Source organism: Natator depressus, chromosome 2, assembly GCF_965152275.1.
Source record: "Natator depressus isolate rNatDep1 chromosome 2, rNatDep2.hap1, whole genome shotgun sequence".
NCBI lineage: Eukaryota > Metazoa > Chordata > Testudines > Cheloniidae > Natator > Natator depressus.
The window spans coordinates 74,955,628-75,243,985 of NC_134235.1; the positions used below are offsets into that span (position 1 = coordinate 74,955,628).

The 288,358-nt window shown below is 40.6% G+C and overlaps 6 protein-coding genes and 2 long non-coding RNA genes across 9 annotated transcripts; 4 read left to right on the forward strand and 4 right to left on the reverse strand.

Annotated features, from left to right (window-relative positions):
- The first annotated feature begins 1,949 nt into the window (after nucleotides 1–1,949).
- On the forward strand, nucleotides 1,950–46,868 carry B4GALT6 (beta-1,4-galactosyltransferase 6). 2 transcript variants are annotated; one of them, XM_074944451.1, is made up of 9 exons: nucleotides 1,950–2,196; nucleotides 26,657–26,773; nucleotides 27,234–27,347; nucleotides 32,088–32,212; nucleotides 33,217–33,333; nucleotides 34,845–35,032; nucleotides 37,457–37,579; nucleotides 41,318–41,419; nucleotides 43,362–46,868. In XM_074944451.1, exons 1-9 carry the CDS (start codon nucleotides 2,082–2,084, stop codon nucleotides 43,507–43,509), a joined length of 1,149 nt encoding a protein of 382 aa, XP_074800552.1. In that variant the 5' UTR covers nucleotides 1,950–2,081; the 3' UTR covers nucleotides 43,510–46,868. The 2 variants fall into 2 exon arrangements, with proteins under 2 accessions (XP_074800552.1, XP_074800553.1); XM_074944452.1 differs by lacking the exon at nucleotides 1,950–2,196 and adding an exon at nucleotides 10,862–10,962.
- A 1,423-nt stretch (nucleotides 46,869–48,291) lies between these two features.
- On the reverse strand, nucleotides 48,292–58,155 carry LOC141981435 (transthyretin-like). Its single transcript, XM_074943109.1, has 4 exons — nucleotides 57,962–58,155; nucleotides 55,791–55,921; nucleotides 53,135–53,270; nucleotides 48,292–48,754 (listed from the first exon to the last, which is right to left on the reverse strand). Exons 1-4 carry the CDS (start codon nucleotides 58,028–58,030, stop codon nucleotides 48,632–48,634), a joined length of 459 nt encoding a protein of 152 aa, XP_074799210.1. The 5' UTR covers nucleotides 58,031–58,155; the 3' UTR covers nucleotides 48,292–48,631.
- Nucleotides 58,156–63,452: 5,297 nt separating this feature from the next.
- Nucleotides 63,453–75,346, reverse strand: LOC141982411 (transthyretin). The gene is made up of 4 exons (XM_074944453.1): nucleotides 75,187–75,346; nucleotides 74,087–74,226; nucleotides 65,051–65,186; nucleotides 63,453–63,729 (listed from the first exon to the last, which is right to left on the reverse strand). The coding sequence occupies exons 1-4, from the start codon at nucleotides 75,253–75,255 to the stop codon at nucleotides 63,622–63,624; spliced, it is 453 nt and encodes a 150-aa protein (XP_074800554.1). The 5' UTR covers nucleotides 75,256–75,346; the 3' UTR covers nucleotides 63,453–63,621.
- Nucleotides 75,347–79,777: 4,431 nt separating this feature from the next.
- On the forward strand, nucleotides 79,778–128,794 carry LOC141982413 (uncharacterized). The gene is made up of 3 exons (XR_012638064.1): nucleotides 79,778–79,890; nucleotides 122,137–122,249; nucleotides 128,722–128,794. It is a non-coding gene; the product is annotated as an uncharacterized LOC141982413 (long non-coding RNA).
- DSG2 (desmoglein 2) lies at nucleotides 97,234–140,577 on the reverse strand. The gene is made up of 15 exons (XM_074944454.1): nucleotides 140,523–140,577; nucleotides 123,949–123,984; nucleotides 122,406–122,540; nucleotides 118,424–118,576; nucleotides 118,093–118,237; nucleotides 115,835–115,998; nucleotides 114,372–114,506; nucleotides 114,035–114,220; nucleotides 112,822–113,081; nucleotides 112,163–112,305; nucleotides 108,316–108,543; nucleotides 106,299–106,529; nucleotides 105,299–105,423; nucleotides 102,414–102,773; nucleotides 97,234–101,133 (listed from the first exon to the last, which is right to left on the reverse strand). Exons 3-15 carry the CDS (start codon nucleotides 122,451–122,453, stop codon nucleotides 100,039–100,041), a joined length of 3,273 nt encoding a protein of 1,090 aa, XP_074800555.1. The 5' UTR covers nucleotides 122,454–122,540; nucleotides 123,949–123,984; nucleotides 140,523–140,577; the 3' UTR covers nucleotides 97,234–100,038.
- A 1,271-nt stretch (nucleotides 140,578–141,848) lies between these two features.
- LOC141981437 (uncharacterized) lies at nucleotides 141,849–211,555 on the forward strand. The gene is made up of 3 exons (XR_012637775.1): nucleotides 141,849–142,133; nucleotides 185,913–185,974; nucleotides 211,457–211,555. It is a non-coding gene; the product is annotated as an uncharacterized LOC141981437 (long non-coding RNA).
- Nucleotides 159,578–193,046, reverse strand: LOC141981436 (desmoglein-4-like). Its single transcript, XM_074943110.1, has 16 exons — nucleotides 192,999–193,046; nucleotides 183,702–183,737; nucleotides 183,143–183,271; nucleotides 182,194–182,349; nucleotides 181,865–182,012; nucleotides 179,556–179,719; nucleotides 179,106–179,240; nucleotides 177,409–177,594; nucleotides 175,535–175,806; nucleotides 172,490–172,632; nucleotides 170,679–170,900; nucleotides 168,797–169,156; nucleotides 164,534–164,682; nucleotides 164,137–164,200; nucleotides 162,165–162,382; nucleotides 159,578–160,537 (listed from the first exon to the last, which is right to left on the reverse strand). Exons 1-16 carry the CDS (start codon nucleotides 193,044–193,046, stop codon nucleotides 159,578–159,580), a joined length of 3,390 nt encoding a protein of 1,129 aa, XP_074799211.1.
- Nucleotides 211,556–218,162: 6,607 nt separating the features above from the next.
- Nucleotides 218,163–225,065, forward strand: LOC141981438 (uncharacterized). Its single transcript, XM_074943111.1, has 3 exons — nucleotides 218,163–218,228; nucleotides 219,276–221,213; nucleotides 224,741–225,065. Exon 2 carries the CDS (start codon nucleotides 219,308–219,310, stop codon nucleotides 220,286–220,288), a length of 981 nt encoding a protein of 326 aa, XP_074799212.1. The 5' UTR covers nucleotides 218,163–218,228; nucleotides 219,276–219,307; the 3' UTR covers nucleotides 220,289–221,213; nucleotides 224,741–225,065.
- The last annotated feature ends 63,293 nt before the right edge of the window (nucleotides 225,066–288,358 follow it).

Genomic DNA, 288,358 nt, shown 5'->3' on the forward strand with positions numbered 1-288,358 from the left:
TAAGGTCAAACCGTTTGCAAACATCCACCATCTGAGGTCAGTGAGGAAAAAGTTATAAATGGAGTTGGAGTTTGGAGACAGCCTTATATACTAATTGGTTGGACATCCCAGGGTTAAGGTGTGCCTGCTATCGGAATAGCATTCCAGAGCCTGTGGTAGTTAGCATCCGCACTCCCGATGTAGCGGAAAAACTGAAGAACTGGCTTAATATTGACTCCAGGACAGGAACTGCTGCTGGTTGTGAGGATTTTTGGACTGCCAAGGCAATTTTGAGGAGTTCAGCCCGAACTGTGAAGCTGCTACTGTCCTCTGGTTCTGAGGAGAATAGGTGACAAACACATACACTTCTGAAGACACACTACAGAGTGAGAACTTATTTCCATTACAAGAGGGGAGGGCAGTATGCAGATATATGTATACGAAGATATACTTTGTACTAAGTTTACAGCTCTTAAACTGGTGAGAATGCCATACAGTTATTTTTGAATAACATTTAACTGTGCAAATTTCTTTCCCTCCCCTGCCCCCTTCCCCAAAGTCCTGAAAAACCTGAGCCCTGACCTGTGCTGCAGCAGTGAAGCAGGCTCAGCTGCAGGCAAAAGGAGATTTAAAGTTATACATAATTTAGTTCCCCAAACCCATTACGCTCTTCTTTCTTTTCATCTCCCTTCTGCCGCAATAGACGGCTGCTGCCCCTCATATCCTCTCTCTGTGCGGCTCCTACCACTCACACATCTTTCTGTTACAAAACAGTCCGTTCGTGCCATTGCCAGGCCCGGCTCTATGGCTGCCAGAGGGCACCAGCTGCCGTTGCCCTCGTCATACGGCCCTGGGGCCCACCTAGGGGGAGACAGAGCCCAGCCTAAAGGCTGCAGCCAGACTTCTTCACACAGTGTCCACGGCCAGCTCTGCCTCCCCCTATTCTTAACCCACCCATTCTCTTGTCCTACCACTAATATTCTCTCCCCATGACCCTGGATCCCCCCGCTTCCGGAGGAGAACAATAGCAGCCAGAGCGTCTGGTAAAACGCTCTTCCCCTTATAAAGTAGTTTATATGTCAGCCAATCAGGAAAGCGGATTCTTTTCTCCCTTGTCCCCTATTGGAGCGGCGCAGTCCGCGTTCATTCAGGTCGCGCGAGCTGTCTAGCGCTGCCGCGAGCCTCTGACAGTGTCAGACTAGACAGCTCGCGCGGCCTGAGTGGGCGGGCAAGCGCGCGCCCGCCGAAGTTCTGCAGTTGGTTGCTAGCCCCGTAGAGGCTCGTGCACGTTCCCAACCGCCGCAGTAGCCGGGTCGCTGAGGGGCGGGGCGGCCGCAGCGCGCTCCCCGCCGCCAGCCCGGGAGGAAGGAGCGGCGGGGTGTGCAGGTGACTTTGTCCAGTGGCGGCGGCGATGCTGCTGCCGTCGCCCGTGAGAAGGGAGCAGGCGGCCGCGACTCCCGGCGGCATGAGCAACCACCGAGCCACCCAGCAGCACTAGGACTCCCCCTCCCCCCACCCCCGGCCCAGCCCCAGGGTCTGCCACTGCCGGCGGAGGGAGCGGGGCGGATTAACCCCACCCCCAGCTGTGTGAGGGGCAGGAACAACCGGGGCCGCGGCTCGCAGCGCTGAGGCAGCCGCCACCCCCCCCCTACCCCCACCGCACTGTCTCCGCGACCCCGTTTCACCTGCGCAGCGGGGAAGGGAGCACCGGACCCCCAGGCCCAGTGAGCCGCTCCCCTCCCGTGCGCGCTGCTGTGTTTGCCGCTCCTACAGCCCCATACCCAGCGCCCTATAGCGCCCACCCGGAGCCCCCGCCCTTCCGATAGCACCCTTGTATACTAGCCCCTCGCTCCAGCTCCCTCACACACCGAGCCCCCCGCCCCGCCGTTCATCTCCTGCTGTCAGAGACACCCCACATCCCTCCGCTCCAGCCCCGGCCTCTTCCCTGCCGCCGGCAACTCGCCTGAGGCCCTCTCCCTTGGCTGGCCGCGCCGCCGTGCGCTCCATGGGAGTCTGCCGCCTCCCGCTGGGACGTGCCGCCGCCGCCGCCGGCTACTGCTGGGAGTAGGAGGCGGCAGCAGCAGCCCCTGTCCAGGAGGAGGATGTCACTGCTCGGGAAAGTGCTGCGGGTCTCCAATCGCTCCATTCTCGCCTTTATCTTCTTCTTTTCCTTCTCCTCGTCGTGCCTCTACTTCATCTACGTGGCCCCTGGGATAGGTAAGCAGGGAATATCTTCGCGCGGGCGGGCGGGTGAGGTGGAGGGTTATAAATCTCTTTAATTTGCCAGAATCCCCAAGTGTGAAGAATATAATTGGGACAGAGACCCGAGGTAGGAGTGTCTGTCTGTGAGTCTGTTTTGGGGGAGGCTTTAAATAATAATGGGCTTTGCATAATACAACACTGGGGAGATCTTTCAGAGTAAGAGAGATGCCGCAGAAATGGTATTGGATGGAAGTAAATTTAGGTCTAAAACTAAAGGACATTCCCGTCAAGGGATGATGAGAGAGAGAGAGATTGAAGGATAGTTAGTGTGGTACAGTATACTTCTGTTGCACCGTTCATTCAAGGTTTTCAAATGCTTTGTAAACATATGTAAATGCTTTAAACGCCGCAGCTGCTGTAATGCTTCAATGTAGACACGCTCTGCAGCGATGGGAGGCATTCTCCCATCACTAGTTAATCCACCTTCCCAAGAGGAAGTAGCTAGGTTGATGGAAGAACTTTTACATCAACCTAGTACTGGCTGCACTGGCGGTTGGTTGGCTTAATTATGTAGCTCAGAGGTGTAAATTTTTCACATCCTTGAATGATGTAGCTGGGTTGACCTAATTTTTTAGTGTCAACCTGTATACAGTGGCCACAGCAAGGTAACTGCCTAACCATTGTGGATTTTTTTTTTTGACATCTCAGGAGGGAAAAGTTTTAAGATGGAATTTCAAGGAATGCAATGAAATGGCTTTGCAGATATGGATGGTAGAACCATCCCAAAATAACAGGAAAAAGCCCACAGGTGCTTGTTGGAAAAATGTTTGTTAGTCAATCACAATTGGCATCATTTGGCTGACATATCAGTATCATATGAAAGAATCCTTTCCTCCTTACCTCACAGAGTTGAAACAGCCAGCACTATAAAGTATCATCTAATAAGCTAAAAGCCCTCTGGTAGAACACTGAAGACAATAGGAATGCAGACTAGAAAAGCAGCACATTAATCAGCGGTTTTCTTATCAGTTTTACCCGGACTTCCATAGTTACTTAAGCTTAGCGTTTCTTGTACTGATACTGTTTTTCATTTAAATGGGACTTCAAAAAATGGTACAAACATGTTAAGAGACTGCTCAATGCCAGAAGAGAACAGCCCCTAGCAAAAAAATCAGCCTGGTTCTTGATTTATACCAGTTATCAAGTACAGGGGAGCATATTTACAATTTAAGAGGTGTATTTAATTTAAGTGGCTCAGGCAGGGGACAGGGAGCCAAAATTCTGTGGGTCTATTCCTGGGTCTGCCATCAGTGTGCTATGTGACTAAAGAATCTTCAGGTTTTGTGCCTCAGTTTCCTCATCTACAAAATTGGGATGATGTTTCTTTAGCTCATAAGAGTGTGAAAAATCCACACGCCTGAGAAACATAGTTAAGCCAACCTAATCCCCCGTGTAGACAGTATTAGCTGGATGGAAGAATTCTTCTGTCCACCTGCCTACCGTCTCTCAGGGAAGTGGTTTACCTACGATGACAAAAGAATCCCTTCTGTTGCTGTAGTAAGTGTATACACTGAAGCACTACAGCGGTGCACTTGGAGCATTGCAGCTTTGCTTGTGTAGTGTTTTAAGTATAGACATAGTCTTAGGCACGTAACTTTCCCCATGCATTGTATAGGAAGCCTAGGCATCTAACTTGGGAATGTGGATTCCATTAGGTGGAAAGGTGTCTAAATGTTAGGAGCTGCAGTGCTGAACCTGAGTTGTCTTTGTTGGTCTAGCCCTAGGTCACACATCCGATTAGCCTTAAGAAAACATTCAGTCACTACTGACATAGGCTGGATTTGAATGTGTGGAAAAACTTTATATGGTTCTGTCACTTTGTTTCCCCCTTCTCCCATCTGACCTATTATCATTAGTCCTCTGAGCCAGCCAGCATGCAAAAGCCACAACAATTTTCAGTTCAGTTTCCATCTAAAATATGGTTTTTTTGGTGTGACTCTTATCCCCAATTCCTGGCTTTAAGATCACATCCATTCTAACAATATTAAAGACACACGGTTGAATTTCCCACCAGCGAATTGTAAAAAGCAAGGCTATGTATAGTTGTCATTCAATACCCCATCAATGCTGCACTCAAACCAATTCCCCTTCTTCACCAGCTACCTTCCTCTAACCACACCAAGCACATCTCTACTTAAATTGTAGATAACCAATGAGAACTTTTGAAATTCAACTCCAGTCGTGTTTATTGGTTATTATCATGTTTGTGAATACACAGGTTTTTATTAGTGTGTGAAAGTGAGAAATGTCTGATTGCAAATGATGTCTGCAAAATTTTCCTGTAATGTTTAGGAAAACTTGTGTGAAAGGGTGATTTATGTTAGTAATTATTGTACAGTTGGTATATTAAATGTGGAAATGCAGATGGAAATTGTGTAATATCTGTATGTTAGAATAATAAATGCATTAATCACAATGGAGCTTTGCTGTGGTGAACTTCCTCTGGTTCACCAGAATGGAGCTCTTCTCCAGCAAACCACAAGAGATTCATCAGAGGGCAGTTCAACTCTGACTTACCACAGAAAGTTGTTGTAGTGGAGCTCCTTTCTGACATGTTTCCTTCTTTTTGAGACCAGAAAGATATGAGGGGGTTAACAGCAGGAGAGAAGGAGGATTGGATGAAGAGGAAAAGATTGGGTTGTTTATGGGTGATGTAATGAGAGGGAAGAATAATGAAGGAAAGTTGTGGAAGAAGAGGGCATTTTTGCCTTCCCATGTTACATAAGAACATAATAAAAACATAAGAATGGCCATACTGGGTCAGACCAAAGGTCCATCTAGCCCAGTATTCTGTCTTCCGACAGTGGTAAATGCCAGGTGCCCCAGAGGGAATGAACAGAACAGGTAATCATCAAGCGATCCATCGCGTTTCCGATTCCCAGCTTCTGGCAAGCAGAGGCCCACGGACACCATCCCTGTCCGTCCTGACTAATAATAATTGATGGACCTATCCTTCATGAATTTATCTAGATCTTTTTTTAACCCTATTATAATCTTGGCCTTCACAACATCCTCTGGCAAGGAGTTCCACAGGTTCCCTGGGAAGACCTAGAGTTCTCTAGAAGGACTTCAAGTTTGACAGACCTGTTCAGGTCATCAGAATGGAATTCCTCTCTAGCAAACCTTTTATGGCTCACTAGGAGAGGGGGAAGATGCCTCCACCACAAAATTCCTAGTAGTTTGAGTCATACAAAGCTGTAACTTCCCCCTTCTTCCTGCTCCTGTTATTAGTGGAGCTAAAAATTTCCAGTGGAACAGTTTTCCGTTGAAAAATGCAGTTCTGTCAAAAATCAAAGGGTTTGTGGAAATGTGTCAAAAATTTAATCAAAATCAACAAGAGAGAGTTGAAACAATTTGTTTCGACTTTATCGTTTTGATACATTTTGTTTTGTCTTATATTAAAATATTAATATTTATATGTAATATGTTTGCCTTCTTGAAATGAAGAGTTTAAATAGTCTTAAATTAAAATTTGGAACAAAAACAATCAATGTCAGAATTTCTCATGGAACAGAAATTTTTTTTCCTTCTGACCAGCTCTACTTAGTAATGATAAGATCTAGGACATGGGGGTGCTGGAGGGGGGTTAGGAGATGGGAAAGATTTTATCTGAAGATGCTTCAGGAGTACAGCTATCTGTTCTGGAGACCCTCCTGTGGTTTGCAAGAGGGGAGTCCTGAACTGGAAAAAAACTGGGAAAACTTCCATATGCGTAAATGCAGGAGTGTGTGGATAAAAGATGAGTTCTGATTTGTAGAGGGCTATGGATAATGTTAGACAGGCACAGAGATTGGTATCAGAGTTGTCCATTGGTCACAAGCTCCCTTCTAGAATCCACTTTTCTGTCCCTAGCGGGCAGACTCCACCGCCTTCCCTCAAATAGTTACAATTCCAAATACAATTTTTTTTCATTAGTTCTTATTGCATACATAAAGGTGGGAAAAATCTTTCTACAGTAGAACCTCAGAGTTAGGAACACTAGAGTTAGGAACTGACTGGTCAAACACACACCTCCGTTGGAACCATAAGTATGCAGTCAGGCAGCAGCAGAGGCAAAAGAAAACAAAGCAAATACAGTACAGTACTGTGTTAAACCTAAACTACTTAAAAAAAAAAAAAAAAAAGGAAAAGTTAAAGAAAAAGATTTGACAAGGTAATCAAACTGTTTCTGTGCTTGTTGCATTTACATTAAGATGGTTTAAAGCAGCATTTTTCTTCTGCATAGTAAAGCTTCAAAGCTGTATTAAGTCAATGTTCAGTTGTAAACTTTTGAAAGAACAACCATAACATTTTGTTCAGAGTTACGGACATTTCAGAGTTACGAACAGCCTCCATTTCTGAGGTGTTCTACTGTAGTTGAAATGTGGCTTATGAGAGTTGGAGCATGGAAGAAGGGCAGCAGGCTGCCCATTGGGGCTGAGGAGCTAGGAAATGGAGTGGATGCCAGGTGAGTGGCAATGCCAGGTGAGTAACAGAAACCAGGGAGAAGAGTTCTGTGTAGCTGGAAAGCTTATATTTCTCATTAGCAGAAGTTAGTCCAATAAAAGATATTACTTCACCCATTTTGTCTCTCTAGGAACCAAGAAGTCAGCTGGGAGTTAAACTTCTCACCTGTGCTCTGTTGGCATGGTCATGTCACTGTATATTTTCCCCATTAAGCATGTTTCTGCTCAACATTTAACCCCTTTTTCCAGTTGTTTAGCCCAGCAACTGAGTCCTCAGGCTTGTCTACATGATGTTTTAGTCTGCACCACAGGGGTGTAAATTTTAGTCTGCACTAGCATTTCAAGCACTGACTGGCCTGTGTGGATCCTGAAGTTCCCTCATGCATGTTAACATAGTCCCTTTTCAAACAGTACTATGTTAACATGTACTGGAAACTTTCAGTGTGTTCCAGCAGGGTCCACACAGGCTAGTTAGTGTGCAGTATGCTAGTGTTAAAGCACTGCATAAAAAAGCCCCTAGTCTGAGGGACTTCTCTGATACATCAAACTGGAACTTTTGATGAAGCAAACAGGAATTTTTTTAGACGCAGCAGCTGCCTTTGCAAGCTGAATATCTGACAATTTGGACTTCATCTTCCCATCTCTTCTCTACCTCTCTTCTGGTCTCCTCCAGGACTCCCTTTTTAAATAGGTAATGGGAAGAAGGAAGCAATGAGAGAGGTAGAGTTGAAGTCTGAGCCCTGGTCTACCTTGGGGTGGGGGCGGGATCGATCTAAGTTATTCAACTTCAGCTATGTGAATAACGTAGCTGAAGTCGACATACTTAGATTGACTTACTATGGTGTCTTCACCGCAGTGAGTCGACTGCTGCTGCTCCCCTGTCGACTCTGCCTGCGCCTCTCACGGCGCTGGAGTACAGGAGTTGATGGGAGAGCGTTTGGGGGTCGATTTATCGCATCTAGATTAGACGAGATACATTGATCGCCACTGGATCGATTGCTGCCCACCGATCCGACGGGTAGTGAAGACATACCCTGAGTTGCCAGTTTGGGAACTTGCAGATCCATTTCAGGGGTTTGGAGGTAGCTGACTTATCTGAGCAGCTCAATTGGCTTTTCTTGGTGTAGTTCATTTGGGTTATCCAGAATAAAGGGAATAACTGTTTAATTTTAAAATCAAAGAGGCCTATTTTAAAGATTTTATCTGTGGAATTTGGGGCAAGAGGAGGTGTGATTGATTAGCTGTAGGAAACCAAAGAAAAGTGAGAAACAGGACAAAATTTATAAAAAGAAAGCATTTAAAAACATTTACTAACTGCAGAAGAAATATTTTTCTAAAAAGTAAGACACAGTCAATTACTCCTGAAGAGTAATCGTGACAAATTTGGAGACTACATTCAATTGAAGTGTGAAACAAGGATTTTTTATTTTTACTTTGTTCCGATTTAAAGTGCAAGTTTAAGTATGAAATCACTCCTCATGTCTCCATAATTATTGTGGCGTTGAATTTTTTTTTTTACTTGTTTTAAATCTCTGATTATATTTTAGTATATTGCGTGCTTTAGGTAACTCTTCCTTCTGTATGTATTGCATTTAGTAAAAAAATTATGTGGAAAATGGAAAATGAATAATTGTCATTTCCAATTAGTTTTGTATCATACAAGTATCTGTTGAGCCATTTCTCTTATTGGTCTTGGTCTTCTAAAATATTGTTAAGGACACTGTCTGTATTTTGCAAATGGTAGATATCAATAGCTTGTACTTAGTTTCTTTTTTGCCCTTATTGTGAATTTAGTTTTTTAAAAATACTTTAAACCAGGATAATGATTAATTACCATTTGTAGAATTCAAATGTTGATTTATTACAACTGTATTGTATTCATAGTCCATGTATCATAATGGATTATTTTTGAATGAGGTATTTCCATTTAAACATTCAGTGAAGAAGAATAACTAATTGGCTGTTACAAGGGAACCTGTAATATTAAAAATCATGTTTAAAAAAATCTTCACCTGTTTTTGAAAAAAATCTTGGTTTATTAAAACTGAATAATCCAATTTACTTTTCACAATCTGTGCTTATTTACATGCTTCACAAAACAGTCATTCTATATTTGACTCTTAGGGTATGTCTACACTACGAAATTAGGTCGAATTTATAGAAGTCGGTTTTTTAGAAATCGGTTTTATATATTCGAGTGTGTGTGTCCCCACAGAAAATGCTCTAAGTGCATTAAGTGCATTAACTCGGCGGCATGCTTCCACAGTACCGAGGCTAGAGTCGACTTCCGGAGCGTTGCACCGTGGGTAGCTATCCCACAGTTCCCGCAGTCTCTGCTGCCCATTGGAATTCTGGGTTGAGATCCCAATGGCTGATGGGGCTAAAACATTGTCGTGGGTGGTTCTGGGTACATATCGTCAGGCCCCCGTTCCCTCCCTCCCTCCGTGAAAGCAAGGGCAGACAATCGTTTCGCGCCTTTTTTCCTGAGTTACCTGTGCAGACGCAATACCACAGCAAGCATGGAGCCCGCTCAGCTCACTGTCACCGTATGTCTCCTGGGTGCTGGCAGACGCGGTACTGCATTGCTACACAGCAGCAGCAACCCATTGCCTTGTGGCAGCAGATGGTGCAATAGGACTGGTAGCCATCATTGTCGTGTCCGAGGTGCTCCTGGTTGCCTGTGTGAGGTTGATCAGGAGTGCCTGGACAGACATGGGCGCAGGGACTAAATTTGGAGTGACTTGATCAAGTCATTCTCTTTAGTCCTGCAATCAGTCCTATTGCACCATCTTGTGGTGAGCAGGCAGGTGATACGGATCGCTAGCAGTCCTATTACATCATCTTCTGCCGGGCAGGCAAGAGATGAGGATGGCTATCAGTCCTATTGTACCATCTTCTGCCGAGCAGCCATGAGATGTGGATGGCATGCAGTCCTTCTGCACCATCTGCTGCCAGCCAAAGATGTAAAAGATAGATGGAGTGTATCAAAACAAGAAATAGACCAGATTTGTTTTGTACTCATTTGCAAACCCCCGCCCCCCGTCTAGGGGACTCATTCCTCTAGGTCACACTGCAGTCACTCACAGAGAAGGTGCAGCGAGGTAAATCTAGCCATGTATCAATCAGAGGCCAGACTAACCTCCTTGTTCCAATAAGAACAATAACTTAGGTGCACCATTTCTTATTGGAACCCTCCGTGAAGTCCTGCCTGAAATACTCCTTGATGTAAAGCCACCCCCTTTGTTGATTTTAGCTCCCTGTAAGCCACCCCTGTAAGCCATGTCGTCAGTCGCCCCTCCCTTCATCAGAGCAACGGCAAACAATCGTGCATCTGAGTTGAGAGTGCTGTCCAGAGCAGTCACAATGGAGCACTCTGGGATAGCTCCCGGAGGCCAATACCGTCGAATTGTGTCCACAGTACCCCAAATTCGACCCGGCAAGGCCGATTTAAGTGCTAATCCATTTGTCAGGGGTGGAGTAAGGAAATCGATTTTAAGAGCCCTTTAAGTCAAAATAAAGGGCTTCATCGTGTGGACAGATGCAGGTTTACATCGATTTAACGCTGCTAAATTCGACCTAAAGTCCTAGTGTAGACCAGGGCTTAGTCCTCATCCTCAAAGAAAACATGCACAACACCTTTAAAAGACGAGCCTGGGAGCTTAAGTTCATGACTTTGCTAAACACTAAAAATCATGGACTGAATAGAGACACTGGATTTATGGCTTATTACAACAATCTATAACCTACTAAATTTCCCCCCCCTTACCTTTTTTTCTCCTTTTCCACCTATGACTGGAGAGTGTTAATAGGCCACTTCACCTTGAATGGACTCTTGAAACGTGTGTTAACTACTTATACTAAACAATCTGTTCCACCTTGTATTTAGCTGTGACACTGAGTACATTTCCCAGATCTGAAGAAGAGCTCTGTGTAAGCTCAAAAGCTTGTCTCTCTGACCAGCAGAAGTTGGCCCAATAAAAGATATTATCTCACCCACCTTGTTTGTCTAATATTTCAAGTGCCTTTTAGGTGGACAATAAATGTCAAGCAAGTAGAATCTAGTTGAACTGACAAAAAAAACCCAGCAACAACATATTCTTATATGCTTTGGCTGTGTTCTTTATAGATGAAATGGGAGGTGGAAACCAGAGGGGAAAGAAAATTTCTAAATTTCCCCACAATAATGATGCTGTTAATCAATTGTCATGAAAATACATTCACAGGGATACCACCTACAGTAAGGAAATTACTCAAAATTCTTCATAGAAAAAGTAAGGTAGGTAACAATCATCCAAAATTATTTTCATTTTTGAAATAGTTTGTAAATCTTGATGTCATCTGTGCTAATTAATGGTGATCTGCTTGCTAGAATTGAACATAAGAATGGCCATATTGGGTCAGACTAATTGTCCATCTAGCTTTGACCACTGTCAGAAGACAGTATACTATGCCAGGTGCTTCAGAGAGAATGAATAGAACAGACAATCATCAAGTGATTCATCCCCTCCCAGCTTCTGGCAATCAGAGGCTAGGGACACTCAGAGCCATTGATAGACCTATCCTCCCTGAACTTATCCAGTTCTTTTTTGAATTATGCCATAGTTTTGACCTTCACAGCATCCCTTGCTAATGAGTCCCACAGATTCATTATGCATTATGTGAAAAAGTACTTCCTTTTGCTTGTTTTAAACATGCTGCCTATTAATTTCACTGGGCGAGCCCTGGTTCTTGTGTTGTTTGCTCCTTCACATAACACTTTCCTATTGTCTTCCACAACAGTCACAATTTTATAGACCTGCATCATATCCCCCTTTAGTCATCTCTTTTCCAAGCTGAAAAGTGACAATCTTTGTAATCTTTCTTCATATGGAAGTTGTTCCATACCCTTAATATTTTTTGTTCCCTTCTCTGTACCTTTTCCAATTCTAATATATATCTTTTGATATGGGTGACCAGAACTACACACAGTATTCAAGGTGTGGCCATACTATGGATTTATATGGTAGCATTATGATACTTTCTGTCTTATTTTGTTAATGTCTTATTATCTATCCCTTTCCTAATGGTTCCTAACATTATTAGCTTTTTTTACTGCTGTTGCACATTGAATAGATGTTTTCAGAGAACTACGAACAGTGAAAACATAATTTCTTTCTTGAGTGGTGGTAACTAATTTAGACCCCGTCATTTTGTATGTATAGTTGGAATTATGTTTTCCAGTGTGCATTACTTTGCATTTATCAACATTGAATGTCATCTGCCATTTCGTTGGCCAGTCACCCAGTTTTGTGAGATCCCTTTGTAATTCTTAGGTCCAAAGCAGACTATGATCTTGAGTAATTTTGTGTCCTCTGCAAATTTTACCACCTCACTGTTTACCCCTTTTTCCAGATCATTTTTGAATATGTTGAACAGCACTGCTCTCAATACAGATCCCTAGGGGACATTGCCGTTTACCTCTCTTTATTCTGAAAACTGTCCATTCCTGCACTTGTTTCCTATCTTTTAACCAGTTCCTGATTTATGAGAGGACCTTCCCTCTTATCCCATGACTGCTTACTCTGCATAAAGAGCCTTTGGTGAGGGACCTTATCAAAAGTCCAAGTATACTATATCTACTGGATCACTCTTGTCCACATTTGTTGACCCCCTCCCCGCCCAAAGAATTCTAATAGAGGGTTGAGGAATGGTTTCCCTTTACAAAAGCCATGTTGGCTCTTCCCCAATAAATTGTTTATCTGTGTACTTGGTAATTCTGTTCTTTACTATAGTTTCAACCAATTTGCCTGGTACTGGTTAGGCGTACTGGTCTAGGATCACCTCTGGAGCCTTTTTAAAAAATTTGTGTCACGTTGGCTACTCTCCAGTCATCTGGTACAGAAGCTGATTTAAATGATAGGTTTCATACCACAGTTGATAGTTCTACAATTTCATGTTTGAGTTCCTTCAGAACTCTTGGGTGGATACCATCTTGTCCTGATGACTTATTACTGTTTAATTTATCAATTCGTTCCAGAACCTTTCCTGTTGACACTTCAGTCTTGTGCAGTTCCTCAGATTTGCACCTAAAAAGAATGTCTCAGGGGTGGAAGTCTCCCTCATGTCTTCTGCAGTGAAGACTAATGCAAATAATTCATTTAGCTTCTCCTCAATTGCATTATCTTCCTGGAGTGCTACATTAGAACCTCAATCTTCCAGTGCCCCCACTGAGTGTTTGTCAGGCTTCCTGCTTCTGATTTTTACTTTGCTGTTGTACCAAAATTGTTTTCAAAACTGTATTTGCAGATTTCTTAACTTCTGATAATCTTGTCATTTCTACTTACTAGTTCTCTAGGAGCCTCCACTGGGTTTAGAACCTGCAAAATAGCATGTGGAAGTGCCTATAAAGCTTACAAAGAATGCATCCAAATGCAGAAGTCCAAGTGTCCATGGCGCACAGCTTGAAAACTTACAGCATCCAGCTTTTCTAAAAATATTCAAAAGCACTACTTCAAATTCAGGAGCTATAAAGAAATCAAATATTTTTATCTGCTTTTCCAAAAAGTCACTGAAGACTTCCACAAGTGAAATTTCTTACTTTCCTACCACTCCAGAATTGGCAAAAATATTCTTTCTTAATTGAGGACCAGTATCAAATCTCAGGTGGATTGATGTAGATTCAGCAGATTTTTAAGTTAGCCATTGATGGAGATGGAAAAAGTGTGTCTTTTGAACTTTTAAAAAAGTGTTTGAGTTCTGAAATCAAATCTTGCTTGCTACAGTGACGATAATAGTAGCTCTGAAATGTCTGCACCACGTCAGTGGAGTGCTATGATAATCTTATTTCAGCAGTGTGAATTGTTTCCAGTATGTTTCTTTAAAATTCCAAGAGTCATCATGGTTGCAACGATCTACTTATAAAGACACTTTGAAGTTACTGGGCCACACTTGACCAGTTACATAGGCAAACAGCAGTATTGCCAAACCCAAGCATGCAAAAATAAGGAAGGCCCTAAACACTCATGATATTTATTTAAAAATAAATTTTGGGTTCTTTTAATTTGTCTTCTGATTTCTGGGCCTGTAGAGAGCAATTGGTTATATTTTCAAGCTTTTCTCAATTACCTTGAAGACTAAAAACTCTGCTTTAGATGAAAGCTGTGATTTCTGGACAGTCTCTTGCTTCCAAAAGCTAGTGTTTAGGCAAAATTTGATGTTTTTCTTAACTTATGATAAAATTGTAAGAGTTGGCAACACTGACAAAGCATCATCAATTTTCCACTTACGGAGGGAAAAAGTGACATTTTTACATTGGCAAAACCAATTTGGGAATATAATTCACTCCAAATTTGGCACTACGCTTTTCTTTGGAAACAGTCTTCTCTCTGCCTTCCTCATTCCTCCGAGAATACCCTGAAAACATGTCTCTTAATCTTTGCTAGGCAACTGGTTTACCAAAAGACCAGCACTAAGAATTTTTCTAGTTAAAAACTGGTTAAACTATTGTGCTCTTCTTAATAGATGTTTTGTGCTAATGCTACTATTCCCAATAGACAGAAATCATTACCATTTATTCTCATTAAGATAAATCAAGTTCAAGGAGACATCCTAATAAGGGAGCCGTATTGATATAGCATTTCTCTGCTAAGTACATAATACTTCAATAGTATTTTATTTATATTATCCACAAGAAACAACATTAAAAGAACATTAAGGTTGTAAGTCAAGCACTCAAAAGTTAGGAAATGCCAAAATGAAGGTTACCTTTGCCATCCTAATTTGTTCTCTTCTGCAAATGGGTTATTCTATGGATTTTATGTTTTCCACAGGATCACTGCCTCATTCAGTGCTCAAAAGGGACAGCACTCACTGAGCGGATATGCAATATCTCTGTTTTATCCTCATTATTCATCATGTGGCTTCATGCCTTATTTACTGCTTTGATTATAGAATTTCCTTTATGAGCTTTTCTATGGTTCTCATCACTGTAGTTCTGAGTGCTTCACAAAGCCTAATAAATTTATTTTTAAAATACCCTGTGACAGGGTGGATTTGATTTTAATCAAATTGATTTAAATCATGATTTAAATCGTTAGTCAGGAAGACTCGATTTAATCATGGATTTCTGCATAAAAGTGCATTCTTGTTGGTTGTTATAACCTTTAATACATATTCTTCACAACTCAGAGATAGATTAGGTTTCATTTTTAGAAGGTACACACTCTACATTTTAAAGTGATTTATTTTGAAAACTTTTCAGATTAGTTTTACAGGTATATCAGAAAATGAATGATTGGTTATTTCATATACCAAAGTTAATTGAAGCAGATATTTATGAAGTCATTGGGAGGTGAACTCTTTCCAATTCAACAGGTTAATCATTAATATTTGGAGGATTTTCTTGCCAGGCTGTATTAGGAGGAGAACATCACCAGACAGACATTTGCATTGTTTTATTTAACTAAAACAACAACGTTGTGTATTCTGGATTTTTTTCTTCAACAGCAAACATATAATATTTTAACAAAACAAGCATATGAATTTTTGAATTTAGTTAAATGTTCAAGTTTTTTTAAAATCAGGTTTGTTTCCGTTAACATTGTTTGTTTTTAACTAAAATAGTTATATGATATATTTAAAAAAAAAACACCCCAAGAAGTGGGTTTTAGGCCATGAAATCTTATGCCCAGATAAATTTGTTAGTCTCTAAGGTGCCACAAGTACTCCTCATTCTTTTAACAAAAATTAAATAGACTATGTCAGCCAGGTCGACATGAGAAACTTAAAATATTGGCTTCTGCAGCTAACTCAGTTGTCTTCACCTTCCTTTTCCTTTTTGTTCGTAATCTGGAAAAGGAAAAACAACCTTTCCTGCTTTTTCAGGTCCCAAACCATTTCTCGATTTGGAATGAATTAGTCCAAAAGAAGAAAATATTCTTTCTACACCAGCAGAAGAAGCTACTGCTGTTAAAAGTGAGATTATCACTTCAACAGACTCTGAATCCAAGTGCTTAAGTGACTTTCACTGGTGTGACTTTCTTTAAAACATCAGCAAACACCCTTAGCTCTGAAGTTTATTAGAGTTGACTTTATGGAGGGATGATTGCTGGATGTCCATGTCATAGCCAACTCCTCTCCTTTCAGCAATAAAACAGCTATTTCCCTGCATTTTGTTCAAGGCTACAGAAATAGGCTTCAGGGTACTCAGCATATGTTCAACATTTCTCTTAAACCTAATGTTGAGAACTTTGGCTGTGACAGTGCCATCTATTTTTTCACCATTTGGTTCACAAACTCTCATCAGATTAGGCCAGTTCTTGATATAGTGCTCAAAACATTCCACTACTGAGTTCCATCGCACGTCTTGTGGGAGAGTTAGCTTGGTTCCTCCCACTTTTTTCAGAGCAGCTGCTGCAAAGTGGTTGTTACGGAAGTATTTTGCGATTTTAACATTAGCCTTTATTTCTGGAACACTGAAGTCATTGACTAGGAGGTGCATCAAATGAGCACTGCAACCGTATGTTATTAGCTTGGGACTCTCTTCACTCTCTTCTAAATCATTTCTTCTCATCTTAGATACATTTGGAGCATTGTCTGTGACCAAACTGCATACTAGACAATTGAATTTTTTTCACAGTTTGTTACAGCTTTTACTGCAACTTCTTTTAAGTATTCTGCTGTGTGTGCATTTCCTGGTGTATCATTTTTTTCTGTAAGGAAGGCATTCCCTTCCTCTATTGTCACACAAACACACACAACAGGATCATTATGGACATTGCTCCACCCATCAATGCTCAGGTTAACAATTTCACCCTCTAGACCTTTTGCACACTGCTCAATTTCTCTTTCATACACTTTATCCAGCAATTTGGCTTGTGACATCTGCTCTCTTGGGTGGACTGTATCCTGGTCTTAATGACTGAAACATGTTAATGAAGTGTGGGTTCTCAATTATACAGAAAGGAGAGTCTTTTTCATCAATCACATCTTTTTGTAATCTGCTGGTTCTGAACACAAATTTATCTATGGTTGTTTCTGGATGATGGAGATTTTTTTTCCTTTTTTCTACAGGTGATATACCATGGCTATGTGACATACATGATGTGACTGAAACACTATCATTGGCAGATAACTCTGAAACTATAGAAAATGATGGTGATCTTGAAGGTGGATAGTCTTCAGAATCCTGTATGTTGAGGATGGATTCTCCTAAACAAAATAAGTCAATGCAGTTATTTAATTATTACCACCGTACTACTTATTTAGTATTACTCACTGAGGGAGAAAGGAGAGCTGGCTGTATTTAAAGAATCCTTGTTGAGGTTAGAGGGACAAACCATCCTGATGTGTAGAAAGAATAGTAAATATGGCAGGCGACCAGCTTGACTTAACAGTGAAATCCTTGCTGATCTTAAACACAAAAAGGAAGCTTACAAGAAGTGGAGGACTGGACAAATGACCAGGGAGGAGTATAAAAATATTACTCAGGCGTGCAGGAGTGAAATCAGGAAGGCCAAATCACACTTGGAGTTGCAGCTAGCAGATGTTAAGAGTAACAAGAAGGGTTCCTTCAGGTATGTTAGCAACAAGAAGAAAGTCAAAGAAAGTGTGGGCCCCTTACTGAATGAGGGAGGCAGCCTAGTGACAGAGGATGTGAAAAAAGCTAATGTACTTCAATGCTTTTTTTTGCCTCTGTCTTCACAAACAAGGTCAGCTCCCAGACTGCTACACTGGGCAGCAAGGCATGGGGAGAAGGTGACCAGCCCTCTGTAGAGAAAGAAGTGGTTCAGGACTATTTAGAAAAGCTGAACGAGCACAAGTCCGTGGGACCGGATGCACAGCATCCAAGGGTGCTAAAGCAGTTGGCGGATGTGATTGCAGAGCCATTGGCCGTTATCTTTGAAAACTCATGGTGATTGGGGGAGGTCCCGTATGGCTGGAAAAAAGGCTAATGTAGTGCCCATCTTTAAAAAAGGGAAGAAGGAGAATCCGGGGAACTACAGGCCAGTCAGCCTCACCTCAGTCCCTGGGAAAATCATGGAGCAAGTCCTCAAGGAATCAATTCTGAAGCACTTAGAGGAGAGGAAACTGATCGGGAACAGTCAGCATGGATTCACCAAGGGCAAGTCATGCCTGACTAACTTAATTGCCTTCTATGACGACATAACTGGCTCTGTGGATGAGGGGAAAGCAGTGGACGTGTTATTCCTTGACTTTAGCAAAGCTTTTGATATGGTCTCCCACAGTATTCTTGCCAGCAAGTTAAAGAAGTATGCACTGGATGAATGGACTATAAGGTGGATAGAAAGCTGGCTAGATCGTTGGGCTCAATGGGTAGTGATCAATGGGTCCATGTCTAGTTGGCAGCCGGTATCAAGCTGAGTGCCCCAAGGGTCAGTCCTGGGGGCGGTTTTATTCAATATCTTCATTAATGATCTCGAGGATGGCGTGGACTGCACCCTCAGCAAGTTTGCAGATGATAGTAAACTGGGAGGAGTGGAAGATACACTGGAGGGTAGGGATAGGATACAGAGGGACCTAGACAAATTAGAGGATTGAGCCAAAAGAAATCTGATGAGGTTCAACAGGGACAAGTGCAGAGTCCTGTACTTAGGACAGAAGAATCCCATGCACTGCTACAGACTAGGGACCGACTGGCTAGGCAGCAGTTCTGCAGAAAAGGACCTAGGGGTTACAGTGGACGAGAAGCTAGATATGAGTCAACAGTGTGCCCTTGTTGCCAAGAAGGCTAATGGCATTTTGGGCTGTATAAATAGGGGCATTGCCAGCAAATCGAGGGACGTGATCGTTCCCCTCTATTCGACATTGGTGAGGCCTCATCTGGAGTACTGTGTCCAGTTTTGGGCCCCACACTACAAGAAGGATGTGGAAAAACTGGAAAGAGTCCAGCGGAGGGCAACAAAAATGATTAGGGGGTTGGAGCACATGACTTATGAGGAGAGGCTGAGGGAACTGGGATTGTTTCGTCTGCGGAAGAGAAGAATGAGGCGGGGATTTGATATCTGCTTTCAACTACCTGGAAGGGAGTTCCAAAGAGGATGGCTCTAGACTGTTCTCAGTGGTAGCAGATGACAGAAAAAGGAGTAATGGTCTCAAGTTGCAGTGGGGGAGGTTTAGGTTGGATGTTAGGAAAACTTCTTCACTAGGAGGGTGGTGAAGTACTGGAATGGGTTACTTTAGGGAGGTGGTGGAATCTCCTTTCTTAGAGATTTTCAAGGTCAGGCTTGACAAAGCCCTGGCTGGGATGATTTAGTTGGGGATTGGTCCTGCTTTGAGCAGGGGTTGGACTCGATGACCTTCTGAGGTCCCTTCCAACCCTGATATTCTATGATTCTATGACTCATTGCATTCACTGACACTCAGTACTGCTTTAACGATGAAATTGTAAAAGGAAGATCTGCCTATTTCAGCTATTTATTTTTTTATCACAACTGCATCTAAAATGATAGTACCATAGAGTAACAACTATATTTTTTGCTCAAACATGAGAATTCAAGAATAGTCGAGAGGGAAGACAGGCAGTCCTTAAGAACGAAATAAGAAATAAAAAAGTTTACCATCCTGAAGATCCTGCATGTTCAGACATGTTCCTTTCATCATCTTCAACGCAGCTTCCTCCTGAGAAGGAACATTTCTCATGATGTTGTTTCATTCGGGCAAGCAGGCCTTGCATTTCTTTGTTGCACTGTTTGCATTTTGCACGCATGCCTGTCTTACCCACTGGTAGAGGAACTTCATTAAAATATTCCCACACTGGGTCTCTTTTATGGCCTGCTGCCATTATAGGTTTTCCCTTCTAGTGAGAGAATGGTATGGTAGAACACAAATCAGTGAAGGCTACACTCAGAAAGACCTCAAGACTTCTGGAATATGCTGCTCAAGCACTTTCACTTTTGTTTCTACTGCCTGTCCCTCCCTTCTTGCATTTATCTCCAGACTTCTCCTTGTCCAGATCTATTCCACCCCCAACAATCTGCTATTCATTTAACTTTTTGACACTTTTCAGTTTTAGAGAGAGGAAAAGGATTGACTCTGTGTGTACAAATTTGCAGAGGGACAATAGGGTTGAGATCTGTTATTTCTCACCTCTATACATTCTTCATTTATTTATTTTATTTACATTTTTTGCTGTTAACAAGCATGTTATCTCTGGAGAGACAAATCCACAGTTTGAGAACTGCAAAACTAAGCATCTTTGATGGTATCTTCTAGACTGAGTACTGAGTCCAATTGAGTAGATAGAAAGATTAACCTAACTAATCTATACAGAAGCCCCTGGATCTCCATAAGATTGGGTCCTTAATCCATGAATTATTGGAACTTTTCTTAATTAATATATTGTCTCATACTACATAATTAGCATTTTAATCCCTATTTCATGATGAGATATCTTTTGAGCTGTAATGTATCTTAGTTTTTTCCTCAAAAAGCCTTTTTTCAAAAAAATTCCATTTTTATTTTATTTATTTATTTATTTTTATTTAAAAAAAAAAACTTTATCCACCCTGCCCTGTGAGGTGAGATTGAATTTTCCCATTGTATAGCTGAGGCACTGAGGCCCAGAGGCAGTTGCTTTTAACTGTCTCCTGATCAGCCCACCTCAGCAAACTACACAGCCCAGTGAACTACAGAAGCTGGAGATGAAAAAGACCCATTAGTTAACTTTTCCATCCTCTCTGCTAATGTAGAATGATTCCCTATAACATTCTCAGGTGTTTTATCTAGTCTAGTTCTAAATAATGTCACAAAAGATGGAGCCTTTTAAGTCTGTAATCCAAATATGTTTATGGCCACAGACTATCTTTTTTTTTTTTTTTTTTTTTTGACTGTATGGATGCCCATAATGCAGCAAAGTAACTACAATTAGAAATAATAGTATCTTTTTGCATGCTGCAGAAGAAAGAACTTAACTTATAGAGGATTTTTTCTCTCTTTGGGGACCTGGTTGAGGGAAAGTGATCTCAAAGAAATGATTTTTGCATTTATTTACGAATGTGGTGAGGACTGTGGTTATTCTTGCCTGTTTTTTTAAATGAACCTTTTGTTCTGTAACCTGCTATTCAAGAATGCTTGGCATTTTTATCGTGAAAGTAACTTCATTTACAACATTTTAGAATTGCAGTCAGAATTTGGAAACAGCAAATATTTTAGTGTGTGTATATCCAAAGCGAGGAGTTCAAAAACCAAAGTACATTACATTATTTTTAGCTTATAGTCTTGGAATATATGAAGGCATCCAAGGAAGGAGCCATATGATCATGAGGAAGAGGAGGGGCAGATTGGGAATATGGTAGGCCTTTGAAAGAACTGCTCTCAGATTCTTCCAGTGGAATCTCGTCCCATGTTTACCAGAAAAATAAACTTCTTATAGGAGTCATGTTTTTAAATCAGATTTCTCTCAGGGGTCAGTCCCTCAAGGTTAAAATGAATGTTTTAAAAACAAGTTACTTGCTTAAGGGTAAAGAGTTGTCGTTGAAGTATTAATTCCTCTAACTGATTTTTACATTGGTTTCTAAGGGAAAAGCTTTCATCAGTTGGAAAATCTTCTAAATACAAGCTCGGGGAATTAATAGTCTCTGGAGATTTCCTGAAAGGCTAGATACAAAAGCTTCAAACAAAGCAGAGAAAAGCACCAGTTTGAACAGTTGGAATACAAAAGTGCTATTTTAAAGCTGACCACTTAAAGTAATGTTCCTTGTTAGTTTAAAGAATAGTAGAGGCAGATTAACCATAACTTCAAACATGCTCCTGATGAGAATCTTATTCTCACTCTTGGGTCTCAGACCTTCAGTGTGAGAGTGGCTGGGAACTCCCAAAACTTAAGGCTAAAACTTCTCAGTGTGACTAGTGATTCTGAATCCTTCCCCATGGACTAAATCTCAATGTAGTGGGAAGGCTTGCATGCCCCCATGATCCTGAGAGCTGTGCTGGTGGCAGCATGACTCCTCGTATGGTGACCCATGCCAGACAAGAGCCAGCCTAAAGGCAGTCCACCAGCCCTCCTGTTTGGGAGTTGGGAGCAGGATAACAATCTACTTCTGTTTTGTTTTTTGTTTTTTAAGTTTTTATGGGGATATATACTACTGTTTTTTAATCAAAATGTTCTGTGGCACAATGTCAAATACCTTACAGAACTTTTATCAGCCAAACTTGAAATCTCATCAAAAAATATATCAAGTTAATTTGACAAGATTTATTTTCCATAAACCCATGTTGATTTGCATTAATTGCATTACCTTCCTTTAATTTTTTTTAATTGAGTCTTGTATCAGCCGTTCCATTATCTTGCCAGAGGTCGATGTCAGGCTTATAATTACCTGAGTCATCCCATTTAGCCCTTTTAAATATTGACACAACACTAGCTTTGTTCCAGTCTTCTGGATCTTCCCCAGTACTCCAAATCAACGTAAAACTTTGTGATGCAAGTTATTTGTACCTGCTGTTTTGAAAATATCTTACTTTAGTATCTTCTGTTTAACATCTTTTAGAGATACTAGTGGAATGGAATGAGTGTTATCACCATATATTGAGGTTGAATCCTCTGTTCCCTTCCCCCACCCCCCAATACAGAACAGAAATATTTATTTAATAGTTCTACCTCTTCTTCATTATTATTGATAATTCTACCATTTCCATCTAATAATGGACCAGTACCATTGTCAAGATTCTTTTTGCTCTTCATATGTTTTAAAAATCCTTCTTATATATTTTCTTATTGTCCTTAACTCTGCTGGCCATGGATTCCTCTTTGTGTCCCTTTGATTCCCTTATTTTTAACTTTTACAATTCCTAGTTTCTGATTTATATTCATTACTATCAAGTTGTCCTTTCTTCCATTTGTTATATATTTTAAAAAAATTATAGTTGCCTTCACTTTCCCTCTATACCAGGTCAGTTTTTTAACCAGCAAGGCCTTCTTCCTCAGTTATGGGGTTGTGACTTTTTGGGCATCCCATAAGGTGTTCTTAAATGACTTCCAATTATCATTTACATTTTTCTGATTAAATTCTTCCTCCTAGCATATTTGGCTCAAAATTGTTTTCAGCGTTATGAAGTGGCCCTATTAAAACACTAAGTGTGTGGGCTGTTATTGGGCTTGCACATTATAAATATGATCAAAACTTGATTACTTGTACTTAAGCTACCATTTATTTTTAGTTCTGTGATCAGTTCCTCTTTAGCTGTTAGGAACAAGGTCCAATAAGGAATTCCATCTTGTTGCAACACTTTTTGAGTTAGGATAGTATCATCTGTAATGTTTAGAAATTCCCAGGATGTTTTAGTTCGGGCAGCATGAGACCTTTAGCATATGTCACTCAAATTGAAGTCCCCCATGATTACACAGTTTTTTGTCTTAAATATTATAGATAGGTGCGTAAGGAGGTGGTCAATTCTGTTCCCTAGTGTGATTTGGTGGTCTGTAGTAGACCCCAACTAATACCCCATTTTGTGCTTTATACCTGTTGGGCTATTGAACCATACCAGGTCAGACCAATGGCCCATCTAGCTCAGTATCCTGTGTTCTGACAGTGGTCAATGCCAGATGTGGAGAAAGTGAATAAGGAAGTGTTGTTTACAGTTGCACTTAAGACGAGAACCAAGGATCACCCAATGAAATTCACAGGCAGCAGTTTTAAAACAAAAGGAAGTACTTCATACAACACACAGTAAACCTGTGGAATTCATTCCCAGGGGATGTAGTGAAGGCCAAAAGTATAACTGGATTCAAAAAAGAATTAGATAACTTCATGGAAGATAGGTCCATCAATGGCTATTAGCCAAGATGGTCAGGGATGCAATCCCATCCTCTGGGTGTCCCTAAGCTTCTGACTACCAGAAGCTGGGACTGGATGAGAGAGGATGGAGCCACTTGATAATTACCATGTTCTGTTCATTCCCTTTGAAGCCACTGTCAGAAGACATGGTCATTCTTATGTTCATAAGCATTCAAGATAATTTTCTTTTGAGTTATCAATGACTCGGAAACAGGTAAAGCAATTTTTGACATAAAGTGCCACTGGCCTTACCCTTTTGCCTACTTGATCCTTCCTAAATAGGTTATAACCACTGATTGTAACATCCAATTGTGTGAATCATCCCACCAGGTTTCAGTAATACCAACTAGATCAAATTTATACTCTGTAGTGTTGAACATTTCTTTATTCTTTCAGAGAGAACCAGATGGCAAATGGTTTTCTTATCCCATGGGATGTATAGAGTTAAAAAAAAAATTCTTATCCTGAATTTGGAGGAAAGGTCAATCTCAAAATTATTCATGATTTTTTTTAAATGGGTTAATCAAAACAGTTCATTTGGATTTTAACTCTTTTAAACATTTTTCTAATGTAAATTAACTCAACATTTTGAAACAGAGTAATTTTGATTTCTCAAAATGACCTCTTGTTTAGAAGGATGGTTTTTTTTTCAAAGTCAAAATGGGAAATTCGTAGAAACTAATTCTTTTCCATGAACAGTTTTGGTTTTGATGACCTAACACTTTCTGATTTGGAAAAAAAAAATTGTCAGAAAAAAATATCGTGCTAGCTCTGCTTTGCAGGCCTTCCTAACTTGTCCTCTAATGAAGAGGGATTCAAAATCCCACCTGGTTTTGTTAGGATGTTCTTTTTCTCAACTAGCCAAACTTTTATTTTTTTTTTTTAATTCTTTTTATGCAGATGCAGCCTTAAATTTTGGGTTTGCATTTCATGTGGCTTGTAGGCACCTGATCCCCTTTTTATTAAATTACAAAATGAAACAAACAAAACCCAAAACAAAATAACAGTAACAAAAAACACTGATTAGATAGCATTGACCTCTATCTTCCTTGCTTTCTAATGCAGTATGTATGACTGATCATTTTATTAAATGGACATGTTCCTTGAATTGCTTACCATCATCACAGCATGTTCAATCTTTTAAGGAAAAACTAGTCACCTTGTTCTGTATATTTGAAGGTATATGACACAGAATTTTCTTACTTCCTCTCAGGGTCTGGAAGTTTAATTTTTGAGTAGGGAGTACAGAGCAACAGAGAAAAGAAATCTGGCTGACAGCAAAAAGGAAGAAGAGAAAATTTTACATGTCGTAATGCTTGTTTTGGTGGAATCATATGGTCAAAATAGCAATTAATAATTTTAAATACCCACTGCATTAAGACACTTGAAGATGTATGTTTTTAATCAATTATAATGTGCTTGTGGCCTCATGCCTTTAGCCACCTGACTCCTATATTGATCAGTCAATACACACACATTGTCTTAAAGTTTGTTATACTTAGTACATACAGATGTCAGAGGACTGAACAGTTATATAGTAAAATTACATTGAAATGTCCAACCAGGAAAGAAGGAAATATGAAATTTACTTTTCAGTCACGGAAAAGTAAATTCTCTCTATCTATCTCTCTCTAGTCAAGATGCTCCGTAATGCTTCCTAATCGGAGGGGAGAGGCCGCTGAGAGTGGTGAATATTATAAAGGCAAGATGTTTCAAAGCGCTCCCCTCCTCTGTTTGACATAAAGGAGATGATGGTTTTGGTGTTAGTGTACTGCATCACCACCTCTGCCAACAAATTCATACAGATGTTGAATAATATGGTGGACAGAATTATCAGTTGGTTTGCTTTGAAAATGGATTTTTAGCTGTTTTTTAATGCAGTTTAACAGATAGAAATATGAGTCAGTGCCACATGACCAGCCAGCTTTCTGTGGACCACCAGCAAGTGTTCTGTGGACCACAGGTCGGGAACCACTGTTCAAAAGCTTTTATTGGGTGTCCTTATTAATGATGCTATGTTGCTATGCTGTAAGGTAGTCAGTAGAGAAATTTTTCAAAAGCATGAGTCTTTGCATGCTTGGCATATGTGAAAGGACAGAGATGATCCACTTTGCTACCCTGTATGAAAACTGATTTTCAGAAGGAATTTGTCCATCCACTTGTAGATTACTGAAGTCGTATGGACCCCATTTAGGCTTGTGCCTATTTAGAAGGCAACAGAACATTTTATCTTTCAGATTTGTGTGTCTTTCTCACTTTTCTATTCAGGACAAAGATAGTATTATATGAGCTCTGTCTATGGCTTTGATTCACTGATCTGAGAGATAGGATTCTTGGTTCTGTTACTGATATGCTGTCATTTTGTGTGAATCATTTAAACTCTGTGTACCTGAGTTTGCTAACCTGTAATGTCTCTAATAACTACTTCAAAGGGAAACTGACTTTTAGTACAGCAGAACCCTGTTTAGCTGATCTAATTGGGGCCGGAGCCAGATCAGATAATCAAAAATTCAGGTAATCTGAAGAATGGGAAAGTGAGAGGCTGCAGCACCATCTAGCGGCCACAGGAGATCACCCACTTCTGAACCTGTGTGTGCTGGTTCCTTGATTAATATGGCGAGCTAGATAATGGAGGATCCAGTAAACAGGGTTCTGTTGTATTTTTGAGATTTTTCAATGATTGGTGTTATATAATTGTAAAATGGCATAGCTGCTGTTTAGTACTTCCACCTTGTGGTGAATGAACAGAGGTAGATTTTAGCATACCCTTACAAACAGTCAAGAAGTAGGAAATAGATGCATTTGTGGGTTAAGTTTATTTCTCTTTTTCTCCTCTAATACATAAGTCTTATTATGGGTAAGTTGATTTTTTTAATGCTGTATCTTAATAGGTTTTTTGCAGGGTGGAGGATAATGAAATTGTGTTAATAAATAGTAATTGAAACCTTAATTTTATATTTTTACCCTTTCAGTTAGGTCTAGGAATATGAATTAATGTTTTTCCTCTTGTCTGAATCTTGATTTTTTTACCTTAAATATTTTTAGGTTTTACTCTGTGGATCCTACTCTGGATCTAATAGGTTTTTGAGGGCTAACCTTGAACTCCAACATTGTTCAGTATTGGTTTGATGACGTTATAAATGAAATACTATTGAATTAAGTTTGATATGAAATAGTCACTTTTGTTTTTTACAGCAAACACCTATCTCTTTATGGTGCAAGCTCGAGGCATAATGTTGAGAGAAAATGTGAAAACAATAGGACATCTGATCAGATTGTACACTAATAAAAATGCTACTCTGAATGGCACAGGTAAGAATGTTTCCTATTTAATTATTTTTAAAAAGTAAAGTCTGTTGCTTCATGACAGTGATATAGCTTGTTTATACACAGGTTTACAAAAACCTAGATCTAAGCACCTTTCATTTTCTCTCCTCCCTCTATACTCTCCTAACTTGGTCAAGTAATAGGGAAGGGAAGAGTGGTTACTCTTTACAAAGTCACTTGTGAAACTGAAGTTTAGTCTTCTATAAGAAATAGATTTATCAAGAGCTGGGGTAAATAGATTGGAATTCATGAGGATCAACTTGATAATGGTTCAGAGACTGTTTTTATCTTCACTGTCAGAACTTGCAGCAAACATAAAGTTTATGTAGTGATGACAGGATAAGATGCAAAACAATCTCCCTGGCATAGTGATATATTGATGAGAAGCCGTTGGGAAACTTTCATTTTTTCAAGAATAAACTGTTTTGTTTTTTTTTTCTTTAAGATTATCCTGAAGGCAACAATTCCAGTGACTACCTTGTTCAAACAACAATGTATCTTCCAGAAAACTTCACATATTCTCCTTACCAGGCTTGTCCAGAAAAGCTGCCTTACATGAGTAAGTTTATAATTTCACCTTAATTTATATCCTTATCTATTACATCTGGTTCTGTTAAACCAGAATGCAAACTGTTAACCAGAATTCTTGAATAAAACTTACTTGAACATATGTAATAATGCTTAGCAGAATTTGGCCCAGTATTCTGACTAATACCTAATGTTTTGATATACATTTTCTTTTGTGTAATGTGTTCTGGCATTTGTGCCACAATTAAGACAGTATTCAACACCTACAGTTAGAGTGCATCTTTTGTTATGTACTGCTTTCTTGAATTAGAGGTTTGGGGGAATTGTTACCTAGAATTTTTGGAGGCAGCTATTCCTCTGCACTCCTCCTTTGAGGATGTGATCAGAGAGGAGTGGGAACAAAAGTTCAGTAAAAATGACCTCCAGTTCTGCAGGTTGCAGGAGCCACAAAACTCCATTGCTGAGGTCCCAAAGGTCAACGCTATTATTGAAACCCTAGTAAGGGACATGGTTATCCCCTCAAGGAAAATTCTGCCCTAAGGATCATACAGATAGGAAACAGAGTAACAGCCGTGTTAGTCTGTATTCGTAAAAAGAAAAAAGAAAAGGAGTACTTGTGGCACCTTAGAGACTAACCAGTTTATTTGAGCATGAGCTTTCGTGAGCTACAGCTCACTTCATCGGATGCATAGCATATCGTGGAAACTGCAGAAGACATTATATACACACAGAGACCATGAAACAAAACTTCCTCCCACCCCACTGTCCTGCTGGTAACTAACAGCTTATCTAAAGTGATCATCAAGGAGGGCCATTTCCAGCACAAATCCGGGGGGGGGGGAGGGTGAAAAAACCTGGATTTGTACTCAGAAAAGACTTCGAGGCCTCTTTGGCTACCTGAAAGAGCATCTCTGACAGCAACATGCTTTGCTAGGGCATTTCTCTTCTGGCTGGAGGATCTCATGGCTCTAAGGGACAGAGATTACCCTGATTCAAGCCCTACTCTTTTGTATCTCTTCACAGTTCAGTGAATGTATCAAGCTTGTCAGCCAGCGCCATGGCAAGATAGCTCAGCAGACAGGTGCTAGGTGTGGCTCTGCCTTGAAAAATGAATTCCCATTCTAAACAGGTTCTATGCTTAGGAAAGTTTATAGGCTCCATCCTGTTTGAGGAAAAGCTGGAGCAACTGGTGGTGGAAAACACGGCGAAATCTGAGCAGTCCCTCCCAGCCTCAGTAAGTGACCATGACTGGATGTGTCCACACCTATGGCTGAAGCTAGGAGGCAGAATTTCTCACTTCACAGAGCAGTGGTATGTATCCACAGCAGACAAGTGGGTGAGGGATATAGTGAGCTGAAGTACTCCCTTAGGATGAGATGGGGCCCTCAACTCTTCTTCATCCAGTACCCATAAAACACAAGCTGATCCAGAATGAGATTTCTTATCTGGAAGTAAGAATATTAGAAAGTGTGCTCTCAGAAGAGAGATTCTTAGGGTTTTACTCCATCTTCTGTATACCCAGAAGAGTATCAAGGTGGGGGCCATCTTCTGCCGCAAGAGGCTCAACATATGAATGAGAAAAACAGAGTTCTGAATGGAGACCTTGGCCTCAGCACTGTCCTCCTTATTTCAGGGAGACTCCTTGATGTCAATATATGCCTATCTCCTTATCGTCATAAGGTCATGTAACCACAGACTCCTGAGATTCACTTATGGAGAAACTATTACCAGAATGAAATGCTCCCCTTCGAACTGTGTTCTGTCCCCGGCATCTTTACAGAGGTGCTGGTAATGATCATAGTCAGGTTTAGGGCAGAGGGTATCCACCTACATCCCTTCCTCGACCACCTATGTCCCTTCCCAAGCCAAAGTGCACAAAGCCATAGCTCTGAGTCTGGACTTTCTGAAAGTGAATGGCTTCATCATCAACATCAAAAAGAGCTCCCTGATTCCCTCAACCAGCATCTCTCACCGGAGAGTGGATACAGAAACCATGATAGCAAAAATTTGTCACCTGAAAGATTCCAGAAGATCTGGGATCTTAACAGTTTTTTACAAACCTGTAGATGTCCTGCTATAGCATGGCGTCTTCAGCTTCTGGGCCTTCTGGTATCGTGAATAGGAATCACTCTTTGGGCAAGATCGCACATCTGGTGCCTTAAATCTTCCTCCTAAGAACATGCAACCACTTGCTGGAACACATGAAAGACCAAGTGCAAGTCTAAATCCAGATACTCAGCTCCCTAGAGTGGTGGACTTTCCATGTTAATGTCTGCAAAGGCCTGCCCATGTGTCTTCAAGAGCCTCTTGTCCTTATTACCAATGCTATACTGGAGGGCTGGAGTGTTCATCTGGGTTTTCAAACCACCCAGGGAACCTCAAGCCTGGAGAAAAAAGATACAGCATGAACCTTCTAGAACTCAGAGCAGTCAAGCTAGAAATGTGAGTTTTAGATCTCCCTGGAGAGAAATCACCTACGGTTCAGTCAGACAACAGAACTACAGTCAACTGCATAAACAACAAAGAAGGGGCAAGAAGCCCAAAGCTACACACAAAAGCAATGGAAATAATGAAATGGGCAGAGCAATCTCTTCTGTCCCTCAGAGCAATCCACATAAAAGAAGAACTGACCCAGAAGGCAGATTGTCTCAGCAGGCATAAGTTCAACAATCTGAAACACTGGAATGCGTTACCTAGGGAGGTGGTGGAATCTCCTTCCTTAGAAGTTTTTAAGGTCAGGCTTGACAAAGCCCTGGCTGGGATGATTTAGTTGGGGATTGGTCTTGCTTTGAGCAGGGGGTTGGTCTAGATGACCTCCTGAGGTCCCTTCCAACCCTGATATTCTATGATTCTAAGTGATGCCTGTATGAAGAGCTCTTTGGACTGATCTTGAGGATGTTCAGTCTTCCTTCAGCTGCTTTGTTTGTGAGCTGCAGAAACACAAAGAGGCTGAGGTACTACACCAGGGAGACAGGTCCCGAATCCCTGAGAATGGAAGCCGTTTTGCACAGATAGCCAGAGGGCCTACTTTATGCACGACCACCTTTTCCCCTCCTAGGGAAAGTGATTCAAAAAATTAAAAAGGGAGCAGGTGAAAGTCATATTGATAACTCCCTATTGACCAAGGAGACATGGTTTTCCAACCTGATAGGACCTGATAGTGGAATCTCCACTATAGTTATCTTCTCCCAAGGGAGTCTGGGTATCATCTCCCACGGCCCATTTCTTAATTCAGATCCAGTCTGGCTTCAGCTGACAGCCTGGCTAATGAAAGGGAAGCCTTAACAATCTTAGATGTATCTTCCAAAGTTCTCAAGACCTTGATAGCATTCAGGAGAGCCTTAACTCTAAACACATACACTTCCATCTTGTCCAGGTTCAGTGTCTGATGCCAAGACAACAGTATGGATTCCAGGAATCTGGGGATTCCAGTCATTTTGGTCTTATTCCAGAAAGGTGTAGATAGGGGCCTTCAGTCCAGCACCACAGCGTGTCAAGTTTAGGTTTCTGTTCTTACCTGGGTCCTTTTCATGGGGTCTGTGGGATCCTTAGCAGAGAACACCTAGATCTTCAGATTCCTCAGGGTTGTCAGGCTGGCCAGGCCAACAATCAGGCCAATTTTCCCAAAATGGGATCTACCACTGGTTTTGAAGGCTTAACAGATCATTCCTTTGAGCACCTTACTTCAGTGACTGCCTTCTTCCTGTCCATAAAAATCTGTTTTTCTGGTCATTATCACACCAACTAGACAGGTATCAGAGCTGGCAGTGTTATCAATGCAAGAGCCTTGTTGTGTGTTTCATAATGACAGGGTGGTGCTGAGAACTCTAAGGTCTTTTCTTCCTGGGAAAAGTCATCCTTCATTCTGTCTGAAGCGGCAACATCTGACAGAGAAGTGACACAACTTAGATGTTGTGAAACAACGCAGCTTCGTCAGATTGTTTTACATTTTGTTTCTGGGTCTTAGTCTGCTACTGTTCCTTAATTTGTCTCACTTCCTTCTACTCTTTCTCCCTCTTTTCTGGGTGGGCTTCTTACTACTTTTCATCAGTTATGGTGATCCAGACTAGAGGTTTATGAATGTATGGGGGGATTAGACCAAATCAGTTTACTGTAAATGTCTTCTTGTAACCGGGAAGAGTCTATATATTTTCCCCCAAGGTAGTATATACTTTTATATGTTTGTAATTATTTAGGTTTAAAACTTCAGAAGTTTAGAGAATGGAGATGTTGTGTACTTCTCCATTTCTATGTAAGAGGAGCTGTGAAGGTACCTGGGATTTCAGTATCAGATTAGTGCCTCTGTCTCTGGTAGTGTGGGCACAGTTAACTAACTACTGTGACTTCTAGAGAAGGTGATTCTTTATTAGGAGAAGACACACTTATGGTAAGTTTACTTTGTCTACTAAATGTCTTGTTGCAAAATTTGGGTAAAATGTATCAATACTGATTAGAAGTTTTAGCTGTACTTTAACTATTGTAGAATGTTCTATAAAAACAAAATTACAGAATTTTTTTACAGGCTTTTAAAGAAGAATATGTTTTTACTGTAATTTCTTTGGAAAAAAACTAAAATCCATTCCTATATACACTAAATATTCTGGAAGAAATGAGTCAGAACTAGGACTTTTTTTACCAATAGGTAATCAAAATAACCATTTCTTGGATTACTTCTGTACAGTCTCTCTGGTGGAGCAAATTAAAAACACTGTTAGACCTATACATCCGAATTAAAGTGAATAAACATTTTTCATATTTCTCACTACATTAGGAGGCCTTATCAGTGTCAACATGAGTGAAATTAGTTTTGATGAAATTCAGGAAGTATTTTCAAAGGATTTAGACATTGAGCCAGGTGGTCATTGGAAACCAAAAGACTGTAAACCACGATGGAAGGTGAGACAAAGTTCCTTACTGACTTCCTTTCCACTAATTGTTTTCCTGCTTATAAGAATATTTGAAAACTACAAGTATCCATTCTCTTAGAAATTTAAATCTTTGTGCTGGTCATTTGATCCAGGAAGGGTAGTTTAAATATTGTCATGAACTTCACAAAATTTCAGTACTTGAAAACATATCTATGTAGAAGTTAAGGACACTTTTGGTATTTGTATAGGCATTTTAATATATATGGGGTGGCCAAACTTACTGGCCTTCTGAGCTGCGTACGAACTTCAGAAGTTCGAGAGCCAGGGCACACCTGCTGGGGCTCGGGGCTTCAGCCCTGCTCCTGCTGAAGCCCCAAGAGCAGGGGCATACCTCTTGGGGTGCCCCGCAGGACTGAAGCCCCAAGACCCCTCTCCCCACTGAACAGAAGCCCCTACCACACCACCCCGCTGCAAGGCAGAGGTCCCGAGCCCCCCCTAGTCTGATAGTGGAGAATGGGAGGGTGCATGGGGGGCTCTGCGAGCTGCACTTTGATGGTAAAAGAGCCACATGTGGCTCATGAGCCAGTTTGGCCACCCCAATATGTAAACATGAATTCATTATTTCAGTGTTCTAATCTGTGTGTATTCACATGATGGGAACATTTCTTATGAGAACAAAAGATGTAGTCAAAAAGGTATCGCCTTTATCAGTGGTTATTCTTCTAAGTATGTTCAGTCCTTTGGTTCAGTAAATTGCTTACAATAAACTGTGATTGGACATCAGCCTTACCCCTTAAATTCACTTGTAGACTCATTCACTAGAAAAATGCATCGTAGTTTTGTATGTAAAAAGTACTGTCTGTCTTAGCTGCTTTCCAGGGGAGCATGAAAAGTTGTAGAAAAGTTCACCAATTCAACATTAAGGCTAAAACACTGAAAAATCCATAACAACAGATTTAATTTAACCCATTATGATTTTAAAATACTCATATCATCTCAACATTTTATTCTATAATCTGATTTATTTTGCAGGTGGCAATCCTCATTCCTTTTCGCAATCGCCATGAACATCTTCCAATTTTTTTCCGGCACCTCATACCTATGTTACAGAAGCAACGGTTGGAATTTGCCTTTTATGTTGTTGAACAGGTGAGTCTTTAATTAGAATAGTATATCAAAATTAACTCCTTGGAACTTCCTCACTGATTGGGGTCTGCTATTGAATATTCTGTGAATCAGGAAATCTCAACTTCTGAAACTAAACATTTAAGCAGTTACATTCTAATGCATTAAGTAAAAAACAAACAAAAAACCCTCAACTCTTTTCTCAGATTTATTGGTGATCAGTGATATCTTATGTCTCTTAATATATAGAGCAATATTTTTATAGCTGTTAACATCAACCTCATTGAATCTATTGTATACAAAGTTAAGGCTTGTAGTGCAAAATCATTATCTTTGTGGCTATAAAAATTAAAAATTGATATTTTCAAAGGGATTTGAGGGCAGGGACTAATAAAGGGCTGCACAGATTTACACCTCTAGATTGCATATTCTTATCTAACCCAAATCTATAGTTACCAAAAGTGGTTATCATATGAAGGCTGTCCATTTGGCTGTCATTAAATGAGTTGGTGAACTCTGTGTAGTTCTTACTGAATAGGTGATCACATTACAAATGGTACCAGCTAGTACCCTGACAGGTAGTCTCATCAGAAATGCATAGACCTCAATTGATTTGGAGAATGACTGACCCCCTGAAGATGCTATCCCTTCAAAATAGGGTTATGTCACATTTTGTGAGGAATTTGCTGTGCTGTTGGCAGTATTATATTCATAGCTGATCTATACATTAATTACATGATTTAGGTTTCCAGGACAGTGAATTCTGCATCTTTCACAAACTTACATTCAGTCTTTAATGGAAAAAGAATAAGGGAGAGTGAGGAAATGGGTCCTCTTAAAAAGATCTAATTACATGATGATTTTCTGATACTAAAAAGTCTTGTAAACTAATTTTGTTCCGTCTTCAGGGAGCTACTCTTCAAATTCCATTTTTGATTTAATGGGATTAAATGTTGAAAATTTTAAAAAGGTTTTTAATAAAATTTTATCAGGCTGTGGACATATGTCCTATCACAAGGTTAACTTACTGTAAATGTAGCAAAATATTAACTTTTTCATACTAGTTGAAATTCATAAATACCATCTGCTTTGTTTTAACAAGATACATTTTTGAGTAGTTAAACACTGTTTGCAACTTTGGTATTGCATTAGTGATTTGGTATTGCATTTATGCTTTGGCATAAAACTTAACTGCAACTTGTACTTGAAGACAAGTATCAGTGCTCCTTATAGTATTGGTGCTTATGATTAATATGGTGCAATGTTACTAAACATAAACTAAATAGAAGTTTTAAGTTCTTGCTCTTCAAGGGCAGGAATTCTAGAGGGAGGATTTTTCTTTAATTGCACAAAAATGGAGTTGGTGAAATACTGCTACTCTTGCAGCTGCTGTGATTAAATGGAAGAATAACAAGCCTTGGTATCAACACACGTTTTTCTTTCTAATACGAGGGGGGCTGGTACATTTCCTGAATATCAAAGTAGAGTCTACTTGCTCTTGCCTCATTCAGTTTCTCCTTTGTTTCCACATAAAGAGTGGTACACAACCTTTTAACCGTGCAATGCTCTTTAATGTTGGCTTCAAAGAGGCTATGAAGGATGTTGCCTGGGACTGTGTAATTTTTCATGATGTGGATCATTTACCTGAAAATGACCGAAATTATTATGGATGTGGAGAGATGCCACGTCATTTTGCAGCAAAGCTGGACAAATACATGTATATGTAAGTAATGCAGTTCACCTTTCCTGTCTTAAAAGATGCAGAAATGTCTTTTGAGTGTGCACATAAAGTTTGTGAAAAACCTTAGCCATAGTGAACATTCAACCTGCAATTTTATATTGGTAATGTTTTTCCTTTACATTATTAATTCTAAATTTCCACTTCTCTGCGGCTATCACTGATCCAGTTGCTCCAGATAACTTTTGTAATTTGTTTCTCCATACCTGTGTGTGTGTGTGTGTGTGTGTGTGTGTGCTTGCTGTGTTTGGAGTTCAGTTTGTCAAAAAGCCATTGAAAACCTTGAAAATCCTGGGCCTGTGCTACAGAAAACGTCACTGTGTTATGGCTTTTCAGAACATCAGTGGTCCACTGAGAACAATTAATTTAGTACATGAGAGGTAGAACAATCCAAAATTAGTACTGTAGAGATTGAGAGTCAGGAGTTTGAGTCCATTTTACTTTTTTGTCTGTTTGCTCATTGGTAAGTGGGGATAATAATCGTCCACTTATTGTCCATTCTTTGCTCCACATTATCTATAATAAAAGTAGGGCTGTATTATCTTCTCCATCAAGCAGCTCCCTCTCCCACAGCATCCAGAGGCAGCTATGGGTGGAAGGAAGCCTTGTTAGCACAATACCAGTGGAGTCCTGTGCAGAGGTGCCAGGGCCTCCTTGCAGATGGTCCTCATCTCCTTAGGGATCCATGTTTGGAGGAGCCACTTGGGGAGCAAACCCAGCTATTCTGGTTGGGATGAAATTGTCAGACATTTCTGAAAGGATCCTCAGAAGTTTCCTCCCTCTGTGATAGCTTGTGGGAGGTGGGATGATGTGTCTGGTCCAGTAACTGTAGGAGGCAGCAGCTAAAGGGAACATCCATGCTAATAATCTTTCACTGTACATACAGTGTTTGGAATCAGGAAATTACAACTCCTAAAATTTAAAGAGTGACTGACAGTAGTAATTTTAGCTATGTAGCCCTAGGTTGGGCAGCTGCTTATTACTTAACACTTGTGTAATGGTAGTCAACATGCATTTATTGTCAAGAAAAATAGTCTCTTGGTGCGAAAAGGGTTAAAATAATCTTGAACGTGATTAGCTGTGCTCTCCAAAAACTGAAACAAGGGAGGAATTTCCATTACTTTTAAAAATACTCCAGAATAGGCTAATACAGGGTCAGGAAAACTTTTTGGCCTGTCGGCCACATCGGTTTTCCAAAATTGTATGGAGGGCCAGTTAGGGGAGGCTGTGTCTCCCCAAACAGCCAGGCGTGGCCTGGTCCCCACCTCCTATCCGATGGCCCCCCCCCCCCCGCTTCTCACCCCCTGATGGCTCCCCCTGGATTCCTGCCCCATCCGACCCCCCCCCCCCCGTCCCCTGACTGCCACCCCCTGCTCCATGTCCCCTGACCACCCCCGGACTCCCCACCCCTGACTGCCCCCTGCCGCCCCATCCAACCCCCCGCGCTCATTCCTGACTTGCCCCCCTGGGACCTCTGCCCCATCCAACCACCCCTTCTCCCTGTTCCTTGACTTCCCCCCACCGCCCCATCCAACTCCCTCTCTCCTTCCTGACTGCCCCCCCGGGACCCCTGTCCCATGCAACCCCCCTTTCCCTACCCTCTGATGTCCCTCCCCCTATCCACACCCTCGCCCCCTGCCCTCTATCCAACCCCCTCTGTGCCCTTACCACGCTGCCTGGAGCACCGGTGGCTGGTGGCGCTACAGTTGTGCTGCCCAGAGCACCGGGTCAGGCCGTGGCTCTGCAGCTGCGCTGCCCGGCCGCCCAGAGCGCTGTGCCGGCGGTGCGGCGTGCTGAGGCTGCGCGGGAGAGGGAACAGCGTGGGCGGGGTCAGGGGTGAGCCTCCTGGGCCAGGAGCTCAGGGGCAGGGCAGGAGGGTCTCGCGGGCCGTAGTTTTCCCACCTCTGGGCTAATATAAGGTGTTAAACTGCTGGATTTTTTTTTCAGTTTTACATGTTTTGTAGAATACATTAATGGACTGGAAATATTGCTGACATATCAGCTTTTACTGCTGACTCAGGTGAAGAGAACTTTTTCAACTCAATAGTGTCAAAATATCATATTTTGAAAGCTGTGTTTTACAGTCCCTTCAGCTGTAAGTCGGTCTTTTTTCCTAAAACCAGCTACCTGAAGCCTGGGTTAAGCTGCTGTTTCATGGGATACTTGCCTGCTGTTGTCTGTTCCACAAATGAAAGCCCTTATTACAAATATTTAGTTTCCACATTCTTTGCTAATACCAACTTTCATTAAAAAAGATCTGTAAAGCATTTTTCCTGATAGGTATATTGAACATCTACGCATACACTAGATTTTTTTTTTCCTGCAAGATATGGAAGCAGTTGTTCAAACAGGATTTTTACTTCCTTAAATTCAGTCAATAGAATAAAATTTACTTGCTTTCATTTTCAGTCTTCCGTACAATGAGTTCTTTGGTGGTGTAAGTGGACTGACAGTGGAACAATTCAAAAAGATCAATGGATTTCCAAATGCTTTCTGGGGATGGGGAGGAGAAGATGACGACCTTTGGAATAGGTGAGTGTTCATAGTACATTTTATAAGACATGAGCTCCTGAACAGTGATGTTCAAATTTTTTCACTGTTAAAATATCTAAGTTAAGAAAAGTTTGCAGAGGCTTATTTGAGTTAGCAGGTGTTTGACTCTTTATAATGTGTTTTTTGTTGTATTAAATTAAAAGGTGTGTATTCATTATTATTGCACTGACCGTGTGCTTTATAAAGAAAGATATAGTCTCTGCCCTGAAAAGCTTAAACGCCAGGGGGCAGACTTTCAGAAGTGCCTAAAGTGCCCAACTCCCATTGACTTTCAATGGAATTTGGGTACCGACTTGCACTTTCTCCCTTTGAATATCTCCCCCGAAGTGGATGTACAATGTGTGCTGGGGGGAGCCAGATTACGACATTAGCTATTTTAAAAAAGAACTGTAATTAAATGGAACAATGCTAATTAGATTTTTTTTGAAGTGTTCAAATTTCAAAATCATGTTTCTGATATAGCTCCCCTTAAATAATATGTTCTGAAATTTTAAAGAAATATATATGAAGGGTTTTCTGCTTGGTTTGTTGATGATTAAAAGGCTCTTTTGGGTGGGTCTAGTAGTGTAACCTTTGGGTGGGCTAGAATGTATTGCCCCTTTCCTAGTGCTTCAACACAACTCCTATAGAAAAGCACATGGAGACCCAGAATTCATTCCTTGAGGATTTTCGGCAAGGTTTGCACAGGGTCAACCTCTCCCCCACACAATCAAGTCCAAAAAGAAGAGGAAAAATTAGCTTAATTCTTTAGTATCAACTTTATAAAAAAATATAATGATAAAGAAATATCTTAATTTCTACTAAATGACAAGATTACTTCATAATCCACATGCATTATCTTCATAGTTATACATAAATATATATACAAAAATTAAATCTGAAAGGTTAGCCCCACAGAAAGACAGTGAGATGTACCTGAGAGGTCCAAAAGCTTAGGCTGAGTTCACTTGAGTCTCAGTTACAGTCCTTGTTCATCAACTGTATGCGCCATATAGTCTCATGAGTCAAAAGCACTGCAATAGGAAAATATATATGACTCTTTCCCTGTCAACACATTTAAATGAGGAAAGAGTTTGTGAACCATGCCAGTGAAGACAATTTGACTAAAATAACATTCAAGGTATACAATTAAAAAAATAAAGTTTTCCTTCCAAATTTCTCCTATAACTAACACTGCTGGTGCTTCCCTGTTGGAAAGTTAACAATATCACCAACCTGCTGCAAAATGCTTCAGAGTTAGGGGAAAACAGCTTGCTTTCTGTTCCTATGGCTGAGCTTCTTCCAGCCACCACACAGCTGCCTTGACTACTTGCCCTGACTCAGTGGAGTTTTAGTCCACCTACAGGAAGCCTATTAGGTATGCCCAAAACTATCACACCAAGTTCCAGAAAGTTCTGGACATGAATGCTGATTGTACATCTGCCTAGCAACAATGACCCAGACACCATTCCTTCCTTCCATCCCTGCCTCCCAGGTCTCTTAAAGAGATGTCTCCCTATTAGGCATGAATGTTACAATAGGAATAACACCAAGCATATTTGTGCTTCTCTCCCCTTTTTTTCTGTGCATGTGCTTCCCCCCCGCCCCCCCCGCTTTGCTGCTGCTGTTGCTACTAAAAACCTTCTTACGGTGTCTGGGGAAAAGCTTGCACATAAGTTGCTTCCATGTCCAAGAGCAGTGTATGAGTGACGTCATGCTATCCTATGACAGAGTTGTAGTTGACCATCAAAAGAACAGTGAAATTGACAATATAAAAACTCCATTAAATGCTCACAGTAAACAAACTTGTAAAAAGTTATTTTTGTTAATTTGTTAATTTTTATGATTAAATTATATGTAAACTAACAGGTACGGTGGAGTCGCAGCTTACGCGGGGGTTAGGTTCTAAAGTCAGCACGTAAGGCTAAAATCACGTATAGTCAAAATTACCCTTGAAAATCCATTAAATCGCCCATAAAGTACAGTATACTGTACATGGTTGTGTATACAACCTGTACAGTAATATTTATAATGTATACAGTAATGTACAGTATATAATGAGTACATATGCAAAATATAATTTTACAGTACTGTATTTTTAATTACAGGGGGTAATTACAGGGGGTTGTCAGGGCTTGATGTCGATCCAGGGGACAGAGGTGGTGATGAGCTTGGGTGACGGAGAGCGAGTCGTAGACGAAGTGGTTGGCTCTGGTTCAGCTTGAGAAGTTGATTGCATAGGCTCATCTGCTGCTGGTAGTTTTTCCTTGAAAAACATGGTGATCGGCAACTGTGGCTGTTGTCTCTTGAGCTGCTCAAACATTTCTTGATACAGTCTCAGATAGTCTGTAATACTACGTGTGATTATGAGGCTTCGTTCCATAGAGGGATCGTATTCAGAAATTAAATCAGTCAGGTGTTTCGCTGCTTGGAACACTTCAGCAAATTGGGCTTTTCTTTCTGATTTTGAAGTGTAAGTGCGGTTGGGCATTTTTTTCCAGAAGAGCCCAGTCTCGTCAGCATTAAAAACTTGTTCTGGAAGATAGCCCTTTTCTTCTATGATTTTCTTTTATTGTTTGGGGTAGGCTTTTGCTGCCTCTTCATTGGCAGATGCAGCTTCCTCAGTAGTCTGCATGGTTTTGAGGTTGAAGCGGTTCCTAAAACTGTTAAGCCAACCTTGGCTGGCTTTGAATTCCTTCTCATCAGACCGCTGTCCCTCTTCGGTGGGAGGTTTGAACAGCACATAGAGGCTAAGAGCCTTTTCTTGCAACCTGTTGCCATCGATAGGCACACGTTTACGGTTCATGTCTTTCAGCCATAAGTTTAATGCCTTTTCAGTCTTCACTAAAGTCTTATCATGCACCTGGCTTGTCACCTTAACAGTTAGTGGAGCACTTGATGCCACGGCTTGACGAATTTCTCTCTCTCGAATCTTGATGGCACGGATACTAGATTCGTTGCGGCCCTATTTATGCGCCACATTGGAGACCGACATACCGTCTCTCAATAAGTCCAACACAGCCAGTTTTTCCTCAGCGTTGGAACAGATCACTGTTTCTTTGGTTGAGCACCAGATGAAGTAGTTGGCTTGTGTTTAGGGGCCATGTTGTATGAAAAATACGCACAGTATCTTTAAACACTAGAATCACACTCAGCGTGGCAAGATGCTCACACTATGAGAGGCACATGGGAACTGAGACCGACTCAGGGAACAGCAGATTCGCATCTCCCATCTCACGCTCACTCCAGGGCATACACTCATTGAGTGGAATGGTGGGCGGAATTTCCCGGACTGTTTACAGGTATCTTGTTGTTTTTATTTTATTATTTTTGCTGAGCACGTATAGTTGAATTTGCGTAAGTTAAATGTGCGTATGATGCGACTCACCTGTATGTAGTTCTAAAAGGAACAGTCTTATGTAACAAAAGTATATCCCATGTTTCTACTCTTATAGCCCTCATCATTTCCATATGCTCCCACTCTGTCATTTCTTACTTTGCTTGGGACGGGGGCCTGGTTGCTATTTGTCACTGTATATATTGCACTGTTTGTTTAAATTAAAAATTAAAAACAGTAAAGCAAAGGTCATATCTTTTAGTGGAAAAGTTGTTAGCAAATGGAAGAGTTGGCTTAAAATCTGAACACTAATGCAATTTTTTTCACTTTTGCTGCAAGTCACAATTTTTTTTATAAATTCATTTTTGTTCATACACTTATCTTTAACTATTGTACTGTAGGGTTCATTATGCTGGATACAATGTAACAAGACCGGAGGGAGACCTAGGGAAGTACAAGTCCATTCCTCATCATCACAGAGGTGAAGTCCAATTTTTAGGACGGTAAGAAAAAGGGCAGTGTGTTCAAACATTAAAACCTAAGGAATACAGAAGATTTTATCTGGAGCGTATTCTCACACACACACACACACACACACACACACACACACACAGAACTATTAATAAACTTCTGTGAGCCTTTTGTAAGATGCTATCCGGACTTATTTTGATACATTCCATTTTTCAAGGGACATATAAACTTCAAATCTAGTTTATTTAAAATGGCTAAATTCAGGTGAGATAGCTACTGTGTGAGCTCTTGCTTATTTCTGTGGTTTTAAAATAACATTTTCCTGCTTTTGTTTTGTTTTGTTTTTAGTTTTTGTCCCCCCTTTTCCCCACCAACCCACTGTTAATGTGTGGTACTCACACAACAGGGGATATTGACCACGTAAGGAAAACAACAAAGCTAACTTCACAAAGTACAGTGAACAAAGGAAGTAAACTGAAAAGAAAATATTCTCCCCTAACCTTTTTGCTATCGCAGTCTGATATCTTTCTTATAATAGCTTAAAAAATTGCTGGCAAAAGCCTGATTAAATTGACAGTGTGTCTCAGTGATCAGTAACATGAACGTATTTGTATAGGTGGAAGTACAAGAGATGTGGTTTTTGAACTTCTGGAGAGTATATACATAAAGAGCTTTCCATGATTTATTATGGAAACACTAATTATGGCTCCATAGTTAAGGTTGAGCTGAGGTTTTTGCACATAAAACAGTGATTGATTTCCCACCTCTTATGTATGAAAAATACTGTGTATCCTTACGAACATTTCTATACTTTCTCTCAGTACTGAATTATTTTTTAGGAGAATGTACAAATACATCTGTTGAATAGTGAGTTAAAATTAATTTAAAATGGGTTATTTAAGAAATTTAGCACACTGTCAACTCTTATCATCCCTAATAATCTGAACAATGAAATAGCACGCTCCAAGTATTTCATATTATTAAAAATCATTGACATTTTGTGCATAAGGACCACTTCAAGATACTAGGTTGTAATTAAATTAGGATAATGATTAATATATATGATTATAGACCATACATAAATCTAAGTAAACAGCCCATGTCACTATTAGTTGGGGCTCTTGTGGCATTAAATAATCCAAGCAGTCACTCTTTCTAAAACTAATTTCGTGTTATGATTGTGTTCATTTTATTGAGTCAATGTCATGAGAGAAACTGAACTCATCTATCAAGAGTTGTCTTTGGTCGGTTAGTTGGCACTTCCTGTCACTGCTCCTTTGAAGTTATGTGGTGGCTGTATGCTAGTTAGAGCATCGGTGTTTAAAAGGCTCCCTGTGGCACTACTGGCTTGGCCATGCTTCATAGTGAGGCAGCACTGTCTGGGGAGCTGAGGGTATGTCTACACTGCAATTAAAAACCTGTGGCTGAATCACGCCAGCTGATTCAGGCTTACGGGGCTCAGGCTGCAGGGCTGTTAAATCGCAGTTTAGACATCTACGATTTGGCTCTAGAACTCTGCAAGATGAGAGAGTCCCAAAGCTCAGGCTGCAGCCCAAGCTGGAAAGTCTACACCACTATTAAACAGCTCCAGAGCCTGAGCCCCACCAAAGTTGGCTGGCATGGGCAAGCTGTGGGTGTCTAGTTGCAATGTAGACATTCCTAATTTGGGACCACAAATGCTAATATGCATTAATCACAATCCTATGTTGGCTGTTTAGTTAATCTCAATGTAGTTTGTCTAGGAATATGAACAGTACTTGAATGTCCATCTAATTTATAAAACTGCAAAAAATCATGCATTTAAAGCTGATGTTTGTAATTAGTATAAACAAAGTGCTCCCAGAGTGTTTTTTGTAAAATAGGGGTTTCAAAATAAATGATGACCCGTCGTTAATTACAATAACACAGTTGATATCAATTTAACATGTTTCTTTACAAACCTTTTTCCTCGTTCCTTCTCTCCTTACCCTGCAGGTATAAACTCCTGAGGTATTCCAGAGAGCGTCAGTACGTTGATGGGTTGAACAATTTAATATATGCTCCTAAAATACTCGTCAGTAGATTTTATAAAAATATAACTGTAAACCTCATACCAGAGCTAGCTCCTGTTAGAGACTATTGATGGAAGTGGAGTGGCAAGCTACAGTCCTGGAGTTCAAACTTGTAACACTGGAAAATACAAATTAAAGACATTAAAAGACCTTAAATTGGGTCTTTTTGACTATTAGATGAAGGATATTTGGGAAGAGAAGAAAAATGACTGCATATGTTACCATGCATTCTATTATGAAAAGAAATGCCAGCAGCTACTACTCAATGTTTACAGCATGGGACTACTAAATATTCAAGCCTTGTTTCACCATATTCTCTATCTTAAGCAACTCCACTATATATACTGCAGAAAACAGATCTGTAGCTTGTTTGGAAGCCAAGAGAGAGGCCTTTTCTCCCAGGCAATTTTTATAGTTAAAAACCATAATTTAAATGAATGCTTTTTGTTTCCTTTTTAAAATGCATTTTGTAAATATGTGATGTAAATTAATGTGCTCAAATAGCTTTTTTTAAATATGGTAAATTATGCTTCAGTATGTATTTAGTTATATTACTGCTTTCATTCTGTGTTCAGTAGCATGAAAGAACAAATGTAAATATTTGTGTTTAAACAAAGTTTATACCTGTATGAAATGATGGAACTATCAATAATGGATGGCCAGCTATGACTGTAAACTGTTATACGAGTTTTGAGCTTTAGGCCTGCTGCATATCTGTATAGAAGAATTAATTTAACATGTAAGCTTGCTAGGAAGAAAGCTTTTAATTTTACTTATTACTAGTAAAATCCTATGATTCCCTGCTTGCCATCTAAATCATAGTTTATGCATATTGCATGTACATTTTAGAAGAATCTTAAGGTTGTTGGATATCATGATATACAGGAACTCTTACTTTATTTGTCTCCACATGTGCCACTAGTGTCAATGTCAGGGATTTTATGCCTAAAACAGTGTGTTCAAGTCTGTGTATTGTAGTTTGGTATTATCTTCTTTTTTATTCCTAGTAAACAGCACTTTTATTCCTCAAGAATCAGAATAGCCAAAAATGTGTCTTCATTGGAAGACAAATGTAAAAGTTAATTTTTTAAAGAATTGATAGCAAAATATATTCCTAACCCTTATAGGGTGGGATTTTTAAAAGCACAGTGTTGGCCTAACTGCTCTATTGATTATGGTAGGATCAATGGGACCAGAATTAAGCCAGTGCTGAGTGCTTTTGAAAATCTCTCCCATAATATATTAATCAGCATAGATATTAAGGGTCTAATCCTGTGACGTGCTGAGCACTTCCTGTAAAGTGCTAAGCACCCTCAACTCCATGACTTGCAGTGAAATTGAGGGTACTCAGGACTGACCAGGATAGATCCCAGATAATTGTCTATTTTTGTGGTATTAAATGCATGAATATCTAGCCTCTCTGTTTTTATTCATCATAAATCTTAATTTCCTTTTGCTTTGCCTATATTGTTATGCTATCTAATAGCATCCCATTCAGAAACACTATCTTTGCCTAATATTTTTATACATCCATAGGTAATATGATGTGAGGAAGTAGTCTGAACCACTTATTTTCTCTGTTAATGTAACGCAAATCAGTTAAATGTTGACCAAGATGATCTAAGATATTATTTTGTTGACTGTCACAATCATTCAGTGATTTAGTAACCGAAGACTTTCTTCTGCTCCCCTGAAGAATAAAAAACAGTCCCCTGATAAATTATTTATTATATAGTGTTCCTGCAAGAGTGCTGACAAGAAACACCAATCTAAACTCACTGCCCCCTTGTGTGCCTCCTGGATTTACCACAGCAGATGGTGGGATGCAGGTGTTTCAGTTTGTTTGCTGTTCGCACCTTTTCTTTTATGCCCATTCCAGGAGCAAGTTGTGCCCCTGGCCATTCTTTAATGAAAGTTGTGAGTACACTTGTAGACATTCCAATAATTTGCAGAAAGGTGGTAATTACTGATTTGATTGAGATAGTTGAAAGCAGGCTGTACGAGATATTTCATATTGTATTGGAATGATCTTTAAATCTAGTCAATATAGTATGCTATAGAAATTATTTAATGTACAGGAAAAATAACAAAAGATTAACATCAACTAAACAAACCCTTAAAACAAGCATGCTTGAGTTTTTGTATTACTACTTGATATATTTCTGTAATTGAGCATACTGAATATTTTGAGAGGCAGATGGGTAGATGTGAACTCATAACTAGTATACTAAATAAGCAGCTATATTCTCAAAGTAAATTTGGTGTTATATCCATATGTCACATTAGCTGAAAACATTTCTTCAGGATTGCTAAAAGGAATAACTTTTAAATGTCTGACTTTATTTTGAAGTGTTTTCTGGTATTCAGTACCATCAGTTTTAGCACCTTTGCTTATGATGCATCTTTTGGTAGTTTAGGTTTGTGCCTTGTTTCCCCAGTATGCTTTTATTGATGTGTCCATTTCTCAGTTATGCATGTGGAAGACATCCAGTGAAATTAATGTTTGTTTTGGGTTTTTTAATATCTCCTGGTGCATTTAAAAAATACACATGAATATGCTTCAGCCAAAGTCCTGGAACTTTGCAAAGTGTTGATTAATCATGTACTGTCTGAGAGAGAAAATGTTGTGATTTAATACATAGTCACAGTTGTATATAATTTAACATGCCCCGAACCTCTTATGTCCCAAATTGATACAGCTTACATTAAGAAAGATGTTTACCAACCACTTTTGCCAGGTAGGTACCTTTTTAGTATCAGAAAGTTTTAAAGGCTACCATCTTCTTATTGATATTACACCAAAATAATGTGTGTACACTCTGTCTGAACCCAGTACTGTTCTGTAGCAGACTTTAACATAACCAGTGCCTTCAAACAAAAGAAGTGAAGTGCAGAGCTGAGAGCTATGCACATTCCTTTTGATAACATATGCTTAATTGTAGTAAAACAGAAAAGAATATCATGCTGGTTTTTTGGTTCTGACAGACAGCAAATTTGACTGTTCCTCAACAGAGGACACGACATAGAAAAAATATTTTGAAGATTCTGAAGGGGTTTTACAAATTAAGAAGTAGAAATGCTATAAAAATACTAACAGTGTCTCAAGTCCAGTCAGTACACTAACGGATATTTTTCATCTAAATTTCCTTCCCATCTGCCATATTTTAAATTGAGAAAAATATAAAATTTAATATTCTCCTTGAAACCAAGAATATATTGACAAACGAATGCAAAATGTTTATTCTTAGATCTTTCAGGTCTATTTTTGTACTCTTCTGTTTAAAATAATATATTAGTCTTATAGTGGATTACAAACAAGCCAATTATAAAAATTTAAAAGGATACATTGCATATCAGCAAGAGGAAGTGTACTTAAGATTTTATTTTTAGAGGTATCTGAGGCAAGCTTATTGAAAACTGCACTGAAACAATTGCTGGCAATTTCCTATGTACTATCATATTTTTATTTTTGTTTTGTTCATGAAAATGTTTGTACTTTTTTATCATTGTCTTTTTTGAAATATAATGTTCTAAAGACTGTGTGGTTGTCTAATTTTTTTCCTTCTAGGCACTGTATTCTGTGGAAGTTTGCTCCTTCAGTGTATTTTATTTAGAAAAAATAAGCATTAGTTGAAGTGTCTGGTACAGTATTACTCCCACATTGACCTCACAGCTTGACGGGATAGGAAATTTCTTATTTGATAAGAACTGATCCTGTAGAAACCTTTTACAGATAAAATTGAAACATGTTTTCATAGCATGTTAAATTTTTAAAAAATAATTTAACTTTTTAAAATTGACAGCATAGATGAGAATTATTTGTGGCAGGACCTACTCTTTAAATTTTGCCCAGCATAATGCAGCCCTGAGCCTGACTTCTGATGTGTCTAAGTGCTATTGTATTACAATACATTGTTAAAACTGTTACAAAAATCTAAAAATGTTGTACCTCAGCTAATTAACAGATTTGATCTCCCACTGAAATGTTTGGAGTGAAATACAACAATTTAGTAATACTTTAGCTCTTATAACACTTTTCATGTGTTTAGATCTGAAAGTACTTGGAAAAAAATAAAGTGTGGTTCTCCAAAGATACTATATTGATTGGATTCTAACTAACAAGTTTCTTCTTCTTAGCATAAAACAGCACATCTGTCCTAGAAATATTCTAAACAGCTGTAAGTAGCAGGAAAATATCCCAGTATCAAGAGAGTTCACCCAAGCTTGGAATTATTAAACCTGGGAGCAGACAGAGGTCCTCATGTGTCAGTGGTTTCCCCCCTGCTCATCTGTCATTCATTTCTTTTAATTATTAATATTACAGTAGTAGCTAGAGCCCCCATCACAACTGTGGCCAAGTTTATATGTACTGTACAAACATAGGTAATGATCTCTGCATTAGCACTTGGGTTCTAAATGACATGCAAAAGGAGGAGAAGGACGATATCTGATGAAGTGGGTTTGAGCCCACAAAAGCTTATGCCCAAATAAATTTTAGTCTCTAAGGTGCCACAAGTACTCCTCGTTGTTTATACCTGTATACTGTTTTTCTTATTTACAATATGCATTTGCTGTTTAATTATATAAATATTAGCCATCCGTGAATGCCATACAACCTTGTCATTATTTGTAGGCTGATTTTGTCTTTTGTAGGCATAGCTGCAGAACTGGGACATCAGGGAAATCAGTGGGACACTGTGCAGGGGCTCCATGTTATTGCCTCTTTTGGTAGGGTCTGGACCAAAGTAAACAATGTACTAATGAAGATAATTCAGTAAATGTGTCTTGTTTCATAATTTTGTGTTTGAGAATTTCTTGCATTACAGAGCTATTTTGCTCACAGTTCTTTGTGATAAGGACTATGGGTTATCGGCCATATGGAAGATTTCAGTTTACTTTCAGTAAATGGAGTTTCAGTATAATTTTTTACAACCCTGAGTCAGTGTTCCTTCTGAACCGGAAATTTTTTTTTTTTTGAAAGAGTAATTGAAAACCTTTTTAAGAAGAAACATTTATTGACTTTACCAGAGTTAATACATTCACAAAATAAAAATCCATTGCATAGCAGTTTGCTTTTGAGTTAGTGTTTGAAGATGAAAAATGTTATGTGAGTAATAAGTATTGATTATTGCAGCCAAAAAGCAGAATCAATCTACAAATCTTAAATTGACCAATGCAGGACAATTTGCATTGCTAATGTGTAGTTCCGAATTCCTTTGGTTCACTAACTACAGCTGTAGTTGAGTAAGAAAAGGGACTGAGGAGAGCAGCAATAGTATAATGACGATAACCAGAATCATTAGCCTTGAATACCACCTAGAGAAGAGAGAGAAAAAAAACACTTGAGAGCTTGAAACATAGTTGTACATTTTTAAAGCCAGAAGGGACCATTGTGATCATCGTATCTGACCACTTGCATATCACAAGCCGTAGAATTTACCCACATTAATTCCAGCTTGAACTAGGGCAAATTTGTTAGAAAAAAGTCCAATCTTAATTTAAATCTCTCCAGTGATGGAGAATCCACCACAACCCTTCGTAACTAACCCTTGGAACAACTTACCCTCACTGTTTAAAAACTTGCTCCTTATTTCTTGTCTAAATTTGTGTAGCTTCAACTTCCAGTCATTGGATCTTGTGATAACTTTATCTGCTGAATTTGAAGAGCCCTCTATTTCCCCTCCCCCCACCCCGTAGGTATTTGTGGACTGTGATCGACTCACCCCTTAATCATGTCTTTGATAGGCTAAATAGATTGAGATTCATACGTCTATCACTATAAGATACATTTTACAATTCTTTAATCACGGCTCTTCCGTGAATCCTTTTTAACTTACCAATATCCTTCTTGAAGTGTGGCACAGTATTTCCGTAGCATTGCACCAGTGCCAAGTATAGAGGTAATATACCCTCTCTGCTCCTCAAGGTTCCCTTGTTTATACATCTAAGGATCTCATTAGCCCTTTTGGCCTCAGTATTGCACTGGGAGCTTATGTTCAGCTAATTCTCCATCATGCCCCTCCAGCCCTTTTTAGATCAGTTTCCCAAGGCAGAGTGCCCCATCCTGTAATTATGGCTTGTATTCTTTGTTTGTTAAATCTGGCTGAATTAAAACATAGTGTGTTTGCATCCAACTTACCAAGTGATCCAGATGGCTCTGTCTGTGACCAGTCCTCTTTATTACTTCCCAGTTCCCAAATAACAAGCTGTGCCTCAAAACTATTGTGTAGATTTAACGTCAAGTTTAAATTTTGGAAGCATACATATTGTCTAATGTTTTGATGACAATTTTCTGTCACTGTTTTTACATTTTGTGAATTATATAAAGCTAGTAAAATATGTACAAGACCTTATAAATCAGTGTTACAGTACAGAGACAACGTTTGATGTGCTTTTTGATCATGAGGTATTGTTGACCATTTGTGAACCCTATGAGGGACTGATGTTTGTGCTCTTTGCTCTCAGCAGACTCTAAGGTTTTGTAACACAGCATGATGGCCCTTCTGTTATTGGGGCTAACCGTGTAATTGAAAAAAGGTGATTATAGAACTATATCATATGAAATCTGGGCTCAGTGAGATATGGTGGGGAAGGGTGTATGGATGCATGTCTTTAGGAGGGAGAGGAATCCTGGAGAAGGATTAGTCAGAGAAACTATGCTAGTGAGTAAAGATTTGTGGAAAGAAAGAAACCCTGGAGAGGGGTAAACTGGCAAAAGAAGAGGCCTGGAGCAATGCAGTGGAGGTGTGGGAGTGTGGCCAGAGTTGACACTTGTACTTATTTAGGGACGCTTCAGAAGGAGGTTCAACAGAAAATGGAAGCAACCTCTTTCCCCTCACACAGCCTCATGTCCTTGGTAAGGGTAAGGGTTAGGGCACAGGAATTGTCCACACCACTACTGTAAGTGTGTATCCTTGTGTTGTCAAAAAAAAAGGGTTATTGAGACAATGGAGGGCAGTTGAAGATTACCAAGCCTGGAGAGAGCTGGGAGACTGCTTTGTTACTTGAAAATGAGAGAATTTTTACTGAGATTTGGCGGGATGGTTAAACCTCAGATTACTCCATCCACCAGGGAGACTGCAGACCACTAGCTGAAGAGGGGAAAATGAAGCACCAACAGCGGAAAGATAAGCCCATTACAGGGTAATAGATGACCATTACATGTCTGTGTTGATGGTTCTTTTGTGTTGTGTTCCATTCAATGTATAACACTGTTAGGGGAAAAAGAAACGGAGGACTTGTGGCACCTTAGAGACGAACAAATTTATTTGAGCATAAGCTTTCATGAGCTACAGCTCACTTCATCGGATGCATAGAATGGAACACACACACACACTGGAAGTTGCCATAGAAACTGTAAGAGGCTAATTAATTAAGATGAGCTATTATCAGCAGGAGGAAAAAAACTTTTGTAGTGATAAGATGGCCCATTTAGACAGTTGACAAGAAGGTGTGAGGATACTTAACGTAGGGAAATAGATTCAATATGTGTAATGACCCAGCCACTCCCAGTCTCTATTCAAACCCAAGTTAATGGTATCTAGTTTGCATATTAATTCAAGCTGAGCAGTTTCTTGTTGGAGTCTGTTTTTGAAGCTTTTCTGTTGCAAAATTGCCACCCTTAAATCTTTTACTGAGTGGCCAGAGAGGTTGAAGTGTTCTCCTACCGGTTTTTGAACGTTATGATTCCTGATGTCAGATTTGTGTCCATTTATTGTTTTGCATAGAGACTGTCCAGTTTGGCCAATGTACATGGCAGAGGGGCATTGCTGGCACATGATGGCATATATCACATTGGTAGATGTGCAGGTGAACGAGCCCCTGATGGCGTGGCTAATGTGATTAGGTCCTATGATGGTGTCACTTGAATAAATATGTGGACAGAGTTGGCATCGGGCTTTGCAAGGATAGGTTCCTGGGTTAGTGTTTTTGTTGTGTGGTGTGTGTGGTTGCTGGTGAGTATTTGCTTCAGGTTGGGGGGCTGTCTAAGCGAGGACTGGTCTGTCTCCCAAGATCTGTGAGTGAGGGATCATTTTTCAGGATAGGTTGTAAATCTTTGTTGATGCGCTGGAAAGTTTTTAGTTGGGGGCTGAAAGTGACAGCTAGTGGCGTTCTGTTATTTTCTTTGTTGGGCCTGTCCTGTAGTAGGTGACTTCTGGGTACTCTTCTGGCTCTGTCAATCTGTTTTTTCACTTCAGCAGGTGGGTACTGTATTTTTAAGAATGCTTGATAGAGATCTTGTAGGTGTTTGTCTCTGTCTGAGGGATTGGAGCAAATGCGGTTGTATCTTAGAGCTTGGCTGTAGACAATGGATCGTGTGGTGTGTCCTGGATGGAAGCTGGAGGCATGTAGGTAAGTATTGTGGTCAGTAGTGTCTAAATGGGCCATCTTGATTATCACTACAAAAGTTTTTTTTCTTCTGCTGCTGATAGCTCATCTTAATGAATTAGCCTCTTACAGTTTGTATGGCAAATTCCACCTTCTGTGTGTGTGTGTGTATGTGTGTGTGTATATATATATAATATTCTTAATATATGTTCCATTCTATGCATCCGATGAAGTGGGCTGTAGCCCATGAAAGCTTATGCTCTAATAAATTTGTTAGTCTCTGAGGTGCCACAAGTCCTCCTGTTCTTTATTTAAAAAAAAGTTTGTCATCTTTCTGCTATGTGCAGTATGTAAACCACCTGAGCATTTAGGAGTGGGAAAATGAACAATTAAGGGAGCTGATATGGGGTGGGGGGCTGCTGACCTATTACTGTGGCTCTTTGGCAATGTACACTGGTAAATTCTGCCTCCTTCTCAGGTTCAGGTTGGCTACTCCTGAGCTAAGGGATTGTTTCCCTCTTCATATTGTACCCAGCAGTAGAAATAATTTGGGATGGTCAAACTGATAGCTCCAAGCTGTTTGTCTGTTGGCTGCTGGCAAAGTGTTTTCAGTGGAGGGGCCTCCATTCTGGAACTTAACATCCTCTTCTCCAAACCTTGAAGCAACAGAGCTTGAGGCTGGAGATTTTCAGAGCAGTTTCCAAAACTGATGAATTTCTTCAAGATTTCTTGGTTGTGAGTGGGGTGGGGGAGAATGAACTGAAAAAGGACTTAGCTTGGAATATTGTTGATATTAAACCATTTTATAATGTCTATAGACTTTAAATAACTGTGTTGCATGCAGGTAGAGCATTGAATCAACTTTTCTTTAAAAATCTAAATAAAATCAATTGCATATGAAGCTGCTGTACTAGTACCACTGTGTGGCAAACATCACTAACAAAAGCATTAGTGATGGGCCAAGGAAAATATGGAACCTTCCTCTTCCTCACTAGACTGAGGGAGAAATAGCCCTGTTGTTCTTCCCCCACAAATGCCCCAAAGACCTAGGAAGACCACTGGGTAGCTGCAGAAGTGAGGGGTGGGGGGAAGTCCCTAGATGAGAAACAAGTCTAGGAGCCTGCTGAGAGCAAATGGGAGGCTAGTTCTGGGGTATTTGGTGTGTGGAAATTCCTGTGGAGCTCTGAGTTTGCAAATTTGAACTGCTCAGTGAACCGGAAGGTGTTAAGTCTTTGGCAAAGTCTTTGAAACTGGAGAGCAGTAAATGGACACAGTTATTAATTAAACCCTCTACAGTTAACACAGCCGCCTTCTTTGCAATTATAGGTCCTCTTTTAAATGTGAAATAGAAGTATAATGAATACTCACATCAGCATGTTCATGGAATGGGTTAAGGCCAAGTCCCTTCCAGTAAGTGACTGTGTCAAACTCAATCTTGTATAACCCTGTTACAAATTGTTTCTCGGTTGTAAGCTCATGGATCTCGCCATATTCATTGGTTTTTCTGCATGAGAGCAAGATAGTATATATTTATTTTCGTGTTCAGATGTCTGAAAGAAAGAACCAATATGTAGCATTGAACTACAATGACATTCTGTAGCCAGACATCTGGGAAAATGCTGACTGGTCATCTGAAATAACTTGTTCCTTTCTGTACTGTGGAGGCCTCACAAAGTCTGTCCTTGCATCTAGATCTCCCATGCATACCACAAAGTATGTCTGGGCTGTAGAAGCTTCTTTATTGTTACTGCCGCAAAGATTGGAGGTAAGGCAAAAGAAACCTGGCATGGGTGTTTGCTGCCTTCTGATAAGGCTGTCAGGCTGAGTCCAGAGTTGTTTAAATGTTACTTCAGAGCCAGCAGGGGGCACACAAGAAAAACTCACCGGTGGCCTAAGAGTGCATAACTCCCATGATGTTTTAATAAACCCATTTAAACTAGTGGTTATTTACCCTATTATTTATTAATACTTCACATAAGGTTGTTCCTAATTTTGTCTTTTTAGGAGAGTACTTTGTTCTGGTTTATTTACAAGAATTATTTGAATTACACTGAGGTTGCCATAGGTTTGACCAAGAGTATAGTCTTGTGAAATCTTTTTAGTCCATTGAGTTGTCTGACCTTCACAAGCAGATAGACTAATTTAAACAAACCTATCAGGACATTAGTATTGTCTAGAAACTGCAGAGCTTTAAGTGCTAGCTGATGTGGAGTCTGTATTGAATTTTGTCTCCTGGCTTAACGTAGCTCCTCTTAAAAACACTCTATTTCCACTTAATCAGTCCTATAATGTGGGAATTAGTGATCCGATATTGGTGGATAGTATGACACTCGTATTTTATATTCGTGTTTCACTCATCTCCATCCATTGTTTAAAGTTCTGAATGGTGAGACTCAGTCTCTAAATTTCTTCATTTCAATAAAAGGTAAATGCTAATCAGTACATCAACTGACACATTCAAGTCCCTCATTTGTTTTAGTATAAGACAAGGAAATTCAGCACTTAATGATAAACCATCTAGGAACCTGTTAAATCACAGATGCCATATGCTTTCAAGCCCGTTCTTAGAATTTTTCCTGATTGATAGAAAAAGTAGACAAACATTTTATCCTCCTACACTGATCACTTTCAAGCAACTCCCCATTTACTTTACAGACTTTCTCAACTATACCCTGATAACTCTTTTAGCTAAAAGTACAGTGATGGGCTCAAGTGGGCTTCTGAGAATCCCTTGTTAAAATTCCACTACCACACTGAAGTGAGCGTGGAAGTAATTTCTCTGTCTCTAATGAAGTTCAACTACTTACTGGGCTCTGCATTACCATCTCTGCCAAATAGATGGAATAAAAATACCACTGCATGTTCTTTGCATCAGATCTCAGGTTTTTTTAAATACCCTCAGAAACTGATCCTAGAGCATCCAACTCTCCCCCCCCCCGCACATACACCCACACAATGTTTGCACACACACCTGCCCACACATCTCAGTGCACTGTATTGTGTATACTACTAGTATAGTCAATATGTTTTTTAGGAATAAGTATACATACCTCAAGTGGCAGCATATGCTTTCAGCTGTTTACCACGTGCTCTTGCTTCCTTCTTTGGGTATGATGGCACATTTTGGTTTAAATGGGAAATCATAGGGCTGGATTTTCCATTCCCTTACCCCTACTTGATGTGATCCTATGCAGCCCTGGGCCATTAGGTTGGTCAGAGACTAACTCTTTAAACAATGTATTGGCACCTTTGTTCTAATACTTGGAGCACCACCACTATAAGAATTCCTTTGTGTAGCAACGTTGGAGAACTTGCATACGTTTGTGTTCTAGGCTCTTTACTGGTCTGAGGCTGAGATCCCATTAGTGGTGGATTCCTGCAGTGTGACGACTTTCACTATCCACTTTCTGAAATGATCCAGACTATTGTAGACTACTTGACAGAGGATAATGGTTTCCCTAGACTTTCTCCTGGAAGTTGCTATACTACCGATATCTTGAAACAATATATTTATGCTCCAGTGCAGGCAGAATTCTTAACTAGAGTTTTCAACTTCAAACAGATTAGAAGTCTCTTCTGACTATACTGTATTATCTTATGTAGAAATTGGTGGGCTTTCATTCTCTGCTAAAGCAGAGGTGGACTTCATGCTAAGAATTGACGTGCTTCTTATAGCCATAAAGTGATGTGTCATGAAGAGGGAAGAGTCAAACAGCAATTGATGGAAGAATAGTTTTCTATACCACATTTCATGCTGCCTGTGAGTTACCTCCCTTATGTTTACAATTTTTTCAAACCATTCAGGAGCCAGTGTGCTAGCTTTGCAGCTATAATTTACTTAGAAGAAGAGACTCCCACACAGAGTAAATATTTGGTGTAGGCATAAATTACCTTATTACTTCTCAGATTGTAACTAATGACATTATACATATATTTTTAAGATGAATGCATGTAAAATGTTTTCTAATATTTGGCCTCTTTCAATGCCTCCCTCACCCCCTTCTTATTGTATTATATGACTTACCCTGAACTTAAGAGCTGCCAGGTCCCATCATCAGCCTTTTTATATAATTTAATAGGTACACTGGAAGCTGGACTTCCTCTGACTGAATCTAGAATTTTCACAATAAGAGGGTGCTTGGAATCATGAGAGCCCTGCATGTAGGGAAAAGAGAGATTATATAGGAGTGATGGGCCATGATAAAGCACGCCCCTTAGAAATTTCATTTTTTAGAATTAGAAGATATCACATATTTTCATATACCAGGTACATAAGTTTACTGTATAATACGAAAATTTTGCCTGCAGGATCACAGGGAGAGAGCATATGCTGTACCCTACAAAGGGGTGCACGCCTCATGTGCACTGCGAACCTGTCCTCAGAGATGGAATGCCTCTCAGCAATCTCTCTGGGGTGATGCAGTTCTGATTAGCATCCAGTGCAGAGTTATTGCTAACTGGCACAACCAAGCCACAGATGACCGAATAAAAGTTTAATCCTGGAAACGGGGAATGGTGATGGTTTGGAATCCAGCAATCTGATCTCCTTGTTTTAGTGTGGGGGCTGGAGGAGAGCTCTCTTGGTCAGGAGAGGCTTCCCGGTGGTCACATTATCCCATTCCTCCCTTCGTTCAACTGTCAGCTTGGCAAGCCGTGCACATGTGCTCTGTCTCGCTATCATAACCCCATTATGGGCCAGACTGTGGTCAGCCCTTGGGCAAGTGTGCACAGGTATAAGGTATAAGTAGCTTCCCCTGCACAAAGCCTACAACAATTATATTCCATGTGCTCGTTAGATCAGTGACTGCTTCCTCCCTGAGAAGCCAGCAACCCCAAAGGGAATGAGGATAAAACAAGACCATGCTCGTCTCATAACCCCTTAAGTAAAAAAAAAAAACCCTTAGAATTCTATGGTAGCTGCTGGTTAGTGATAACTACCGAGTCTGCTTAACCATTATTGGTTTCAAAAATCAGGTTTCAGTTTCTGATTTTTTTTTTTTTATTCAGAGAAAGGTTCTTATTCAAAAATTGTAATAACATAAACTGTGTGACCCCTTCCCTCACCTGTAATCCCTTCTGGGGACCTATGACAATCTACCTCACCTTTGGAGATCCTGCCACATAGCCTGAGAAAAACTCATCTATGAAACTAACAAACCGGAATAAACTCGGTGGCCCTGATTGACTTTCTCACTCCTTTCCCACTCTTCCCCACCGATTTCTAGGATGAAGAGCCTCCTGCCTGCTGAGGTTTCTGATGTCATCAGTGGGGCAGATTGTAGCAGGAGTTGTCAACTTCTATGGATAAAGGAGTTTCTTAGCCACCACCTCAGAAGCTTTGTCAGGGTGTGGAGGACAGGATAATTAAAAACATATGCACTAGCTTCCCCAAACATCAGAAGTGGCCCTGTGGAGCAGAGTGGGAGTTCAAGGGCAATGCTGCTGGGGGAGATCAACAGGCTACACAGTGTGTGGATCTCCAACATTTTTCAGAGCCACATGAGTGCCACCAGAAGTGAGAAGAGGGGAAACAGGGCCCTAGACTTGGTCCCAGGCCTCTTTCCGAGCAGGAGATATGGCAATCCACTCCAACTACAGAATGGTGATGGGGAGACCTGGAGCAATAAAGGAAGAGTGGGTAGAGAAGAGACAAAGCACCACTTCATTTCCCTTCTCTCCTGAGGTTGGAGCAAGAGCCATTACAGAAGGAATTAGCCGGTGAGTCAGTAGGCAGCAGTTGGCAGGCCTGCTGGGAGGTGAATTCTCATGTCATATGTCCACCCAACCAGTACTGCCCGTTGAGCTGATGATCAGCTGATGATGGCTTTGATGTCTTGTGAGGGGAGGAGTTGCTTCTCCACAGCCTCCCAAGGCTGAAACCATATTTGGGAGAGAAGGTCCTTTTTAGTGGCTGTTGAAATTATCCTGATAGCAGGTGCTACCTCCTATTACAGCCTATCTACTGCTTTCATCAAGATAAATAACTACAGCAAAGGGGGACGCACTTTTTTTGTAGAAATAAGAAAAGCGGTAGGAGAGTGCAGGGTCAACGCACAATATACAATTAAAATAAATGTAATAAAATAGGTTGATTTATCTTTAACTTATTCCAATTCTCCTCATTTTAAAAAAGAAAAAATGAGGTAGGTTACATCGATCTCACATGAAAGGCCACCTCAATACCAAAACACTTACCGGTGGTGCGGCTTCAGAGAAAACCACCAGTCCAGCTAAGAAAACAAGGAGCAAAGAACGAAAGGCCATTCTGCCTGCAGTCTCAGAGTCTCAGTGTCAGCAATTAGAAACTGATGGGATTTGGGATTTTTATACCCAATCCCCTCAAATTAGGCTGCTTATCAAGTGCTGTATGACTTCAAAGCTGCTGATTCTGATTGTTTACTTAGTAAATAGTAAGAGAATAAGTAACCCACACAAACATGAACTTTGCCTGTGGAGATTAGTCTGCTGCATTATCTTCTGTAAAATAACTTGGATCACATTTTGCATCGCTGATCCACTGATTACAATTACTTTATTGTAAATGGCCTATTCCCCTCCATGTTTCATGTTCTGTTTTATGTTGTGTTTGAATATGTGCTGTACTGTATGTGGTCTTGACAATGTGTGAGAAAGTAGATTTTCCTTCTCTCTTGCACAAAAATATCCTTTTCATTTTCAGTATGGATTTCATTCTTGTCATAGCATGGAAAATACTCTCATCCATAGAATCAGCAACCTCTGAGTTTATCTGATGAAAACTGTCACCCTTCTCTTTCTTTGTTGAAAGCAGTACTGAAGTCAAGGTGGACCACTCCATCTTCTTAGACTGCCTCTCCAGACTTGTGCAGCAGTGTCTGACCACCTCCTGTGATGCTTTCACTTTGCCTATTTCTCATCCATGCAGATGGCTTTTGGCCATCTAACTACCTGTTTTCAGGGTACAGTCAAATTGTGATCTAAATACGGTCATTTATTCCTGCAGTAAATGTATGGCCAAAATTAACTGCATGTGGAAAGGTGCCCTATAGAATTGGAAGTTATTTCTTTTAATTTGGCACTTTATCTTGTAACCTTAATTGTGTCTCTACGCTTGTGATCAACTGGATTCTTTTTTTAAAAGAGCCATTGACATCTCTTCATAGGAGGCTTTATGTAAGCTCTACCTACTCCCCTAGCACCACCTAACCTCCCAACCATGCCACCAGTAAACATCAACCACCCAAGCCATCTAGCACCCACACTGGGTGGGAAAACAGCCAACAGCTCCCCCTGAGGAGAATCTAACCCTTCCAGAAATCTCGTAAACACTCCCCCACCCCACCCCCAGCATCACCCTACACCTCATCAGTTCCCAGCATCACAACAGCCGTGGTTTCTTGCTTTGACTGCCAACAGATTGTGGGATGTGGCCACAAAGGATTGTGGGACTGGGGTCAGGACAAGAACATGTGATGAGTTTGAGAGTCCTAGATGGAGAATTGTGCTCCATACAGTGCCCTGAAATAAGGACTTGGTTTTTGTGATCTTTGTTTTTATTAATACTAATTATTATTTTATTAATACTAATTATTAATACTGACATGTATTCAGTCGTCAATTGTATTAAACCTAGAGCTGGGTGGATAACTGAATGTGGTTAGGTAAGCATATTTTGTTGTCTGTATGCAGTTATGTTTATTATTACAAATAAATATATAGTTATTGGGTGTAGCCATAGCAAGTGCAAACATACTGTTTTTCAAACTCCAGTGCGATACCTTTGAAACATATTCCATTGAAACCGCACCAAATGAAAATATTTGACTTATGTTTATAAGAGTTGTGTAACAAGGGCAGAGTCGAGAAATCAGGGAAATCCAAACAGCTAATTGTTGCTGCAGTACTTATGTAATTTATTAATTCACTTGGTATCCATTCTTCTGAACAAGCTCCCAATTTAAAGAATTTAAATTACAAGCTCACTAACAAATGAGCACTGATTTATTTTTGAGAGGTACAATTGTATTAGCTGCCCATAGAGTCACTGCAATCCCACTAGAACAAAACATATTCAGTCCAACAGACTAATCCACCAGTCTAGACAAATGATTGCCCTCCTTTCTCCTCCCCCCCCCCCAAAAAAAACCAATTTCTCCATGACTTCAACTGAATCACACACAATCAGTCTGCATCTTAACCCATGCTGACTTTAGAAGATTTCTTGTGAGTTGTTATGCAGATAACTTTGTTAAAAGGTCATGCTTCTGTCTTAGCACTTCCCCTTAAAGCTCAGGGGGAAAACAGATAGTACTTGATCTATATAGCGATTTGGTGTTGTGACTGATAGTGAAATTCTGCAGTCTTTTTCCATATGAGGTCTGGATTGAACTCCAGCTAGAAATCTTCAGAAGATCGAGTTTGGACATAAGATCACTGTGCCATTAAAAGGGACCAACTGGAGTACTTTCTTGTTTCAAATAGGGACAACCCTTCTTTCATTGTATTTACTTCCACCTGAATTTGGCAAGTGCAGAGATGTTTGAGAAGATTTACAAACGGCATACGTTAACTGAATTCTGTCAAATGTTTGTATGCGTTTAGCATTTTGAACAAAAGTTCATGATAATGAACTTGACAACAAAGTAAAAGAAGCAGTGAGAGACAAAAAGTATCCTTTAAAAAGTGAAGTTAAATCCTAGTGAGGAAAATACAAAGGAGCATAAACTCTTGCAAATGAAATGTTAAAATATAATAAGGCCAAAAAAGAATTTGAAGAACAGCTAGCCAAAGACTCAAAAAGTAATAGCAAATATTTTTAAGTACATCAGAAACAGGAAGCCTGCTAAACAACCAATGGGGCCACTGGACGATCGAGATGCTAAAGGAGCACTCAAGGACGATAAGGCCATTGCGGAGAAACTAAATGAATTCTTTGCATCGGTCTTCACAGCTGAGGATGTGAGGGAGATTCCCAAACCTGAGCCATTCTTTTTAGGTGACAAATCTGAGGAACTGTCCAAAATTGAGGTGTCATTAGAGGAGGTTTTGGAACAAATTGATAAACTTAAACAGTAATAAGTCACCAGGACCAGATGGTATTCACCCAAGAGTTCTGAAGGAACTCATATGTGAAATGGCAGAACTACTAACTGTAGTTTGTAACCTATCATTTAAATCCGCTTCTGTACCAAATGACTGGAGGATAGCTATGTGACGCCAATTTTTAAAAAGGGCACCAGAGGTGATTGTGGCAATTACAGGCCAGTAAGCCTGACCTCAGTACCGGGCAATCTGGTTGAAACTGTAGTAAAGAACAAAATGGTCAGACACATAGATGAAAATAATTTGTTGAAGTAGAGTCAACATGGTTTTTGTAATGGGAAATCATGCCTCACCAATCTACGAGAATTCTTTGAGAGGTTCAACAAGCATGTGGACCGGGGGATCCAGTGGATATTGTGTACTTAGCTTTTCAGAAAGTCTTTGACAAGGTCCCTCATCAAAGGCTCTTAAGCAAAGTAAGCTGTCATGGGATGAGAGGGAAGATCCTCTCATGAATTGGTAACTGGTTAAAGGATAGGAAACAAAGGGTAAGAATAAATGGTCAGTTTTCAGAATGGAGAGCGGTAAATAGTGGTGTCCCCCAGGGGTCTGAACTGGGACCAGTCCTATTCAATATATTCACACATTATCTTGAAAAAGGGGTAAACAGTGAAGTGGCAAAATTTGCAGATGTTAGAAAACTACTCAAGATAGTAAAATCCCAAGCAGAATGCACAGAGCTACAAGGGGATCTCACAAAACTGGGTGGCTGGGTAACAAAATGGCAGATGCAGTACAATGTTGATAAATGCAAAGTAATGCACATTGGAAAACATAATCCCAACTATACATATAAAATGATGGGGGTCTAAATTAGCCGTTACCACTCAAGAAAGAGATATTAGTCATTGTGCATAGTTCTCTGAAAACATCCACTCAAGGTGCAGTGGCAGTCAAAAAAGTGAACAGAATGCTGGGAATCATTAAGAAAGGGATAGATATTATCATATTGCCTCTATATAAATCCCTGGTAAGTCTACATCCTGAATACTGCATGCAGATATGGTCGCCCCATCTCAAAAATATATATATTGGAATTGGAAAAGGTTCAGAAAAGGGCAACAAAAATGACTAGGGGTATGCAATGGGTTCCGCATGAGGAGAGATTAATAAGACTGGGACTTTTCAGCTTGGAAAAGAGATGACTAAGGTGGGATATGATAGAGGTCTATAAAGTCGTGACTTTTGTGGAGAAAGTAAATAAGGATGTGTTATTTACTCTTCATAACACAGGAACTAGGGGTCACCAAATGAAATTAATAGGCAGCAGGTTTAAAACAAACAAAAGGAAGTGTTTTTTTCACAAAACGCACAATCAACCTGTGGAACTCCTTGCCAGAGGATGTTGTGTAGGCCAAGACTATAACAAGGTTCAAAAAAGAACGAGATAAATTCATGGAGGATAGGTCTGTCAGGAAGGAGTTAAAATGTAGCCAGCAGAAAAGACAGAAACTGCTGAGAAGCAAGGACATAATTATCAGGTATTGACAGAAACTTAGTTCAGCTTATCGGTAAGAAAGACTAATGCTAACCCTCCCTTCACAACCCACTGGATGTCTGTAAGCACTCATCCCTCCCCCAGCCTGCACCCCGTCTCCTTCCCCTGCAAGGTAGCCATAAATGTTTGATGCAAGTAGGATGACCTCTATATGCACATACTGTTCTTATTTTTATCTTTGTTCAGGGTTGTAACAATGTCTGTCTCTATATGTACAGATAAATGTAAATGAATTGATAAGAGAATGTATATAACTGGCCACTATGGCACCATATTTTTGAAGCTGCTTGTCAATCTTCCCGGTAGCGTGAATAAACCCCCTTCAGTATGGTCTGTGTTTGCCTGATTCTTGGAGAAAAGAATCTTTTTGCCTAAGAGTTCCATCAATGGCTATTAGCCAGAATGGGCAGGGATGGTGTCTCTAGCCTCTGTTTGTCAGAAGCTGGGAATAGGTGACAGGGGATGGATCACTTGATGATTACCTGTTCTGTTCATTCCCTCTGGGGCACCTGGCATTGGCCACTGCCAGAAAACAGGATACTGGGCTAGATGGACCTTTGATCTGACCCAGTATGGCCGTTCTTATGTTCTTCTAAAAACCATCACTCTGTTCAATTTGCTTGTATGCTATATCCCCTTACCTGTCATCATCTCTTTTTTGTTGAGATTATAAACTCTTTAATGCTGTGATTGTCTTTTCTGTGTTTGTATAACACCCAGCACAATGGGGCCCCATTGTCAGTTGGTCCCATGTCATTGCCATGATACAAATAATAAATAAATATGACTATTATTTCATTAGAATTAGTTCAGCTATCTCTGGGATTTAAGCATGTATGCTGACAGGCGACTATAGCTCTTGATAGTCACTGCATACCATGCAAAATTTAACTTCTTTCAAACACAGAATAAGACAATGAATTGATCTATTTTCTAATAGTGTAGGGCGGGGCCCAGTTACTGATTACTGTACTAAGTCAAGGGTGATGTGTTCTGAGTGGCCAGTGTTGGGGTTTTGTTTTTTTCTTACACAAAGTTTCTTTTGCATTTTAGCACAGACATCTCCCTTCTGAACAAAGTAAAACATCACTGAGAAAATCACAACGGTTTCTTCTTTAAATGTTTATTGACTTGCCTGAGTTTTTAGCCAGGTTACAAAATGATAAGGACTACTGTAGCAAAAAGGCATGCCATTAGTTATAGGAAATAACCTCCTCCTAAAAACCTATGGTAATTCTATCAATGGAGGATATTTTGGGATGATTTCAGTGTATACTTATTCCTGTGGGTTACTGACTACAGCAGTAGTTGAATAAGAGAAGGGACTGAGGAGAGCAGCAATGGTGTAATGACGATGACCGGAATCATTAGCAGTAAAAACCACCTGGAAAAGAAAATACTTGTAAGCTTGAAGCACAACAGATATGCTCTAAAACTATCTCAGTGTTAGATTTAGCATATAGTCTTCCCTGGAGTAGTATTTGGCTGATTTCTTTCAGTTATAGGTTTTATCTTTCTTTAATTATACAAACCTAATAAAGTAGATGCAAGATATTCTAACAGATTAATGCCTTTAGACAAATCTAAATCTCTACTAGTGGGTTCAGGGCCTAATCCAAAGCTCATTGAAGTCAGTGGAAAAAATCTCATTGACTTCACTGGGCTTTGGATTAGGCCCTTTCCCCTCAATCCTGGGTGGTGCTCTCAGAAGACAATGGAAGCATGCTCGGTACCTTGCAGGCTCAGGCCTTAGCAACATAAAACAAGTTTGCGATTTAAAATGCAATCTCCAATGTATTGTAGATGTTCTCAGAATAGCTGAGTCAGTCTTTTAGGAAATTTGAATAGAACTCAATGAGGCAAGCCACAAATGAAGCTGTTTTTCCCTGGAAGCATTATATAAACATTCTAGAATATTTAAAAAATAAATAGAAGTGCTGAGCAGTCAGCCAAAAGGAAAACATAAGTCACAATTACACCTCAATTCTTCTGGAAAGTTAGATAGAATAGCATCAAAAAGCCTTGTCTATTTTTAACTTTCTCTTATAATTTATTCCTAGATGTTGTTTGCTGCAGTTTTCTCTGTCACATATTTTAGAAGTGATCTGAAGGAAAATGCACTTTGAACTTTACTAACAAATGATATGAAGGCAAAAAATACTGGATAATATGTCTGACTTTCTGTGGCTACGCATCAAATTGAAGAGATTTCAGTGATTTCCAGATTACTGAAACTGCAGTTGCTGTTCAAACCAAGGAAATGCCTCTGCTGTAAATAGAGACCTTTTCCAATTTATGTTCTGTTGATGCCATTCATTACGGGGCTCCAAAGCCTGGCATCCATCCCAGCAAAGATTTCCATTTTGCATTTCCATATTGCAGACCATTTAAAATCTTTAATGTTTTTGAATAAAGCACCAATTTGGGTCACGTTCTCTATTGGGCTGAATGGCCACAACTCCATTGACTTCAGTGGAATTTTGCCCATTTACACTAGCAGGGAGTTTGGCCCATTAACTTACAAAGGAACTCTTTGGTTCCAGTTGTATGTATTGCAGTTTTTGTTCACATGATGCTGTATGATATGGTGAAACACTGCAATGCATAATGCTACTCTTTGTGCATTACAGGAACATGTACTTTCTTTGGTTAAGTAGATGCTCTGCTCAATATGTAAGATACAAGGCATATTCATGAATACTCACATCAGCATATTCATGGAATGGAGAAAGGCCAAGTCCCTTCCAGTAAGAGCTGGTGTCAAACTCAATCCTGTATACGCCTTCTACAAATTGTTCATCTGTTGTGAGCTCATGGATCTCCCCAAATTCTGTGGTTTTCCTGTGATGATAAATAGCCACATAAATACTTTATCTTGACAGTCAGGTGTATAACGGCAGTAGACAGTGTGGAATGTTAAGTAGCACAGATGTGAAGCCATGTTCTTCGGACCCACTGAATGGTTCTCTTCATCTGAAATAATTCCCTATCTTCTGTGCAGCGTATACTTCCCAGCATCACAGAGCCTATCCTTGCTACCAGCTCAGCCATCTACATCACAAATCAAGCCTGGGCTGCAGAAAGCTTGCCACTGCTGCTGTTACCACATGACAATGGCTAAGGCCGATTTTAATCTGTTGTTTAACTTGCATTAAGCGTGCCCTGGAACTGAAAATTAGAAGCCTAGAAAAAGGACGGTCATGCTGACAGAAGGCATGCTGGTTGCCACGATAAAGGTACGGAAGGAGGAAGACTTTTGGGGGGAAAAGATCTGTTGACTAATTGTTGTAAGCATACGAGGCTAAACATTTTAAATGTGCCTACTGAAGCATTTTTTACATGACCCTGAAAGTATTTTCTTATGGTCGCATGATAATAAAATCTCTATTTTAGTATTGTTAATTTGAATTACAGTTTGTACAGGGCCAACTGAGGATCAGAGACCCATTATGCTAGATGCTGTATAAATGAGTAATGAAGAGAATCCCTGGCCCAAAGAGTTCACCAGCTAGGTTTGTGATAAAATACAACAGGTGGCTAAAACAGAAAAGTGGAAGAAAAGAATGGGTAGTTGTGATGTGATCTAGCCAGTATAAACAATTAGATCTTTTTGAACTAAAATTGTTGTTCAAATGGTAATGTAGCTGGTTTCTAGCTCCCTGCTCCTCTTCCCTGTTTTTATTTCCAAAACTACTTTCCATTTTCTACATGAGGGTTTTTGGGGTTTTTTTTGCCTTTTCCTCTTGAAATATTTATGAATGAAATAACGTCACAATCTTGTATAATTGCCTGATGATGTTTGAGGAAAGAATGGGCCTGAAGTCTGAAAAGCTAATAGGACTCACCAGTTTTATAGCCACCTGTGAGAAGGGCTATCTAGACTGATAACACAGAGTGGGAGGTGGAAGAGAGGGATAGACAAAGAAGGACCTTAATGATAATCAGAGAAGAAATCAGTTGTATTGTTTCCACTTTCTTCTTCTTTCCACACACACCCTTCATTTTACTTGTAAGTTTTTGTACCAAAATGAATTGCAATAATGCAAAATAGTCTCAGTGAAGGAGGATTTACTCTAATTACAAAGTAAAGAGAAAAGTCTAGTTCCTTTGAAGTTGATGTAAAACCTCCCTTGGGGGAACACAATTTGGTCCACTGGGAATAAACTGTATCTAGAATAAACTGACTCAAAAAGGTTAGTTTATTTCATTTATTAATTTTTTATAAACCTACACCTTGTTGGTTAAAATTCAGTGAACTAAAAAACAAAGAGTAATTGGTGAATGCTCATTGGTATTTTCACTTGCAAAAGGGAGAGGATCAGATTCTGAAGAAGTCTGTTGTAGGCAACTATGAGTTTTGAGCGTGCAAATTATTTAATCACGCTAGCCTACGTATTCTAGCCATGTTTCAGTTTAAGCTAACAATTGAGCATAAGCCAAAATCTCTCATCAGAACAACCACTGAAAAGTTCAATCCAAATTGAATTTTGCAGTTAGGCTGTATTTTTATAAAATACAGAATCAATATGTCAGATGTGAACAACCCAGAGCTTGAGAGAAGATGGAATCCCCATTTAGACTTTTCAATGTGACTCTATTTCTAGTTTAGGCCCGATCCAGCAGAAGCTGGATTTGGGACTAAAACATTCCAGGGGTGTTGGATACACAGATCACTGGCGTAGTAGCAACAGAAGGAGGATACAGTACAAGAGGCTAATGCAGCTAATCAAAGGGAAAGAGAAGGCAAGGCAACAGTAGCTTTCGGAAGTATGTTATATGAGCTTGAATACTATGGTTCAAGTGTGTGTTGCAGATACCAAAGAGTTAATGACACATGACAGTCATGAACTCAAAAGCAAAATTAACGTATTGCCAATAAATTATCTAGAATATCCATGAAAATAGCGAACAAGCCAGCGCTGACAAGAGAGAAGCTAGATGAAATCATAGGTATTTTACCTCTCAAAGTTCAGTGCCTTTTGCTATACTGGTTTGGTTGCTAATGTCTTACTTAAATCATTAAAATTGTGATTATTACGATCTTTGGGAAGAGCAGCTGAGTATAGTGTTTACTTACAAATAATGTAGTTTTCTGAGGGTGGGATTTTCAAAAGCCCTCAACTTCAGTGGGAGCAGAATTAGACCAATGCTGAGTTTCTTTTGAAAATCCCACCTTGAGTATACATCTAGTGGCATTTCCACCATTCTAGAACTTCAGGGAATTTTGCAGCAAGCAAGCTGCTCCTAGTCCTACAGTCAAGTGTATGTTAGTAGTACCAGAAAAAAATCCTTAGGGGCTTGATGTTATGCTCGTAAAAGTCAATAGCAAAACTCCCAGGGGCTTTCAATGATGCAGAAGTTTGCCCTAAATTAGGCCCTGCAAAAGGAGAATTGTAATAAGTCTGAGTGTAGATTGTGTTTATAATAAGCCTCTCCTTCCACTCTTGGTTCTCCATCTGCTGAAGAGGCAAAAACATGGCATGTGGGCCTTCCTCAGCCATGTGATAGAGGAGACAACACTTTCAAAGTAAGGGTTGAATTAAAAAAAAATGTTTCTGTTGCACCAGTGAAAAACAGCAATTCTTTGTCTAAGGGTATGACCACATGAGTTGCAATCACACCCCATGATTGCAATGTTTATAACACAAATATAATCAAAGAGGAAGTCTGGTTACAACCTGGTTGTCCGCTGGTCTGGTTACAAGTCTGGTTCCAATGTTCATTGTGGTCTGGACCAGAAGCATATTTCATTACCAGACTAGAGCTAGACCAGTCTGTGCAACAAACCGGAGCAATTTTGTAACCAGATTAGGAGACTGCTGAGCTGTAGCCAGCTTCCCTGACATAGCAGCATTTATTATTATTAATAATAATAATCATTGTAGTGGTATAGTTCTCAAGGCCTCAATTAACAGATTGTAAACAAAACCTCTGTGAGTGTGAAACTGACGTATATTTTTAGTTCAACAGGTTCTGCCTAACAGAGAAAAACCCATGAACAGGTTTTGTATTTAGTTTGACTATCTCAAATGATATGTCCACCATTTTCCTTGGGACATATTATTCACTTGCATGCTTGACAGTTCAGAAACACAAGGGCTGGACCTCCAGCTTGGCTACCTGCTTAAGCATAACTGAATATTAAACCATTTTTGTCTTAATTGTATATTCACATTGAGTTTCTGAAGATTAAGATTCCTTCAGGGTACTTTGTAACTTCTTGTTCCCCATGTTGTTCCAGAAATCTCCTGAATGAAGAACAGACGTGTCTGAATTTCTTTAGAAAAATGTTTTAATTGTGTGTATTGGGTATGGAAGGAAGGAGAGCGAAAAGGAGGCATTTGCACTTAGCACATAAGGAATGCAGGGAGTTGTTTCAAGGGCGTTACTCTCTTTTAAGGATGAAGGTAAAACAGTAGGTAGTAGAGCTCAAAAACCTGTTCCAATTACATTGTCAATTTCATTATAAAGCTGTGTATGGTGACTGAAAGCTTCTTATTGCCTACGCTCCTGCTGTCTTGGGGTTTATGTAATTTGCTCGGTGTAAAGTACCTTTGAAATCAATGTAATTTATCCTCTTCATGGGACATGTGCTGTACTGAAATTAAACTTTGCCCTCAAATGTTTACAGGCATCCTATTGTTTTGGACCGTATTCCACAGAATGAAATAGTGCTTTGGACTAAAATTTGTGACATAAACTAATTCAAATGCATATGCAGTAGCTCATTTTCAAAATTCAAACCCTAACCCACAAAAGAACTAATTTTGGCAAAGGGAATTGCTAAAATATGTGATAGGCGCTATATTTGCAGAAGCATGAGGGCACAGAGAGTACAAGTGACTCGGTCAAAGACACTCGAATGAAGAGTTAAAATAGTTACCTAACTCCTAATCCCCTGAATAACTAGACCATACTTCTTCCTCAGAACTCAGCTGGAATTAGCTTTCCTTGCATACTATCAGTTAAACTCAGTTTGAATTAAGCTTCTTAATGAAGTCACTTGTTGTATTCTAATTCTCCTCCTGCCTTTTACATAGTGCTAATCCAAATTCAAGGTGCTTTTCTTAATACACTAAGATGTAGTATTAAGAGACAGAATGTAGTATTAGGGACATACCCTGAGAAGGGCACCTCCCCCTATATACACTGTAAGTGCCATGGGCATAGCATAATACACCAATAAAAATAACACTTCCTAATAGAGGTATCTATTGATTGTATCCAGATATTCAGAAGGTCTGTGAGGTAATAACATATTCCCAAATTTGCCTGCCATCATGCACTGGGTCTTGTTTAAAACATGGTCTTGAATATTTGTAGAGTTTCTCTCTAATAGTCCAAAGTTTTGGTCATGAATACAAGAGGGAATCTTTTCAGGACATTACAACTAGAGCAGTTCAGAAAACAAAATTTTCATCCCAGGGGAAATTCTGACATTTCAAAGTTAATTTCTATTCTTAATTGTAGTGTTGGAATGTAAAGCCAAAATCTTGAAAATTTGTGTGACTTGAAAAATTCCCCAAATGTCAAAACAAACAAAAATTGACATTTTTGACTGAAACAATGTGACCTGATCAATGACATTTTCATCTAGAAATGGTGATTCAAAATGACACTTTTGGGCTCGATTCTTCCAACTGGATAATTGAAAAAATTAGTCAATATTTTCTGGGGAAACTTTTGATTTTGACTCACTCACATTTTTGAGAGGAAATCATTAGAGTTTATTAAAATTTTTCACACAAATTTCAGCAGCAACATGCATTTATATGGTAGGATCTTCCACAGGGATGCTGTAGAATGCTTTACAATGATTAAGATGATCAAAATTGGTCAAATAATCCAAAGAGGTTTTTTTACTTTAGTTTAAAAAGCTGCAGTAAATTCAAAATGATCAATAAAATGAATTATGGTTATTAAAGATCTTTGTTAGAAAATCTAAATTTTAACTTTGGATAAACTAAATGATTGGCCATTTAGGGTCGTGCTGACTTTAAAGAATGACCTGAGAGATACGGCATTAAAACTTTCACCCTGGAGAGGAAGACTACTTTTACAGCAGGTGTCTTAATATTAAACAAAGAAATGTGTCTTAATAGGGAATAATTAAATAGTCATTAGGCCAGAGAGAGTGAGAATGGCTGACTAGACCCACTTGTTAGGGCACTCAAGATGTGGGAGAGCCAGATTCCAGTGCCCTGGCTCCGATGACTATTGAATTAGTTATACACAGTGGAACAGCTTCAATAGGAGAGACTGAGAGAGCTCCATGCCAGAATAACCTATAGCCCAGTGGTTAAGGCAAGTTCAAATCCCTGCTCTGTATCACAATGAGTGGGGAACCACATCTTAGGTGAGTGCTCTTGTCCCTGGTCCAAAACAATTATTAGGGGCTATCTTATCCTCATTTTTTTCTTTAAAAACCACTGACTTGGCTTAGGCTCCTAATTCCAGGAGAGGGGTTCACAGCTGTGAATCCCAGGCATAGCTAGGGCCTCCCTCTGACCTGAGCTTAGGTGGGGCAGGACTTAGGCCATGCCACTTTTCTTGGCATTACCTGTTAGCCAGAGTAGACCGATCAGATCAGGGTGCTGGCTTCTGTGAATCCCATCCTTAGCTGCCTAACTCTCCCCATGTATTGTATAGAGAGCCTATGCACCTAAAGTTAGGATCTGTAATGCTCGGCATTGCAATGCCTACGTCGCTTTTGTGAATTTAGCCCCTTGTGGTTTTTGTGGTAATTAATTCACCAGGAATCTCTTGGGGGTAGGTTTTAGAGTGGTGCAAACTGGAAACTCCCAGCAGCATGAGGGAAGCAGCTTGTGTAGGTTATGTTAGGTCTTGCAGAGCTCTGATGGTGTTCTGTAAGCAGAAAGATACAGATCTGGAGACCTCTATATCCTGCAGACTACAGCGACCTGGCAGTTGTCATAAACAAGTTCTCAATGGGAGGTTTGCCAATTAGGTGACCCTAATAGCAAAAGTACGTCTATTGAGTCGAAGGAGATGTAAACATTGACTATGCTTCTGTTTCTTGACTGACAGCGGTTTGGGCAGGCACATTTATTGGTGCGTTCACTAAATCACAAGCCGAGGCAGCCACACAGCTATGCATCCTTAACACAAAGTAGAGGAGAAATGCATCTTTTGCTTGTGACTGGTGCTGTTTAACAAGTTCTCTAGCCACCAGTTTCCTTCTCATCTCACTGTAATGGTACCCTAAATTGAACTGACAGTTACATTTCGTTCATCTACTCTAAAGTAGAGGAACAAGGACACAGGCATTAGTTTGATTTTAAGTTACTCGGCAGGCAAACAAGATGAAAGTTTGTCCCAGGGAAAGCTGGAGTAAATGGGACACTAATATAGAAAACATCCATTCCTGTGAGTCTCTCACTGTCAGAGGCTCTCCGGGTTCTCCTAATTCATCTATCAAAATAAATATGACAGGCAACCTATGAGTAATTTTGTTGTTACTGTCTGCTAAAGTCCTGTATCCCTGGGACAACAGTTAAAAACCCCAGTCTGAATCAATGTAATAGCAGTGCAGGGGCCAACCTAACAATGTTGAGCAACACCAAGTTCCAAATTCTCCACTTCTTGGCATTGGTCAAATTACTCTTTTACTTTCTGAATTACGCAAAATATTTGCAACTTTGGCACACTTGTTTTTAAGTAGGTTTTATACTTAAGGTCTAGAACGGGGTGGCCAAACTATGACTCGCGAGCCACATGCGTCTCTTTTACCATTTAAGTGCAGCTCATGGAACCCCACCCCCACCCCACTCCCATTCTCCACCTACCAAACTTGTGGGGAGCTCAGGACCTCTGCCTTGCAGTGGGGTGGTGGGGTAGGGGCTTCTGCTCAGCACGGAGGAGCGTCTTGGGGCTTCAGCCCTGTGGGGTGCACCTACTGGGGCTCGGGGCTTCAGCAGGAGTGGGGCTGAAGCATCGAGCCCTGCCAGGCACCTCCTGGGGGGGCTGAAGCCCCAGCTCCTGGCAAGTGTGCTCCAGCTCTTGAACTTCTGAAGATTGTCGTATGCGGCTCAGAGGCTCAGTAAGTCTGACAACCGCTGGTCTAGAACCACTATTAACCAGGTCTTGTGGCTCAGGTTAGGTACTGTAAACCTTGTAAACATAGATTTGTTTAAAGTACAAAATAACCTAGCAGTACTGCAAGCCCACCGGTTATAAAATCCTATGTCTCAAAATTTGTCAGCTGAACAAACAAGTGATGTCTTTGAAAGTAGCACGGCCTTAGCCACATATCCAGGGAAGAATTAACAGCATGGCATTCAGGAAGGAATACAGTGTAGTGAACTGTCTACAAAAACACTAGAGTATAATTCTTCCTCTTTATCTCCCAGGCAAAATTTTCCAAATTTGGTGTGTCTAAAGTCAGTCTCCTAAATTCATATTTAGATGCCTAAAAAAGAGTGACTTGATTTTCAGAGGTACTGAACACCTGTAGTTTCCATTGACTTCAGTGGAAGCTACTGGCTCATAAAAGCTGCAGGATATATCCCCAAATGGCAATGTTGAGAACAATGTTGCAGTCTAAACTGTTATATCACACAGTTAAGGGAATGTAGTATTTATCTTGTTCCTCTGTAGGTTGCATATAATCACATTATGTATGCATTAAAAAACTCCTCTCACATATTTTTAAAAGAATATAGTTTTCCTAACAATGGCAGAAAAGTGTACTATAGACTTATCCCATCATCCTGCATAAGAAGCTTGGCAAAAATGTTAAGTTTTATACAGGATTTCGCTCTTTAAATCCATAAAGCCCTTCTGAATGTTCCTAGATTAGCTCTAGGATGTTTCTTCGGTTCTGTTCAGCTATGTTGTATAGTACAGACAGGGTTTGTTTGGGAAATACCTAGAGACAGAGGCAAACAAAGGTCTCAGTGCTGCAGACAGAAGTAAATAGTGTCTCAAAATCTTTAGTAAAAGATATTAAAGAAGATCTGTTGGCTAGGGTGCTCATTTGGGAGACCTGGCTTCAGTTCCCCGCTTCTTGTCTGCCCTTGGGCTAGTCACTTAATCTCTCTGTGTCTCAGTTTCCTATCTGTAAAATTGGAATAATAATACTTCCCAACTTCAGATGGGTGTTTTGAGGATAAATACATTAAAAGTTGTGAGCTGCTCAGATACCACACTAATATGTGCAATGTAAGTGCCATAAATAGAACCACAAACAAATATTGTGGACCCTCTTCTGCTCTTGGTTACCCCAGTGTAACGTTGTCCAAGGAGTTTCTCCTGACTTACACTGGTGTAAGTGAAAGCAGTAAGAAAGGGCATTTCTTGTGCGCATGTTTAGGGCTTTCTAACAAAGTTTAGAGCCTGGATTCCTCTCTACAAATAAAGCTCTGGACCTACTGCATATCAAGATGGCCACCCTGAATTATATAGAAAGTCGGGTGTACAGGTTGCTGGGTTTTTTTAACCATAGGTACAGCAGCACCTTTTGGAAAACTAGAGAAAATTTTAAAATATTCCCTCGCTAGGGTAAGATGAACAACTTGAAGCAACTCTCCATACTAATATATATTCTCACCATGGGCCTAATCCCACTGAACTCAATGGGCTTCGGATCAGGCCCCCTATGCTTTTTTACAAAGTAAGAGGGACAAGCTACTAAATAAGTTGATCTTCCAGTCAGAATCCCCTTTATATCTTGCTTTGTTCTTCAAGACATCTTGAAAGTTTCATAGCACAACAGAACTTACCCAGTAGCGAAGTCCTGCCAGTTTCCACCCACAGCCTTTTTAAACACTTTAACTGCTACATTGGCAGCTGGACTTCCTCTAACTGCATCCAGAACTTTCACCATAAGAGGGCACTTGGAATCAACAGACCCATGGGAAACCTTGAGAAAGCAGAAAAGGTTTTGTAGTGCAGCAAATTATATAGGGCATGTTCAACATGCCCATTAGAAATCTTCTTCAAAAGGGCAGAAAAGCCACACTTGCAGCGTTTAACATCCAGATGAGGACACATTCCAAGCAAAGTAGTATTTTAAACACAGTATAGTTCACAAACAGGTATTTCTCTTGCCAGAATAATCTTAGATTGGGTACATTGTACTACTTCAGGGAAAGCCTGCAGAATAAATATGTAGATATAGTTTAAGGCAATAAATAGCTCTGGAAAACAACATGCTAATTAAGGATGTATCTTTAAATGCGGTCAGAAAAGGACAAGAAAATAATGAATGAGTATCTGTTCAGGCCAGTCACTTCAGCCTCTTCTTCTGATAAACAGCATCATTGCCTTAGAAATATCCCTTAGGCTGGGAGTAAATTGGCTCCTCCAACTTTGCTATTCTGTGTTTAATTCTCAGTAATACTTCAATAGCATCTCCCATCTGAAGATCTTGCAGTGTTTTATAAGGAGTAAAGAATTAAGCCTCACAACACCCTTGTGAGGAAAGTAAAATTATCCCCATTTTATAGATATAGAAATTGAATCACAGAGAATCAAAGGGACTTGCCTAACATCACTGTCAAAACCAGGAATAGAGCCCAAATCTTCTAGATCCCAGCTGCTTACCTTAACCACAGGACCTCACTGGAGCAAATGAGCCCCAAGATCATTGAAATAATAGCTGGCTGAATCGAAAAATTGACTTTATTTTAATTGCCATAAATTTTGAAGGAAATGCATGAGAAAAATGGCAGTACCAGACCATTGTAGCACGGCAAAGGCTGCAGGAATTGGTTTTAGGCTAGTAATGCACACAATATAAAATAGATGTGTGTGCCTGTATTCAGAGAGGTTACACTATCTGCAATCATTTAAATTCCCCCTTCAATACCAAAATACTTACCAATGGTGCAGCTTCAGACAGAAATACCAGTCCAGCGAAGAAAACGAGAAGCACAGAATGAAAGGCCATTCTGTTTGCTGGTAGTGAACCTCTTTGCCAGCAGCTAGAAGCTGATGGGATTTGGGATTTTATACCCAAGCCTACCACAGAACAGGCTGCTTATCTGATGCCCATATGACTTCAAACCTGCTGATTCTGATTATTTACTTAGTAAACAATCCAATCCCGCAGTCATTCCATACATGGAACTGCCACTGAAGTCAATGGGACTTTTGCATGTGGAAGGACTGCAGGATCATTGGAGCTAAGAGATTAAGTAACCCACACAAACATGACCCTTGCCTGGGGAGATGAAGCTGTTAGAATACCCCATGTAAAATAATGCAAGTCATTTGTTTTTCTCTGGCTGTGTAACTGGTTATAGCAGGCCCTAGTTCCCTTGCTGACTTATAGCGGGAGAATTCCTCATATGTTCAGTCTTATTCCTTGTCTACTCCCATGCATGTTTCCTTTTTCATGTAAAGTTTTTGGGGACCAGCTGTCCAATCAGAGTGATATTTCCTTTCATGACACGGTATCGGTGGAATATGATAAAACGCTGCACAATACACAAAAAATACTATGGTGAAATCCTGGTCCCATTGAAGGCAATGGCAAAGTTCCCATTGACTTTAATGGGACCAGGATTTCACCCCTCGTTATTTAATGGCATATCTTTGTGAACTTAACTCATACTAGAAATGGCAAATAACAGTGATAATAACAAATGATTTTTGTTTTATCTGTGCACCTGTCACTGTTTGCTTTTTGTCTTGGCATGGCCGAGCGGTTTCTATCTTAACTGAAAAAGCAAGTAGTATAGTTCTTCATCGTTCTCAAAATCTCTCTAAAAAGGAGGCATAAATTTCGAGGAGGAAGTACATTTAGCTTTTAGGACTTTATCCTGCATCATTAGGGTGGTGGGAGTTTTGCCATTGACTTGAACTGTATCATGATCAAGCCCTTAGAGAGAAGTTTTAAAGGACAAAGTGATACAACTGATCTAATTTTTCCACTCTCTTGTGTAGTCATTTACACATGTTTCAGAGTAAGAGCCGTGTTAGTCTGTATTCGCAAAAAGAAAAGGAGGTCACTTTGGATAGGCTATTACCAGCAGGAGAGTGAGTTTGTGTGTGTGGTTTTTGGAGGGGGGTGAGGGGGTGAGAGACCCTGGATTTCTGCAGGAAATGGCCCACCTTGATTATCATACACATTGTGAAGAGAGTGGTCACTTTGGATGGGCTATTACCAGCAAGAGAGTGAGTTTGTCTGTGGGGGGGAGGAGGGTGAGAAAACCTGGATTTGTGCTGGAAATGGCCCAACTTGATGATCACTTTAGAGAAGCTATTACCAGCAGGAGAGTGGGGTGGGAGGAGGTATTGTTCCATGGTGTCTGTGTATATAATGTCTTCTGCAATTTCCACAGTATGCATCCGATGAAGTGAGCTGTAGCTCACGAAACTCATGCTCAAATAAATTGGTTAGTCTCTAAGGTGCCACAAGTCCTCCTTTTCATTTACACATGTGCAAAGTTATTGTTGACTTAAAAACATATTACAGAGACCTAGAAGGGCCCCTGGGAGCTGAATGCTGTGCAGACATTGAAGCAGACACAATCCCCACCCATAAAAATTGCAATGGCAGCATTCTACACCCACTTTGCACATTTAGAAATGACCACACAAGGTGTACAGCAGTTGAGACTCAGACTCAGTTTCCTTCCATGCCAGTGGGAGTTACTCACATCTTGCAATCAAAACTTTTGCTGCCAGATTGACGTGGCAAATCTTTCCTTCACATCCAGCAGTGGACTTTCTGCGCATGGAAGGGAATCGGAGATCTGTCGTGTGGATCTGCAAGCAGCGTTTTGCCATTATTTCTTAAGACTCTCCAAAGGAATGTTAAGGGATAAAATAGGAAATGATCCCATTTTCAGCAAAATGTCACCATGGCCATAATATTGGCAACCTCTGGAATATTTCTTTTAGCTTCACGTGAGATTTCTCTGTGGTTGGACACTGAATTTGGAAGAAGCAGACTTTCTTGACTTCTTTGCAAGATTTCAGCTTCACAAAATTATCTATAGGAATAGCATATTTCAGCATCTAGTATTACGTACTTTATTTGCATTCAAAATAACATTGTCCTTTTGGCAGGGCTGTCAGTAGGGATGGATACAGAGGTAGGGAAATATTCTGCCTCTCAGCCGAAATATCAAAGCAATCTCTCCTCTTTCCTTTCGATTTTTTTAAGATGGTCTGAATTATGTCTTCAATTCTGTGAGTCCTAGGGCATCTTGGGAATCAGTAGGAAGGTAATGAACTCTGGGGCTCTTCTCTCCTGGGGAACCTTGGAGCATATGAAATTTAAATAGAATGACCATAGCCCACTGCAGGCATTGCCAGACAAGGGCTGTCCCTCCACTGAAGGTAAAAGGTATAGAAAGGATCAGGGAACAGAAAATAAGTGGCTAGGGGCCTGTTGGAACTGGAGCACTAGACAAAAGAGGTCTGTTTGGAATCAGGAGACTTGATAGGGGTTAGGTAAAGGTAGGGGGTTCTGGCTGGCTCAGCAAGAGACTAGGTTGGGCACAGAAGAAGGTGGTTATGGAAACGTGGATAATCCTCAAATATGCCAACCCTTTAGGGCTTAGCTGAATGCCAGACTGTTTGAAGTTCACCAGCTGCTAGTTACAATTAATACATATTTTTAATGAAAGCATGCTACCTATTTGGAAGCATTACAGAATTCAGGTCAAGAACAAACATGTCCTGTTAATTCTCTTGTTTACTTCAAAGCTGTTTTCCAGACGCTATACTATACACCTCTCTCGCTCGCTCGCTCTCTCTCACATACACTCTCTCTCTCTCTCACATACACACACACACACACACACACATGCACGCTCTTATCTTTCACTAGTAACCTTGTTTTCTGTTGTATTTATATCTATTTTGTATTTAATTAGGAAACCAAGTACTGTTACATGAATAATTGATAGGAATGACCATTACAATTACTGTATTTGAACATTTGACTTTGGCCACTACAAAACTGTAACCTTCTGATGGTATGATTGATCAGCTAATATCTGATGGAAAACAGACATTAGAATTTGTGATGCGGAAATCTGAATAACTTTCCACAATGAGTTTCCCAAAGAGTTCATAAATTTGTAGGCTTTATAAAAATTTTAATCATTTATCTATTCTGAAAGGCTTGGTTGGATTCTATTTTGTTACCATGGAATAACATCACAGTGAACTGTATTTGGGAGATAAGTAAACCGTAGGTTCTCAAACTAGTATGCCTACACCTTTAAGGGAGGGTGGGGAAGATGGCCACTTTAGTTCCCTTGAAATCTGGAAGAATGAACATTGGCACTGGGTGTCAAGAGCTCTTGTGTTCTCAATACAGCTTTGACACTGACTTGCTATGTGGCCTTTGGCAAATCAGTGAGAACCTGATCCAATGTCCAGTGAAGTCAATGAGAGTGTTTCCATTGACTTCAGTGGTTGTTGGTTTGGCTTTTAACATCTGTGCCACAGTTACCACATCTGTATAACTGGGGATATTACTTTCCTTCCTTTGAGGGGTGTCGAGGATTAATATTTGCACAGTGCTTTAAATATGTAACTACTAATTGGCTATGGGACACTTAGCTCTGGGTTAATGAGCATAAATGTACTTACAATTTTAATTATCGTTCAGACATTTTTCTTAAGTTAATATTTTGATTGAGAGAGGGGGAGGGAAATACTACTTGTGGCTTGCATGTAGTTAATAGATACATATTTATCTTGTGTATTAAGTGAGCTTGTAAAAGACAGAAGGTTAAAAGTGCTACCAGAAGGATTTAGAACTAATTAAGAAAACTAATTAATTTCTTTTTGCAAATACAGACTAACACAGCTGCTACTCTGAGAACTAATTAAAACATTTAAGTTGTATTTTCTTTAACAAGCACAAAGTCAAAGTCAAATTATTTACTCATGTCTATAAGTTTCTGGGATGGAACCCAAACCCTATAAAAGGAACATCCAAATAGTGAATTTTTGCTGTGATGCTTTTGTAATTTATGAATTCACTTGGTACCAGTTCATCTGCGTAAGCTCTCACTTTGAAGAGTTTAAACTCCGAGGTCACTGGGCAAACGAGCACAATAGTTTTTGAGAGATATTATTTCGTTAGCTGCCTGCGCAGTTCCTGCAATCCCACTAGAACAAAACTTCTCTTCTTTTACTTTAATACAGATTCAAGCCAAGAGGCTAATCCATCAGCCTAGACAAATGATTGCCAAAAAACCAACCACCTCCAAATCAGTTGATACGCAATGTTAATTGAATCACACAGAGCCAGGGATGATATCTCTCTTAACCTCTCCATATTACTGAGAATCAGCTGGTGCTGTCAAGAAGATCAGTGTTTTTAAAGATCAAATTTTCTTAGCATGATGAAGAGAGGGTTTGAGTTATGAAATTATTTTGTGCTACTTGCTGTAGTAGTGGGTGATATAAAATCCTGCAACATGATGGAAAGTTTTTCTTCAGGGAAAAAAAACCAGAACTCACAGATTTCACAGGGGGCAAGATAGAAACTTTAAAGGGACACTGTGTGACACTGCTTTATAAAAGGAACAAAATGTTTCAGGAAACTGCAGAAAAGGTAGCGTATTTTCATTGAAATATGTTTGACTGGTTTGATTTTGATCTAATTATATTATCTAATATGACCTTTACTTCTATTGGTGGTGTTGTCACTGAATAACCTATCCCTAGCCACTACTATCATTAACTCAAGTCTATAGGGCCAGATTATGACCTTTTTAGGTTGTGCATATGTTTGCTGTGAATCCTGTGTCAGCTATCACAGCTGTGTACTTTGCTCAGTATCTTGCTGTTTAAGATTGTTAAATGCTTAGTCAAATGATCCCAGGTACCTAATACAAATAGACATGTGGAAATACCTTTTTCCTCCCTAGCACTCAGTTCCAGCATCGTAATTTGCTTGGAAGTTTCTTCTACCTTGCATAAAACATGCTGTCGAAAATTTGTAATTTTTAAACCAAGATTGGATTATTTTAAAAAAGATGATCTATATGTCCTAGTTAGAAAGGAATGATTTCGGGAAAATTCTGTGTCCGTGTTATACAAGACGTCAGACTCGATGATCAGAATGGTCCCTCCTGGCCTTAGAATCTATGAATCTATGAAATGATATTTATACCTCTCATTTGAGTGGGTTCAGTACATTATATGTTACTATTTGGAGTCATCTCAGTGTGTCGTCTTGGCCTGAGAGTCCGGGCAATAAAAGACATTTGGGAGTTATTAGTCTACAGACACCCTCCCCCCCCAAAACCTGCTATTCCTCTAGATTCCTGTCTCAACTTATTTTTGTTGGGAGTAGCACTGGAGTCCTCAGTATTCTAGGTGACTTCCTTGTGCATGTCAGTGACAATTCTTGCATGTATTCTTGGATAGTGTGGCCTGTCATAATCATGGAATTAATGTACTGCAGGTATTTTGGGCTCAACACATTCAGGTGAGCTTACCTTGGATCTTGTCTTCTGGGAGGGAATCCAGAGTGGGTAAATGAAGATGAGGCCTTACACTTGGGGAGATTATCACTTCCTGCAAGATGAGGCAGGGCCCATCCCCACTCTTGTCAAGGTAGAGAACCTGTTTGAATGGTCATCCTCCCTAAGAGGCTGCTGCATTGAGATGGTTTCCACGTGTCTGAGGTATCATCTTGCTCAGGAGCTGCACACCAGGGGGATGTTTTAGTGGAGCATCGTGTCAGACGTTTATAAATGAATATCAGTCATTTAGTAAAGCTATATCTGTGTTTGCTCACTGCTCACTTTGAGCTGTGATGATACAACACAGACCATTGTCTGTCTTGTTTCAATAATTGCCTCAGTGCTTCTGGCCACAGGTTTCTGGAACTCTGTCTCACCTCTGCATTAGTAAGTACCGTGTCTCAACTCCTATACAGTAAGATTTCAGCTATCAAGAACATTGTTTGAACTAACTGGTTTCCATTTTCTGTCACCCATCCCCAATCAATACAGTTACTGTCATACAGTTTAGTAATTATGGGTCATGTGTATATACACACTTGTGAAGAATGTGGTCACACATCTTTGACTTTCTCTTTTTATTAATTGCCCCAATGCCAGCTTCTGGCCAAGGATTTTTAGGAAATGCTGTGCTAAGCATTCTGTCTCATATACACCATTTCCAGTAGATACAAGGACCTGACCATTGACTTCAGTGGATTTTGGATCAGGCCCCAAATTCATTAACTGAATTTGCTGGGCCCACACAGATACGTGTATTTGTACTTGCACATAAATGTGAGCTTGAGAAAAACCTTGCTCACGCATGCAAAGCAAAGGGGTCTGCACGTGTTTGAATGTATCTTGATTTAGAAGTCAATAAAATCTTCAGGATTTTTCTCTTTCTCTTTCTGGGGTCTGCCCAGTGTTCAGTGTGGTAGAGAAGCTTGGAACCAGACCTCAGACCCTGCAGAGACACAGCACGTAGCAGGAGATGACAAAGTGAGTAGTTGCAAAGTATATGGTTGAGCAGCCACAATTCTTAGTCTAGCGCAACTGAACCAAAAGCCTCCACTGAAATGCCATCAGGCTTTGACAAAACAGAGGCGGTGAAAGCCAGGGGCTTACTCGGTCAGTAATTGACTCCCAGCAGTGAAACATTTCAGCAGCAACATCCCAAACTCTTTCCGTACAGGTGAAAAATGCAGGGGCCAAGCCCCCTGCTTAGGTCTCCTAGACTTCGCAACTCATGTTGTTCCCTGCAAATGAGGGAAAGCAAGCTAGTTTTGTGCTAACTGGGACAAATATCATTTTTTGAAAAGCCCTGAGCAAAATGAACAGAACTAGCAGGAGCTTAACTGGTAATTGTGGCTTAGGATAGTGTTGTGACTGTGAAAATGAGGCCAACAATATTTTTTCCACCTACAGACAAACCCTCCACCTCCATGCATTCTGGGCAAAGGGCTGCCTGCCTGGAGCTGGGCACATAATTGCAATCACAAATTGCCACTTTAATTGGCAGCGAAAGAGCTATATTTTAATAAACCTTCTGTGCTCATCAACCCATTACCAGCTTCTCAACTGATGGAAGACTGGATTCTACTGCATGTATCAGAAACATGCTCAAGGGTTATAGGAGTGGAGATTTCCTGAATAGTTCAGTGTGGTGGTTTCTAGGGGGGAAATGGCACCTTTCTGCACTAGGTGCTGTACAAAGATATGGTATATTCTTCCTGAAAAACTAAAAGCAGCAGTAAGCACTCTGTACATGGAAGTGTTTTTATGTCTATATCATGTAGAACTATTATGGAAGCACACGGTTTGTACAGCACCTAGCGCAGAAAGGTGCCATTCCTGATTGGGTTGGCTGAGTAGTTTTGCAAAATAAATATTGGAACTCTCCTGCCATGTGGGTACACATTCTCAGATCCAGTACTGAAGCAGCAGGCCTACTGTTATTTTTAAGACAGATGCAAACAGTACAGCCACCCTACCTCCTTGGCCCTCTCTTAGATCATGCTGAACAGAGTACTCCAGCTGGTATGAACTGGGCAAATAATTGGCCTACAGCAGCATCCAGTCAGTTCTCTGTTATGCATGCAAAGTGAGGACCTTCATCCTTATTCACATCATGGTGATCACTTCACTGGTCACTGACTTTGCATTCAACAGCATGGGCTGAAGGACAGAGTCACACTCAGATGACACTTTGCTCCTGAGTAAAGACCACAATTGCAGGCAATGTGATCAATAACAACTGCCACACATTCGGTCTGTGCTATATCATTGGATTCCCCCTTCCCACCATAACAAAGAAGGAGGAGCTCATAGGTTACCCTATTTTCAGTCAATGGCAGAGACGTCCAAGCCTCTACCACCTTAACATGACTACTGAAGGGTCACAGCTATCACAGCTGGGAATTGAAATAGTGGCCTTCTGGCAGGCCACAGGGCCACATAACCCCTCTGTCCTTCTTTTTTGAGTAACAAGCCTTATGGATGGGGGAGAAGCGGCTAATATGGTGTATCCTGACTTTAGTAAGGCTTTTTATACTGTCTTATATGACCTTCTCATAAGCAGACTAGGGAAATACAACCTAGATGGAGCTACTATAAGGTGGGTGTATAACTGGTTGAAAAACAGTTCCCAGACAGTAGATATTAGTGGTTCACTGTCAAGCTAGAAGGGCATCACGAGTGGGGTCCCAAAGGGATTGCTTCGGGGTCCAGTTCTGTTCAATATCTTCATCAGTGATTTAGATAATGGCATAGAGAGCACACTTATAAAGTTTGCAGACAATACCAAGCTGGGAGGGGTTGTAAGTGCTTTGGAGGACAGGGTTAAAATTCAAAATGATCTGGACAAACTGGAGAAATGGTCTGAAGTAAATAGGATGAAATTCAATCTAGACAAATGCAATGTACTCCACTTGGGAAATGGCTGCCTAGGAAGGAGTACTGTGGAAAGGGATCTGGGGATCTTAGTGGATCACAAGCTAAATATGAGTCAACAGTGCAACACTGTTGCAAAAAAAGCAAACATCATTCTGGGATGTATTAGGAGGAGTGTTGTGAGCAAGACACAAGAAGTAATTCTTCCAGTCTACTCTGCACTGATGAGGCCTCAACTGGAGTATTGTCTCCAGTTCTGGGTGCCACATTTCAGGAAAGATGTGGACAAATTGGAGAAAATCCAGAGAAGAACAACAAAAATGATTAAAGATTCAGAAAACATGACCTATGAGGGAAGATTGAAAAAATTGGGTTTGTTTAGTCGGGAGAAGAGAAGACGGAGAGTGGACATGATAACAGTTTTCAAGTACATAAAATGTTGTTACAAGGAGGAAGGAGAAAAATTGTTCTCCTTAACATCTGAGGATAGGACAAGAAGCAATGGGTTTAAATTGCAGCAAGGGTGGTTTAAGTTGGACATTAGGAAAAACTTCCTGTCAGGGTAGTTAAACACTGGAATAAATTGCCTAGGGTGGTTGTGGAATTTTTGTCATTGGAGATTTTTAAGAGCAGGTTCGACAAACACCTGTCAGAGATGGTTTAGATAATACTCAGTCCTGCCATGAGTGCAGGGGACTGGACTAGATGACCTCTTGAGGTCCCTTCCAGTCCTGTGATTCTATGAATATAAGGTTGGTTGTGGGTGGTGCATTTGTTATGAATAAATGGCAGTGTCACAAGGAGCTTTAGACCCCTTTTTCCTCACCATGCATGGGCTGCCCACCATTGCAGACCCTGAAACCAGGGTCTGCTTTTTGCTAACTTCTTTTCAGGCACAAGACACCCCAAAAGTAGTGGTGAGGAGGCAGGGCCAAGGTCTATGTACACCCCCTTCACACTAGTCAGCACCATGCAGGGTGCCTACAGGACAGCTTCCTAAGGACAGGCTGTGAGTTGGCATGCTACCACGCTGTACTGTAACCAAGTTGCTCAGAGAGGCCTTGGCCTTCCAGTGCTCCTGCTGGGGTAATGCAGCTTTGCACTGCCACTTGTCAGGTCTGTGCTAAAAAGCACAGTGTGGCACATAATTGGAAATTATAGCAGCACGGTATAAGTAAGAGCATTGTAATTGTGTAAATTGGCATCAATTTTTGAACCAGCTTTCTATATCGGGATCTGCACTGTGTAATACTGTATTAACTGTACAGCGAATTTTATCATGAATTGCGCTTACACTCCAGTATTTTTCAAGTCAGCCTTAGCAGCAAAGGGCATTCAGCAATCACTTGAAGGACCAATATGGGTTTTTAATCACCCTCCACCCCACCAGAAAGAATTCCTGGTTTGCTGACCTTAATTTGTGATTCTGTTGCTAAGTGACAGCTAAAGAAGATTAATGGATCACAATCTCTATTCAGAACTTTTGTATAATTTTACATTTTGTTTATTTTATTTGGAAAATGATTAATACTTTCAGTTATTTTCCCTCCTGGGCTAATCCCGCCATTATCCATTGGGATTGATTAGTTACCCCAGTCACCTGGCACTCATCCTGCCTTTACTGTTCACTGTCACCTCTAGACTCCAATTACAAACTTCTCTGATAGAAGTACATAGCGTGTTTATGCTTTTAGGGCCTCAATACATGATCAACTTTAGGTTTGTTGAATTGTTTATTTCATGAGGATGATAGTCCCCTGGGAAAATGTTATGGACCGTTCAGCTCTTTTGAGGTGCTCTCTCCATCAGCAAATTCCCCTCCTCAGTTTTCCCAATAAGCTAGAGGAGCAATCCAACAGACTCACTCAACAGGGCAAGGACTTGGAGATGAATGAAGAAACCAACTCTTCCGCTCAAGGAAACCATCAGCTATTAAGGGTTAAATTTCCAAAGAGCAGACAAACCCATAAAGAAATATTGGATAGAGTGGAGAGGAGATCACGCTGGATGAGGAAGCAGGAAGTGATGAGCAGCATGAAGAGTAGAGGAGAAACAGCATTGCTGCTCAATGGCCTAAGGAGCAGAGGGGTGAGAGTAGGTAAATGTGGAGAGAGAGGGCAGAGGATTAGGCATGGCAAGCATGTCAATGAAGCGAAATGAAAAGGGATCATGAAAAGTGTTGTGGGAGAGGGTGTTTAAAGCTCCGCAGGGAGCCGAAGGTAAGGAAGGAAGGGACAGAACAGCAGTCAGAAATGAGATGAGCAGGTTTAGAGCAGAAAGACAGTGTTGGGGAGACTCACTAGAAGAACAGACAATGAGACTAAAGGGCAGGGCTGCCTTAGGACATGTCACTAGGAGCCAGGGGAAGGAGGCGAATGTGAGCAGCTGACTTACTAAGGGCAGAGAAGCAGGGAGGAGAGGAAGTTGGCTGAAGTGAGCAGAACAGATAGTGTGAGTGTGAATGGACCAGGACATGGAGCTGGGAGAAGACGAGCTGCAGGCAAAGTGGGGATAAGCGAGTGAAGGCAGCAGAAGCAGCAGCAAGGAATATGTAGGACATGGGTTCATCAAAGCAATAGGACGAGGCAGGAAGGGGAACAGGGAAAATGTGGCATCCAGGGTATGAAAACGGGCTAAAAGGCAACAGCAGGCTAGTCAGTGAGCAGAGCTGTGGCTGTCAGCACTCAGAACTTGGTTCATCTGCTGTTTTGCCTGGAGATTCATGATTTCAGGGGTCTTCTTCTTGGCTCCTAAGCAGGTGCCTGGATCTCCCAGGGAGACTCAACAAGAAGTAGGATTGGGACTATCTATCTTCCTAATCTCTGCGGTTTCAGCTAAATTGCCACAGCCCTTGACTACAGCCACTTAGTTGAGACCACAGAGACTAGGAGCTAAAGAGGGTAGCACATGCCTAACTATACACAGGCAAATGAGCACTCTGCTCCTCCTACCGTGTAACAGCTTTCTTCCGCCGCCACCTTCGCCATGCCCACACTGGAGCCTGAGGAGGAGGTTCCTTTCCCGCCTTCCCCAGCACCAGGCTCAGAGGGTGTCCAAGTGACTATTCCAGCCACTTTCCTGCCTCTGCCAACCACCCTGAGATAAGGATTGTGGCTCCTTCTCTTTCCTTCTTCCGTTTCTACTTCTGATTCCCCCCTCTTCCCCTGCCCTTGGGCTAAATGGAGTATGTCTTTCTCTATGGCATCCTTCCAGAAGGGAAATGCACTAAAATGGGAGGCAGGAAGGAATTTCCTCAAGGAGGAAGGGAGAGAGGAATATTTCCCCCAAAATGAGGGAAGGTGTAGAAATACCCCAAATGTTGGGGAAAGAGAAAACACAGTCGCTCTAAGTTGTGGGAGGCACTAGTTATGGGAATATGTGTGTGTGTTGTGTGGGTGGGGTGGGAGGGGAAAGGGAATGCATGGAGAGTGTTGTATAAATACATTTACTTCTAAGGAGGAGTGAAACAGCATCCTGTCCCAAAGGAAGCAGGAGTGTCAGGGCTTCTGCTGCCTGGAGCTGGTGAGGTGTGTGTAACATTAAATGGGTGAATTGGCGTGGCTAAGACAGTGCATTTTTCATGATGGAGTCTGGGCTCAGGTATTTAGCGTCAATTTGTATTTATGCTTCAGTTGTTTTAGGACCTAAATGTCCAGTAACATTTTCCACTGGCTGTAAGAGCAAGCCAATCACTTTTGCTCTTCCTGAGAACTGAAAGTAGAAAGTGGAAAATAAAAGCAACTGATTTTGCTAATGACAAGCTAATGATGAGAATGTATTACCTCAGCTGCACATACAAATGAAGGGCTTACATGGCTTGCATAAAATAGCCAGCTTTCTGGACCTTTAGCCTGAACAGGGGTTGTGACAGCACAACAATGTCCCAGGGCATGCTGAGGCAGTGTGAAAATCACAAAATCCATGTACTGCAAAGACCCGGGGGACCACAGACTGTATAGAAGACAGAGGCCTGTGAAGAGCATGGGTCCAGGGTCCAGTCTGTGTCTCTATCTGGTTATATTCACAGCCGCTGCCCTTTAGAGGCTGCATCCAAGGGAAACCTTGCTTTTGGAAAGGCAGTTTGACTGCCTAAGACAAGGAACTATTTCTGGTGCGCTGATGTAGTGGTGGACACTGGAGAAGGAATGGAGTCTTAGTCATAGATAGGAAGTTGTTGCTGATTAGTCACTAGATGCCTAAGCTTCATCTGCTGCAAGGCCAGTCAGAACTCAAGAGCAATGACACCCATTAAAACCACATGACTAGGGTGCCTGTATTTAAGGTGACTAGATGTCCCAATTTTATAGGGACCATCCTGATATTCAGGGCCTTTTCTTATATAGGTGCCTATTACCTCCTCACCCCCATCCCGATTTTTCATGCTTGCTGTCTGGTCACCTTAACTGTATTTCCCTATGCTGAACACGGGACACCTGGTAAAATTGCTCGTATTCAAGTGAGTTCAATGGTAGTCATAGGATCATAGAATATCAGGGTTGGAAGGGACCTCAGAAGGTCATCTAGTCCAACCCCCTGCTCAAAGCAGGACCGATCCCCAACTAAATCATCCCAGCTAGGGCTTTGTCAAGCCTGACCTTAAAAACTTCTAAGGAAGGGGATTCCATCACCTCCCTAGGTAACACATTCCAGTGTTTCACCACCCTCCTAGTGAAAAAGTTTTTCGTAATATCCAACCTAAACCTCCCCCCTGCAACTTGAGACCATTACTCCTTGTTCTGTCATCTGCTACGACTGAGAACAGTCTAGACCCATCCTCTTTGGAACCCCCTTTCAGGTAGTTGAAAGCAGCTATCAAATCCCCCCTCATTCTTCTCTTCTGCAGACTAAACAATCCCAGCTCCCTCAGCCTCTCCTCATAAGTCATGTGCTCTAGACCCCTAATCATTTTTGTTGCCCTTCGCTGGACTCTCTCCAATTTATCCACATCCTTCTTGTAGTGTGGGGCCCAAAACTGGACACAGTACTCCAGATGAGGCCTCACCAATGTTGAATAGAGGGGAACGATCACATCCTTCGATCTGCTGGCAATGCCCCTACTTTACATCCCAAAATGCCATTGGCCTTCTTGGCAACAACTGCACACTGGTGACTCATATCCAGCTTCTTGTCTACTGGAACCCCTAGGTCCTTTTCTGCAGAACTGCTGCCTAGCCATTCGGGCCCTAGTCTGTAGCGGTGCATTGGATTCTTCCGTCCTAAGTGCAGGACTCTGCACTTGGCCTTGTTGAACCTCATCAGATTTCTTTTGGCCCAATCCTCCAATTTGTCTAGGTCCCTCTGTATCCTATCCCTACCCTCCAGTGTATCTTCCACTCCTCCCAGTTTAGTGTTATCTGCAAACTTGCTGAGGGTGCAGTCCATGGCATCCTCCAGATCATTAATGAAGATATTGAATAAAACCAGCCCGAGGACCGACCCTTGGGGCACTCCACTCGATACCAGCTGCCAACTAGACGTCAATCAGAACTATGCAGTACAAACATTCAAATTACCATCAAGTTGACTGAGACCCTGTTAAAAAGAAATACTGCGTAGCTGGATTCTTTTTATTTACCTTCTTATCTTTAAGGCTTAAGGGTTCACACAGGGAGGGGGTGACACACACACACACTCCTACCCCCCTACTCACACGGGGAGAGGATTTACAAACACACACACACTCTCCTGTACCCCTTTCTCACACGGTTGGGGCGGGGTAGGAAAATGACCAACCTACTTGACCCTTTCTGCCTGGTGCTCTCCACCCTCCATGCCTAGCTGGGCCCCCGGGATGGACCCGCCTCTATTGGTACCTGGCACCGCGTCTTCCTGAGGCAACACATGGAGAGGCACGCAGGGTCACATGCCCTCCCCAGATTTCTGTCAGGGTTCACACCAGAATGTGGCCAGCAGCAGCCTTTCGGCACAGTGCGGGAGGGAAGGGATGACCTGATGCGTGTCTTTGCAGAGCTCATCTCTCCCACCCTCTCCCACTGTGGCTCAAAACAGCTTGTCCCTTCCTGCCTGCACAGTGTCAAAAGGCAGCTAAAACCTCCAGGCTGCTGCTGGCCACCGACATAAGCCGGCCACCGACATAACCCAGCCACCTCCTGTTTCCCGGTTCCAGCGCAGACAGGAAGGAGTTAAGTCTTAAGGATGTCTTGTGCATCATGGCCCAGGGAACCTGACTGCAGTGGCTTCACCTAACCTGGCCAGAGAGGTGGCTTAGCAGCCCTGCGCTCCCTGGGGGAAGGTCCCAGGGCCCAGAGGGGGGAGACAGGTGAAGAAGGTGCTAAGCCCCTGTCTGGGGGTGGAGGGACATTTGTGGGGTCTGGTGGGAACAGGTTGGAAATCGCTTCTCCCCACCCCCAACCCCTCCACTGCAAAGCTTAGCGGAGGGACAGAGAGGCTTCCCCGTTCCAGTGCTGTGTGGGGTTTTGGCACACGCAGGGCTCGGCTCCAGAAGGTCTTGGGCTTTCCAGAGGCAGTGGGGGAAGGAAGGAGCCTGCTGGCCAGGCTGCTGGTGAGCTGAGCTCGCTGATCAGGGGCTGGTTCTCCGCACAGCACTGGGAGTGGGACACGCCCTGCCAAGGAGAATATGGAGGAGCAGCTGGGCTGGCGGGTGGGTGAAGGGGCAGAGCAGGGAGAGGACAACGAGAGGGGGCACAGGTAAAGGGCCAATAGGTGGGCAGCAGAGGCAACAAGTAACTGGCCGCTGCCTGGCGCCTGCTGGCACACACCAACCTCCGCAACTAGCCGTGCACAGCCAGGGCTGGCTGGAAGTGGGATGAGGGGGCAGGGCCCTGCTGATCGAGAGCTGGCATGCAGTGAGGGCTGGGCTGACGGACACCACACACTGCAACTTTGCTCTGCCACCAGCCTTGCACACCCACCCCCATTGTTGGTCACTGGACTCCCCCACTGCTGGGCGGGGAGCTGGGGAGCAGGGATCCAGCCAGAGTCAGGACCTGCCACTCGTGATGCGGGGTGGGGGGACACAGAAAATACAGGACAACTGCAGGAGGGCTTAAATACAGGACTGTCCCTTTAAAAAGGGGACATCTGGTCACGCTACACATGACAGGACTATCGCAATATGGCTATTGCCAAACTAGCACAGTTGCAACTGGGTAACTAATTTGACCCTGACTGCATAATCACATATGTTTACCATGTTTAGAGATGTGTAACTAATTCTGATTACAACTGACACGTGCTCGCCTCCCATATGCTCAGCTCATGGAGTGAAAAAGGAGTGTTAGCAGAACACCAGGAATGGGTGCCAGATAGCTGGTCTAGAAAGTGAACACTTGATTGAGCCTGTACAACATGTAATGGAGGAAAGCGTGGCTTGCACTGGACATATACAACTATATGGCCCATTATCTGTCCAGTGCTAATGGAAAGGCAAAGCAAGCTGGGCTGCAAACACAACAGGAGATGGAAGTGGTGAGAGGAGAAATAGCATTTCCCAGCGTGGGAAGGGGAGCGAGCAAGCAAAAGAGTTAAAGAACTTCTGGTGTCATTTTGTGCTGGCTTGGACGCACTTTGCGGCTGGGACTTGTTTGTTTGGCTCATTTCACCCCGGTACATTGCTGCATGTGCTGAGGGTGCTACCGAGCTAATAAGAGAACACAAAGTAGAAAGAAGACTAAAGGCGTGAGAGATGAAAAAAAACATGAGCGTAGTAGCGTTTTGGTAACTAGTAGTGGCATTATCACCTGCATGACTAGCCAGCAGGCACAATATTAAAATCATTCCCTTACCAAAGCGCGCGTTCTTCAATAACCGGCCAAGCTGGAATTATATACGATTTTTCTTCATTATATTGGGGCGGGGGGGGCACAAAGTCTTTTATAGAAAGGTTCAGCAATGCCCTAGGTTATGCCAAGGGACTCGTCCTTTCACAGTGGCAGAAGTTATTGCAGAGGACATCTTATTTACAGCGTTAATGACCACACTGGAAAATGTAGTGTGATGTGGGAGGCGTTTATCACATACATGAATGACACGAGCTCTGCAGGTGAGAGGTCCATGAGCTCATTGGGAGGTGGCATAGCAGGCCCAGACTTTACTTTGGGTGTGGGTGTTGCGTGGCCGGAGTTTGTCACTTTTATGTAAAGTGTGTGTTTTAGTATCAATAAGGAAAGTCTAAGAAATTGGGTCAAAAAAAAAAATCTCTGCTGGTGTAATCACAGTGGAGAGAAATTGGTAGATTGGCTTTGCTAGTCTTTACCTCCTGATACTGTAGTGTTGGTTCAGGGTGGATTTTTTCAGTTGCTTTCTGTTACTATCCTTTGCAGGTATTGTTCAGGGACTTTATGTACATGTAGCTGCATGTGATACAAACTGCTACAGGCTTGTTCTCTTCAGTAATATGCACAAGACTGTTTCTGATTTACTTCTGTTGTCAATTATTTGCAATTACAGGATGTCTGTCTTCTGTCAGTGCAGTAACTGGGTGCCATCTAGTGGTGTTAAGTCACTATGCACTTATTGCAAATATTTGCTCTTCACTTCAGGAGATGACTTGAGTTTAAATTTTGATTTCCATAAGTAGGGGGTGATGTAAATCAGAATCTGAAAATACAGAATCTCCAGTGGGCAGGGCTGGTTCTAACAGATCTAGGGCGGTCTGCAAAGCCATTCAATGGGGGCACTCAGTTACAGTGCCCAAGATTCAGCGACGAGCCATCTGCCCCAAACTGCTCTGCCATGCTTGCTGAGGGGAGTGTATTCCTGTGGGGAGCAGAGAGCCATGTGGCCTAGGCAGGGTTGAGACAGAAGATGAGATGTCCTGATTTCCACAGACGACTCAGATTACTAAAACCCCAAAGCTCTCATTCAGCGCAAAGAAGTCTGTAGGCTACACTATGTACCCCTAGAGCATGAGTAGGACACAATGTGAACATTTCAAACGGCTGCCTGTGTGAGACAGGTATCCCTATGGTCAGGGGGCTGCAGATTTGGCAGCATTCCTTGAACCAGTCCAAGCAGAGGTTGACAATTTGTTCATGTTACAAAACCAGCACGGCAGGATTCTGCTTTTGAGATGTTCTGGCTTAAACTAGCAGGCCTATAGGTGGCCTGCTCCCATTGAAATCAATAGCAAAACTTCCATTGGCTACCATGGTGCAGGACTGAGATGAGTATCAGTCAAGCTTTACTTTTATTACGTCAGCCTTTACCACTGGTTACAATACTGAGATACTGCAGGTATTGTAAAGAGAGGAATTGGATCGTCATGGCACTGGATAGTGCTTCATTTGTGATAAGGCCTAATTCCATTTTCATAAACTGAACTGGCAGTGCTGGGAACCTTCCCAGCAGCTGGATTTTCCACATTAATTACAAAATAAAACTATAGAAACTCAGGCAAAGAGGGACATTCAGCACATACACCAGTGGAAACAACTTTTTGTAAACTCCAGTTCATTCGGCCATGTCATCTCAAATCATAATATTTTGCCCTATCTCGCCTGCCAGAAAACTCCGCTAGAACACTGAGCTTTCTCAAAGGAATATAAAATAATAATGTTTAAAAGCGAAACTTTCACAGGAAACCATCTAGTTAATAAAAAAATCCCAATTGCGTGAGGCCCTAATCCCATGCTCCAGCAGTTTTCTGCTGGGGACGTCACAATGGAGCAGAGTTGGCCAGTGAGATTTTCAGGCTGGAAATAGTGTTAAAAGGGCAAGCTTTTTGATGGTTTATGCATTGAAGGCCTGTCTTAGCCTGGTTTATCAGTGGCATTTAGCACATCATAATGCTTCAGTCAGCACAACTTCCACGTTTGTATGGTGGCCCTCTCATTTGAAAGATCGTCCTAATCTCTGAATAGCTATGCACTTCTCTACTGACCTGGGCTAGCTTGAGTGGATTATTTTCCTGACATTGTTCTCTCAACTGATAGAACTATGGGTGGTACGTTGCCCCTCTTCTAGCTATGCATGCAATAAGAGTACATTTCCTTTACCTTCTTTTCGACCGGTCTTCAGAGGGCTCTAGGAACGCTCCCTTAGCGTTCTTACAGGACCCCAAGAAAAGGCTCTACAGGCGGCAGATAAGCACATGCCATGCTCCTATGGTCTTGGCAGGATCTGTCAGGGATACTGTCTTAAGGAGGCGGTTGAGAGGCCATTTGGGGATCTGGGGCAAAAATTGGGGGTTGGCCCTGCTTTGAGCAGGTGGTTGGACTAGATGACCTCCTGAGGTCCCTTCCAACCCTAGTATTCAATGATTCTATGAGATACTTTTTGACCTTTTGCATCAATATTTCGGTGCATCTTTCTTTTAGGAGAAAGTTAAGCTTCTTGGCTGCAGGACAAAACGTTGAGTGTTTCTCTGGTGATAAATGGCAACACTAGGAAAACTATTGAGCAGACCCCTTCTGAGTGCCAGGGCACACAGAGAAAAACTCTCCCACATGCCAATAATCATTGCAGTCCACAAGTTTAAAGGTAGAAAACTTTCCTTTCAAATTTCCGTCTGACATAAAGTGTTATCTGGGAGGCATAATTTGGCTTCATCTGAAAGATAAAGCCCTGACAATGTAGCTCTGTATGTTTTGTAGATCTAATTTTACTTTTCATTAAAACTTTGGATTAAATTATTAAAATGTAGTTGGCAATACTTGCTGAGCAGTACCAATGTAAAATATTGGTCAATGGGGGTTAATAATACTTTCCTACTTCAAACGAGGGGAGTAAGGATGAATTCATTTAATGTTGGTGAGGTGCTCAGGTGATAAGGGCCCTTTAAGTAGATATAGATACTGTCCTCTAACATTCCATTACTCCCAGAGAGTTTAAACTTCATCTGTGGTCCAAACACTTTTTATGAATAATTAACCAAGGAATCAGTTATTTCAATTGCTTCACAACCAGGATATTTCATAGCTTCACTTTGGGCTTTGTTTACTCAAGATAATAGATTCTTAAAAAAATAAAAAATAAAAAGAGGTACTGATTAAATACTATGTCACAGGTAAATTATGGGGATTATAAAAGGCCAAGAGAGCACACTGCACAAGAATATATCTATTTCTCAGCTACTTTTTCCAAATCATACACTGTCTATTGTCATCCTACCAGTTGTATGAATAAGCTGTCTCTTGTAAGTTTCAAGCAACATATATATTTTAAAATGAGATCATTGATTTTAAGGGTAATAAAATTATACTACCAATTTGTTCCAATAATTAAAGGAAAAATGCTAAAACAACTAGGACTATATGTATACACAAAGCAAAATGCCATCTTGCGGAGCTTCACTAACTGGACTGTAGATCAAGAGATAACCGTTCAAAAATCCTGCATCACATATATTGAACACCAACACAGTTAGCAAATATGTATACTTATACACCCCCTCACCCTCTGCCATCACTAGAGTACCTTACTGTCAAGATGTGCGTAGCACTTTAATGGTGAGGACAAGGGATAAAATCCCGGCCCTATTCAAGGCAACGGCAGTTTTGCCATTGACTTCAGTGGGGCCCAGATTTCACTGAAGGAGTCCAAATTTAATGAGGGTAACACAGTCAGAGAAGGTACTTGGAGAGGTGCAGGATATGATGATCTTCCAGTCATAGAAGCAGGTGAAGCAGTTGATTTTTGCAGCTGTATTTTGAATGGCTTGAAGAAGGAAGGCAATAAGGTCAGAGTGAGTAGGTTGTAGTAGCCAACAAGAGAAACAAACAGGGCCTGGATCTGGGTTTTTGCAATGGAAACAGAAAGAGGGATAGATTGTGGAGATGTTGGACAGGGATAACCAGCAGGATTTAGTGACACTGTCAGTACTGTGGAAGAAAAAGACAGCAGCATGGATAAGAGAGCTATTGAGGATGACACCAAAGTTGTAAGTCTAAAAAACAAGGAGGAGAATAGACATCCCCCTATTGATAAATAAAGGACAATTGAGGAGGAAAGATGTCAGTTCCTGACATGTTAAGTGTGAGCTCTCTTTGAACATGTGGTAGTAAACTAATACACAAAGTATTTACTTAAAGATGTCTGCCAGCTGACCACAGTATATTCAAGCTTCTTGTGTTGCTAAGCACACACTGCTAATTTGCAGTATTAGAGTAGATTTCCTGTTACATTTGTGAAATATTATGTGCTTGGTCAATACTGGCCAGAAAACTAAATCATTGAACAGTAATTTGGATTATAGCTCCTGCCACTGATATTTCATCAACATAAATGTGTTCTGAATACTATCTGGTTAGTTTTAGATAACGAAACTAGACATCTTGTATTATCTTTTAAAGACAGAATGAGGCATCTTAAATGAAGATACATGTGTATATGTGGTCCCAGATACAGAGTTAACAAGTGGCTGAACACTGACCATATGTTTCCATTAATCTAGACTTGTAAATTCTTCCCATAGTATAATCAGATACACAAAGATCTATCAAAATCAAAATGTCAAATCTAGATGTTCTGCTTGCATTAGTTTGCAGAAATTATATAAAACGTTGGCTAAAATGTCTCTCACTCAAAGAGTAGCAGAAGTGGTAGGCAAATCATATACTCTGTACTGAAGGTAATTTCTGGAAAAACTCTTTGAACTTATTTGTGAATGAGAGATCCTTGGATGAAATGCAATATAGAAGTGGCAAATAATTATTTGATTATACAGAGCTTTGATTTAATTTGTGAGCCACCAGTCTTTTAATACTGATTAGCTCTGAATATCTGCTTTTCTGCACTTCAGACATGTGTGTATTTGTTATGTAAAGTCAATAAACTTTAATAGAAAATGGAGTAAGTTAATAATTACCCATAGAACTCTGGGGGGAAAAAAAACAACTAAAGCTAGAATTTTGGCTAGATGTTGTGATTGTGAACTGAAAACTAGCTATATAAGCAGTCCTTTTTAAATCCCTAATTTCTGATTGCCTAAACCAATGTGAGAAACAAGTTAATTTTGAAATTAAAAGTAAATGAGCTATTCATAGCATTTGTCACAAGATCCTGTACAATTATTGATGACAAACTGATGACTAGCTGCAATTCAGAATAATATATGTATATACTGGGCATCAGGATCTTCTGTTATCATCCTGTTATGTCAAGTCTTTGTGCCTTAATTTCCCCAGCTGTAAAGTGGGAGATAATGCCTAGTTCAGCAGGTGTTGTGATGAAAAGTTAATGTTTGTAAAGTGTGCTAAAGATGTAAAACTGCTATATGGCTATGAGCCAAAGCCCATGAAAGTCAATATGCAGCATTCTGGTGCCGTCAGCAGGCTCTGGATCAGTGCTAAGTAATATTAACAACAACTAGGTAGAGTGAGATTTTTCAAAAGCATTAAATGAGTAGGACACACAGCTCCTATTGAGTTTCATTGAGACTTGGGCACTGGCTACCTTTCACCTCCCTTGAAAAGCCCAGCACTCATTACTATAAACGGAAGGAATGAAAAAAAACAGGTTAATAAAAAGTCGCTATTTTTGTTCTAAGTGGCTGTATTTTAAACTAAATAAATAATGAAAAAGACAATATCAGTATTTTCCTTTATTTGAAGTTCCATAAAAATATAGAAATCACAGCAAAAAAGGTCATGTATAAAATCAGCATAAATCCATTTCCTCTACATGTAGGAAAAAAGAGCAGTTATCCATTCAAAATTCATGCTTGGGAATGAAATACAAGTCTATGCCATATACATTAAAAATTAAAACCAGAGATATAGACCCCAGTTCAGCAAGGTATTTAAGCATGTGCCAAATTTAAGCACATGAGTATTTTCACTGACTTACATGGAACTACTCATGTACTTAAATTAGGTAGATGCTTACATACCCTGTGCTGAACAAAGACCATAGTTCTCATTTTCATATTTTCCCCTATTTAAATATAATACAAGTTTCTGTTTAAATTGCTTTCTACACACTTCTTGGTACTTTCCCCCCGTTTCAAATATATCTTTATTTAAAAAAATTTCAGGCAGAAAATAACATGGTAACACACACCAGTGCAATTGGATGAAAATTTGATTAGAAATGGAGTGAAACTGAAAGTAATAATCAGAACCACTGAAGTCCTGTCTCTGCAATCAAAGGCCCCAGTCCTTCACATATTTATCCATGTGCTTCACTTAACCACTGTGAGCAGTCCCATATCTGTCACGTGCATAAGTGTATGCAAGCTCGGGGTCTTAATACATAGGCACTAAATGGTAATTAACAACACTCATATTTTTACTGTGTCATAACTGTTCCAAAAAGCATTAAGGTGACTTCTCCTATTCATAACATCTTCCAGCTTTGATTTTGAACAAAATTCACTTGGGTTTTCCCAAATTTCATAAAAATAAATATTTACATTCAGATATACATTACTTTCCCCTCCTTCTTCTGAGTAAATGTGTTTCCCTTTTGCCAACATTTAAATATCAAGAAAAAAAAGGAACTAATGGAAAGTTCTGTAAAAATTGTAGTGAGCTCCCTCATTTCTCACCAAATAGTGTACAAGCAAGGCCCCAGTCAGCAGCAGTAAAGTCAGCAGAAATTTTAGTATTGACTTCAGTGGAAGTGGGATCTGGCTCTTGATGTCAAATTTTAACTTGCACCTCCAGTTTTGAGACTGCAATTTTACAACATGATTTAGGTCACTTACCTGATAGCACCTGCAAATCAGGTCCTATAGATGTCTAAGTGATCTCAATTATGCCTGAATCTCTGGCCCTACATTTCTGCTCACAGTGGTGGAAAGAAGAGGGAGAGCTATGTTTGCTTCATGTGTTATTTCATGACCAATAAAAGTAAGTAAAAATATGGACAATTAAAATGCTTGTGTGCATTACATCAAAGCTGGTGCAATATGTCATAAAGTAACTGACTTCAGTATTCAGTGGTCTGCAGACAGCTCAGCTGTCTTGCTACTTACACTCCAAACTATGTGCCAAGGTGCAAGCATTGCTTTGAATGACAGGAAATGCTGATTTCACAGCTTCTGACTATCACTCCTGTGAGTTCCATAAGCAGCATTTCTGGGAACATAACAGGTTTGGCTGCTTGGCTTCTCGGCAGGACTGTGTCCCTCTATTTTACTTTTATTTTGGCTTACATTGTGGCACATTTATTTTGCCACAGTGTGAAAAGAAGATCTTTACAGACAAGATCTGCAAATTATTTAGGCGTCTTGAGGAAATATTGCAACACAAATTCTCATATATAAAGGCACATTTTTCTCGGTGCCTGGACTGGAATCAGTACAGGGAAAATTTCCTTTTAATTTTATTATGTAAGCATTAAACCATAACTATAACCAAAATTCACAAAGAAGAGAGAAGAATGGCCATATTGGGTCAGACAAAAGGTCCATCTAGCTCAGTATCCTGTCTTCCAACAGTGGCCAATTCCAGGTGCTTCAGAGGGAATGAACAGAACAGGTAATCATCAAGTGATCTATCCCCTGTTGCCCAGTCCCAGCTTCTGGCAAACAGAGGCTATGGACACCATCCCTGCCCAACTGAAATTACTTTTTCAAGGTAACATGTTAAATAGTTTTATCTTTTTCAAGTTTAGTTATTTTCAAGGCTACGGTATTAAAATGTTTCTTAAAAAGGTAAATATGTAACAGAAAGATGGGTCAGAAATCAAAATTCAGATTAGATGTTGAAAGATCTGGTCTCCTATGTGAGGTGAACATATGCCGAACACCTATAAACCTACTATTCTTTGGGGTGCATTCACAGGAACAGGTTTTCCGAGCTCTGAGGCAGTGTGCACCTCACAGCTAGAGATCATTATCTGACTCAAATTATTTCTGAAATTCTGACAAATTCTTTCATTTGTAAATCTGCTAGAACCTGGGATATTGCATATACAGCCCCCATCTCTGTGGAGAAAAGTTGTTTCTGGTCCTTTTAGATGAGAGGGAATGAAACTGATGACTAAGGTCCAGAGCTCCTGCAAGACACTTTAGAACATAGGAGACAAACGGTTCATAGAAATTTAGTTTAACAACAATTTTGGTTGGTCATTACCATGTTTTTCAAGACTTTTCTGGCTTTTTAATTATATCGTCTCTGCATGTGGGTGATGGGTTTAGCCTTCACCAGCAATATCTTACATATGATGAATTATACAGTAGGAGAAGGAAAAAACAAGGAAACATTATTCCTATTAATTGTCCACCATGAAAGCATTGCTATAAAACACTGTAAAGTCAGCTGCTTTTTTTCCCCGGTCATATTTCTTATTTACAGAAACGACTAAGAAAATTCATGCCATTTTTCAAGCACCATTCAAGCACAAGAAAATTGAGATCTTGAGATACTAAAAAGTTGCCAGTGTTGCTGGTAGAGATATAAATGATGCCTAGCAGAGCTGTCTGAGGGATATGTATTTTATGAGCGAGTATACTGTACAGTGCTGTATTTTGTGACCTTTGAAGACTTACTCAGGGTAGAAGAATCCTCCAAACCTAAGCCTGTTTGGTTAAATAGCGGGTCTGTGATTAGTATACGCTCCTGCCTTCCAGGTCCAGAAATGGTGGTCTGCCCTCTTACGCTTTGCATCCCTGAAACCTCAGCTGGAGTTGTGTAACTAGCCTGCAGCCCTGAGGTGGGTGTAACCACTCTTTCAGTTATCACCACATTCTGCCCCTCCGATAAATCGGGAATGCTTAGCGAGGCCTTTAGATCTGAACTAGGTACAAGCAGCCTCTCCCTCTCCCTCACAACAACGTACTGTGAATCAGGGAAGTCGTGAACTTTTAAGAGTTCAGGCATAGTGTCATCTGACCTAATCAGCCTTTCTGTTACCCTAACATTATGTCCATTTGGCAAGTCAGGAATTTCTAACATGCTCTGCAAACCAGAAGCCGGGGTGAGCACTTTTTCTGTTACAAGAATGCTCTCCTTAAACTGAGGATCAAAAACACCTGTGGTGGGTCGCTCCGTGGGGTCAGCAGCATAGGATGTTTCTGTCACTATAACATTGCTATTAGCCAAGGGATCAACAATAGGCCTAGCTTGTTGCAGGCCAGGCCTAGAGGCATAGGATGTTTCAGTGACTACCTCCCGTGTCACAGTTTCTGAACCTATGCCATTTACTCTATGCACAAGCTCAGGTGGTTGGAAGCTGGTGCCTAAAGAATAGGTATGTTCTGAACTGAAAGCATTTTGCTGATCTAAGAACAGTGGCAATGCATCATTAAGACACAAACCTGACTCATTCATGGCTGGACTAGCATTCCTGTCTTTCAACACATGTGAACTACGCTGGCTGACTTCCAGTTCTGCATGTTTGCCCAGACAGATATCTGCTAGGGTCTTAAATTTATCTCCTAAATCATCCAGAAAATGGTCATCCAAGTCATCTTCAATAAAGCTGCAGCAGCCAATGGAACCATGTGAGGAGTCTGCTTCTTCCTGACAGTAAAGCAAGAGACAGTCTTTCGCTAGTTGAGCTTCATCTTCACTAGCAAAAGCATCAGCTTTCTAAAATAAAGGAAACAAAAGCAAACAAAAACTGTTTAACAAATGTTGTTTCAAAACTTTAAAGGGACATTACCAACTTTTAAAAAACAACTTCATTTTTGTTGGAATACTTTTTACTTAATATTGTTATAACAACATCTAAGGCCACATCTAAACTATGAGCTAGGGATGTGATTGCCCTGCTAACATACACATATTTGCACTAGCTCTCATTGTTCTAGGATGAGTATAAATCACAGTGTAGCCATGGTAACACAGGCAGCGACAGCAGAGTCACAAGCTGTACTGATTACAAACCCACCTGAAACTGGTGGGTTTGTACTTGGCACAGCTAAACCATGCCTCCACTGCTGCTACCCATGCAACCCTGTCTACACTGCTATTTATTTTCATCCTACCTCAGGGAGAGCTAGTACAAGTATGTGTGCATGAGCAGGGGAATCATAGCCCTATCTCGTAGTACAGACTTACCCTCAACATACTATAACTGAAAGCCAACAGAAGAAAAGAAGATTTTGGTCTTTTTGTGTAGATGGCAGCAGTTGGTGTCAGTCAGTTTGCGGATTCCTCTTTGTAAGTGGATATTTCACACAGCAATTGATGGTGCGGAGAAAAAAAATGTAAAGCAAATAGGAAAATTTGACTAAAGCCCCCAAAATTATCAGCGGGATTCAGAGACAGTAGATAAAACCAGTTTGTACTCACTAGAGAGTGATTTAAAATTGATAGTGCCCTTAAAAATATTTCACTTTTTTGGAGCAAATCAACTATTATTACACTGGTGTCCATTTATGCTCTTCCTTCCCTCATCTCCCCAAAAATGTATCCCTTCATTCTTTTGGAGATGCGCTAGAAAACTTAATTGGTGCTTTTCATCACTAATTTCTATGATGTATTCAAATCATTCAGTTCATACAAGGTGTAATAGCTGGAAGTGGAAAACAGTGCATTCTGGTTTAAATGTGCAGCATTTGTGTAACACTAAAACCCTGATCCTGCAAAGACTTAATGTGTGTAACTTAACTCGTGGCAATCATCCTATTGAAGCCAAAATAAAGGCACATGGTTATGTCTTTTGCCAGATTGGGCCTAAGGAAAACATGGCAGATTGTGATGACAACATTTATTTTAAAACAAAATTTATATCATATAAACAATCCTGATAATTCTATTTCAAACCTAAAAATATTTTAATGGCCTTTAACAACTTGTTTCGACAAGATTTACTTATTTTAAAAAAATAACATCAATATATTGATGTTCTCAAGCAGGACTCTTACCTCACTGAAGTATTCTCTGAAAAATTCTTCATTTATGCCCACTTCAGGTCCTGTCATCATGGCCCGTCCAGCTCCCATTGCCATGGCCCCGCCAGCTCCCATTGCCATGGCCCCGCCAGCTCCCATTGCCATGGCCCCGCCAGCTGCCATGGCTCCATATTTTGCACCAGAAAGAAGTTGTCTTTGCTCTTCCCATCTCCCACTGCTCATGTTAGCATTACCATAGCGTCCGTCAATATGAGATCGAGAACTGCCTCCTCCTGTAGCAGCTGCCTCTGCACCCATCACTGCTGCTGCTCCACCGCGCACATTTGCTGCTGAGTTGTCCAACGCAGTGGGAGCAATGAGGGTTAGCATTGCCTAAAAGAATAATTAAAATACAACATGAAACATGCTCTGTGCTGCTCATGGAATTCTCTAAGCAGTTTGGCTGAGGATCCAGGAGTGAGGTGGTTGGCATGATTGTTTGATTTGGCATTAGACACGTTGTTACAACGGGCAAAGTGCCCCCTGAAAAAGGGTGCAGCCTTTATGACGGTGTAGCCAAGGAAGCTCACAAAAGCCATTTTAGGGCTACATTATATCATTCCCTACTAAAACCAATAAGGGGTAAGTAAGAAAATCAGGTTTCAGAGTGGTAGCCCGTGTTAGTCTGTATCAGCAAAAACAAGGAATCCTTGTGGCACCTTAGAGACTAACAAATTTATTTGGCATAAGCTTTTGTGGGCTAAAACCCACTTCATCAGATGCATGGAGTGGAAAATACAGCATATATATACACACACACACGCCGAATATGAAAAGATGGGGGTTGCCATACCAACTCTAACGAGAAAAATCGATTAAGGTGGGCTATTATCAGCAGGAGAAAAAAAAAACTTTTGTAGTGATAATAAGGATGACCCATTACAACCAGTTGACAAGAAGGTGTGAGTAACAGTAGGGGGAAAAATTAAAGGATGGGGAAATAGTTTTTTGTTTGTGTAATGACCAATCCACTCCCAGTCTTTATTCAAGCCTAATTTGATGGTGTCCAGTTTGCAAATTAATTCCAGTTCTGCAGTTTCACATAGGAGTCTGTTTTTGAAGTTTTTTTTGTTGAAGAACTGCCACTTTTAGGTCTGTTATTGAGTGATCAGAGAGAATCAGGAAACTCCAGCAAGTTTACTTGGCAAAGTTTTCCAAAATGCTCCTTTCAGTGAAAAAGGCATGTGATCTCATGCCGCACCCTGAACCCTCAGATCCTAGAGCCTCTGCAGGTTCTGCCGGCCCTTCTATGATGCTGCCTGGCCTTCTTCTCTCTCATGGCAGCTTGGCCATATTGCCACTTTCTCTTTCACCAGCAGCTTTTCCAAGGGGGATGGAGGCTCTAAGGAAAAGCTAACGCCCCACTAATTCCACCTGGATATTTACCAGAGTCAGGAGGGATGATGCCAATGTTAGTAATTACTCATCGGTCCTGCACAGACCCCACCTGAGCCTCAGCCTTATGCAGTTGACACACTGGGGCTTTGTGGGGCAGCCAGCATGCCAAGTATTCACTTTTCCCCTCAGTTTCTCCTCCATGCAGCCATTTCTGATCTAGTTAAATCATATTTTCTCTCTTTCATACCTCACTGAAAGGGAACACTGGGCACTTAAGTTTGGATACCACCCACAGACTTTAAATTAAGAGGCTATGAAGCTTCCCATTCCACCATTTTTCTGCTGCATTAATACACCCACCGACTGGAATTGACACTTCTTCCCTTGTGAATGGAAATATTTCTCTCTTTTGTGGTTCAGGTACTGGACACACCTGTATTTCTCCCACACTCCCGCCCCTCACTTTCCACTCAGAAAAACAGTATCATCATGGCAGATGTGGCAATTTCCTGCAATACATAAATTTAAATCGCCCAAAGGTGTTATTGTGGGCTCGGGATTGTATGTAATTCCATGGGGTAGGATGACCAGAGTTCTTCCAGGAATTAAGAACAGTGAGGGATGATTAGGCAAATTCACTCGGTTGTAACACCTCCCTAGAAGTACCAACATCTGCAAAGGCTCACATATACTGATTCAAACTGGATTCTCCAAAGGCCAACAAAGAAAGGGCTTTTGAATAAATACCCTGAGTTTACACTGACTCTCAGGGCCTTCTTTCTGATCCAGAAAACAGACAGGATCTTTTATCCAAGGTGGTCAGGTAGGAGGGAGAGGGTGCCCAATCATTGTGGAAGGGTTTGAAGGAGTGACTTTTACCAGAGCTACTACTGGAGTTGTTGGGGATAAGGGGTGGTGAACTCTGGTAAACTTGTTAGTAAAAACAATAAAAACCTACATATGTGCTATGTTTTCTCTGGAATGCTTTCACCTTAAGAATATACGTGTATACTTAGGAAAAGCTTGCGGTAACTTGTAACTGTGAGCAACTGCAACTGTCATAGCCTTTGGGAAGAAAGCAAAGGATAGACGCAATCCTGTTAGCCAGTCTGGCTTGCTGGAGAACTCACGGTGTAGACAGAACTATGCAGCTTGGAAAAAACCCTGTTAGGTCTCCACCCAGGAGAGGTGATGGATAGGGAGCCAGAAGGCCAAAAGCAAGTGCCATTGATGGACCACGAGGAGGAAATACAGGTGCAGGTCATGAACTGTGAGAATCACTATTTGCTTGATTATTTCACTCTTCTTTTCCTTTGCAATTTAGACACTTTGGCTGATATATCTAGAGTGACGTATGGAATTTAGCCACACATTTTTTAATTAATTAATGTTAACATGTGGCTAAATCTCCTGCACTGCTTTGAAATCTCAACCCACAATCTAAAACTGACACCAAGTGAGAAATTGAAACACTTAGGTTAAAAGAAAACAAAGATGATATTGGGCTAAGGTATACTTGCCTTGTCTTCAGGTGCTGCCCCTTCATTGTTCCATTTACGTAACATCTCTTCACTACTGTCAGGTATTGCTGTGAATCCTTTAGCACCTGATCCACAATGGCAAAACAGCAGTAAGAGTGGCACAACTGTAGGGGAACACAATGTATCATTAAATGTCTGATAACTAGAGCTCAAATCATGTTTAGGTAACTGTCTGTAGTTAGGTAATAAACATCTGGTCCGTGTGTGCATGCACACAGAGTAGATGCAAGTTTTCCAGAAATTCAGCGATTTAATGCAGAGTTTATTTAGTTATGGTCAATAGATAATGAATGTGTACTATGGCTCTGATTCTGCAAATACTCATGCATATGCTTAACTATGTACATATAAAGTAGTCCCACTAAAGTCACCACCTTGCCGAACTGAGCCCTACATACCATTAAGTCCACCTCCTCCAGTTGTTTTGTTTTGCTATAAATAGCTGACTCAATATACACAACATCTTGCCACTGCCTAAGTAGAGGATTCCACCCCAGTCTGCTTGTGTTTTCAGCTGGGTTACTGGAGTAAGGAAACAGAGTTGACACTTTGAAGAGGGGCCAGAGTAGTGGAGGGGGCAGCCCTGGTGACATTATTTGAAGGGAATGGGAAGGCTCTGGTGGTGATTCAGTGGATCATAAGAGGAGCCCTAAGAAAAACCAAAAGGATTTCTCAATGCTTTATTGTCTGTCCTTTAGCATATCATAAGCAAATGTTAATTGTTTGTTTAAAAGCCACTGGAAAGACTGAAACAGTTTCCTATTGCCGCATCCTAGTTCTAATACTTCCAGGGTGAAATCCTGGTGCCACTGAAAGTCAATGGGAACGGTGCCATTGACTCCAGTGGGCTCATGATTTCACCCACAGAGTATACTTAGATTATAAACCCCTTGGGGTAGGGACCATTTCTTCTTTGGTGTCTTGTATTCCATAGAACATGCAGTCAGTGCTTAAGAAATAATATAAAACAGTTACTTACGTAGCAATAATAAAATTGCCAAGATAATTAGTGCAATTGCTCCAGCTCCCAGCCCAACTGTAGAGCTGATTAGTCTGTCTTCACAGGAACCCCCATTCACACAGGTACAAACTGTCAGTGTAAGGATCTGCTTTTCAGCACAGCTTAAACCTTGCATATCTTTCACTAAAATTTGAACTTTATTTGTGCTGGGCTTTACATCTTGTGGTAGTAACAGCTGCATGGTTGTTGCTTTGACAGGACCGGGGAAAAGGAAAAACATAAATCAGTGAAACAAGAACTGGGCGGAGAGAAAGTTAGTAATCACTCTCTAACTAAAGAAAAACAAACAAAAAATTCTACCAATGCAATAGAATTGACTTTAATTCACAACCAATTGCTATTTTCATCATATAATTCACACTCTGGCAAAAAAGAACCAATGTTTATTTCTAATTTCTATTGACTGTGGAAAAGCCTTGTTAAAATTTGAATTGTCCATATGAACCCCCCCCAAAATACTATTTGTCTTCGTAACAAGTTACAGTTGTCTAGTCCTCTCCCACTTTCAGAAGGTAAGAAGGGCCCTGACATAATGGAAACACTGCAATTGTGCTGAGAAGGTGGGAGCAGGTTCCTAGGAGTATCCCTATAGGTATAATGAAGAACAGCTCTGCAACATGTCTGTGTGCATTGATTTTTTGGGGTGGGTATGGGAATCAAAAGGATTCTCCCTCATTCCCTGATTAGATGTGAGCACAAGTGCTTGGGAGGATTTCTCCCCAGCCATGCCCTCATGGAGATTGTGTATTATTTGGGTTGGGCACTGCGGGACTGATTCTGGATAATACGGACATGTTTAACTTACCATCCAAAACAATGTAGCTGCAACTATCTGGGCTGCAGCAAATGTGAAGGCTGTAAATGCTAGTTAGGCAGCAAGCAAGCTAATCTGTTCTGGAGAGGTGTTACTCTGCTGTGGCAGCCCTCTGGCAAAGCTCTGCAGTGGTGAATTGTAGAGCTGCCTAGGAAGTGGAGGATCAGCAGTTGAGCAAAAGAGCTCTTTGATTTACCTGGAGCACTTCTTCTAAAGTACCTGCACAGGTATTTGGGTGTGGCAGTGTGCAGTGGGAGGCTGCTTTGCTTATCACATTGTGATGTGGTTAAAGAAAATAGCCCGTGAATGGGGGAGCTCCTGCCTCACCCAAATCAGAGTACAGACACGACTTCATATTGCAAGTATATTCTTGCAGAGTAGGACTCCCCACCCAGACAGACATTGTCGTGAGGGTCCTCTTCCTTCTCCTAAAGTACTGGAGTATCTTGGACAACTGATTAAGGATCTAGTTCAGTGTTTCCCAAACTTGGGACGCCGCTTGTGCAGGGAAAGCCCCTGGCAGGCCCGGCCAGTTTGTTTACCTGCCGCGTCTGCAGGTTCGGCCGATCGCAGCTCCCACTGGCTGCGGTTCGCGGTGCCCGGCCAATGGGGGGCTGCAGGAAGTGGCGCAGGCCGAGGGACGTACAAGTTTGGGAAACACTGATCTAGCTTCTGTGCAGGGTGCATGGCAGTTTCCTATTTCTCCATAGCTCAACTCCTGAACTGAACTGCCATTCAGGAATGTGAGCCCTGCAGCTGACTGCAGTTATATGGCTGCAAATTCAGTCACGCAGAGAGGAACATCTGTCACCTAAATGCTGTGGGGACACGGGGAGGGAAGGGGTCTTAGTTCCAACATCATTCTCAAGAGCCCAATTATAATACACAGGTGATCAGGTTACACAGAACCACTTCAATTCCAAAATACATAATTCTGTATTCCATGGCCATTAGAAATGAACAAGGGAGGAGACAAACTTCAAACTCTTGATGCGTCTCCTAGTGTGGCACAGCAGATGTGCATGTCCTTTTTGGCTGGATCAAGCCCTAAGTTTCTGATCTGACCAGAGTTAACAAAATGTGATATAAATGCAGAACTGCAAAGAACTGAAAATGATTTTACTAAAATGTTTATTATAAATCAAATTGATACTTTCTTACCATTTATGTCTCCAATTACCCATTTATTTGCCATCCCTTCAGGCTCATCAATGACAGTAAAAGAGAAGGGAGCACTATTTGGATAAGCATCTCGATCCTCAGCTGTAAAACTAAAGAATTTTGCATCTGAACACACAGTCTGTGCTGGAGTCACAATGGTTGGACAATTATCATTGGCATCCACAACCTGAATTACAATGGTACCCGTGGCTGTTTTCTTAGAATAATCTGCAAATATAAACATGAAAGCTTAAATTCTTGTGTGTGCGCAAAAAATATTGCTTTTAAAAATATTTCATACTTTTTCCAGGATTATAAAAAGCAGTAATAGGAATTTAGGATCTAATCCTGCTTCCATTGAAGTCAATGGTAGTTTTACCTTTGATTTTCATGGGGTCAGGATTTAACTCTTAATATTTACAGAAATATCTGCAAGGTTATACTAAATCTACATCTATTTCTAAATCTAATACATTTTAAAAACTAAGTAAAACAGAACTATAGTTCAAAAGTACCATTACAAACAACAAATGAGATACAAAAAGAGAACACGAACCACATACTTCAAAAGACAAAGACCATGTATTTGAGAGTTCTTTTTGCATTGTATTCAAACAGCATAGGACTACTGAGACTTTTCAAATTTTCTACTCATAATACTGAGAGATTTCAACACTTCCACTTTGACAAGCGGTATTTCAATTAAGCCTGTTCTGGACACAAACATTTCTTGCAATGTAGTCCTATCAATAAATAGGTAATAGCCCCTCAGCAAAAAGGGTTTAGGATCAAAAGACAGATTTAAAAAAAAAAAAAAAACAAACCACCAACCAAATTCAAAACCAAATTTTACACTGTCAACAAAGCCTTTAGGTCAGATTCTGAGATGCATCTCTTTGGATATATCTATACTGCAAATGAAGGTGTGAATGCAGCCCGGTAGAATCAAAGAATATCAGGGTTGGAAGGGACCGCAGGAGGTCATCTAGTCCAACCCCCTGCTCAAAGCAGGACCAATCCCCAGCTAAATCATCCCAGCCAGGGCTTTGTCAAGCCTGACCTTAAAAACCTCTAAGGAAGGAGATTCCACCACCTCCCTAGGTAACCCATTCCAGTGCTTCACCACCTTCCTAGTGAAAGTTTTTCCTAATATCCAACCTAAACCTCCCCCACTGCAACTTGAGACCATTACTCCTTGTTCTGTCATCTGCTACCACTGAGAACAGTCTAGATCCATCCTCTTTGGAACCCCCTTTCAGTTAGTTGAAAGCAGCTATCAAATCCGCCCTCATTCTTCTCTTCTGCAGACTAAACAATCCCAGTTCCCTCAGCCTCTCCTTACAAGTCATGTGCTCCATCCTTCTTGTAGCGTGGGGCCCAAAACTGGACACAGTACTCCAGATGAGGCCTCACCAGTGTTGAATAGAGGGGAATTATATCCCACTACCCTCATTAACTTACACCTAGCAAAATTAATTATACAGCAGACAAACAATTAGAGAACCAGACAGATTAACAATAGAAAAGTGGGGGCCATAAAGATAAAACGTACAGAAATGAGGGTTTCACAACCACAACTATTGAGAAGTGATTTCTTGCCAAACAGGATGCTATCAAACTAAGTTTTCTTTAACATCTTTCTCTGGAGGTGCTGGGCATTATCAGGACAGGATGGTATTCCAAACAGCCCAATAGCACCTTATTTCAATGTGACCGTTCGCTTCCCAGCTTATGGCTGCCTCTGCTACTTAGCCAAAGGCCTTAGCTGAAGAACAGGGCCTCAGACTGTCACAGTGAGAGAAGGCCCTTACACCGGCAGACAGTGATTTTGATTCTCTCTTTTGTACCTCTATAACTAGCTAAATGATAAACATATACTTAAATTCTTAAAGTATCGGCCTTTACAGACAGGCCTGAAAAGCCCCAGCTCCTGGAAGCGTGTGATGAGGTGAGACTCTCGGCTTTCATTTTCTATGCAACGGAAGATTCTAGCCCTCTCGGCTGCAGAGAAAATCTAGAAAAAGTGACCCAAGTGCCACCCCCAGGTCTGAGCAACCAAAACCCAAATAGAAACAATCTAATATTTATTATTACATTTCATAGAATCATAGAAGATTAGAAAAAGACTTCAGGAGGGTCATCCAGTCCAATCCCCTGCTCAAAGCAGGACCAACACCAACTTCATGATTTTGAGGAGCCTGACTTGTGCTTTGTAAATGCCGGGGGTTGGCAATACTGTGCCACACGGGTGCTGACTTCTAGTTTCCCCTGGAGGTGCTCCACTCCTTTGCCCCCTAGAGCACATCATAGAATCATAAATATCAGGGTTGGAAGGGACCTCAGGAGGTCATCTAGTCCAACCCCCAAACATCACTTAGGGCAGGCCAGGAGGTGGGAGCTTAAGAAGAGGAGGAGGAGGAGCAGGGGTGTGGCCACTGAGAGGGATCGGGCGGGCGCAGGTAACAGTGATAGAGAGGATGCGGTGGCATGAGCTAGTCTCCCAAAAAGAAGCCTGCCTGGTTATGTGCTTGTGTTGCTGGCCTGAGCCAGGGTGCATACTGCCATATCTTCACTGCTATTGTTATCTGTGCTAGCTAGATTAAAAACTGGTGCAGGTATGGCTACCTGTGCGACAATCATGCTATCATTTGCGGTTAGCCACACCTTTCAGAGGCACAGCACATAACTTGCAGACCAGTGGGAGGAAGTGCTATTTGGCTTTAAGCCACTTCTATACTTCCTGGATTCTGGACTGCTCTGGGGGGCCACAACAGCCCCCAGCATAATTTAGACAGTCTTGGGGAACTGTCCGTGATATAGCAACCTGTCCCTGGCTTTCTACAGGTGTAGAATCTTCACAGTGGTATGTGCTGTGGCCCCACCCCCACTTCAGGCCAGTACTTGCAAGGTCTCCCACAGTTTTTGTGCCAGGAAAATTCTCCCCAGTTGGAACTGTGGCTTTCAGAGCCCCTTTTTGCTGCTCCTACCCTTTTACCTAGCATACAGGGGTCAGAGTGGGGTGGGAATCTCACACTTTAATCATCTTGCAAAACAGCTACAAAAAGGAAACAAATCAAAATATTGAAATAAAACAATGTACAGAATTTAGAAACCTTTTTATATTTATATGTGGTGTTAAAAATGATGGCAAAAACTTCTTCCAGACACATTTCCAGAATGCATAAGGACTTCAAACTGAACAAGGAAGTGACCATAATATACATAAACATTGCAGCCAAAGGAGTCCTGCCTGCTTATGCCAGAGAACCTAACCTTTACACTATTAAGGATTAGACTATACAGCCCTTGCATGTTGGTGAGCATTTGCTTTCATTTTCATGGGAGTGCTCATCAAGAGAAGGCTGTAATATTTAGCCCAGGGATCGGCAACCTTTGGCATGCGGCCCATGAGGGTAAGCCCCCTGGCGGGCCGGGCTGGTTTGTTTACCTGCAGGTTCGGCTGATCGCAGCTCCCACTGGCCATGGTTCGCCACTCCAGGCCAATGGGGGCTGCGGGAAGCAGCAGCCAGCACATCCCTGGGCCTGTGCCGCTTCCTGCGGCCCCCATTGGCCTGGAGCGGCGAACCGAGACCAGTGGGAGCTGTGATCGGCCAAACCTGCGGATGTGGCAGGTAAACAAATTGGCCCGGCCCAGCAGAGGGCTTACCCTGGCGGGCCGCATGCCAAAAGTTGCCGATCACTGATTTAGCCCGAAATGGGTACTGATCAGATGGTAAGACTACTCTCTTGCTGTGCAACATTAGGGTCAGGCCTCAGCAATACAAAAAGTTTGTAAAGAAAGGTTTATGAATACACAGGACATGACATCTAATGCCTCACAACTTACCATTACTTATGGCCAGAATGTTGACGGTGTAGGTACCATTAATTAAATAAGATGACTCATAATCAGGTATTTTTATTAGCTTGATTTCAGCTGTAGTAGAATCTATCATGATCCAATTATCTTCATCATTTCTTTTGACATATCTGTTAGATTTTTTTTTAAAAAAAAAATCTAATTATAATGAGCAAGACAACCATGGGGGCTGAAGCTGCTTTGCATGCACACACACACATCAAATATTTGCTCTACACCACTGTATCTGCATGTTCATGGGATTTCTATAGGTTTCATCCTAAATCTCAGTCCACAGTCTGAAACCAAAAGTGTCATTCATTGATATACTTGTAGATTTACTAAATGGATACATCAATACAGACTGTTTCTGTAGGGAGATGCACTTATCATATGGAACTAACACAAAACCAAATTATTTAAAAATTAAAAAGTCCATACTTTTATATTACAGTATAAATGAGATGGGTATTCTACATAAAACCCTGTAGAATACCCATCTCATTTATACTGTAATAATTATTAGACACATCTATCAAACAGCATGACTATGAAATAATTTCAGCCTAGTGATTGTTTGATACAAAGATTTAATATGACATTCTATAAATGGCAACGTTGCTAATTAATAAAAATATGATGCTTACGTGATATGTTCTGCTATTTTTGAAGTGTCTTCATCATAGGCTTGATATTTCCCAATAATCTGGTTTATAGTCATAGTCTCATGTGTCTCAATCACCATTGTGTGGGGTTTGAATACAGGGCCCTCTGGCACATTTTTTACCTTAATCATGACTGGAATTGGTTTTACTTTGTAGGTACTACTAATTGATTTGTGAAATGCTGCTTTATTTGTAACGACAACGCTCAAGTTCATGCTTTGCATTTCCTCATAATTGATCTCCTGCAACAAGCACACACGCACACAAAAAAAAACTTCACTCAAAAAGTAAACACAGAATTTGACATTGAAATAATGTTTAAAAGTTCAATCTTTAAAAACATTTTCTTTGTCAAAAAAAATGAATGGATTAAGGCTAGCCAAAGGTGCCCGATTGACAGCACCCGAAAAAATAAGTGTTATTTAAACTTGTCAAGTCTCTTTTCAATATATGTCGGGTATATCAAATAGTATACAGAATAAGGATACAATATCTTGTTATTTGTATGGATAAACTAAAAGTAATAGCTTCAGGTTGCTGACTTTGGAGAGAACACTATCTTCTGGCCTTGGGGATGGACTCTCGCTCCGTGCATCACAATTGGAAAAAGGAAGTAGAATGCATCAGTTTCAGACTAGCTGTCATATATTCTAGCTTTTGCCCTCTAATCATTATCATATTTAGCACTGAAAGTGCTTTTCATCTGTAGGTCTTAAATCACTTTATAAAAACATAGTTAAGCATTGTTACCCACAAATTAAAGAAAGGGAAACCAAAGCACAGAGATATAAGACCTGATATGCTGAGAGTTGCTGAGCATCCTCAACTCGTGTGGACTTTTGGGGAAACTGAGGATGCTCAACAGCCATAAAATCAGGCTCTAAAATGATTTACCTGATGTCACACAGAGAATCAATGACAGAGTCGAGAAAGGGACCCAGGTCTCCTAAACTGAAGGGAAACATGCTTTCCTTTGTTTTTATACTCTGTACATACAATTACTCAGTACATCGAGATAAAATATAGAAATGGAGGAGTGTTCCACCAGTACATTATTTACTATTCACATGCTGGTAGAATGTAAATCATTTTCGTTAAAATTAATATCCAGTGTAATTTATTCTAATATTTAAAAAAGTCTCGTTATGATTTAAAAAAAAGACAAAAAAAAAGACACTCTACAGTATACACTTACCTTCACAAGAGTCAAAACTCCTTCATTTGTTCGAGCATCTGTCTCTATATGGAAATAATTCCCTTCATTCCCAGAGGCAATTATGAAGTTTGCCAGCCAATTATCAGAGAATTTTTCATCTTTGTCAAATACTTTCAGTCGCATAATTTCCACATTTGCTCTGTTTTCCTCGACACTGCCTTCATACTGCAATCATACAACATGGCTTTTAAAAAATGTTAAGTCTACTCTAGTTCATTGTGGCAAAATGAGTCCTTTGTGTGCCATGTGATAGTAAATTACCTGTTACTATCAGACATAGGAACATACAGAAGCTGTTAAACAAACATATACTTACTGTCTGCCTTTCAAGAACAGGAATGTTGTCATTGACATCCAAAATCTTGATTTTTACAGTACAGTTTGTAGCTAGCCCAATTTGTTCTCCATCTCTGTCTCTTGCTTCTACAGTCAAAGTGTAGCTACTTTGTTCCTGTGTCACATTCAAAAATAAGTGTTTAAATCTATACAGAAACCAATTACAAAATATAAAACATTTTTTGCTCCAGTACATTATCTCTATTATTTCATTGATAAGGAATGGCTGACTATGGCAGTATGTTTAATTAATATTAAATTCCATTCATCATAACAATCCTGATAACTGAATTGTTCCACCAGAGTCCTGAGCTCAGGAATGCACTTAGTATTTTCCCAAATAATTGAGTAAATGGAGGGTGGAAAGAATTTGAGAAAGATAAAAGAAACAAGAACAACCACCCCAGCACAAAGGGCTTTGGGAATTTGATGATTGTCCTTTAATTGGGACTAGGAAATGGTCACTCCATAACTGGAGGAAAGGGAAAGTTATAATGAATATTATATATGATAAAATAATTATTGTTAAATTATTACACACAGATTACAGAAATTAGTAAAGGTTTAGACTAATAGTTTAGTTATTTCCCTTCAGTTTTTAGTGAACTTCATGATTATAGTACCCATGAAAATGTCAGACTGATAGTACTGGCTAGAGCTAGGCCTGCTATAAAGGTGGAATGTACAAAGGGGCTTAGGTGCCTACGTCCCCTTTTTAGGTGCCACCGTAAGCCACAAAACTCCTGCTCAGCTGCTGCCTAATGCTGTAGGCACCTTAAGTCTATTGGCACTTAAGTTTTTGGTGCAAAAGTTCCCTAGGTGCCTACGTTTCTGCCTCTGGGCATGTACACTGCTGCCTCACTCTAGGCACCCAGGCGCCTGTCTCCCCCCTATGCCCCAGAGTGATCCACAGATGAGGGAAAATACATATGTTCTTCCACCTAAATTGTATGAGGGGCCCAATCCAGTAAGCGTGCCGAAAGCCCACTTAACTCCACACAAAACAGATGGGGGAAGGAAAAGAGGAGGACCTCCTTTATAACCGTTAGCCCAGTGGTTAGGGTACTCATCCAGGATGTGGGAGGCCCTCCATTCAAGCCCCTTTCTGCCTGATGAGGTGAAGGGAATTGAACAGGGGTCACTGGGCCAAAACTCCCCTCCCCTGTGCAGTTGAGGACAACTGGGTAAGCAGAGCCTTAACTCTTAACCCCCCAAAATGCACCAGCCAGCACAGCTGAGCAGACACAAAGGGAGAAAGCCGATGTAGGAAAAGGGCTAGACCTTCAGTTCCAGGAGGGCCATGGAGATGGAGGTTGGGGGTCAGAAGAAGATCTATGTATCCAATCCTCACCTAGTGGGCAGGATGAAGCAGCAATGAGGGAAGAGAGTTGAAAAAGTGTTGTTAAAACTCTGGGAAAGAGCCAATATAAGACAGTAGTTTACCTCTCTGTCAAGGTATAACATTGCTGTTACAACCTCACCGGTGGTTTTCTTAATACTGAATGCAGGTGGCAGAGAAGAATCTTGAAGAATCTTGAAAGCAATTTTGGAATTTAGATTATTCGGCTCATCTGCATCGGTTGCATTTATCCTCATCACAAATGTACCTGAAAATTAAAAAAATTATATATAGAGAGAGATTTACATTGCCCTTGTTCATGTATTGGCAAGTATCATTTATAGAATACAAAATGGAGAGTTTTCAGACCCATTTAACTGTTTTGTGTTGTACTTCTAATTACTGCTTTTATTAAGAGATGGAGAAATGTCTTATTTTTATTTTTTAACACTTTATGTCATTAGATAGTGTGTACAACCAAACAAATGCACATCATGGATATACATACTACAACCTCAGTATGACAAATGGCCTAATATGGGTGGTCTTTACCTAAAAGTTTTTAAAAAAATGATAGAAACTTCATGGGTATAATTTAATACAAACAGAAAACAGAGACAAAAAAGTCCTTTTAAATTATCTGCCCTGTCTCCCATGCCTGACTCTCTAAAACTGGTTGCTTGATGAAAACAGTCCTTTGACCATTATGTACGTTTGCCACTACCCTCTGTTGGCTACGGTCAGAACTACTCATTTATATATCATAGGATTTATACTGCTAGCATATAATGGAAAGTCTCTTAGCTCAAGTGACAGGAGTCTGTGCTTTTGAAGAAGGCGGATCTTAGTTCAAACTGGGGTCTCTAGTTAGACACTTAAATCTATATTTAATTTTGCCTGAATCCTACCTCATTTTCAAAGCTGATCACTAAAGAGCTCCCATTTGAATTGAGGGAGCTCAGCACCTCACAAGAGCAGACCCTCAATAACCTCTTCCATATGATCACCATCAGGCTGAAATGGATACAGTGTAAAGGATTTATCAAGCTGTTTTCCTAAAACACTCCTTTCTTAACTACTGACAACAGATGTTTTCACCTCCCAGAGGCCTGATCTGAAACCACTGAAGTCAACAGACAGACTGTAATTGACTTCAATGGGCTTTGGATGAGGCCAGCATTTGGTAGGGGTGAAATATTCCTCTCTAACCCACAGTTAATCATGCAAGTGAATATGCTTTGCTTGATGAACTGAAATGGGAATGAGGGTATGCGATCCACTCCTGAAAGCTGAACCAGAATGGGGCTGCAATCCCGCACACTCCTTATAGGGTTTTGTGGTCACTGGATACGGGTAATCTCAGACTCAGTGACCATTTACCTACTTGCCCAGCTGTATATGCTGGGCTATGCAATGCTCATGAGGAGTCCAGCTGCAGCATCACAGGGGTGCGTGGAGTTCAGCCACCCTCCTTCAGCCACCCTCCCAAATCGCCACTTGAATGTCCTGAGGCCTTTCCACAGCCCACATTATCATGTGTCAGTTTGATTTACTATAGGATCAGCTACAAGCATTGTCTTTGGGGTGAGATCTGAGGTACAAATTGATCTGGAGTAAGTGACTGGTCTCTTCGGACTGGAAGCAACCTGAATCTTTTGTGATCTTTGGTGTACAGCAACGAACTATCACCAGTCTATCTTGCCACCCAGGCAAGCTGGATGGAAAGATAGACTGGAGTGTCTGTAACTCTATGGTAAGACTGTTACAGTGTTTCAGGAGTTCACATTTGTTATGGAGTTGTGAAATCTAATTTCAATCCAATCCGTTTGGGGTGTCTGCCCTGCTTTTTGACAGTCTGTTCTGAGGTTGGCACTCACAGTTGTGAACCACTCCAGACAGAATGACAGTGCTTGTATCTGCTGATACAAAAGTGTCTGGGGTCACGGGAAAGGTTTTGTGCTATACTGCAGGCTTAATGAAGCAAGAGTCCCTATTGCTTTTCAGTATCTGTTGGACATGGACATGAAAGCCTTATATAGTGTTAAGAGTGCTATGGGCTATATGAAGTGATAAGGAATGCAGGAGACTTTTCCTTTAAATTATTTCCAGGCTTTTCAGGTTTTGAGTTGGTGGGGTGTGTCCTGATGCAACCTTAACTGTCACTAAAAAAGTTTGTGTCTGTTTACTTTCAAGAGTCTTTTTCCTGAGAGAATAAGTAAAATCAAATATACTGCTCTAGGTAGGAAGTGATGAAAAGCATACCATACAGGACTGTTATAAAAAAGTAACGACAGGAGAGGTTAAGTGACCACATAGCACCATTATTTAATATGTTAATACAATTAGAAAAATAGTATTTTACCTGATTCACTTAACTCTTCAACAGAGCCAATAAAAATTTCCTCTGAAAACACTGGGTAATTGTCATTTATATCCTTAACTTTAATTCTCAGGTCTATTGGCTCTTCCACTTTTTTCCCATTCTGATCACGTGCATGACCTTTAAGCTGAAATAAACAAATAAATAACTGGAAAATAGGAATATCCATGTTGATAGAAATTGTTAATTATCACTTTGCATTGGAGAAAAAGTCAAGAGACATTAAAACAAAAAGATGGCAATTAATTTGAAAAGTTAAAGAGAGAGCACATATAGAAAAAAAAAAAAGTTATAGCCCACTAATTCAACTTACATTGAACATTGGAGTTTTTTCTCGGTCAACTCTTCTTGTTATGTTCAGTTCTCCAGTTTTTCCATTGATAACAAACAAACCATCGGTCACTCCTTGGCCAGAAATTGAGTAAGTAATTACCACTCCTGGATCGTCTGCATGATCAGAACTTATCTAACAGGAACACAACAGAGTTAATTGCACTCAGTAAATGGAAGTTCTTTTAAAAAAAACATATAGAAACATACTATGGACAACAAGCAAGATATATATTTGTATGTAGTAGTACATGCCCTTACTATGCAGAGGAAGCTATGCTGCATTCGCTTTAATTTTCAGGAAAAAATGTTTAAAAAAGGACAAGAGAAGATGTTACTCATATTTTTACAATAACTAACTACAAAATTAAGGGCTAGCTTTTGCCTGTCCCTTCTTTAGGTGCAAAGAGGTAGTGAAGGATGCAAGGAGCTCGAACCTCACATGTCCTGTGCAAAGACAGAGTGCAAGTACTATTCCTTCCTACCACACCTGAAAAGCACAAATCACACCGAAAGGGGTGTGGAAGAGGAAAATCACGGCCTCCCCCACCACTCTGTAGTGATTCTCAGTACTAAGTGGGTATGCCACAGTGAATGTACTGTACCATCATTAGGAACGTAGCAATTTTGTGCACTTTGCTGTGTATCTGGGAGCCTCCTGAGGGCATGTCTACCCTTACCTCTGGAGCGATCGATCCAGCAGGGATCGATTTATCACATCTAGTGAAGACGCGATAAATCGACCGCTGAGTGCTCTTCCGTCAACTCTGGTACTCCACCGGAGCAAGACGTGCAGGCGGAGTCGATAGGGAAGCGTCAGCAGTTGACTTATTGCAGTGAAGACACCATGGTAAGTAGCTCTAAGTACGTTGACTTCAGCTATGCTATTTTCATAGCTGAAGTTGCGTAACTCAGACCGATTTAGCTCGCTCGCCCCCCCCACTGTAGACCAGGCCTGAGACATAATTCCTCTCAGAGCTGCACCTACAATGCAAATTATACAATCTGGTCCTAAAACATTTGCTTTATGTCATTACAGGCAGGGCTGACAGCACCATCTATTATTAAGATTGCCCAACACTTCCTATTATAAGATCCTCTTTTTCAATTGCTTATAGCTTTGCCAAACTTAAACCATTTGGCTAAAATTCTTCATGCTGGGTGGTTTCATCAGGCTTAATTTTTTTTGAAAGTTTCCACCAAAACAGTTCAGCCATTTCTGAGAACATGGTTGGGAAAAATATTTTGCAATATTTAAAATGTTCTAAGGATGCATTTTTGAATAGATCTAGTGCCCTCATGCTACGGATCAGGGGCATAAAATTTGATATGAAGGGTTGTTTTTATGTCAAGAATATGCCTTTTGCAGTTCTTATGAAAATCTGCCCAAATCTGGCCAAGTGAAAAGCCTTTGAAAAATATCAGTTCATACCTATGCTCAGTAGACACTTCTTAGAGTTTAGTAGCTGAATCTTCTGAAGATTCCAGACTTAATGTGCATGCTTCATCCTCTCATGGTTCCTATGTATGGTGGAGTATTACCATGTGCCATCACCACAGAATGACTGAGCATGTTCCGGTAGCCCAGCGCTAAAAGGGCAAAGTCAGACTTCCCTTGTAATTAATACTCCGGGCTGGGATCATGCTGGGCACTGTAACTGAGAGAAGAGAGCCTGGCTTTCCTGTGCTTTCAATGACCATCCCCTGCTGGCACTGGCAAGGCAGGGAGCCTGGGTGCGGGGGGAGGAGGCAGGAAGATTGGGACTTCTTGGTCAAGGAGACTCAGAGCTGGTGAGGGGATGACTGGAAGCCAGTTGGTGGGCGTGGGAAAACACTAAGATCAGATGAAAAAACTGGGAAACAGGGGAAGATCTGGAACTGACTGGGCAAGAAGACAGACTGGGACTCAGATGGGGAGCCTGGAGTGGGAGACAATAGTGACTGAGGAAAGAGCTTGGGATGCGAAACCTGATAAGTGGAGACTGGGATAAGGACATGGTTGGGGTGGGAAAGAGACAAGTTTGACTAGACAGGACAGAAGTGGGAAGGAAACAAGAAGAAGGGTCTACATTTACCCCAGCACACCTCCCTCCAGAGACCGAAATGGAATCCAAGATTGATGAATCTTACCAGTCCTCTGCTGTTAGCAAATATCTGTGAATGCCACTGTCAAATGTGCGTTTCATTCCCTTGTTGTTCTGATCCACACACAGGATGAAAAACTATTATTGCTATCAGTTACTCCTTTAGCTCAAGTGCCTGAGAACTGTGCAAGTGGATCTAAAGATTCCAATCCTGCTGTTGTCATTATACCACATGATGGCATTTCTGTTTCAGATGTTTGCTTTTTTAAAAACCTAAGAAATTACATGCTAAGGCTGCAAAGTCAAGCACTCAGTCAGAAAATGCTCCCCGAGTGTACGCATTATGACAGTATTTAATTACATCATCATATTTTTTCCATAGGACCACTGCCTCACTCAATGAATAAGACAGACCTGCTCTAAGGATGACTCAGGGTAGAGAAGTAGGCTGTAGAACCGCTACCTCATTTGTTGTGGAAGTTGAAAAGTGCGTAGTGAATGAGGCAGGGAACTGCAGGAAAAGAATTGAGGATCTCATGGTTAAGGCAGTTGGATGTTGCCCTGGAGAACTGAATTCTGCTCTTCCTTCTGCCACAGACTTCCTATGTGATGCTAAGCAAGTCACTTAAAACAAGTTTTTCATTCGTGGCCACTAACTGTGCATTCCTCATTTTCTGAGTGCCCAACTTGACACTGTGAATTCTGATTTGCAGCAGTGCTGAGCACTGACAGCTGTAACTGAAGTCAGTATTATATAGCAATCAACTCCTATTAAGTACTCTGAAAAATTAGGTCTTACGCATCTTACGTAGAGCGCCCAAAACATGAATACGTTTGATTTTAATCTCTCTGTGCCTCTGCAGCCCATCTGTAAAATGGGGATATCACCCCTCCACACAAACACCTCACAGAGGGTTATGAAGATTGATTAATCAATCTGTTTGTGAAGCACTCAGATACTCCAGTGATGAGCACCATATAAAAGTCCAAAGGAAAATTAAAAATTCCTTCTTCAGATCAGAGTTTGAACAGTGTGCAGTAAATAAGACCTGAGGCCACATATTTAATAATGAGTAGGGACACACACACACACAGTTCATTAATAAAGCACCAACCTTCCTGTGCACTGAATGAGGCTGGGTCATGTGCAAAAAATACTATTTGATCAGATAATTAGACACTGTATCATAATGCATACACAGAAGGCAGGAGGGGCAAATTAAGGTTGCACAAGCAACCTTAATTCTGGCATTTCCTAACTTGCAGTGATTGACTTTGTAATGTTAACATTCTTTTAATATAGGGTTTTTTTTTTTTTTTTTTTTTTTTTTTTTTACACACACACAGGTAATGTGAGTATAAACTTTGTGAACTAAGAAGAAAAAAAAATAGGTAAAAATTGAGGCCAACCAACATTAAACAGTGTCCACAGACACCATTTTTTTTTTAAAGAAAAAAACACTCTTAAAGAAACACTGTAAAATAAAGGAACTTGATACATATACTAAGTACTGCACAGATAAAGTTGTTCAGATGTTGTGTAGAACCTACAACAACGGTTACATTTGTTTGATTTTTAGTTATTTATTATGTTTTATTCATTGTTGAACAGATACATTGGTGAAGAAAACCCCAATTTTGTAAGGCATAAGAGTAACGGTTACTGTTGGCCTAATCCTGCAAAGCATTCATGCTCAAAATTCCATTTTGGAGATCATTGCCAAGGTAACATTTTCTTTAAATTGCTGGCTTAAAGAATTGGAGGGTGGTTTTAACAGTGTGTGTGTGTTTAGAGTAGGGCCCAGCTATATTTTACATGCAACAATGTACTTTCAATAATGTTTCCCCATCATACTGTGTTTCAGCTGTTCTCTGACTTACTTTAGCAATTGGATTAATCTTCAAATTGTCATCCTCTTCTGAAATCATAGCAGGTGGAACAACCCATTCCCGCTTTTCTCTGATTTTACTATTCTGATTAGACAGATGATCATTTTTGGCAGCTTGATTAAAAACCTAAGAAAAAAGTAGGTTTAAATTCCAACATTACATTTTAGCCATTAAACACTAACACTCTTCTCAATTGACCACTGCTGTGCCTAGAACTTCTGGATGCCATTTTCCACATGTAATTTTAATTAAACAAGCTGATTGTTTAAATTTACACTCTGATTTTACTGTAGATTTTTTTTTCCTAATAAGTATGCTTTATTTTAATGGTAAGGGTCAGACTCTTCCCTGAAAACCCACGTAAGAAGGAAATGTGTCTGTTTCTTTTAAACACTCACTTAAAAAGGCCAGGTTTAAAATAAACAAATATAAAATTATGTGACAACTGGGAATTAGTCAAATCTCTCAGAATGGGTGTGAATTAAAGTGGTAGCTATCAGATCAGAGGAGAAAGTTATCTATGCAATCCATTTTAAAGAGCTGAGGCCTCTCACATTTCCTTGTTTGCCTTCCCCTCAAACCTCCCTCACCCCCATCAAATGACCTCCATCTTCTCTCTTTACTGCTCCTTCCACCCTGTCCATAGAGCCTCACATCCATCCTCCCACTGGCTCTTTGTCATCCACCCTTATGTTATAATCTTGTCAATCCCAGACACTTGCGAACTACTTGCTTCCACTACCTTATCCTCTTTCCCATGGAAACCCACCTGTTCTCTCCAACTGCCTGGCTTACTCAGTGCAGCGGCTCTCAGTATCCAGATTCAGATTTGGGGTGGGATTCATGACAGAGTCTTAGGTGCCTAAAATGGCAGCTAGATGCCTAAATCCAACATACAGGCACCACTGGCATTCACAAAACCACTGCTTAGCTGCTGCCTATTCCTGGAGGTGCTTAAACTCCTTAGGTACCTACGTTTCCTCCATTAAAGTCTCAGAGGTTCCTAAATTTTGGTTGCTGAGCATGAAGACAGCTCCCTAACTCGACACTGCTGAGCAGTTTGGTTCCTTACTCGTGCCTAAGCCCCACTGGGACTCTCAGACTAGGTGTTCCTCCACTGTCTTGCTTTCAGGGCCAGGTGCAGTAGGAATGCTCTGTGCATACCTAAAACTGCACAAAAGATGGTGGTGGTGCAGTGCCTAAGTCCCCCTTATGACTCTCACCTTGATACCAGCCAGAAACTAACAGTCACTACCATTCACTCAGAGAATCTCAAAGTTGATTCATCACAATCATAATATTCTAGGGAAGTTTTCTCCCAATGGAAAATAGCATTAATGTTGATGGGTTTAGGACTAGGCCTATTCAATTATATTTCTGCAGTAAGCAGTAGATATGACTTGTGTTGTGTCTACATCAAAGCAACTCAAGCTATTTACCAGTTATAAGTAAAGTGGTCTTTTCTTGTTTACTGTTTGCTCAGAAAACCTTTTCTACACATGGACATTGTAGTTATTTCTCAACCATTGCCTACCTCTAGGTGAAGTCCATTTCCAAAGTTCAAACAGATCTGTCAAATAAAGGATATAATCAATGTTATTCATTCTGCATCTGTTTAGTAGCATTAAGGTACTGTTTATACAACCACACCCAAAACAAACTTCAAAATATAAAAAACAAGTAAGAGTCTGATATTGGAAGGCAGAGTGGATTTGATTTAAATCAATAGTCAGGAAGACTCAATTTAATCATGTATTTCTACATAAAAGTGCATTCTTTTTGGTTGTTATAACCTTAATACATATTCTTCACAACTCAGAGATAGATGTAGACTTCATTTTTAGAAGGTACACAGTATAAATTTTTAAGTGATTTATTTTGAAAACTTTTCAGATTAGTTTTACAGCTATTTCAGAAAATGGTAAATGAAATAACCAAACAATCATTCAAAGGTAATTGAAGCAGATATTTATGAAGTCATTGGGTGAACGACTTCCAATTCAACAGGTTAATCATTAATATTTGGAGGATTTTCTTGCCATGCTGTATGAGGAGGAGATCATCATCAGACAGACATTTAAATAGTTTTATTAAACAAAAAACACAAACAAAAACACAAGTTATGTTTTCTGGATTTTTTTCTTCAACAGCAAACATATAATATTTTAACAAAACAAGCATATGAATTTTTGAATTTAGTTAAACATTCAAGGTTTTTTTAAATCAGGTTTGTTTTTATTAAAATTGTTTTTAACTAAAATAGTTAATGAATTTAAAAAAATAACAAAACAAAAATTAAAATCGACTGTGTCAGCCAGGTCAACATGAAAAACTTAAAATATTGGCTTCTGCAGCTAACTCAGTCGTCTTCACCTTCATTTTCCTGTTTGTTCATAATCTGCAAAAGGAAAAACAAGTTTTTCCTGCTTTTTCAGGTCCCAAACCATTTCTTGATTTGGAATGAATTAGTCCAAAGGAAGAAAATATTCTTTCTACAACAGCTGAAGAAGCTACTGCTGTTAAAAGTGAGATTATCACTTCAACAGTCTCTGAATCCAAGTGCTTAAGTGACTTCCACCAGTTCACAGGTGACTTTCTTTAAAACATCATCAGCAAACATATTTCTTGAATGGTTCACCCTTAGCTCTGAAGTTTATTAGAGTTGACATTATGGAGGGATGATTGCTGGATGTCCATGTCATAACCAACTCCTCTTCTTCAGCAGTTAAGGTTTGACCCTGGTACCGAGTACTGAGAATATCTGCAAGAAAATGAGCTGAAGATAGGGCTTGTCCCATTTGTTTTTTTAATGCTTGTAATTTCTCTTTTTAAGATCTCACCCAGTTCCTTCCAAATTTCAACAGCGTCAGCAATAAAACAGCTATTTCCCTGCATTTTGTTCAAGGCTACAGAAATAGGCTTCAGGGTACTCAGCATGTGTTCAACACTTCTCTTAAGCCCAACGTTGAGAACTTTGGCTGTGACAGTGTCATCTATTTTTTCATGACTTTGTTCACAAACTGCCATCAGATTAGGCCAGTTCTTGATATAGTGCTGAAAACAGTCCACTACTGAGTTCCATCGCATGTCTTGTGGGAGAGTTAGCTTGGTTCCTCCCACTTTTTTCAGAGCAGCTACTGCAAAGTGGTTGTTACGGAAGTATTTTGCAATTTCAACAACATTAGCCTTTATTTCTGGAACACTGAAGTCTTTGGCTAGGACGTGTATCAAATGAATACTGCAATTGTAGGTTATTAGCTTTGGACTCTCTTCTAAATAATTTCTTGTCATCTTGGATACATTCGGAGCATTGTCTGTGACCAAGCTGCATACTACACATTTGAATTTTTCTCCATAGTTTGTTATAGTTTTTACTGCAACTTCTTGTAAGTATTCTGCTGTGTGAGCATTTCCTGATGTATCAATTGTTTCTGTAAGGAAGACAATCCCTTCTTCTGTCGTCACACAAGCACATAAAACAGGATCATTGTGGACAATGCTCCACCCATCAAGACTCAGGTTAATAATTTCACTCTAGACATTTTGCACACTGCTCAATTTCTCTTTCATACACTTTATCCAGCAATTTGGCCTATGACATCTGCTCTGTTGGGTGGACTGTATCCTGGTCTTAATGACTGAACCATGTTAATGAAGTGTGGGTTCTCCATCATATGGAAAGGAAAATTTGTTGCATAAACAAACCGGGCAATTTTTTCATCAATTGCCTCTTTTTGTAATCTGCTGGTTCTTATCACAAACTTATCTATGGTTGTTTCTAGATAATGGAGATTTTTTCTTCTTTTTGCAACAGGTGATATACTGTGGCTATGTGACATACATGATGTGACTGAAACACTATCATTGGCAGATAACTCTGAAACTATAGAAAATGATGCTGATCTTGAAGGTTTATAGTCTTCAGAATCCTGTATGTTGAGGATGGATTCTCCTAAACAAAATAAGTCAATGCAGTTATTTATTATTACCATACTGCTCATTTAGTATTACTCATTGTAATCACTGACACTCAGTACTACTTTAAAGGTGAAATTGTAAAAGGAAGATCTGCCTATTTCAGCTATTTATTTTTTATCACAACTGCATCTAAAATGATAGTACCATAGAGTAACAACTACATTTTTTGCTCAAACATGAGAATTCAAGAATAGTCCAGAAGGAAGACAGGCAGTCCTTAAGAAAGAGGTATGAAATAAAAAAGTTTACCAACCTGAAGATCCTGCATGTTCAGACATGTTCCTTTCATCTTCAACGCAGCTTCCTCCTGAGACGGAACACTTCTCACGATGTTGTTTCATTCGGGCAAGCAGGCCTTGCATTTCTTTGTTGCACTGTTTGCATTTTGCACGCAAGCCTGTCTTACCCACAGGTAGAGGAACTTCATTAAAATATTCCCAAACTGGGTCTCTTTTACGGACTGTTTCCATTACAGCTTTTCCCTTCTAGTGAGAGAATGGTATGGTAGATCACAGATCAGTGAAGGCTACACTCAAAGACCTCAAGACTTCTGGAATATGCTGCTCAAACACTTTCACTTTTGTTTCTATTGCCTGTTCCTCTCTTCTCACATTTAACTCCAGACTTCTCCTTGTCCAGATCTATTCCACCCCCAACAATCTTCTATTCATTGAACTTTTTGAAACTTTCCATTTTTAGAGAGAGGTAAGGGATCTACTCTGTGTACACAAATTTGCATAGAGATAATAGGGTTGAGGTCTATTATTTCTCACCTCTATATATTATTTATTTATTTAAAAACATTTTTGCTGTTAACAAGCATGTTATCTCTGGAGACAAAAATCCACAGTTTGAGAACTGCAAAACTAAGCATCTGTGATGGTATCTTCTAGACGGAGTACTGAGTCCCATTGGGTAGATAGAAAGATTAACCTAACTAATCTATACAGAAGCCCCTGGAGCCCCATAAGATTGGGTCCCTGATCCATGAACTATTGGAACTCATTTACAAAACTTTTCTTAAACATTACATGAATATATTGTCTCATACTATAGAATTAGAATTTATAATTCCTACTCCATGATGAGATAGTTTTAATTAAGATACACTATAGCTCAAAGATCTCTTTAGATAAGTTTTTTCCTCAAAAAGCATTTTATCAAAAAGATCACTTTTTATCCAGCCTCACTGCAAGTCATTTAGGTGCTTTTGAAAATTTTACCCACAGTCTATAAGGTATACAAATATTTTATAATTAGAAAATTAAATAAGGTTAGGATCTTTGCAAGCCTTTATTTTAAGAAAGCAAGGAAGCAAGCAAGAATTCTCTTTCTTATGCATAAGCGATCAGCTCTTGGTTCAACAATAAGTCAATGGGAGCCTTCTATTGACTCAGACGGGTGTAGGATCAGGCCAATAATGCTGAAACCAGCAGTATTAGGGTGAAACTTTGTCTCTCCTGGAGTACCTCTGACCTGTTAGGCCTCGGATCATGTAGGAGCATCAAAAAGGTTTCAGGTAATGTCTTAAAGCAAGGATATATCAAAATAACTTCATTTATATTTATGAAGTGAAAGAGGTAATTCTGTGCCTAGAAACCTTTACAGTAATAGAGTATAGGACATGGAGCTGAAGGCTAAAATGTATTACATGTGTTTTCCAAACACACGTCTACAGTGTGTGCACAGTTCAGGGGAACTGCACCTGTATTCCCCCTCTGTGATCCCTTAAGCGCACCACTGTAGACTCCCAGCGCCATTCTTGGGCTAAGGCTTTAGGAGAAGTTTAGCTCCCCTAGAACAAACCATGCTATTTCCAGGGCCTCAGACGGATCAGTCGAGATTCACAACATTGGTGAGGCTGCTCACCTGGTATATTTGTTATACCTCACCTGGTGCTGGACTCCATCTTGGGATGTCAGTATTTTAAAGAATCCTTATTGAGGTTACAGGGACAAACCATCCCGATGTGTAGAAAGAATAATAAATATGGCAGGCGACCAGCTTGGCTTAACAGTGAAATCCTTACTGATCTTAAGCACAAAAAAGAAGCTTACAAGAAGTGGAAGACTGGACAAATGATTAAGGAAGAGTATAAAAATATTGCTCAGGCACGCAGGAGTGAAATCAGGAAGGCCAAAACACACTTGAGTTGCAGCTAGCAAGAGATGTTAAGAACAAGAAGGGTTTCTTCAGGTATGTTAGCAACAAGACGGAAGTCAAGGAAAGCGTGGGCCCCCTGCTGAATGAGGGAGGCAACCTAGTGACAGAGGATGTGGAAAAAGCTAATGTACTCAATGCTTTTTTTGCCTCTGTCTTCACAAACAAGGTCAGCTCCCAGACTACTGCACTGGGCAGCACAGCATGGGGAGGAGGTGACCAGCCCTCTGTGGCAAAAGAAGTGGTTCGGGACTATTTAGAAAAGCTGGACGAGCACAAGTCCATGGGGCCGGATGCTTTGCATCTGAGAGTGCTAAAGGAGATGGTGGATATGATTGCAGAGCCATTGGCCATTATGTTTGAAAACTCATGGTGATCGTGGGAGGTCCCGGACGACTGGAAAAAGGCTAATGTAGTGCCCATCTTTAAAAAAAGGGAAGGAGGAGGCTCCAGGGAACTACAAGCCAGTCAGCCTCACCTCAGTCCCTGGAAAAATCATGGAGCAGGTCCTCAAGAAATCAAGTCTGAAGCACTTAGAGGAGAGGAAAGTGATCAGGAACAGTCAGCATGGATTCACCAAGGGCAAGTCATGCCTGACTAATCTAATTGACTTCTATGAAGAGAAAACTCTGTGGATGACGGGAAAGCAGTGAACATGTTATTCCTTGACTTTAGCAAGGCTTTTGACACGGTCTCCCACAGTATTCTTGCCAGCAAGTTAAAGAAGTATGGGCTGGATGAATGGACTATAAGGTGGACAGAAAGCTGGCTAGATCGTCGGGCTCAATGGCTCCATGTCTAGTTGGCAGCCGGTATCAAGCGGAGTGTCCTAAGGGTCAGTCCTGGGGGCGGTTTTGTTCAATATTTTCATTAATGATCTGGAGGGTGGCATGGATTGCACCCTCAGCAAGTTTGCAGATGACACTAAACTGGGAGGAGAGGCAGATACGCTGGAGGGTAAGGATAGGATACCTGGAGGGACCTAGACAAATTAGACGATTGGGCCAAAAGAAATCCGATGAGGTTAAACAAGGACAAGTGCAGAGTTCTGCACTTAGGACGGAAGAACCCCATGCACTGCTACAGACTAGGGACCGAATGGCTAGACAGCAGTTCTGCAGAACAGGACCTAGGGGTTATAGTGGATGAGAAGCTGCATATGAGTCAACAGTGTGCCCTTGTTGCCAAGAAGGCCAATGTCATTTTGGGATGTATAAGTAGGGGCACTGCCAGCAGATCAAGGGACATGATCGTTCCCCTCTATTCTGCATTGGTGAGGCCTCATCTGGTGTACTGTGTCCAGTTTTGGGCCCCATACTACAAGGAGGACGTGGAAAAATTGGAAAGCATCCAGCGGAGGGCAACAAAAATGATTAGGGGACTGGAGCACATGACTTATAAGGAGAGGCTGAGGGAACTGGGATTGTTTAGTCTGCAGAAGAGAAGAATGAGGGCGGATTTGATAGCTGCTTTCAACTACCTGAAAGGGGGTTCCAAAGAGGATGGATCTAGACTGTTCTCAGTGGTAGCTGATGACAGAACAAGGAGTAATGGTCTCAAGTTGCAGTGGGAAAGGTTTAGGCTGGATAGTAGGAAAAACTTTTTCACTAGGAGGGTGGTGAAGCACTGGAATGCGTTACCCAGGCAGGTGGTGGAATCTCCTTCCTTAGAAGTTTTTAAGGTCAGGTTTGACAAAGCCTTGGCTGGGATGATTTAGTTGGGGATTGGTCCTGCTTTGAGCAGGGGGTTGGACTAGATGAACTCCTGAGGTCCCTTCCAACCTTGATATTCTATGATTCCCCGGGGAGCGGAGACCCAGTGTGTGGGGGCAGAACCCCAAAGGCACTAGGGCCCGGGAGGGATATGGGGGCCATGAGGCAGGCGAGCTACCAACCAGCAGAGGGTGCTCTGGAGGCTGGAGAGCTAATTCCCAAGACGACCAGCAGGAGGCGCCGCAGTAGTGAGTCTTCATTTCGCTACAAGGTGCAACAATATTAGATATTTAGAAATTAAAAGAAAAGGAGTTAAATTGTTGGAGACAGTGAGATTGTTTTGATTTTGGAACCTGAAAATTTGAGTTTTTTAGAAGGAGATTAGAGTAGTTTAACTCTCTTTTCCTCTAGCCCCCTAGATTTTGCACCCTGGAATAATTTTTGGCTTTGTTAGTACGCATCACATGACAATCTCTGGCGTGATTTCAGATTCAAGTCATTCAGTGAGTAATTCTTTATCTTCTCTTCAACTGGGATCTAGACTGTGACTAAGCTCTGCAAGTTAATGTCTCCTCTGATTCAAAATTAGTTGCTCTCAGTTTCTCTACAACTATTCTTTCAACTTCTACAGGAGGCTTTATTTCTTTTCGCACACTATTTCCTGGGTGCTGTTGGGAGATTAGACTGAATGTTGTCTCAGCCTGAGAACCAAAAAACTGTTCCTGAAGAGGTCTTTCCTAGCATATGTATCCTGAAGGATAATTCTGCCAAGTAAAATCTGGTTTAATTTGTGCTAACTGGAATTGGATGCAGAAACATAAATTGGGTATAAATTCAGGGTGGCCACCCCGAGAAAGAACCTGAAGTCTGATATCAGGAGAGGCATAACAACCAATGCATTTACTAAAGGGTAACACAAGATGCAATCGCAATAGCTGAACAGTGACAAAAATGCTGGCAGGAGCTACAGAGAGAGCTGAACATCTCCCTACACTTTAAAACCCCACAAAAACTTTAAATACAGGAACAAAAGACTGAAAGTGAATAAAAGTTGGGAACTATGCATGTGTTGAGCTGAGTCAGGAAATGGCATTCTCCCCCAGGATTGGGAGGCAGTGCCCATAGCGCTGGAGTAGCCTACAAAGGCCTGCTGTAACTCACCCTACATATTGTCTAGCATATCCAACCATGTGGTGGACACACTGGCCATGTTACTACTATCCCAACTAATCCCCTACTGCAGCAGAGAGATTGGTGTGGAGCCTCAGCTCTGTGAGAGGGACGGAGATGCAGAGTTCCCCTTTTTGAAACTTCTTTGCTCCCTGGTAACTACACACAGCATTCTGGTTATGTAGAGGGCTGCTGATTCAAGTCATAAGGCCCTGATCTGGTTATTCTGAAGTCTTTCCAATGTGTTCAATGGGAGCTGGATTAGTGACCCAAGACAATAGTTAGTAGAGCAGAATGTTTTACTAACGCTAATTTCAGTTTAGTTTGCAAACAAAAAGAATCTGCTGCAGCACACATGAGAATGCAGCCCACAGAAATCACACTCCACTGACAGAATATGAAACATACATACAAACTTGATGGATGAAATCCTAGCCTCAGTGAAATCAATGGGAGTTTTTCCACGGGTTTCAGTAAGCTCACAATTTCACCCAATGAGTAGAAAATGTACACTTGCAAGGATTCATGGGTAGGCTGTTACAAAGTAAAATTAAATGTGCCTCAGTTGTGACTGTATTTTCTTTTATTAAAAAGGCATAAAAAGCTTCCGAAAATCAGTCTCATATGTTTAGATTGTAAAATTTTTGAGTTAGAAACTGTATTCTTACTTTATGTATGTTGAGTGCCTAGCACCGTGGGATCTTGATCCTCAACTGGAGCCTCTAGACACTACCCCCAGTACAAATAGCTTCCATTATCAAAAGCCATATCACTGGCTTTTTGTCAAGGAAGCAGTTTGAAGGGAAGAATATGACTGCTTTATGGGGGAGAACCTGGTCCCATTGATCTCAATGGCAAAAATTCTTATTGAGTTTTATCAACCTAAGATTAAGTCCTATATGCTTTCCTAAAATAATTAAATCTAGAAGTCCAGCATTTCTAAAACTTAGATATTTCATATTTGCTTTGTGTTACAAGTATCACTGAGAAAAAATTAAGCTTGTGACATAATGAAAGAGTCTTATTGTGATTAGAGAACTTTCCAAACACACAAAGTCTCTTTCACAGGTGCGTCAAAATTTTTGACTATAATGCTAAAAACACATACACATGTTCTTAACTTTCTGCATGGAGGGCTTGATTTCGCTGGGCTTTGGCTCGGGATCAGCGTCAAAGGGACTACTTAGCTGTGCAAAGATAGATTTCACAGCACTGTGTAAAATCCTGTAAACACTTATGCATATGACTGTGTTCCACGTGTCAGCGTATTAGATGGTGCCAAGAGGGGGCTGTAAAAATCCTGATAAAGAGATTATCCAAGAACTAAAATGAGAAATTTAATCTTCTTGTCCATTGCATAATAAACAGTCTTTTGGATCCACTTTTTATTAGGAGGCTCAAGGTCTATGTAAAAGATTTTGCAGGCATTTCCTACAACCAGCTGCCTAGCTAGCCATTTGCTGATGTTTTCATCCTATCACAACAATAGTGAAATTGACAAATACAACTTATGGCAAGTGGCAGGCCTTCTAAAATCTAACCCCCCTCTTAAGGGCTGTATGAGACCTCCTCAGGTTGAGGGCATCTCCTACACCCTGTTGACAGAGTCTCTGCATTAGCTATAATGGGGATGAACGAGGGAGGTGAGCTTGCAGTGTTGCAGTAGCCCCAGTACCCTGCAAAACTGATACAGAGGAATAGCTGCCACATCAGCAGCAGATCATCCACACTGTTCTCTTCATGTGGTTTTTTTTCCCCCCTCCCTAACTGCTTTATATTCTATTTCCATAGAGCCTGAACGCTTGGGCTTTGTGCAAGTAAAATGAAACTCAACCTAAGTATATAACCATAGGTTTGCCTCAGACATCTTATTTTTTTAAGTTTGGCCTTTATGTTTTTGGAATGGGGGAAGGGTTGACCATATCCCCACCACAGGGTTTTTTTGATCAATACATTTTAAAGATTAAATTTTAAAAAAATAAATGCAATGTGCTTAAGTTCTCATACCAATGAGCACTGATTGTTTTAAAACTGCATTTAAGTCAATGTGAAGTTTATATCTACCCACATGTGTGAAAGGATGGATTCTGAGAATTGCTGAATACTCAGTTTTCACTGAAACCAGTAGAAGAGTTGAAGCCACTAGGTGAATCAAGCCAATAATGATTAAGAATCTTAACTCATTTATGTATTTCTTCATTACTAAACCTTTTAAAGCATACACCTTTTCATTTTTGTTACTATTTTAAATGTTTCTGGGATGTTTTCTGAGTGTAGAGAGGTTCAGTTCTCCCTGTGAAACTGATGGTTTACACAAGCCCTTTTTTGGTACTATTGGGTGACAGAGATCACAACCTGTTACCTTTGAGTAAGTGCATACATTGTTATGCTACTCCTGACCCAGGACTGATCTGCACTAAAAAATTAGACCAACCCAACTACATTGCTCAGAGATGTGAAAAATCCACAACCCTGAGCGATATAGTAAAGCTGACCTATGCCCCCATATAGATACGCTAGGTCAACAGAAGAACTCTTGTGTCAACCTAGCTACTGCCTCTCGGGGAGGTGGATTACCTATGCCGATAGGAGAACCCCTCCTATTGGCATAGGTAACGTTCATATTGTAGATATATAGACTACAATATAGACATTTTGCACTTCAAATGTAGACAAGCCTTCAGCCTCCCTGGTAGTCAGACTTCACGTTCTATCTCTGAGGTGCTCCACCTGACACAGTCTTGAATTTGTCACCACACCCAATTCCAGTCATTACAAATTAGATCAGGTTTTATTGAGAGCATAGGGAAAAAAAGACAAAAGAAAATCAAAGCTGGTTAAATAAACATTTTTATTAAATTAGAATTAAAATAAAATCTGGCAGGTCACTACAAAAAAGCCTCCTATGGGTAGGTCTACACTGTATTTGGGAGTGAGCCTCCCAGCCCACGCCCACAGACTTGTGCTAGCAGGGCTTCAGCTAACATGCTAAAAGTAGGTGTGTAGACATTGCAGCTTGGGCTCTGAAGACTGGGTGGGGGAGGCCTTGCCAATGCCAAAGGGTCATCTACTCAGCTATTTCTAGCACACTAGTGAGAGCTTCACTAGCATAAGTCTGCGGACATGCAGGGTATATATACCCTAAGTGGCCAAGACTTAGTTACAGGCAATTGTTTAAGGAAACTGACATTACCTAAAAGTACTTTCCGTTGTTGTCTCCCTGCGCTTAGCACCATGGTCAGTGTGTCCATAGACCCATTGACTCTCTCAAGCCCCAGCATGCTTGAAGAAAGATGCATATCCATCCCAAGGTATGTGTCCGTTCCAGGATGGATCTTTGTTTTACAGGAAACAATCCTCCACAGACACCATTTGCCTATTTCACAATCACAAACAACGTTTCAAGTAACACTAATATTAAGAACAACAAGGAGTCTGGTGGCACCTTTAAAGACTAACAGATTTATTTGAGCATAAGCTTTTGTGGGTAAAAACCCCACTTCTTCAGATGCATGGAGTGAAAATGCATCTGAAGAAGTGGGGTTTTTACCCACAAAAGCTTATGCTCAAATAAATCTATTAGTCTTTAAAGGTGCCACCGGACTCCTTGCTGTTTTTGTGGATACAGACTAACCCGGCCACCCCCTGATACTAATATTAAGCCAACTTTTATCAAAAATAATGAAACCAGATTCCACATTTGAAATTCATCTCCAGAACTCTCAATATTCTTGTATTGCTACAATTACAATTTGTAATCAACATACTGACCATTCTAAGTCCCAATCCTGAAGTTTGTTCTATACAAATGGAGTCCTATGCCTGTGGACATCCCTTTGAAGTTAATTGGAATCTGCATAGGTTCAGGAGGTCTGCCTGACATTATCTCTCATATCAGATTAAAATACCTGTGTTATTATTTCCATTGAGTTAGTGATACAACAATATTTTAGTGTAGGACTCCTACAAAATTTCCCTGTGATTAACCCTATTTCCCAGAGGTGCAGGACTGAAGATACTATTAATTTCCATTTAAACAGTATCACTTTCTCAGAACCACACCTAAGTAAGAGGGCAACATCTATGGCAGGAGTAATTTTGCTGTAACTAAAGACAAGGTGAATGAACTTCATTAAAGGTAGGGAACTCACCCAAAGAATCTCTTCCATTTGGTGGCAAACTTTTAACAAAGACCCCCAGTGGCTCCTCCAGAGAATCACTGCTTTGAGTTCACAAATGAACTAGTCAATCTGATTTCAGGTGCATTGTCATGGTTCATTTATATTAACATATATTAAAAGAGTATATTCTGAAATTTGACAAGCCAGCGTAACTACCATTCATGCCAATGGCGTTAGGCACAGTGAGAGAACAAGTTCTATAAAGGATGCATATTATGGAAGCTACGGAATCTTAAACTGTATGACAATTTGCTTCCTTAAACTTTTTGCATCTTCGCTGAACAAGTTTATTTATAAATCAGTGACACTGAATGGATGTCACTGAGAACAGAATCTGGCCATTGGTTCCCCCCGGGAGGGTTGCAACTTACCAGGGAAATCACAAATAGGTGTCAAGAGGGAAATTACCCTGCTCTTACCCATACTTTTAAGTGGGAGATGAGATGAGTCCTGTGTAGATTTTGACTAGATTGGAGTGCTCAGGACAGGGTGTGCCCTGACAGGGAACCTTTGCAAACCATTGTATTATACAAAATCTCTGAAGTGCATGAATAACCATGTGCCCTCTCTTGATACTTTTAAAGCAATGGATAGCAAGTAAAATAGAAACAAAACACTAGACAGTTAAATATGCTAAGTGGGACTGACATCTTTTCATTTAAAGAGCCCAAACCACAGATTTGATCTGATTGACTGATATTTCGGTTTTTGTTTGTTTATTTTTTTATTAGTAGAAAAATTTAAAGGGCTGTTGGTTTAATATTGGCACTTCACTAACACTTGGAAGAGTTGTACACAAAGGAAGAGTGATGTTTCCAAATAGGTATTGACTTCTGACTTTTTGTTTTCACATCAAAGTATTGCTTTGCATTAAAGGCTTTCAGAGGATTAGGAAAACTGTATACATCACAAGGTCGAGAGTAAAGATTTTTCAGTAGTAAAAAATGTAATGTACCGCTCTGATTTCACATAAACATCTAAAATTAAAATCAAAGTACACAGGCCTCTTCAGTGTTAATTTAAGATTTCTTAACAGAAGCATATTTTCTAGGGAAATCCCTGAAGGCCTTTCACTTAACCACCTGCCATTGGTGGTTCTCAAGCTTCATTGGTGGACTCAGAAGCTCAGAATTATTTCCTGGGGAATTGCTAACAGAAAAATTATCTATTCAGGAGTATGAGAATGAGTATACTCCACCCTTGTAACAAAGCCCTCTATTTAAACACCATGAGTCAGAGTCTGATCTCATTTAAGGTATGTCTGGAGCTGGAAGTGCGATTTCTAGCTTGGGCGGAAGTACGCACACTAGCTTTGATCCAGCTAGCACACTTAAAGCAGAAGTGTGGCCACAGCAGCGCAGGTGATAGGATGGACTAGCTGCCCTGAGTACAATCCTGCATGGAACCCTAGGTACTTACTTGTGTGGCTAGCCCATCTCTTTGCCCACACCTCTGCATCTACACTTCTAGTTTTAGCATGCTAGCGCAATCAAAGCTAGCGTGCATATATCTACCTGAGCTGGAAATTACACCTCTAGCTCAAGTGTAGAGGTACACTTACACTGGTGTTAATACAGACTTACTCCTCCAAAGTTACTTGGGTGGCAGTGCCAATATACTTAACTGTGGTGAAGTTACTCCCCATTCACACTGATGTTTCTGAGATCAGAATCTAGCCCCAACTTCGACATACAAAGGGCCATCTAGGTGCATCCCTTTATTGGGGATAAGATGATGCACAGCAAACTGGAACAAGCTCTATGCCGTATAAGGGGAATGTTCTCTCTGCTACACTCTTACGTGGGTTTAGAGAACTCATCTGTCTGCTGCATGGCTAGCACGCTCTGCTGACTGGTGTGTGAAGCTTTGGTTCTGTTTACATGCCACTTCTCCCCATCCTTTGGGGCACTGCATAGCCAGGGAAACCAAATCATAGAAACATAGGGCTGGAAGGGATGGCCATCTCCACCCCACTGTGCTGAGGCAGAATTAAGTACACCTAGACCATACCTGACAGATGTTTATCTAACCTGTTCACGATAGTTATTGCAGGGACTGTACACTGCTGGTAAGAAGAGACAGGGCTGGCCAAGGGCACAGAGGAGGACTGATGCACATCATCCTCCATCCAGCCCTACAGAAGATGCCCAAAAAGTTAATATAGCTCCAATCACTTCTAGTAGCCAAATTCTGAAATCTTTATTTGGGGCCAAATTTTACTATCGTTAACACCTTGTTGACTGACATGGGGTATGCAGGACTGTATTAACTTTTCTGTAGATCCGCCTGTAGTCTTTGGGAGCTACTGTGCCAAAGAGAGAGTCCAGTGGAGCTAGGCTGCCAAGGAGTGAGGTGGGCAGGCTGCCAGGGACCAGAGATCCTGAAGAGGTTCAGGGCCTCCAAGCAGACAGTCCTGGCCCCCCACATGTCACCCTACAACTGTGAAAAACTTGGGGAAATCCATCAGGCTGCATGATACTTTTCTATGGGTTTGGGGAGAAAACACTGCTCCTGACAGGATGCTGTGGGAAAAATCTCCACAAGGATTTCTTTGCAAATAGTTTCTTCCCATGGCTTTCATCACAGAAGGGGACAACCTAGTCACCACATTTTATTTCCACTACAAGTCAGTGTGACAGAAACTAATATTATTAAAGAGACAGCATGAGGCCAAACTTAAAATTTGTAAAAACTATCTTTTACAAAACTAACTTTGCCCTGCAAAGTTAAAAACAAAAGGCAGGGAAGGAAAGAGCCCAGATTTGCTTCCTTGGGATGTATGAAGAAGGCCTGAAAGTTTGCCCCACCAAATGTTTTTCACATTGGAGAGTCACATCTTGTCATTCTGTTTTTTGTAAACAAACAAAACCCTCTGTGGATACCTTGCCTTCTCTCACTTCCTTGATACCTGTGATGTCATGATTGTGAAACTTGAACAAATGTTTTGGGAACATAATTTAGCCACTCCTTAAAACTCTTGTTTTTGTTTAGTCCTCACTGACTCAGATGAGACACAAAATGTTGAAAGAAAAGATTTCTTTGTTACAGATTCAACACACCAGCCTCTTTAACTAAGAGCTAAGAAATCTCCCATTATTTCCAGTTCTCCAAAGATACCTTCAGCAAACCAGGCAAGAGAAGAGAGAACATTCCTGATATTTCTAAGGTAGAGGACATGTAGAATTTAAACCTTTCAATACCTTCTTTATACATAATAAATTTAAAATATTATAAAATGACCCTGATCTTCCAATCGGATTTGCTCAGATGGACCACTAGGAAAAAAGGTGTTTTTTTCAATTGAGCTAGCTTTATTTGATGGAATATCCCATCTGACACTAATGTAGACATAATTTAGCACCATTAGCTTGATTTCTAACAAGTTGGGTTATAGCCTATGGTCCTGCCTAGGCTTGAGCTAACTCAACTGAGAAAAAGCACCCTTTTCCTAGTTTAGCAAAGGCCAATGGTCTGTGCATCAGAGCACGGGGCCACACATGTGGATCCCCCTGCACGATCGGGAATACTGGTACAACTAGTGAAAACTTCAAACCAGTTAAAATTTGTAAGTTCACCCATTGTAACTCTTACAACAGTGAATAAAATATTTTCCAACAAAGGTGATTGTTTAAAGTTGACTGTGTCCCTATAGTTTGCTGTTATTGTCTGAAGCTTAGGAAACTATAAATGGCATGGGTCAAAAACATTTCAGCTGAACAGTTTTCCATTTGAAAATGAAGATTTCAATGGAAGCAAAATCTTCCATAGGAATGTACCAATTGCATCAAAACTTTTAATGGGAGACTGGCAGGGAGGCCAGTTGACCCAGTTCCTAACCTGATGGGCTGCGCAGTCCCATGGCAGTTCCATGACATTTTTTGAAATTTTGACTTTTCATCCCAACGCAGGATTATTTTCCCTCCTCCCACCACAACCCCAAAAGTTTCCATAGGATGGCAATTATGTTTCCAACCAGCTCGGACTATAAACAGCCGGCTGAAGAGTACATTATCTTATTAAGAGAATTTTTTAAAAAAATCTAAGATTATTAATAATGTCAGTAAAAGGAGTTCCTTATTTGGAAAGTTCCGTTTAACTTAGCAGTATCCGCTCAAGATAGGTGAAAACAAAACCAATAGAACTGACAAGGTTATGGAAGCCTCACTGGGTTAAAACAAGGAGTAGTCCTTGTGGCACCTTAGAAACTAACAAATTTATCTGGCCATAAGCTTTGATGGGCTAACACCCACCTCATCAGATGCATGGAGAGAAAAATAAACCAACAAATAAATCGGTTAGTCTCCAAGACGCCACAAGGACTCCTTGTTTTTGCTGATACAGACTAACAGGGCTACCCCTCTGAGACCTGGCACTGGGTTAAGAGTCCTGTCCAAACACTCAAGGCAGACCCGCCAGGGTGAGGGGTGGGAATGGTCACATTTAACAGCTGGAAGACAGAGTAAAAGAACCGCGCCCGCCGCCCGGCACATTCCTAGACGCACCCCAGGCTACTCAGCAACTATTTAAAAAAAACACAACACCTAAACATCTCAGTACAGGTGCAAAACCCGACAGTAACGAAGCGCTGAGAATGTCCCCCCCCCCCCCCCCCAGCAGGGCTCCCGCCTGGGGGCTCCCAGCCCGCCATTACCGCCGCTGCTGTCTGAAGGCAAGAACAGCCCGCCGGGGCGAGGCGAGGCTGCGGGGCGAGGCGCGGCGCGGCTGCGGGCCGGGCCGGGCGTGGCGGGAGGGAAGAGGTCCACGTCGCCCTCGGCCCCGTGCAATCCTGTGAGGCGCTTCTCGCGCGGCAGCTACGCCCCGCTCGCCCCCCACCGCCTCTCCGGCCGGGCTGCGTGACCGCAGAGCCGCCTCCCGACCCACGCAGCCCCGCGGGGCTGCGGACTCACCGTGACGAGCAGCAGCAGCAGCGCCTCCAGCCGTCCGGGTCCCGGGACCCGCGCCATGGCCGAGTCGCCCGCCCGCTTTCCCCCGCTGCCCTGTGCCCAAAGCGGCCGCCCCCCGGGACGGGACTCGGTCCGGGGCGGGATTCCTTCCCCCGCCCGCTGAGGCAGCCGGCACGCGGGAGCCGCGGAGGGGCTGGGACGGGCGCGCGGAGGGGCGGAGTGCGGCGCGCGGGGCGGCTGGCCTGACATTTGTACACCTGGGGGGAGGGGGCAGGTGAATCCCGCCTTCCTCTGAGGCAGGGCTGGGAGGGGGGAGCGGGGAGGTGACGTCTCCCAGGCCCCTTCGGGGCAGGGGGAGGGGCAGCGGCCGCCCTGCTTCCCTCCTGGCTGCGGACTAACCGGAGCCAGGGGCTGGAAGCTGCCGGCCCCCTCAGCAGCCGCCGCCGCCGCCGCTTCAAGAGACCGCAGCGTCCCGGTGGGAACGAGTTTCCCTTCGCCGCGCGGCGCAGCCGAGCCCGGTGGGAACCGCTCCTCGGGCTTCTGTCCGGGGAAGACACAAATAAGGCCGGGAAGAGACAACGTCCAAGCTGCCGGCGATACGCCTGTGAACTCAAGCGCTGGCTGTGCCACAGCCGCCCCTTGCGCCCGACGGCGGGGGGGCGCGGAGCGGGGAACGAATGGGGGTGTTTTGTGGAAGCGCCAGCCACAGGCAACGCAGCCACTTACCTGGGAAAGGCCCCGCTGTCCCAGCGAGCCCTGGCCCGTTTCCCGGGGCGCTCCTCGGTTTCTTGCCACGCACATCGCAGCGCTCCTGGAAGGGAACAGCATGGGCCAGCCCTGGACGCTGGCCGACTCTGTTCCTTCACCCAACAGCTACAGCCTTGGCAGGCGCAATACTTCCCTCCCGTCCTGGAGGGACCACTGACCGGGATCGGGGGGTTGTTTATCCTCTAGGCCTGGTCGCTCCTTGGATTTTTTTCTAGGGCGAGAACTTTTATTAAAACTTTTGTTTTGTTTTTATATTGCAGCTACTTTTTTTCCGATGGGGATCTGGGCAAATATATATCTATATATCCCCACCCTTGTCAGTACCGAGTTTCTCTAATAAACATACTTGTTTTCTATGTTGATCTTTGATTTTTACGTGCGTCTGCTTCTCACGCCACAAGGCTTAGCCCCACTCGCTGCGGGGTAGCTTTCCCAAAGGATTCTTCACACATAGTCATGCTTTTGTCTCTGGGCAGGTTTGGGCTGAACAGGTGTTTGTATGAGGGTTTCAGATATAGGGAAGGCTCGTTCCATCCCCCCCCCCGCCCGAAAGAACACCACAAGTCATAGCAAGCGGAGTGTGCTTCACAGCCAATCGTTTCACAAAGAGCAGCCTTCATTAATGAGGAATGCGGCTTCCCAGGGAAAACATGGACTCATGGAAAAGTAGTAAGAAGAATTGATCCAAGACAGCCTGCCAATGTTGATGATGCTCCTAATCTGTGTTCCATACCCTGCAAGCCGTTTCCTTTGGATCCCTTTCTGATACTGCTCTCTGCTCAACACCACCTGATTAATTACCACCGAGCAGTCCAGAATCTAATGATTTCCGACGGGACAATTAAGGTAAGCATGCTTCCTACTTTTACAAGGATTGGACGCCTTTATGCGAATAGATGCTGATAAATTAGCATTGATTACGTCAGGTTCAATTGTGGTAAATACCTTTTCACATCATTTCTGAAGCAACCAATTGTAAAAGCATGAACAGAATTCGGACTGTTTCAGAGGAATAGCCACCCAGGAGCATTTTGCATTGTACATACAGCATCTCCGTAAATAACTCCATCTGAAACAACTGCAATAGTTATACACAAAATGGTAAGTTAAGGCCAGAGAACCAGCATTACCTCAGAATGTCTTCACTTTTGTTGATTTAGGAAATAGTGAGATAGAAATTGCTGCTGCCTTTCTATGCACATCATATTGCTGCTTAGAAAAAAATCAGTGACACCACATGTCCAAGTGCAGTGGCTGCAGTGTTATATTCCTAGCTCTGCCCCGGGTAACAGTCTCACTGGTCAAGGAACATAACTTCTCTATGCTGAAGCGTAGCTACTTGTGAATGGGTGCATTAATGGTTTTGTTCCTCACAAACATGCTTTGAGCCTTACCTAATGTTAGTAAAAGTGCTGAGATCCTATTTTAAAGTTTTGTAATTCTTGAATGAAAGAAGCAATATAAGTGGAAATTATTATAATTTTAAGGTGTGCAGTGGAGAATAGGACTGAAGCCCTTAATATGATGTATATACAGTATTTTTAATTGGGTGAGCTATACCAAGGTTCAAAGCTCTGGGTATATTATGACTGACGGCCTAAGAGTTCCAGAATCATTATAATGTAAATGAATGTGTCTCATGTCAAAGATCTGTAAGGAAAGCTCATTCATTTGCAGATTAATAGACTACTACAAAAATTTTTGGTAATTTTTTGTGCTCTCCAATGTAGCCAAGTGGAACCTTGATGCAAGTGCTAATTATTTGTTAGGGCCATTTGTTAGTGGAATACATTTCTACAACTAATCAAAATAATTTCTGCATTAAAATAAAGTGAAACCTTCTCATTTCCATTTAAAATCAATTAAAAATAATAGACCAATGTCAAGTATTGAGGCCCCAGTCCTGCAACCACTTAGTCAAGTGTGCAACTTTATTCGTTTGTGTAATCTCACTGACTTCACATGCATAAGCCTTTGTAGGAGTAGTGCCAGATGCAGGAATAGTGAGCTGCCAGGGAGCAGCAGTAACTCTTGTCCCCCAGAGTCCAGCCAGAGAAAGATCAGCCACTAGAGCCAGGGAGTATGTGGAATCTGTGCTCCCAGAAACTTCCTTCTGCCAGACCTGCTCTTGTGATGCTTATAACATTCACATAGGTCAGTCAAAGCTCCTGCAAATACTTTCAATTACCACTAATGCTGAGCTTCCTGATTTCTTGTTTATCATTTTTATAGCACTCATTATTGACATACCTAAACATTTTTATGAATTTAACTGTATATCAGCTTCCTTTTAAGATAGGAAAATATTATTCCTATTGCATGGAGGTAACTTTCCCAAGTTCACATTTGACATCTGGCAGATCCAGGAGCTAAATTCACATCTATCTGTTTCCAGCCCAGTCCCTTCACCACATGACCATCCATTCAATTTCACCGATATATGCTATAAACTAGCCCTCCCAGCTTTCCTTACCGATCTTTGATATAATGAGACACTTTCATTTACATTGTAATGATGCTGGTGCTCTTAGGCTGTCAATCATAATATACCCAGAGCTTTGAATCTACCTTTAACTCACACAATTAAAAATATAGATAATATTAAGGGCTTAAGTCCTGTTCTCCAAGACATGGTATACACCTTAAAAATTACAATAATTTGCACTTATTTTGCTTCTTTCATTCAAGAATTACAAATGTTTAAAATAGAATCTCAGCACTTTTACTAACGTTAGCTCTAAAACTGGTCTGCAATTATGGCCCAGGAAATCAGTTTATACATGATACAGGTAAACTATACAAGGATACAGGTGCTTGTATCCTTCTGCTAGCTGGTATAGGCTCAAAGTTCAAACATGCTGAAAAACAATACGGAAGTGCTCCAAAGCTGAGCTCAGCTCAGGCTGAGTTTCTTTGCATAACACCCTGTTTGTTATTGAAATCTACAAATGACCAAGCCCCATTCACAGTCCATGGAAGATAGTGTAAGTCTTTCCAATTACAGGAGAAGTGCGGAGTAACAAACACACCAGTCAATCACATACCTCATTTGGAACCATAAGTACACAATAAGGCAGCAGCTGAGACAAAAAAAATAATAGAAAAATAAAAATAGGAAAAACCATACAGTACTGTGTTAAACATAAACTACTAAAAAGATAAAGGGAAAGTTGAAAAAAAAAGATTTGCAAGATAAGGAAATTATTTCTGTGCTTGTTCCATTTCAATTAAGGTGGTTAAAAGCAGCATTTTTCATCTGCATAGTAGAGTTTCAAAGCTGTATTAAGTCAATGTTCAGTTGTAAACTTTTGAAAAAACAACCATAACATTTTGTTCAGGGTTATGAACATTTCAAAGTTACAAACAGCCTCCATTTCCAAGGTGTTCGTAACTCTGAGGTTCTACTGTACTTTGATGAGCATTGGAGCAGGCCCTAAATTGCTATTCCTTTCTAAAAGTTTAAACATCCATATAATTTTCTTCATATAGATTGAACAACAAATACACAATTTCATAAAAATATATTATTTTTGTAATAAGTCACAGTATTACAGTATTTATTATGAGCACATCCAGTGCCATCTTCTGAGTGACAGTAATGAGACCTGTGTACTTCCAGTGAAACATTCTCATGTGATCACTCATGAGTGCCAGTCTCATTTCATGCTGAGTAAAGCTACAGTAACAATTTTAGCATATGATTAATTTCTTTTTTTGGGGTAGGGAAGAAGGGAGTGGGGGAGAGGTTAGATTAAAACATCCAGGGTCCAACCTACTTCCTTATGAAATCAATGAAAATCTGTTATAATGCCTTTAAAAGTGTTGAAACCAAAGACTTGACAATCATCTATAATTTTTTAAAATCAAGTTGTTGAATTAAATGGAACAGGTACAGTATTTAACAAGTTTCAGAGTAGCAGCCGTGTTAGTCTGTATTCGCAAAAAGAAAAGGAGTACTTGTGGCACCTTAGAGACTAACCAATTTATTTCAGTATAAGCTTTCGTCAGCTACAGCTCACTTCATCTACAGCAGGAAATCCAGTGTCTATCTGTGATGAAATGCTCCGAGCTCATTGTATGTCATATTAAGATAATATGAGAATATTTTTCATTGTCTTAAAATCACACTCCACCCTGGTCCATTGTTTTAAAATTCTTACCACACAGTTCTTGTGACTATTGTCAATGATCTGTTCAAGAATTTTGCAATTAAAGGGCGTTGCCCAGATTTCACAGAATTGCACAAGAATTCGCTTCTAACTACCATTAATTTTAACACCTATTGAGTTTAAATATTACACCTCTGTGTCTCAGATTCCCCAGCTGTAAAATGGGATAATGATACTGATTTCCTTTGTAAAGTGATTTGTGAGTTACTGATAGAAAATGGTATGTAAGGGCTAAGTATAAAATTTATTATTATTTATTTATTTATTTATTATCAAGGATTAAGAGAAAAACTTTTCATATTAAGGCCCTGATCCATTAAGCATGTTTAACTTTAAGCAGGCGTAACCCCATTAATTACAAAGTTATGCCTGTGCTTAAGAGCTTACAGGGTTTGGGTCTATGTGAGAATATTGGTTGAGAAGTATAAAGTACAGACAGGGAAGAGTGGTTCAGTGTCATTACTTTCTACTAAACAGATTATAGTTGGACACATACAAAAATGCTTCTGATTCTTCTGTGTTCATAAACTGTATTTGGTTGATCCCTTCTGTGTCTCCTCTATTCAGATCTTTTTAATAAATTCAGGGTGTTTATTTCCCTTTCACTGGCTGGAATAATTTCCCTCCTCCTTCTGTTCTACCTCTTCTCAAACTCAATCTCTGTCTCCTTTCTTTCCCACTTAACTTTCTTCCCGTCCCTATTCTGTGTTCTCTCTGTCATAATTACTGTCCGTTTCCTCCTCCTTTTCTTTGTCAACCTTGTATTTTGTGGCACCAATGGATAGTAGCTAGATGTCAGCAGCTGTGCCATACTCTGATCCTTTGGGCTCCGTGATTATGGCAGGCTGCAAAGGGAATGCTGTTGATAATTCTAGAAAATTTTACCTCTAATTCAGGGAGACGCTGTAGGGAGATACTACAGAACAGGGTGCCAAATGCAGAACTTGGCTTTCATGGCATGATCCAAAGCCCACTGAAACCACTGGAAAGATTCGCATTGATTTCAATGAATTTTGAATCGGGCTTTTGCTTGGGCAGCATGGATATAGGAAAGGAAGTGTGCAGTCCCTGTGCAGGAGTGTTAATAGAAAACTGATTGTTCCCTTGTATAGCAAAGTTGCTTAACTATAATTCATTTAAATTATGTGAGTTCTAATTACACATTTCAGTTGGCATGTTGAACAAGTGACCTGTTTGCTTGGCAAAGCTGTTACAACCTGACAAAATTCTTGTCTTTAACACAGGTTTCTGACATTGTACCAAAATCCGAAAAAGAAAGGCCCTTCCACTGCACAGAAAAGAGAGTGGCAGAACAATTCATTTGTTGTTTCAATCCACTCTACAACACAGCTCATTTGATATGGATTTGTATGTTATCTAAAACGTCTTTCATTAAAGTACACAGTGATGCTCTTTATGGGTAAGCTCAGGTAGGGTAGCCAGACATTGGAAGGAGTAAGCTAAATTAAAGCTATTGATAGACATATATGTTGTGAATCAATCCCTTTTTTCTGTTTGTGAATCATTCACAAACAGACTTTGATATTTACAGATCAGTTCACTCTTTGTAGTTATTCAATAAACAGCTTTTGCAAACAAATTGCAGCCTGAATAGGGGAGGAAATTACTACTGCTCGCATTGAAGTCAATAAGAATTTTGCTATTGACTCCAGTTGAAGCAGGATTTCCCCCTTACTGTTAAAGGCCATGTCTATGCTAGAAACTTTTTCCAGTGTAGCAATGTTGGTTGGAGGAGGGGTGATTATTTTGTGACATTTCTACACTGGCTAACACCCTAGTTTAGGCACAATTATACTGATATAAAAATCTTTTTGCTGGTATACCTTATTACGGTCACCAAACCTGTATAAGATATACTACCTAAATCACTTTTTACCAGTATAAACTGCTTTAGCCTAAGAGTGTTTGCTGGTATAGTTATACCAGTATAGATTTATCAGAAATCCTTTTCTAGTATATACCTGGCCAAAGGCACGGGACTTGAAAAAATTGTACCTAGAGATCAGGAAAAAATGCCTAAGGCTTGGAAACAAGCAATAATATTTTCATTGTATAGTAAGTTTGGAAAAGGGGACGAGAGACCGACAAAAGTATTAGTAATCAAGAGGTTAGAGAGTTGGTGTTCTTGCAATAGAGCTGAGGAAAAAGGGAAAGACAGCTGAGTGAAAGACTACATGAAAATCAAGTCTACTTCTGAATGAGACATAAGTGCTGATCAGTTCTTCACTCTGAGACAACACTCTTTGGAACTATCAAATGCAAATTGAATGCAACAGAATGCTTTGTTCAAGGAGGAGATCTGTGCAAGTGTTGTACAGATTTTGAGAGGGCATATCACATAGTGTCAAGTGAATTAGCCTGGGAATTGCTTGAACTCTTAGGATATGTCTTCATTGCAGTTAGCCTGGGTTCTTACACTGGTGTTGCTCTTATTTCCCCTCTGTTCCACACACAAAAATGTCTCACTCAAGGTAAGTGGTGCTTTCAACACCGGCTAACTTACATGGCTGAGGATGAAGGCAAGAACTTGGGTTCCACTTTCAGTTGGGCTGGTAACCTGTCCATTTGGCAGTAAAGATGCACACTAAACCACTCAGGTGCTGATAGTTTTCTAGTACTTTCTCAAGATTCCTTCCTGTGTGCCCCAAAAGTCAGATAAGTTCTCCCACTATTCACTGGGAAAAAATGATAGAGTGATTCAGCTTACTGCAGCACAAAAGAAACACAGGATATGCCCCCCAAAATCCTAGTGACACACATGGTTGAATGCAGCACCAGTGAGGACACAGTAACTCAGGTAGGACTTTGCAGTGTGGCTATTCACACCTGGGCTAAGCTAACTCAGGTGCTCAGACCTGAGTGGCAATTACCTGAGTTAACTACAGGGAAGCTATTCCTTAGGGAACACAGCTATCTATAGGAAATGAAGGTGGTCTGAAGGGAAGACAGGAGCACAGTGTTGATCATTCTTTTCCTTTGCAGTACATAATAGCCGGCATTTAGTTGAAGCAAAAATCCCTGTAATGTCCCATGCCAAGGCTATTAAATACTGATACTTGCATGGCAAGCTTTTCATTCACATATCCCAGTAGCTCCACATCAGAACGGACTACAGAAACCAAGCTGTCCATTCCAAAAGGCATATTTGAATAGTAGGCAAAGAACAGTGTCTGAAGGTAGATAGCATTGGAAGTTGTGCAGTTAGTCTGAAATTCTTTCTCCTAACTCCTATCTCCTTTTAAGGATTGGAGAGTACAAATGTGGAGGACAGAGAGATCCATTATAGTAATGGTCTCAAGTTGCAGTGGGGGAGGTTTAGGTTGGATATTAGGAAAAACTTTTTCACTAGGAGGCTGGTGAAGCACTGGAATGCGTTACCTAGGGAGGTGGTGGAATCTCCTTCCCTTGAAGTTTTTAAGGTCAGGCTTGACAAAGCCCTGGTTGGGATGATTTAGTTGGGGATTGGTCCTGCTTTGAGCAGGGGGTTGGACTAGATGACCTCCTGAGGTCCCTTCCAACCCTGATATTCTATGATTCTATGATTATCTTTCAATTAGGTAGAATGTAGCCATATCAAGATTTTTCTAGAGACTATTGTGAGCTGCAAAATCACCCCAAATTATCCTCTTGCCTAAATTCTGTGGTGAAAATTTTAGGGTAGAATTTGGACCTTTATCTGAATATTTTCTGGGAGAACAGGAAATTTGTACCCCTTGTGGTAATCTGAATTTATGATTTTTTCTTACCCAAATCCCTCATAATGGCCTGGATTGCCCCCATATGTGGATCTATTTTTTCCAAGCAAAAGGAGGAATTAATCTGTCTCCAGGGCAACTTTCCACCCACTCTCTGGATCATATAGAATGTCCTCTGTGGGTCTGAGTCCTCTCTTGGGGAAAGGGAGGGAGAACAGAGGGGCTGGAGGACCACACACATTGTCCTCTCTTCAAACCTGTAGAGATTTATAGGGAAAGTAAATACAGCTCAGGTTTGTTTTATCTTTTCTATATACCCCACCCCAATGGGGCAGCTGTGGCTGGAAGGGGTCCCTGATAGTGTGGTTTCAATGAGAGCCACTGGGAGGCCAGAATCCTTGCAGATCTTTGGGGATCAGCCACGTTTGCCAGTAGACTCCATGGCTTTTTCTAGTGGGATCTCTTCCCAGTGCCCTGACAGAGTGACATGGTGGATCTTCATGATGTGATCCAGTAAGAGATTTCCTTCTGCACTTTTAACCATGGGATGATTTGCCCCATTAGTTCATCTGAAAGAACTTGATTACACTGCAATTTGAATAAGAAATACAATTTGACCAATTTGTTTGCTTAAACTCCTAGGAAATACCAGATACAATGAAAACTGAATATATGAAGGCACAACAGGGGCTTCAAGTTTTGGAGTCCTACCAGAGAATGAAGGGAAAAGATACTGTCATTATCTAGAAAGGAGAGAGAAAAACTGTTATTGCAGGGAGGTTCTTATTCCTGTACTTATCAAAGGGTATTTGCCATCAGACAGATTTTGTGTACAGGAGATGCTCTCTAATAAAAATCTTCATAAACCTCAGCATTTCATTCTATCAGTTGTTAAAGTTGGAATTTTACTTTTAAACGTTATTGTTTTTCACATTTTATGTAAGTGCAGCCTTTGAAATGAAATATTAACTTACATCCGGTGATGTCTGAAACCACAAAGTCCACCATTATTCCTTTGTTGTCATCTGTCCAACATACTTTTCTTTCTTTCCTTATTTATAACACAAACTGATCTGTTTTCTCTATTTGGGCAAATACTGAATGGAAATGAACTAGAAAAGATATAACATCAAGGATAAAATATGTTAAGAAGAAAAAACTGTAAGCGTGGTATAGAATAGCCAAGACTTCCTAGGTAAATGATTCACTGAATGCCCAGTTACACTGTCTTTTTCAGTAATCTTTCTCACCCTCGGTATTCCTGTGAATTTTGATGGGATTACGCATGTGAGTAACATCCTACTCAGTGGCTGGGCTTTTCAAGAGTCTAAGTTACTTTGGAGCACATGTTCCATTAATTTTCAATGGGAGTTATGCTCCTAAATCACTTAAGTGCTTTTGAAAAATCTTACCCAGTGCGAGTAAGGGTGGCATTTTGGATCCTGATGAACATTAGAATAATGAAAGGAAAAGGAGTACTTGTGGCACTTTAGAGACTAACAAATTTATTTGAGCATAAGCTTTTGTGAGCTACAGCTCACTTCATCAGATGCATCCAGCATCCGATGAAGTGAGCTGTAGCTCACGAAAGCTTATGCTCAAATAAATTTGTTAGTCTCTAAAGTGCCACAAGTACTCCTTTTCCTTTTGCGAATACAGACTAACACGGCTGCTACTCTGAAACCTGTCATTAGAATAATGAGTTCATGACTACTGGTAGATTTCAAAGAAATTGTAAAGACAGCATGATGTTTGGCTCTGTAATGTCTAATGGTCAGTTAAAAATACATATAAAATATCCAGACTCCTTTCTTGCTAAGTTTTTCTGTTTTTTCTACAAAATAACTTTAAACTATAGGTATTGGTAAACCACAATATTCTTGTTATGCTAGGGCCAGATTTCTTTACTCTTGTTAAGTAGCATCTTTCTCCTTAAGAAATCTCATTTACTTCACTGGGGCTACCCATACAGTAAGGTGCTACTCATTCTGTCCCCTAGAAAGTATTACTTTATGTACACTGAAATTTTGCTTGAGCCTACCCATACAAGATGCTGAGCTGCAGTCGAGAGGACCTCAGGGTGCTCCGCACTTCTTAGGATCAGGCCCCAGGTTTCTCTCTCTCTCCGTGGAGTTAAAACCTAAAACAAAAAACAGACAGTCACAGAAAGAATAGTCACCTACATCTTTGTGCTTCCCTGTTAGTTCTTTACCACATTGTTGATGGGTTTCAGAATGATTTGGTGATTGGTGGATTTCAGCTTTATTCCACATTCCTCATGCTAGCAGTAGTTGGGAGCTTCATGTGGCTGACTCTGCACTCCAGAAACAGGGATTTAGATCAGAGAAATAGTAGATTGAGGAGGAAGAAAATAGCACTCTGAAAAATGCCTTAACTCTTATCGTGTAGAATGAGAATACCATGATGCTACAGAAGCCTTTAAGGGTATTGGAGAGAGGGGTCAGTGTTGTGCCCTTTGTAGCAGAACTTACTCTTAGTTGAATTGGATTAAATACAAGAACAAATAAATCCTTTTAAGGATACAGAAGGGAAAACCTAAATCACTCTGTATAGGGCCTGAAATCCATTATGTCTGATTCATCTACAGTTTAATCTCACCAAAAAGGCCCAGTTGTTGAGAAGGAAAACTGGTGAGACGCTCAACAGCAGCTGTATGGTTTGGAGATGCCATGCATTGGGGAAAAAGAGCCTTGCCCCATAAATAATCAACATTGCTACAGATTACAACATTGTGCAACAAAATTTTGTTTTATTATGTAATGCATGACAGGAAAGCAAGAGGCCTGTCACACCCATGCATTTTGCTGAACCTGTTGACGGTGGTGCAATCCTTCGTGAATAGAATGCTTAATGAAGTCAAGGGGACTTTCAAGCTTGAAGGATTTACTGGGTCTTTACCATGATACTGCTAGTCTGTGGTATGGCATAGCCTGTGTCATATCACAGCTGAAAAGCATGTGTGTAGAAGACAATATGTCATAAAATGCTGCAACCCCCATCTCACACTGAGCCTGCTATTTTTGGTTACACATGGCTTTATCAAACTAGTAAAAAAAAAAAAACACCTCATCCCAATTACTTTTCTTAGAGGTATGACATTTTAAAAGTTGATGCCAAATTAATTGTATGTGTGTGTATAAATTCATATGTATACTTAGAAGTGTCATTTCCTTTTGAAATGTCACATTACTGTACTGATGAAAATGGTTAGTTTTCTTTTACATACCATGAACAGTTTGAAGCAAGATAGTATCTGTCGCAAGATGACAGTTCTGCCAGACATAACATGCCATGTATTTTTATGCCAGATTCCCTGTGTGGAATGATTACAGGATACATACTCTCACAATCTATTTATTGGTTTATGTAAATGCACAATAAATTCTGGTTTAAATGGCAAATATAAAGAAAATAACACAACCCAAAACCAAATAAACCGAAATGGCTCCCACTCTGTTCCCACTGAAGTTAGTGGCAAAGCTTTCACTGTCTTCAGTGGGAACAGGATCAGAACCATGGACCCATAGTCACTAGACTCTCAGGATTTCACAGCTTTGTATGCTGTAGAGTGCAAGATATTCTGGTTAATATCAGTGATAACATGTACTTTGTTGCATATTTGTTATTTTATGATGTTTAAATATTTTTGACAGTTTAGGTCCGTAACTTCACTGGGAATTTTACCTAATTAAAGATGTTGGGGCTGGACTTTTTGTTCATATTTCAAGTTTCAATAAGTCATATTAGCAACGATAGTAACACATGTGGAGTAATATATTAAATGAGTAAAATAAATGTACTAAAATATATACCCCAAATAATGACATTGGCAGAACATTAATATCCAATAATTTTTGGCACCATTATATATCAATTAGTTCTGATTTTGCTTCATAAAAATACCGAGGGTTCTTTTGTCTTACATCAGAACTGTAGTATTGGTAATGTTAACTGAACAATATGAGGCAAACTTTCAACTCCACAGAAATAATTTAGAAGCTAGCTCAACACTGTATTTCTGAGCTTGAAGTAGTGGAACTATCAAATACAAATTGAATGCAACAGAATTATTACAAAATGTGCTGGCAGCCCTCAACTTCCACTGGTTTTAGTGGGCGCTGAAGGTAGATTCTCAGCATTGAAGGTTGCAGCAGGTGTTCAGTAGCCTACAATATCAGATGGTGAAAGATACATGGTTGGAAAATCTATCTAGGTACTTATATGATGCTCAGCACCATAGTACCTGAATACCATACAAACATTAATGCATTTATCCTCACAACACCTTAAGGGTAAGAAAATCCATAGTGCTGAGTCTCAGAGCCCAGGTCAATTGACTCATGCTTTCGGGGCTCAGGCTGCTGGGCTATAAATAGCAATGTAGACATTTGGGCTCGGGCTTCAGCCCAGGCTTTGAGACCTTCCCCCCTTGCCGGGCTTCAGCCTGAGCCCCAATGTCTACACTGCTATTTTTTAGCCTTGCAGCCTGAGTACCACAAGCCTGAGTCAAGTGCTCTGGGCTCTGGGCCTCAGTGCCACAGGTCTTTTATTGCAGTGTAGACATAACCTAAGAAGCAGGGAATTAATTATCATCCCCATTTTACAGACAAGGTACTGAGAGTTCTGAGAAATTTAGTGATTTGCCAAGGTCCCACAAGAAGTCTATTGCATAGCCAAGTCTCTTGAGTCCCAGTCCAGGGTCACAAGACCTCCCTTTCTTCCTAAAGCACTGATCCAGCCATGAACTCCACGCAGACAGATCCATGCACCTGTGCGGAGCTCCACTGAAACCAAGAGGGCTCCATACACAAGGACTCATTGTGGGATTGTGAACTATGGGAGTAAAATTACCATCTGTTACGCCTAGAGTTTGAATGACTTTAAATAAACCTTTAATGAACAAGCTGAAAAGAACTCTGCAACAAAAACAGTGTATTTAATATCACTTTATTAGGGCTTTTGAGAAAGTATAAAAATATAGCCAATCAATAGACAATACATATAAAATCAGCGAAACAAACTTACTTGCAAATAAATCTGCTAATGCATAATCAATATCAAAAGTCAGTCTACATGGTAAATGTCAGTTAAACAGCTTCAGAGTACTTATTTCGCTTTTTAGATAAAATACTTCATTTTATACTTTATTTAACTGCATCTTGAATTACATGTTCCTTTCCAAAGAATACCTCTGATGGCCTTTTAAATATCAACGGCAACAAGAAAGTGACTTTTTTATGGTCAGATGATTGTTTTTTGAAAATATCACAAGTATATTTTTGTCATTGTTTCCTTTAACATAAGTTTTCAGTGCAATTGGAATATGGTGTTATTATTTAGGGCCATAGGCTATCTATAACTCCCATAGATTTCCATGGGGGTTGCTTGTGCAGAGAAGGGGCATAGCTGATCCTTTATTATGCCTTTGTTTTGCTTCCACACTGAAAAGTAATGGCAGCTTCTCAGTACACTGAAAATGAAGGGGAAATGTTGCCAGTTCCAGTACCTCTCTTTGTATTATATTGCAGTCTTTCCAGGGAAGTCACTGTATTATCAATATATATTTGAAAATGATCAGTGACTAATAAAAGATAGAACTTGTTGCTCAGATATTTAAATCAGTTGTTTGCAATGTTGTATAAAATACTGAAGGAAAGACTGTCAAGATTTAACAACAAAATATAGTGCTAAATTAGATTTTTAAAAATTAAAAAATGTACTTTTCTAAAAAAAAAAAAACCCCATACTACTTTCAAATAGAACATTTTAAAAGTAGTGCTAGTTGAAATTCAGAATTTGTGTCCCATGGGAAATTCCAATGTTTCAAAATTTGTTTTTGTCACAAATTGAGTAGAAAAGTTGAAATATAAACATTTTTCATAGAATGGAAATTTCAGAAAATGATTGATTCAGAAATGTCAGAATGTTTTGTTTCCATTTGTCGAACTGAATTGTTTTATTTTATTTTGACTTGATTCAACACTAAACTGTATCTTTCTGAGTTGCTGCAGTGTCTCATGGGAGTTGTAGTGTAGGTGCCTCATGCTCCTATTCTTTTGTATGGGCTGGCCTACGTGGCTGGCCTATATTTCCCAAGATGCACTCCAATGGTTCAGCTAGAAGGGAGACTGTGGGGCATCATAGGAAATATCATCCAGAAAGGGAGCTTGGCTCATAAAGGCAAATGAGGGCATGCGAGGCACTGTATCAACACAGACATACACAGATTAATGTTGAACTGACACAAACCAAAATGTTTTGATTCAGGTTGATCTGACCGCAAATAAAATATGTCATTTCAATTTTTCTGACTGAAAATCCAAACATTTTGGCATAATTGAAATTTTCTTGCAGAAAATTTTGCAGATACTGTGTTTTTTGTCAAAAGACATTTTGGCCAAAAATTCCTGGCCAGCACTTCTTAAAAAAGCATGACATATTGTAAATAGATATTTGTCTCGATCTTATTATTTCTGTGCCATTAGCTGACTATTAACAAGTAAAATTTAGTTTAAACATATAAAAGAAATTATGCTGTTAGGGAATTCATTAGCAGAAAGTATTTCAAGAGTATGGTTATACTATCTCAGACAAAACAGGAAGACTCTCTAATGATATGCTTCATTTTTAAACTGTAAGCATGAGTCTTCTTGAGTTACAAATAATGGGCCCGATCCTACTCCCAACATTAAAAATTCTATTTATTCCAAAAGAAGCAGGAATGAGACCAAAGAGTTAAATCCTGCAGTTCCAAGGCAGGTAGTGCTCCAATCGAAGTAACCAGGCCAGATCCTCTGCTGGTGTAAATTTGCATAGCTCCAGTGACTTTAATGGCATTACATTGTTTATACCAGTTGAGGATTTAGCTCATCCTGTGTAAAATTGCAGGATCAGGCTCAAATATAAAAGCTGTGGACCTGCTTCTCCAAGCCCTTCACACTTTAGCGGGAATACTTTGTGGGAAAGGCTTGCAGCAGGATTGAAATCTACATATTCGCATTCAGTTTTGCCCTTCTAACTTGAACAGCCCTTACGTTGCATTATAAAACAACATTATTAAACAACCGAGGCAGAAACCACACTTTTATACAATAATTGAAGGAAAGCAAAATTAAACTAAATATCTCTTAATGAGGATTAAACTATATGCCATTTCCAGCAATAATAAGTCTAGCAAAAGTGTTTGTACAGAATTTTTAATAAACTGAATAATTTCTTACATTTCCAAATACATTTTTGTTCAACAATTTGTAGTAAGCTAAAAACTTCCATATCTTACTAACAAAACTTTTTTTAAAAGCTGAAATTACACAGCAAGAGAAATTAATATTCAGAAATGGATTGGTAGTGCAGTTTGAAAGAGAATAATGTTGTTGCTGCTTGATCCATGGGAAATCAAGTGTTAAAAAACTACACTACCATATTCTTTCATAACACTTCACTAAACATCAAACTACTGTTCTTTAAAAAGAGTTGGCAGAAATTATTACTAACAAAGAAAGGCAACTACTGTATAATCAAACAGATCCAGGTTTTTTAACATTTTTTCCTTTTTTTAAAACCATTTCTATTCCTAGACATGCAAGAGACTATAGCTAGTTCAAACACTGATACATCATACAACATTCCTGTTCAACAGGGTAAAGAAAGAATGCAGCAAGTGTTTCTGAAGCCTAATTTTACAACTAGTGAATATCATGGGGGGAAGAATATTTTTGATTTGCATAAGATGATTAGAAAAATACTTACACAACACTGATATTTTGGAAAAAATCCTTTTTTACATCAAAATCATTTTTGTTAATAATAGCTTTTTGGTTAGTGAAAAAGGCAACATTTGATTTTTGTACTGAACTTTATAGTTTGCAATACTCAGTCATGAAACCATAAGCCTGTGTACAGTAGCAACCTGTTTTCCTGCTTCAATGAACAATCCTGCAATCCTTACTCACACTACATAGGACTTACTGGGGAGAAAATTTTCATTTAAGTCAATAAAACCAAAGTGATACCCAACTTGAGTGAGGATTGCAGAATCAGGTCCTAAGAGACTTACACCAGCATTAATGTGTAGAATATGTATAGCACAACAAGTGGCTTTATAAGAGGTTTGAAGCTGGATACAATACCATGGGAGAACCCTTTTGTGAGGCAGCCTTGGGCTTTATGATAAACTTCAGGAAGCCACTGGTATCTGTGGCTGTAATGTCACTGCAGAAGGCACTTCACACTGTCTTTGACAGTGGGCCAATTTGCATTTCAGCAAGCATAATTTAGAAAAGCCTTTAAACGACATCAGGCTCAGAAACTCTTTGTCCAGATCTTATGAGATAAATCAATCTAGGTAGGTGACTAAGTCTCCTTCTCCCTTTTAACCCATGGGAAGTGATGTCAGAGAGCAAGTGATTATCCTAATACAACTCTCGTAAACTCCTCAATAACTTACCCATCAGCATTGAAGGAGCAAAGCAAGAGGGAAAAGAAATACAGATTTTATAGTTTAGTGACAAAACAAGCCCCATGAATAATTTTATTGTATTTACACTAAAGTATTGTTGTGTACACTAGTTACTATACTTTACATATGGTACAGAATTGAAACAAGGTGGTTACTATATTTCAGTATTTTGTTCATTCAGCTTCATGTATTCTATGATGTATATATGCAATTAGTAAGCTATCCACAGAGGCACTAAGGAATGGATAAAAGATTTCCAACTTTTTGTTAGTATCAGCTGAAATCTGAGGCCAGATTTTTACTGTCTGTATTTATTTAGTATCACGCAAATTGAGATTTTGGCTGAGCTGGCGTCTTGTGGAAAAATAGGAACTAAACACCCAATTTAATTTAGATGATAAAATCCATAAGGACTTCCATGTAGTTTTCCCATTTAACATATTCAAATTCACTTTCGAAATACAATGCAAAGTACAGACATGATATGAAATATCTAATCTCTGTACTGTGCGCTAGAAAAGCTATGTTTTCTCAAGTAGTTTTTTCTTCTCCTGAAAGACTTCTACTGCCAAAATCAGAATTAAACACTTTGACTAAACTGCATTTGTACCCACAGAACATGAAGCTAAGATGATATTTCCTTGTGATTTGTTAGTGCAGAAAACTAGTAAGATATAATATAATACTCAGAATATACCCAGAAATTGGAGACTATCTTCTGGTTAGTAGATGGCAGCAAACCTGACTAAGAACAAACCTGAGTCACTGAGGATAGCAGTCATGGCTGATTAGCCTATGGTAGTAAGTTTAGTGGAGACACAGACATGACTAAAAGTTTCATACCCTTACCAGATCAGATGGACTAGTTGTGGTGTGTTTTGAGTCAAACCCTTCAGGATGGAAGTTCTGGTATTTACTGAGAGGAGTGGTGAGTAATGAGAATATACTGTATTTATATGCTTGTAACTATTTCTATACATTCTATTATGTTAGTGGCAAGGGAATAACTTAGGATAAGTAACTTTTTGTAAAACGTATAGTGACAACATGCAATGTAAACCCCATGCAAATGAAAGTGATTAGTTAAACATTGTGTTGAAAAGTCACAACGATGACCCTTTCCCGAGACAGCACTGCACTACTGCCACACCACATCTGGGAGCGGGAGAGGGGCAGTTAATCAGTCACAGGGCCATTAATCCTAATTTAAATAAAGGCCAAAGATATCATGACAGGCCATAAATATGATAAAATATCTCAGCATGGGCACCATATGAAATTCATGCGTGTTAGTACTATACACATACAGTGATTCCTTCTCACTGACACATTCTGATGCTCAGCTCTTTCTCCTGGACCAATTTTAAGCTCATTTTAAGCTTAGCTGAGTAAGTATTGGAAATGGATATCCAATATGAAATTTTTGCTCTGGATAGACTCTGCATAAATCGGTTACTCCTGAACCAAATTAACTGTTCAAATTGGTCCTAAATATTTCAGCACAGCTCCAGTGCTGTTCCATTTTCATATTGCCTGAGAAATATGGCAGGGAAATAGAGAGCAAGCTCACTAATGTATATTAGGAGGGTGATGTTTTGAATGAATGATATTCTCACTCTTAACACTGACAATATGCAAAAGCCATGCTATGGAAGAGGAAGCACCATCTGTTTTTAGCACTGCATTTGTAATAATAAAAGAAAATATTTAAAGTTGCTTACCTGAACTTTCCCCCATTGACAATGTTTCTGTGTTTCACTTTGAAACTGGATAGCTTTACGAGATTCTTACTCAGATAAGAATCACAGGAATTTTAGTACTATTTGCTAGTTATAAATAATAAAAATATACTTAGGCATATTTAGTAAGAGTTAAAAATTTCAGTGTAAATCATGATCTCTGCAGAAAAATATACTAATAGAAGCCTTACTGATTAGCATACTGTACCGTGCTGTATTTTGTTACCCTTCTTCGAGATGTACCAGGGGAAACGGATCCAACTGTCTGGCTAAGATGAGTGTCAGCGCTAAGCATTTGACCAGTCATGCTGCTCATGCCCCCCATTCCACTGATGCCCACCATACCGCTCACGCCCCCCATGCCAGGGCCAGACACTACTCTCTCTGTAACAACCACATTATGTGCATTTGATAGCTCAGAAGGAATAGTTAAACTGCCTGGCAGACCAGAGGCAGGTCTAATCACCCGTTCTGTCACCACTACATTTGATGCATCTGCTAGATCAGGGATACTCAAAGAAGGGGGTAACCTTGAGCCAGGTGCAATTACCCTTTCTGTGACTACAACATTTGCCCCATCTGTTAGATCAGGAATATCTAGAATGCCGCGCAAATCAGAGGCGGAGGCAGGGGCAAGCACCCTTTCTGTTACAACAACATTTGATGCACGGACAGGATCGACACTAAGTGTGGGTGGTTGAAAAGTTGAGCCGGATGTGTAGGTCTCAGTCACCATTACATTACCATGGAGCGAAGGATCAGGTATAGGCCTTGCAGGCTGTAGCGTAGAACCAGATGTGTAAGTGTTTTCGGTAACAACTGTTGTACTACCAACTGTAGGAGGCATAGATGAAGATTCATTAACGATGATCGTAGTTCCAGGTGGTGGCAGCTTTAGATCACTTTCAATATTGGGAAAGGTAGCACTAACACCTGGAAGGGGTTCGATGACTTTGCCTAAACAGATTTCTGCCAAGGTCTTAAATTTTGGTCCTAACGTATCTAAATAGGTGTCATCGATATCTTCTCCAATAAAACTGCAGCAGCCAATGGAACCAACAGGAGTACCTACTCCTTCATGATCATATATTAGTAGACAATCATTTGCTGGTCGGCCTTCATCTTCATCTGCATAGGCAAATGCTTTCTGAAGGAGAAAAAGGGAAAACAGAATTAGACTGACTTTTTTCTGTAGATCAGATGAGATCAAATATTAGCAATCTTTATACTGGTGACTTTCATAAGGAATTTAATGGCTTAGGGCTTGTCTACCCTGCCAATTGAACGACAAAAGTTTTGTCGTTCACAGGCCCCCCCATCCCCAAAAAACAAAAGTTTTGCAGTGGCAAGTGGCAGTGTAAACGGCTCGTCAGCAGCAGCACTCTCCTGTCAACAATGTGAACTCCGCTGGTAGGGGGTGGAAGTATTTGTCTGCAAAAGTGCCGACAAACAGCATTTACACTGCCCGACTTTTAGCATCATGGCCATGTGGACACGGCCATGTTGCTAAAAGGCGTGTAGTGTAGACGAAACCTTAGTGTCAAAAACAGGAGGAAGAGATGTTGAATATCTGAGGTATAATGGGAGGGATCATTGTGATTTGCCTGTTAACAAGTAGGCCCCTGAACCTTTGTTCATGGTGCATTATCTTCCAGATATTGTGCCTCTTGCAGAAGAGCTGCAGAGCTATGCCTCTGTAATGTTTCAAGTGGACCAGAACTGAAGCAGCTGATTTGTGCCCTGTAGGTCATCTACCAATTGTAGATTTCTGGCATGCATGAACTCCCAGGCAGAATGTGACCTACTGTAATAATACCGCAGAACACAGGTGACTACAACTACAAGTGGATAAAACCAGTGAGAAAATTTAGCCTTTAATATTTGTGTGAATTTTTAATAAAATGTCTACTTCTCAGTATTTGTCACCCTTTTATGCTTGCTTTCTGACCTTTAACATTTAACCTCTCAAGCTTTCGCTAGGGCAAGTACTTATGAAGAATGAAATGTGAGTTCAAATATCCACCAGAAACAAATTTTGATAGCATATTTAGTTATAACATTTGAGACGCAAGGGTCATGTTGTTAGCTAACAACATAGTCCCATGATATTGTTTCTGTTCCACATTTAAATGACTCGTGTAACTAATCAACATTGTGCAAACTGAATTTTACATTTGAATATACAATTTGCATTTCATACCATGTTGGTTAGTTACCTTAGTCATCCATTCTGGGAACAGAGACAATAAGAAAAGAACAAGCCAGTGGGAAGTGATAATATTCACAGTTAAGGAACTATGCCCTAACCAAGCATTATTTGATGAAGAAATTCATGAGCAATTTTGAATAAAAAATATATTCAAGAATTTCATGATCTAGTCATAGATAATTCACAAACAGAAAAAAGATGACATTCATCAAATACATGAGTTACTACGAATTATCTGCCAGCTCTAATCCTAACCAAGGCCATGATAAATCATATTAATAACCAGTTTGACAATTAATGAAAATGTTCACTGTATCCCTCAACTGGGGATGCTATTGAGCATTCAGATGTATTATATCAACAACACATAAAGCAATTTCATTTATCATTACCTTTTTTTCTTATCAATGTACACAATGGGCTTGATTGTCCTCTCAGTTACACCATTTATACTATGTAACTCTTTTGATTTCATTGAAGTTACTTGTCAGTTACACAGGTGTAAATCCAATTAGAATCTGACATTATCTAGACAAATATATTAAAAATCAGGTAGATAAATTACCTCCGAGAAGTAGCTGTCTAAGAAAGCCATATTCACTCCTCCTTCTCTATACTCTCTTAATGTCCCTCCAATTGACTCTTTTTTCCCCATTGTTCCATAGGCGGTTGCTCCCCCATAGCTGTTAGTTGTTCCATAAGCTACAGCTGTTCCGAGCCCTGTAGTTTCTTCATGTCCTGAAGTTACCACTGCTCCTCCTCCATATGTATTTGTATAAATGTCTGAAAATACAAAAAAATATTATCCTAGAATACACTGTGAGGAAAACTTTCACTGAAATTACTTGCTCACCATTTGATTACTACAAACATTAAAAAAAACCTAGTAAGCCATCGATTAAGGGCAGTTTGGGCTAGTGTCAATTACAGATTCGGACAGGCATGGGCTATAGTGCTAAATAGTGGAATTCCAATAAAAAATAAATGCATGCAAATATACACTTACAATCTTCCTGATTTTCTGTAAGATTCTGGGCCTGTATTTGCATACACAATATAGAATGTGCTTGAAAAAATCCTTAATTTGCATATGCACATGATAGGTGCCTAGGTAGTCATGTGTGTGCATATATCAGGGACTTGCATGAGTATGTCTGATATTGTACTTTAATATATGGAATGCATAAGTGTGCACCTATAATCTTACTGAAAATCAGTCCCTATGTTTACTGGATGTTAAGAACAGAAAGACCCGTCTGCCTTTGCTGTGCATAATTGTTCAAAAGTAGTGTTTCTGGGGGGAAAATAAAAGGCAATAGCTAAAGTATATAAATATAGTATTCCTAATGCAGAATGAAAAATTCCTTTTTTAAAGCTCTGTATGTTGTGTGGAATTTTCTTTTTTTCCAGAAGTCTTTATATGAGATCAATCAATGAATTGGTCTCAAATGTCAACTTGTACTAAAACAATTAGTTGTTCAGTCACTATTGTCTTGACTATGCCGGTGGTAAGTTATACCCATAAACCAAATTTTGCTCTCATTTATACCTAGTCACCTTTGTTGATTTTAACTAATGTTAGAGTTTGGCCCATAGGCTCTTGCAAGAGGACTGAAGAGCAGGATGGGAATGAAGTTGCAAATGTCTTAATCCTGTAGTCATTATTCTGGCAAAGCTCCCCATGACATCAATGAATAAAAGTTCCCATTCTCAGAACCATAAGATTTCATCTTTTGATTTATCTCGAGGGTAACACATTTTTTGTCTATAAATGGCCATCATAGAATATGATTTGTGGAAGGGAATTCCTTGCTGGCATCAACCTAGTGGAGGTGGCTGCTGTGTCCACCATCCTCACCTCATGCTTTGGCATAGGGGGCGTACTGGGGGAAGGAAGAGCCATGGTTAAACTGATTCTCCACTGGCATAAGATCTCTAAGGGACCTTATAGCAGGGGTATAAATTAGAGCATCACAAAGGCTGCTCTAGCGGACGTTGTGTCTGGGCTCACAAAGGATCAGGGAGCAGAAACTAGCTCCCTGGCAGTCCCCGCCCTCCTCAATGCCAAACTTTGCTTAAAGTCAGGGAAGAACTGAACTCTTTAGCTGTTACTGAGAATTACATTATTCCAATACTGAAAATGATTTTTGCTTATATTTCTTACACTGTACCTGAAATAGTTAATTTTGATAAGGAAAAAATAATTTGCTAACTGGAATGTTAAAGCAAGATATATTTTGGCTTGAAAGCACTGGCAAATATTTCAAAACAATTATTTCTTAAACACATAGCTAAGGCCCAAATCTACCTGTACCTAAGGCTCAAACCTTACTCACATGAGTAGCCCTTTACTCACATGACAAATCCCACTGACTTCAATGAGACTATTTGTATGAATACATGTTGTGGGATTGGGCCCTCGCTTGGAAAATGAAACCTTTTAAATCAGATAATGGCCTTTTATATCAAAAGGACATTCCATGCTGAAAGATGCCTCTCTGCATTACAAAATTTAGAGAAGTTCAGTGTCTACTTACCAGAGGAGTCAGCAAAGTCACCTGCAGTGGCAGCTGCTTTTGATGCACTGATGCCTTTGATATCCTGGAAAATAATATTTCAGCTGTTTAAATACGCACTAAGATCACCATTTGGTTACCTGGCTCTTTTTTAAAATTTGTGATTTACATAGAAGGAAAGGTCAGCTGTAACACTTTACAAAGTCTGGGCCTGATCCTGAACCTTTACTCAGGTATTTACTCAGGCTCTTAAGGCCTATGTAAGTCAATGAACAAACTTGCATGCGTAATAGTTTGCACTATCAATTCCTTTATTTAAAAAAAGATGCAGCACCGTAATCAGTGTCCCAATTCTAGGCATTATGATAGAATTAATTCTATGTACTAACAACTGTGTTTTTACAAACTATGAACTGACCCTGTCTTCAGGATGTGCTCCTTCAATTCCCCATGAATGAATTGCTCCTTCTGTGCATTCAGGTACAGGCTCAAATCCAGTCCCAACGCCACCTACAGGTCTAGCTCCATAACCACAACAGTCACTCATTGCCATCAAAATTGGAAACACTAATGGAGAAAGAAACACAAAAGTAAATCAATTATATTTTTAAAACGTATTTCCATCTCTGAGTATATATCTACATCTAGATCTAGTTCTTCAGATTTCTTTTTCCTCAGAGGGCTGGTGATCGGCACTTTCTGAAAATCTGACTCGCTTAAGATGTTTCAAGTTGGGAACTCAAAAACTGGGACACTGAGAATCACTAGTGACTTTTTGAAAATGCACATATTATTTTGTCATCAGGAGAACTTCTGCTTCCACTTGCAATGGAGTAAATCTGGAGCAGAGTGGAGTTACTAATCCAGATTTACTCCAGTAAAACTGGGAACAGATTTTGGTCCATTCAGCTATACAGGTAACACTTTAAAACCAAACAGACTCAGGTTCAGGGAAACCTGAATCTACATGTATGAGCAGACATTTTCCTCAGAAGTCATTGTCAGAGTCTAAGCAAAAAGCCCTCTTATGTATATGCATTATGAGACAATCTTTAATTACATGATCACATGCTATAGTTTCCAAAGGACCATGCCTCATTCACAGAACGGGCAGTTATCCAAAATTTGTTTTTATCCTTCTCTTTCAATATGTTGTCCAAAGCCTTATTTGCTGTACACCTGCAAACCCTGTACCAAATACCAAATAATTATTTTTCTCATGTGCGCTTCTGTGGTGCTCTTACTATAGTATCTGAATACACCACAAAGATTATGGAGAGGTGAAGCGGAAGTATTATCACCACTTTACAACTGGAAATACTAAGGCAAAGAGAATAAGGTCAAAATGTCCACTGCTTTTGGGTGCTCAACTTGAAGACCCCTCACACCTGATTTTTCAGAGTACTTAAAAATTGTATATGTTCAAAGAATAGCTCCAATTGACCAGGATATAATCCACTTCTCCAGGGCAGCATTCAGCCATGAGGCCCTCTTTTCTCTTCTTGCAAGCTCCTGCGTCCTTCACTATATACCTTCCAACTTTTACAATGCAAGAGCTCTACAGCTAAGAGACTCATTCATGACAGAACCTGACAATTCTGTGCACTGAATAAGGCAGAAGTCCTGTTGATAAAATAGTATGTGAACACGTAATTAAAGATTGTATCATAATGCATATGGACAAGAGGGCCAAATTAAATGTTCACAGGCAAACTTACTTGTGGCATTTCCTAAAGTCTGAGTTTGACTTTGCAAACTTAATGTTCTTTTAAAGCAGTTTTTAAAATGTTATTGCCTAGGTTTTTAAAAAAGCAAACTGAAAAATTCCATCATGTGGAACCATATGGATCCCCACATGAGATACCAATAAGGTAGAGACCTCTACCACTTTAGACCACAGCACACACCTCTACCACTTGAGATAACAAAGTCAGTGGTTGCAGTGGTAGGTTATCCTCTATGTGGACCAGCCACTAGAAGGGGATGACACATACTTGCCAGTGGGTTTCACAGCTACTTGCTAGACACCATCTCGAGACTCAGGAATAATGGATTCAGTTCCAGGTTCTGGAGGGGAGTGTGCTCTAGTAGTTATAAACCCTTCTGCCCCTGTGGCTCCAACCTGTCCCCCCTCTTGCTCCAATTCACTTGGCACATGTCTCTGTCAATCTCTGCTCCTATATACTCCTGCCTCTCTCCTACTCTGTTCCTCTCCAGCTCCCTGGCTCCTGCCCCCTCCCTCTCTGTTCATCCCTGCCTCCACGCCTCCTTCCGTCAGCCCCTTCTGAACCTATCCATCTCCACCCCTCAGCTCCTACTCCCATCTACTCCAGCTCCTTCCCCTCCCACTTTTCTCTTTCCCACTGCTCCTATTCTTCTTTTCTCCCCTCCATTGCGCCTCACCCCTCTACATTCCAGTCAGGTTGATTCCTCCTTTTCCTCTTTGTGGCCTGAGCACTAGCATGGGATCACTGAGAGCAGAGGAGAATTCCCGTGAAGCTGAACCTAGTGGACTCCAGCTGCCAAGAAGTGCAACTGCAGGAAAAGTTCTGCTACAGCCTCTGCAGTCCTGGACTGAAACATGCCCCGCAGAGATGGAATCTGAAGAATGTAGCCACCAAACTCTTACAAGTCTCTACTGAGCATGTGAGAACTGTGATTTGGTCTGATTTTCATGGGGACAACAAAGCATGGAAATGCTAGAGCTTCTCAATCAAATAGTTATAAGAATATTTTAACATCTGCACAACAGTGTATTTCCCTTCACCTAATTCTCAGAAACAGCTGAACTGTTTTAGCTGAAACTTTCAACGACAACAAAAACAAATCAGCCTGAGGCAGAAACCTGGCATGGAAAATTTCAGCCTGAACAGATTAAGTTTGGCAAAATTATAAGCATGGTCTGAAAATGGAAAGTGTCAGACTACCTTAACTATAGGTGTTTCTATGGTGGTTCTTAAAATTATAAATATCCTCTTCAGTGATTTGTATGTGAAATTTAGGCATTTGGGAAGACACATGAAAATTTCAAAACCTGGGGACCAAGATACATAAGACATACTAGGCTATTTGGACCCACATTTATGACCTTCTCTTCCATTTTTGGTTCCCATTGATTTGTCCTGGTGGCCTGATGTTTGAATAGGATGGTTTTCAACATGTTTTTATTGTGCTTTACTGAATTATTGTACCTCAAGAATCTTGGTGAGAGAACATTTTATAAATAAATTGATTACGCTGAAAACTACAAAAAGGAAAATACATTTCCTGGTTGGGAAATTGAATGTTTAGAGCCAAGGAACAGACAAGTTAGGGATGGGGGATTTCTTTGGCCATGACCTACAAATAAATAACCTGTCATTTCTGCTGACTTTAAGAGGAGTAGTAAAATGCAAGGGAGTGGGCTGTGGATTATACAAAGTGCCTTAAAACAATGGGCCAATGCAGCAAGGTGATGCATGCAGATCTGCCCACACATATCACATTACAGGATTAAGGCCATGGTTTACCCTAGCAGCTATTGATTATAGAGGTGGTTTTCAAAGGCAAAAATGGGGCAGCTAGGTGCATAACTTTCACTGAAAATCAATGGGTGCCTAACAGCTACTTGTATCTTTGAAAATCTTCACCTATTTTTATTTGCTCAATTGTAATCAAAGATTTAAAAATAAAGTACTAAAATGGGAAACAAATTAGATTCCTACAGTAGATGTAACCAATATTTGTGAATCAGGCCATTTCAAAATGTTGTCAGAAGGACATTCAGAATACTAGAGAGTTTTTATGTGGTGAGAATAATGTCTTACATTGTCTTACACGACTCTGAAATACACTAGAACAAAGGGTTTTTTTATGGTTAAAGCTCTTCATTTCTGACCAGCATGTTAAGAGCGGTGATACTGCTGAAAATTGTCACCATATGTGATTCTGGCATTATGGGAGGTCATTTCTAAAGTTCATATACCATATTTACTGCTGAAACACGACAGTGTGGATGGATTCATTCTTTTCCTCCCCAGACCACAACTTTCATTGTTTGAAAAATGAGGACATATTTAAATAAGTGATGTATTCTAGTTGTTCTCACAGAAAATATTAATTTTCATCAACATAATGATCACCAGCTCAGAAATTGACTTCAGCATTAGGGCCTTGATCTTGCTACCATTGAAGTTCATGACATTTTTTGTTCTGCCTTTACTGAAACCAGGATTGGGTTCGTATTTATTATTTTTTGGTTTATTTTCAGCTTAGCATGGACCACTCTTTTTAGAAATGTTTTGAAATAAGGAGGCTCATTTATGTTACTGAGATAAATGCAAGTTGTGGTAAAGTTTTAGAGCCTACTTTTGCCCAGATTTTACTGACTCTTGATCCTAACCTCTACACTTCTTTCTGATCCTGCCTAAACTCCCATTGACTTCAATGGGGGCAGCATAAGATCCTTATTATGATAAGGATAGTGATCTAGGAAAAAGCGATATATAAAAGGAGAGAAATAATAATTTCTGAATAAACTACGTGCAAAAATTCATATTATTTACAGGATGCTTCTTTTTGTCCACAGAGATCCTCTGTGCCTCTATATTTTAATAAAAAAATAAAAAATGATTTTGGAAGAGTAAAACAGTACTCTTTGCATAGAGAGATCATTAAATAGCATACCTTATTGAATACTTACACACAAATATTAAGCCTCCAAGAAACATCAGAGCAATAGCTGGACCACCGAGTGTAGTCGTTCCAGGCACGACAGGTAGGAATGTTGTAACAGGATTAGTAGACGTAACATCAGTGGCAGATGTAACAGTACTACCAGTAGTGGCCTGGCGACCATTAATCGTCACACCATCCGTAACTTTTTCGACAACAATTCTTTTGGTAGCACCAGTAATACATACTAGGAGGCTATCACAAAGACAGGCTTGCAAAGGAATTCTCTGTGGTCGTTCACATCTTCTGCCTTGGTTGTCTATCATATGGATATAGATGTCATAGATGAAAAACTCGATATTTTGAGTTCTCAGTTCTGCAGAGTAACCTTTTGGAAAAAAAAAAGAATAAAAGAATAATTTAAATTAAGAATTCTGCTTTAAATTTACTCTTTTCTAGACCTTTTGTGGCAATTCATTATTATGGTGTTTACAGAACAGAATATAAAGATTGAGAATAAGATGATACTCTCATGCTGAACCCACCTGGGTTTCTGCCCTGGCTCTGTTGCTGATCTGCTCTGTGATATTGGGCAAGTCACTTCACTTGTCTGTGTTTAAATGGACAAGACAGACAAAGGGTAGAAGCAAAAGTAGACTAAGTTCTTTGGGACAATGATTACTCTTACTATGTATTTGTGTAATTCCTATTACATTGAGCCCTAGATCCCAGTTGGGGTTCTGGGTGCTATTGTAATATAAATAAAATAATGTATATTCAATTCAAAATTTACACTGTGTTGTTTGGTGTAACATGGTGGCAGGTTCTCCTATGGACCCACCTTCTCGGCAGGTTTTGACTCTTTGGGAGATGCTTAGTGAACCTTCTTGACTATGTTGCGAGTGTGGTTTATTAACTCCACCCTGGATATAAAGGAGGTGGAGTTAATAACTCCACTGAATGAGAAATCTAGGGAGTTGGGCTGAGACATTCTATGAGAAGAAAAGCCAAGCCTGGAGAGTAAGCTTGGTGTGGAGATTATTTTGAAGTGACTTGTTTATAAACCCCCCCCCCAAAAAAGGGGGTGATTTGACCCTATTCAAAATATGTGGACTTGTATTTACAGCATGGTTGGAACACCACTTGCTCACAGTCACTCTTTAAGTCATGTGATATTGTTTCCAGTCCCTGGTTGGATGTCTTACATAGCTAACTGAAAGAGTAATCTGTGACTATTACAATTTAAAATAGAATCTGGAAACCACACTATAATTTATGTAACTAGTGTATTAAACTAATGTAGGGGACACTGCTTCCATTAAAGTCAGTGGCAAAAAACTTCAGGATTGTAGATTGTAATACAAATTGTATTTGCAATTCTAATATACTCATTTCATAAATCAAGTATTCTGTTGAGCAAGAAATTCATGGATAACATCATATAATTAATACTTTTGGGATTTTCGTGACATGTTCAAAACTCTTTGGGCAATTCACAAAACAAAATAATTACTAGATTAGCTTTAGACCTTCTTCAGCTATACACCCAATACACCATAATTGCAGTGCAGCAAAATAAAATCAAAAGCATAGCTGTCCCATGGAATCTTCATATAGGTTTACATTTTAAAGCTAATAATTTTAAATAAAATGCTAATAATGAGCCTCTTTCTCATCTTACACAGTTGAAAATCAGGAGCAACTCCAGTTAGTCAATGAACTATACCAATATAAAAACTATTCAAGTGAGTTCAGAATGAGGCCCAATAACTGTATTGTTCATCTTAATTTCTATTAGATGCTTGATTATCATTGTCATCAATCTTACAAATAAACAAGCAAGCAAGAAAACCTTAAATGAGTTTTTATTTCTATGACTTACTATGTTATAAAAATTTAACTTTACTCACCATCTATTGGGCTAATACTCCATGAACTTCTTGCAGGCTGATTAACTAGGATAAATGTAAAGGGAGGACTATATAGACCACCATCCAGATCTTTTGCTGTGATAATAACTGTTGGAGAACTCATACATACTTTTCTCATTTCAGTATGAAGAACTGGACAGTTATAGTAGGAATCATCAACTGTAAGCACAATGGTACCAGTGGAAGTTTTTGCAGGAACATCTGTCAACAATAATTGGTGTTAAAGAAGTATTCAAGGGGTTGTACATTTTCTTAAAATTTCTTACAGTTACAATTCAAGAATCAAATTTCTAACTGAACCCAAGCCTAACTTTATTTGTTCACACATTGATGGTGTGCTAATTAAAGTGAAGGGGTTCAAATTTGCTCTCAGGTTACTCAGGTGTAAATCCAGAGTAACACCATTGACTTCAACTGATTTAGCACCCATTAAAGTCTCCATGAAATCAATGGGGCTAGTTGCATGAATAAGTAAAGATTTGAAGGAATGGACGTCACTTTGGACTTCCATGGATGTAAGTGAAAACAGAATTTGGCTTCACAACTAAAGGTGGTTGAATAATGGAGAAAAAATTATGTGCATTTGTTTCTGATTATTTTTTTTAATTATGGGAAATTTTCAAAATTTTTCCAACTCATTGTTCACAACTGAGAAACACAGGCCACATTAATATCCCAAATCAAACTTATTTTGCAACTATTTGCTCCAGAAGCTAGAGCTTTGGACTGTTCAGTAGTATATTTGGAAGACATATCCCCATTTTTGATGGCAATGCTTTGTAATTAGAATCCTTGCTGGTTCTAAATCTTAAAATGATGGTGATTATCATTTATTATTTCAGAGCTATCAAAACACTCAAATCCTCCATGTCTTCAAAGGTGGCAGCCATAAGAATAAATAGCACTCTAGTCTTTGGGTGCAGTACTAGCTGAGTTTAGAAGGCCTGAGCTCAGGACTACCTAAGGTTGATTGATTCATATGTGTTAGTCATACCTGATTTCAACTAACACTGGAGGGAAGGAAACTAGCTACATAATTTTTAGAACATCCTACACCTGCTAATCTTACTCATGTGTGATCCCATTGAAGATACTCCAGTGAATAACGGTTTGCAGAATCAGACCTATATTAGGGCTAGTCAAAAATTTTCCATCTAAACTGATTTTCAGTGGCTAATTTGGTTTTCAGCTAAAGAGTGGCTGCTTTCTGTGCAAAAATCTCAATTTTTCATTAAATATTTCAGCCAAAAACTGAAAACTTTTGACTGAAAATGAGAGTTGCAGTGCCTTGGGGGAGTTGTAGTTTGCTCCTCATGCCCCATTCTTCTCTATGGGAGGGAATACCCAGCTGGATGACATCTCCCACAATGCATCAGAGCCAGAGACTCCATGATGGTCAGCTTCTCCTCATCAACAAGGAAAGTATGATGCATTTTGGGAGATGTAGTCCAGCTGAGGATCCCAGCCCATACAGGGGAATAAGGGACATAAGGAACAAACCTCAGTTCCCATCAAATATGAAACCTCCCATTTTTGGCTGAATTATTTTGGCTTTCCAGTTTCTGTTGAAAAATCAAAATTTTTCTTGAAAATTTTTGATGAAAATTACAGTTCTTTTCATTTTTTGTTGAAGATTTCCATGTGAAAACACTTGACTTTGGGCTAGCTCCATCTTATACTTTTTGTTCAGAGAAATAGCCACTTTAATAGGATAGGAGACCAGTATTATTAGGGCCAGGACAGTTCTATAAATAAATACAAAATGACAAAGGGTAAATCTATTTTCTTACCTCTTGTAATAGCCAGCAACTCTGCTCTGTACAATCCGTTGACTATATAGGATGACTCTCGATCAATAATTTTCTTCAAAGTGATTTCAGCAGTTCTGGAGTTGACGCTGAACCAGGCAGCTGGATCACGTCCCATTATATATCTGTTTTTGGTTTACAAAAACTGCTCAGGATTCTGTTTAATGTAAAGTACTACAAACATGAAAGTACCAGATACTCAGCTGGTATAAATTAGCGTAGTTTCATTGGCTTCAATGGACATACAGCAATTTCCATCAGCTGAGGATGTGGCCTCAAATTTTGTTTTTATGAGAAAATTATTAATTTAACAGTTATACTGAAATAAAGTTTAATGTGTTGGAGAAATACAAATATACTAACAGGTTTTATAGACTATGATGTTGCATAAGAGTACAATGTTCATTACAGCTTTAAAATATATCTTACAGCAGCCTTCACACTACCTTTCCTTTATCCAGTATAATTAGCATGATAGAAAATCGGCCATATAATACAAGGATAATTCTATTCAGGAGATCTGGTGATATTTTAAACCTTGCAAGCAGACCTCATAAAATTTGTCACCAGAATCCCCTAGTATAAGCTCATTACACTGTAATATACTGCTATGTATTTGTTAATTTTAAAATAATATTTGTCACTTTAAGATACTTCCATGTATGCTAAAGTCCGAGTTCTATAGTCCTTAATTAGGTAAATATACCATTGGCTTCAAAAGGAGATTTGCCCGAATAATACCTGAGTATGGATTGAAGGATTTGGCCCTATATTTCCCCAGATCCATGCTGTTGTTAACATGATATCCCAGTCTAATAGTAACGTAGGGCCTAATTCTGCAAACCCTTCCTAACACCAGTGAGTACCACTGAAATCCCATTGAACAGCCCTCTACTAGTATGATATGACATCATATAGTTATATGACTTTGTATGTTATTGTCTGTTCTATGGAAAATTTCCAAACTCTCTCTCTCTTTCTTCCTATATATGTAAGTTTGTATGTATTTAGGTAAATATATAGGCACTAGGAACTAATCCTGCTCCTATGGAAATCATCTGCAAATTATCCTGTTGATAATCTCTATGTATAGACAGACACAAAGTGAAATAAACTGCAAAATTACCACTGATTTCAACAGGAATAAATTATAGGTAGGGTGACCAGATGTCCCAATTTTAAAGGGACAGTCCTGTTTTGGGGGACTTTTCTTATATAGGCACCTATTACCGCCCATCCCCTGTCCCATTTTTTCACAGTTGCTATCTGGTCACCCTAATTATAGGATGAGCTGGTAGCGACTTCTATATTTAAGGTTTCAGAGTAGCAGCCGTGTTAGTCTGTATTCGCAAAAAGAAAAGGAGTACTTGTGGCATCTTAGAGACTAACAAATTTATTTGAGCATAAGCTTTCGTGAGCTACAGCTCACTTCATCGGATGCATTCCTTTTCTATATTTAAGCTACTCTTACCTTCTATTATAAAAAAATGATTGTGATTTAAAAAAATGTCTTCTTCTTCTTATTGAGAAACTAACACCTACATTGTTTGCAGCAGACCTTTCAAATTTGGCAGGGAGAAACCCCCCCAGGCTAGATGAGAGACTTTCGTTGTCTAATTAATTTCTATTCAGGTTCTGCTCAGTTATAAACTGTTAGGCGCTAGCATTTCCCCCCTCTTGCATTTAAGTCTCAGGAAAATTTGGGCAGCTTCGCAAAATAACATGTAACTAAACATGAATGTTCTAAAGAGCTGGGCCCTTGCTGCCACCAAAGCAGTGCACTGAGAATGCCTGGCAGCCACCAAAGAACAGGGAAGTAGGGAGAACACCTGGCATGGGCTCCCCTCTACCAAATTCCCCACTTCATGCTCCAGACCCAGCACATGTCCTAGTAGCCCTTCTCGTGGCACAGAAAGGGGAAGGTGCCCCTCATTTCCCAGGAAGTGTGAGAAAAATTTGGGCTGGGCTTCCCATTACTACTCCTCAGACCCAGGGCATATAATCAATGGTACATTCTTGGGACAAGCCTTTTCCTTCTGTAGTTTAAGTAGTAGAATTCTGTGCTGCAGAGGTAAAAATCCAAGGTTCACCTGCTGATGATACTTGAGGGGACGTGGATAGTTGCAATTGTACACATAATAGAATTTATTTTTATATTTTTCTAAAAAGGAAATTATAAAAAAGCCTCTTTTTTAAAAGAGAGTTATTTAGATTGCAAAATCAAACACTCAAAAGTTAGGAGATGCCAGATTCATGGTTGCCTGTGCAAACTTATTTGACCCCATTTGTGCATATGTGTTATGATATAGTTTTTAAAGACATGATCTCATACTATTTTTTCCCATAAGACTCCAGCCTCCTTCAGTGAATAGACTGGATGCACCAGGTACTAGAATTAAGGATTCCTGGGTGATCATAACACCTACATTTTCTAACTTTCGAGTGCTTGACTTCGCAGAATGTATGTTCTTTTAATGTAGTTTTTTGAATGTAATATATTATAAATCCTCAAAGGACAAACAATTGGATCAGACCAGATAATCTCATGTGACTAAAACCGATTTAGCACCATTGCTTTCCTAGCAGCTAATATTCATTAGGACCAGCCAGCTAGACATTGGCTGGGCAAGGTCCCATACTCATGAAACTATTTGAATTGTCTTTGGCAATACAGGGATGTGATGAATACAAAACTGTCTCTTTGGAATATACATTGCTGTGTAATGTCTTTTAGAAATGAAGAGACAATACTGTTGCTGACTTTCCTATATGCTTCATTTAAAATGTATCTGTTATCATTTAGGATGAAACATTTTCAAATTATTTAAATGGTTATTTATTGCTTTATTTAGTTAGTTTTTGAAATCTTTCTTGTTTTGAAATGTGCATCCATGCCAGGCTCTGATTCTGTTCCATGGTCTGGAATAGAGGATTCCTTCCTCTCCCTGGGTATTCAGGTGCTCACATTATTATTCAGGCTGGATGCTGGGAGAGGATGTTGCTCACAGAGAGTAAAGACAGTCTTACCTGACATTTGATGCAATTTTTCCAGTTTCCTCATCAGTGGCTGTATATACTCCAACAACGTAATTAGACATGGCAGCTGTTGATAAGCTTCTTGGCAGAAAAAAGCTCATTGAAGATGGACTAAAGCTTGGTGGTTCAATCACATTGTTTACATTTATTATTAGGGGTGTTCCACTAACTTGATACTGAGAAACAATTGAATGATGGAATGCAGCTTTGTTTCTAACACCAAAACTCAGTGGATAACTTTGCAAGTATTCATAATTCAGTGGCTAAAAATGTTAGAAACAAAGAAATAGGAACTTAGTCAAATCCATAAACACTCAGTGCATTCATTAATTTTAGATGAATGAACACCCCTCTAATCCTAGTGGATACTCTCTTACTGCCGTTAGAAAGGGATGTCCTTTGACTGGACAGCAGGGAACAGGAGAAGTCCAAAACACATGCATGACAAGGATGGGGGCTGCCCCTACCTTTGGTTCTTTGCAAAGGTGGTTGGGGCCAGCTGATTCACTGCTGTGTGGCCCCTTTTGTCTATTGAAGCAAGCCCAGGATTTTTGAAAGCCACTTACCCTCCAGCTGGGAAGGTATTTTGAGTCAGGGCTGTCTGGGGGAGATCTGCAAAAGGGACTACAGCTAGGAAGCCATTAAAGTTAAAGCTGAGCAGGATCCCAGGACCAGATGCCTGTCCTGCTGAACTCAAACTACACCAGAACACAACTTCTAGTAAAGCTTAGGAATCCAACAGGGTAGACACAATCCCAGCTGCAGCACTCCAAAGATGTCAACAGGAGCAGCCAGGCTGCTTGCCTCATCGCTACCAGCTTGCCCCAGCTCCACTACACTAGAACTCTTACACTGTGAAGGAGGGAGTTGGAGTATACCTGTCCTGTACAGCTCCTAAATGTTATGAGATTGGGGGCTCCGATCCAGCAGACTTAGCAGGGGCAGGAACTCCTCTTCAAGTCTCTTTCTGCAGCTGATATTTTTCTTTGGCCTCCTTGCTATTCTAGTTCTTTCTATACTACTCCTCCAAGCCTCTGTCGGGTCTTTTATGTGCCACAGAAAAGAGATTTATGTAGCTGCTTTACAAAAGGGGAGGATTATGTGAGTATTTGCATAGTCACATAATCACATAGTACATGGGGCTTTGCTCAGAAAACTATTATTCTATGTATCACTCTAAATTTAGTTTTCTAATTCTAAAACCAAAATATTTATGCTCCTATAGAGCATAGATAAGTCATATGCTTTAAGACAAAGCACGTATAACTATTAATAGGGGGAACCTAAAGAAAAAAATCCATATGCTATGCTTAATCAAAGTTACATTAAACTGAAAAAAGCCAAGAAATATAAAGTTAAAATTGACATCCCTTTTTTACTCTTTGTTTTTGCCACAGTGGCAGGAAGGAATGTTAGCGTTAACTTTTATTTTCTTTGCTCTTGCCAATGTGTATTGCTATATGAATAGCATATAGTGGCTATGTAAACCACAGCTCTGGTAAGGAACATGAATAGGGGCATCAAAAGCAAACTACCTGCACAGTGTAAAGACAAGGAGAATACAGTCATTGGCACTATAGGGAGTGTCCTGATGAGAAGCTCTCTCATGGAGGCATAACATGCGCATCCCTTGCCCAGGGTTGCCAGTCAGTGTGAGATGGTTGTGGGATCATAGCCCCTTCCCCAGTTAGGCTCTTTGAAGAAAATATCCAGCTCCACTCTCAGCATAGGATTCTCTTGCATCTTATACACAGGGAGTGCATGATTTGGGGTTCCCTTGCATTTATACACCCCAGCATCTGGCCCTTAATGATATAGAAATGTCATTTTAAAATCTGTGAATTATAATACTTATACATCCTTACCTTAATAACCCTCAGAATACCCTCATTAGTTGCTGGATCTGTTACGAATTCAAAGCAGTTGTCTTCATTGCCAGATATAAAGAAAAATTCTGCCAACCAGTTGTCCGAATACTGTTCATCAGCATCTATAGCTTGTATCCGTAGCAGTTCTGAACTGAGTGAATTTTCCACAATATTTGCTGAATACTAGAATGACAAATGCACACAAGCACTGAAAAGATAATTTGTAATGAAGAAGCACTATAGAGAAGCATATGTTGGTTTTACATTTCTGAAATATGTTATCTTCACAATCAGTACTAGTTGTGAAAATATCATGTGCCCCGCATAGGGTGTAGTTCTGATTGCTGATTCAAATGTGTGTATTGCCTCAGATGTCTGTGAAATCATCCTGGGTGAAGTCAATGGGTGTTTTCCATGAGTAAGGACTGAAACAATCCTGCAGATGGACCAAATTTGTCCCCCACTTCATAAGTATGAACAACCACTGTAGCTGGTTTCATGAGATGCAAAAGGAACCTGTGTATTTGTCATCAGAATTGTGTGTGTAGACCAGAGGCACTGACTTTTGTTTTTGCCAGTGGGTGCTTTTGAAGAGGTGTGTATGTTTTGGGGGGGCACTCTGCAAATTTTGGGGGTGAGGCTATTTTCAGAATATTTACACGCTTCTTTCATATTCTAGTTATTTAATGACAGGTTTCAGAGTAGCAGCCGTGTTAGTCTGTATTCGCAAAAAGAACAGGAGTACTTGTGACACCTTAGAGACTAACAAATTTATTTGAGCATAAGCTTTCGTGAGCTACAGCTCACTTCATCGGATGCATTTAATTATTAGTTATTTAATGTATCTTTATCTTTACTATTTTAATAATGATTCAATTGTTACGAACTACATAATTACATTATCATGAATTACAGTGTATTAAGATCATTGCAATCACCTATAAGCTGTCTTCACTAACAGTTTAAAGACATTATGTCTCACTGTAGCTTTCTGGATGAAACTGTCAGCAGTCTTATTTACATCTAGGTTCCCTGGTATTATTTTGATACACGTTAAGGACAGCTACATTATTCGGTTGCATCTGTCCCATTGATGACTGGAGATAATTTTTAAGTCTTCTGAAGCAGGAGAATGAGTATTCCACAGTTCAGGATGATACAGGCACAGTAAAATGGATTCTTATGAATTTGCAGTACTCTGGAAACACACGGCTGCTACTCTGAAACAAGTGCTTCCAGAGTACTGCAAATGACTCCAAGATGCTTATGCCCAAATAAATTTGTTAGTCTCTAAGGTGCCACAAGTACTCCTTTTTTTTGTTATCTTAATCACCCTGCCTCTGTTTATAAACAAACTCTCTTGCTGCAAGGGCAGAAGTTGTTAGCAGCACAGAACTCACCACATTCCATACTCAAGCTCTGACTCCTGGGTGCTGAGCACCCACTATTTTTTCCCTTGGGTGCTCGACCCAGGAGCACCCATGGAGTCGGTGCCTATGCTGTAGACCATGGGCCAGGTTGTGGAATGCTTACCTATGTTCGTGAACACTTGGTCATGTGAATAGTACCTTTTTGATAGGACTATTCACAGGAGCAAGTTCTCCCCAGAAGGAGTAAGGGCTTCACTGGTTATCTCTGTGATGTTAGGGCACAGAAATGTTAGTGATGCTACTTTTGATGGGAAAAAAACTTACTGAAGTCTGTGAAAGAGTTGGGAAATTATCGTTGACATCAATAACTTTAATAGCACAATTACAAAGGGAGGAGATTCCATCAGCAGCTCCATCGCGGTCTGAGGCTTTCACAACAAGAGAGTAGCTGCTATGTTGCTAAATTGGAAAGAAAAATGAACACATTATTTACAAGTAAAAACATAAAAACATAACGAATAGTAATTTCTTGCTGCTCTTTTCAAATACACCAATTTGTTATAGATACAAATATTTGCTATAATACAGTAAAAACCCATAATGTATCTATGTATTATAAAAAATAAAGCCTTTTCAATCTTCTATTTCACTTTTGTAACACTAAATACGTTACTCTCTCTCTCTTTCTCTCTCTCTCTCTCTCACTCACACACACACACACACACACACACACACTTTCTTTCAGACTGAATATTAACATACTGAAGTTTTTACCTCTCTGTCAAGGAAATTTGCTATATGAACTTCTCCAGTATGTTTATTTAGAATAAACATTGATGCACCTGCAGGTTCCTGACTCTCTATCTTGTAGGCAATTTTGGAATTCAAGTGATTTGGTTCATCTGCATCCGTGGCAATTATTTTCATCACCAGAGTAGCTAGGAATTAAGACAATATCACTTAAATTGGCATAAGAGCCCTATTTTGTTAATTTAAACTACTCAGCAAGACAAGCAGGCATAAAAACAAGAATAAAAAAGGAATAAAAACAACATAAAAAAAAGAATTATATTACCTATAAGGAGCTATGTTTCATTTACTAAGAAAATAATAGAAAGTACTTAATTTAGTAAAAGGGTGGCTATACTTATTACAAGTGAAATCTATAGTTTTGTGATCATTAACATTATTTACGCTCCATGGAAGTGGTTATCATGATTTGATAAGCAGGGGTTTGGAAACTTATATCATCAGTGAATTTTTAAAAAGGTAAAATCAGGATTGTAAACTATTTATGATATTAAGTGATTTTTATTTAAAGATGAAGAGATATGTTAGCAACCCTAGTATTTTGAAATGCTAGCAAATAATCTCACAATAAATTAAGTATTGTGTTGTTTGTTGCAGATGATATACTGCACATATAATCACACTATATTTTTAAAATTGCACTCTGATCTCACATATACATGTAGGCTGCATAAACATTGATGTAAGTTTAGAATAACATAGTAACAACAAATTCAAAGTTTGTTTTAATGAAATCATGAAAATCAGACTTCACCCTGGGGTTTTTTGGAGAACATCTTCATATTCAGTAGTTTATGTTGATGCCTTCCTGGAATTTTGTATATGCATTTTACTTTGCCGTATTAATTACACCAAAATATGCTTCCATATTTGAATCTATCAAATGAGTTAATTTTATTCACAAGGCTTTAAACTGGACAGCTGGGTTTTAAGTTTCCTTAGGATAAAATTTTGCCTTTACTTTCAATGGTTAAAGTAGATGAACTTTGAAATTCTACGACCTGAGTTATGCAGGAAGTCAGACTAAATGATCACAATGGTTCATTCGGGCCTTTAAAAAAATTATGAATACATGACAGGAAGTAGGGGGAGTTCACTGATTTTGTGGCTGTATGTTATCATAGTTGTTGATATCATATGGTTAAACAAATTGCATCATTTTGTGCAATGGGACATGGTAGGAGGAAAAGAATGGGGGCATTTGAAAGGAATCCATGTCCCTAAGCAGGCCTATAGCACATAGTGTGGAACTGTGAAGGGGAACAACCACTTTGCTCTCAACCATCCTCTCCACCCACTCAAGGATTGCCAGGAGGGGAAACGGAACTGACAGAGCCATTAAGTGTCCCCTAGTTTCCTGCTTGGTGCATGGTACACACATGGCAATATGTCCCTTTTTCATAGGAGGGAAGAGAATGCCGGAAGAAGCAGACTCTCCCCCTTTCATTTATTGACTTCCAGGGCTTGACTTCACTGCCTTGTGTTAGAATATGACTTTTGAAGAGTTGAGCTAAGTAAATGATGTTTCCCATAACATTGGGATCAATATAGACAAGGACAAGTTGTGGTCAACATTGAATCAGCTACTTATGGCTAAACCAGGTCACAGTAATCAATTACTTTTAAAAAAATGCTTTCTTAAAAAAGCATTACAAATTAAGATCACATGGAGTAACTTGCAGGATTAGGGCCTAACAGAAAAAAGTTTCTGAATTCTTCTAATATAAAAGTTGGATATATAATATAAGTGTCCATAATTTAAAAAGCAGTAAGTGGTTTTCATCAGATTGGTTTTAAGACACAGTATGGGCTATCAGAAAGTTAGGGCTTTGAACTTTCAAATGTATAGTCATGTGAGTAATCTTTATAGTCCCATTCAGTTCAATGATACTAATGATGTGTGCAAAGATTATTCATGTAAGTAAGGTCAGTAGGAATTCTCTTGGTAGTAAGCCCTGTGCTTAGGAGGAAGGGTTTGCTGTATTAGGACTTTACTTTGCAGTTGCCAATGTCAGCCACATTTTTAGTTATACAAACACATTTTCAGATTAAGACGTACGAGGAAAAGGATATTATATTTACCCTCAGAAACAAGTAATCAAACTTAAAAAGAAAAAAAAGAACCCATTTCCCTAAAAATTTCTAAATGTGAAAAGAATTACTTTGAGAACATTATGAGCAGATGAAAAAAAGCACAGTAATTGTCTTGCAGTCGCCTCTATTGCTATGGCGACTGACAATTGCTGTAATATGTACACAGAATAGTTACTTACTCTCCATAGAGCTTTCTTCAATAGATCCCATAAATGTAGCTTGTGAAAATATCGGAGCATTGTCATTTATATCCAGAACTCTGACTCGAAGTTCAAGAGGCGGTTCTAAATCTATACCAGTAAGTGCATGTTTAGCAAAGCAGCGAATCTGGATAAAGAGGGTTACAAATATATAATAGTTGAAAAGAAGAAGAAACAAACTCAAATTTTGAAAATAATTATGAATTGAAACTTCCCTTCCCTCTCTGTCAGCATTCATCAAAAGAAGGCATCAAGTAAAAAAGAAAGGAGAATATACTGTGCTAATAACTGGATTGTACAACACTTACAACAAATACTGGGGTCAACTCTCGATCAACTATTGATGTTATATTAATTTCTCCAGTTCTTGAATTAATAATAAAGATCCCATAAGGTGGCTGATCAATCCCTATTCCAGAGATGCTGTATACAATTGGCTGGTTTTCTTCACAATCTGATCGAATCTACAATAATAGACAAATGGAAAATATTATGTTTATTACAGTTTACTGAGAACACAAGTGATGGCTTCTCCCCTCAAAAAATCATATAGAATTCTCAGTTACTCTCCTCTTACTCTCCTCCCAGGTCCCGCAGACTGCATTATGCCAGAATTCTCTTTAACATGGTGGGCTGGATGTACCCCCTGAGAGAGCTTTCCAGTGCTGCTCTTTCAGGATATGTCTACACTGCAATTAAACACCCATGGCTGGTCTGTGTAAGCTGACTCAGACTTGTGGGGATTGGGCTGCGGGGCTATAAAAGTGCAGTGTAAACGTTTGGGCTTGGGCTGGAGCCTGGGCTCTGGGACCCTCCTGCTCTTCTGCCCCATTGCCTCCCTGCACACTAGTCAGACACCATCCCAATCCTTGCTCTCAGGGATTCCTCAAAGTGGGTGGGGAAAGAGAGCGCCATTATGAAGTGATAGTGTAGCTGGCATCAGACAGAATCTGTGCTGCACTTCCCAAAAAATGGAGCAGCATTCATGCTCCACTTGTGCTCTAGGAGGCCTCCGTACTGCCCCAAGAACACTCAGTACCACAATCTAGCCCACAGCTTTCTGATCTTATGTGGGTATGGTTATCGCAGTAAAACCAGCAGCTCTAGAGCGCCTTCCCTCTCTTATTCTGCCTTTTTTCTTTTGGACATTCTAGGCAAAATCTATATTTGAAGGTCTCCACCAATTAGCTCAGTTAGGTCTCTAGCTTTATCAGTTTTTCTTTGCAACATACTTTCTAATCAATAAACAACACTTACTTTGGCAATTGGATTCCTCCTTGAATTATCTTCTCCTTCCCTACAAGCTGCAGCAAATTTAACCCATTCCCGTTTTTGCCTTCTGAAGGTTTTCCATCGCGCCACACCATTTTCATTCCATTCTTTCACCTTATGTAGAAAGAGTTCCAGTGTCATGATGACAAGCAGTCTGAATACAGTTGTAATGAATATAGACTGGCAGGATTTTAACAGTGTAAGGTACGGAAGACAGTAGATAGTAAACAGTATGAACATTAGTAGAGACTAATGGTCTGTTTATAAAGCTTCTAGTCCCAGAGCCTAAGCCTGCACATCCTTACTCTTGCAAGTTCTTGCTCATGTGAGTAGTCCGCTGACTTCAATAAGACTAGGAGTTTGCAGGACCAGAACTCTTTCCTTAGCAGGTCACATTTAAGTATTTTTTTCAAGTTGTATGGTCCAAAAATATCTTAGCTTACAAAAACCTTTCAATTCTTTATTTCATTTTTAATGACAGTTACATTTTTCATTTTTCAGAAAATCTGCTCTTTAATAATAACTATTTTAATAAATATATTACCTCTACGTGAAATCCAGTGCTGAAATCCAAGAATACCTGCAAATACAGTAATACAGTTAGTCGAATACAAAGGTTGGGTATCTTTCACTGACAAATCTAAGAAAAATGTACTGAGCCATATTCATCACTCAATCTGTGTGTTCCATACAAGGAGTTCTGCGTGTGACACGAGTAGATATATCCTGAAAGGAGCTGCACAGATGATGAAATTCTTCTTGTCAATAAAAAGCCTGAGTTATCTGGCTTTAAGTGGGTAAAATGTGGGATTGAGAGAGCAAAACCCAGTCCCTACATGCCATTAGGGCACGGGGCTGCAGCAATGCCCCCTCCCTCATGTGCTACCCTAGCACATCCATGACTCTTTGTGAGGAGGCTGTAGAATTGCTATCAGTGCTTGGGCATTCCCCTGACACATGCCCCCTCTCCAGCCTGCTACCATCACTGCTTTCTGTGCCTCTTCTGTACAGCTTCTATGTGGGGCTTAAATGGTATGGAGGGCTTTGTGTTAGCCCTCACATCAGTGTGACTTTACCCAGATTTCTTTTCAAGTTTGGATTAAAGGAGCAATTTCACAATAGATAACTTATGAGCATGTGTTAAATGGTTTGATCACAACTAGTAATAATTTCAGAATGTAAACACTCCAGTTAAGAACTGTGATGTAGCCACAGAAGCTATATAACCAATGGTGTAACACTGCTCCCATTTCAGTCAATGGGAGATTTGCCATTTACTTCAGCTGGAACAGGCACTTCAGTGGGGCTATTTGCCTGGATAAATTGAGCAGAATTTTGTCCTAATGCTACAAACAATGTTCTGGGCTTAGTTTTTTGTTGAAAAAAATAATCAAAGGAACACAAAGCAAAGAGGAACAAAGAAATTAAATTGATCAGAAGAAGGGGTGCTAGTGCCATCATTTCTTATCAGAGAATAATAAGAAAAAGCAAAAGCTAGTTTATTCCATCTTTCAAGAGGGAACTGCTCGGCAAAGGCTCTTTCTGTAAAATTAAAAATTAGGAGCCAAGTATGGCTTATTTGCTGTATGGGAAATAAGTCACTTCAATAAATCATGGTGATTTTGGGGGGGAACAGGAGGAAGATAGTTCAATGCACTTTTTTCCCTTTACTAAGCAAGATGTTCTGATAAAATCAAAAGCAAAGGTCAAGCATTTAACTGATTTACACCCTGTATAAAATCATTGACATCTCTGGGTCATATGGGGGTAAATCATTATGGGACTTGCCTGATATACTAAGACTCCCTCTTCCTGATGCATCAATTTGCATTCCCCAGCCTTAAATCCACCACACATATAAAACATATAACACAACGGTTAATCTTTTCCATTTCTTTACATCTTTATTTCAGTCCTCTACCTAACTTAATTACTCACCAATGTTTATATATTAAAATAATTTGGGGTTTTATATATATGTTTATATATCAAAACAATGCCTGTTCTGTCAAATACTAATCATGTCAAATATATAGCAAAATACTTTCTACACATTGTGTAGGTTAGACATAACATTTCTTCTAGAAATAGGACAATACCAGCTTTTTAGTATCTAAAATAAGAAGAGTTTTCAACATTGTAATAACTGACTTATAAATAGGCACAAATGGAGCTGCCCAGTGATCTAGACTTGGTAAAATGGGCTACTAAGAAATATGATACATAAACTTTAGTTTACAATAAAAACAAGGAGCTGACAATCTTAATGTTCTCAATAATTCATTACATAACAGGGACAGTGAGAACTATTTGTAAAAAAACACAGGACTGAGTAATTGAGACCTGTGTTCCAGTCCTGACATTACTACGGTCTTGTATGACTTTGAACAAGTCACTTACGGCTCCATCTTGCATAGGTCGACATTAAGGTTGTGAGAAAGAGGTGCTGAGACATCATGAGAGCTGCTAAGGATACTCGCCTGATTGCTATTGAAGTTAACTGGGCAAGTAGTATAGAACTGGGCTGTTAGGGCCAGATCCTACCTCCACTGAAGTCAAAGACATTCACTGATTTCACTGGAAGTGCAAGTGAATCCTTTAAAGGCTGCCAACAATTTTATATTTAGAAAAAAATATGAAAATCTGTTCTTCCTCTACTTACCTTCTAAGACCCTGAGACCAGGGATCAGTGTTTTCCTTGCAAGAACTGATCACAACACAAACATCTAAAACTGAGTATTGTGTTCTGCTTTAGCATTGCTGATGTCTTCAACTCCTGATGCTGTGGCACAGACTCCTAAGCTTTATCCCTGGCAGGTAAGTGAAGGATAAACTATTTTTCAAACATTTTTTTAGAAAATGTAATTTATATTTCATAATTGTCTGTTCATAATTTAGAATCCTAATATATTTTTTAAATTAAAAAATTGAAACTTCTTCTTTAAATGTGCATAAACAAAATTAAATAAAAAATTATCTGGCCTGATCTGATTCTGTGAGAGTGGGTTTCTTAAAGAAAGGATTACAAGACAAGGTCCCAGATCTTTTTTTAGAGAGATTTATTGGTGTAAAGGCTGCAGTTGTTCTTACTAGATTCATTCCAAAGTTCACGCCTAGACCAATATACTGGCTTGGTTTAAGTATAGGGGGATAGATTCTGCACCACTCTTCATGTGAGAAGTTCTTACTTATATGGATGTTTCCATTAAGTCAAAGACATTAAGTTCTGGATGGAAAGCCCAGGGAAGTAAATGGAAAGATTCCCATTGAGTTTAGTGGGCTTTGGATCAAGCCCTAACTGAGTAAGGAAATTACTCATGTCAGTAAAGATTGCAGGATCAGATCCAATATGAAGTTGCTTTGAGATGAGAAAAAGCTCAGGAGGAAAGAGCCATTTTTTAAAATGCAACTTAGTTTAGCTAACTATACTCTTAAATATAGTATACAAGTGCAATTTGTACAGTAAAATTATCCGTTCACAGTATCAGTTATGGATTTATGCCCCGATCCTTCATCTCTTTCATGAGAAAGGAATTCTAATGCGAGTGTTACAGGATCGGGCCTGATTTCCATTTGGTATTGAAAAGGCACACCAATGGTGAGTGGCTCAATGGGGTTGTGAACTTTCTCTTTTCTCACCATCCTTGGCTATCTTTTATAGCCTTCTCTTGCCTGAAGCCCTGCTACTAAGCCCATTTCTCAGTGTACATATGTACTACTGTGCAGTAAGCCACCACAGTTTCATTTGCTCTGCATTTTAAACAAATGAATATTATTCCAAGAGTTGTGGAAGATAAATAATAGTAGTTTTCACAGAAGTTACTGTGTAGCCCATGGTAATTTTAACTCATGCATCCTTCCTGTAAACATTTTTCTTCAATGATTTCCTGAATGAGTATATTGTCAGAAGCTAGTCACTTAATACCGCTTGCTTTATTTTTTTTAAAAATCACTTATTTCCAATGGCAATGAGGTTCACAAATGGCAGTTTTGCCCCCTGGGCTCTAATTAGCCATATTGTGAACTGTTTATGCACATTGGTGACCAGTTACAAAAGTAGCAGGACTGCAAGTAATCCCACTGAAATCAGTGGGACTGCCTGTGTGACCGCATACCGCTGAGTAAGGTTGTATAGTCTGGCCCCAATTCATTAGTGCAAGATGAAGAGAATTGATTATTGGTCAGATTTTGCCACCTGAATTTAAGCTGAGTAGCACCTTGAAATCAAGGAGACTACTCACAGAATAAGGTACTATTCACTTGGAGGTAGGGGGGCAGAATCTGGACCTAAACAGGCAAGAAGAATATTCCTTCTGAAAGGATAACTATAAATGTGGATTGGCTCTTTAGAAAGAAAGAGCTGTGGGCATGTTGGGCTAGTAGCTTTAGCCTCGCTTTTAATCTAAAAATGTACATATAGGTGACAATTTAAACATTCAGCTATGGAATGGGATTTGAGTTCAGGCACAATTATTACCCACTTAGAGAGAGAAGGAGAGGATACTCTACCTACAAAGGGCTGCAGTCAGACTGACAGGTACAAGCCTGCTTTGATGTCAATGCAGAGCTGACCCAACTCAGGGAGAGCATGAAGCAAATTACACCCACCACCGGGAAGGGGGCATGAGGAAAAACCCTGCCAAACATTACACTGATTAGGTGCCTTTTAGCATTTGCTTACTTTGGCAGAGCTCCTGTGCATCGTCTTTGGGAATTAAAATGGAACACTAAGAGACAGTGCTGGTAGCCTCACTGCTTCCTCTTTCTTAGGATGAAATCTGCTCTGGCATGCAAGCAACCTTTTTGGCCCAGGAACATGTACAAGAATTAGAGAATCTTGCCCAGTGTCTGTATTAATTGGTGTATATTATAAGACACAACATTGTAACTTATGTTCCATATGTTGACATACTCTAAGATATTCATTAGAATTCCTGTCTTGAAAATGTATAATCACAAAGTTGTGTTAAGGATATAGTATTACCACTGCACAATAATTGTGCTAGTAAAGAACCCTTAAGTACTAATCTTTAAGGTTTTGAATATTCATAAAATCTTTATTTTCAGCCTTGCCTGACCTGGAGATAACACAGCTGGCAAGCCATGAGAGATACAAGTTTTATACTTGAGATTTTTCCTTTGCTCTTGGGCCCCCGCTAGCCGGGAATGTTCTGAACGTGCACCTCAGAACTGTCGGGGGAAGAGAAGGATTTCACGCAACTACACTCCATATTTCCTGTTTGTGAATTGGAAGATTAGCTTCACCACTGTCCTCTAGTGGCTGCTCTACAGAAAAAATGCCCTGACACTACTTGTGGCTAATGGAGGATCTCTTACTAGGGGACGCATTTTTTTTGAGTCAAGAGTCCTCATGCTACAAGTACACATTGAGCTGATGAATGTGAAGTCTGTATACAGTATAATAATAATGATGCTCTTTTATATAGCGCTTTTCATCAGTAGATCTCAAAGCGCTTCACAGTTTTTAGTATATTAATCCTCACAGTATATTTATCTTTTAGTATATTTATCCTGGGAGGTAGGGAAGTGCTATTATTACCATTTTACAGATGGGGACCTCAGGCACAGGGAGGCTAAATGACTTGCTCAAGGTCACATGGGTCATATGTCAATATTAAGTATGTCTACGACACCAAACATCTACATAGTTAAGTGCTGTAGTATCTATGCAGCCATTGATTTGTTACATGTACAGCAATAGATGCCATTGAAAAGGTACAAGGTGTGGGGTACACTATTGGAATTTTGGGGCAGGTAGGAAGTTGATTAAAGGGGGAAACTTGATAGCTTTGCTGGAAGGCTTAGGGGTTGAGCCTTGGTTCTCTTCAGTGTGCCATCAAGATTTTTGTCCTTTCACAGATCATTAGCCTGTGTGAGGCTTCCTGCTGAAGGGAAGTCCATAGAAGAGCAAGTAGGCACTTGAGGGAGGTATTTGCTAGATTGGGGTGGGGGATGCGAGGCTGAAAAAAACCCATCTTTATTGGGACAATCTTAAACATTTTTATGTTTAGTCTGTCTCAAAGCTTTGCAATTCAGTTGAATAATATGAAAGACTTGTGCTACTGGCACTGGAGAAAAATCTGCAATAACACCATTAAAGTCACTGGAGCTACTCCAGATTTATACTGCCGTAACTGGGAGCAGAATTTGGCCCTTAGCATTTATATAGTGCTTTGCATCTTCAAAGCAATGTATAGACATTAACTAATCACTAGCTGACTGCCAAGCAATATTATAATATGCAATTATGGAATCCTCCCTGCTCCACCTGCTCACATCCAAATGACTGAACATGCCCATAACTCCTTTTTTGCTCTGTTTCCCAACATCATTCCTAAAGGGCCTGATGCTATTCTCTTTGAAGTCAAGGGGAGTATTTGTTGATCTCGCTGGGAGGAGTATTGGGCACTCACACTCAATATATTAGTCATCCTTGTGCCACTGTGGTTATGTTTGTGTCAGCACTTTAGGTCACAGACTGTACTCCTTACTCAGCCAAAACTCTCACTGAGTAAAGGCCCGTGAGAACAAACCCTTCCTTTCATGAACATCTATTTCCAGAGTTCTGTAACTCAACCATAAAAAAACCCAAACCAAACCAAGCCACTGTATGCTAAATACTGAGATATAAGGTTGAAGCTTAAGGACTGAACTTTCCCCTTACATATTTAAACAAACCGCATAGTATCTTCTAAATAAAAACAGAAACGCATATTTCTTATTGCTGTTAGCTTACTGGTTGTCCTTTAATTAACAAATAGTTTCATTTTTAAGGGGAAACTTTGTACGATGACTTTTCTGGTTGTTGTTGTAGATGATGTTAACTTTAAAAAGGCCAGATGCTTTCTGTTATATATTGGAAGCTGAAGGCGACACTTATACATGCTATGTTTTCCCAGTCCTGCTCCCACTGGTCTAATGGAAGTTACATTCCCCATGGTAATGAGAGAAGAATAAGGCCCAAAGATTCATTCACTTTTAAATATTTGTATTCATCCAACTAAACACCTTAACAAATTTGTCATCAGGATTTGTTCTCCTCTATCTGATAAATAATACAGGCCAAATCCTGTAGAAATTCTGTGGGGTTCCATTTCTTAACTGACATTAACAGTCCGAAAAATGAATGGAGAACTAACCTGAGTAAAGACTCTAAGGACAATTTTTTTTCAAACTTGAATTTCATAAGTTAGGTACTTAAATCCATATTTAGGCTCCTAAATAAAAATTTCCAGATTTCCAGTGGTGCTTACAACCCACAGTTTCCATTCAGCATCTTTGAAAATCAGTCCACTTTTATTTAGGAGACTAAATATAGATTTAAGTACTTAACTTTAGACACTTTGAAAAATTTGGTCTAAGTTCCTAAAACCAAAGTCTTCCCTTAGATACATGTTGCAACTTCCATTGGCTTCAGTGGGTATTCTACATGCATATCCAAGGGGAGGGTTTGGCCCCCCGCAGCATACTGTAATTATCCCACCAAATTATGAGTGGACAATGCAACCCATATGTTTGCAATTAGAAGAGAAAGTGAAGAAAATATATGGAAAAAAAGTGGCCACGCAAGAGAGGTGGTGAATTTAAGATTGTTATAAACTAACCATCACATGGTAGCTGGAAGGAAAACAGTCATACTGAATCAAACATACAATTTCCACAAAACATGCCTGTGCAAATACAACATACAAAATCCAGTTTTACACCCTCTACTCATGCAAGTAATGCCTTTGAAGTCATATGAGTAAGGGTTGCAGAATCAGGCCCACGAATGGGGAAACGTGTACTAAAAATTTAATAGTTGTAGAGCACAGTCTATTTCTGGTAAATTAAGGTTTTCATTTCAGAATGCATTCAGAATACTACAGGGTGTACATTTCTATAACAATTTTATATAGCTTAATTTATTAATAATATGTTAACCCATCATCAAATATACCACTCACATAGGTGTCTTTCATTAAAAAAAGAAAAAAGAGATGGAAAACCTAACCTCTAAATCAATGTGAGTTTGGCGTGAGTTGGGAGTACAAGGTTAGGCCTTGTGTCATTTTTTAAAACTGAATTCTTTCATAATTTATTTAATCTCTCTACTTCTATATGTACAAAAAAGCCTCTTTTTCTTATCCATTTGGACTGAGACTGAATTAAAATAAGATCCCTGTAAATTCCAGCTATGAACATTTGACCAGTCCTTCTGTGACAAGAGAAAGACATATTCCAATGGCAGTACTTGATATCTCTGCATAATGACTATTCATACAGCCAAAATGTGGTTAGTGTTTACATAAGCTTTCACTTCTCCTGGTTGAAACTGAAATCCTGACTCAGTCACAAAACTATGGTAAAAAAAAATTTTTTTTTTTAAATTAAACTGTTGCAGTGTTGAAAGAGATTATTTTTCTACAGTAAAATGTGCACTCGAATGGATGGTAATTTATAGTACAGTTATAGTTTATTTTCACTGAAGTTCCAAACATGAAGAATACCTATTACCATGTGATTTAATAACCTCATCTTACCTAATGCTGATAATGTTGAATAAAAGGCTAAAATTGTTATTATGACACACAGTATTTCAGACCTGGAAGAGACCTGTATGTTGCATTAAACAAGCAGAAAATAATCTGAATCATAACCTTGTCTGTTTTTTGCCAAACCTTAAAATTATTTACTTGGCTGCTGCCCATGTTGATTAGTTCTACTTTACTGAATGCAAATCTAAGAACTAAGGTTTGCTTAATCTGTCCAAAATGAGACCTAGTATTTTTTATTCTATGTCAATAATCCTTTGGATAATTTTAATAGTATTATTAAAAAAGGTTAATATATGTGTACACTTCATTGTATAGATTGTGTGAAACAAACTCCACAAAACAAACCATTGTATAGGGAATCTACTCTTGTTAGTTTTTAGGGCCTTATAATTGTCCTTAATTCTAGAAAAGCAAGATAAACTATGAAAAACAAATCCAAAACTTTAACAGAATATGATGCCAGAACAGAGCACCACCAAATCCTCTGTAATCCTCTTTTATATCTCTCTGGTTTTAGTTAATTTCAGCTTCCTGATGCCTACACCTTACACAACTATTCTGCCTTACTACAAGCACCATTTTCTTTTTTTGCAATAATATAAACAAACACATTAAGAGAATAACACCCCCAATGTAAGGATTTCTTTATTCTCTACTTTTAGATACTAATGTTACTATGTTAATGTACCAAGCAGTGATGGTTTCTTGCAATATTAACTAATGGGCCAAATCCTGCAATTGTTACTCAGTCAAAACCTCCACTGAATTTAATGAAATGGGAGGTGGGGAAGGGTTGCCTGAATAAAGACTATAGGGTTTGATCTATTGTGAAGTAGTCCTAGCCATTATTTTTTAAAGAATGCTGGATTGTTTCCCATTGATAAACTGGACAAATGAAGACAAACATACAACCAAATAAATAATAATAATAATAATAAATAATAAATTAATAAAGAAAGCAGCTTGTTAAGAAGTATTTATTATAAATATGTCATGCATTAATAATCAGAATGGTACAATGGGTAGATTTATATTCAAAAGAAATAATTCTGATAACATTAAAATTAAAGACAGGCTGTTCTTGTGGAAGCTTTTTAAATGATTCCATTGAAAATGAGCAATGGTTAGTTTCTAAGGCACAATGTTTAAAATTGCCTTATTGATTAATATGAGTTTCAATGTAATTAAAAGTAGAGGCAGCAGTAAATGTAATCATCTTCAGAAAAGGACTTTGACAGACTTTAAAAGAGAGCTTACAAATATTGTTTTAAAATTCTACTTACCATTAAAATGAATAGAACAACAGTTGTTCTGAAGGGGAGCCAATCCATTGCATCTGATTACTCTTAGATACAAGTCCAAGTGAGTTGTGGTTACCCTGCTGTTCCCTTTCCCCCCTCACTTTGGTGTCAATGTAAAAAGACACTCACTCGATGTTCTTACACCCTAGCTCTGGAGGCGTTCTGCTTCCCTCTGAAGGAATCACTGAAGATGGTGTATAACAGTGTCTGTTTCCCCACCCAAAAATCCTGGGCTGGTCTCAACTGAAACACTTGACAACATCATTATTGCTCCCAGGTAAAAGCTCAGAGACACACCTTAATTCTTATTGCAACAAAACCCTTTGCTGGATACTAAAGAGACCATTTTAAAGAGAGAAGAAAAGCTTTACGGGGAAGATACCAAGTGCATTATAAGTTACAGCACGATAAATAATTAAAATGTTAACTGATCACCTTCAAATGCAGTTAGGAGACTTCTCCTTACTGCCAGTAGACTAAAGGCACATAATGAAATTTAGGAATATTATTGTAAAGAGTATGAACTTTAACAAATGACTAGTTCATCTGAAAATACATATCCATTTCCTAGAGAAGAGTAAAACCAGTATCTGCCTTCTGGGCCAGACGTAGCCCAGGCCCATCTACACTGCATGTGCAGTTAGGAAGAATAAACTAACTTGTCGCAAGAAAGATCATACAATATTTTGATAAAAAAAGCTATAAAAACATCAGAAGTATCTAGGTTAAGAAACCAAGCCCTTATGATCCTATTAACTGCTGTGCTTTGACACGATCTTTTTTCCTGCCATCGGTCAACTCCTCCCTGGTGCTACCAACTGGAAACAGAGATGCTGCAGAGTACATTCTCTGAAGCAGGAATCCTACTGGCCATGATTAGAGCTCTCATGGCAGGCCAAAGAGATGTTATATGGAACTCAGTTGGGGCCAAATTCTCAATGGTCCTTGAACAAGTGTATGAGAGAAGAAGGCTTCAAGGAGCTTTCCTCTCTTTACAACCAACTTAGGGGTGGGCTAAAATTGCACTTGAGAATACAGAGAATGAAGAGACATCACCCCCAGGTGCACTAGCCACCCCAAAATGGACAGGAAGAAGGTGGGGTAATAGCTTCACCTTCTCCCCAAACCAGCCAGTTTCCTAAAGGGTGGTGCAATGGGTGTGCCCCTGTGCACTTGGGGAATTCTGGGAGCAGTCTGCCTTCCTGAGGCACAATGGGCTTTCAACGTACTAAGAATCTCTTGAGATGAGTTCAATGGGACCTGAGAGTGCTCAGCACTCAGGAATTGCTCAGCACCAGTAGAAGTCATTCTCAGTGCCACTGAATGGTCTTGACTGTAGCCCATAGGGCTAGCTTGCCTTTATTATATTCACTGTCTTGCCTTCATTATATTTTGCCTTTATTATATTCAGCAGTAATGCAAGGAACCTACAGGCCTGTACCCTATAAGACATTAGCTTCAGCAGCCAGCATAAGGCTTGAAGCCTGTGAACTTTGGCACAGATAAACAGCTCAACAGAAACTTCCATGTTTTGGGGAACTTAGAATAGAAGGTATAAGGGGGATTTTTGTTGGAATTTACCATAACGACACCAGCCAACCCCAGGAACATGAATCAACACCTGCAGATATCGGACTACAAGAGTGCTATGGCAATGAATTGATGTATATGATAATAAGTTGAGAATTCATATACTAATTCATATCGGAAAAAGGCACCCCGACATTAGTAGGGTGAGGAAATACAAATAAGGAAGGGGCGGGGGGAGAGAAACCTCTACTGAATATCCATTAGACATAGCAGCATCAGTGTAACATTATAAAAGTTGTATCCCAGCCTGGCTGTGGGAGTAGAGAGATGTAGTCCCCGGCAGGTGCCAGAATGATGGCCAGTGGTGATGAGGAAGAAGGTGATGGTGATGAGGAAGGCAGTGGCTAACATTTCAGGTTGTTCTGCAAGGGATGGTATGAGTATATAGATATTCAGATGTAGATTCTGTATTATCTCTATCTACCTTACTGAGTTAAAGTGTTTGTGACTTTGCTAAATGTATTAATAAACTATTGTAATACAGAAGGGTTCCTATAGTGTGAGTGTTGCAACTGTGCACGTAATACTGGGCCTAATCTTGGGACAAGAACCTATCAACACTCAAAGTGATAACTGGGAATTCTTAAGTAATGAATATAATTACTACATAATCTATAGCAGGGGTGGACAAACTTTTTGGCCTGAGGGCCGCGTCGGGTTTCCAAAATTGTATGGAGGGTCAGTTAGGGGAGGCTGTGCCTCCCCAAACAGAAAGGCGTGGCCTGGCCCCCGCCCCCATCCGACCCCCCCCGCTTCTTGACCCCTGAGGCCCCCCCAGAACTCCTGCCCCATCCTACCCCCCTGTTCCCTGATGGCCCCCGGGGACCCCTGCCCCATCCACCCCCCCCCCCGCTCTCTGTCCCCTGACTGCCCCCGGACTCCCAGCTGCCCCCCTCCTCCCCATCCAACCGCTGCTCTCATTCCTGACTGCCCCCCCAGGACCCGTACTCCATCCACCCCTCCTGCTCCCTGTCCCCTGACCGCCCCCGGAACCCCCGCCCCTGACTGCCCCCCGCTGGCCCATCCAACCCCTCCTTTCCTTCCTGACTGCCTCCCCAGGACCCCTGCCCCCATTCAACCCCCCTGTTCCCTGCCCTCTGACCGCCCCGACCCCTATCCACACCCCCCGGTCCCGACCACCCCGTAAACTCCCCTGCCCTCTATCCAACCCCCGTCCCCTTACCGCGCTGCCTGGAGCACCAGTGGCTGGCGGTGCAGCTGAACTAGGACAGGCAGCCGCGCAGCACAGAGCACCGGGTCAGGCCGGGCTCTGCAGCTGTGCTGCCCAGGAGCTCACAGCCCTGCTGCTCCTACTTGCTGTCAACCAGCATTTGCTATTGACTGCAGCATAGCTGCTAGCCACTGAGGGATAGGGGCGGGGATAGACATACCCCTAATTCACTGCCCACTACCCCCCGGGGACATGTTGCACAGGCTGATATACTTAGTCAGGCTCATCTCTTAGTGCTCCTGTTTATGCAGCCCGCAGGCTGCTTCCCGCAGCTCCCATTGGCCGGAAACAGTGAGCCGAGGCCACTGGGAGCTGTGGGCAGCCATGCCTGTGGATGGATTTATGCTGGAAATGGCCCACCTTGATTATCATACACATTGTAAGGAGAGTGGTCAGTTTGGATGAGCTATTACCAGCAGGAGAGTGAGTTTGTGTGTGTGTGGTTTTTTTTTTGGGGGGGGGGGGGGCAGAAACCTGGATTTGTGCTGGAAATGGCCCACCTTGATTATCATGCACATTGTAGGGAGAGTGGTCACCTTGGATAAGCTATTACCAGCAGGAGAGTGAGTTTGTATGTGTGTGTGTTGTTGTTTTTTTTGGGGGGGGGACCTGGATTTGTGCTGGAAATGGCCCACCTTGATTTTCATACACATTGTAAGGAGAGTGGTCACTTTGGATAAGCTATTACCAGCAGGAGAGTGCGTTTGTGTGTGTGGTTTTTGGAAAAGCGGGGGTGGGGGGGTGAGAAAACCTGGATTTGTGCTGGAAATGGCCCACCTTGATTATCATACACATTGTAAAGAGAGTGGTCACTTTGGATGGGCTATTACCAGCAGGAGAGTGAGTTTGTGTGTGGGGGTGCGGAGGGTGAGAAAACCTGGGTTTGTGCTGGAAATGGCCCAACTTGATTATCATACACATTGTAAGGAGAGTGATCACTTTAGATAAGCTATTACCAGCAGGAGAGTGGGATGGGAGGAAGTATTGTTTCATGGTCTCTGTGTATATAATGTCTTCTGCAGTTTCCACAGTATGCATCCGATGAAGTGAGCTGTAGCTCACGAAAGCTTATGCTCAAATAAATTGGTTAGTCTCTAAGGTGCCACAAGTACTCCTTTTCTTTTTGCGAATACAGACTAACACGGCTGTTACTCTGAAAAATGTAAACACTGTCTCGCAGCCCACCAGCAGATTACCCTGACGGGCCATGTGCAGCCCGCAGGCCCCAGATTGCTCACCACTGCTATAGAGGGATTTAATCCTGTCCAATGCATAGGGAATAAAGGCTTCATATGCTTTCTGCCTCAGTCATTTGTGCACCAGCACAGGAATGGCCCCAATATAACGCTATACAAATACTTTTGTATAAACTAACTTGCTGTTAAAAAAAAGAAGTCCTTCCTTTCTCTTTGTGGAGTGTTTTCACTAAAGAGAAACTTGAATGGGGTTCCTTGTTCTAATTGAAGAAAACATTAATCAATCCATTGTTTTACTAGCCATATATATTTTTATACCAATAGCAACTCAGCATATTTGCTGATGAATGAATTATATCCATTGGTTCAAATTTTAATAGTGTCTTAGAAGCCTAAGTCTCATTTTAAAAGTGACTTAGGGCCAGATTTATAAAGATATTCAGGTGTCTAAAAAAGCAGATAGGCACCTAGTGAGCTTTACAAGGAAGTACTGAAGAAAGGGATCTGGGGGTCATAGTTGATCACAAGCTAAATATGAGTCAACAGTGTAACACTGCAAAAAAAAGCGAACATAATTCTGGGATGTATTAGCAGGAGTGTTGTAAGCAAGACACGAGCAGTAATTCTTCCACTCTACTGCACGCTGATTAGGCCTCAACTAGAGTACTGTGTCCAGTTCTGGGTGCCACATTTCAGGAAAGAGGTGGACAAATTGTAGAAAGTCCAGAGAAGAACAGCAAAAATGATTAAAGGTCTGAGAAAACATGACCTCTGATAATAGAACAAGAAGCAATAGACTTAAATTGCAGCAAGGGCAGTTTAGGTTGGACATTAGGAAAAACTTCCTGTCGGGTTGGTTAAGCAGTAGAATAAATTGCCTAAGGAGGCTGTGGAATCTGCTTCATTGGAGATTTTAAAGAACAGATTAGACAAACACCTGTCAGGGATGGTCTAGATAATACTTATTCCTGCCATGAGTTCAGGGGACTGGCCTAGACAATCTCTCGAGGTCCCTTCCAGTCCTACAATTCTATGCAGCCTAAGTCCTATTGATTTCAAGGAGAGTTTGATGCCTAACCTGCTCAGGTGCTTTTTAAAGTCCCAATAGGCATCTATCTGCCTCTTTAGGTGCCTTAATCTGGTCTAAATCACTTTTGAAAATGAAATTTCGTGTCCTCAGCCACTTAGATGCTTTTGAAAATTTTACCTATTATATTCATTTTAAAGATAACAACTGATTTCATACAGCAAGAAGTTGGGAGAAGTACCAAATGTCATGAACAACTAACCTGTCTCTAGTAGTGGCTAGTTTTCACATTTCAGCAATCTTTTTTTTTTTTTAAAGGACTTGTTCCAACTAAGAGCCAATTTAGTGCTTATTAAAATTTTTTTGGCATTCAAAGTAAAGGAGCCGGTTCTGTAGATGGAAGAGGAAATTAACTCATAGATTTTCTTTCAAATCCAAACATGATTTATTATAATACTTAAAGAGACAGAAGGATATATTCTTTTTCAGATCTCTCTGTTACATACCAGTGTAAAGTACCATACTTGTAGGACAACAAAGTGCTACAAAGGGACCCAAAAATGCTAGAAATATGAGCAAGGAATATCAAAATTAGATTATATTCAACATGGAAAAGTTAGTGACTACATTTCAATTTTGGGGAAAATATTGAAACATTGGGTCAAGTCAGCCCTAGTCTAAGGAGGTACAACTCTACTGGAGCAGAATCTATGGTACAGAAATGCAATGACAGGAAGACACTTGGAAAGCATTAATGCTGAAAGACACATATGGCTGTTAATAATAATACTATAATAAAACATTGCACTTATGTGGCTCTTTTCAACCCATGTTCTGAAAGCACTTTATAGGTGGGTAAGTGTAATTGTCCACATCTCACATGGAAGGGAAAAGGAGATGCAGATTAAGGGGCCAGTTGTGGGTAAGGACTGGTCTTCCTATCTGTGGCATCCCCAAAGTTTGTGCCTGCATATTTGTGGCAGTACATTGCAGGCAGAAATCTGAGTGCTTGACCTTCTCACTACCCGATTTGTACCATCAATCATGTAATTAGAGGCCCAGATACTTAGATTTGCATCTTCATGTCAATAGCAGGTGCAAAACTTCAGGCAAAATTTTGTGGCCAATTGCACCTGCAAAACAGAGGCTGGCCCTTTGAAAATGCAATCCTAAGCAAATTGACCCAAATCACAAGGGTACTTTGTGACAGAAATGTGATAAGCCCGTCCTTCTCCTTACAGATTTGACAGCAAACTCAAAAATTACCCTGTAATGAGATATATGACTTAAAAAAAAGGCAGAAGTGTGATTTTTGTTCAAACACACAGTGGCATCACAAGACAGACCAGGAAGACAGTCACTGTTTGGGGAGAGCTGACTGAATAGTATTAGACTATTGCCACTAGCAATCCTACCCTAGCATCCACTGTTGTGCTTAGGGGGCTGATAAATACAGGGAGACCCCGCTGCTGCAAAAGGAATAAGCAGGTTACAAGGACTCCCTTAACCCAGGCTAATTGACTGGGCAGGGAAGAAACAGAAGGCCGAGTGGGAGCCAGGAGTAGAGGGCCAGGATGAGGTGGAAGAAAGATGCTAAATTTCCATTTCAAAGCAGGAAACTCCTGCTTCTGCCAAGGAGTGAAGATAAGCAGATGGCAGCTCTTTTCAAATCACACCTTCATCTGTCTGCCTGCTGAGCCCCGTGTCTCAGTAGCATCCAGATGTGAGAGGCGTGGGGAGAAAGCCACCTGCTCAGCAAGGACAGTAGTGGGCAGCAGCTGCCTCGTTTTCCAGCCACCATCCGATGCAGTAACTGGGGGACTCAGTAACGGTGTTTGTACTTGTGGGTTTACCCAAATATTCTTGTGCCCTTAAATACAGTTGTGGTTAGACTCATTTAAGAGGAGAAATTAAAGGAACTAAATATGAATAAATGATGAAGATGGGGGAGGGGTATGAAAACCATCTGCCAGGAGGTAGAGGAATTGTGTAAGGTGTTCCAAGAGGAACAGCATAACCAGAAGTAATGGACTAAACTTAGGAACAGGAAGATGTGTGCTGAATATCAGGAGACAATTCCTAATCATGAGGACTATTAAAAACTGCAGTGAGGCTCCAAGGGAGATTATGGAATTCCCCCAACACCAGAGAAATTTAACACTAGACTGGAAAAAGCACTAGAGAAAAAAATGTAGGGAAGCCCAGTTGAGATTGGCAGACTGGGTAACCTGCTACTGTGGTTCAGTGAATCTCTACGTTTCTTTGTTTTGCAGAACATTTAATAAGGAAAGGCTGTACAGTTCTCAGGGAGCACCTCTCTTCCAAACCCCACCCTGGAATCTCAAAATATGTATTTCTGTTTATCACCAGAAAGGGCTATGCAGACCACTGGTGGTTTATGGCCCACACTTTGAGAACCCGTGCTGTAGGTCTTTCCCATCACTAAGGTTAATGTTTCGATGTTCCTAAGTCATGTTGACTTCCAATAGGATTTTAAACTCTTAAATTTTTAGGCTTGGACTACATTTTAAAATTATATTGGCATAGCTACATCAATCAAAGGTGTGAAAGAACCCATTCCTCAAACTGACATAGCCATGCCAAGCTCACCCCCCACTGCAGACTGAAGAGTGCTTCTGCTGACATAGCTAGCACCATTCGGGAAGGTGGTGTTCCTATCCTATCAGAGAAACTCCTTCTATTGGTGTAGGCTGTGTCTATACTAGGGAGCTATGCCAGCATAGGCTCTGTAGTATAGACATAAAATTTTTGAAAGCACCAAAGGCTATCTGCTAGCACAATATAAATCGGCATTATATAATTTGTTTAATATAATTGGATTTTAGAATGAGATCCAATTCACAGCCTTCTAAAACTAAATATTCTGAACACTTGTACTTAAAGAGTCTTGGTGTCCAGATTTGCAGCCTGGATTCAGCCTGGCACAGTTTTGCACTCACAATTCTTTGCATCCACAATTTAGGCTCTGTAGACGTCTAAATCCCAGATTTGTGAGTACAGTGAGGCACTTAGACATCTAAATGATCTAACTCACTCTGAAAATGTTAGGTAGGAAAAAACGAGTTCAGTGTTTGAAAAACTAGCCCAGTATATCACCATATCACTTTCAGGCTTTATTTTAGGTTAGTATTTTTTATTGCTATCAGAGATAAATATGGTCTCATCTTTAATTATTCTAGTAGGCTATAGATGTAGTGAACTCTGTGACTCCCTTCAGTGGTGACTTATTCCTCTGGCCAGCTGGACATACTATGAATTCTTCAACCTTAGGGCTATCACCTTGCAAGAAATCATCTGAGTGGGTGGGATTAGAGCAGCAGACTTATTGTGATTGCAATGCAGAATCATGGCTTCTCCATGGGCTTCGGTCTCCAGATGGGCAATTCTGTAATCTGTGTAACAATCCAAATGCCCCCAATGTGTCTCTAGGAAGGGTATATGGGATGGATGAAGAGGGGCATCTGTAGCTCAACGCAAAATGAATACATTACAAGATCTCCAAATTTGTAAAAATGACTCCCAGGTCTTATTGAAAACAAATTCTTCACACTTTAGCTGGATTAACTGTTCTCAGAAAGCTCAGGGGATGTAGACACACTAGGAAGTTGATTGGCCATATCTACAGCCTGCTCATGTATTGTTCTATCATTGTAAAGGTCAAACCAACAGTACGGATGAAAAATTTCAAACAGATTGTGGGTCCTCCATGGAGGACATGTCTTATATGACACCATAAAATCAGGCTTTCCACTTGTGAAAGATGTATATCAGCTCACATGTCTCATTCTAGATGACAGGAAATGTCTCACACCAGCACTTAGGGCCTGGTTCTCCTCTCATTCACTCAGGTCAATGGGAATGCTTAGTGGTGCAAGATCCCACTCTTAGAAATTCCTAAAGCATCATCTTTCAGCAGGGAGGTACCCAGAAACACAGATGAAAGTAACTTAATCACTGCTTGATGAGAGTACCTCAGAGGGAAGTGTCTGTTACCCATGGTGAATGCCATGTCTCAGGGAACCCTACATATGGTAAATGACAAACACCATAACTATATGACAGTTTAATAATAACAGTAATGCCACCTAGCTCTTAGAAAGCACTTTTCATCAGTAGTTCTCAAAGCACTTTACAAAGACCAGCATCTGTATCCCCACTTTGCAGATGGGGAAACTGAGGCACAGGGAGCTGACGTGACTTGCCTAAGGGCACCAAGCAAACCAGTGGCAGAGCTAGGGAATAGAACCCAGCCTCTTGAGTCCCAATCCCATGCTCTAACTACTAGGCCATACCACCACACCATAGTTTTCTGTTGCATTTAAGGATATGGCAAGTATCACATCTGCCATTAAAGTGGCCTCTGGTACACATTCTTTTACATCTATGGAGTTAGAAGTCTATTCAGTATTACTTAACCTTTATGGCATATGACGTTTGCAGTACTTGAGGTGCATGGTTCATGGTATGTTTTGCCTTGTCGTTGTGAATCTCACTTTTGTTTCAATAAAGCAGCTGCTGTGCCCAATAATCTCTCTCTTGGGTGAACACTTAGCCCAACTGACAACAGTTCAGGCTGTCAAGTGCCCATTGCGTTGTCAGTCTTTTCAACCATAGCACAATTTACTGCCCACCAAAACAGCTTCAAGCAAAGGAAGGTTTTTCTTCATAACCCCTGGGGTTAAAAACACCCTATAACCTACTATTGATGTAGTTCTTCAAGACTGGACCATCACACAGGCAGTTTTTCAATTTCTAGACATTCTTTACAAGCCTCATTCCATTTCAGCTGATTATTATTATTATTACTAATAATTTTTCAGCTCCTAAAGGTGTGTTAGGAGTTTCTGAGTAGACAATGAAAGGCACAGTCCCCGCCCCAAAGAGCTTGCAGAAATCAAACATGACATAATGTGTGGGAGGTGATGAACAAAAGGGAGGGGTGAGGCATTAGAAGGGTTACAGCAATATGATCGCACAGTTACTCACTTTAGGACGCCTACTTCACTGTCAGATCTCTGAAGTAAGCTGTGATGGAGGAAAAATAAGTAAGATATGTTTGATATCAGCTCACAAGTCCCCAGGAAGCTATGGCCTGCTACTTCTTCCTCTGGGACAGTGTCTCCTGAATGTCCTTGACCTTTTCCACACACATTATAACTTTCCCTTTCCCTATTATATATAGTTAAGGTACTTTACCCTTTGGGGAAGCCTCACTTGCTAACTCAAGGCTTTACCATCTAGCCAGCTGTTCAGATTTTCTCCAGTGTAGGGTACAGATATATTAGATTCTCCTGCCATGACTCACTGTAGATAATGTCCAGGTGTGAAATCCTGGCCCTACTGAAGTCAATGACAAAGCTCTCATTAACTTCCATAGCCAGGGCTTCTTCCATATCCACAGCTACAAAACAGCTGCTGCTAACACATGTGGGAAAGCCCTTGGAACTCCCCCATGGTGGCAGCAGCAGGGGAGTGGCATCAGAGCGCAGATCAAGTGCTGAAATGCTGAAGTTCTGCAAAGAGCAGCAAGATCTGTAGGGGAGAGACAGCTGGAGCCCCAAATTCTAACAGCAGGTGAAGCTGGGATTTGAACCATGATCCCCATAACAAGAGATGGACATAGAAAGAGTGGTTGTGTCCCCCTTAAATCCAGCGGCACAGGGTGCTTGAGACATACTCCCCAAAATAACTGTCGGGGTTGGTCAGTTTATGAGTGGGGCGGGGGGGGGGGGGGTAGGGGAGGAACCTAGGCAGATTTGCAGGCACTGTCATTATCTATTAAACCAGGCATCTGAACTCAGATCTCCTCAATTCAGAATGGCCTGTCTGTTTCCACTCTCTCTGGCTGGTATCCAGGAATGACATTCCTGACTCATATCCACTCATAAGAACTTGGAGTTTGGGAATCTTGGTCCTGGGCATCCACAGCTATCTGGGGGCTATAGGTGTTTGTCTGCACTCCTCTTTAATCCTATTGCTTTTGCAGCGGGTGAAAGAACTTTTGTCTTTAGCAAGATGGACTGTCTCTTGTTAGGTTTCAGAGGGGTAGCCGTGTTAGGCTGTATCAGTAAAAACAACTAGGAGTCCTTGTGGCACCTTAGAGAGTAACAAATTTATTTGGGCATAAGCTTTCGTGGGCTATAACCCACTTCATCAGATGCATGGAGTGAAAAATACAGTAAGCAGGTATAAATATACAGCTTATGAAAAGAGGGGAGTTGCCTTACCAAGTGGGGGGGTTAGTGCTAACGAGGCCAATTCAATCAGGGTGGATGTGGCCCATTCCCAACAGTTGACAAGAAGGTGTGAGTATCAACAGAGGGAAAAATATTTTTTGTAGTGACCCAGCCCCTCCCAGTCTTTATTCAGGCCTAATTTGGTGGTATCAAGTTTGCAAATTAATTCCAGTTCTGCAGTTTTTGAAGTTTTTTTGTTGAAGAATGGCCACTTTTAAATCTGTTATTGAGTGTCCAGGGAGATTGAAGTGCTCTTCTCCTGGATTTTGAATGTTACCATTCTTGATGTCTGATTTGTGTCCATTTATTCTTTTGCATGGAGACTGTCCGGTTTGGCCAATGTATATGGCAGAGGGGCATTGCTTGCACATGATGGCATATATCACATTGGTAGATGTGCAGGTGAACGAGCCCCTGATGGAGTGGCAGATGTGGTTAGCTCCTTTCATGGTGTCCCTTGAATAGATAAGCGGACAGAGTTGGCAACAGGGTTTGTTGCAGGGATTGGTTCCTGGGTTAGTGTTTCTGTTGTGTGGTGTGTAGCTACAGTCCATTGGTGTTCTTCCAGAAAACACCATCCTAGCCAGTATGGATGAAGTGTTTGCCGTGACATTATCGGGGATACTGTTCCTGATGGCTTGTAGTCCATCTTTGTGTGGAATGTTGGTGTAGAGGGCTTCTACATCCATCGCTGGGGAATAGCTGGCAGAACTAGTATGCCTACTAGTGAGTGCAGACCGAAGAAGTGAACGTGGGGCAGATGAGAGTTGGGCCAGTGGGAGGAGCTACAGGGGCAGGTGAAGAGAGGCAGCTTTATGAAAACATGCCTTCTGAAATATGCCTTTGATCTCTAGAGTGGCGCTTTGCCTCTAAAAAGTTAACTATGTAAGAGTGGGACGCACACACAATTTAGAGCACAAAGGAGCTCTTGGGATGATTGGCCCTGGATACAACTTTAATTTCTAGCCCTAATGGATCCCAATACAAATTGGCCTTTACAATTGTTACTTGTACAGGATTAAATATAACAAAACCCAGAGCACAGTTCCTGTTTCATTCCATGCTGTTACGGATCTAGGCTGCTGCGCATGAGAGGAAAATAACTGATTTTTGTGGTTTTCCTTTCTATTAAAAAAAGAGTAGCTGTTCTGATGGAATCTGAAAAACAGACATGGTACGTTTAGACTAGTGGCCAGAAGACATATGAGTGCAAAATAAATGCAGGTTTTTTTCATGGTTTTGCAGTGTATACCCTGGTTATTCAGATAATATATGTTAGCCAGCTACACCGATTCCAGTATTATGCTGCAGGATCAAGACATTTGATAAACTGTCATAACTTACCTGACCGGTTCTGGGGTGTGGTGAGGTAGGTATGTTGTATTATCTCAGCAGCCTCTGTCAGTACTTTGAAATCTTCTGGATGTGATCCAGCCAGGGCTACTACTCTTACCTATAGCTGGAGACAAAGGGCCAAATCAATCCCTGCCATATGTAAGGGGACTGTTGCCCCTTACTAACATTCAGTGGGGGTGTTTGAGTGGCTAACTCCCAGTACTAAAAGGGGAAGGGTCTATGGGAAATCAGGACCCTGAGACTGACAGTCCCCAGGAACAATGGGGAAAGGCCAATGCTCCACGTCAGCCTGAATGACAGAGCGGGCAGGCTAATTAGGGAGTCAGGAGGCCAGGGAGGTCCCATCCTCCCTGTGAGCTGGAATTGCCTGGGTCAGACAGAGTGGGGCCAAGCTAAGGAGAAAGAAGGGGCCCAAGCTAAGCTGGGGAGCAGAGCTGTGCCAGATCCAGCGAGACCAGATCCTGTCCTGAGAGCAGAGCTGCAGCCCCAAAGCTAGAGGCCCAGCCCAGAGAGAGCAGACTTGCCCTGAGAGCAGAGCTGCAGCAACCAGAGCCAGAGGGGCCAGAAAAGCAGCCCAGGAAGCAGGTCAGTGCTGGGAGCAGAGTCACAGAAGCAGCCTGCGGAGCAGACCTGTCCTGGGAGCAGAGCTGCAGCAACCAGAGCCAGAGGGGCCAAAGAAGCAGCCCAGGGAGCTGGAGGCAGAGCAGCAGCAGCAGTGCAGAGACAGAGTGGTGGAGCTGGGGCTGGAGCAGTCCGGAGCTGGGTGCAGTGAGCAGCTGGGGAGAGCAAGGGGGACCCTGGGCAGCAGGCTCAGCACAGGGAGACGCCTCAGCCAAGAGGCTCTGCAGGCCAGGCTTGGATCGTAACCCCGACAGGGCGGGGTCGACACTGGGAAGAAGGGTCCTACCACTTAGAGCCTGAGAGCGTGTGGCCACCACCAGAGCGAGTGTCCAGCCAACTCACAGCATCTCTACAGCACAGCCAGGGCCTGAGAAGGAGGCCTGGGACTTACAAGGAACAGACTGTGAACTGCCCAGACATTCCAGAGACACTGTTTGTGATGTTCCCTGCCACAGAGCGGGGTGATGTGTTTCCTTTAACCTTTCCATTTTTCCTTATTCTTTTTAAAATTAATGTTGATTAAATAACTTGCATTTGCTTTAACTTGTATGTAATGGTCAGTGGGTCAGAGAAGTGCCCAGTGCAGAGAGAGTATCCCGGAGTGGGGACACCTTAGCCCCTGTGCTAGCAGGGTTGGGGGTCGAGCCCCCCAGGAATCCTGGGCCCAGCCTTGTTGGGGTTACGAGGACTCTGCCAGACAGGAGAGTGGAAGGGGAGTCCTCAAGGGCAGGGAGGCCACTAGGTAAAGGAAGTGGGAGCGAGGACTCAGATCCTTTCGCTAGCCCACTTCACCGGGGTAGTGCAGAAGCCAGGAAAGTTCCCCACAATAGCAAGACTATTCCCCTGCTTACACATAAACCCCTCAAAAGACAGAGTCATACCAGGGATGCAGTTGAGCCATTATATTGCATACTAGTGAGTAGGTTTGTGGTTTAAGGACCTGTCCCATTTGTCTAACTTCAACAGGAGTTGACAAAACTCAGCATCTCATAAGATTAGACCCTAAAATTTGAGTAAAGATGGAAAGGAGTTTATCTGAAAATAAAGACAATGGTATTAGAAGAACTAGTCACCCTTGACAGTATTATATGAACGATTGCTTTTAGCAGAGGCTTTCAGAGAGTTAGTCTTTGTAATGTTTATGCCCAAAATATAAGAGCTAAGGTGCAGATTAATAGTGACAGGATTACAGAGGCAAAATTGTCAGTGGGAGCATCAGGAGCTCTGAAAGCTGCCTTGTAATAAATACTTCTATTGTTTTAGTATTATAATAAATTATATTATTCTTTTAATATTAGAATGAGCATCAAAAGCAAATTGCAGTTGTTGTTGTTATTATTCATACACATTTACGTTGTAATAGCACCTGGAGGCCACCATCAGAATCAGGCCCATTATGCTGAAAAATCATGTATTAACAAACAGTCCCTGCCCTGAGGAGTTTACAATGGAGAAAAGGAATTTACAGTTTTAGAAAGGCTTTTACAATCTAAAGTCAACATTTTTTCATGCAAAATAAATCCAAAGAAACAAAAATCAAAATAAAACAAACAGAGAGTTTCCAAACATGTCTTCCCTTTTTGCTCCCACAGTTTGTGGACACACTTTATGTCATCTGTATATCTCTGGATAATACCGCTATGTGCCTAGAAATCAGGTACACAGATATTTAATAATCTAAACCATATCCACAATTACTTGGTCAAGATTATGGTTGTGGAATCTCCATCAGTGGAGATTTTTAAGAGTAGGTTAGGCAAACACCTGTCAGGGATGATCTAGATAATACTTAGTCCTGCCATGAGTACAGGGGACTGGACTAGATGATTTCCCAAGGTCCCTTCCAGTCCTACGATTCTATGATTATGTCCCAGGGATTTAATCCATACTTAGGAACTGTGTATCATGAAGCCATAACTCCTTTCCTGCTACCACTGCTGCAGGGCGATAATATATTACCCAAGGCTTTTAAAAGTGATTTGACCTATCTCTAAAATGAAGTTCCTTCCATCTAGCACATAGAAGAGAAACACACACACACACGTATATTACACTGTCTAGGAAGAACAATGTCCTAACACAGGAGACAATGGTGAATCCCTCTCCACGAGCAGGAACCCCAGCTATACGCAAAGCTATCCAGCTATCCAGTTCCCTTCCATTTCTGGACCACTGCCTCCCTCAACTCACTCTCTAAGCTTTGCAAATGGAGAAGAAAACTCTTTCTAGGCTTCTGGAAAGAGGTTACTGCCTTTCTGTTTTCTTCAGACTTTTGTGGCAGCTGTAGAAGCTTTGGAGCTCTGTTTAAAATATAAATTAAAAAAAAAAGTTCAACAAAAAACCCCAAAGCTTCAAGCCTACATTGCTTACGGCAACAACAGTAACCTCTGTGGACCAAAGAGTATACATTTTCCTTCCAACATCAATTATAACTTAAATTCATTATACTGGCTCAAACCAAATTCTACCTCTTTCCGTGGTAATGTATGGTTATCTTAAGGTTTTGCTACTTCACACACCCCTCTGGAGTTCTGCCACAATAGGCAGAGGACAAGCAGACATACGTACTGCCCTAGGTCTATACATGTAAGCAGCAAGGTCTAGGGCAGGATCTGTCTTGCAGATCTGAACATTCACAACTTTATGAGAATAGCAAAGTATATTATTGGATCATTTCTTTTACATGGGAGCCCATAATAAATCTCAAATGTTTAACTTGCTGGACTTTCCACAGATCTTAAAGGGAAAATGTGGCCAGCGAATGCATGTCTAAACTCCCAGAAGTTCAAGGGAACAACTTCACTGTATTTGCATGACTATAGATTTTTAATTGAAATGATTGCAGTGCCTAAATATGCAGGTGTGGTAGGTGATCACAGTTGTTAGCCAGACTTATTAAATTCACTGCACAAATGTACATAAGCATTCAGAGCACGGGACACAAATCCCCATTTATTTTAAAACAATTTTCTGCTCCTTTTGAAAAGAATGCAGTTAAAAGCCCCGAGAGAGCCAGTTAACCTGCACTCTGTGAACAAGGATGGGTGGATGGGCAGGTGTTCAGTGCAGGAATGGTAATCAGCTGCATTTTCAGAAGGCACCTGATCTGAGAAGGGTTGCACCTTAGATGTGGCACTGATTCCAGGCAGCCAGGATGGCTGACTTACTCCATGCTTTGGACAATAGCTGAGGGAAGATGTCATCTCCCTTTATGTTCATGATTTAAAGAAGCAAGGCACTTTTGCGATTGGGTTCTGTTTACATACGCTCTACCCATTAGCACATATGTACTGTATCAGTAATAAATGTAAGTGTTACCGTGGTACTTCATACATGTGCACTGAGCCATTTGTGAGATTACCAGTAAGCAATTAGCAAGGCTGGTTTCCAAGATATGTCCCCCTCCTCCACCTGTCTGTACATCTGTTTTGGAGGAGACTGCCTAGCCCCTCCTCTGAGCCCGACTGGCTCTCTGACTTCCCACCTCTCACTGCCTGTCTGGTGAAAGAGGGGCACACCTTCTTCCTAACTGTCTCTGTGGGATTGGGCAGAACTCTAACTACAGGTTTAGTCCAGAAGAGGACATGTCTCCACAAATGCCTCCTGAGTTGGTGGGAAAGGTTACTAGTCCCCTAACTGCCTCTCTTGTTTTGGGGAGAAAGAAAGAAACACCCAGCTCATTCCATTTGAATCCACTGTACTGCAGCACCAAGATGGCTCCTACGGCTCAATCTATGTCATTGCTTGGAGGGGGTTAGTATTAGAGCACTGGCGCAACAGTTATGTTAGTCTGTTATCCTCACCGAGGCTCAGTGAGCAAGAGTAGAGTATCATGGCGGCAGCAATGAGCCCTGATGTCCGTGTACTACTGGGAATAAAATCCCTTCTTTTAAATATAGTGCCTACTAGGTAGTTGGACAACAACCAAGGCATTGCATGCCGTTTCTTGCCTAATTTGGCGGTGCTCGCTCAGTTACTGTTGTGTGAACTGTTGGACTAAAACCACAAAAATATTCTAAGTTTTTACAGAAGGCCTCTCCCAATCTAATTTCTTTTGTGCCATCAAACTGAAGTCACAAAGAAAGAGTGTGAAAGTAATTTCAAAGCACTACATATTTTACCATCTTCAGACAGACTCTTCCCATCTCTCTCTCTTTCTCACACACACACACACCTTTTCATTTCTTATGATATTTAGCACTCTTTATATATCAAACCCACCCATCAGGTAGTAGGTGGGTGACAGGGACTCTGTTTTGCTTTAAGTTCCCAGTAGATTAATATGACATATTATAGACTAATCCTCCAGGGATAACTGCTTTCAAATGCCCCCACCCCCCAATCCTCACATCTGGAGAATAGCCAAGGACAGGTTTCCTGTGCTATGCATCTACGAGAGAAGAAAAGTAAATGCTTTTCTTTAGTTTTGTCTGTTTCTGTGCTTTCTTTTTTAAATGAAGAGTATGCTGTTTAAATGCAGCTATAACCAATATCTGTCTGTTGATCTGAGGATAAAAGCTGCTGCTTACATACTCCTAGGATTGAATAACCCACCCTTAGGAAGTATGACGAGACAGGCCAGGATAACTGGCATTCAGAGAACCAAAGTCAGTAGAAACATACTCAATTGGAGCTGCATTCTCTATCCAGAAGGATGAGCTGCCATAAAGTGAACCCTCCAAACTTGGGGATGCCAAGGCACAGTGACCCCACCTGCTGCAGGGGCAAGTGAAACAATCCATGCTAAACAGAGGCGTTAGGAGTAGACACCAAGATAAGACCCCAGAAGCTACTGTAAACCAACACTGATGCTTTGGAGGATCAGCAAAACCCTGCCCACAAGTTCTCAGATGACCAGTCTGATTACCTGCTGGCAGAAATGTTATTGTAATGAAAAGTTTCTAAAACCAGAGAGCTCAAAAATCTTTTCGTTTATATTTTTATTTACTTTCCTACTGCTGGCCAATTAGTTGAGCTTGTCTAACACTTGTTCCGTCAGTGATAGATATGTTATGTCATTCAATTGGATAGTCAATACTCATATTTCAATTTACATGTGTATTATTTGACCAGGTAAAATGAATAGTCAGAGACTAAAATGAAGCAGAATATTTTACATAGATGAAGTCTGACAAAGCACAATTGTCTCTTCTATAATGCAGGCTGCTGAAGATCACATTGGCCTCCCACAGAATGGTGGTGTCTCCTCACTGACTTACACAGCAAGATGGAGCAGCTGCCTGGTATGGATGGCTACTGTGCATCTCTTTTGTCCAAGACTCCACCTTCCTCTGGAAGGACAGTTCCATGATGGATAAATATGGAGTACTACTAGAGGCAGAGATTACTGCTGCTTCATAGGATATCGGACCTTCTTCCATTCCCTCTGGGTCCAGTTGGCTTTCCTCCATTCCCTTGGGTATGAGTACTTTTTCTAGTCTATCCTCCTAGGCTTTCTCAGATCTACCTGAACATCCTGCCAGCATTCCAGAAGGAATCATCCTCTCAGAGACTTCCAGACTCCCTGATGCAGCTGAAGTTCTTTTCACTGAATAATTGACTGTGGGATTTCTTACACTCCTAAATGTACCAGGCCAATATTGGTCACTTAACCACTGGCTGGAGTAGTTACAGGGTTACAGTGGTCTTTTGGAATGAGGCACCCTGTCCTCCCTCCTGCAGAAGGGCCCCTGTGTGGGCCAGTATGAAGATGAGATGGGGCTCACCTCTTCCTTGTTCTGCTCCATTCCATTTGGTGTATGGTGCACTGTTGCGGTGCCCTGAGGAAGCAGACGGTAAGTTCCCAGGTGTGCATGGACAGCAAATGTGACAGGTCCTTGCATTGGTCGCAAAGAGGAGGAGGCTCACCATGTGTTGCCCCAGTGCACCTGTGTAAGCATCTGCCACAGTCTGGCCCAGAGACATCAGAGACAAGCTCTTGGAGAATACTTAGATTGGGTTGGGTGCTTATTTCAAGCCTATTTAGTAGGAAGCAATTACTGGGACTACATATGGAAACCAAGAATTTGTGCAAGCAAATGGCCATTTTAGGTATTTAATTACACTTCTACAAACATACAATTTGTACTTACAATTGTTCACACATCATTATGCACATAATTGTGTTTTCATTATTTGTGTATGATCATAACCTTTTGAAAATCAGGCCATTTGTGTTTGGGTCTTTGTACTTTGAATTTTCAAGATTCTAATAATCTTCTAATTACACTTGATTGTGGTGGAGAGAAACTTATCTTCTCCTTGCAAAGTTTCTATTTCTATTACTATTCATTTTATTTAAAGCTTCTTCTGACATCTGTCTTAAAATCTTTGTTCCTTGTGGTGTATATGAAAATATATTTATATTTTATAGGGACTTAAGTCCTTTTCATCATTACATCTGGATCAAAGTTGGTTGGACATCTTCAAAGGTCTTGAGATAAGACCTTTTTTATAGACAAGAGACCTGGGAACTTTTTGGAATAAAGACCTTAGTGACATTACCTCATGTCAATTTACAAAGACTGTTGATTATTCACAAAACAATTGTCACTATTCCTTTCAAATAAAATATTTCATATTTAATTATTATATAATGTATTGCTAATTTATTAATTAATTGAAAATTTACCTGTCCTTAAAATAAAAGATAACCATATGTATTCTCTCTTGCCACTTCTTGTCCATCCCAGGAGTTGAATAAATTTACTAGTATAGTGGAGACACTTCAACATAACAGTTTGATTAATGGGTCTTTTTCTGTTATGGGTTGTCCCATGTAAAACTGAATCACAGAAGAAAAATAGAGATAGAAAAGACACATTGCGGCCTCTAGCCCATTCCCTACCAGAAAAGGCTGGTTCTAAATGCTATGGCAAGATCCTCAGCAAGTGTAAAATGTCATAGCTCTACAGAAGTCAATGGAACTACAAAAATATATGCCAGATGAGTGGCTTGTCCTGTATATTTTAACCAAGAAGAAATGTTCTAAAAACAGGGTACTGCATTTAATGTACATTATGTATTATACTATTTCTGTAATTTATTTGCATGTCATATGACAAGTATAAAAATCGAAAGTAATTTTCACTTTATTCAAAGTATATATTATTCCATTTATTATGCTCTCACTTATTGTTCTTGTTCTTGATGTATTTTAACTAAGGAAACTGTCTTTGGGAAAATGCTTACTTAAACCACTAGTCTCATATTATTTTCTTTATGTGTATGATATTTTGGACAAAATAGCTTCACTCCTCAGCCAGAAGAAAGCTAAAAATGAGCCCCTTCCTGTCACCTATGTGCCTTTAATATACTGGACAAAGTATGGGCAACACAGAGTGAGAAGGTGCCAGCAGAAGCTTAGGAAGGCACAATCCCTCCCCAGTTGCCTTCCGCATGTCTCCCCTCTCATTTGGTGCAATGTGTGTATCACAAACCCACACTCTCACAAGCTATTGTTGTGTCTGGTGGCTAGACACTAAGACTTAGACAACTAGCAGTTACCCACCACTTGACTGAATTTACATGATATTTGGGCTTGGCAGAATTTAATTTTTTTTTATAATTTTGACAGATTATATCAATGTTTATTTTTAAGCTTTTTTCTATTTTTATCTATTAAAATTGTCATAATTATGGGAAATTATGAGGGGATTAGACAATAATAATTTAATGACAGACATTGAGATTCAAAAACTTAAAGCTTTATAACCATTAAGGTAGAAAATGTTAACATCAAAAGTCAAAAATATACAAATTAAATATCCCCAAATCCAACTTTAAAGTTATCAAGGAGCCATTTTTTAAAAATGTTGCCTATCTATAAATTTCAATTATTATTGATGGAAATATTTTAGTGTGTTTGTGTTTATATGGTGAAATCAACATTTACCAATAAAAATCTAATCCTTCCCAACCTAATTATATTCATCTCCCTCTCTTTCTCATGTTTCCCAACTCCCATTGCTGTCAAAAATTGAAATTGGACTTTGAGAATGAGTTGGTTGCTTTTCTGCTAATAATAAACAGAAAAAACTGGCACCGGCCCAAATATCCATCTTCCAATGTGTGTGAAACAAACCCAAACATTTTGAAAGGTCAAGACAAGTTCAGACAGAGATGGGGATAAATGCCCAAATTTTATTATCAAAATTTATTGGTAATTTAGAAAATCCTCACCTAGACTCCCTTTGACTCAGTGACTATAATATACACAATGAAGCTGTATAAAAACAAACAAAGACTAGAAAACAGAAAACGTCCTTTTTATTGTTAAATATAAATGGATGAATCAAGAGAAAGAATTGTCAGTTCATTAGTTAGTTACCAGCTGCCAATTTCTCAAGGATATGATAGCGTGCATACAATTATTCTGCAAACAGCATAAATGAATGAAAGCAATGAGAACTCAGAGGTGTAGCTTTACAGTACACTGAGTATTGAGTCACACCCAAGAAAACATGCAGCCACCTTGGAAACCGATAAACAGTTTCTGTACTTTACACACACAAAGTGATAACCCAGGGTAGCTGCCAGGACGCTTCTCTGACTATTGCAGTAGCATGCATGGAAACTGAAAATCTGACAAAGTGATTTCAAAATTACCTTGTACAAACCATAAGAACATTTCTGTCAAGCACTAAGATTCGTTTGGTAGTTCAGTAAAATTACACATCCTGTTAGGAACCCATCCCCATTGGTCCTCCATGCAGTCCCCCATGAAGTCTAAGAATACACAGATCAATAATCGCTTTACCCTAACTCCTCTGAACTGTGGTTCTGTGTGTAATATTGTGCTTACCTTTCATTAGTCAGAGGAAAGCTGTTGGGGCAGAGAACCTCTCATTATATAGGCTTCATAGATTTATAGATTCTAAGGCCAGAAGGGACCATTGTGATCATCTACTCTGACCTCTTGCATAATACAGGCCATAGAACTTCCCTCAACTAATTCCTCCTTGACATTCTTGATAAACATCTCATCTTGATTTAAAAATTGCCAGTGGAAGAGAATCCTGCCTTTGATACTGACATTTCCTAGGTGATAGCACTCACTTGGTACCAGTTGACTGCTCAGAACATAGATTGTAAAGCACTGTGTAAAGAATAATGACGAACAACATATAATAAAACTTTCAGGGGAAGCATTACTAAAGGGTGTCCCAGAAGAGAATACATCTGTTTTCTTCAAGTGAGACACTTTTCTGCCATAAAATTAATGCAGGCGCAACTGGCAAAAATAGAGGTTGAATTATTCTGATGGTCAAGAAGTGTTCAAAGAAAAAATAAAGAAGATGCTGAATATAGTTAGGGGTCAAGCCTGGGAATTAGGGTATTTTGAAATAAGATTAAAAGACAGATGTGAACTACCATTGCTATTAATATTATTGCTTCTTGTGTAGAACAGAAGTTCTCAAACTGGGGGGCGTGGAATGTCTTCTGGGGGAGAGCATAAGAAGCAGCTGCCCAGCTCTGAAGGCAGAGTGGCAACTACTGGCCAGGTGCCCAGGTCTAAAGGCAGTGCTGTCACCACCACCAGCGTAGAAGTAAGGGTGACATGGTATGATACAGCCACCCTTATTTCTGTGCTGCTGGTGGTGCTGTTTTCAGAGCTGGGCACTTGGCCAGCAGCTGCTGTTCTCCAACCACCCAGCTCTGAAGGCAAAGTGGTATACATACCAGTATATGTACTTGGATGGCAGAATGAGAGGGGGTTTAAACTACTTCATATTCAAAGAAGGGGGGTGTGATCAAATAAGTTTGAGAACCACTAGTAGAGAAAACGTACAGTTTATAAAATAATCAAATCTCCCTTTTCTAAACAGCTGCCAGAAAAGCTAAGAGAAAGGTAGTGTCTCAAACTGACACTACTGGTATAACAGGATTTAGGAAACAGCTGAGGGAGAAAGTGACATATCTATATGGTAGTAGTGAGCATGGTTCTCCTCCCTGTATGGAGAGAGTTAAGAAAGCAAAAGGAAGCCAGTCAAGTTTTCAAATGCCTACATTTGCAATCATATTTCTCTCAGCTGTATTAAGCATATTCCAAACACATGGATTTACAGTTGAAGTAGCTCTTTTATTTGTCCTCGTCAGCTGGGAAGATGGATATATCGTGCACAAAGGATCAGTTTCCTTTTTTAAAAAAGCACCCGAAAAAGGAAACCATTTCCATCCCATCCCATTGAATACAAAGGGGCAGGGATGGAGGGCTCCTGACCTAGTCTTTAGAAATGATGGAGGAGCATCTTACCCTCATAAAATGTATATAGGTGAGAGCATGTGCACAGCAAGTGCTTGTAAGGCCATTTTGAAAGCTTTCCACAATTTGGAAGGGGAGGAGGAAAGAGTTTTGGGCAGAGGAACAAGAAGAACTAAAAACCATCCAAACAACCAAAAAAAGAAAACAAAATCATCATCAGCAACGAGGAGATGGATAGCTGCACAGCAGCAACAGTGAGTGTCCAGCCACCACCATGAGTGGTTCCTGAAGCGTGGTATGTTCTTGGTCATTCAGCTGTGTGCTTGGAACTCCACCAGGCAGCGAGAAGGGGAATGAATGATCAGTTCAAGCAGATGCATACTGCTACCCAAAGGTCAGGTGGCACCCAAAGGTATACACTGTTAAAGAGAGGGTATCTTGGGTCACCAGAGAATGGCAACACAAAGTGAAGGGGGGCAAGCAGTAATTGTGGCAACAGAGGAGGAATGAGGGGGGTCACAGTAGAAGGTAGATGGAGTGGATGAGGACCTATATCCTGCCTTTGATGCCAACATCTCCCATGTGACAGCAGTCACTTGGCTCTAATAGATTGCTCTATAGACCATAAGGGAGCAGGAATTTGAGCATAGAGAGAAGGTAACTGAGGAGGACATATGGGTGTTGGTGGTGTAGAAACAAATGCTGGAGGTAGGCTAGAATGTGCTGTGACAGCATTGGGACACCATGCAGGAGGACGCTGCAGTGGCTGTGGTGAGGATACGTTGATCCTGCAACCTTCTTCTGCACTTGTTGCTTTGCTGGATCCAACTGGTGCTCTTGCCTCAGCACAGGCATATCAGGTAAGTTACACAGGGTTGATCAGTGGTATCCTGAAAAATTCTCTCAAATCCCATGATTTCATTCTCACCTTCTATTTACCACATGCTGTACCCTGGTCTTCCACTGCTCGTGGTTGTTTGCATGCACCAGTACAGGCAGCAATATGGATATGTCCAGTATTCGTATTAGTCACTGCCACCTTTTATTAATCTAATAGTACCAACTTCTTCCCCTCAATCCGCTTTTCTTTGCGATGCTCTGGGAGTTTGATGTCAGCAACATACTATGGTAAACACCTATTCTCTGCTCACTACCACCACTGCCCTAGGTTGCTATACAGGACTTTAAAGCCACAAGGGACCATTATAATCATCTAGTCTGACCTCCTGCATAAAACAGGCCATAGCTTCTGTTTCAGCTACAGTTATCTTTTAGAAAGACATCCAGTCTTGATGTAAAAGACTTCAAGTGATGTCAGCTTGAACACATCCTCTGGTAAGTTGTTTAATATGAATTACCCTCCCTGTTAAAAATTTGCATCATGGTTCCCATTTGAATTTGTCTAGCTTCCTCTTCCAATCATTGCCTCTTGTTATGTCTTCATCTGCGAGATTAAAGAGCCTGTAATATCAAATACTTTCTATTTGTGTGTCATAAATATAAAGGGAAGGGTAAACACCTTTAAAATCCCTCCTGGCCAAAGGAAAAACCCTTTCACCTGTAAAGGGTTAAGAAGCTAGGATAACCTCGCTGGCACCTGACCAAAATGACCAATGACGAGACAAGATACTTTCAAAGCTGGGGCAGGCGGGGGGAGGGGGAACAAAGGTTCTCTCTGTCTGTGTGATGCTTTTGCCGGGAACAGAAAAGGAATGGAGTCTTAGAACTTAGTAAGTAATCTAGCTAGATATGCGTTAGATTCTGTTTTGTTTAAATGGCTGATAAAATAAGTTGTGCTGAATGGAATGTATATTCCTGTTTTTGTGTCTTTTTGTAACTTAAGGTTTTGCCTAGAGGGATTCTCTATGTTTTGAATCTGATTACCCTGTAAGGTATTTACCATCCTGATTTTACAGAGGTGATTCTTTTACTTTTTCTTCAATTAAAATTCTTCTTTTAAGAACCTGATTGCTTTTTCATTGTTCTTAAGATCCAAGGGTTTGGGTCTGTGTTCACCTATGCAAATTGGTGAGGATTTTTATCAAGCCTTCCCCAGAAAAGGGGGTGTAGGGTTTGGGAGGATTTTGGGGGGGGGGAAGGGGAAGACGTTTCCAAGCGGACTCTTTCCCTGTTACATATTTGTTAGATGCTTGGTGGTGGCAGCAATAAAGTCCAAGGGCAAAAGGTAAAATAGTTTGTACCTTGGGGAAGTTTTAACCTAAGCTGGTAAAAATAAGCTTAGGGGGTTTTTCATGCAGGTCCCCATATCTGTACCCTAGAGTTCAGAGTGGGGAAGGAACCTTGACATGGTGGCAAAGCGGTAGGATTAACTTGAAATCATTTTGAGATCAAGTTGAGATTTTTTGAACAAGAAGCACAGATTTTAAAAAGGAAATTTTTTTTCCTTTGGGCTTCTGGAAAGCTGGTTTTCAGCTGAAAGCAGTTAGAGGTTTTTTTTGTCTCTGCTTGGGGGCCAGAGCAGAGACAAAAGGGAATTGTCTTTTGTGAGCTGGAGTTTTCTCTACCTAAAGGCAGGGTAGTTAACCTCCTGCAGGGAAATTCACAAGTCTTCACAGACCTGAAGAAGTTGTTTTTTTTTTACCTAAGAGCAACTAGAGGGGTTTTCTGTCTATTTGCCTGGAGACAAAGGTGTTAGGGTTTTTTTAAAGGATTTTTCTGTAGGCTGACAATCACTATCAGAGAACATAGGTATCCGGTTACAGCACAGCAAAATTTTACAGGCCAAGTTCTTTGTTTGTTTTATTTCTAACTCTCAGGTGTAAAGTTAGTTAAAAACAGAGAGGCAAACATGACAGAGCCCAAAGCAGAAACAGCCAAAGAAGCTGCCCACAGGAGAGCTATGGAGTCAAAGGAAAAAGAAATGGAGGAAAAGGAAAAAGCCGAAGAGGCTGCCCACAGGACAGCTATAGAGACAAAGGAAAAAGAATGGAAGCATGCTGAGGAGGAAAGGGAGGCTGCCCACAGGAGAGCTATGGAGGAAAGGGAAAAAGAAATGAAGCATACACTGGAGATGGAGAAGGCAAAGGCTCAGCAGAATAGCAATCCTTCTCCAGGTACCGCTTCACATCCCAGGAAGTTCTCCACCTACAAGGCAGGCGATGATACCGAGGCCTTCTTAGAAAACTTTGAAAGGGCCTGCCTTGGGTACAGCATCTCTACAGACCAATACATGGTAGAGCTGAGGCCGCAGCTCAGTGGACCCTTAGCTGAGGTGGCGGCTGAAATGCCTAAGGAACACATGAACAAGTATGAACTGTTTAAAACCAAGGCAAGAGTCAGAATGGGGCTAACACCCGAGCATTCCCGTCTGCGGTTCAGAGCCCTAAGGTGGAAACCAGACACGTCATTTACCCGACATGCCCACCACATTGTGAAACTTTGGGATGCCCGGATATCAGCAGCAAGTGTTAAATCTCCAGAAGATTTGCCCTTCCTAATGCAAATGGAGCAGTTCTTAGAGGGTGTTCCTGAGGAAATAGAAAGATACATCCTAGATGGGAAGCCCAAAACTGTAATTGAGGCAGGGGAGATTGGAGCCAAATGGGTGGAGGTGGCAGAAAAGAAAAAAACTGGTCGCAGTTGGAGCGGATACCAGAAGGGACAACCTCAGACCACACCCTACTACCGGGGCAGCCCAAGGCCCCAACTACCCCCCAAGGAACCCTCCAGACACCTTATTGTCCCTCCACACCGTTCTCCAGCAACCCACCTTGCCCCAGTGACCCGTCAGCTGGATGATGTTTTAAATGTAACGAGCCGGGGCATGTAAAGGCCAACTGCCCCAAGAACCCCAACAGATTACAGTTCATTGCATTGGAATCACACCAGAGGTCCTCAGGCCCAGATGCCTCCCAGATACCCTCAAAGCGGAGGGAAACTGTGAGTGTGGGTGGGAAGAAGGTCACCGCGTGGAGGGACACCGGAGCACAAGTGTCGGCTATCCATGCATCCTTTGTGGACCCATATTTAATCGACCCAGAGATCCAAGTGACAATTCAACCCTTCAAGTCCAATTCTTTCAATTTGCCTACAGCCAAGTTGCCTGTCCAGTACAAGGGCTGGTCAGGAACGTGGACTTTTGCAGTCTATGATGATTATCCCACCCCCATGCTGTTGGGGGAAGACTTGGCCAATCATGTGAAGCTAGCCAAGAGGGTGGGAAGGGTCACCCGCAGCCAGGCTAAACAAGCCGTCACGCCTAGCTCTGTTCCAGAAACTTCTACCAGGACCTGGTCAGAGGTGATGGACCCGGACCCCAGACCAACGTCTGCAACAGCAGTAGTGGATCCAGTCCCAGAGACCCAGACAGAGCCAGTCCCAGAACCGGAACCGGCAGAACAACCAGCACCAGACCCATTGCCAGCACTGAATCCAGTACTTGCAACCCCAACACCAGAGGGCCCCACCAAACCTGAACCAGCAGCAGCCAATAACCCTACGCCAGAGTCTCAGCCGGAGCCTGAACCCCAACATAGTGCACCAGCGGAGAGCGGTTCACAATCAACGGAAACAGCCCCATCCCCTACATCGCTCCCAGAGGGACCAAGCCTCGGTCCACAATCCAATGAGGAACTGATGTCTCCAGCATCAAGGGAACAGTTCCAGACCGAACAGGAAGCAGATGAAAGCCTCCAGAGAGCTTGGACGGTGGCACGGAGCAACCCACCGCCTCTCAGCTCTTCTAATCGATCCAGGTTTGTTGTAGAAAGAGGACTTTTATACAAGGAAACTCTTTCTGGTGGACACCAGGAAGACTGGCATCCTCAGAGACAGTTGGTAGTTCCAACTAAGTACAGGGCCAAGCTCTTGAGCTTAGCCCACGATCATCCTAGTGGCCATGCTGGGGTGAACAGGACCAAAGACCGTTTGGGGAGGTCATTCCACTGGGAGGGAATGGGCAAGGATGTTTCTACCTATGTTCGGTCTTGTGAGGTATGCCAAAAAGTGGGAAAACCCCAAGACCAGGTCAAAGCCCCTCTCCAGCCACTCCCCATCACTGAAGTTCCATTTCAGCGAGTAGTGTGGATATAGTGGGTCCTCTTCTGAAAAAGACACCCAGAGGAAAGCAGTACAAACTAACTTTCATGGATTTTGCCACCCGATGGCTGGAAGCAGTAGCTCTAAGCAACACCAGGGCTAAAAGTGTGTGCCAGGCACTAGCAGACATTTTTGCCAGGGTAGGTTGGCCCTCTGACATCCTCACAGATGCAAGAACTAATTTCCTGGCAAGAACTATGGAAAGCCTTTGGGAAGCTCATGGGGTGAACCACTTGGTTGCCACCCCTTACCATCATCAAACAAATGGCCTGGTGGAGAAATTTAATGGGACTTTGGGGGCCATGATACGCAAATTCGTTAATGAGCACTCCAATGACTGGGACCTAGTGTTGCAGTGGTTGCTCTTTGCCTACAGAGCTGTACCACATCCCAGTTTAGGGTTTTCACCATTTGAACTTGTATATGGCCGTGAGGTTAAGGGGCCATTACAGTTGGTGAAGCAGCAATGGGAGGGGTTTACACCTTGACCAGGAACTAACATTCTGGACTTTGTAACAAACCTACAAAACACCCTCCGAACCTCTTTAGCCCTTGCTAAAGAAAACCTAAAAGATGCTCAAAAAGAGCAAAAAGCCTGCTATGATAAACATGCCAGAGAGTGTTCCTTCAAAGTAGGAGACCAGGTTACGGTCTTAAAGGCGCTCCAGGCCCATAAAATGGAAGCGTCATTGGAAGGGCCATTCACGGTTCAGGAGCACCTGTGAGCTATTACTTATCTCATAGCATTCCCCACCTCCAACCGAAAGCCTAAGGTGTACCATATTAATTCTCTAAAGCCCTTTTATTCCAGAGAATTAAAGGTTTGTCAGTTTACAGCCCAGGGAGGAGATGACGCTGAGTGGCCTGAAGGTGTCTACTACGAAGGGAAAAGTGCTGGTGGCGTGGAAGAGGTGAACCTCTCCATGACCCTTGGGCATATGCAGCGACAGCAGATCAAGGAGCTGTGCACTAGCTATGCGCCGACATTCTTAGCCACTTCAGGACTGACTGAATGGGCATACCACTCCATTGACACAGGTGATGCTCACCCAATTAAAGTCCAACCTTACCGGGTGTCTCCTCAAGCTAAAACTGCTATAGAATGGGAGATCCAGGATATGCTACAGATGGGGGTAATCTGCCCCTCTGGCAGTGCATAGGCATCTTTAGTGCTTCTAGTTCCCAAACCAGATGGGGAGATACGTTTTTGCGTGGACTACCGTAAGCTAAATGCTGTAACTCGCCCAGACAACTATCCAATGCCACGCACAGATGAACTATTAGAGAAACTGGGACGGGCCCAGTTCATCTCTACCTTGGACTTAACCAAGGGGTACTGGCAGGTATCGCTAGATGAATCCACCAAGGAAAGGTCAGCCTTCACCACACATAGATTCATAGATATTTAGGTCAGAAGGGACCATTATGATCATCTAGTCTGACCTCCTGCACAACGCAGGCCACAGAATTTCACCCACCACTCCTGCAAAAAACCTCACACCTATATCTGTGCTATTGAAGTCCTCAAATCGTAGTTTAAAGACTTCAAAGAGCAGAGAATCCTCCAGCAAGTGACCCGTGCCCCATGCTACAGAGGAAGGTGAAAAACCTCCAGGGCCTCTTCCAATCTGCCCTGGAGGAAAATTCCTTCGCGACCCCAAATATGGCGATCAGCTAAACCCTGAGCATATGGGCAAGACTCATCAGCCAGATACTACAGAAAATTCTTTCCTGGGTAACTCAGATCCCACTCCATCTAATATCCCATCACAGGCCATTGGGCCTATTTACCATGAATATTTAATTACCAAAACCATGTTATCCCATCATACCATCTCCTCCATAAACTTATCAAGTTTAATCTTAAAGCCAGATAGATCTTTTGCCCCCACTGCTTCCCTTAGAAGGCTATTCCAAAACTTCACTCCTCTGATGGTTAGAAACCTTCGTCTAATTTCTAGTCTAAATTTCTTGGTGGCCAGTTTATATCCATTTGTTCTTGTGTCCACATTGGTACTGAGCTTAAATAATTCCTTTCCCTCTCAGGTATTTATCCCTCTGATATATTTATAGAGAGCAATCATATCTCCCCTCAACCTTCTTTTAGTTAAGCTAAACAAGCCAAGCTCCTTGAGTCTCCTTTCATAAGACATGTCGGGCTGTATGAATTTAATGTACTCCCTTTCGGGCTGCGGAATGCACCCGCCACCTTCCAAAGACTTGTAGATGGTCTCCTAGCGGGATTAGGAGAATATGCAGTTGTCTACCTTGACGATGTGGCCGTATTTTTGGATTCCTGGGCAGAACACCTGGAACATCTACAAAAAGTCTTTGAGCACATAAGGGAGGCAGGACTAACTGTTAAGGCTAAGAAGTGTCAAATAGGCCAAAACAGAGTGACTTACCTTGGACACCAGGTGGGTCAAGGAACTATCAACTCCCTACAGGCCAAAGTGGATACTATCCAAAAGTGGTCTGTCCCAAAGTTAAAGAAACAGGTCCAATCCTTTTTAGGGTTGGCCAGATATTACAAGCGATTTGTACCGCAATACAGCCAAATCACTGCCCCACTGACAGACCTAACCAAAAAGAAACAGCCAAATGCCATTCAGTGGACCAAAGCGTGTCAGAAGGCCTTTAACCAGCTTAAAGCGACACTCATGTCTGACCCTGTACTAAGGGCCCCAGACTTTGACAAACCATTCCTAGTAACCACAGATGCGTCCGAGCATGGTGTGGGAGCAGTTTTAATGCAGGAAGGACCAGATCAAGAATTCCACCCTGTAGTGTTTCTCAGCAAGAAGCTGTCTGAAAGGGAAAGCAACTGGTCAGTAAGTGAAAAAGAATGTTACGCCATTGTCTACGCTCTGGAAAAGCTATGCCCATATGTTTGGGGACGGCGTTGTCACATGCAAACTGACCATGCTGCGCTACAGTGGCTTCATACCACCATGGGAAATAACAAAAAACTTATTTGGTGGAGTTTAGCTCTCCAAGATTTTGATTTCGACATCCAACACATCTCAGGAGCTTCTAACAAAGTGGCTGATGCACTCTCCCATAAAAGTTTCCCAGAATCAACTGGTTAAAATTGTCCTTGAGATGTGGAAAATATTGTTAGTCTTTATATACTTGGTAGTATATTTAGAGGTGCATGTGTCTTATTAACTCTGTTTTCTCCTAGAGCTCCAGGAAGAAATCACAGCCAGCGTTTCACTCTATCTGTGATTTGGGGGGGGCATGTCATCCCACCTGGCCAGAGGAAAAACCCTTTCACCTGTAAAGGGTTAAGAAGGTAGGATAACCTCGCTGGCTCCTGATCAAAATGACCAATGAGGAGACAAGATACTTTCAAAGCTGGAGGGGGGGAGAAACAAAGGTTCTCTCTGTCTGTGTGATGCTTTTGCCGGGAACAGAAAAGGAATGGAGTCTTAGAACTTAGTAAGTAATCTAGCTAGATATGCGTTAGATTCTGTTTTGTTTAAATGGCTGATAAAATAAGTTGTGCTGAATGGAATGTATATTCCTGTTTTTGTGTCTTTTTGTAACTTAAGGTTTTGCCTAGAGGGATTCTCTATGTTTTGAATCTGATTACCCTGTAAGGTATTTACCATCCTGATTTTACAGAGGTGATTCTTTTACTTTTTCTTCAATTAAAATTCTTCTTTTAAGAACCTGATTGCTTTTTCATTGTTCTTAAGATCCAAGGGTTTGGGTCTGTGTTCACCTATGCAAATTGGTGAGGATTTTTATCAAGCCTTCCCCAGAAAAGGGGGTGTAGGGTTTGGGAGGATTTTTTGGGGGTAGGGGGAAGTGAAGACGTTTCCAAGCGGACTCTTTCCCTGTTATATATTTGTTAGATGCTTGGTGGTGGCAGCAATAAAGTCCAAGGGCAAAAGGTAAAATAGTTTGTACCTTGGGGAAGTTTTAACCTAAGCTGGTAAAAATAAGCTTAGGGGGTTTTTCATGCAGGTCCCCACATCTGTACTCCAGAGTTCAGAGTGGGGAAGGAACCTTGACATTGTGTAACTTACAGACTATGAAAAATACTTAGGCTCTCCTGCTCTTCAGGAACAACTGTCACCAGGGCAACACCATCACTAATCAATGATCAAGATTTCTCTCAGAAGAAGAAAACCCCCAGCCACAAATCCTCTGCAAATGAATCCTTTTTTGCTACCAATGACTTTCATAGTCTAGTGAACAGACAAGAGTGGTCACTGTCCCTCATAATCAAAAGAGCCCTCGCTAAGTAACAATGTTTCTTCTTTTCACATAAACTGAGTGCTAGACTGAAATTTCTGCATGGCGGATCACTATGTACGCAGAGCAGGCGTGAAGGACTGTGTAATGATTAACTGTGCTGGTGGCACTCATGTTAGAGGTGTGCCGGTTCCCCTAGCATCAGCTGGAGCCTAAGCATGACTTGCTGGTAAGCGCTAACCTCTGTAAAGCTCCACTTCCTGTGACTACGTTGGCTATTCACTATGTGTGCTGCTGATACTCATCAGATCAGAGTGATTAATGTTGGCACAACAGGGGGATCTGTTAATCCATTAATCAAAGCATTAATCAAAGAGGAGACAAAGATGGGTGCCCACAAGTACATGCAACTACAATTACTTTTTGTGACTGTGACATGAAAAAGGGAGACCAGATTGTGAGAGGTCCTAAGAGGACAGGAGGGGGCTGGAAGCCAGGCAAAATGCCCTTATCCCCACAAAAGTAGTTGTTGGGAATGCTCACTCTTATTCCCCTTAGAAGGAAGTAACCAAAAAGGGAGCAAGGACAGGTGGGGAGGAGGTAGGGCCTTGACCCCACCACCCCTCTGTTCTAGTGCATGGAGTGGGGCTGGCACCCTGGGAAGAGCAATCTGTTCTGACTATCTATGCACTGAGCAGAATGAGGAGAGATACCACCTACTGAGGCACAATCTGTCCGGTGTTTCTCATGGGGCAGTGTGGTTGTGCACCAGCCCTTATGAAGGGCAGATAATAAATCTGGTGTGAAATCCTGGCCTTGTTGAAATGAATAGCAAAACTCCCATTGACTTCAATGGGACCAAGATTTCATCCCTAGTTCATAGCTTTCTCTCTTCCTCTGATTCAGGAAGCAACTCAGGTATTTTAAATACAGGTCCCTACATACAACCCAATACAACCTACCTTCTAGAGGGAAAGAAGAAAATATTCTAAAATTTCCTTGGTATAGTTATCACTTGAGGAACCTTCAGCCCTGAATTGCTCCCCACCATCTCCCTGAGGGAATCAAAGATCCAATGATTTTTTTTAGCTGTGCTTCCCATTTATAAAAGTTAGGTTATCTAATCAGAGACCAGAAACAATGCCCTGTGACTCAGGCCCAAAGGCCACAGCACTCCAAAACTGCTTGAATGAGTCCGCAAGCAATCCATAGGCTGAAATCTATTCCCAGGGAATGTTTGTCAAACAGTTATGCATAGTGAAAAAAAACCTAAATCATAGCTCCTGAATAATCTGTGAACATCAACAAGTTTTAAATTCACCAAAACAAATGATTCACTGCAAATTACTCACTCAGGTCTCCTTTCCCAGTCATTTTAAAACATAGCTAAAGCTGATTCCTAAACAGAGAGGAAGAATGGTCTGGTGGCTTGTGGAGGGCGGAATTCAATTGCCTACTTTGAAACTGACTTACTGTGTGATGTCGGGCACACCCAGATCCTCAAACTCCCATTGGGCGTGTGGCACCTAAATACCATTGAGGGTCTGGGTCTTAGTCTCTGAATCAGTTATTCATCTGTAAAATGGGGATATTAGTACTTTCCTACCTCAAATAGACACTGTGAAGGTAAATACATTAAAGAGTGTAAGGTGCTCAGATATTATGGTAGCAGGGACCATTTCAGTACTGAAGATACACAGGACAAATTGTTCATGAAGTCACCCTCACTGTGAATATTGTCTCTACTGAATTATTGCTAAGGCCAATGAGAACTCAGTTTATCTGGTACATTTATAAATTCACATAAATTACTTATTTGCAAAGGTTCTTAGGCCCAGATCCACAAAGTATTTAGGTTCCTTACTCCTTTTCTGCTTCTTTCATCCTCATGCTGGACTCCACTGTAACATGCATGTGTCAAAAAGCACATATGAACTTCCAGACGTCTGAATACCACACATGCCATCAGGACCTTCTTATACAATATTTTCAGTGAGATGAAAATGGCATTTTTTGAGACTTGACACCCTGGTGGAGAAAAATCCTCAAACCGAACCCTACACTTACATATGCTACCAGCCCATCCTTGTGCAGCTTGTAAAACCAGCTAGGGTGCCTGTGCTTCCACCGATTTTATGAGAAAACCCATGCAGAGATATGAGATGGCAAAGCAAAGAACAGGATCTAGGCTATCTTTTATAGATTATGAATTCAGCCAAGCAAGAGACATTCCTGCTTATCAAACTTGGAAATGAATTGCACAACCTCCCCATCCCCACCACCATCCTCACCCTGTTTTAATCTGTGTTAGCACAGACAGGACTTTCAAGCATATCTGCTTCTTCTGATAAAATTCATTGGTTTTGTACATACATGGAGAAAAAGGGGAGCTATGGGTGAATTAGTTACGGGAGTTTGCATTGGGAGGCTAAAATTGCACCTACCTATGCCAGCGAAGGGCACCACGTCCACAAGGGGAAGACAGCTTTATGTTTTATCAAACCAGGAGAGGCTCTGGGGGACATCCCCAGCCACCATGGTAATGCCATTTTGGGGGGTTGGGCTGTTTGTCTGCAGATACCTGGTGGAGGAGAGTGTTGTAGGCATCGTGTGCCACTGCAGTCCTCCTCTAGGTTAGGGTGACCAGATATCCCAATATTCAGGCTTGGTTTTATATAGGCACCTATTACCCCCTCTCCCCCTCCCACCCCCTGCAGATTTTTCACCCTTTCTATCTGGTCACCCTACTCTAGGCAGAATTACCATTGCTGGCGGCCAGCAGACACAGTGAAATTACTGCATCTATCTTGTATTTTAGTCCTTTATTTGGTTTTCAAGAGTTCAGAACAAGTTCCTTTGCAAGACTAAATCTTGTTCATCCTTCTCACTAGAGCAGCCCCATTGAATTCAAGGAAGATGAGGGGCTGCAGATTAAGTTGTAGCCAAATTGTGGACTAAATTCTACCCTTTGTTACATCAGTGTGAAACTGGAGTAACTCCTTGACTTTAATGGATATTCCAGATTTACACAGGTGTATGTGCGAGCATGATTTGTCTCTATGCCTTTTTTTATTCATTTAAAAATATAGACAGTACTGTATTCTTCTATTATACCTGCACATGGTGAAGAGAAATATGATTTATTTTGTAACCATTCATCCTTGCTTGAAACCAAGCAAGTACACACAGATAGGAATTTCGGGCCACACCTCTATATGAATATATGGATTATTCTCACACTGAACTACAGCGATGACTAATTCTAAAACTTTCTGTTCACAAGCCTGAGGAAGCCTACAAAGTTTTTCCTTTATTGATGGTTATGCTCCAGGAGTATTTTATAGAAAGCAGCAGAAATTGTATCTCCAAGAGAGAGATGCTGCACATTCCAATGCAAAGAAATACAAAAGAACACACACAAGATATATCAATGTGGAACAGAAATATACAGTGAACGTATCTGTTCTCTTTGAGGGAAAAACAGATCAAGGTGTTTTAGAATAATTTCTGAAATAAATATTTATAAAAATATTTAATAGACGTACATAAAAATAGCCATTTTAGATAGAAGAGAGTTGCATATTTAAAAGTAATAGTACTTGCAGAAATTTAGCTTTCAGTAAAATCATGCTTTGCCCTACCATAATTTCTAAGTATCTGGAAGAGCTTGTTATCTTCCACAAAGAACAAACAAAGCTAAAATTGCTAACGCAATGACTCTGTTCAGCAAGTGACTAATACCTACAGCCTGTTTCTAACTGGGTGTGGAGTGTAATTTGCTCCTTTAGCTCTCTCTAGGCCTGGACAGCAGCCAAAGTGAACTCCCATCTCAAGTAAACATAATTTTAAAAAAACGTTTATTCAAAACTCTTGGTTCCCATGAACGAGCTTCCATTGATTAAGCACTTTGAAACTCAGATGGAATTGAGCATTAATTAAAATATAAAAGTGCGTGGGATCTTCAGGAGTGAAATCCACAGAAAGAAAGAAAAATCCACATCAAAAGTGAAATCCACAGAAAGAAAAAAAAAAGTGTTCTAGAATTTGTGAGTCCTTAAGCAACATGGATTATTTTTCTGATGATGATTAACTAAATGTTTAAAAGTTGGAGATGTAAAGACACAATGTGTTGTAATCACAAGCACAGACATGCTGTGCATTAAAAGGATTTTCAATTAAAAAAAGCTACATTATAGCTCTTATTTTCTTTTAGATTGCAAGAAGATATCACTGGAAGTGGTCTTCTTGTGAAGACTTGATTATATTTTTAAGTGGAGAAAATCCCTGAGTTATGAATTCCAGCTGTTTTCATGTTACAGAATCTGACAAAGGTTATGAATATTTTCAGAAGTTCACCATCCAGGCATATGAGCAAACATTTCTCCATAGCTAACAACTCTTGGGTTTTTGTTTTGTTTTGTTTTAAACACCACCACCTTTGGACATCTCTAGCCTACAAAACTTTGGGAATGTTCCAAAGATTTCAACATGCAGTTGCCTTTAATGTGCATTCACTTCTTGTTCTTCTGAGTAACAGATCCATTCCCAACTATCATTATAGTTAAGCATACTTCCAGTCAGGCATGTAAAAAAGGTACCACACAAGAACTGCAACCTAAGCTGTTCAATACATGAATTCAGTCACTGGGAAAACTTTCAGTGCAGCATGCAGAGGAATAAGGTGAACAACGTCTATTATTGAGCTAGATTGTTGTTAGGTCTAGCACAGCGGGGAGTAAGGTCCATTCGCACACCTGTGCATGGGCATATTAAACTGGCCTGGCCTGAGGATGAAAATGCGGAGAAGAGGATTTGCGTGTTACTCCCCTTTGTGAACAAGGGGGAAGGGACTGGGCAGGGAAGGGCAAAGAGCCTTGACACCATCCTCTCCATGTGTTGGCCCCCAGAGATGATTGAATATGACAGGTGAGGAGGGAGGAGCACCAAAGAAAATGTGTTTCAGAGGGGTGTCTCTGAGGCACAGTGCCTCATGCCTGGAATGGTATAGTTTATAGCCTCTCCCTGACTCAGGGCTGGTCCCAAGGGCACAGTCTAGCCCAATAGCAGTTGTGGTCACAAGCCTAATTCCCCACCCACAGTGCTGAAAGGCTAACACCAGTATGTCTATTACATTTTTCCTTTTCTGTCATTTTGATTGCTTTTTTTCTTGATTTTTTCTGATGTACATAATTTTGATTGCTTGTGACTAAGTTTTAATATTTAACACTCAGCCATTTCAGCTTCATTGAGAAAAAAAAAAGCCTGCAAGTTTGTCTGGTTTTTTTTAATAGGAAAAAGTGGTGTTTTCTGCTCACCTAAATCAAATAAGACTGAGTGGATCTTGATTTATTTTTTTTAAATTTCAGCACATCAAGTGTGTGATGTTTTCGAAACACTGTTAAGAAAATTAAGAAACACTCAAAACAGATTAGAACGGCTTGGCCTTCTCAAGTTAAACTATAGCATTGCTATCTGCAGTGTTATAATAAAAGAGTTTGAGAAATGGCTAGAACATTTTATATTGTAGTCCTGTAGTTAGCTGGCAGTTACAATCGGTAACCGCTCCCAGCTGTGGCCCCTGCCTCGTCTCCTTACCCCTGTCCGTGTCCCCCCTCCTGGAGCTGCGGCCCTGCTCCTGGCCCCGGATCAGGGGCCAAGGGGGGGGGACAGGAGTAAGGGGGGATGTGAGGTAAAACATTTGGGGATCACTGGTATATATTAAGAGTTGGAGCAAAGATGCCCTGTCGCAAGGAAAGCACTGGGAGGCATTTGTGCCTGTTACTACACCCATTTGTGGAAAGTAGCTTACTTCATCTTGTATGGCTAGCTAGCACCTCTGGTTGGGGAGGAGAGGGGGGGAATGAAGGGAGGGTGCTACCCTCTTTGCAGTTCTGGGTGCACCCAAGGGAATAAGAATGGAGCAGCCCTACAGTTTCCTGAGGGCAGGGTCTACAATTCTGCCTGGCCTTGTCCATGGGCTTGGGAGGGAAGGTCCCACTTCCAGCCCTGCACTTTTGGGTAAGGGCCAAGCAGAATCTGGCCCTAAATAAGGGGCCCATCCCATTCTTTTTGAATGTAATGGGTCCTTTTCCTCTGACTTCAGTGTGAGCTGAAGTGGTCCCTAACTTTGTACAAATTTGAGGTCAGCTTTTTTACTTTGCTTGTGTAGAGCTCCAGAGAGAGTTCGGGAAGGGACCAAGCCTCAGATGTGGCCTGCTGCTTCTATGCAGGGTTGTACGTCTGTGGAGTCACAAGGTATGTGAACCAGTAGCCCTGCCCATCTCCCCCTTTCTGCAGAACATCCAGACAAATGCAGCTGGAAGCCACAATAAATAAACATATCCAAGCAAGGGGGGACAAAATTTGGGATCATCTACATTTTGGGGGCATGAGAGGGCTGAATTCTCATTTATATTAAGGCCTCTTTACTTGGGAAAGAGGCTTTAAAGTGAGCATAAATTAGAGTTACATCCACTTTACGGCCCCTTTACACTGCCAGCATGGTGTAAGGGATCTTTGTGAAAACACAAATCAGGATCAGTATATGTCAATTTTACCAAAATGTTGCAGTATGCAACACTAATACAGCTAATGTTTACAGGTTTCAGAGTAGCAGCTGTGTTAGTCTGTATTTGCAAAAAGAAAAGGAGGACTTGTGGCACCTTAGAGACTAACACATTTATTTGAGCATAAGCTTTCGTGAGCTACAGCTCACTTCTGAGCTGTAGCTCACGAAAGCTTATGCTCAAATAAATGTGTTAGTCTCTAAGGTGCCACAAGTCCTCCTTTTCTTTTTGCTAATGTTTACAGTGATTCATAATAGTTATTGGTTCGGAACATTAAAAGGAATCTAAAGTGAAGGACTTTTAAAGCTGTTTTACAATTGTTTAACAAAGCATTACACATTCTCATTAATTATGTAAATAATTCTGCCAAACTAAAAATGTGTTGCAGTGCTAAGCTAGGCTTTTAATATCATAGTATTCAAATTCTAATATTAAAAATATGTACCTAATTTGTTTTAAAAAATGCTGAAATACTCAATGAAGCAAGATATTTACATGTGTACATGTGTATTTAGTAGCGTGACATTTCAATATTTTATATACTACCAACAAACTTTAAGGAAACATAATGTTAACACAAGCCGTACTCTTGGCTATACTGTATTCATACTTCATATAGGGCTCTGTTGTTAAGAAAGTGCATATAATTATGTGGTAATATTCTGGGATTTTTTTTACATATGTTGAAGGTTATGTATGGATTTGCTTATAATGCTGCCACCTTCAGGAATTACGCTCCATGCAACAGTCACTGTAGTTTGTTTCTAAATTGCAATTTTAGAGACCACAGAGTGAAATTCAGATGTGTGTTTAAATAACTCTAGAGGCAATCTAAATTTACCAGGCATGTTAAACCAACTTAGACTCGCACTTGATTCCCACTGCACCTTACTAATCATCTATGAATTTAGCCTACATAATCTGAGGCTAAGAAACCCTGAGGTAGTCTGCCAGAAGGTGGTTTAACTAATGTGCCAAGGGACTAAAAAATAGGAGTGCACCATGTCAGGCAACTAACAGAAAGTTATACAAATGTAGGTCACCATGTACATGTTCTTTCAGCTGCTCTGGGAATACATTCTACCAACTTGGTGCAAGAGAGTCTATGGGCTCAACTGTGCCTTATAGGCACAGCCCATAACAAGGAGATATGTGGAGCTGTATCTCTCCAGGTGTCTTCTGCTATATCTGTTTATAGAATGAAGTCTGCTTCCCCAATGTAGTTGGCCAGCTCCACTGCTGGTGAATGGGCAGCTGGGCATAACCATAGCCCTACCTCCTTCACCTCCTCCAGGGGAGTAGGGAGACAGCAGTCTGCACCCAGCTGAGGTCAGGGGCTCTAATTCTCCCTCATCGTTTCACAGGCTGTCTATGAGGAAGTCTGGGGGATGAGGTTCTTTGTACCTTCTACCACTCTGTGCATCTGTATAAGGGTCAGGCAGAATCTGGCATTAAAGTCTTGATTCTGCAAGTTGCTGAGCACTTTAGCTCTGATACAGGAAAGAACTTAAGCACATGCTTAACTTTAACTGCTATAGTGGACTAGGGCCAGAACACTTAGCACCTTGCAGAATCAAGCCTGGAGTTACTATAAGGGAGTCTATTTTATACTGCTTCACAATTTATTTCTGCATTTGGCCAACAGTGTCCATTGGCAGGTGCACAAAACTTCCATTAATTTCCGTGGGAAATGTGGAGGGAGGGTAGGTAGACGGAGAGTAGAATATGCTCTGCTAAATTTTCAAAAACATTTTTCCTACAGAATACATATGACAAGTTCTTTAGTTTTTCTTAAATAGTAAAACATATGGTGTAAATTAAAATCATTTTCTTTTTGGATTGGATGTATATTGGATTTTTTTTTAAAAATAAACATAAAGTACAAGTATTTAGTAAAGAAGTTCTGTCTCATCAGTGCACCAAAACCATAACAATGGAATTAACAGCTGTATAATAAAAAGCCTTAAATTAAATAGCATAATAGAAGTCATCATCATCACTATTCTCTGTTGAAATGCATCCACTATATCAGTTTACATAAATCCATGCACCAAATGTATTGTATTCATGTAATGTATTCAGCTGGAAGGTAATTCTTTGACAGGAATAAAACTTTGCAAGTGTCCCTGTAGACGTTATATACAAATATCTTTATTCACTAGTAACATTTGATTATCATCTCAGTATCATAATCTATATCAATATCTATACCTATAGGAGAGAGTGAGAGCAAGAAAGAGCGCTAAAATATCATTTTGGCTTGAGATGCCTGAAGCTCATCATAAAAGAATAACACTCCAAAACTAAAATTAACCTGGAATGTTGCTATATTGCAAGGTAGTATGGAGATGGAGTAATTAAAGCCCAGACAGGTTGTGCCAAAGCTGTTCAATTCTCCCCTTAACCTGATGGGGAGAAGGGTCTCCTTGCTCCCATAAGCGTGCCCTAACCACTGTGTTAGAGTCTGTCTCACCCTTTTGCTGGCATAATGCATATTTAAATATTTACACACAGAGGAACAGCTTCAACAAAGTAAGATGAAGCATGGTAAGGCAGCTGGTGAAGACAAAATAACTATTGATATAATCGAGGCAGTTAGAGATACTGAAGTAAAGTGGCTTCATATACTGGGGAGAATGGCAGGCAAGTAGGGGGTAGACAGAATGTAATTGGAAGGAGTAAGGGGGCAAATGGACTTGGGACTCTCAGTGATAAGATAGGCTGTAGAGTACATGTTTGAGGTGGGCAGGACCTGCGATAAGAATAGGAGAAGAATGACCAGGAAAGAAAGATTGGGAGACAGAGAGGGCAAGAAAGGATGTAGAACACTGAGAATACAATGGAAAGACTGTCAGGAGAAGTTTGAAGAGAAAAGGACTGAACTTCAAGACCTATGAACCCATGCCACTGCCCAGAAGAAGTGGCAAAGAAACATGGGCACATCCAACCCCCTGTAAACAAGAAAAACAGTCAAGAAGTGAAGTGAAGAAATGAACAACTTCAATAGGAGAGACTGAAAGAACCCTGAACTATAATACCCCATAGCCCCCCAGTGGCTGGGGCTCTCCTTGGAGTGGGAAGACCCAAATTCAAGTCCCGTCTCCATATCAGGCAGAGTGGGGAATTGAACTCTGGCCTCCCACATCTTGGGTGAGGGCTTTATCCCCTGGACTTAAAGTTATGGATGGGAGCACTGTATCAATCAGTGGAAGTGGAGTCAGAGGGCCAGTGTTCCCCAGAGGGTCAGTTATTAACAGGACACCAGTGGAACAAGGAACATTGGGAGTTAGGCTGGAAGCAACTCAGCCACAGAGCAGTCCACAGGGTTTAATAAAGTTCCATTTGTTCAATCAAACTTGCATTCAGCTTCACACTTTATCAATAAAACACGGTGGCTGTGTCTGAGCTGTGAATTCTCTGAAGTGCAGCGGCTGGAAGCATGAGCCATGGAACTCAGTCTGAAGCCCCGCAGAGCCCTGGCTTTTGCAGACAAACCGAGCCCAGTGATGGACCCAGTGGAAGGAGGAGTTTGAGCTGTACCCAGAACTCACCATGCAGGAAGAGAGCAACTGAAGGAAAGTAAGACCATTATTTTACCTCACTGGGGAAGAAGGAAGAGAGATCGGCACCACTCTGAAGCTCACCACTGCCTTGAGCCTCACAGAAGTCCTAGAAACCCTGGGGAACTATTGCTCCCCAAAGCACACAATACTGCGCAACAACACACTTTTTTCACTAGAGACCAATCTGAAGGGGAGGGGATAGACCCCTATGTTACAGCCTGATTCAGACAGGCTGCTATATGCAGTTTTGGGGATGTGACACTCCCTGATTCAGGACAGGATAGTCTGCAGCCCTTGGGATCACCACCTGCAGGAGCTACGGCCCTGGGAAGACAACCTCACATTAGACAGATGTTTAGACATGGAGTGTGCAGCTGAAGTGCAAGAGAAAGGCTGAAAGCCCTAAGAGCCACAACAGAAATACATGCTGTGAGACAACAACAAAGGAGAGCAGGTGGCCAGCATTCCATACCCATAATGAGATGCATTTCCTATGTGAGAGGGTAAAGAGGAAGTGCCTTGCGTTAGGACAGCATTGGAAGGAATGTGGAGGTTGAACCATTTTAGCAGTGTGTTCAAAAGCAGACGAAGGTCTCAGAAAGATTCTGTTAGACTTGGGGGACAGTACATGAGACAGCAGGATGACATCTTGATGCTCTCGTTGAGTCTAAGACCATATCGGGTTCAGGCTGCCAGGACAGGAAAGCAACAAACGACATTACCAACCTCCACGCATGCATGCAACAGTTTTCATAGGGAAACGCCATGTGCGATTTCAGCTAAATAGGGGCCTTCTGCAGTGTCATTCCTTGGGGTGAATTAGTCTTGAACTCACCCATTACAAAAAGCAGGCACTACCTAACAATGTACAATGGGGACATAATGGAAACCGTAGGAAAATCTGACCTTATAGTCACAAACCTGAAACCTAACAGACAGTACCAACTGAAGTGTGTGGTGTGCATACTAAGTGCCACAGACCCCTTTTGGGGAATACAGCCAGAGAAGCCATCAATCTGATCAGGGTGCGGCATCAGAAAGTAATAGCTGAAGTGCAAGAAGCAAAAGGAGTCCCATGGGCAATGAAGACAATTTGGGAAACATATCGGGATGTTTTCAAAGGTGATGGATGTGTCGAAGGAAAGCTGTCACTGGAAGTAGAACCTGTGTGCTAGTAGAACCTGTGTGCTTCCCACAAAGGAAAATGCCAGTGGCACTATGAAATCCAGTGTAAAAGCTTGAAAGCAGAGCAGGGGTATCATAGAACTTGTAGAGGCCAATACAGCCTGGGTAAGCAGCCTGGTGGTGGTAAGGAACCATCAAGCAAATTATGGATCGACCCAAAGCCACTGAACCCGGCACTGAAAAGATGCCACTCTGCACTGCCAACAGTTGATGAGATCTTGCCAGAACTCTCCAAAGCCAGAATCTTTATGGACCTTGATGTAAGGAATGGGTTTTGTCACATAAGCCTGGATAAAGAGTCCACCATCTGGCAACTTTTGCAACACTATTTGGTAAATACAGATGGCTGCACATGCCGAAGTTCATAAGCCAGCACCAAAGGTATTCCAGAGAAAGTTCACCAAGCACTAGAAGGACTTCCTGGGATGAAAAATAATTGCAGATGAAATCTTCATTGTAGGTGAAGGGAACAATGATACAAGAAGAAAGTCAGTGATCGGCAAACAGAAGGCCCACTTTGTGAAACACAGCATCCTGGATACTGTATTCACTGACCATGGTCCTCAGTTTGTCTTGGAAGTATTCAAAGAATTTGCACACACGTGGGAGTTTGACTACCACAGTCCCTTCCCAGCATATCCACAGAGTAATGGGAAGGTGGAATCAGCTGTGAAAACCACTAAATGACTGTTGAACAGGGTTGCGTTTTCTGTTTCAGACCTCTTGTTAGCATTTTTGGCACACAGGAATACCTTATCAGATTGGTGCCAAAACAGTCCAGAGCAGGCACTGATGGGATGAAGGACCAAAGTCTTGCTACCAATGAGGTTAGACTTGTTGAAACCAGGATACAAATGTTGCCAAGAGGAGGTTGCCAACAATCAGAAATAGCGGTCATCAGAATACAACAGGTCAGCCAAGGACCTACTAGCCTGAGAGACAGGCACTCTCCTGTGAGGATTCAACCATTAAAGAGATGCCAGAAGGAGTGGGCTAATGGAGTTGTGAGGGTGCAGTGGCCCTCAGGTCATAGGAAATGATTACACAAGAGGGACAAGTTATCCAAAGGAACAGGAGACACTTATGAGTCAGCAGACAACACCCAGAGATATTCTGCAGAAATACAGAGGTCATCACAGAACAGAGAGGCAGTGAACCATCTGGAGACCAACTCCACAGGGAGGAGACTCCTGAAAGAGACAGTTTGCTAGACTCACAAACAGGTGACATGGGACAGAGATAAGTCACACCCAGTGTGGTACATACTGATGAGACCAAATTATCTAAAAAACTATGTAATCAGCTGTGTTTGTGGTAAAGACAAGATTCGAACTCAGCTATGTGCTAGCAACCTCTGGCCAAAGGGACAGGGGGTGGGCATCTGGGAGTCAATTATTTGCTTTTAATGGTTAGATTACAATGTTTGTAAAACAGGGAAGCTATATCGTAATCAGTAGAACTGGAGAGGGGTCCCTGGAGGGGCTGCTACTGACAGAACACCAGGAAAATGGGAATCGTGGGGAGTAAAGCTGTTAGCAACTCAGCCGCATGGACAAAACAATCCACAGGATTTAATAAAGTTCCACTTGTTCAATTTAACACTAACAATGGCTACCTGATCAGGCCACACAGGTGAACTAGGCTTTCCCGTGCCTACCTGCAGAATGCTGCTGAGGGCTAGGCACCTAGGCTGAGGCAGCTGTGCACATGCTCCCTGGAAGGTTTGGAGGAACTAAGCCCTGGTCTACACTAGGACTTTAGGTCGAATTTAGCAGCGTTAAATCGATGTAAACCTGCACCCGTCCACATGATGAAGCCCTTTTTTTTCGACTTAAAGGGCTCTTAAAATCAATTTCCTTACTCCACCCCTGACAAGTGGATTAGCGCTTAAATCGGCCTTGCTGGGTCGAATTTGGGGTACTGTGGACACAATTCGATGGTATTGGCCTCCGTGAGCTATCCCAGAGTGCTCCATTGTGACCGCTCCGGACAGCACTCTCAACTCAGATGCACTGGCCAGGTAGACAGGAAAAGAACCGCGAACTTTTGAATCTCATTTCCTGTTTGGCCAGTGTGGCAAGCTGCAGGTGACCATGCAGAGCTCATCAGCAGAGGTGACCATGATGGAGTCCCAGAATCGCAAAGAGCTCCAACATGGACTGAACGGGAGGTACGGGATCTGATCGCTGTATGGGGAGAGGAATCCGTGCTATCAGAACGCCGTTCCAGTTTTCGAAATGCCAAAACCTTTGTCAAAATCTCCCAGGGCATGAAGGACAGAGGCCATAACAGGGACCCGAAGCAGTGCCACGTGAAACTTAAGGAGCTGAGGCAAGCCTACCAGAAAACCAGAGAGGCGAACGGCCGCTCCAGGTCAGAGCCCCAGACATGCCGCTTCTATGATGAGCTGCATGCCATTTTAGGGGGTTCAGCCACCACTACCCCAGCACGTACTCAGGAATCATTGTACAACAAAGGATTGCAGTGTATGTTTGCTGGCGTTCAAACAACATCCGTTCTTTGTCTCTCTGTGTTATCCTCAGGAGAGTGAGATATCATTCATGGTCACCTGGTTGAAATAGGGTGCTTTTCTTCAGGGGACACTCAGAGGTGCCCGTTCCTGCTGGGCTGTTTGCCTGTGGCTGAACAGAAATGTTCCCCGCTGTTAGCCACGGGGAGGGGGGAGGGTTGAGGGGGTAGCCACGCGGTGGGGGGAGGCAAAATGCGACCTTGTAACGAAAGCACATGTGATATGTATGTAATGTTAACAGCAAGGTTCGCCCTGAAAGAGCGTAGCCATTGTTTTATAAAATATGTCTTTTTAAATACCGCTGTCCCTTTTTTTTTCTCCACCAGCTGAATGTGTTTCAATGATCACAGGATCTTCTCCTTCCCAGAGGCTAGTGAAGATTAGAAAGAAAAAAAAAACGCATTCGTGATTAAATGTTCTCTGAGCTCATGCTGTCCTCCCACACTGACAGAGCACAGACAAATGCGTGGAGGCAAATAATTTCAGAGTGCAGGAAAGCACAAAATGACCGGGAGGAGAGGTGGTGGGCTGAAGAGAGTAAGTGGCGGGCTGAAGACAGGGCTGAAGCTCAAATGTGGCGGCAGCGTGATGAGAGGAGGCAGGATTCAATGCTGAGGCTGCTGGAGGATCAAACCAATATGCTCCAGTGTAGGTTGAGCTGCAGCAAAGGCAGCTGGAGCACAGACTGCTGCTACAGCCTCTGTGTAACCAACCACCCTCCTCCCCAAGTTCCATAGCCTCCTCACCCAGACGCCCAAGAACGCGGTGGGGGGGCCCTCTGGACAACCAGCCACTCCACCACAGAGGATTGCTCCAAAAAACAGAAGGCTGACATTTAATAAATTTTAAAGTTGTAAACTTTTAAAGTGCTGTGTGGCATTTTCCTTCCCTCCTCCACCACCCCTCCTGGGCTACCTTGGTAATCATCCCCCTATTTGTGTGATGAATGAATAAAGAATGCATGAATGTGAAGCAACAATGACTTTATTGCCTCTGCAAGTGGTGATCGAAGGGAGGAGGGGAGGGTGGTTAGCTTACAGGGAAGTAGAGTGAACCAAGGGGTGGGGGGTTTCATCAAGGAGAAACAAACAGAACTTTCACACCGTAGCCTGTCCAGTCATGAAACTGGTTTTCAAAGCTTCTCTGATGCGTACCGCGCCCTCCTGTGCTCTTCTAACCGCCCTGGTGTCTGGCTGCGCATAACCAGCAGCCAGGCCATTTGCCTCAACCTCCCACCCCGCCATAAACGTCTCCCCCTTACTCTCACAGATATTGTGGAGCGCACAGGAAGCAGTAATAACAGTGGGAATATTGGTTTCCCGCAGCTTTTGAAACAGACCAGAGTTCCTGAAGATGCGAGCGTCATGTACCTTTCCCGGCCATCCCACGTTGATGTTGGTGAAATGTCCCTTTTGATCCACCCGTGCTTACAGCACTATTGAAAAGTACCCCTTGCGGTTTATGTACTCGCCGGCTTGGTGCTCCAGTGCCAAGATAGGGATATGGGTTCCGTCTATGGCCCCACCACAGTTAGGGAATCCCATTGCAGCAAAGCCATCCACTATGACCTGCACATTTCCCAGGGTCCCTACCCTTGATATCAGCAGATCTTTGATTGCATGGGCTACTTGCATCACAGCAGCCCCCACAGTAGATTTGCCCACTCCAAATTGATTCCCAACTGACCAGTAGCTGTCTGGCGTTGCAAGCTTCCACAGGGCTATCGCCACTCGCTTCTCAACTGTGAGGGCTGCTCTCATCTTGGTATTCATGCGCTTCAGGGCAGGGGAAAGCAAGTCACAAAGTTCCATGAAAGTGCCCTTATGCATGCGAAAGTTTCGCAGCCACTGGGAATCGTCCCAGACCTGCAACACTATGCGGTCCCACCAGTCTGTGCTTGTTTCCCGAGCCCAGAATTGGTGTTCCACCGCATGAACCTGCCCCATTAGCACCATGATGCCCACATTGGCAGGGCCCATGCTTTCAGAGAAATCTGTGTCCATGTCCTGATCACTCACGTGACCGTGCTGACGTCGCCTCCTCGCCCGGTATCGCTCTGCCAGGTTCTGGTGCTGCATATACTGCTGGATAATGCGTGTGGTGTTTAATGTGCTCCTAATTGCCAAAGTGAGCTGAGCAGCCTCCATGCTTGCCTTGGTATGGCATCCGCACAGAAAAAAGGCATGGAACGATTGTCTGCCGTTGCTCTGACGGAGGGAGGGGTGACTGACGACATGGCTTACAGGGTTGGCTTACAGAGAATTAAAATCAACAAAGGGGGTGGCTTTACATCAAGGAGTATTTCAGGCAGGACTTCATGGAGGGTTCCAATAAGAAATGGTGCACCTAAGTAATTGTTCTTATTGGAACAAGCAGGTTGGTCTGGCCTCTGATTGATACATGGCTAGATTTACCTTGCTGCACCTTCTCTGTGAGTGACTGCAGTGTGACCTAGAGGAATGAGTCCCCTAGACGGGGGGGGGGGGGGGTTGTGGGGGAAGCAAATGAGTACAAAACAAATCTGGTCTATTTCTTGTTTTGATCCACTCCATCTATCTTTTACATCTTTGGCTGGCAGCAGATGGTGCAGAAGGACTGCAAGCCATCCACATCTCTTGCCTGCTCGGCAGAAGATGGTACAATAGCACTACTAGCCATCCTCATCTCTTGCCTGCCCGGCAGAAGATGGTACAATAGGACTGCTAGCAATCCGTATCACCTGCCTGCTCACCATAAGATGGTTCAATAGGACTGACTGCAGGACTAAAGAGAAAGACCTGGTCAAGTCAATTCTAATGTAGTCCCTGCACCCATGTCTGCCCAGGCGCTCCTGGCCGACGTGGCCAGGAGCACCTCGGACATGACGATGACGGCTACCAGTCCTATTGTACTATCTGCTGCCACAAGGCAATGGGTTGCTGCTGCTGTGTAGCAATGCAGTACCACGTCTGCCAGCACCCAGGAGACATACGGTGACGGTTACCTGAGCGGGCTCCATGTTTGCTGTGGTATGGCGTCTGCACAGGTAACTGAAGAAAAAAGGCGCGAAACGATTGTCTGCTGCTGCTTTCATGGAGGGAGGGAGGGAACGGGGGCCTGACGATATGTACCCAGAACCACCCGTAACAATGTTTTAGCCCCATCAGGCATTGGGATCTCAACCCAGAATTCCAATGGGCAGCGGAGACTGCGGGAACTGTGGGATAGCAACCCACAGTGCAACGCTCCGAAAGTCGACTCTAGCCTCGGTACTGTAGAAGCACTCCGCCGAGATAATGCACTTAATGCACTTAGAGCATTTTCTGTGGGGACACATATATAAAAACGATTTCTAAAAAACCGACTTCTATAAATTCGACCTAATTTCATAGTGTAGACATACCCTAAGGAACTTTACCCCCGGAAATGTAGGCACTTTGGGACTTTAGTTGCCTACAGAGTTATGCAGCAGCTGAGCAGGGAGCTTGAGGATCTAAACATTGGATTTAGGCACGTAAAGTGGCAGTTGGGCACCTAAATCCCTTTGTGGGGATCTTTGTGCTAGATTGCCCTAAGGATCCAGTCCTTCAGGCTTTCTGATCACCTAATTCCCACTGATTTCAGGGGCAGTTTTACATACAGAGGGACTTTTGCATACAGAGGGCTTGTAGGAATGGAATCTCATATTTCCTAAAGCTCTCAGTGAAGTTGCTTACCACCTGATCCAGCTCCTCAGCTGGATTCAGGTGGAGAAATACCAAGTGTCAAAAACCATGGATTTGCTTAAAAAACCATGAAAACCTTGGAGTCTATGGACAAAACAATAACCTGAATGAAATTAGATGGAAATACAATAATTACCTATTTTTTTCATTTAAATTATAAGAATCAGGTGGTGATACATTCTTTAAAATCTGGCTTTTAGTCAGAAATGCGTGAACATTCTATAAGCACTAATTAACCATTAAAGCAAATAAGTTTACTTTAAATGCCTGAAACACCATAATTAAATAGCTGTATTTAAAATATTCTGAAACACAAAGACAAAGCAGGATAGCTGTAATTGAGCCAGTCTGCTTGCTATACATGTTTCATTAATCATACACTAATAAAATCAGTGGCTGCAAAGCAATTCTCTGGGAAACTGGGAGGCGTTTACTCTCCAACACTGATGTTGTTCTGTTTAGTACAGAGTATTACCTGGACAAAGATTTCACTCACCTTTGAACTCACCCTTGAACAAATTATACATTAAGGGTTATTTGGAGCTATAGTGCATCTTTTAAGATATAGACATTTCTTCCCTTCTAGGCATAGTTAGTCTTTGTGAAACTAGAAATAATAGTTTCCAGTGACAAATAAAAAGATGAAATTGAAGAACAATGAATAGATAGGCTAGAGGGGAATTTGTTGTTAAAGTGTTACAAATACAAAGGGCTAGATACTTAGCTGGTGCAAATCAACAATCAAATTAGCTTCAACAGAACTGCTTCAATTTACACCAGCTGTGGATCTGGGCCAAACAGTTTATGCTTTTCCATTATACGAGAGAGAGAGAGAGAGAGAATGTGTCTGATCCAATATTAATTGAAGTCAAGGGGGATCTTTCCATTAACTTCAGTGGGCTTTGGATGAGGTCCTATATTCACAATTAAAAGTTGGCGATTGTGTTTTGTTTACATTTGGGATGCTATTCAGATTTTTATTAATCAACACATTTCAGCAGACAACTCAAGCTTCCTATGCCTTTGCTTTCTAGCTCCAGTACAGTACATAGATTTCTACAACAACAACAAAAATGCTTCAAAAGCATTTCAGAAAATTACATGAAAAAATGTTCAGGGCTATTTATATACTTTAGCAAGCAGACCTTGGATGATAAGCCAAAGTTAAATATACCAGTCACATCACAGAAAACTGAAAAGATGAACCCAGCTTGTGGAAACTAAAACAGTGTGGGTTAACTTTAGTTAAACATTAAATTCAGTCTCTGAACCATATGTCTGATAACAGAGGAATGCAGGCTTGCCTTGGATTCTGGAAAAATAAGGGAGAGAGGAGTTTGCAAAATAAAAGTGAAATTGCGTCAACCCATCAATAGGGGCAAAATAATTTATTTTTAATGGGTCATTTAAATATAGCCGGAAACAAAGGGGAATGGGCAAACTGAACTGAATCAAAATTTAAAATAAATTTTAAATAAATGTTTTGTTTTAAACCAATCCTAAACTGACTTTCAAATTTAGAAAAATAAAAGTGAACATGGAATTTTACTCTATCAAATAATGAAAATGCTGTTTTGCTTTTTTTCCCAGTTACAATTCATTAGCGAGACATGTTTGAACAATTGGAGCACAGTACCAGGAGCCAGGAATTCCTGCATTTTAATCTTTCATTTTAAACTGATTTTTTCTGTGGCTTTGGGCAAATCATTTCAAAAGTGTGTCATACAAAAACTGCACATACTTTACTTACATTAAAGGGTTATTGCAAGGGTTATTTAGTTAATGTTTGAAAAATGATTTGAAGATGAAGAGAGCTACATAAGTACTTGGTGTTATTAGCATCTCTCCAATAATTAATATTGCGAACCTTTCATGATCTGTTGCAAAATATATAATTTACAAAGACAATACAATATACAAAAGCATTAGACCCAATGAAACACATACAAATTACAGTGCTCTGTGAATACCAGAGCACTTTAATATTTGCCAGTTAAGTTCTACAGACCTCTCTCTTAAATGAAGATTATTAAAAGCTGTATATGAAATTATGTGAAACTAAGTGGGCACATCAGTGGCAATGTTGCAGGCAGGCTAGTACAACTGCAGTATTAACATATAAACTAAGATGGGGCAGTTTCTTGAAAGAGTGAGGTTTAATAATTAATGTAGTGTGTTGCTTAAGAATTTTTTAAAGCACTGTAATCCATGGTTGAGATTTTCAAAGCAAGTCTGGGGATTTAGAGATCCATTAACTTAATCCTACAGACTTCTTTGAAAAGTTCAGCCCATTTATTTATATAACAAACTGACCAACAGTCAGCTCTTCTACCCTCTGTTTTGTCAGAAAATTCCCAGCTAGCTCAAATAAGGGTAGCTCATTCAGGCCCCATGCTTGTTAAAAAACTGATCTGAGCTCTCAGTTCATAAACTGTTGCAGAGTGCTCTTTTCTCTTGTTCATACACTTTCCCCTTCAGCTCCACCCTGGCCTCCTCTCCTCCCCCTGCATTCCATTATCTCTCAACCCACTATTGTTATTTTCTTTATTTTCTCCTGTTCTGTTCTCTCCCTCCTTTGCTACTCTCATAGGCTGTTATCTTTCCCTTATTAAATCCAGACTGTGCATGCTGTTAGAAGCATTTCAATAAACACACAATAATATTTTTTCAGCAGTTCATCATGGGCTTACCCATTCATTAATTCCACAGGAATGGGTCCTTAAAAATGGGTGTGTATATTATTACTGCAGGCATACTTTGTGTGTTATTTACCAAGGTGAAGAACATTAAAATGGCCACTATGAATGGTACTAGGGAATAATAATAACACAAAATGGTACTAGGGAATAATGATCTTTTAAAGATATTGTTGGACCTGATTTTCCTGTTGCTTACACCAATGTATTGATTTACAAGTAAACAGGAGGAAAATTAGGCCCTTCATGGACATTGTATTACTTCCCTAATCTTTCTTGCTCTGTTATCTTTCTCACTCCTTTGCTGTCCTGTGTTCTGCTATTTGTTCCTATCTCTTGCTCACTCTTGTGTTGTATATTGTCTACCCATCCCCAATCTCTATTTCCCTTCCATAAACTTTCTTTTCCTAATTTATCTTCTTTATCTTTCTCTGTGGGAGACCTAACAGAATTCTTTCTGAGATCCAGATTGTACTTTGCAGGCTCAAATGGACCCTCTATGGCATGTACCCACATCCTTCTTGGCTTGGTAATGCCAGCTTGAATATTGTACCCACTGCAGATGGCAGGATGGATGGCTCTCTGATAAACAACTTGTTGGATGATCTTCTACTAATGGACTAAAAGGTCTATCTTTGATAATAATGTTTGATTTATAAGCAGCTCTCTACATCTGACTGTACGACAAGGCTGTGGATCCTGGCAGATGGGAAGTTGCGTTGAGAGAAGAGCAGTGGTTAAGCTTATTTCTGCAAAGTAAGTTTCAAAAGGTGGTCATGGGTGCTTGCTCATTGTCCAAGAGCCTCCCTTTTAAATTATTGCATGGTGCAATGCTGCTTCCTTTTGCTCAAGGAATGCATGCTTGTTTAGTATTTACTACATGATAATGTACAAGGATGTAGGTTGAGATATTGTAAGGATGGTGGCTGAGATATCTCCACTATGCCTTCTTTACTTTTGATCCATTGTTAACTTGTATCCTTTTCTTTCTGATGCTAATATTGCTACAGTCATCCATCCCTTTGTCACCTAGAAGATAGAGTATTGCAATTTGCTCCTAATTGGGTTTTTCTGGAAAGCAATGGTTGAGAGGGAGAGATGGAGTGTAGTTAGTATACCATACCTCCAAGCTTCACAGCTCCCAGATGAAAATCAGAACAGCTGTTCAAAAGGTGAGGTGGGGAGAAAGGCACTGAGAAAAAAACTGGAGCATACCACCATCCTCTCTGAGAGTGAAGGTATATCATCTTTTTCCCCTCCTCTGCCACCAATTTTCTAGAGGCTGGAGCAGTTACCGAATTTGTCTGCCCAATTTTCTCCTCGTATTTCTAGTCCTGCTGTCAGTTTGTTGTTCTTCATGGTTTATAAAGCCATCCTGGACTTTGGTTAGTATGAATAACTATTTATTAATTATTATTATTTGGGGATCTGTTTCTAATGAAACTGAGTTTCCCAGTATTAGGTGAAACTTGTCTGGTTTGTGGTTTTGGTACAAACCTGATACTTCATGACAAGTTTCACAGAATCTTTAATGAACTTGCTTAGCATTTCAGGTGAATTTTCCTGGGGTGAGTTTTGGGCAAAGCACAGATATTATCGGACTGATCCTTTGCTAAGGTAAATAGTTATAGCTCAGTTGACTTCAATGGAGCTACAACCATTTATACTAGGAGAGGATCTGAACCATCAAACCTAAGCAACGTCTCATTTTTTCCTCTTTTTTTTTAAACTAAAAACAAACACACACAAAAAAGAAAAAGAAAAAAACCAACCCACAAACCCTGGGGGGTTGTGAAGAACAATAATCAAAGATACTTGGAACTACCTGTGAGCTGAAACCACCACACTTAATGCAGGTACAATTAAAAGGCCTCCAAGATTTGACTAGTATTACCTGTCTTAGGAACTAGCAGTCTTTATTTGTACTCCCTATTGAAATGTTTTTAAACACAGTGTATTTTTGACACAATATTAATGCTCACATGTTAAATCATTTTTAGACCTTTAAAGGCAACAAACTTTTAACTAATCTTAAAGTTGACCTTGTTGCCCACACATCAAATTTAATGTAATCTATATCCATGGATACAACTTTTCTAGAATGAAAAAAGAAATGTATACTTTGTGGCTTGTATGTGTGGGGGTAGTGGGGTAGACAGAAAGTAGTATAAGAGTACATGATAGCCATACTACTAAGTCACTACTAGAATTTGTACAGGATATCACTGTGCATGCTACGCTAAGGATTTCTTAGCATTTCGGCCTTAAGGTCATAAACATCCTTTAGTCTTTTCAGTACTTGATGGTGCCTTAATTAGTGGAACACACCTATATATCTACAAAAACAAAATCTATCAAGGAGACCCTGGGTCTCTGCAGTATTGTCTTAGTGGATGTCACCTGCCATTCCCTTGTTTAACATTTTGTTTTCAGATATCTGCTCATAAAAAGGAGAGAAGAATTACCGTTAAATGTAAAGATGGTGGTTTTGGTTTGGAGGTGGTTTTGGTTTGCTCAACTTTTCCCATTGGATTTTGATTGTGCTGTACGAAAGAGAAACAGGTGATTCAGATTTGGGTTATGTGAACTTTCAGGGGCTGGGTGTTAGGAAAGTCATTCTGATTTTGGCTAATCTCTAATAAAGATGCCTAATTCCTAACACAGGGGATCCTAGTCAAATCTTGAAGGCCTTTCAATTATGCCTGCATGGAAACATAACACTAACAAAGAGTAGATATCCTCACCAGTTCTGATATATTTTTTAGGAGATGTAGATGTGGTAAATGATTAATCAGGGTACCAGCAAGTCCTGACAAATAAAGGGACGCATAAGATGCTCAGGCTTAGAACTAACAATGTGGAACAAGATTCTGCCTGTTTGACGTAAGTCTTGATTAAATACTCCAGTCCAAGAAAATAATATCTGAAGACAGTCATGACATTATAGAACTGGAATCCAAACCAAAATGTTTTCGCGTATATATTAATGTTTACTTTTGAGGTGCAGACATCAGGCCTCTTTCTCATCTGACTTACATTGGTACATTGCCTGAAAGAGATACATAGGTATAGACATGCTGCAAGTGATTGGGGAACCAAGCCCAATGTGCTTACAGCTGCTCAATGCATAGATGAATACACGGTGTATTAAGGCACAAAGAGGACTGATTCTTCACTACACTGTACTTTGCATAATCATTTACACCAATGCAAAATGTGTATAACTATTATATATTATAAATATAACTGCTTGGAACACACTTTTAACAGGTGTAAATAAATATACAAATCCAAGGCAGTGGAGAATCAAGGCCAAAGCTCTTACTTGGCCAAGCTCCTATTGACTTTAATTGTTTTCACTGAGTAAGGACCATAGCATTTGGTCTGTAGTCAAAACATTTGTGAAGATTTCAAACTGAGCTAACTTGCTCTGGATGTCTTCATTTTTTCATTTTCAAAGCATTTCCTCACTGAAAGATTAACAGCAATGACTTACATTATGACCAAGCTCGTAAATAGGGTGTGGATGACAGTGTTCTTTGTTGCATAATTTCTCAGCATACACTCAAACAGCCTAACTCTTGTCCTTACTTTAAGGCAAGCTACTAAAGTAATTAGTTCAGCAAAAACGAGATTTCTTACAGCAGAGTCAGACTCATCCACTGAAGAATGTTAGTTATTAGATTTCTTGGGTAACTAGATTGACCAATGAATCACTGATACAACAGAACCATTTATTTGAAAAAGCTACTGCAGGTGAAAAAGAAGGAATAGATATTCCAAACCATAAAAAGAGAAAAAATTACCACACCAGATACATAGGAAACAGCAAAACAGCTGTACAATAGACCTCAAATTAATCTGGTGTAACTCAGTATCAGTAACTCAGTGTCTCTTTAGTACGAGAATCAGTAAGATTATATTTTGTGTATGACATTTTTATTACTGACAGTTTGATGGTGTTTCCTGGGAAGAATGCTGGTTGCTCAGTTAAGAGAAAAGTACATTTCCATGCATAGTCAAATAGCTATAAACCTTCATGGTACTGTTCTTGATATTTGTAGAAAGGTTAAGTTTTCATATACTGGTCGAAGGAACAGATCCATGTTGTTATACACTGTACCATTACAGCTGTTCTAAAAACAATTGTTTAAATATCAGGAGATTAAGCAGCCAAGAATAAAAGTTAACATATCACGATGGGTACAAGGACCAGCATAAAAACAATGCATTTTATTGGTTTTTCTGCCTATTTTAGGATTAATTTGCATCATGGCTGCAGAAATAATGGATCTCTTCCTTTCCTTTTTTTTTTAAATGTGAGTTTTAATTGTTGCCAAAGTTGTGGCATTGAAGACAGAAGCCTACCAATTTTCCATATTACACACACACACACACACACATACACGAGATGCACCAAAAATTCCCTTTGTCTTAATGGTCATTCAACTTTAACCTTTCTGCTGACACTACCACAAGGGTACCAGTTAGTGCCAGATTATGATATGGAGAGTTGTCCACCGGGAATTGGACTAAGGCTACCAGTCCAATGCAGACCCCTGAAGAGCCAATAGATAGTAATGACTGCATGCCATTACTGATCAGGACTGGATTCAAACCACTGAATTTGAGATGAAAAACTCCATATATATTAATCAGCCATCTGTACTCTCTTTAAGAACAACTGAATCAAAAGCTAATTCACTGGGCCAAGTTACATCATTCATGTATCTTCACTGATGGACAGATGAATTTGGTTCACTCTGTTATTTCTTTACTGGTCACCTGACTATATGCAGATAACTTACAACATTACTTCTTCCTGGCCACTAGCAAGGGACAGAAGCTATAGTAACAATTTATTATCTGTTGGGGGTCCATCTAATTTTGATCTGCTTTTATCATGCCTAAGGTTAGTTTAAAAACTATGAAGCAAAAGTGCACAACTTCAGCAGGATACGTTGTTCACAGAATGTGTAAGGCCAAGACTAACATTGCCAGTGGCTAGACTTGAAGTGCTTGTACTTCCTTATTGCAAAGACTGGGATTGAGCCCATACAGGTGTAGTGTTGTGAGGGTACACAAATATGTGTAGGGAATGCTCCTAGTAATGTTATTGGGTGTTACTAATGGCAATGATCTCCCTATTTCTGTTTATCTGAAAATATAGGAGTAAGTTCTTGGAGAAATGCTCATTGTTAGCTGTGATATGCTTCTATCTAGAGACTAAGCACATCACTAGTAAAGTCTGTTATGCCTGAATATTAGAGCTGGTAAAAACATTTCAAATTCTGAAATTTTTCAGCATAAAAAAGGACAATTTTTTCACCATTATGTAAACAAAGAGCTCTCCCATTTGTAGACTAGCTCTATTTAATAACACTCACTGTAGTTGCTGACTAAAGTTTATACCCACAAAAGCAAATAAACATTACATGATACCAAAATACCACACCTTTGTGGTCTGGAGCCACTTTTCATGCATAGCGCAGTACTGTATGCAACCTTAACCATAGTTCTCTATTAATGTCAAGAATCATGCCTCTAAATTCTTGTGCACCTTCAAAATGCCTGAATGTACATCACAGGTATAGTTAAGCGCCTGCTGTTGAACACTCACCAGACCACCGTGAGGAAATCCAAATATTGAATTCCTAGCTTGCTGTGGCTAGGCAGAGTTTAGACCCTGTTCTTGGCTTTGGGCCTCTAGTCACACACTCCAGGTGTACACCTCATGTCTGATATCCATCTTGGCAGTGGGGACTCCATGAGCCAATTGCCTAAACTCTGAAACTAGTGCCACCTCCCTCAAGCCTCCACAATAACTTTTTCACGTTCCTTGGAATCCAACAAAAGGTGTGAACTTTATGGTTAACAGTTTGCTTCTTCAGGGTGTCAGGGCCAGGATGTGGGCAGCCAGTGTGCCCTGGTCAGCTGCTAAGTTGTGATCAGGAGACAAGAAGCAGGGTCAGAATCAAGCCAGGTCAGGATACCAAGAAGTTGGGGTTGGGCGCCAGCTTATAGACACAATTGAATAGTGGGGTGAAAGACAAACTAGGGTCAGAAGCTGGAGTCTAGGCTCTATCCTAAACTGGATTTGGAGCAGGCAGGCAGGCAGGCTGTGTTGTTGCTCAGAAAGCTCCTCACACTGGCTTCCTAGTTTAAATACTAGGTATCAGCCAATCAGTGGGCTGTGAGGGACCACTACTCAGGCCGTGCTGGATGTTACTTTCTGCCAAGCATAACTTCACAGGATTCTCCTGTAGCAATTCAGAGGTCTCAGCGATCCAGACACCCTATGGTCTAAGGTTTTAGCCCCTCAGGTGGTGGTGCAGGTTGGCTCGATGAGCCTTCTGGAATTCCCTTACCAGGTCAGGGGCATGGACATGGAATACAAGCTCCCAAGTGTGCTATTTGGGGAAGTAGTCTTCCCAGTCCACCGGATGGTACAGGCAGCCAAGTGTCCATTGGGAAGCAAGGACTGCATGCACTTTGTATTCCTCATGACCCTGGATTTCAACTGGTGAAGGCAATGGTATAGATTGGTCAGGGAAGGGGTTCTCAGTGTGAGCTTCAGAAGGGAAACAGGAAAAACTGGCTCTACTTTGAGAGACTGGGGAGGCTGTAGTCTGAAGGTAGCTAGGTTAATCTGCTGTCATATCTACAAGAAATGGAAGAATTATAGTCCCCAAATAAATACTTGTCTACTGGCTAATCAAACACAAAAGTGGGAACATTTTTAATGATATCAGTCACAGTAGAATCACTTCTCAAATTGCCACCAACCTTCTGTGTACCTTTCTAGTATCAGCAACAAGAAGTTATAAGAAAAATACATTAAAAATCAATCTTGCTACATAGGATGGAGATAGCAAAGTCTCCCACTATTCACAAATTTCCAGACAAAACATAAGGACATTCCCAAAGATTTCTTACAGAAACCTCTGCAATAAAATAAACTATCATACTAAATGTGATACTAGGATCCACAGAAAAATAGTAGCATGTATTGGCTCTGATTCTTCTCTCATTTTCACTATTATAAATTAGCTGTATGAAGCGTTACACTGTAAATGAGAGAAGATTCAGGTCCATAATCTTCAAAGCAATATACAAACATTAACCAATAAATCTTATATTATTATTACTCTCATTGTACATATGGGAAAATTGGAAGACAGAGAAGTTAAGTGACTTGCCCAAGGCTACAAACAGAGTCAGCAGCACAGCCAGGATCAGAAAACAGATTGCCACCTATTTCACACTTCCTCCCAAGTATTCAGCAATGAACATTTACTTGTAACAATGTCAGATACACAAATATAATATGTACATGAGGCTATCTCTTCCTTTCTCTTCTTTAATCAAAGGGTTTTTTTATCCTAAAAAGTTAAACTAACATAAAATAATTATATACATCTTATAAATCATAAAATGATTTTGTTTTATTTTATTCCAAACAACTTTAAATAAGTACACCTGTTAAATAGGGCACATGAAGATTCTGTATTGTCAGCAAACTGATTGTTATACACATTGTCAGCATAACTGATGTTATCGGGGAAGTAGATGTCATAGAATTCCAGCTTTTCAAGGTGGGGTTTTTTAAAAAAAGAAGAGAAACAAAATCATGAAAAAATAGCAAAGCATTAAAAAGACTAAACCATGTTAAAATGAAATATGAACAAACAGTGTTTTCAACATAATTCAACTGTGAACTGCAACATCCACAGATAAATTAAAGAAATAAATATTTTGCTTTAGTATGTAAACAATGGCAAAGATTTTATCATGTACAAGATCAGGATAAAGCATACAGGCCATAATGTGATTCCAGCTATAGGATGACAGATCAAAGAGTCAAGTCAGGTGTGGCTCTGGAGTTTCATTGCTCAAGGCTAATTATTCACAAAATACCCCACCCAAGAAAGTAGTTTAGCAGGTTTTTATTTTTGCTTGTAGACACTTTTAAAGAGACACTACCCAAGCTAAGCTATTTTATATAGCACTCTACAGTCTTCAAAACAATTCTGCATCTTTTAAGAGGTAGTCAAATAAGACTTTTATATACATGGACGTAGGTTTGATGTTTTCTGCTAGAAAATGGAGAAAAACAAACCCAGTCATGCCATGCAACGAGCACAGAAACACATGGGAACCCCATGAATTTTAGGTTTGGTTGAACTCCAGCTAAAAATTGCTTCAGTAAGCAGGCACAGGGCACAAAACAGTCAACTGAAACGATAACCTTCTTAAAGAACAAGGCACTAGTCAATGACAAAGCGTCATCTATGTCATTCGCAAAAAGAAAAGGAGTACTTGTGGCACCTTAGAGACTAACCAATTTATTTGAGCATAAGCTTTTGTGAGCTACAGCTCACTTCATCGGATGCATCCGATGAAGTGAGCTGTAGCTCACGAAAGCTTATGCTCAAATAAATTGGTTAGTCTCTAAGGTGCCACAAGTACTCCTTTTCTTTTTGCGAATACAGACTAACACGGCTGTTACTCTGAAATCTATGTCATTATTAATCCTGGGCACATGTTTAGCAGTGAAACAGATGCTGTAAATTAAACATGACGGGAGTAATGCCCTCATTAACCTCCTAACCCTGGGCAATCTGGGGGACTAGCTATTGATAATGTGTATCACCTCCAAGCTGAATCACACTCTTTTGTTCACAACCTCTTGCCTCCAACAAGTCACTGCAACCAACATGGGAAAGAATTCTAGAAATGTTACTTTACTATCTCTTTTGGTAGCAATCATTGGGCCACATTTGGGCCAGTTAAAAAAAAATAAACAAACCAAATGCCACCATATCCTCCCCTTCCCCCCTCCGCATGCCCTCTGTCTCCCTCCCACGATGCATGTATTAGGTGCTCCCGACATTGCTCACTGTAGATGGGTGAAATCCTGGCCATTGACCTTAATGAAGCCTTTGCCATTGACTTCAGTGGGGCCAGGATTTCACCCCAGATACACAGCCACAAAGCAGCTGCTGCTGACACAAGAGGGTAAGCCCCTGGGAACTCCTCTGTGGTGACAGCAGCACAAGACTGGGGTCAGAAGGCAGATTAATTGCTGAAGGCAGAGGAGGGTGGGCCTGCCTATGATCTGGTCTAGTCCTGAAGACCAAGTATCTCAGTACATGGTGTTACTGTACACCATGGCCTGGTGTCATCAACCATCTCTTGTCACTTAACAGACATCACAGTCTGTAGTAGAATTAAAGATTATCCAGATCTTTGTGGTGGGTTTTAGTTAGGGGATTGTTAGTGGAGTATTGTTGAGCCAAGGGCCATAGGCAAGATCCCGGCCAACCTGTCACTATGCAGATTCTTAGGGATCTGATGCAAGTTCTTCACCAGATGTGGCAATGCAGTTGTTCCAGGCGACAGTCCTGTAGCATTTTTTTGAGCATTAGAGTCAGTGAACTGGTGCCTGAATTGGCAAGGTTTGGGACTTTCAATGGGGTGAATGATTGGTCAACATGACCCTGAGGATGTCAAAAACAGATCCAGGAGGGCAAGCTGAGTCCATAGTGCTACAAGAAAATGATGATCTAGTCGTGACTTTAAGAACTTACATAACATGGAGACTGGTGGGGGATGAACCTTTCTTTCTTCGTGGTGACAGAAAGCACCTCACAAAATACCAGTTTGTGGGAGTTTTTTTAAAAAAGGGTCTTACAGTGTCAGGTAATTCAGGTCCCACTCATTCAAGATTGGGACAGCAACAGCTGCTGCCCAACTGGGGAAGGTATTGGGGGTACGCGCAATCGGGCGTTAGCATTCAAATGCATACAGGATGTCCATGAGGCCTCTGGCTGACAATCAGAGTCCAATAATTTGAAGGGCTAATTTTACTATATATCCAGTTTCAGGAACAAGTGCACAGGTCAGGCATGTGGCTCTGTGGACACAGTATTGTGCGCTGGACACACAGGCAAGCGGTTATGTCCCCTGGAGATTCACAGCTGGGCCTCAATGGAGAGGAGATTCTGAGTTGGTATGGAAGGAGAGCCGAGAGCCCTCCTACATTCTTTAGCAGCCAAGGGGCCACCGGACATTGGAGCTGCTGTCCTCCATGGGTTGACAAGGCCAGATGGTACATGAATCAAGAAGTGGCTAAATCTGTACATCAGTGGGAAGGGTCAAATAATTACCCATCAAAAAGTATCATAATGGGTACCTGAATCATACAGGGATAAGGGGTACATGTCTCCATCTGGGGAACAAACATATTTTTGGCTGGTGTTAGGGAGGGAATTATTAACTATCTGGGATCCTGGATTGGATTGAGAGTATAGAGGAGGCTGGGCAGCCAAATTAATTGCTGGTGCTTCCTGACGGCAGATGTCCAGTTCAGGTACTAGTTGTTCCATGGGGAGTCTGATTTCCTGATAAACTCGAGTTGGAAGTGGAAATGCACTTAGAAAGTTGGGGAATGGAATTAGGGCTCCTACTGTCTGGTACAGCAAGGAGACAACTCTATTTCCCCAGTCCCTTAACCTTCATACTAGGTCCTCGTAATGGGCTGGGACCAGATTTGGGGCAGGGGAGAGCACTGATGGCAGCCCTCAAATATGTGGGAATGATTAAGGGAGATGAATGACCTGCAATGTCAAATAGTTCCCAGGTGAGTTAACAAGGTTGTGACCTAATTCAGCTACATCCCTTGTCTTTCTTCCTGCATGGCTGGGACAATGCAACAGAGTACATTGATACAGTCACCTTCTTAAAGAACAAGCCTATTCAGCAACATATTTTCTGGGCATCAAGCCAAAATATATGAACAACTATATTCCCTACTGCAAGAAAAATATCATTACTTTAAAAATACATTAAATTCCTACAGAGCTGTTTATTAAAGAAAAATGACACCTTTATGCTTGGCAATAACTCATTAGCTACATTCATGAATGCATCAGCTTATCTCATTTCTTTTTAAACACATAGAGGGAAAACATCCATCGTTGCCACAGCTACCACACAAAAGATTAACAAATGAAATAATCATATTGATAGTCTCATAGAGACAAAACCCTGTGTCCTGAGCAGCACATTAGATCTCAACTCCTCCTGTTTATGCTGCGGGTACCCTGGATTTATTCACTACCCCTCAAAAGCCCACCCTTATTCCTCATGAAGGTCAGCTGGTAACTTCTGGCTTTGTTTTTTCTCAATTTCAATATTTTAGTAGTGGACATTTGGACATTTTTGAATTTCATTTACTCTTTTGTGTGAGCAAGTGATTGGGAGTGATAATCTTATTTCTTAGAACTAAGGTCACAATGATCATTCAAGTGTCTAATAATTTCAGAAGACTGATTATTTTTCCTGGCGATTATTTTTCCTGGTTTTCCTGTAGAAAAACTCTGGTTACTGTTTCCTCCTGCCTCTGTTCACTTATTTTCATTTTTTCTCCACTGATCTTCCTACATTTGCCCATTGAAAAGTCTTCATAGTGTAAAAAAATTCTAGATTTTGTCAGGTCTGCAGTCTTCAAGAGGCAGATGAACCACAGTCTCCCAATTTTTGTGACTGTTTGAAGTCCCCCTATGAATTTAACAATAAGAGATGAAATCCTGTAGTTCTTACTCAGACAACATTCTCCTTGAAGTCTGACTGAGAAATGAGTAAGGGCTTCATGATTTGCCTCGATAATAAATACGTACAACTTTTCATCTTCAAAGCAAACATTAACCAACTACATTAACCAATTAATGCAACATCCCTGTGAGGTAGGCATTATTGTCCCAATTTGCAGGTGTAGCTGCTCAGTTAGAGACGATAAATGGTATGCCCAAAACCATGAGGGAGTCATTGTCAGAGACATGATTAGGGCTCATGGAATTTAATCCTGTGCTCAGGCCACTAGATTACAAGTCTCTCATGAAATACTGTATCCAGTCATAAAAAAATACTATCCCACAGAATCAGGTTGTCTGTGTCACAGGGAAGGATGCTATGCTACAAACACAGGCTGCTCCAGACATACTTGCTCTCTAGGTCAGACAGACAATTATCCTTGTCCTAATATTTCACCCACTTAATTTCTTTGGTCAGTGGCAGCTCCTATGAATATGAAAAAAGTAGCTGATGTAAGCAGCTGCATAGGACTCTGACTTTTTTTGGGAGAGCAAGTTCCAGTTGATCTTTAAATATCAGTTTCTTTAAGATTTGTGAAACTACTGAGAAAGCTACATCTACTTCATTAATATTTGTTAGGGAATATCATGAAAAAACTATTTAATAAATAAAATGATACCGACTCAGGTCATTCTGATTACACTCTTGCTTTTCCTTTGGCTCAATTCCAGCATGATTTTTAGCAGCCTGTGTTACGCAGGTCAGATAAATAGAACATAATGGCCCCCTTCTGTCCATACATCAATGTTTTCCTAGACTTCTCCAGTCAGAGATTAATGTTCTGTATATTATGAAAAACTGTATTACTAGATTGTGGGTGCCCTCCTTTTATAAATATTTTATGAAATGTCTAATGTGTCTTTGTCCCCCTCTTTCAGCTCAGTGAAATCACATTACATCACAAAATTCAAAGCAAAAGGAGTCACTTTTAATACTTCATCACCTTAGGGTTGTATTTTGAATCAATGCACAATGCTGATAGTGCTTTAAAATACCAATAGATTACTTAGATTTTGACACTGTCTCATGCAACATGTAGGGATATGGATATTTATTTCCAGCCATAATTAGTTTGGCCAACTCCATTCACGCCTTCAGTGTAATAATCTGATAAACAGTTCATCCCATGTATTTTATGTACAATGTAAGAACTGTATATTCATTTACCTACAGAAAGATGTAAATCATAGCAACATCAATACCATCAAAACTGCCTTGGGAAAGACTAAAACCAAAACATTTCTTTAAAAAAAAATGTTGGAAAGTGACAACTGTGTGGTTACGTAGGATCATAAAAATAGGAACTTGGGAGCTGTCAAATCATATCAGATCAGAGGGTTCATCTAGTCCAGGATCCTGCTCATGACTACATATGTAACATTATTCCAAGAAAAGCAATTATAAGCACACTAGAAAAAAACTAATGATTGATAAAGATATTAACCAATATTTCCCACACTACAATATCTCTTAAACAATTGAGATATCAAAAAAAGTCTATTTAAAAAAATCTGTTGATCAGAATTAAGGTTATGGTGTTGTGGTAGAATATTAATTTCTTGTAATTATTAATAATAATTCTTAATAGATGGGAAGTCTAAGATTTATTATGAACAAGATGAGGTGGGTGAGGTAATACCTTTTATTGAACACCTTGTCTCTCTCATATCCTGGTACCAACATGGCTAACACTGAAAACAACATTTATTATGTCATTTAACTTGTTTTTATGTGACCCAGGGACTTCTTGATGCCAACTGGCAGAAGGCATAAGGTGTGCATAGGATTTTACAGGGATCCCTTGGGTCAGATATATGCATGTGGCATGTGAGGTATCAATCTAACCCAGTAGCCCAATGATTACATAATCATTGTGAAATGTATGTACAGATAATATGTAAGGAGTTATGTATCTGTACAGAAAATTATGTTCTTAAGGCAGGTAACCAGAAGTGGGTAACAGATGCTTATCTCCCTAGCTGGTCATTGTGGAGTGTGTGCCTCAAAATGTATGCCTATTTGCATACTGAGACAGATGCTAATTAAGAGACTGGAAAAATTACAAGACAGGAGTATGCACGAAAAATCCACCAGCTGTGGGGTGTCCTGTTTATAGGTAAGGGCAATGGATTGTTCTTTTGTTATATATGGAGGTGAAAACAGACACCCTCGATCTTTTCACTGAGGAGACAAGCTGAGAGTGTGACTTATGTCATAAATGGAAGGTCCCAGCCAAGCCTGGCTGTAAAACGCTTGAAGGGTTTTGGGTGAGCATTGCTCTGTAAGACATGAAAGTATCTAGTTAGTAAGTCCAGGTTCTAGAATGCATCTTATGATTTTTATTTGATACGTAACTAGGGTGACGAGATAGCAACCGTGAAAAAACGGGACTGGGGGTGGGGGATAATAGGCGCCTATATAAGAAAAAGTCTCCAAAAATGGGACTGTCCCTTTAAAAACAGGACATCTGATCACCCTATACGTAACCATTTGTTTCCATATTTCTTCTTGCTATTACTTTGAAGCCCTATGCTTTGTTAAATAAACCTATTCGTGATTTCACTGTAAACGTATGTAAGTGCTGTACACTAAGCAGAGAAGTGATCTGAGGTGTAGCTGATAAGCTGGGGTGTACTGCTTCTTCAGAAGCAGCGAATCTGTGAATACTGCAAGTGTCTAGTAGAACAGGGGCTGGACACTCCAAAGAGAAGCTCAGAGGGCTCTTTGGCTCACCTGTAGAGAGGTCCAGTGGGGAGTGCTTATGCTGCCTGTGGTCGGTGCAGTTGGGGAGCTGACTCCCAGCAGGTACAGACAAGTCTTCCTCATACTTGGATAGAGGAAAGGCCTTAAAAATAAGTATCTTGGCATTCCACTGTGAGCTATCCAACCTTGGATATGAGCACATAGGGGATATTAGAAAGTGCATGCCCTCCTCACTGGAACTAATGGGCAGAGAGCAAGTAGCGCGTTGGCTCTGTTCTGCCAATGCTCCAGACAGCAGAGCTAAGCCATTATAGAGGTTGTCATAATTTTCTGCTGGCAAAAAATTACTACTCGCTAGAAGAAAGGGAAAAGCAGGGATGGAATTGTAATTCAGAGGGATACATCGAGGGCCCAATGCCTTCCCAGGCTATTCTTGGTAAGGTACACTTTATTCATTCTTACTTAGGGGTGTGGCCCAAAATATGTGCCAAGACGCAGCTAGTACGGAAATACTTATAAAGTACCACATGGGACTGATATATTTATACAAACATGTGTTTATGGTCACCCCCTATATGTGGAGTACCAAAAAAATAAAAATAAAAATAAAAAGGAGAGACAGAGAGGCTCAGAACGAGAGGCATTTTTAAAATGTTGTGATACTATAGATTACAATTTGATTTTTTGCTTTCTCAGTGGCTAGATAGTTTTAGCTTTCTTCTAAAGTTACATACTTTGAGTGGGGGAGGAGGTACTGTAAATGGAGAAGTTGTGTGCTATAAATACTCCTAAAGAATAAGTATTTTTAGCACTGGAGTTTTTCAGGAATCTAGCAAATAGTTAAAAAGTGGAAGATGGTAAATAAGAACCAAGCATGTTAACTTTTCAAGACTTACTGCAGTTGATACTCCCTATTTTAACTGGCTATTAAAGTAATCATGAACTACAAAGATAATTCCTTCCTTGGCTAAATGACAAAGGAATTCTTATTTCCATTATATGTACTGCTGAACCCCTAAGGCACTGTGCAAGCTAAGGCTAACACTTTCTGATTAGTAGTTCTCAAGTTTATTTTGGACATGGTACGATAAATCAGGGAGTGGCTTCCTTAGTACAAAACCTGACTTTACACCCCCTTTTCACTGCACTTGAAATAATCTGCACTTCTAACATATATTCTCAAGAAAATAAAATTAATTTAGGGTTGATGTGCCTTTGACATCCCAGATGTTTGACAATTTCTCTAACCTGATTCTGTTAAGTTCAGAATCTTATATTGCTCCCATCGCAGTGATAGCTGACAGCTTTCCAAAACTGCATTAAGCAGCGTGACTACGTTAGCTCATGTATGGTTCCTTCTCTATTATTCTCCCCAGTAGGCAAACTGCATGTGAGATTGTTTTTGCTTTCGATGTGCTATGTGCTTTTATTTGTAAAGGCGAGGTCAAAGAAGTATGCGCTCGGAAAGGAAAGTTTTGAGCTTGTGGTTTCATACTAGAGTACCCATATTGCTTTGTTCTCACTAGAGTGAGCAAAATAAAACATGTAAAAATCCCTGTTAAAATGCTGTCTAAAAGATGGTGGACTCTTATTTACAGGTAATATATTGATTTGGTAACTGAGGGCTCAGTTGTGGCTTTGCTTTGAGCCCAAAGAAAGAAGCATGGTTGTACTGCCCCAGGAGCAGCCTAGGAAGGAGATTATGACTCTGAGACTAGAGTCACGAATTCCAATCTCCCTCCCAGTTTCTGTATTGCTATCCAGAGAAGGAATATACTTCCCTGGGTCTATGTCCAGGCTAGCATATACTGCCTGGCCCTTTCCCACCCTGCAGCTGTATGGAGCCTGCTTCCCCACCCTTGCTGAGAGCAGCAGTAGGAGTACTGTGGGGGGGAGGGGGTAACAAGGTGCTTCATGTCTCTTTACTCCCTTGTGCTGGTGCATAGGATGGGCCACAGTCCCGCCCTGAATGTCATTACTGTAGCATTATTAATTTAGACACAAACTGCCACATTCTCAAAGATAATGTGCAAAAATGCATGCATGCACAAAATACAGAGATGCAATACACACACCAAATATCTGTGCATGCAGCAAGAGGGTTTATAAACACCAAAGTAGAATGAAACAAAAGCTGGTTATCCTCAGCTGTGTCATTCTGGCAGCTTCATTATTGGGTGTAGTTGTTAGCCAAGATTTAGTCAGCTGTCAAAAAGAAAGAATGGTGTGTGCAATCACAGCGTCATTATTCACATTTAGCTGAAAGATTAATATCACTGATACTCTACTCTACACATGATGTTTGTGGGTCACACAAGGGGATTTCACAGGCCTAGTCCCACCCTCCCCACCCAAAAGTTGACACGGTGTGTAGACGATGAAGCTCATAAAACCTGGAGAAAATGATTATTAAGGGCTAGATTCACAAGCAGGATTTAGCTACCTAACTTCCTCTTTCAGCGTCTAAATCCAGTGTTTAGGCACCACTTAGTTGTTGCCAAACTCTGTAGGCATCTAAATTCCCTATGTGCCTAAATTTCTGCTGCTGGGCATGTGCAAAGCCATCTAAGTCCTGACACCACCAGCAATTGGGTGCCTAACTCATGTCTGAGCCCCAATGGGATTCAAAAATTAGGCGTTCCTCTACATATCTCACCTGTGGGTTCCGATCTGGTAGGCCTAACCCCAACAAAAGAGAGGCGTGGCAGTCAGGAGGTGGTGCCCCCATGGTATGCAGGTCATTTACCTCCCAGATGAGTGCCCTAACTCGTGAGCTATCAGAGGGCATTCTGGGGGTGGGTATCTTTCTCAAACTCTCCTCTTGAAACTATTCCACTTTGCATGAAATACTGAATAGTCATTAGGCCAGAGTGGAAATGACTCTAACCCAGTGGTTAGGGAAACCTGGTTTCAGGTTTCTGCTGTGAATCAGGCAGGGTGGAGATTCGAACGCTGGTCTCCTACATCTCAGGAGAGTGCTCTAACTATTGGGGAGAAAGGGGGATGGTGGTAGTACCTCTTGTGTGTTTTTGGTGAAGGCAGCTGGCTGGGTTAGGTGCCCAATTGTGGCTCACAATTGTGAATCCTGAGCACACATAGGCACCTAACTCCCTTTGAGAGGCAGGGCTTACTCATCCTCCCTTCCCCCCTGCCCCCAATGAGAAAGTCCTGCTGGCTAGCTTTAGATGGCTTCCTGCCCAGCATGTTGGCTTCAGTGAGTTCCTTTTTTAGGCACCTAACTCTTCCCACGCAGTGTGCACCTAGGTCCTCCTGTGAATCTAGCCCAAAGTATCCTACCATCATTGGCTTATTATTATAAAAAATACTGAATACAGGCTTTAATTGGTGTTACTATTTGGGGGAATATTCTAGAAAAATCTATCTATCTATCTATCTATCTATCTATCTAAATTACACTGTCTCATTATCACTGCCACTTGACTTGAAGGGCTTTTCAGCCTTGGTGCTCAATAAGAAAATGTTGGATCAAAGCTGTGTCAACTTCACCTTCATTTAAAAAAACAACCCAAACAATTTTAACCTAAGTGCTGCTCAAGAAACAGCCAGGGAAGAGAATATGCCCAAGTCCCAAATAGTAAATATTTAACCTAGCGAAATACCTCTCCTTTCTGTCCTTTAACTGTATCCTCTGCTAGCAGTTACTTCATTTTAACAGGGAAATGTGCTCCTCTTCATTCTGCTTCAATTCAAGTCATATCTTCTTAATGGCAGCAATAGTTTTAGGGACAGAGATTAGAGGTGCAGGTGGGAGGGTAGTAACATATGTTTATAATATCCTCTCTCCAAATGTTAATAAGTACTGTCTTTCAGTGCTTCTAGTTTAGTGTTTTTAGGTTTCAAAATACTATCTAGCTGCTGCAATTACACTTGATTAGCATAAAAATATTTTTAAACAACCCCAAATTATGTTGCTGATTCCCAAAGGCAGGAAACCATAGAAAGATTATCCACCAGCCTGGCATTTTCAAAGATTTGATCATCCCAGTCTACAAAGGGCAGCCCTCTACCCGTCCTGAAGAAAGTCATGGGGCAGAGGATTTAGGTAAACGATTTTGGAACTGCCCCTGAAACTCACTATTCCCTGTTCCAATCCCATTCTCATCCTCCATTTTAGGGCCAGACAGGGAAGGGAAATCACTGCAGATCTTCTGTGGCTCAAGTGTGAGTGGGGAAGACAAGGAGAAGAGAGAAGAATGAAGCTGAAGGGCAAGGATTAGTTTTTTGTTTCAAAATAAACACATACCTTGTCTAGTGTAAAAGAAAAATACTTTGCAAGTCTCTAGCACCTTTTATCCAAAGATCTCCAAGCACTTTATAGATATGTTTTTAAGTGAATAAGCCTCACAGCATAATCTGAGAGAGGTAAAGTTCTTATTACTGTTTTACAGATATAGGAATTAGGGCACATCAAGGTCAAGGCCAAAAGTGTCAAACTATCTCCTGTAGTACTATCCTTTCCATAAGGAACCAAATAATTCTTTGCTTTCTCTTCCCAGTAGCAATCACCCTCTACTGCTTATCTTCTCCTCAAGTGACTAAGTTAGGAGGAGCTCCAGGCTCATCATCCACAACCAGTGATAGATGAGGAATGGTCTTGTGGTTAAAGCAAAGGAGCGTGAGGTAGGAAATCCTGGGGTTTACTCCCAGCTCGGGCACTGACTCACAGCATGACTTTGGACAAGACACTCCAGTCCAGTTTTTTTTAAAGCATCTGTTAATTTTGGTTGCCTCCATTTCAGGGTGCCCAACTTGAGATACTGCAAATTATTGCTGAACAATACAGTATGTACACATTAGTTTTCAAATCTAAGCTACTCCTAGCATATACAATTATCTCTCAGGTACAGCATAATTTTTAATACTTAATTGCAGTGACTACTTACTGCTTGATTTTGTATACCATAATTTCACATTCAGTAACTTCAGTAGAGTAACGCTGTATATATTAAGGGTACAATTTTCAAAAAAGGGCCGAAGTAATTATGCAGCTGAATCACATCGGCACTTTTGAAAATTGTACCTGTAATGTATATATATTTAAAATAATAATACCTCCCCCTACAAAGTGCCTTTCATCATCAGCTCTCAAAGAATTGTACAAAGGAGGTAAGCATCAGTGTGATGGGGAAACTGAGGCACAGAGAGGTGACTTGGCTTGCCCTAGCAGTCCCCTAGCAGCCAGTGGCAGAGCTGGGAGTAGAACTCTGGTCTTTTGAGCCCCAGTCCAGTTCTGCTTTATAATATGGCTCTGCCTGAAGAATTTGGAATATTTATGAAATAAATATATAGGCCACAAGGCTGCAACTTGATCCATAAGAAAGCAAGGGCCTGCCCATGAAGGATCAAGGCTATATTGTGATGAAGGACTGGGTCCATAAATTGTACTATATTCCAACCTATATTTCACTATGACCACAAGAGATGGCCTTACTGACTCCATTATCCTATAGCTCACCAAAAATATGCCCAGAATGAAACACAAAAGAGTAAGGAAAAATTAATTTTCCATCAAATAGTTTGTAAAATAATTATTTATTTTAATTTGATCTACTAGTAACAGATATTACTGCTATTTTAAATAGCTATTATTATTATGAATATGAGAAAACAGGACATCAAAACTCTAGAAACAAGATAGGACAAATGTCCTAAGTAGTGTACTAGTCCAATATAACAAACAATTGGTTCAGGTGCATCTTTATTCCGGAAATACTCCTTTATTCATTAAAAAAAGGGTACAGATTTTTTTTTTAGTGAAGAGAGAAATGAATATTTCACATTTCTTGAACAATTTGAGACCAGTTCTGGTTTGGACTACAGATGGTAAGAAATTAATCAGTGACCAATATATATGCTACACAATTAACATTTATGGAGATGGTCCAAATGTTTTCCTCAATGTAGCTAACCATTAACTACTCATAAAAACGAACTACTCATAAAAGCTGCAAGTCCCTCCCCCTATGCCCCTGTGCAGTGGATAGATACACTTACAATCAGTGCACACCACCAAAGGCAATGATTGTTCCTCATTAAGGTCCCCGGGGGTCAAGACATCCCAGAGGGGCCAGGGAGAAGTAGAAGCCATTGCATGCTGTATCCTGCACTCCCCGCTTCACAACAGAAGCATTCTGGTCTGTTCATAAATTGCCTACAAATTTTACTATTCAAAATTATTCATGAATTCCATCAGCAAACTTGCAGTGACGATTGTTAGCCATGCAACAGGAAAGTCTAAATGTTTTGTGCACACAAGCATTTCAGGAAGTCCATATTACTATCCTTCTTTGGCTCAAAATGTTATTGAGTTCATCTTCTGACCTCCAAAGACTGGCTCCATGATTCAAACCAAGAAATCAGGTTACATACCTAAGAACCTAGTAATGCAATGCTGCCACTAAGCAAATCCCCAGAAAAGCCTACAAGGGGCTTCTCTCTCTAGCTGTCATGTAGCCTAGCCCCCCACCTCCCATTTTAGAAATAAATTCAAATGCTATTTGGGATATAAGTGAAAATAAGTTTACTGTTTCTATCTAATCTCTAACTTTAAGAGAGACAGTCTGGTCGTGTGCAGAAGGCTAGACTAGGAATGAGGTGACCAGATTCGGTTCCAGAGAGCCCCTGATCTCCTCTGTGTCCTTGAAAAGGTCACTTTACTTCTCTGTGCCTCTATCTGTAAAATGAGGATATAGATATTTACCATCCTTTGTAACTGCTTCAAGATCTGAGAAGAAATGTGCTGTATACATGTTATGGGTATACAAAGAGTAGCCTCTGCTCAGAACAGAAATAAGTTCCCATGATCAAGAGTCAGAAATATTAATGTAACTGGGTGAAGAAGATTCAATAATGCCTAGCTCTAGTTAGTTAAGTGCTTCTACTCTACTTTTATTAACAAGAAATTAATCCGGCATTTTTAACAAAAAATGAACTTTTTGGCTCATAACAGTTACTCTCTTTGTTTTATAGACTCATGTAAAACAAAACAAAACAAAAAGTGATCCTGTAATAATACTGATTTTTACAGCTTTTCACACTGTCTCACATGACCTTCTTATAAACAAACTAGGGAAATACAACCTAGATGGAGCTACTATAAGGTGGGTGCAAAACTGGTTGGAAAATCGTTCCTGGAGAGTAGTTATCAGTGGTTCACAATCATGCTGAAAGGGCATATTGAGTGGGGTTCTGCAGGGATCAGTTCTGGGTCCGGTTCTGTTCAATATCTTCATCAATGATTCAGATAATAGCATAGAGAGTACACTTATAAAGTTTGCAGATGATACCAAGCTTGGAAGGGTTGCAAGTGCTTCAGAGGATAGGATTAAAATTCAAAATGATCTGGACGAAATGGAGAAATGGTCTGAAGTAAATAGGATGAAATTCAATAAGGACAAATGCAAAGTACCCCATTTAGGAAGGAACTATCAGTTGCATACATACAAAATGAGAAATTACTGCCTACCAAGGAGTACTGCGGAAAGGGATCAGGGGGTCATCGTGGACCACAAGCTAAATATGAGTCAACAGTGTAACACTGTTGCAAAAAAAGCGAACATCATTCTGGGATGTATTAGCAGGAGTGTTATAAGCAAGACACAAGAAGTAATTATTCCGCTCTACTTCGCACTGATTAGGCCTGATTAGGCCTGGAGTACTGTGTCCATTTCTGGGTGCTACATTTTAGGAAAGATGTGGACAAATTGGAGAAAGTCCAGAGAAGAACAACAAAAGTGATTAAATGTCTAGAAAACATGACCTATGAGGGAAGATTGAAAAAATTGGGTTTGTTTAGTCTGGAAATGAGAAGATTGAGGGGGGACATGATACCAGTTTTCAGGTACATACAAGGATGTTACAAGGAGGAGAGAGAAAAATTGCTCTTCTTAACCTTTGAGGATAGGACAAGAAGCAATGGGCTTAGACTGTAGCAAGGAGGTTTAGGTTGGACATTAGGAAAAACTTCCTAACTGTAAGGATGGTTAAGCACTGGAATAAATTGCCTAAGGAGGTTGTGGAATCTCTGTCTTTGGAGATTTTTAAGAGCAGGTTAGACAAACAGCTGTCAGAGATGGTCTAGATAATACTTAGTCCTGCCATGAGTGCAGGGGACTGGACTAGATGAGGTCCCTCGAGGTCCCTTCCAGTCCTATGATTATTCTTTGGAGGGAAATCGGGGAGACAGGGGGAGATAGGGGAGATAGGATGTCAGCTACTGACAGCATGGTGGAAGAGATTGCTGTTTATCTGGTGCTCTCGGATGTCGGCATTAGGGCTCTGTTGTACTAAGTACTGCACAAACTCACAGGGAAACACAGACCTGCTCAAGGAGCTTACTATGTAATTTGAAATAGGATACAACAAGTGAGTGTCACAAACAAAAGAAGAGAAGGGAAGAGTAGGGTAACAAAAATAAGATCACACTGTCATATAAGGAAGCTATTACACAACTTGATTGTTCCTGATAGTTTCAAATCATTTGAAAGTTTCTGTAACTTAATTTATTAACACGGTTATCCTACAAATCACCTAATTCTTTTGTTTTCTCTTCTATCACATCTTTATGGATGCAGGGGCCCATCCTTAATGAGTGAAAATCTGCATAGCTTCACTGACTTCAGTGGAAGAACCCCAATTTGAGTTCACAAATCATTGGCTCAAGCCCAAATGAACTTTCTGTAGTGAGAATTCTTATAATATGTTTCCTCATGTATTTGGGCCAACGCTGGCCAAACACAAGAAATTCCTGCTTTACAAACAAGAAATACAAGAAATATTAGAGCTAATAACTCTGTTTTCTTTATTGTTCCCTGTAAATATCAGTTAAAATTGCCTGGGCATACCCACAATTTTCTGAGACAGATCAGTTCGGAATGCCTGGAAATCGAAGCTAGACAAATTCAGACTGGAACTCATGTAAATTTTTAACGGTAACTAATTAACTACTGGAACCAGTAGTTCCAGGGTCTTGGTGGATGCTTCATCAATGACCATTTTTAAACCAATGGTTGATGTTTTTCTAAAAGATCTTCTCTAGGAATTATTTTGGGGAAGTTCTGTGGTCTGTGCTACACAGGAGGTCAGACTAGATGATTATAATCTTCCCTTCTGGCCTTAGAATCTATGAATCTACACCATTTATTAGAAGGAAGACAAATCTAATATAATTGGATTCTTCATCTACTTACATTAAAGTTGAATGGATTAACACTTGGAAGTATGGATGAAAATGTGGATGACATCTGAGAATATTTTTTCCAAGCTCCAGAGTCTTTGGTAAAGATGGAGTTTTAAACTGAACTGATTTTCTATTCTCTTCTACCGGAGTCTGTTGTTCAGTTATTTATTGGCAACTTGTAATATTAATGAATGTTATGTTATTGTTATGTTTTTTTGGAGTGATTGGGTTTAATTCTAGAGGAAATATATTGGTCAAATCCTATATCAATTTATGGAAGTACTGATGTGATAGGCAAAAACCAAGTAGCATTTCCAATGCAATGGTAAGTCATTTAGGCCCAGTTCCTCAATGGTATTTAAGTGTTTAATTCCCATTGATAGCAACAGAAGTTAGGTGCCTAAATACCTTGGAAGATCTGGGCCTTAGGCCTCTTGAAGTCAATGGCAAAACTCCATTGATTTCAGCTGCAGGATCAAGTTTCCAATCTCTATGTACCTTGGTTCCCCATCTGTAAAATATGTTGTGAGGATAAATGTATTAATATTCAAGAGGTGCTCAGATAGAATGGTCATGGAAGCTATGTAAGTACCTAATTACCGCCTACTGCTCATCAAAAGAGTCTAGGAAGTTTGACCAACATGTTGTAAAACTAAAGCAATCAAAACTGCATTGAGCAATCCTTTGTAGAGAGAAGAATATTCCAGTCTTATTTGACAACAGTCTTCTACAGAGATTGTTTGCTTGGTATATCAACCAGAAGACAGGAAAGGTCTTCTTTTTAGCTTAAGAGCTGTTAATGTACATATTTAATGAAAGGAAATTTGCTGTCAGCTAAACAGGCATTTTCATGAGGGAGGAGGTAATCTGGAAGAAAGAACAGTGATCTTAAATTACTGTACTTTTCTATTTATAATCAAATAGCAATCTGTTATGCAGCAATTTGGATCTTATTGTTTATAATAAAAAATGGTACAGTGAAATTTATTATCACGAGAGAAAACAACTTTCTAATTCTGCCTGTTTTTAACACTGAAACAGCAAACAAGAATTTGCTAAGCATATACATGGTACAAGTACACATTTGCACATGTGGATTTTTCTAATTTAATTACTGATCATTTTCCCTTTCCTGTATTTCCAATTATTCTATTTATTGCTAAACTTTCCTTTTCTACTGAGGCAACAGTCATACTCTCCATACTCTCATGGCAAAAAAACAACAACCCCAGTTTAACAGCATGGATAGTAGATGGTATAGGAGTCTGTATTACTGTGTTCTTAGAACTATACATTATCATGTATAGTTTTTCTAAAAATATTCAGCTTGTTTTTTGTTACATGTTATAATCCTCAGTAATAGATAAGCAAGTATCCGTTTTCTTAGCAATCTGGAAAATGGTATATTCATGAAATCTTTTGATGTTTGTAAAATAGGAATATATTCAATGTAAAACATATCTGACAAACTGAATGAAAGTTAAGAAATCCAAAGTAATGTTTCACACAGAAACTTTAACTCACTTCTTTTCAACTTTACACTTTTGCAATCTTACTGTACTGTAAAGGCTATCAAAAGTATGCCTAACAAATATTTGTGAAATTAAATTAAAATATATGTTCTACAAGAATATATGTGTGACCAAAAAAAGCACATAGCTCACAATTCTACATTTGTACTGTAGTAAATAAAAATTTAAACTTATTTACTTTGTTACATTTAAATTGTCAATGATAATGTTGCATTGACAGTTTTCTACATCAATTTTCTGTGGGAGTTCTTATAAAAGAAAGAAAAAGGAAAAAATAAAATGATTACACACTGAAATATCTTTTTCAGTGTGTAATTTGTGAATTAATTTTTTTTTAGTACATTAAACAGTACAGACAATGGAAACGAGGAAAACAGCAACCCAACAATGGCCTGGATATAAAAGTAAATAAAATTACATGCAGTGATGACCTAAGTAAAACCAATGATGGTCAAAGTACAAATCAAATTTTACAGTGAGTGTGAGGTACAAGACTAAAAAAAGTAAGATTTTTGCTTAGTTCTAGCCAAGACAGAGGCTGTTATCTTTACTATAACATTTTTATGGTCACATGACCCTATGAGCTAAAATGATGCTGAAAGAGAGAATAATATTCCATGTTAGGGAAAACATATTTATGAAATAGTATTAAAATGCAGAGGATTTTGGAATTTATAGGAGAAACCATTCCTCCTAGGATTGAAAAAAACCCACCTATAATGATGAAATAATGCAAAATAGGACAATACCCTAAGCCTCTGAGTTATAACTCTACGAATTAATAGAAACTCTAACCAAATTCTGCCTTCAGTTACATCCATACAAGCACACTTTTGTCAGTTGGGTTTCCCACATGTATCTGGAATGAGAATTTAGTCCCATATTCTTGTTTTTAAAGAGACCTATGGAATAATTCCATTGCAGTACAAAATTAGATCCTCAATTTTGTCAGCAAAGAAAAATCAAAACAGCATATGCTGGGCCAGATGCTGGCATCTGCTACAGCCCTTCCTGTTCATCTGGCTAGATTTCACACCTTTGTCATGGCTCCCACTTTAGGGGGCACATTGGCATTGTGACCAGGAGAAAGAGGCATGGCCAGAGTTCTGCTGTGTTCCAGCATTCTCCACCTGCCAGAATCGACTTTTAAGGTTGCTCTAATTTGCATAATGAGCCAATCGATGCCCCAGAATGGCAGCAAGTAAAAGATAACACTTAGGGCTATATTTACAAGGAGAATTGAGGTGCCTAAATCCAACATTCAGGGGCCAGTGGCATTCACAAAACTACCACCTAGCTAAGGCCTAACATTGGGTCCCTAGGAAATTTAGGTACCTACAGTTAAGTTTCAGCTGTACAAAGCTTTCTAAATCTTTTCACCAATGAGCTGTTCGGTGCCTAACTCCAGCAGAATTCACAAACTAGGCATCCCCTGGCCTACCTTGCCTATGGGGCCTAATCCGGTAGATCTGCTCAGGCCACGACCACTCCACAAGAGACAGCTCTGGTGCTGCCACTGCCCTTATATCCAATAGCGCGGTGGTTAGGGCACTCACCCAGGATTTGGAGCAACAACATGAACCCAGATTTCCAGGTAGCCTAAGCACTGGGCTATAGAATCATTGTCACTTTCTCTCTGTCCCACTGAATATTTAATAATTTCATAAAAATAGAACAGATTCAACAAGAGAGATACCGAGACTTAACACTCCCTCTCCCCCGACACTACCCAAGAGCTCAGTGATTAGTATACCCCCGTCAGAGGTGGGAGACCTGGGTTCAACTCCCTGCTCCAAATCAGGCAGAGCAAGGAATTTGAACCTGGGTCTCCCATATTAGGTGTAAGGGTGGTAATGGTACCACTGCCGCCGCTGCTTTTCGTGAGAAAGAGCTGACCTGGCTTAGGCGTTTCACTCAAGGAGAGGATACACGGCTGAGAATCCAACCCAGATTTAGATGCCTTAGTTCCTTTTTGGGGCGGGGCTTAGGACACACCATTCTCCGTGGCTTTTCCTGTTGGTTAGCTTAGATCAGTGGCGGGCACCCTGCGGCCCGTGCCGCTTCCCACAGCTCCCATTGGCCAGGAAAGGCGAACTGTGTCCACTGGGAGCTGCGGGCGGCTGTACAAATGTAAACAAACTGGCTGACTGTCAGCAGATTACCCTGATGGGCCACATGTGGCCCATGGGCAGCTGGTTACCCATTACTGGCTTAGGTGTTCCCCACTCAATGTGCTGGCTTCTGTGAATCCCAGGTGGGTTCTAGCCCACAAAAGCTTATGCCCAAATAAATTTGTTAGTCTCTAAGGTGCCACAAGGACTCCTCATTTTTTTTGCTGATACAGACTAACACGGCTACCACTGAAACCTGTCACTCTCCCCAGGCATTGTATAAGGCACCTAAAAGTTAGGCATTCCACCACCTAAGTCCCCCTGGTGAATCAAGTCCATATTATTTTACATTATTTGTTAGTGAGAAAGAGTTGAGCTGTTCAAGGCAGTTTATACTTCTGACTCACTATGATCTAAACAAATTAATCTTTACAATGTCTGGTTTCAGCATAGCCAAATTCAAGTAACAAGTATGACATTGCCTGAAGCAGGATCACTTAAAAACAAACCTGCATTTGCTACATCAAAAGTTGTATTCAACAGGCAAAGCTTGAGTTTGAAATGCCACATCCCACATGGAAATGTGTAGTGTCACAGGTTGTTAACTAGCCTACCTGTGACAGGCTCCACTAAGGAGAACAAGCAAACCCAAATCCACCTATGAGTAGTTCATTGCCTAAATGGCTGAGTGGTAGTTCATTACCTAAGGAACATCTGGGCTAATAAAGGGCTATGAGGAACCAGTAGCAGAACTGAGGAAGATCCTGAAGAATGGGACTTCTCAGGGGAATTGGTTAGGGTGCTTACCAGGAAAGAGAATGTAGGGAAGGTAAGAAGTGTTTCTGAAAGAAGTGCTACAAATTCCAAGCCCTAGGGAGAACTGGTCCTAGTGCTTGCCTAGTGCCTGCCTGCCTACGCAGTGGTTTGACCTCTGTGGAGCCCCTGCGTCAGAGAAGAAATCTTTCCCCAGGTGATGGCAAGAGGCCTGAATCCAGAGGGAGGCCCTGGGTTGAGAGGGCCTTAGCAGTAAGGAGTCTGGGTGGAAGAAATAGATGCATTCAGGTGGGAGAAAACAGACTAAGATTAACTCAGCCCCCAGCTAGGTTGCTGGGGTGAAGGCTTACTTGTGTACCATGTTTGGCCTTTGGTTAAAGAAATTAGACCCCTGAAGGGGCATTGTTTACTATATAAAAGCCTCATTGAAGTCACTGGAAGCCCATTGGGGAAAATGAAGCCGAGATATACCTGTGATTCTGCACAGGGCTGCCAGGGGGTGACATGTCAGGCTTTACACAGATGGGTTAGTGCCCATCATTATACAGAGAAAGAGAACTAAACATTATTTCTAAACTCATTTCTCAACTCAGAGATATCTGAACATAAGAATTTGATCCTGCCTTGTCCTGAACTGCTAATTAACCACAAGTATATATAACCCACCCATCATCATAGTATTTGTGCCTTCAAGGTTAGTTCCCAAAGAACACATTACAGTAGTTTAGACAAGTACCAAGAAGAGAATGGATGTTCATGGTGAGGTCTGCATCTGATGAAAAATGCTCAATATTTTGATCAAAATTAAAGCTGGGCAAAGTCTTGTTGCAGATAGTAAATGCTGAAAAATGCAGTTTCGGGGCAGTCAAACCTATTGATGAATTTGAGTCAAACTCAAATAGTTTTGAAGGAATATAAAGAGGGAAAAATTCAAGAAAGTCAAAATGATTTGACATTTTTGAAATTAACTGTTTCAACATCTCATTTGGAAACATTTTCTAAACAAAATGTTGTTTGACATTTGAAAAGTTTTGTTTGACCAAAGTAAATTTTTTTTCAGTTTTTTGGGTTTTTTTTTTACAAGAAGTGTAGAAAAAAACTTCAGTTTTGATTTGAAATTAACAGAATTTTTTTCAGTTTGGTCACTGAACAAAAAAATCAACAACAGCATAGGTCAAGTTTTGCCATGGATGCCTATGAAGTTTACAGTAAGACTGCTGTTATGACATAATATAATCAATTTAACTAATGATTTACTCCTATCATCGAAACTAAATCAATTAAACTGAAATTAAAAATATATTTTAATGTGATTGTCAATGCTATAGCAGTAAGTGTAGCTACTTCATTATTTAAGCCAGAAGAAAAATACATAAGGAATAAAATTGAGAATGGGAGAGCAGGTAATTATGAGCTGATTAGTCTCACTAGCGTTCTAAGTAAAATACTGTTAATTTTTACATAATCTATTTTATGGCATTCATTTCATTACAAAATGTGGTGAAATATATCCTGAAGATAAGAAGTGTGAAACACAACGGTTAAATATCATCATGTGTTTATGAAGAATTGATTGCCAGCTAGATAGATATTTTATCCAATTTGACTAACTAGGATATCTTCCTTCAATAAGTTCTAGTGATTTGCCTTGGTTACAGACATCACAACAAGAAAGGTATTGTGCAAGGATAAATTAGACCTATCATAATGGAATAGGGGTTATAATAGTATAGCCACATCCTGCCAGTGAACAAATACAGAGACCTTCCATTTATTTTACTTGGCAACTTCGAAATACAAGATGCAAAAAATATCTAAACAGAAAAGGTCTTGAGTAACATGCTAGAAGACATCATCATTCAAGAGATTCTTATGATATTTCAATTAAGTGAGATTGTATGGGGAGGGGATCATTTAGTTCTGAGGGGCCTGCTCTCCTATCTGACAAGTCAAAATATTTCACCCGCCTAGACAGGCAGTAGGGGTAGAGGCTGTGTGAGGACAAAATACCTCATAACCATACTCAAGCCCCATCAAAATGATTTTTAATTTTTTTTTCTCAGTCTCATGTCTCCAACCTGTGGCTGCCGTCATCTCTGTGGGGCTTGCAGGGTGACATAGGGGACAGAATACATAGAAGACTGCTCAATGGACAGAGAGCTCCTTTGTGTGAGCTCCGCACCTTTGTGGGTGCTGATTGTGAAGCAAATACAAAGTATCTTCATGGACCCATCCCAAACCTAGACATCAGTCAGGCTAGTGATGATGTCACATAAGTGGATGCAAGGGGCATATTCAATGTTTTACTCCTCTGCAAAAGAGGAAATATTTGTCCCCATAATAAATGACTAAAATTCAATAAAAAAGTGGATGCAGATTTATACAATGCTAATGGAACAATTAGGTCATAGGAAAAATATTTCAAAGATGTCAGCTGAGTTTGCTTGTTCTATACGACCAGTGAAGTTTCCCTAATTGTCACTCATCACAAGCTTTCACCTCCCCAAAATGGCATGTCAGGGGAGTCTGACTTTACTAATCAGTGATCCCCATGCCATATCTGACAATAAGGGGGAAGAGTTACAGAGTCAGCCAACAAACAGCCTTCATCTCTAGGAGGCAATGTAACCAGTGTTTAGTATGGAGTTCCTCCCTCAGAGTCCCTTTATACCCCTGTAGTCCATCAATTCTCTGTGGCTGCAGAGGAAGCACAGGCTATGATATGGCTCACTTAATATAGAACTCAAGGGAACAATTAAAAAGAGAAGAAAGAAGTGGCAAACAAGCTTCTGAGTCTCTCCATTTTGAAGAGAGCAACATTTTGGGTTGAATGCTAGGCTTTGGCTTGCTTCAACTTGTACATAGACTAGTGCCCAAATACCTACTAAGTTAGCATAAAAATACAAAACCACAGCAATGAATCACTGAGAAAAAGGAGGATGCTCTGAAAACAGTTTCTTATAGGCCTAATATAGTAACTGAAAAGCAAGTAGACAGGGAGTGGTGGAAGGAAGAAACAATTAGTGCTGTAGTGGTGACATCGACTGAGTTATTTACTGAGTTATCTGGAGATAACACCATGTTGTTATTATGAGTGATCAGTTTCCAGGACTCAGTATGCTGTGCAGTAGCAGAATATAACCTTTGTTCTGACATATTTATAATACGTGACTTCTTTGCCCATAAAAATTGTACCCATACACAATTAACCGTGGGCATAAATCCTAGCACTTAGATAAATTTGGTACTTTCACAGCTAGGGTGAGATCCTTATTCTCACTCTGGTCCCTGGAGGCATGGATCAGCGTTCACGTCACACTCCCCATCAGTACCTGGGTTGAGCCGGGGAAGCTAATGATCCAACCAGTGGTGCATCTTGGTCACGTGCTGCCTGAGGCATGCTGCACATATGCTAAGATGACTCTTAATGTTATGTAAAAGGCCCAAAGCAATATGCAGGAGCCCTGAAAGCCCTGTATCCAGCTGGGGGAGAATTTCCTCAGCGCAGATATTACGGACGACAAACTAGAAGGCTGCCTCCTGAGGATGCACTCAATAGCCTGTAGATGGGAGGGGCATGCCAAGGCAGGCCTGCAGCATGCAGCACTCTGGGATTGCAGGCTCTACTGCCGTCCCTAGAGCAGCTCCAGCATACTATAACTTAGGCCCGTAGGGTTGTCTAAGTTATATCAGTGGCCATTCTGCCCACAGAGCAATCCAGGATCAAGAAGCTGCCTCTCAAAGATGCAACGTAGAATCTCACTCCTAGGGGGAGATTTTCAAAGCCCAAATGAGAGTTCTCTACTCAAAACCAGTTGACTTTAAATGGGAGCTGGTTGCCTAACTGTTCTTTGTGCCTTTGAAAATGTTCTCCGTATAGTCTAGAATTTTCACCAGCAAATAGCTGTGGTTGCAAAAAGATGCAGTTGCTCCCCTCCCAAATTAGACGTAACTGTCCCCCTTGAAATTGTGATCCTGCAGGTTAAATTTAGTTCACCACTGCAACCACACAACTCCCGCTGTAATCCTTCTGAGCTCCTTAAGACCTTTTCATATAGATAAACTGTTCTTTCTCCCACAACTTGGTCTTGCATGGCTTCTATGTACACACTTGTAAAGATTAGATCTGGCTTTTTTATTTTTAATTAAAATAATTAATGTGGACTGTACATCAATTTATCTCAAGGTTAATTCCCTTTCATGTAGAAATTAAAAAAGATCTGTATAATGTCTCTTTAAACAAAAGCTAATTGTTGCAATGATTGTTTTGTTTCTGATAATTACATGGCAAGGATTTGTAAACTTGTTAAAGCTTCCTAAATAAATAGTTAAAAAAAGAATTAAAACTTTAAATATTTTCTGAGAAATCTTCTGCACCAAGGATTTAATGCCTCTTTTTGTTGGGGGCTGGAAGCTAGATATAGTAACTTTTGTATATTACACTGGGTTCTGCTCTGACATCTGATTATGTAAAAGCAGAACCTTCTTACTTAAGATACGTGCCCAGTGTGTATTCAGTCATATCTGCATATGTTAGGGACTAAACAAAAGCCCATTAAAGTCCACAAAAAGGCTCCCTGTGACTTCACTGAGCTTTACCTCAGGTCTTCAGGGACAAAAATAAGTTGTCACAGTTCCAGGATCAGCTGTCCCCTTTGTGGTCTCTGAGTGCACCTCCTCAGGTATCAGGCCTCACTCCTTTACTTCTTTCAGGGTGGAATTCTGCAATTTTCCCACTTCTAGACTGGGCCGTGGGCTACAGTACCCTCTGTAGCAACCATGCTTACCCTGCAGGTCTGACTGAGTTCAAGTACCTGCAGGAGTCTGTGGTACACAGTGACCAGACAGCCTTTTTAAGACCCACTCTATAGGCTAGTCTGCACTACCTCTTAAGTTGATGTAACTTACATCACTCAGGGGTTTGAAAATTACAGCTCCCTAAGTGACGTAAATTTAATCGACTTAAAGTGGTGACCACATTGCGCTATGTCGGCAGGAGATGCTTTCCCACCAACATAGCTTCCGCCTCCTGCAGAGGTGCAGTACTTATGCTGACGGGAGAGCGCTCTCCCATCAGCATAGTGTGTCTTCACCTGACGCACTACAGTGGCACAGCTGCGCCAGTGCAATTGTGCCAATACAGCGCAGTAGCGTAGCCTTGCCCAATGTCTTTTTGTCTAAACAACATTATCTCACTGTTTCTTTGTACTCTCCTATTGCTCTGTATCCATCTGTTGTCTCTTGTTTTATGTTTAGATCGTAAGCGCCTTTGGGCAGGGACCATCTTTTTATTGTGTTTGTACAATGCCTAGCACAACAGGGTTCTGGTCCATGAGTGGGACTCCTTGATCCTATAATACAATTTTTTATTGTAACAGTAGGAACAAAGCATTTAGAGAAAATAGATTTTAAAACAATACACTATCTACCTGCACGTGTATAATGCCTAAAGGTTTACCATCCGACTGATAACCTAGGCAGGCCTAACTTCTGCAGACACCCAACTGTTTCTGTGGCTTAACCATAAGTTCCACCCACCCCCACCCAAGAGTGTTCCTATTTCAACATGATACAGTTCTTCTGATCTCACGTTTGCATGGTCTTTTCCTGTCCTGGTATCATCTTTTAACAACCCTCAAGTGTTCACAGAGAAGTGGCTTATCTTGAGCCAGACTTTTTCCTTCTGTGTTTTTCCTCACAGTTCCTTCTTGCACTAAACCAATATCTTTGTATCATACAGAAGACATCCCAATGTCAAAACACAGTATTCATAAATTATTACAGAGCAGCTCCAAGTCTATCACATTAAGTTTTTATTGCTTTTATTATGGTAAGCATAACAAAGGAAAGGGAACTGGATTCTATACCCTATTACGCATACCCAATACAAAGACTTACTACATTCCAAGGATTTGCATCCATACAAACCCAATTAAAGCAAGCAGTTTCCACAAGTGGCACTAAGGTAATAATTTGAAGACAATGGTTTACTCAGATGTCACTGAGGACATAAACTGCCCTGAAGAGCCTTAATTACAGGAAGGAGAAAATGCAGCTTGAATTTCACAGCCCAGATTGAGTGTAACCAGAAAAAGAACATCTCTTTTTACTTACAAACTGCATATATTTATTACAGATAACAGTGAAAGTCAAACACAGAATCCAACAATGCCATTTTATAGTAACTTCTTAAAGAAGATTCACACTTTTATGTCTCTTTAGCTGGTGTACATAGCACAGAGTTAATTAATATGAAGTTAAATATAAGGATTTTTAAATACCACTAACATATTGTAAGGAGGAGGTAGGGAGTAAGAACAAAAGGTTTACTTGGGCGTATCATTTGAAAAGCTTTAGAATACAAAACAGGTGTTGGCTGTATGTAAAGTCCCTAATACATTAGTTCTCTTAAAAAGAAGAATCAAAAGCTTTACCAGATTATTCTACCACAATTAAAAAAAATGCTAAATTTGACATTATCTGTAATAGACAAAACATTGTCTATTGTCTGAATGTGTGTTATGTATTAAAATGCAGACTGAAACAGCATGACAGTATTTCATGATATCTGAAATTTTTAGATACAGTTTATACTTGAAGGTAATCAAAATTGAATTTTGCCCTTAACTTTATCACTATGTGTGCGTGAGAGATTCTTTTCTGCTGACCTTTGAACACACCACTGAACCACGTGTGATGCTTTTCTTTTACTAACATTACAGGTAGAGAGTCAAAGATCCCAAGTGTTTAGAAAATGAAGATCTTTAAGATGAGTTGTGGTACAAGAGACACTCCATCAATGGTCTTTACCTTACAACTATTTATCAACTTATTTATATCAGCTAAAGAAGAACTCACTGCCACCTAGTTTCTTCAGTGAGGGACTGCCTTTTTTAAAAATCTGGAATCTCACAGGCTTCCCTGTATTCTGACTAAAAAAAAAAATCATAGATCCTAACTATGCACCACAACTAGTAATACAAGACTAGGTTCTAAGAAAGCAACTGTGGTTCAAACTTACCCTGTTACAAACACATCAAACCAATATAGTAAAGAATATGAAGAGGAGAATGTTTTCAGTTGCTTCTATACCAATATTAGGAGTCTGGGTAAAAAGGAACAGGAATATGAAATTCTCATTGATGAAAAGAAAATTGATATAATTGGGATTATTGAAATCTGGTAGGATGATTTGCATGATTGAAATGTTAAAATCTCTGGTTATAACCTACTGAGGAAGGATACAGAGGGTAAAAAGGTGGGTGGAGGTGACACTCTACATTAAAGACTCCAATACTTGTTTTAGAATTATTACAACTGCAAGATCTTGAATGCATACGGATCAATGTGCTACTTAACAAAGCCAAGATGGGTACTTGAGAACAGGATGACTTACTCCATTAGCACCTGTCTGTAATGTGTAGAAAGACAAATTGTGCTGTTATGCGGGACTTCAATTTAGGAGACACATGGTGAAGGACCCATGCAGTCAGTAGTAAAACATCATTAGATTTTCTAAAAATTATAGATAGTTTTCTAACACGAAAGATATTGCGCCCAATATGAGGTAACTATTTTGGGCCTCACTATGTTGCTTAAAGATAAATTAATCACTGGACTGGAAGTGGGTTGTTGCCTAGGGACCAGTGATCATGACTTGGGGGCAAACCGAGGAAAGTTCCAACCAGCAATATGAGAGCTAATTTCCCAAAACTGAGAAAAAATATAAGTGAAATTAACCAAGAGAAAAAATTTAGAGAGACAAATGTGAATGAAAATTGGGAGTTCTTTAAAAACAGTTTATCAGATGGCCAACCTCTCTGGTGAAATGAAGACAGCAATTAGACTATACACATAAAAATGGAAAAAATGAAAGGTGAAACAAGAACCAATGGCTAGAAGTGAAGCCAGACAAATTCACATTAGAAATAAGGCACACATTTTTAACAGTGAGGGCGATTAACCACTGGAACAAACTACCAAGGGAAGTGGTAACTTCTCCTCTCTTGATGTCTACAAATTAAGACAGTGTCTTTCTGGAAGATATGTTTTAGTTAATAATAGGCTCAATTTAGGGATAACTGGGTAAAATTTAATGGCCTGTCATATACAGGTCAGACTAAAGGATCTAATGGTTCCTTCTGGCCTTAAACCTTATGCATCTATTAATTCCATTTTGATATGCCCTTTTCCCACTAAGTTTCATTTCCAGGCTCACTAAGCAATTTTTCAGGACAAAAGTTAGATACCAAGTTCACACTAACTTAAATCCTATCTAAGATCCAGTCAAGAGTGCCACATTAGGGACTGAGAAGAGCCTTGCTAGTGAGGCTATGGTGTTGCAGCTAATGTAGAACGGTTGGTAAGAGTTCATCATTTTTAAGCTTTTCTAGTTTAAGTTGTAAAACCTGATCCAGTGGGGAAGTGTCCATAGCCCAGATTGAGGCATGATTACAAATCACTAAGAAAGCACTTATTATGTGATCTTACAAAAAAAATAAAATATGTAAGACACCGCAGTCCCAGGAGGTACCAGTACATTCCAGACCTCCTGACTGACTTCAGTCAACAGGTTGGTCTCTCACTCTGGACTGAAACTAATACAGAAAAGAAGCCTGGACAAATATGGACAAGGAGAAGTTCTGTATTGTGTGCAAGGCTGGTTAATGAATCCTTTAAAAAAATCCTAGTTGAGTGGCAGTATGTTTGTGAAACCTAGATATTGCAGGATATAAAGGGCCAAGTCTTTAGCTGGTGTAAATCAGCACAGCTCCATTAACTTCACTGAAGTTACCCCTATATGCACCAATTCAAGATCTGGCACTTTGCTGGCTGGCATTCTCAATCATCGTATTACTGATGAAATGCAGCCTGTAATTTAAATTTACAAGGAAGTGTTTTGTCTTAACCTGCAAACATACTTGATCTGAAATGTTATTTAGTATAATTGGAGGCATATCACATGAATCATATACTTTTTCATTTTTGTTTTAACAGATTCTAATCCACTAATTTTCTGTTGTTCAGTGTTGCACTTTATTTGCTCCTCTATGCTCTCTATCTCTTTCTATTGAGATGATGAGATCAATTTCTTCAAAAAGGACATATGCAGCAAATCTGTGCAGGACATGCAAGATAGATAGGTTTTTAAAAAGACAAACTATTTCCAGCAGACAGCTGAAGGAGTGTAATTTAAGGGTACATAATATGATGGCTTTGCCTCGTGAGCAGCTTGATTCATAACAATCAGGTAGACCCACATGGGAAAGGATAAGTCTAGAAATACAAAGAATGAGGACAAGAACATTGGCTGGAATGGTGCCCACTGAGATTTTCAAAAGTCTCTAGGTGCCTACTTCCAAAGGAGTTAGGTACCTAGGTATTTTTGAAAATCTCACTAGGTGCCTATGTGCATCTTTAAAAAATTAGCCCATAATCTTCAAGGAATCCAAATATCATTATTACTATTATTTATTTGTATTCCAGGAGAGCCATCAAAGTGATAGGTGCCGTACAACAGGCAGAAACATAGTCCCTGTTCTGAAAAGCTTACATCCCAAGCAAGTTTTGCTTATCATATAAACATAAAATTCAATGGGAGTTAGACAGAGTTAAACAGAAGGATATGGTAACTGAAACTTAGTGAAGGCAGCTGCTTTGGAATCTGGTGTGCATTACTTCCATTTTGTAAGTATTTTTTATGTTTTTGATGCAATTAGAGAGATGTTGACAGAATAAATGTATATAAAAATATTTACACCAAATTTCTGGTCCCAGAGGATTTGCTGCCTTTTATTACATGATGCTTCAAGAAGGAAGATGTAAATGAGGCAGGTCTCATCTTGTACAGAGCATAAAGTCCTAAGAGTTATCACACAGAAATGGGAGGTGTTGACAAGCAAGAGCTGCACTGATGTCACTAGAAGTAGTCGCCCTGCCTGGTTTGAACACTGGGTGGAACCAATAATTTCCCAAATTACTAATCAAACTAAATCAGATTATTACTAATGAACAAAAGTAATTGTGGTAATTGTTTGAAATAACAAAGCTGCTGTTTTCTGATTATCCAAAAGAAGGGCTGGTGTTTATTATTCTGTGGGGAAGAGGTAAATCAATATGTCATAATGTCTCATATGTTGATACACTATCTTTTTATACTTATATGTATGTGTATACACATACACACACAAACCAGACTGAGAAGGTGTACATAATGAGGAAATGAAATGAAGTACACAATTGCAAACACCTAATTTGCACTCACAATTATCACAATTGCATGTATAAACTGAGTAATGGCACATGAAAACATATAATTAGATGCATTTACATATGGAACTACAAGTTGACTTTCACACTTGAAGTTCTTAGGGACAGAGAACTGGAATGGACACTTTGGGTAAATGTGTCTAAAACACTATGTCTACTTCGTTAAGTTCTGGAGTTATTAATTTCAATAACTTTACAGTTTTCCCATTAGAATAGAAACAACAAATAAATCACACCCAAAGCTCAAGAAAATGTTTTTCTATTATTTAAAATTATTTAAACTGAATAAATGAAAATAATATTTCTGAAACTATTATACCTGACAAAGCTTGTCAGAATAAGGTAGTAATAAAGAGAGAGCTAAAGAAGTTCTGTGTAAGCTTGAAGTTTGTCTCTATCACCAACTGATTTTGGTCCAGTAAAAGCTATTACGTCACCCATCTTGTGTCTCAGACAACATATAGACAGAAACACAAATTAAGACACATCCTTCCTTTCCCTGAACAAAAGTCAAGTTTCTATCCATATACTGATTCTTTTATCTCAACATATGATTATGAGAAAATGACAGGGAATCAAATGTATGCTTCAGCTGAGAGCATGCCAGCTAACCAGTGAGTCATAGCGTCTTACCTAAAGCAGGTGTGATATCTGATACAAAATAAGAGTTTGCTCCACCCTGCCTGGAAGCAATTCTCTACCCAAGCTAGGAGTTTCTAAGTTAACTTCTAGAGTTAGTACCAAGCCCATTTTTAATTGGCAAGTTAATTGTGTGAAAATGCTGACCAAATGCTATTCATAAGTACCAGCCTTTTAAAGCAGCAGAGTTGTGGGTGTGGCGTATATGAGCATAAAAAATATATATATAATTTTCTGACATCCTTAGGACTACCAGAAAACTACACTCTGGAATTCAGAGTGTCCTTCAGTTAATGCCCACAGTAGAGGTTCCTGAAAACTAAAGATTCAGGCCCAAACTCTGCTGGTGCAAATGGATAAAATCCCATTCCAGCAGAGAATTTGGCCTGTCAGCCATCTGTATGCATATGCTAAAGCAAAATTTGTCTTTCCCCATCAAAATGTGCATATTACCAGCTCTCTCCTATTCAAATCTAAATACAGGATACAACTAATGAGCTAAATTCTGAAGTAATTTCCAGGTAAAATTTAATTGAAGTTAATGGGCTTGATTCTCCCTTTCCTCACATTTGTGTAAATAACAGATAATATCATTGAAGTCAGTGAGTTACACTGGTCTAAAATAGTGAAACTGGCCTAATTCTCATCTAACACTATGAATCTATACTGGTGACACACCATTATTTTCAATGGAATCACTGATTTCCACCAGTATAAGTAAGCACATAATTGAACCCAATGGGCATTTTGCTCTAGAAAGGACAGATAAAACTGAAATAGGGTCTTCAGACTTCTAGTCACTGTAATTGCCCTCTGACAAAAATTGATTACTATAGAAGTGAAAGGAGTCATTATTAAACAAAAATTGCATTGCCTTAAATTGTAAGTATTTGGCGTGAGACTCCTCAGACTTTAAATGATGTAAACTGATCATAATATGTGTTGTCAGGAAGGAGTTTCCCCCCAGTGCTATAGAATCATTATAAGCGAAAGAAAAATTAGGCCCATTTTTTTCTAGAGACAGGCCCAAACCAAAACCTTTGATCTAAAACTCTTCCAAACACTGGGGAACATTTGAATCCTGATCTAAAACTTAGTGGCTTAATTATACCATAATACTCTCTTATTTTTTTGCAGGGAGCTATATAATTTGAGGTAGGTAGGTAGGTGTTTAATGGGAATAATAGTGAATGCTTCTGAAAGACTAACATTCATTATAGTGAAACCCACTTCCAAGTACTAGGGATAAATTACTACATTGTTTAAATATTCTTTATGTTCAAAATCATTTTATTCTCAGTAATAACTGCAACCCTCAAAAGACTTGTTAAATTAATAAAATTGTTTTAAGTGTCTCATTATTCTTTTAGCAGTTTAATTATTATTTACTACGCGTCCAGTGCCCCACAAGCACAAAGGTAAACAAGGTCTCAGCCTTGAGGAATTTCCAGTCTCTTTGGGACTATGTTAATACTAACAATTTAAGGGTCAATTTAAGTGGGTCAATTTAAGGGTCAATTTAAGTGGGTACAGAGAGGTAGAAGAGGTCAGTGATAAAAGATTAACTGAAAGAAATGGGATTCAAGGAGAGATTTGAAGGCGGCGAGGAAGGTCATGGGATGCAGGAAAAAAATAAGTTGTTCCAAGCAGTTTCATTTATAAAATTTCTTCAAACCCTTCCCCAAAAGAATTATTGATCCTGAGCATTTATTTGGAAGTTTTGTAATGATCGGAAAATGACCTTTACAAAAGCAGGAAGAAGGTGGTGGGAGTAGTGGGATGTGCTGGAAAAGTGAAATTTCCATGTAATCATTAATTTCCTATGCTTTCTGTTTACTTTGCAATAATTTTTAGAAAATTAATTCCTGATCCTGCAGCTTTTACTCACAACAGTATGGATGACTAGGGTCTTAATTTGTTCTAAATCTAACCATTTGTGTTTCAAACTGTGGATCAAATTCTGGCAAGTGCAGGGAAAGCCCACTTCTCTCTCCCCTTTCTCCCTAAAACGTACACACCTGTACACAGCAAAAGAATTGAGGGATATATGAAATAAAATATATACCGGTAGATTGATAGAATTTACAACACATGGCCATATTTTAAAATCTTGTATCTGGAAGCACATGATATTAATTTAACAGGTGAATCTACTTATCCAACTTTTTCCCCAGTGTTTTGAAAGTAGAAGACACAAAAGGAAGGAAAGCTGCAGTTAAGACACACATAGTGTGTGTTTCAGTACAAATAAATATGTTACATTCAATCTCCTATAAACCTCCTTGTGTGGGTGCATAACAGAAATGAAGGCATTTAGGAATAGACACAATCTATATCATGCATGCATAACTCTCATTAAAGATAATGGGAGTCACATTTGCACCTTCAACGGTGGGTAGATAGTATGTTATAATATATTGGTTCATAAAGTATACTTGCAAATGTTTTGTTCTGAATTTCAAAGTTTTACTCATCTTCTTAGACTCTGTAAATGAGATGAACTATGAAATAACTTAATCTGAAATCATATCTGAACATGAATAATCCATGTGAAGAGCAGTGGTGATTAGGTTGTTCTCAGTATCTTGAAAGTTCATTGGTATCAGGCAAGTAAAAATTTGTTTCATTATGCATCTTGGCACTGCTATCTCCAAAAGAGCTCACTACCAACAAAAAAAAAAAAATACAAAATGATTTGAAGAGGATGTTTTAAACCTTGTGAGAAATACAAAAGAAACAAATATAAAACTGTAAAAGGAGGATTTATAAGCTATGCTACCTTTATGCCATTGGTATCATAGCTGAAAAGCTGCAATAATTGATATGCCATCTAGTAATTACAGAGGATTATTGTTCTTTATAGCTTGGCATTTAGGGGGAAAACTACTTAGAATGACAAATGCTGCATCACACAGTACATATGCTTCATAGAGCATAGAGACACGTATTAATTGTGTTGTGAAGACATTGCACAATAGTCAGTGGAAGGAAAAAATATAATATGCTAAATTGCTGCATTTCACACATTTTAGAAAGAAGTGTTTGGGTGGTAGAAGTTGTTAGCATTATTTGCAGATTTTTTTAAGGAACTGTTTTCATATCCTCAAGTGAGATTTAAAAAAACAGATAAAAAACAAAAAGAAGAAAGGCCAGAAAGATTATGATCCATTTAATGGAAATGAAGAAGAAAGCAAGTAGTACCCATGCTGCCAAACTACAAGTACAGTCTCCTCCTCCAAGTGCATTGCAGCAAGAGTCAGTACAAGCGAAGTCAGCTACCAAGCATAATCCTGAAAGCTGTGTACCTGGCAGAGATGGTGCGTCAAACACAATACTAGGAGGAGCTGGCTCAGCTGCAGTATATGCCCAGTTATGACAAAGGAACTTCAAATACCATTAGTATATCCCGACCAGGCCTGGGTCTGTCCCTTCGACACCAGAGTAGCTTCCTATAAGTCTGTAATAGAAGGGCA

Excerpts from the sequence above, each read along its gene's own strand:
- LOC141982411 (XM_074944453.1), bottom strand. The coding sequence starts at position 75,255 with ATGGCCTTTCATTCTGTGCTTCTCGTTTTCTTCGCTGGACTGGTATTT. Across the intron at positions 74,227-75,186 it reads TGTCTGAAGCTGCACCATTG|GTTTCCCATGGGTCTGTTGA; the intron begins GTAAGTATTTTG and ends TGCTTTCTCAAG. Across the intron at positions 63,730-65,050 it reads CATTCCATGAATATGCTGAT|GTGGTTTTTACTGCTAATGA; the intron begins GTGAGTATTCAT and ends TTTCTTTTCCAG.
- LOC141981438 (XM_074943111.1), top strand. The coding sequence starts at position 219,308 with ATGACAGAGCCCAAAGCAGAAACAGCCAAAGAAGCTGCCCACAGGAGA.
- LOC141981435 (XM_074943109.1), bottom strand. The coding sequence starts at position 58,030 with ATGGCCTTTCGTTCTTTGCTCCTTGTTTTCTTAGCTGGACTGGTGGTT. Across the intron at positions 55,922-57,961 it reads TCTCTGAAGCCGCACCACCG|GGCTCTCATGATTCCAAGCA; the intron begins GTAAGTGTTTTG and ends CCCTACATGCAG. Across the intron at positions 53,271-55,790 it reads TGGCAGCTCTTAAGTTCAGG|AAAAACCAATGAATATGGCG; the intron begins GTAAGTCATATA and ends GCTCTCATGCAG.
- DSG2 (XM_074944454.1), bottom strand. The coding sequence starts at position 122,453 with ATGATTTCAGAAGAGGATGACAATTTGAAGATTAATCCAATTGCTAAA. Across the intron at positions 108,544-112,162 it reads CATTCTGGCCATAAGTAATG|ATTATTCTAAGAAAACAGCC; the intron begins GTAAGTTGTGAG and ends TTATATTTGCAG. Across the intron at positions 105,424-106,298 it reads GGCAATTTTATTATTGCTAC|TTGTGCCACTCTTACTGCTG; the intron begins GTAAGTAACTGT and ends GTTCCCCTACAG.
- B4GALT6 (XM_074944451.1), top strand. The coding sequence starts at position 2,082 with ATGTCACTGCTCGGGAAAGTGCTGCGGGTCTCCAATCGCTCCATTCTC. Across the intron at positions 27,348-32,087 it reads AGAAAAGCTGCCTTACATGA|GAGGCCTTATCAGTGTCAAC; the intron begins GTAAGTTTATAA and ends TCACTACATTAG. Across the intron at positions 37,580-41,317 it reads GATGACGACCTTTGGAATAG|GGTTCATTATGCTGGATACA; the intron begins GTGAGTGTTCAT and ends ATTGTACTGTAG.
- LOC141981436 (XM_074943110.1), bottom strand. The coding sequence starts at position 193,046 with ATGGATTGGCTCCCCTTCAGAACAACTGTTGTTCTATTCATTTTAATG. Across the intron at positions 183,272-183,701 it reads GCACTGGATTTCACGTAGAG|GTGAAAGAATGGAATGAAAA; the intron begins GTAATATATTTA and ends TTTCTACATAAG. Across the intron at positions 179,241-179,555 it reads CAAATTTCCTTGACAGAGAG|CAACATAGCAGCTACTCTCT; the intron begins GTAAAAACTTCA and ends TTTCCAATTTAG.